We start from the raw sequence: 288,358 nt of genomic DNA, 5'->3' as shown, positions 1-288,358 counted from the left end.
CTGTCTTTGCCAGCCTCAGCCCCAGGGAAATAGCAAAGATGTGGAAGAAGATTTCTGTCCTTTCCCTCACTCTCCCTACCTGTCCCCCCCCTCTCCTCTGGGCCCTGTCTAAGCTGCTAACTGGGAGAAAGTCTCCAAGGGGGAGCTTCATCAGCTCTCCAGCACTCTGGAAGGATGCAAAAGATATTGAGGATTTGCTGAGAGATTTCCAACTTTTTTTTTTTTTTTAACCAGTTCAGACTCAGGGCCCTAGAGAAAGACAGGAGCCTAGCCTGGGAAAAATAGGATACTGGCTGGTAATAGGTGGTACCTCTCAGGAGCATCCATGGCCAGGAGCAGCCCAAATCCCTGGCACAGAGAGTCTCAAGAGGCACTGGTGAAAGAAAGTGAGAGCTGACAGGATGACAGGGCACTGGCCTGGAGAGGGAAGCTTCTATTCTTCCAGCACCTGGAACTGAGAGCACCCTCATAATCACAGCTGGCAGGAAGAGCAGAGCTAGAACTGGAGTTCAGAAGCTTAGCTGTCAAGGCCACTCAAACACTGGGGAAAAAAACAATTCCTGTGATTAAGGGGTTAAAGAACTTTGAGATATGGGAGCTACAAAGATAGCAGACTCACAAAATAACCCACCTTCCCTGGCTTTTCTTAAGTATGTAAGTCTTTACCATCCGAGTTACCAGGGAAGCCTCGGCTTTTCATACCTCTGCTAATTCATGGTATACCAACATTTCCTATCACCTACACTGACACCCAAGATGCCAGAACTGTCCCCATGGACTAACCTCCTAGTTGTAAGGGGAAGAGGAAGTCTGAATTAGTTACATTTCAGAAGCACAAATGAAGACATTCCATTTCCAAAAATATTCCCAACTTGGCTCTTCTGACGCCAGAAATTCCACAATCTGAAATGTATTCCTTTGGTTTAACCCAACATTAAGCTACCATAAACATTAATTTATTCAGCAAATATCTACTGAATACCTTCTTTGTTGTCATGCCCTTTACTGGCATTAGATAAATGGGGAAAATAACATAGACAAGTTTTCTACTCTCGTGGCACTTAAATTAATCTCTATCAGTCCTTTAAGAATGAGTTTAATCATTTCCTGAAAGCACATTTCAATAGAAAGAAACTAAGTGAGACCACCTAAAGGGAAGTAGGATTAGGATGGGGTGTCCCTGAACATAAGGGCACAAAGGATGAAATGTAGTGGAACAAGAGCCACTGAGAATAAATATCATTCATTCATCCATTCATTCCATAAATAGGTTTTAAGCACTTCAGAGCCAGATACTGAAGGTCGATCATTAAATAAGACAGACACGCCCCTGTCCTGAAGGAGCTTATATCTAGTTTGGGAGACACACTGGTAACAGGTAAGACAATCACAGTAATATTTGACTAGTACCAGTCAGGGTAGACACAGGGCACTAAGAGGGCACACAAAGCAGACTTAGAGGGACTTCCAATGCAGGGGGCTGGGTGCAATTCTTGGTGCAGGAACTAGATCCCACATGCCACTACTAAATATCTCATGCGCTGCAACTAAGCCCCAGTGAAGCCAAATACATGAATAAATAAATAAATATTTTTTCAAATAAAACAGCAAACTTGAAGAAAGGGATGGATCTATGGAAGGTTCTTGAAGGGAGTAAAAGCACAACAGTGAGGGTGGGGCTTCAGCATTCCTGACAAAGGGAATTGCTTATGCAAAGTCCCTACAGAGGACCACTCTGCTCCCAGATCCACCACTGCAATGTGGAACATCAAAGTATAGGTAAGATGAGACCGCAGGTTCCTCCGTGGGTCTAAGCCAGAAGTTGGCTAAAGTTGGCCAGATAGTAAATATTGTAGGCTTGTGGCCCATGTGGTAGATTACAACTATTCAACTCTGCCACTGCAAAAGGAACTTGCCACAGGCAATATGGAAACAAATGGATGCACCGGTGTTCCTTTAAGATAAAATTTTTTATTGGAATATAATTACTTTACAATATTGGGAGTTTCTGATGCATGATGAAGTGAATCAACTTTGTGAAAGCGAAAGTCACTCAGTCATGTCCGACTCTTTTGCAATCCCATGGACTGTAAGCCCACAAGGCTCCAAGTCCTTGGAATAATCCAGGCAAGAATTCTGGAGTGGGTAGCCATTCCCTTCTCCAGAGGATCTTCCTGAGACAGGGATCAAACCCAGGTCTCCTGAACTGCCCATCTGAGCCACCAGGGAAGCCCAAATCAGCTGTAAGTATACACATGTCCTCACCCTCTTGGCCCTCTCTCCCGTTGTCCCCACCTCCCTGCCCCATCCCACGCACCTAGGTCATCACAGAGCACTGAGCTGAGCCCCCTGTGCTCTACAGCAGCTTCCCACTAGCTATCGATTTTACACATGCTCGTGTATTTATGTCACTCCTAATTTCCCAATTTGTTCCAGCGTCCCCACCCTGCCCCCGTCCCCATGATGCCCGCTTGCCCCTTTTCTGCATCTGTGTCTCTATTCATGCCCTGGAAATAGGTTCATCTGTACCACTTTTCCAGATTTTGCAACTGTGTTTCAGAAATAGGTTCATCTGATTCTGTAACTGTGTTTCAATAACACTATTAAAAGAAGAGGCAATAGGCTGGATTTGGCTCACAAGCCATAGTCTTTCAACTGGTCTAACCAAGACTTGGAGTCAAACAGAGGCCACTAAGGAAATTTCTGCAACTGGGCTGGGCCTCCCTGGAGAGGGTAAAATTTGTGGGAAAAGAGTACCAGGCATGGAGCTGAACCATCGGAACTTGTGTCTTGGTCAGAGCACAAACTCTAGAATTATGTCTTCCTCATCTTTAAGATGAAAGAGTAGAATAAGATGGTCTTCAGGGTTTCTTCTCAGAAAGTCTAAAACAAGGCTACTTAACCCGGGAGAAGGCAATGGCACCCCACTCCAGTACTCTTGCCTGGAAAATCCCATGGACAGAGGAGCCTGGTAGGCTGAAGTCCATGAGGTCGCTAAGAGTCAGACACGACTGAGCGACTTCACTTTCACTTTTCACTTTCATGCATTGGAGAAGGAAATGGCAACCCGCTCCAGTGTTCTTGCCTGGAGAATCCCAGGAATGGTGGAGCCTGATGGGCTGCCATCTATAGGGTTGTGCAGAGTCGGACACGACTGAAGCAACTTAGCAGCAGCAGCAACCCGGGTACAGGAGCCCCAAGGAATCTATGGGTGATGTTGAACCATTCATGAACATAGATGAAAAGGCACAAAATTTTTAGTTTTATTTATTTCCAACTGACACATGGCGTTTGTTTCAATGATAAATGTAATCAACCAGCTACAGTCATATTAGTGGTACCTATGATTTTGTGTCCAAGAGCAATCACAGATATTTTCCTAGCATGTTACAGTTGTAACAAGTAATGTTGAGATAGCAGCTGTATTCCTCACTTCTTTGAATTTATGATAGTTTTGGGATTTGTAACTGAACTTTGTTATTTAAAATGTGAATAGAGATACATATAATATCTATGGATATTTTTTATATTTGAAACCTACATTTCAATATAATTTATTTTCTCTGTAATCCTACATAATTTATTTTGCCCTTCAAAAATCAGTGTTCTGAGGAGTCTATCTCCCCTCAAATGGTTAACAACTCCTAATCTAGAGTTAATGAATTATCAATTTATATCTATCCTACTGGCAAAATATTCTTTCTAAAAAAAATCCTTTTCTGGGGAAGATGTGGCAGGGGAATGCTTTGTTATGTAGTTGGAAAAAATTGAGAATTGTAACAGACTTTTTAGAAAGTAATGTGCCAATATTTCTTAAAATTTCAAAATGTATATACATGCTATAATACCACTCCTGGTAACTTAACTAATATAAACATCCCTCAAAAGAAAAGACAGATTGGCAAGTATTGTTCAAAAGGTCAAAAATGAACAAACCTAGAAACAGAGTGAACGCCTATTGCCAAGAGGAAAGTTGGGAAGCAACGATCTATCCGCACTCATGTGGAACACTGTATAGTCATTAAAAATGATAATTTAGATTTCTAAGAGCTACTCTGCTGGGGCTGCCTGGAAGAATCACTGAATGAGGAAAGTGATCCAATTTTATTTCATTTAATTAAAATACACCTTGACAAAGGAATGTTGTATGTGTATTATGTGTATGTGATTACATGAGCCTGGAGAAAAGCAAAGAAAGAAAGATATTAGGGTATTCTTGTGGGTTACATGGGAGAAGGTGATGTTAATGGACTGACGAAGGGGAGGAAGGAGCCAAGAAAAACAGAAACGACCATGCTCAGGAGAGCAAAGTGTATTTTAATTTCATCTTGTCTTTATGTAAAATTATATTTGTAGGGTTAGAAGAGAAATAATTCCCTCTGCCCCTCAGAAAACCCTGTGATATCAGGTAAATATAGGCTGAGTCCAGCTTTTCTGGTTCACTGTCAATATATTGAGTATCTTTAGAATCCTGCTTTGTTCTCAACAATGCCTGACATCTTCTGGCAGCATATTTGGGGATTGAAATGATAAGTCACAATACCCAGCACGGTTTTATTTCACAAATGAATACGTCTATTTTGATATGAACAACTCGTTCATTCATTCAGAGAGAATCATAAGGGCCAAGCATGATGCTACAGTCTGAGGACAAACAGGATGGAAAGGACAGGAAAAGAGGAGTATTTGATATTCTTTACCGTTTCTAGTTAGTTTCTTTGTGGTTGTTGTTCACCAAAGTCAAACATACATTTTTTCTCATTTCCTCTACTTACTCCTTCGCCAACTTGGCCAGCTCTCATAAAGATAAGATTCATCAAGCCCAGGACATCACAGATAGCAGCAGAGGCTCACAGAGCAACAAATTCAGGTCCACTTGTGGGTCCTTTCAAGGTCAGGAGGGCGTGGCATTGGCTCTGGCCAGTTGCCATCTTGCCCAGTGACCTACAAGCTCAGGAATCTGATCAGGCCACTTTGCAGAGGTTGTCCACGCCACCAACTGCCCATCAGTTTCTGTTCTGACAGCCAAGAGCAAGAACAAAAGAAGTGAAATGCCAGCAGCTTTCAATCTCCTCACTTGATTCGATGGCCTTCTTGTTTTTTTTACCTCCCCAGATCTATTTCGGGAACTGTTTAACCAAAAGAAACTGATTCTTTCAAACTGCCTCTTCTTAACCCTTAGAAAGACAAAGGCTCTCACCGTTTTAATCTTGCATGGAGTGGAGGATAAGAAATAACTCTAGACATCCTGGAATCACTAGTACAGGTGGCAGCCACTACCACCTAATAATCATTACAATTCCTTACGGCAGTGCCACACATTTCAAAGTGTTTCCATCTGCACAATAAAATCTCGTAAGAGACAGGAAACACAGGCAGTATTATTGGCAGGAGGCGAAGAATCTGAATCTAGGTATAGGTAAGGAAGTGCAGGAGAAGATAAACTAGGAATACAGGAATTAAGAGCCCAATCCAGGTCTTTCAAACAGCAACACAGGAGCAATCAGCATTTTCCAGAAAATAAATTGGTATATACCAGCCCTGCCCAGACATAGAACGTGAGGCACACGTGTAAGTTACAAATTTTCCAGTAGCCACATAACGAAGAAAAACAGGTGAAATTAATTTTAATGTTTTTGATGTAACCCAACATTTTAAAATAAATACTATCACTGCATCATGAAATCAATATAAAAATTTTAATGCGCTACTTTGGCCTCTTTTGTACTAAGTCTTGGAAATCTATTGTGTGTTCAATCACCAGACGATGGCTGAATTCGGACTAGCCCCATTTCAAGTATGTAATAACCACATGTGGCTGATGACTACCATATAGGACAGCTCACAGATGTAGCCAAAGGGAGAAAATTAAGATGCTAGGTGCTAGTGAAAATCCAGTGGAATTCATTTAAAAGGGAAATTGGGTTGTGGAAGTGTTTCACCAGAAAAGGTGCTGAGGAAAGCCAGTATCACCCCAAAATGTGGGATCTGGCATCGCAGGAAACCCAGGAAAACAGTATCTGGCCCTAAGTAATAGAAGCAAGGACTTCCCTGGTGGCTGAGTTGTAAAGAACCTGCCTGCCAATGCAAAAGACACAAGGATGTGGGTTTGTGACTTCCTGATCCCTGGCTCAGGAAGATCTCCTCGAGGAGAGGAGGAAACGGCAACCCAGTCCAGTATTTTTGCCTGGAAAATTCCATGGACTGGGGAGCCTGGCGGGTTGCAGAAGAGTCAGGAGCAACTTAGCGACTGAACAATAATGGAAGCAAGGTCTGGAAAGGTTAGGAGGGAAGCAGGAGCAGACAGACGGGGGGCTTATAAACCCCTGTCAATGAGAAACCAGCTCCGCAATAATTTTAAACCACAGTGAGCTCTGACAGGAAACTGACCTAGTAAACCAGACAAATTACTACTGCAGCCGGCCCTGCCTGCTCTCATCCCATCCTCCCCTGACCCTACCTTGAAACTCGAGCTTTCTGGATGCTTCTGCTCAGCTTTCTGGAGGGTAAGAGAGGGAAGGCACACAGAGAGTCTGTGAGAGCTCGGACAGCCCAAGCCACAAGCCCTGGAGGTCTAGGTCATCTGTCTGAGAGCAAGTACTGGTGTGTGCTTTTGATCTCAACTTGCTGGGTGTCCCTGAACTGGTTGGTTCCCCTCTCTGACTTCTCAGTTATTAGGAAGTGTCCATCTTAATGCCTGATCATGGGACTTTCCTGGTGGTCCAGTGGCTAAGATTCGCACTCGCAATGGAGGAGGCATAGGTTCAATCCTCGGTCAGGGAATTGGACCCCACACGCCACAACTAAGACCCAGGACAGCCAAATAAATAAAGATTTAAAAGATAAACATAATAATGTCTGGTCATCTGGGACCACATCTGTTTGGGACAGTGAGTTTTCTGGTAGCGAAACCATTCATTGTCATACTATGCAAGCTACCTTTGGATAGCAAGGCCTGCAGTGCTCACACTGGAACTCTTGGGACTTGATTCCTGGCAAGGAGACCAGAGGGATGCAGGAGACACCACTGGCAAATGAAAATTTTAATATAAAATCTAAAACTTGGGATCTTCTGAGGAAATAGATTTGGGAGGCATCAGCAAGCCAACTGGGTAAGAAATAGTCTCTGGGGCTGCAGTTTACCCCACCTCTGTCTTCAGGGTAGACAGGAAGCCTGTGCACCTGCTGGATGATTACAAACAACAAACTAAACTCAGACAAAAGGGGAGTCCCATCAGTCTTGAAACAGGGCACTTGGGATTATTCAAATAGCATGAGCCTGCTCAGTTTGGAGCGGTCCCAGCACCTCTCTGAACCCCAGTATGTGTCTACAACACAAGTTAAGATGCCCTCCGCCTCCAGTGTCCTCTGAATCTATGTCTGAGTCCTCTGTATATTGTCTGTGCTGCAGGCTCTTAAATAGACACTGAAGGGACAAGTCAGCACAATCCATGCCAGACAGCAAGGGGACTCAGTGATCACTTTGTCCTGATGCTTGCTCAAAATGCCAAGGTGCTAAGAGCCATCCTATGGGAAGTTCCAGGGAGGCAGGTGCATGCTGGAGCAGCACAGAGTGGAAAAGAAGGAGCGCCATCATTTAGCTTCCCTGGTGGCTCAGATGGCAAGAATCTGCCTGCAATCAGGATACCTGGGATCAATCCCTGGGTCAGGAAGACCCCTTGGAGAAGGCCATGGCAGCCCACTCCAGTATTCTTGCCTGGAGAATCCCATGGACAGAGGAGCCTGGAGGGCGACAGTCCATGGGTCACAAAGAGTCAGACGCAACTGAGTGACTAACACGCGCGCGCGCGCGCACACACACACACACACACACACACACACACACAGAGCATTTAGAGAGCTCCGGATCCTTCGCTGATTCAGGTACGGCTGCTCCCCACCCCCACCCTGCTTCTCCTTGCACCTGGGTTTTGAGTGCCAGTGCTGGGCTCCTTCCAGTCCATTTGTGTCCCCTTGATCTGTGGAATTTCTCAAACGCTCCAGATTTTCTGGCTGGTTTAACAGCCTTATGGAGGGGTTAAAATCTCAAATTTAAACTGTCAAAGCTGTTTAGGGTCAAAAAAAAAGCCTCAATGATCTAACTGAATCCAGGTTCCTCTCAAAGATGCAACTGAACGCCATCATCATTTGGTTTTTGCAAACTCCCCCTTTTCTGTTGATGCTAAGAAACCTTGACAGTATTCTAGAAGGCAACTACACGTGCAATGAAAATAAAGTCAATGTAATTTCTTAGCAATACCTCATGCTCTAGTTCACATCAGTCACGGGAGGTCAAAACAGTGATTCCTGAAGGGACCTGCTCTAACATAACCCACCGGGACCAGGCTGGGAGAGGCTTTCAGGACACCCACATTTCTCGTATGTCCTCACCCTGATTGCTGACATAAAACTGAGTGGTTTTCTTGAATCTCTGAGCCTCCATTTCACTATTTGTAAAATGGAGAAAGCAGCTTATTTTCTGCCTAACAAACTGTATCAATAATCCAATACTGGAAATACTTGAATTGGGAGGGAAAAACAGCAGAGTAATAAGGACTATATTAGACATATATATATATATATATATATATATTCTTTTCATATTCCTTCCATTATGTTTTATCACAGGTTATTGAACATAACTCCCTATTCTATACAATAGGATCTTGTTTAACCATCCTATGGAGAATAATTTGCATCTACTAATCCTAACTCACAATCTTTGCTATACAGCAAAAATTACCCACAACATTGTTTATCAACTATACTTCAACAAAATTTTAAATACATATATAAAAATAAGAAGGGCTGTGATGGGATTACAGATGGATTTTTTTTCTATCCTTTATTTTCCAACAGTTTTGATTATACTACTTAAAGAAAATTTTTAATTTAGTGTAAAACTTAACATAAAGTAACTTGAAATTGATGAAGTCCATGTGATGGCAAATTGCAGTCAATTCTTAATTATCCTGTGTCACTGAATCACGGAGTATTTTGTCTATACTCAATTTTTTAAATCCAAGTGGGACTCCCCCTGGTCACTAAGAACCCCTCTGTGGTTGCCTTAATCAATGCACTCATCAAAAAATGTAAATATATGTAATATTTATATTGGGAACTGTAAACTCAGCATTGTGGAAAACACTTGGGAAATATGAAGGGCTCTGGTCCTGCCCTGTCACAAAGATGTTAGGAAAATAAGACTAATATGTGACAAAATATTGTACAAGTGACCAAACTGTGGTTATGACTAAAGAGCCAGGCTGCAGGGAACAAACTCTAGGGATAAGTGAATACCCAAGGTGACCAATGCCAATGTTATGGAAAATTGGGACCAAGTGAAACCTTGAAAAGTAGGTAATATCTATCTGTGAGATAGAAAGGAGAGGGGAGAGTCCTAGGAGCAAAAACGATAAAACAGGAAAGAAAACTAACATTTGCTGACAGCTACAATCCAAAGGGCACTGTTGTGGGTACTTCACTAAGTAATCTGGTAGATTCCATACAGACAGCATGGGAGGAAGTCTTTCTTAGTAACCCCATTGGACAGACAAGCAAACTGAGGCTCCGTCATTGTGCTATGTTCATGCGATAATACAGAAACCTGCCTGATTATAGGTGGCAGGTGTGCCTGGTGACATAATGGAGCATAACCTACAAGAAAGAGGGGCCAGATGATAGAATTATGCCTTCCTTATGGCAGTCACAAGCCAACATGCCTACTCATAACTGGAGACAGCTGGTGTGACTAAGGAATTGAAACAGGGTGAAATATTTTTCTGCTTTACTCTCTGGTATGACCACATTTCACTTTAACCTTTGAAAATGCAGCTTCCAAATTGAGATGTGTTATAAGTATGAAATACATGCTGAATTTGAAACACTGCATATGAGAAAGGAATGTAAAATAATTCATGAATAATTTTTAAGATTGATTAAATGTTAAAATAAGAATGTATTATATACATTACGGTAAAATAATATATGGTAATAAAAACATTTCATTTATTTCTTTTCATGCTTTCAATATGGCTGCTAGAAACTCTTAAGTTACAAATGTGACTCTCATTTCACACAGTGTGGTAGCACTGACACAGAGCTTTGAAACCCTGGGCATCAGTAAAATACATGTTAGATGCCACATTTTTCTTTTAGTGTTAGCCTGAGCTAACATTCCCTTGGATTATAAATTAAAATATTCTCCCAGTGATTTTAATTGCCTCATGTTTAGGATCACATGTAATTTTTTTCATATATTACCCTTTGCAAAGAAAGCATTTTCACACATACTATGTGAACCCCTACATCTCTGTGATGAGATGGAGCAAGTGAAATTGTCCCTACTACAGAGCAGGACACCAAGCCCAGTTAATCCATTTGCTAGTGAAGGGCAGAGAGAGTTTCAGCAGTTTCAGCACCAATTTCTCATCTTTCCTTGGCCAGAGGCTACCTTAATACCTCCTTGTCCCCATCGCTCTCACTTGCAAATCCCTGGGAGACCTCCCCAAGCAGTAATATTGCTCAACAAAGGAGTCCAGGTGGACTTCTAGGACGTTTTCGGTGCTGTGTGTGCTTAGTCGCTCAACTGTGTCCAACTCTTTGTGACCCCATGGACTGTAGCCCACCAGGCTTCTCTGTCCACGGGATTCTGCAGGCAAGAATACTGGAGTGGGTGGTCTATCCCTTCTCCAGGGAATCTGCCCAACCCAGGAATCAAATCCGGGTTTCCTGCTTTGCAGGCAGATTCTTTACCAGCTGAACTACCAGGAAAGCCCAAGGACAGTTTCTACCAACACAAAATGTAGCAATGCATTAACTCTCAGTACGCAAGAATTGCTCGTCTCTGCGCCTCAGGTGCAGGCCTTCTGGATGCTCATATATGGATGTACAACCAGCTGCATGTCCATCCCCTGCGACTCCGGCAGGCATCTGGGAGCTGGCGGTACTGCTTCAACAGGCTGTTCAAACAAGTGCTTTCAGACAGCAAGAAACCACCAGTACCATGTGTCTCTCTTCTGTTACGCTGAGTAAACTGGCAACTTACCCAAGACCTGCTCTGATGTGCACAACAGCCTCCTGACTACTGAAGCTCTGATTGCTTACCCAGCTCTCTGTCTCCCACAGCACCCTATCAATAATTCCTGGCACAACAGACAGGTTTAATAAAGGTCTACTTTGACAGGTGGTGGACAGAGTAAAGTCAGCAGCTTTAAAAAAATTTTTTTATTAATTTTGTTATGTTTGGCTGTGCTGGGTCTTCATTGCTGCATGAGAGCTTTCTCTATGGGTAGAGAGCAAGGGCTGCTTTCCAGTTGTGGTACACGGGCTTCTTATTGCGGTGGCTTCTCTTATCACAGAGCATAGGCTGTAGGGCGTGTGGTCTTGCAGCTTGCCAGCTCTAGAGAGCAGTCTCCGTAGTTGTGGTGCACGGGCTTAGTTGCTCTACGGCATGTGGGATCTATCCAGACTAGGGATCAAACCCATGTTCCCTGCATTGGCAGGAGGATTCTTATCCACTGTACCATTAGGGAAGTCCAGCAGCTTCTTTCTAATGTAAATCCAGGGAGGCTCTGTGATTCAGAAGAGGTTAAGAGTAGCCATGTTGGTTACTGGTCCAAAGTATATGTGTTTTGAAGCTAGATGGGAGCTTGAGCCAAAGTTCTGATTCAGCTGCTTGGTGCCTGTGTGACTTTGGGCAGGTTGCATAACCTTTCTGAGCTTCATTTCCCTATTATTAAAATGGGGATGATAATAATGGTTGGAGTTTATACCTATGGCTGCAGAGGTAAGGTAGGGCTCCAATCTAGCTGGCACTCTTATCACCAGGCCATGTACCATGGTTTAAGGCAGTGTGGGCCAGAAAAGAGGGCCAACATTCTTCAAACCACTCCACATTGATAGCAGAGATGCTATCTGTCCATTGAACCTGAGCCTGCAAGTCTACCCAGACAGGAGGTTTTTTACTGTCATGAAAATACACTGTGTTATAGGATGCAGGGAGTACTCAGTCAGAAATGGCCGTCTCTCAGGATGCCATCATTTAGGGTCTGATGAAACATTTTCCACATTTGATGTCATGGAAAGGAAATGACAGACTGGGGCTCACAGCCTGGTTCACCCGTTTCATTTGTGTCTGCTGAACTTCTGTTCCTCACTTGTAAAACCGGGACAAGAATAAAATAGGACTTCTGTGAGAATGCCAGCAAAAGGTAAACGGTAAAGTGGTGGGCATATGGTAGCCTTGTGATCACTTTGAATGACCTTCCCACTTGCTGAGAGAGAGGGAGGGAGAGGGAAGGCTCAAAGGGAGAGGGGCCTGACCATCACACTCATCTCCCTGACTTTGTCTCCTTTACTGATTCTTGATCCCTATGCTGCCAGCCATCTATGGACCATGTGGAGGCTTACCACCTTGTGTCTGTCCATTAGAGAAGTCACCTACTAGCAGGGTTTCAACCTCTACATCTTTGCACATGGCACCCAACTTTGCCCTATAATCACCCAGGTTGTAGCCACACTGCTAGAACTGTCTGCTAGGTGTTTTCATCTGGGAGATCAATCAGCTCATACTAAATTCAACTTAGACAGAAACATATTGTCCATCTTCCTTCCAAATTCTCCAAAGAGCCTCCTCTCTTCTGTATCCATTGGTGACCTTGCTCCTTATTTCACTGAGGTAGCAGCAATCAAAAGAAAACTTCTGCAGGTCCCACAACCAAATCTACTAACCTAGTTGTACCCACAATCACATTATTGGCCTGGAACAGCAGCATCCCCATTATCTGTGGGGTACACATTCCAAGACCACAGTGGATGCCTGAAACCATGAATTCTACCAAACCCTGTACATACTATGTTTTTTCCTATACATACATACCTATGACAAAATTTAATTTACAAGTTAGGTACAGTAAGAGATGAATAAAAATAACACAGAAAATATACAAAAATAGACTATAATAAAAGTTGTGTGAACGTGGTCTCTTTCTCAAAATATCTTACTGGACTGTCCTCACCTTTTCCGTGATGACACAGAAACACACCTATATGATGAGATGAAGTGAGATGAATGAGGTAGGTGTTGTGAAGCAGCGTCAGGCTGCTCTTGACCTGAGGGTACATCAGGAGGAGGACCACCTGCTCTATGTGAACCTGGATCATCAGTCATGACAATATTGAGGTCAGATGTCAAGAACAGACTGTCAATGTCTGGGATCCCAGGTAGGATGGAGTGGGGTGGCCTAAGATGTCATCATCCTTCTCAGAATGGTGTGCAACTTAAAACGTATGAACTGTTTATGTCTGGAATTTTTCTATTTGAGATTTCTAGACCATAGTTGACCATAGATGGCTGAAACCATGAAAAGCAAACCTTCAGATGGCCGTTGGGTGGAGGGGACTGTATCCTTCTTACCACAGTGAATTACCCCTGCTCCTGTCTCCCAGGACAGCCCCTTCAGTTCTCATCCTTCATCAATCCTGTCCTCTCTCCTTAAGATTTCCTTCTCAAATGGACTGTCCTCATCCCCTTAACCTATAAACTTATCAGCAAACCCCCTTCCCATTAAAAACTCCCTTGACCCCATTCCTCTGCTCTCTTTCCTAACAGACATTCTCAAAATAATTGGGATCTGTGTTCTCTCTACTCTTCTCTCATTTTATTTTCTAGAATCAACTTCTACTAGGCTTTTTGGTCACCATCATTCAAGAGAATTGTTCTTGTCACCAAGGACCTCCAAATGGTCAAATCTAGTGGCAACTTCTAGTCCTCACATTACTTAAGGTTGGCATTTGACATAATTAATTGCTCTTCCTTGAAACACTTTTTTCATCTGGCCTCTACCATGGATCTCCCTTGAATCTCTCCAGTTCATTGTCTGTTCTTGCTCAGGTATCTTTGCTGGTTCTTCATCATCTTCTCAATCTCCCAATCTTAGAACGCATGGTTCTTTTTCTCTTCTCACTCTCCTGGTAATCTCATCCAGTCTGGCGGATTTAAAAGGTATCTAGACTCCAAAAACTCCAAAAATTGCATTTGCAGGTTAGAATGCGTCTCAAAACTTCACAAATTCACACATACAACTGCTTACTTGATATTTTTTCTTACTAGTCTCAAATTTAATATATCCATTTTAGACACAACTTCTAACACACATGCACACTGCTTTTCCCTGAAATATCTCCATTTCACTTTCTGAAGCCAAAAATCTTACAGATAACCTTGACATCTCTCCATCTCTTATACCTAAAATCCAAATCATCAGTTCTACTTTCAAAAAATATTCAGAAGGTAATTCTTAACAGTTCTGTCACCAGCATCCTAATCTAAGGCACCATCCTGTGTTCCTGTCTGCACATTAGCATAACTTCCAACAAGATTCCCGGCTTCTCCCACTAAAGTTTATCTTCCCCACAACAGACAGAAAGATGCCGTCAAAATAAATCAGATCATAACACTCTTCTGTACATACCTTCCAATGGCTTCCCCTCAGAGCAAAATTCAAGGTCCTTTCCATGACCTACTAGCTTCCACATAACCTCCAGAGAAGTTCCTGCTACACTTTTCTGATCTCCTGGTCATGGCCTGTGCTACAATCTCCTGGCCACGTGTATGGCCTCCTTGCTGATCTACAAATACATCACGCCAATGCCAACCTCAGATCCATTCTATTTGCAGCCCTCACTCCCACATGGTCATAGAGAGCTGTATGGCCTGCCCCCTCCCTGGTTTCTCTCCCCAAAGGCCAACTTGTCAAAGAGGTTCCCCCTGATTGCTTTATACAAATAATACACATCAGACCATCATTCTTATATTCCTTACTGGACTCTCTTCTCCAACATACACCCACCACCATTGGACATGTTATTTGCACATGTGAGTTTTTGTTTTTTTTATCTTTTTATTGAAGGATAATTGCTTTACAGAATTTAGTTGTTTTCTGTCAAACCTCAACATGAATCAGCCATAGGTATACATATATCCCCTACCTTCTGAAGCTTCCATCTTCTGCCCCATCGCACCCCTCTAGGTTGATACAGAGCCCCTGTTTGAGTTTCCTGAGCCACACAGCAAATTCCCATTGGCTATCTCTTTTGAGTATGGTGATGTAACTTTCCCATGTTACTCTTTCCATCCATCTCACCCTCTCACCATGTCCACAGGTCTATTCTCTATGTCCATTTCTCCATTAAAGCTTCGCTGGTGGCTCAGAGGTTAAAGCATCTGCCTGCAATGTGGGAGACCTGGGTTCTATCCCTGGGTCGGGAAGATACCATTTCTCCATTGCTGCCCTGTAAATAAATTCTTCAGTACCATTTTTCTAGATTCTGTATATGTGCGTTAGAATATGATATTTAGCTTTCTCTTTCTGACTCACTTCACTCTGTACAACAGGTTCTAGGTTCATCCACCTCATCAGAACTGACTCAAATGTGTTTCTTTTTATGCTTTAGTAATATTCCATTGTGTATATGTACCACAACTTCTTTTTCCATTCATCTGTTGATGGACATCTAGGTTGCTTCCATGTTCTAGCTATTGCAGATAGTGCTGCAATGAACAATGGGATACATGTGTCTTTTTCAGTTTTGGTTTGCTCAGGGTATATGCCTAGGAGTGGGATTGCTGGGTCATATGGTGGTTTTATTCCTAGATTTTAAGGAATTTCCATACTGTCTTCCATAGTTACTGTATCAGTTTACATTCCCACCAACAGTGCAAGAGTGTTCTCTTTTCTCCACAACATCTCCAGCATTTATTGTTTGTAGACTTTTTGATGATTGCCATTCTGACTGGTGTGAGGTGATATCTCATTGTGGTTTTGATTTGCCTTTCTCTAATAATGAGCTATTATTAGCTCATATTATGAGCATGGAGCTATTCCACGTTCAAGGTTAGGAGGGGCAGTGGTGAGGAGATACACCTCGTCCAAGGTAAGAGAAACCCAAGTAAGATGGTAGGTGTTGCAAGAGGGCATCAGAGGGAAGACACACTGAAACCATACTCACAGACAACTAGTCAGTCTAATCACACTAGGACCACAGCCTTGTCTAACTCAGTGAAACTAAGCTGTGCCCTGTGGGGCCACCCAAGACAGGAGGGTCATGGTTGGAGAGGTCTGACAGAATGTGGTTCACTGGAGAAGGGAATGGCAAACCATTTCAGTATTCTTGCCTTGAGAACCCCATGAACAGCATGAAAAGGCAAAATGATAGGATACTGAAAGAGGAACTCCCCAGGTCAGTAGGTGCCCAATATGCTACTGGAGATCAGGGGAGAAATAACTCCAGAAAGAATGCAGGGATGGAGCCAAAGTGAAAACAATACCCAGCTGTGGATGTGACTGGTGATAGAAGCAAGGTCTGATGCTGTGAAGAGCAATATTGCATAGGAACCTGGAATGTTAGGTCCATGAATCAAGGCTAATTGGAAGCGGTCAAACAGGAGATGGCAAGAGTGAACGTCGACATTCTAGGAGTCAGCGAACTAAAATGGACTGGAATGGGTGAATTTAACTCAGATGACCATTATATCTACTACTGCAGCCAGGACTCACTTAGAAGAAATGGAGTAGCCATCATGGTCAACAAGAGAGTCCGAAATGCAGTACTGGATGCAATCTCAAAATGACAGAATGCTCTCTGTTCATTTCTAAGACAAACCATTCAATATCTCAGTAATCCAAGTCTATGCCCCAACCAGTAACGCTGAAGAAGCTGAAGTTGAACGGTCCTATGAAGACCTACAAGACCTTTTAGAACTAACACCCAAAAAAGATGTCCTTTTCATTATAGGGGACTGGAATGCAAAAGTAGGAAGTCAAGAAACACCTGGAGTAACAGGCAAATTTGGCCTTGGAATACAGAATGAAGGAGGGCAAAGGCTAATAGAGTTTAGCCAAGAAAATGCACTGGTCATAGCAAACACCCTCTTCCAACAACACAAGAGAAGACTCTACACATGGACGTCACCAGATGGTCAACACCGAAATCAGATTAATTATATTCTTTGCAGCCAAAGATGGAGAAGCTCTATACAGCCAGCAAAAACAAGACCAGGAGCTGACTGTGGCTCAGATCATGAGCTCCATATTGCCAAATTCAGACTTAAATGGAAGAAAGTAGGGAAAACCACTAGACCATTCAGGTATGACCTAAATCAAATCCCTTATGAGTATACAGTGGAAGTGAGAAATAGATTTAAGGGACTAGATCTGATAGACAGAGTGCCTGATGAACTATGGAATGAGGTTCATGACATTGTACAGGAGACAGGGATCAACCATCCCCATGGAAAAGAAATGCAAAAAAGCAAAATGGTTGTCTGGGGGAGGCCTTACAAACAGCTGTGAAAAGCAGAGAAGTGAAAAGCAAAGGAAAAAAGGAAAGATATAAGCATCTGAATGCAGACTTCCAAAGAATAGCAAGGAGAGATAAGAAAGCCTTCCTCAGTGATCAATGCAAAGAAATAGAGGAAAAGAACAGAATGGGAAAGACTAGAGATCTCTTCAAGAAAACTAGAGATACCAAGGGAATATTTCATGCAAAGATGGGCACAATGAAGGACAGAAATGGCATGGACCTAATTGAAGCAGAAGATATGAAGAAGAGGTGGCAAGAATACACAGAAGAACTATGCAAAAAAGATCTTCACTACCCAGATAATCACGATGGTGTGATCACTCACCTAGAACCAGACATCCTGGAATGTGAAATCAAGTCGACCTTAGAAAGCATCACTACGAACAAAGCTAGTGGATATGATGGAATTCCAGTGGAATTATTTCAAATGCTGAAAGATGATGCTGTGAAAGTGCTGCACTCAATATGCCAGCAAATTTGGAAAACCCAGCAGTGGTCACAGAACTGGAAAAGGTCAGTTTTCATTCCAATCCCAAAGAAAGGCAATGCCAAAGAATGCCGAAACTACCACACAATTGCACTCATATCGCACGCTAGTAAAGTAATGCTCAAAATTCTCCAAGCCAGGCTTCAGAAATATGTGAACCGTGAACTTTCAGATGTTCATGCTGGTTTTAGAAAAGGCAGAGGAACCAGAGATCAAATTGCAAACATCCGCTGGATCATCAAAAAATCAAGAGAGTTCCAGAAAAACATCTATTTCTGCTTTATTGACTATGCCAAAGCCTTTGACTGTGTGGATCACAATAAACTGTGGAAAATTCTGAGAGAGATGGGAATACCAGACCACCTGACCTGCCTCTTGAGAAACCTGTATGCAGGTCAGGAAGCAACAGTTAGAACTGGACATGGAACAACAGACTGGTTCCAAATAGGAAAAGGAGTACATCAAGGCTGTATATTGTCACCCTGCTTATTTAACATCTATGCAGAGTACATCATGAGAAACACTGGACTGGAAGAAGCACAAGCTGGAATCAAGATTGCCAGGAGAAATATCAATAACCTTAGATATGCAGATGACACCACCCTTATGACAGAAAGTGAAGAGGAACTAAAGAGCCTTTTGATGAAAGTGAAAAAGGAGAGTGAAAATGTTGGCTTAAAGCTCGACATTCAGAAAATGAAATCATGGCATCTGGTCCCATCACTTCATGGGAAATAGATGGGGAAACAGTGGAAACAGTGTCAGACTTTATTTTGGGGGGCTCCAAAATTACTGCCAATGGTGACTGCAGCCATGAAATTAAAAGACACTTACTCCTTGGAAGAAAAGTTATGACCAACCTAGATAGCATATTCAAAAGCAGAGACATTACTTTGTCGACTAAGGTCCATCTAGTCAAGGCTATGGTATTTCCAGCGGTCATTTATGGGTGTGAGAGTTGGACTGTGAAGAAGGCTGAGCACCGAAGAATTGATGCTTTTGAACTGTGGTGTTGGAGAAGACTCTTGAGAGTCCCTTGGACTGCAAGGAGATCCAACCAGTCCATTCTGAAGGAGATCAGCCCTGGGATTTCTTTGGAGGGAATGATGCTAAAGCTGAAACTCCAGTACTTTGGCCACCTCATGCGAAGAGTTGACTCATTGGAAAAAACTCTGATGCTGGGAGGGATTGGGGGCAGGAGGAGAAGGGGACGACAGAGGATGAGATGGTTGGATGGCATCTCTGACTCGATGGATGCGAGTCTGAGTGAACTCCGGAAGTTGATGATGGGCAGGGAGGCTTGGCGTGCTGCAATTCATGGGGTTGCAAAGAGTCAGACACGACTGAGTGACTGAACTGAACTGAAGGTTGGTCCAGTGGTTTGTTTAAGCTTTGTATAGGGTAAGATTTGTGCTGAGTTTTTGTTTGTTTGTTTTTCCTCTGATGGCCAAGGCTGAGTGAGGTAGTAATCCTGTCTGCTGATGATTGGGTTTGTATTATTGTTTTGTTTGTTGTTTAGATGAGGCATCCTGCACAGGGTGCTACTGGTGGTTGGGTGATGCCACGTCTTGTATTCAGGTGGTTTCCTTTGTGTGAGTTTTCACCATTTGACACCCACTCAGGTTAGTTCTCTAGTAGTCTAGGGTCATGGAGGCAGTGCTTCCACTCCACAGGCTCAAGGCTTGATCTCTGGTCAAGAACGAAATCCACAAGTGGTTTGTTATGGCATTAAGTGAGATTAAAACAGATATCCAAAAACGAGAAACCAAAGATGAACCCCAGACAAACGGCAGTTACCAAATCAGGCAAATAATAATTAAAATTATGGAACATACACATATACATAAATACCTATTATTTTCATTGCTTTATTCTCCACTGGGCACCTTGCTTTACTTTTGTTCTCCAGTTTATGCTTTAGTTAGTTTTGTTCTTAACTGGTAAATATTGGACTAGCAAAAGTCAAACCAGTCCAATAAAAATAAAGTAAAATAGACTGACCCAGCAAACAAAGGAAATAAAAAATTATATTTACCAGTTAAGAACAAAACTAACTAAAGCATAAACTGGAGAACAAATGTAAAGCAAGGTGCCCAGTGGAGAATAAAGCAATGAAAATGAAATTAACAAATATGTTGAGAGGAAAGTAAAGAAAGAAAAGAAAGAATAAACTTGCAAAGTTAAATAGAGGTAGATGAAGAAGATTTATATACATTTAAGATTAACTGCAAGGGGAAAAGAACAGTAGGAAAGGCAAACAAAGGAATAAATGTAGAAAAATATAATAGGTTTTAAAAAATTAAAACTTAAAATTATAGAAAAGAGAAAAGAAAAAAAAACACAAAAGAAGAAAGAAAAAAGGAAAACTCCACAGAACTGCAAAAGCCCAACGTAGAGGTAGAGGTTTACAAAAACAATAAAAAGTGTGACTGAATATGCACATATACATGTACACCCATAAGCAAAATCAAAGCAGCCCCCCAAAAATAAAGTACAGTAGACTGACCCAGTGAACAAAGGGAACCAAAAATTATGTCTACAGAACAAAACTAACTAAAGCACAAGCTGGAAAACAAAACTAAAGCAAGGTGCCAAGTGTGGAACAAAGCAATGAAAATAAAATTAACAAATATGGTGACTGGAAAGGAAAAAAAAAAACGTAAGAAAGAAGAGATATGCAAAGTTAAATAGAGATAGATAAAGAAGATTTATATATATTAAAGATTTAACTGCAAGAGTGAAAATAACAGTAGGAAAAGCAAATAAAGGGATAAGTGTAGGGAAACTAATAATAGGTTTAAAAAATTAAAATTAAAAAAGAAAAAAGGAAAACTCCCCAGAACTGTAAAAGCCCAATCTAGAGGCAGAGGTTTATAACAATAAAAAATGTGACTGCTGCTGCTGCTGCTGCTAAGTCGCTTCAGTCGTGTCTGACTCTGTGCGACCCCATAGACGGCAGCCCACCAGGCTCCCCCGTCCCTGGGATTCTCCAGGCAAGAACACTGGAGTGGGTTGCCATTTCCTTCTCCAATGCAGGAAAGTGAAAAGTGAAAGTGAAGTCGCTCAGTCATGTCCGACTCGTAGCTGAGAAAAAAAATTAAATTAAAAGAAAAAGCTTAATTAGATTTCATAGTGCCAATAAAATTGACAACTACAATGGGGTGGGGGTGGGGAGGAAAGAAAATAAAAGAAAATCCTAAAGAATCTACAGAGCAAAACATAAGAATAAGTCAAAACATAAGAATAATGTTTTTCTTGGGTCACTGCTGTCAGAGTCCTTTCCCTTACTGGGAGTCACAGTCCACCTCACCTCCCTAGGATGACCTCTAATGCTGTGCTGATCTCTGGACCTGCTGTGGGGCAGCTCAGATTCTAATATGGCCCTACCCCTGTGTTCTTGCCTCCATTGTCCACAGCTATCAGAACTAGTGTTTTCTCTTTTGTGGGAACTCTAAATGACCTTTTAAATATTCCATAGACACAGAGTCTGCCTAGTTGACTGTGTGGATATAATCTGCAGCTCGTACAGCTGGTGGGAGGGTTTTGGGTCTTCTTCCTTAGCCACACTGCCCCTGGGTTTCGACTGTGGTTTTATTTCCACCTCTGTACATGGGTCATCCACTGGGGTTTGCTCCTGAGGCTGCCCTGGAGGATTTGGGTTTGCCCCTGTGAGGGCCAGGGGTGGAGGTGGTGCAGTTACTTGGGTCACAGGGGTTTTGGCCGCACCAGGTACTCAGGGGAGTTGGCGGTTAGGGCAGCAGGAAATATAGTACTCTAGAAGGGTATGGCAACAAGCGCTGGCCAATACGCTCCAGTATTCTTGCCTGGAGAACCCCTCTCCCTAACAGAGAAGCCTGGCAGGCCACAATCTACAGGGTCGCCAAGAGTTGGACACTACCAAAGTAACCCTGCGCGCCTAGACACAAGATTTTTTCCCTGTGGCAGCTCTGCCCCAGTGAGAGTTGAACATGAAGGTGGCGCAGCTGCTTGGCTTGTGGGGACCCTGGCGGCGCCATGTGTGCAGGGACACGGACTGCCTCTGCCCCAGGAGTTATGGCCCTATCAGAGTCTTTTTTCCAGCCTCTTGTAGCTGGTGATCAGAAGGCCTCTTTGGCCAGTCTTTCTCCTTAGCTCTGCCCATACAGGCATTTAGAGGGCTTCCTTGCCTGGGGTCCTTCTCTGTTGTTTGGCAGGAGGCGTGTAGAGGGGCCCCCCTGGCTAGGGTCCTACTCTGTATTTTGGAGTGTCAGGCACTTAAACGGGCACCCTGGGTGGGGTCCTACTCTATAGCTCAGTGCATCAGGCCTTTGATAGGGCTTCCCTGGTGGCTCAACTAGTAAAGAATCGGCCTGCAATGCAGGAGACCTGGGTTCAATCCCTGGGTTGGGAGGACCCCCTGGAGAAGGGAAGGTCTACCCACTACAGTATTCTAGCCTGGAGAATTCCATGAACTGTAAGAGTTGGGCACTACTGAGCAACTTTCACTTCACTTTCAGGCCAGCTTCTCTATTGTTTAGCTGCCAAGGCGGGCATGTCAGGGGAGAGAGGCTATGGTGATGGCTCCACCCCTTAAGTGTGACTCAGCAGTATCACCTTGCTTCCATGACTGCCTGGCTTTTCTCCACAGGCATTTCCCACCACAGTCTCCTCCCTCACATCCCTTCCATCCATCTCTCTGCACTCAACAGCAGCCCTTGCCCAGGAATTGCTCCACAATCCCTAAATTCCAGCTTCCAGCTGCTGCACCTTCCAGAGGATCTGCATCCCTGTCTGGAGTATATATGGCTGTGGCAAGGACTGTCTGATTCTCATTCCATGTAGGCTGCCACAGCTCAGCTGTTTCATTCTCAGCCTTAAATGTCTCTCCTCTGACTCAGACAACTGCCCCAATGTGGGGATTGGACCCCTACTTCAGTTCCCCCACCTGCTGAGGGCAGGTCCAGTCCTATTAACACTCCTGTTTTTCCCCCTAGTTCCTTTGTCCTACTAAGTTTTGCATGGGTCTATATATTCTTTTCCTCTGGTCAGGTACTCCTGTCCACTCTCTGCTGGTGTTCTGCATACACTTCTGTGTCTGAAGGTGTATTCCTGACGTATCCGTGGAGAGAGAGATACTCCACGTCCACCTACTCCTCTGCCATCTTGTTCTCTCTCCCCATGTGATTACTTTCAGTTGGGTGTCCCAGCTGGCCCAGTGGGAAAGAATCTGCTTGCCGATGCAGGAGATGCAAGAGATGTAGGTTCAATCCCTGGGTCGGGAATCTCCTCTGGAGGATGAAATGACAACCCAGTTCACTATTCTTGCCTGGAAATCCCATGGACAGAAGAGCCGGGTGGGCTACAGTGCACTGAGTCATAAAGAGTCAGGCACAACTGAGCATGCATACCCACTTCTACTAGAATTTAAGCTCTGTGAGAGTAGAGGCTTTGCTTCTGTTCACTGCTGTATCCTCACACATGTTAACTGACTAAGAAGTGTTTTTAAGTGTTTATTTGGTCTTAGTCATGGCACCTGGGCTTTTCGCTGCAGGGCTTGGGGTTTTCTCTAGTTGTGGCATGCAGGCTTAGCTGCCCCTTAGCATATGGGGTCTTAGTTCTCCAACCAGGGAATGGACCCATGTCCCCTGCACTGGAAGGCAGATGCTTACCTAATGGGACACTAGAGAAGTCCCAAGAATTTTAAGAATTGTTTTAATGTGTCACATTATTTATAACTCATCCTAGTCCATAAATAATGAGGGTGACGCCACAGACTATAGCCCACCAGGCTCCTCTGTCCATGGAATTCTCTAGGCAGAAATACTGAAATGGGTAGCCATTTCCTTCTCCAGGAGATTTTGACTACACTAAAGCCTTTGACTGTGTGGATTACAACAAACTGTAGAAAATTCTTCAAGAGATGGGAATACCAGACCACCTGACCTGCCTCCTGAGAAACCTGTATGCAGGTCAAGAAGCAACAGTTAGAACCAGACATGGAACAATGAACTGGTTCCAAATTGGGAAAGGAGGATGTCAAGGCTGTATACTGTCACCCTGCTTATTTAACTTATATGCAGAGTACATCATGCAAAATGCCGGGCTGGATGAAGCACAATCTGGAATCAAGATTGCCGGGAGAAATATCAATAACCTCAGATATGCAGATGACACCACCAGTTTGGCAGAAAGCAAAAAGGAACTAAAGAGCCTCTTGATGAAAGTGAAAGAGAACAGTGAAAAAGCTAACTTAAAATTCAGCGTTCAAAAAACTAAGATCATGGCATCCAGTCCATCACTTCATGGCAAATAGATGTGGAAACAATGACAGACTATTTTCTTGGACTCCAAAATCACTGTGGATGCTGACTAAAGCCACAAAATTAAAAAACACTTCCTCCTTGGAAGGAAAGTTATGACAAACCTAGACAGCATATTAAAAAGCTGAGATATCACTTTGCCAACAAAGGTCCATATGGTCAAAACTATGGTTTTTTTCCAGTAGTCATACACAGATGTGAAAGTTGGGCTACAAAGAAGACTGAGTGCCAAAAAATTGATGCTTTCAAATTGTGATGCTGGAGAAGACTCTTGAGAGTCCCTTGGACAGCAAGGAGACCAAACAAGTCAATCCTAAGGGAAATCAACCCTGAATATTCATTAGAAGGACTGATGCTGAAGCTCCAATACTTTGGCCACCTGATGTGAAGACTCACTGGAAAAGGCCATGATGCTGGAAAGACTGAAAGCAGGAGGAAAAGAGGGCAACAGAGGAATGGATGGATGACATCACCAACTCAATGGACATGAGTCTGAGCAAACTCCGGCAAATAGTGAAGGACAGGGAAACCTGGCAGGCTGCAGTCCACAGGGTCACAAACGGTCAGACACAACTGAACCAGAAGACCATGAATGTTGCCCGTAACCCTTTGAGGATCCTTCACATACTACAGGACAAACTTAAAACTTAACTTAGCTTTTATGGCCCACCATGATCTGGTGATGCCTACCTCAGGGTCTCCTCTTCTGTATATGCATCTCTCCCTGCCTCAGAATACGCCTTTCTGCTATCTGCTTTGGCTTATACTGTTCTTCACTCTCTTGGGACACCTTCTCTCATCTACTTCCCAAAATCTACCCACCCTTCAAAGTCTGGATCAACCCCACTTCTCTTCCAAGGACTCTCCTAATCATGCTACCCAAAGTGAATACCCCCTGCTCTGTCTTCCCATTGGTCTTACTGCTGGCATCAGTCATTCGGCATTTAGCACACCCGTGTGTGCTTGTATTCCTGCAAGGGACACTCGCTTGTAGGGTTCCCCAGGTGATGCAGTGGCAAAGAATCCACCTGCAATGCAGGAGACGTGGACTCGATCCTTGGCTTGAGAAGATCCCAGGGATCTCGGGAGGAGGAAATGGCAGCTCACTCCAGTATTCTTGCCTGGAAAATTCCATGGACAGAGGAGCCTGACAGTCTACAGTCCACGGGGTCACAAAAGAATCAGACATGACTGAACACACACACAGCATGATATCCACTTATTATTATTCGATAGTTATCTCATCAAGCCTCTATCATATATTAGTGATACTCTCTTTCCATACTTACAGTTGATCAATTTGATCTATTTGTCTATGTTATAAACTCTTTGGGGAAGAAAATTAAGATTTTAACTTTATTTGAATGGTCTGTGAATATATTTGTATGTATATATATGTGTGTGTGTGTGTGTGTGTGTGTGTGTGTGTGTGTGTGTAAATCAAAAAGAATGTGGCCTGTTTCATGCCTCTGTATTGTTATAAATATTGTCCCATTAGCCTGGAATGCCCTTGCTCCAGCTCTTATTATTCCCATCTGTCAGGCAAATCTTCCTCATCTTTAAATAGAAGAGTTAGGCTGATCTGTCCTTACTCTGGGTCTCCTCTGCCTCTAACCTATCGCTCTTGTCTGGGTCTCACGATTTTCTTGTCTGTCTTGTTTGGTGAATGACTTCCCCTCCTAAAACCACTAACAATAATATTCTATGGTATATTTAAGTACTTTCCATTCTTCACAAGAAAAGCACTAATTAAATCCATGCAGGTGTTGTACTCATTGTTTTGCCAAATATATCTATGAACTTTAAATGCACATTCTCATGATTAGTTCCTTATGTATCCAAAATGTTTCCTCTTTTTTTTACTTTCACAACATTCATCTGAAGTTGCCATGAAACATCCCCATGTTGCATCTGAATTAATGAGTTCCACAGTTTTGTGTCTCTGTTGTTGTTTTACATATTGTTCCACTTGCCTGCAATGCCTTAAGACTAGAAAGAGATGGAGTGAATTAATCAGTAGAACATACTCCATAAACACTAAAATTCCCCATATTGTTGCTCGCATTTGCCATTCCTTGGGTATCACAAATGATTTTTAGAAGTAAAGATGAATTAAGAAGCTTGATCATAACACAAATTCTGAGAAATCATGAAGATTGAGAAAGGTGATGCTAAGGATAACATACAGTGGCTAACCTGGCATTTTCTAAGCAAACTACCTTGATTTGAATTCCAGCTCCACCTTTTTCTAGTTGAGTCCCTTGGGTGTTATTTTATATCACTTACTCGCAATTCCTTTGTCTAGTGTCTACCTAGTAAAGATAACAGAAGAAATTGATAGCACTGTGATGAATAAAAAAGATAATGTACATAAAATACTTAACATGCTGCCTGGCACAAAGTAAGCATTCTATAAATAAACTGATGCTATTTATAAATATTATTATATCAAAAGACTAGAAATAGACAAATATTTTCATAATTGAAAAGAAAAATTCTGGAAACAGCTTAACAGTAAACATCATATAGGCAGAATCCTCAAAAACATTATTAAATAATAAAGAGAAACGTTAGGTTAGTGTGTTCATTATGACTAACTCCACTAATCTTGTTTCCTAGTTGAAAAGGATTATTAGAGTAATTATGTACTAATGAATGTGCTGTATCTTCATGTTTTGTAACGTTTTATACTTTTGGTCATTTCTTTAGAAGAATATATATAAAATGAGAATTCTGTTATGTAACCTGGTTAAAAATGTATCAATTGCCCTCCGATGGCAAATAACTAGAAAACTAGACAAAAGCAAGAAAACTATCATTTTCAAACATTAGAAAGGGGCAGTGCTTGATTGCGATCCCTAAGAAAAGAGATACAAGCTAGACAAGTCCTGTGGGAATCTAGGCATTCTGTCTGAAATGGTTTTCAAGGTCGTGGTACGGAGAGAAGCAGCCCAAGCAAACACAGTAGTCTTGCTGAACTGAGGAGACAGAGACCAGAGTTTCAATAGGTTGAGGGAGCTAGAATTTGTGGAATAGAATACCTTAGAAAAGGAATCTAAGAAGGAAAGAGATCCAGATATTTGCATAGCAATCCTCTTGAGTCTTCCATTAAGTACTAAGCTTCACATGCTCAACAAGAAATGGTATGAGGGCAGGCAAAGAACAAATACTGATCAGATGAAAGCTAAACATTTCTAGAGCTCACATGAGGCTAGGAGATAGTGAAGTTCCAACCAGCCCCCGTGGAGAAAATGTATTGATCCTTGGGGACATTCAATAGATACTGAGAATGGTCATAAATTACTTACTGTTAAATTATCCCATGAATAAATTTTAAAATAAATAAGCCCGCTTTAAAAAATTATTTGAAAGGGTCAGACTGTTCCACAAGTAACCTAATGGCCTGCCAAAAGAAGACTGACCATTCCTTAAAAGAAAACAATATATAATTGAACAATGTTACAATCACAATCTCCAATACCAGTTGCCCAACACCAAGACCTGTTAGATAAATAACCCATAATCAGTAATATTTTGAAAAATAACAATAAAAATGGTGACAGAAGAGACATTAAACAATGGAGGTAGAAGATGAAAACTTTAAAATGGCTAATATACATATGTTTGAAGATTTAAAGGAAAACATAAAAGAAATGAGAAAAATTAAAGATATAAAAAAGAAGCATAATGAAATGTCCAGAGCTGAAAATATATCTGATATTAAAAATTCATTAAGTGTACTTACTTAATAGCAGATTAAATGCTGCAGGGGGAAAAAAGACCAGTGAGCTTTTAGACAAGAAGCAGAAAGAGAACAAAAGATTGAAAAAATTGCTTATAATATCAACTCTGAAGACAAATCAGTCTAACATATGTGTAACTGGAGTCCCACAAGGGGAAGGATAAGAGAATATTTAAATAAAGAAGCCAAAATTTACCCAACTTGGTAAAAATTATAAACCCACAGATCCAAAACGTCCAACAAAGAGCAAGTAGAAAGTGAAAATATTAGAAATATCATAATGAAACTGCTGTAAATCATAGGTAATGATAAAATTGCAAAAGCATCCAGAAGAAAAAGACATATCCAAAGGCAAATAATGGCTGCAGACTTTCCCCAGAAATAATGTAAGCCAGAAGGCAATTGAATGACACATTTAAAGAAAGTCAATCAATAATTCTGTATTTATTGATAATATTCCTTAAAAATAGAAGCAAAATAAAGACTTTTTAAAATTTAAATTTATTTATTTTAATTGGAGGCTAATTACTTTACAATATTGTATTGGTTTTGCCATATATCAACATAAATCCACCATGGGTGTACACGTGTTAAGACTTTTTTTAAAAAGCTAAAAAAAAATGTCACCAGCATATCTGCATTCCAAAAAAAATGTTAATGAAATTCAGACTGAAAAAAAAATGACACCAGATGGGAACTCAGATCAACATAAAGAAATGAAGAATGCTGAACTAGTAAATGTATAAGTAAACACAAAATATATTTAAATAGATTTAATTTAAATTAAAACAGTCCCCCAAATAAACTCCAATCTCAGATGATTTCACTGGTGAGTTCTAACAAACCTGTAAGAAATAACTATCTCACAAAAACTTTTTCAGAAAGCAGAAAAACGGAACATTTACCAACTCATTTTACAGGACTGCTAAGTCACTTCAGTTGTGTCCGATCTGTGCGACCCCATAGATGGCAGCCCACCAGGCTCCCCTGTCCCTGGGATTCTCCAGGCAAGAACACTGGAGTGGGTTGCCATTTCCTTCTCCAATGCAGGAAAGTGAAAAGTGAAAGTGAAGTTGCTCAGTCGTGTCTGACCCTCAACGACCCCATGGACTACAGCCTTCCAGGCTACTCCGTCCATGGGATTTTCCAGGCAAGAGTACTGGAGTGGGGTGCCATTGCCTTCTCTGAACTTGCAGGGAAATTTTTCAAACCAATACCCATCAAAAATATAGACACAAAAAACTTGACAAAATATTAGCAAATTGAATTCAGCGATGTATAAAAATAAGTGTGTCATGACTAAATGAGGTATATATCAAGAATGCAATGTTAACATTTTAAATTGAACCACTAATATCTATAATAAAAAATAAAGGAAAAAATTTTATATTTTATATATTTTTTATATATATTTCTTATAGAATTTGACAAGCAGATTCTAAAATTTATATGGAAATGCCAAGAGTCTTTGATATATATGGTATGATTTTAGATAAAGAACAAAGTTGGGAGATTATATTGGCTTCAGATTCACTATAAAGTTACACTAAACAGGGCAATGCAGGATTGGTATAAGGATAACCATATAAATCGGTGGAGAATACAGAAGGTCCAGAAATAGACCCACACATTATTTGGTCAGTTGGTTTTTCAACATTTGGGGCATTTGAATTAGCAAGGTAATTCAATGGAGGAAACAGACTTTTCAAAAACTGGTGTTAGAATAACAGGAATTTGTGCAGAAAATCATAAATCTTGACTTTTACATCACACACCAAAAGGAACTCAGAATTAGAGAAATGATACAAATGTAACTACAAATCAGAAACAGACTCACAGACTTAGAGAAGGAAATGACGATAGCCGGGGGAAGGATGGAGGGAAGGGAGAGTTAGAAGTTTGGGATGGACATGTACACACTGCTATATTTAAAGTGTATCACTAGCAAAGACCTACTGTTGGACAGGGAACTCTTCTTGATGTTATGTGGCAGCCTGGATGGGAGGGGAGTTCAGGGGAGAATGGATTCATGTCTATGTATAGCTGAGTCGCTCGCTGTGCACCTGAAAATATTACAGCATTGTTGATGAGCTATGCATGCATGTATGTGTTCAGTTGCATCCAACTCTTTGCAACCCCATGGACTATAGCTCCCCCAGGCTCCTCTGTCCATGGGATTTTCCAGGGAAGAATACTGGAGTGGGTTGCCATTTCCTTCTCCAATTCATCAGCTACACTCCAATATAAAATAAAAAGTTTAAAAATAATAAATGAATCTGAACCTAAAGCATTCAGAAGAAAAAGACAAATTACAACCACAAAACTTTTAGAAGGAAACATGGGAGAAAACTCATCACTCTTAGGATAGCAATAATTTCTCAGGGCAAACAATGTAGTCACCATAAAAAATGATATATATTACATCCATCAGAATTTTAAATTTCTGCTCTGTTATTTGAAAGACACTGTTAAGAAAATAAAAGGAAAAGCCACAGACTAGGAAATAGTGGTAGATACAGATTTCTCTTTCTTTCTTTACAGTTTGATATGATGAGTACAAACAACCTGATTTAAAAATGGACACAAAAGATTTGAACAGACAATTCACAAATGATGATATATGAATGGCCAGTAAGCTTATGAAGAAAAGCTCAAAATCATTAGAGTCATCACCACAATAAAAATCCATTGCACAATGAGACACCACTACACCCAATAACAGGTGTTGCTAAGCGTGTAGAACAACTGGAACTCTCATACACCACTGGTGGAAGCACAAAATAGGACAACTCTTTGGAAAACTGCTTAAAGTTAAACACACACTTACCTTAAGCCCTAACAATTCCACTTGTAGGCGTTTACCCAAGAGAAATGCAAGATATGTTCATATGAAGACTTATACAGAAATGTTTGAGACTGATTTAACCACAATATCCAAAATTGGAGATAATTCAAATGTCCATCAACAGATAAATGAATAAATTGTGATAGATTCATATAAGGGACTACTCTTCAGTAATCAAAAAATAATAACTACTAAACTACTAATATATGCTGCCACAAGAACAAATCTCAAATATGTAACACTGAGTAATAATGGCCAGATACAAACAGCACACACTGGATGATTCTACTTATAGGAAATTCTAGAACAAGCAATATTGTACTAATCAGGCTTATGGTTGCCTAGGTCCAAGAGAGGTGAAGATTGACTGCAAAGAGATGTGTTAAGTAATGAAAATGTTCTAGACCTTGATGGTGGTGGTGCTGACATGGGTCCATACATTTGTCAGAACTCAAAACGGCCCACTTCAAATGGATTCATTTTAATGCATGTAACTTAAATGTAAGTTATACCTCAATAATGTTGATTTTAAGTAATCAAAAAAGATCATATAAGTTGGATTAAAAGTTTTGAAATTTGTCCTCAAACTTGCCTGCTTATGCAGTCTTATATAGCAAGAAATCATGTTTATCATATGGATTGGTGACGCATAGTTGGGCGAGCATCTTGTCTGTCCAAAAAAATATTCTTTAAGCACCTACTGTATGCTAAGTATTTAAGGCTATAATGGTGAAGGAAAAAAAAAATAAGGTTTCTGTTCTCATGGTACCAGCTTTATGGATGTTGCTACTGCTGCTAAGTCACCTCAGTTGTGTCCAACTCTGTGCAACCCCATAGATGGCAGCCCACCAGGCTCTCCTGTCCCTGGGATTCTCCAGGCAAGAACACTGGAGTGGGTTGCCATTTCCTTCTTCAATGCATGAAAGTGAAAAGTGAAATTGAAGACGCTCAGTCCAAGACAGACATTAATTAAATAATTGGAATGCACAATTTTAAGCTGAAAGAAGCTGAACAGCTCAGGGAGAACATACAGAAAGGAACCTGGCTGAGACTAAAGAGGGCAGAAGAGGCTTCCCCAAGGCTCCCATCCAGTTGGGAGCCTGAGGATGAATGGGTAGAATCTATCTAATGGAAGGGTGCATTTTGCATTAGGAAGTCCCTAAGTGGGGGAAGGAAGCATATCAAAGTGGCTAGAGGAAATTACTTGTGAAGAGCCCTAAGAACAAGAGAAACAGTGGAACAAGATGAACCACAAAAGACAGGGAGCCAGGTCAGAGGACATCCTGAGAACAAAGAAAGCCTCAGAGGGGTCCTGGGCAGGACCAATGAGGCCAGACCTACAGCAGTGGTCCAGCGTTGATACAAGCATCCAGGTGAGATGACTGAGTGCTTATACTCAGTCAGTGGCCACAGAAGGGCAGAGAAGTCAATATATTTGCTAAATAGGAGGCAACAGGTGCAAGTTGGTGCAAGTTGAACTTGGGAGATAAGGGAGAAGGAGGGTTGCTCAGGATGCTAGCCAAGTTTCCACCTTGGATGTTTCCAGAGGTGGAAGCATTCTTCACTGAGATGACTACACAAAGGTGAAGAAGCAAATTGAGGGGAGGGTGGAGGAGATGGGAGAAGTGCAGAATCTAAAGTATATACAAGGACTTCCCTGGTGATCCAGCAGTTAAGAATCTTCCTGCCAATGCTGGAGACAGGAGTATGATCCCCCGTCCGGGAAGATCCCACATGCCGAAGGGCAGTTAAGCCCGTGCACCACAACTACTAAGCCCATACTGGAGAGCCCAGGAGCTGAAACTACTGAGCCCACATGCTCTAAAGCCCATGCTCCGCAACGAGAGAAGCCCATGTACCACAACTAAAGAGTAGCCCCCTGCTCGCCACAACTAAAGAAAACCTACATGTAGCAACAAAGACCCAGTGCAGCCAAAATCAAATAAACTAATTAAATTTTTAAAAATCTGAAGTACCTAGAGGACCCTGATATGGGAAGTCCCAATTACTGGAACTCCCTGAAGTGTGGGAGAGCTGGGCTTAACTGTACTAGGTTATCAGGATAGAATAAATTACCAAAGCCTTTGAGAGTATGAGATCACCAAAGCAGAGGTTGCAGGGAATAGGACTCAGGATAGAGCCCAGAGGACAACCAGCAGGTAAGACTCTGCCTAGGAAGCAGATTCCACCAAGAACAGTGATTGAAGGAGCATTCAAGAGGTTGGAGACCAGACCAACTTTACACCACAGGAGCCAAGGGTGGGAAGAGAGCTTTTCAAGGAGGATGCAACTGGGGACAGCTCCCTTAACTCAAGGTTCCAGACTCACCCAAGAGGCCAGTGGGAAGGTACTGACATCTCACCTGACTGACTAAGGTTCTAAGCACCTTCCAAGAACCATCTGATTTGATCTCCACAACAGCCACAATGGGTAGCAGCCGAAACAGCACTGCTCTAGCTCTCCTGCCGGAGCCGGAACTAACACGAGACCTCAGCCTCCCATTCCAGTGCTTCTTCCCCTACTGCCTTCTCCTCCGCCCAGTCCAATCCAACCATCTCTTTCTCAGAACTGCCCCCTCCTTGCCCCTGCAATTCTCTGCACCACGGAACGTGTGGCATAGACCAAGATATTTGAGGCTCTGGACCTCTGGGTCTCCGTCCTGGCCCGCCCTGAAGCCAGGTGACTCTCAAGCCAGAAGAGCAGGAGGCAGCTGTCCAGTAGCTCCCAGGGAATGAACATCTTTCTGCAGACACAGGGCCCCGCCCGGCCCCGCCCCTCCAGGATGTGTCATTATTCCACAGTTCACAGCAGAACTTCAGCTGGAGGAGTTATTATCTCTGCAACGTGTAGAGGGCAGGGGAATGGGGTTGGACAAAGTGGCGGGGGTGAGGGGAAGGTGGCGGGAAGGGGACTGCTCTAGCTCAGCCCGCTGCACTTCCTTCTCTCCCTCGCCATCCTCTCCCTCAGGTTGGCATCATTCTCTTTCCTTCCCCGGCCTTATATAGTCATGCGGTTTCACAAGCCCCAACGCAGAAAGTCTGCCAACCCCTCTAACCATTCCGCTGCCAAGGCAATGGTAGAGGCGAGCTGCAAACTCCGCATCGGAGCCAGGCACCGAATGTATCTATTTTCTGCTTCTCCCGCAAGGCGCCCGAGGTAGCCTGGGGGCCCGGGGGCCCTTCCCAGGCACCACGTAGATGCTTACAGGGCACTGGGATGGTGGGGGGGCGGGGACCTTGGGCCGCAGAGCAAGTGGTGCACTTGGACACCGGCAGGTGCGAACCTCCGCCCTCTCCCTCTCCCCACCGAGCGCCTCTGCGGCTCTTTGTGTCTGTGGCTCTGCGCTAGACTGGGTGGGGTGGGCAAACCGGAAGCGGCAAATCAGCGTCTGGGTCTTGAAAAATGCCTAGAAGGGTGGACATTTTCATTAGAAACCCTCGCACATTTGGAGAGAACGAGTCTGCCTGCCCAGAGGCCTTCCCCCCCGGGCCCCCCTCTTTCCTCCCCAGCCCACTCCCTATCGCCTAGCCTCCCCCTCGGCGGTCATCTGGATCTCGTTGTTCTTGCATTTCCCCAGCTGCCTGTCTGCATTTGCAACCGTGCACGTGCGCAGACACACCAGTGCTCACCGCACCCATCCTGCGGCCCCCTTGCCAACCACCTCACACAGCTCACAGACTCACCGCACCCATCCTGCGGCCCCCTTACCCACCACCTCACACAGCTCACAGATTCGTAAGGTAATTCCTTCCCCGGCTCCAACCCCCCGTAACAGAATGAGCCCTTTATTCCAAAGTAGGAATAGAAAAGGCCTTGGGTGTAGTTAACAGGAGCAAGAGAAGCCACCACGAAGGCTTTGTGTCTGGAAGAGTGGGTGGGCAGTTTCTGTGGTTTGGGATATTTTAATCGTCCCCCCCCCCCAAATATAGTATATGAACAATCTATGTCTCCACTTTGGGGGCTTCCCTGAAAGAAGAGGGTTAAAAGGAATGCTCAGAGAACACAGTTAACAAAATGTCTCTCCCTCACTTCACCTAACGGCCTTTTACTACATACTGCTACTGTTCATTAGCTATTTTATAAATGTAAACCCAAGTGCTGAAAAAAACAGGCAAAAATCTAGGACATTGTCGCTTTAAGAATCTAGACTAAAACACCTTAAATGAACTCTGCAGCAGACAGATGAGAAAAAAAAAAAAGTCCCTTCTCTGGCCCTTGCTGCTTTTGCCATTATTCATGATGTAATTTTTCAGGTGTTAGTTTGGCAGAGAAAGATTGGAACTGGGCTTGTTGCTAGGACATGAATGAAGGGGCAGAATCCCATTGGTTCTCTGGGACTTCACAGGAACCAATGGGAATGAAGGGGATGGAGGTGGAGGGGGCGGGGAGTCACACACACAAAAAAGACTCTCTTGGCTGGACTATTATTATTTGCTATGTTAAAGTGGGGTACTGTAAATTTATGGGGGGAGGCGGTTACATCTGTTTTAGAGGTGTAGGTGGGCAGTGTTGTCTGAGGGACTAAAGCTGCAGAATGAGCAATTAAGGAGCAGCTTTGTTCACAGTGTCCTGCGTTTCACTAATAGCTCACAGCCACCAGCAGTCTAGAGCAGCAGGCAAGCGAGAGCTGGAGTCGGGAGGTGGGAGCGTGGGTGGAGCGGGGCTGCATGCTTTCTTTGGTCTTAATCACCGTTAGGTGAACCCCAAACAACCTTTAGCAATGTAAGTGAAACAGTTTCGTGTAAGTAAAAGGGGGTGGGGGGGACACCCATCACGCTCTCCGCCTAAGGCGTCGCGGACCTCCCAACCTCCCAACTTGCTGCCAGGCCTCAGCGCGGGTCTGGTAACAACCACGTGTAGGCATAGTTCGGCACAGAATGTCACTGGGCATCCAGACCCGGGCTATAAAACATTCACCCACTTAAGCCCTTTGAGTCTCAGCCTGCCGGCTAGCAAAGTAAGCAGTTTTGTGTGCCAGTCATTCTCAGCGGCTGAATTCTAGGCAGTTCCTTGCAAACCTACGCAGGAAGAAAAGCTTTGATCCCTGCAGGGCCCCTTCTTTCCCTCCATTGACGGCACAGACTTGACAAGCCTCCACCTCCCTTGCCATATTCCATTGTTTGGGCTCAGGCTGTAACCCACACCTTTTCTTTAATAAATGTACAGGGTGTGCGCTGGGTGACTTGAAACACGCATGCAATAAACTCACTTCTTATTGGGTTACAGACCTAGCCAGTTTATTTACACCCTGGAGGGGGCTCTACCTCTTGCCAGATTCCTAACTTCAGAGATTCTGTGGCTGGAATCCAGCAACATAAAAGGATCTCTCCTTGTAATCGGAGGACTTCCTAAGACCACAGGCAGTTTCAACCAATTAACATCTCTGATTGCCAGAGAACATTTTAGGAGACTCAGAAGGACCAGGAGGGTTTTCAACCATAAGCCTTTATTGGATTCATGGCAAGAACTGATCTGATTATTGATTTCTTCTTGTGGATTTCTGTGACTTCCCAAGATTTAGGGGGAAAGAGGGTGGGACGTGAGCAGTAAATGGGAGGAGATATAAAGCAAAAAGGAAGATTTTTAAACAGGTATTTTTCTTTCAGCCACACAAATCCCAGTCTCTGCCTCCATCCACCCCTCAGCATTGATAGAGAACACAGCTCCAAGTGCAGACCCTAATTGCAATGCTTCAGGTGACAGGTAGCTTATACACTTCAGTTCAAAGCCAAAGTGGAGGCTGAATAAATCTGATTTCAAACAGTCAGCATTTCAAAATAAAAGTGTTCAAACTTAAGCCCCAAACAGGAGGCCTCTTTGCAGCCTTTCACCAAGAATCCTGTGAGATGTACTTCAGTCAAGGTCTCCACTCAAATCTCACTTTGTTCTCAGTCCTCGTAAAACCTCAGACTACTTACAAAGCTGCCCCGCCTGAACCAAGCAGAGGCTCCAGAGACAAGTGCCAAGGAGTGTGAAATGCTTGGGAACAAAGTTACAGGCAGCCAGCCCTCACTGAGGGGTGGGGGGCCAGGCAGCCTCCAAGGGGGACAGAATGTTCTAGAAAAGAACAAGGAAAGTTACATGGTGTCCTCCTTCCTTATATCTCAATGCACTAATTAATTGGGGGCCCTTTTATATTTATTAGGAAAATGGATAAAAACCATAAAATCTGAGCTCTCCCTTTCATGGAATAAAAAGAGGGGTGGGGAGAGGGAAGAAAGGAGAGAGGGAGAGGGAAGAGGAGAAAGGGAGGAAGAAATATGGGGCCAGTTAAGCAATCAATATTAGAACTCTGTCATTTAAGTAGTACAGACTGTATTCAAGACCAGGCTCTAATTTCGAGCCTCTGCATATCCAATTTATGTATTATTTCTGCTTTATTAACTATGCCAAAGCCTTTGACTGTGTGGATCACAATAAACTGTGGAAAATTCTGAGAGAGATGGGAATACCAGACCACCTGACCTGCCTCTTGAGAAACCTATATGCAGGTTAGGAAGCAACAGTTAGAACTGGACATGGAACAACAGACTGGTTCCAAATAGGAAAAGGAGTACTTCAAGGCTGTATATTGTCACCCTGCTTATTTAACTTATATGCAGAGTACATCATGAGAAACACTGGGCTGGAAGAAGCACAAGCTGGAATCAAGATTGCCAGGAGAAATATCAATAACCTCAGATATGCAGATGACGCCACCCTTATGGCAGAAAGTGAAGAGGAACTAAAGAGCCTCTTGATGAAAGTGAAAGAAGAGAGTGAAAAAGTTGGCTTAAAGCTCAATATTCAGAAAACTAAGATCATGACATCTGGTCCCACCACTTCATGGCAAATAGATTGGGAAACAGTGGAAACAGTGGCTGACTTCATTTTTCTGGGCTCCAAAATCACTGCAGATGGTGATCGCAGCCATGAAATTAAAAGACGCTTGCTCCTTGGAAGGAAAGTTATGACCAACCTAGACAGCATATTCAAAAGCAGAGACATCACTTGCCAACAAAGGTCTGTCTAGTCAAGGCTATGGTTTTTCCAGTGGTCATGTATGGATGTGAGAGTTGGACTGTGAAGAAAGCTGAGCACCGAAGAATTGATGCTTTTGAACTGTGGTGTTGGAGAAGACTCTTGAGAGTCCCTTGGACTGCAAGGAGATCCAACCAGTCCATCCTAAAGGAGATCAGTCCTGGGTGTTCACTGGAGGGACTAATGTTGAAACTGAAACTCCAATAGTTTGGCCACCTGATGTGAGGAGCTGACTCCTTTGAAAAGACCCTGATCCTGGGAGGGATTGAGGGCAGGAGGAGAAGGGAATGACAGAAGATGAGATGATTGGATGGCATCACTGACTCAATGGACATGAGTTTGGGTGGACTCCAGGAGTTGGTGATGGATGCCAGGGAGGCCTGGTGTGCTGTGGTTCATGGGGTCACAAAGAGTCAAATATGACTAAGTGACTGAACTGAACTGAACTGCTATATAAGGGCTCCCCAGGTAGTTCAGTGGTAAAGAATCTGGCTGCCAATGCAGGAGACACAGGTTTGATCCCTGGGTTGGGAAGATCCCTAGGAGAAGGAAATGGCAACCCACTCCAGCATTCTTACCTGAGAAATACCATGGACAGAGGAGCCTGGCAGGCTACAGTCCATGGGGTCACAGAGAGTCTGGCACAACTTAGCAACTAAACAACACAAGGGCTTCCCAAGTGGCTCAGTGGTAAAGAATCTGCATGCCAATGCCAGAGACATGGTTTCGATCCCTGGGTCAAGACGATCCCCTAGAGAAGGAAATGGCAACCCATTCTAGTATTCTTGCCTAGGAAATTCCAATGGACAGAGGAGCCTCGTGGGCTACAGCCTGTGGCATTGCAAAACAATTGAACATAACTTGGTGACTAAAACAACAACTCTAGATAAAAGCATTGTTGGGACTTCCCTGGCAGTCCAACAGTTGAGACCCTGTACTTCCATTATTGTAGGGGATTCAAGTTTAATCCCTGGTCAGGGAACTAAGATTTTACATGCCGGGAGGTATGGCCAAAAGATAAAAAAATATAAACAATAAAAACTAAAATAAAAGCATTGTCATTCCTTGGTGCAAAACACTAACAAAGGCCCCTGAAAATTTAGAGATCTGCTTAGTGACCACCTCCTCCAGTCTGCCTGGATCTGGAGCCTTGAGGGAACACCCCCACTCTGAGCAGGAAAGGACCCTCTACCCACAAACTTCAGAAAGGAGAACATTTTCATTGCCATTGTGTGAACTGTAAGCTAATTATGCTTTCCTGCAAGGGAAGCAAATTATATTGATTGTACAATAAAAGCTATTATCATTCCCAGTATATTCATCATGACTCAGAAAGATGCAAAAATATTGACTTGCTCTAAATAGCATTTTACTTTTGTCTCCAGACAGCAGTTTTTAAGACACAGAATGACCAGAGATAGTTTTGTTAACCAGTCACAGAGAGTAAATGTGACAGAAGAGATGCGAGTTATGGCTATAACCTAAGCCACCATTTGTGAATGACAGAGACTCTCAGGGGAGAATACATATCTCAGATGTGACGAAAGAGTTAACTTGGACTATTCCATATATTAAAAAAAAAAAAAAATCCTGAAAACTCCCAACAGTACCTACAGTAACAAGAAAATAACAAAGCTCACTGACACATCTGAAAAGAAGGTGATTAATTAAAGTAATTAGGCTGCACTGAACTATTAAAATATGAAATCTTCTGTAGGGATGACCAAAAAAGGCAGAACATTTTTACAGTTCAAAAATTAAAACCATATTCTGGTTCATTAGGTGAGATGGGAACTCACACGTTTTAGCCTACAGTCTCATTCACAGATGTGTAAGTGTCTAATATTGCACACCTTTGTAATGGTTCTTGTAAAAATAAAGAAAGAAAGAAAATAACAACCTGAATGCAATTATTTGATGGCTTGTAGGGCAAGGGAGATCTTATGAAAGAATGACAACCAGCCTTTCAGGTTTACTTTGAAAATGCCCCCAGGCTTTGAAATGCCAGGTGTGTTGGGGCCTGTGACGAGAGTCAGACCGGGGACAGTGAAGGACAGAGAGGCACCTCCTGACACATTCCTCAGCTGTGTCTTCAAAGCAGTTGATGTCTCTCTTCTTCCTACTAAATCAAATCAAACTCCTTGGCTTGACATTAAAATCCCTCACCAAGTAATGCTCTTCCCCATCTATCCTGACCCCAGGAGACCGGTTCCAGGTGAGCCAGGCAAATCCCACTACCTCTTCCAAACCAAATTCACTCCTTCTATATCCCAGGCAGCTTGTCCTCTGCCTACAATGTCCTTAATTTCTCTCTGATCCATCCTAGTCACCCCACCTCTCAGAACCTAGCTTCAGGGACCCAGAAAGCCTTCTGCTTTTTTCTCCTAGATCTTCACACACACGACCTAAGCTGTCTATGTGTGTGTGCATGCGTGCTCAGTGGTGTCTGACTCTTTGCAACCCCACGGACTGTAGCCCACTGGGCTCCTCTGTCCATGGGATTTCCCAGGCGTGAATACTGGAGTGGGTTGCCATTTCCTTCTCCAGAGGATCTTCCAGACCCAGGAATCAAACTGTGTCTCCTTTGGCCTCTGCGTTGCCTGGTGGATTCTTTACCACTGAGCCACCTGGGAAGCCCAACTTGCCTATGACTTTACTGCCAACCTGATCAAGCCATGCCGCTGCTTTAAAACCTTCCATGGAACACTCTGCCTTCAGAATAGATGCTCAGGCAAATTTGATCCTCTGAAATCTGGCCCTTGCCTCTTCCGCCAACCAGTGGATAGTGGTGGCTACCACTTTGGAGCCAGACTGCCTGGGTGAGGACCCAACTTTGCCACACTTGGGTGTGACCTTGGGTGATTACTTCACATCCTTGAGCCTCAGTTTTGACAAAGGATTATTGAGATGATTACAGACTTAATACATGTGGAGCACTTAGAATGGAACCTGGCATATTCTTGGCACTGCCTGTGTATTTCCTATTACCATTATCATTAATATTATTTCTCCTCCTCACAAATCCTGCCCTCCAGCAAACTCTTCACTATTCTGCTTGGCTTTCCCACCAGCATCCATTGTTTAAAGTCTATCAAAACCTACTAATCCCCAGGCCCCAGTCTAATACCATATTCTTCGCAATTCTGTCCTGGATTCAGCCCCACTAATCTATCAGGCCTGAATGTCCTCCAGCACATGGTCTGTATTTCTCTTGAGGCTTAGCATCACATCTCCCGCTTTGTATCACAGCTTTGCACAGTAATCGAGGGAAGAGGTTGTCTCTCTCTTAATATCCACTCCCTACCTATAGCAGAAACTGTTAGGGCTCATCAAATATTCAAGGTGTTCTATGTTTTCCAGCCTCTCTTGAATCATTCTGAGGTCATATGACTAGTTTGAGTCAACAAACTATAAGCAAAAGTGGTAGATGTCACTTCTGGGCTGCAGGTTGAAAGCCAGAGTGCCTCATCCATTTTTCTCTTCCCTTCCTTGGAAGCCCTTAGGTCACATGTCTCTCCAAAGTGCGACTGCAAGACGGCAAGCTTCCATTCATACAGGTCCCTGAAAGACTGTGTGGAGCCTTGTCTGATGTGTTACCTGGGCAGAAAATAAACCTTTGCTGTATTAAAGTTCTGAAATGTGGGCTTTGATGTTGTTGTTGTTTAATCACTCAGTCTTGTCTGACTCTTTGCGACCCCATGGACCATAGCCCACCAGGCTCCTCGGTCCATGGGATTTCCCAGGCAAGAATACTGGAGTGGGTAGCCCTTCCCTTCTCCAAGGGATTTGCCTGACCCAGGGATCAAACCCACATCTCCTGCTGCAAGCAAATTTTTTACTACTGTGCCACTTCAGCATAGCCTAACTTATTCTATTATACCACCTCCATGTTTCAATACTAGATATGGGAAATTTAGCGCATCGTAGGTATATAACATTCACATGCTGAATGAATAATATACAAAATGAATAACAGACAATTGACTCTTTACTTAGAATGCACACCCTTTGTGGGTTTTCTCTGTTGGCCAAAGAACCTAGCATAGCACTGAATAAGTGCTCGGTAAGACCTGGTAATGAATGAAGGGTCAGCTTCTGTTCACCAGCTCATGAGAATCCACCCCATCTGAGACCAGGGCTTGGTAGTAAGAACCGATTTCCCCGGAACTACTTCTGACTCTATCCCCTGCTGAGGTTTAGTGAGAGCATGACTGAGCCATGCAGTGACCATCTCAGCTCCAGAGACCACAGTTCTTCGGTCAAGATGAAAAGAGATAACTGCTTTTCAACACATTTTAACCCACAACTCATTAGTCAGGATTTTATTAGGACTTTCGCTAAGCAGTTTATCATACAAACATTCACTCTCTAAACATGAAAGTCTAATGAATATTTCTGAAGATTTCCCCTTTTGTTCCCCCTTTGTGTGCTCTAAGGATTCTGACACACACTGGATTGATAGGGATGTTGCTGAGCACCTTTAACAGAGCAGTATTCCGCCAACTCCCTCCCAGAAGGATGGATCAGGAATCACATGTGAATGCTCCACCCTCAAAGAACCTCTGCCTTTAGTGAAACAAAGAGCCAGGTTCAAGTCCCAGATCCACCCAGAGGGTAACATCACTTTATGCCTCAGTTACCAGCTATAAAAAGGGAGGGTAAAGAGGGTTCTCTCTCTCTTTCCATTTCCACTAGGATAACAAGGGAAGCAATGGGAAAATGGGTTTTCTTGTTGGTTTCTTAACAAAAGCCCCCATTCCCTAGAACATTCATTATAAATATACCAGTCAAAATCTACCTTTTAGGGCTGTTCAATGGCACCCCACTCCAGTACTCCTGCCTGGAAAATCCCATGGGTGGAGGAGCCTGGAAGGCTGCAGTCCACGGGGTCGCTGAGGGTCGGACATGACTGAGCGACTTCACTTTCATTTTCACTTTCCACTTTCCACTTTCATGCATTGGAGAAGGAAATGGCAACCCACTCCAGTATTCTTGCCTGGAGAATCCCAGGGACAGGGGAGCCTGGTGGGCTGCTGTCTATGGGGTCGCACAGAGTCAGACACGACTGAAGTGACTTAGCAGCAGCAGCATATATCCTAGACAGCATATTAAAAAGCAGAGACATCACTTTGCTGACAAAGGTCCATATAGTCAAAGCTATGGTTTTTCTAGTAGTTACGTACAGATGTGAGACCATAAAGAAGGCTGAGCACTAAAGAACTGATGCTTCTGAGTTGTGGTGTTGGAGAAGACTCTTGAGAGTCCCTTGGACATCAAGGGGATCAAACTAGTCAATCCTAAAGGAAATCAACCCTGAATATTCACTGGAAGGACTGATGATGAAGCTGAAGCTCAAATACACTGGCCACCTGATGTGAAAAGCTGATTCACTGGAAAAGACCCTGATGCTAGGAAAGATTGAGGGCAGGAGGAGAAGGGGCTGACAGAGGATGAGATGGTTAGATGGCATCATTGACACAATGGACATAAGTCTGAGCAAGCTCCAGGAGATGGTGAGGGACAGAGAAGCCTGGCATGCTGCAGTCCATGAGATTGCAAAGAGTCTGATACGACATAGCAACTGAACAATATGTATCTGGGTTGTATGTTTTATCTCCCAATGAGCATATGACACTCAGAAATCTAGGCATCGTGGTCCTCTTCATCATCAGAGACATGGAAATTTTTCCCACATAAGCAAAGACTAAGATACAATAGAAGCAACTCAATCCAGAAGGGTAAACTTTGGGGTTTCTCTTTGGGAGTTAAAGAAAAAGCATTAGTTATAAAGAGGCATATTTATTCAGCTCAGCTGGGGCAAGCTTTGCACTCTAGGATCATGCCATAAAACCAAAATGCCATAAACCCAAAGTCAACTCTTCCACTTGAAATAGGAGAAAAGGCTGAACTTCTTTAGTGGGAGGATCATTTAAGAATAGACATCATCTGGGGTGAGATAAACCAACTACAGTGGGTTCCTTTCTAGAATGTCAGAAGTGTATACAGAGCATCCAGGATTCAGGTAATTACCATCATCCTGACTTGGAAAATCCACCCATGGTAGATTAGGCCATGGGTCCCAGGCATCTCTCAACTCTCCGTTTAATTGGTTTTTCTCCTGAGCCAGCTGCTCTCAGAGCCTCTAAATGCCAGTTTGTCCTATGGGGCATTGCCCCTGAGTGGACAGAACCAGCTTAGAGCTGCCAGGGCCACCAGGATGTCTGACTGCTCTAAACCCCTACATGGGCAAGTTCAGGACTTCTCAGGGGGGAAGGACTGGCTTAAGGCGAACCCTATCAGCCAGCAGAGATGGGCTCATCAGGTCACTGCTTAAAATGTAGCAGGGAAGCAAAGCTGGTCTCTTGAGCCAGGTGGGAGCCAAGGCTGGTAATTAAGAGGTAAGTGACACTGGAGCCAGTGGGCTGGGAATTAACCAAGCAGATGGTGGAGGTGGAAGAGCAGTTGCTCGGCAGCCAAGTGCCCCTGTGCACAAATGACATTGCTGGTTAAGTGTCCTACCAAGGCTTTGGCTCTTTGACACAGCATTGCAAATGTCTTGCCTCCTGCTGTATGGAGACAGGTCATACCCCCTCCTTCATCTCCCCAAACTCAGGTCAGAAGCAGTGCCTATCTCAGCCATAGAGGTCTCTGCTTAGAGGGCATCTTATTCTGCTGCTTGATCTTTGAGAATTTTTCCCCCATTCATTAGATGATGAGAGAGTACCAAGCATGTGTCTGGCTTTGTGCTATACCCTAGTGACTCTAAAATAAACAAGACATGATTCCTGCACTCAAGAAGTTCAGTCTATTAAGACAGACAGACAAGGAAACTATATCATTCAGATGATACAGTTTCTAGGAGAGAAACTCAGCATGGCTGAGCCCTGATTTCCTCTGAACACTGTCTTCTCTGGCTCCAACAATGCCACACTCACCTGCTTTTCCTCCTCAAACCATGGCTTCTCCATCTCGGTTTCCTTTACCAGATCCTCTTCCCCCATATCTCTACATTTCAGAAAGTCTCAACATTTCTTCCCTAGCCTTCTCCTCCCGTGGGGGCCGTCTGACCTGGTCACTTTAAGTACCATGTACACACTGACAATTCCTGAATGTCTGTCCACATCCAGCCCAGACTTTTCCCCTGAGCTCTATTTTGTACTTGTAGTTGCTCCCTGGCTTGTGTGCTCGGCTGCCTAATAAACATCGCAAACTTTCTTATAATTTACCTATTGACTTCCCCCTCCCCCAAATCTGCTCCCACCTCTAGCACCAAACCATCCCTCCCTTAGTAGATGGAAAAATTCAATTGCTCAAATGGAAAACCCCAAAGTTATCCTTCCTTCTTCCCCAGTCCAATAATAAATCCAGAATAAAATCCACAATCTGCTGCTTCTCATTACCTCTTCTGCTCTTATTCTCATCGTGGCTGTTTACACTATTCCCAGATTATTCATGTATACAACTTTTTCCATGTAATTTCAGAGGTTTCATGGGGAAAGGGTTTATCAATTGATTCCAGGTTAAGAACCCAGGTCATTGGCTGCTATAAAAGATTGTTTCTATCTGTTTAACAGTTTTAGATGTTAAGCTACTTAAGGACAGGAATCCTTCATGTAATTATCTCAGCAGGGCACCTGGCACAGTGCCTCATACAGCTTAATCCCTTAATGAAGTCTTTTCGAATATAACATGGAGAAGAAAATTAAGCATCCATCCAATAAATATTTATTGAACACATGCCATGTGTAGGACCTGTGCTGGTTGTTGTGGGGTTTACAAAGATTCAGGCAAAACAAGATGAAAGTGAGTTGACAACACAGTAATGCCAAGGACAGAAAGGAGAAGCTGCAGTTGCAGCTTCAGGGTCCAGCATTAGCAAGGTGTAGGAGTGAACAGGACAAGATGGGTTTGTCGAAAATTAAGGCAGTCCAGAGCTTCCCTGATGGCTCAGAGGGTAAAAAATTCGCCTGCAATGCAAGAGATCTGGGTTTGATCCCTAGGTTGGGAAGATCTCCTGGAGAAGGAAATGGCAATGCATTCCACTATTCTTGCCTGGGCAATCCCTTGGACAGAGGAGGCGGGGGGGCGGGGGGGGGGGCGGCCTGCAGTCCATAGGGTCGTAAAGAGTCAGACATGACTGAGAGACTAACATTTTCCCTTTCAAGGCTGTTCAATGTGGCTGGAACAAAGGGGATTTTACAGGAGCTCAGTTGGGTCGAAGCTGGGAGGTGAAGAGCAGTGGAAAGAACTCTCAAGCAGCACGTTCTTATGGCTGAGTTGGCAGGAAGGATAATTTGGCACTATTTTTTAAAATTGGAATATAACTGCTTTGCAATGTTGTGTTAGCTTCTGCCATACAACAGCATGAATCAGCTGTTTAAGTACACATATATCCCCTCCCTCTTCAGCCTCTCTCCACCTTACCTCCCATCCCATCCCTCTAGGTTGTCACAGAGCATCAAGCTGGGCTCCCTGCGCTCCAGTAACTCATGCCACTAGCTGTCTATCTTACACACGGCAGTGTACACGTGTCAAAGCCACTCTCTCAGCTCACCCCGCCCTCTCCTCCCCCACTGTGTCCACAAGTCCGCTTTCTATGTCAGTATCCCCCCAAAATATCAAATCATTGAGAGGTTCCACGGAGCCTCCATTATTGTCCCATTTCCATGTTGGAAGAGGGAATATGGTTTAGGCCAAACCACTTAGAGGGTAGCTGGGCACTGGAGTCCTCACAGAGAGCACTGGAGCATTAAGGCACTTCATTGTAGACGTGTCACAAGTGTGTGTCACGGCCTTCTAGCATGACTGCAAGCTCTTTGAGGATGACAGTACTAAATCATCATTACTGCAGTCATTGAGAGCTCACAAAGCAGTTGGACACGCATTTATATTTGGGTGCATTGCATCTTTGTTGCTGTGCACAGGCTTTCTCTCTTTGTAGTTGTGGCAAGAGGGTCTAGTCTTCGTGTGGTGGCTTCTCTTGTTGCAGAGCTGGGGCTCTAGGGGACTCCGGCTTCCCTAGTTGTGGCACATGTGCTCAGTAGCTGCGGTTCATGATCTTACTTGCTCCAGGCCACAGGGGATCGTCCCAGATCAGGGATCAAATGCATGTCCCCTGCACTGGCAGGTAGATTCTTAACCACTGGGCCACCAGGGAGGCCTGCATGCTTTTTCTTAATCTTTAAACTTGAGAGAGCTCTTATTCTATCCACACTTTGCAAGGAAGACATTCAAATGGAAAGAAAGACAGGGAGAAAGAACTCAAGTTATTGAGTCTCTACCAAGTACCAGGGTTTGTCAAACATTTCACTTACTCTTCCTTGAAATGCCACAAAATAGTATGAACATTCCTGACTGACAGCTGTAGAAACCGAGGTGCAGAAAAGTTGAAGAACTTGCTGATACACAAGGTAATACAACCGGTCTGTGAGGATGGGGCTGGCCTGCTTACAAGTAGCAATGAGTGCAGGCCAGACATCTAGCAGACGCTGAATCAATACAACCTGAATTAGTGGATTAAAGGATGGCAGGGTTGATAGTGGGATGAAATGGCTTGTGGGGAGCCCCTTCTTTATTACACAGAACACAGAACCTTATAGAGTCACAGTAACTCAAGAAAAGCCCCCCATAAGAAAATAATCTGGGAAATTTGAGCAAAATTTACTTCAAACTTGTCACTCCCTTTCACCTAGAGGCATTGGTGTTCCCATACACAAAGCTTACCTACCATTTCCCTCTAGCCACTTAGCGAATTCTGCTTGTCTGTCTTTGAATGGGTCTTTACCAAGTGCCCACTGTTTCAACTCTCTGTTCTAATGAACTGTGGACCCTTGGCATCCAAGCCAAAGGAAGAGACACGTCCCAAAATAATGAAAGTAGACCATTTGTAGCCTTCTTATCACCAGACCTCTGAATGGCAGACAGAAGAATGGCTGTTTCTGAAGCCAGAGAATTTAGACAGAATATTTCTAAGGGAAAAGGCATCTTGCAAAAATGAATTTACAGACTCTTCTTTTACGTAGCACCTTTCATTTAAGATACTCAACTGAATATAATTTCTTATTCCACCCATAGTCCTCCTTCCTGGGATCTCCCTCTCTTTACTAATTTGTCTGATAGTATCTTAGGGTGAAATCAGTTCTCCAGTCCTACACAAAGTGGGGGCAGAGATGTGTTACAGATCTAGAGAGCCTTGAGGAGAAGGGTCAATGTCTAACATTTAATTTCACACTCTCATAGTAGCTGGCACAGTGTCTCATTCATGAGAATTGCTCAATTAATAAACTGAATTCCACTGAACTGAAGTGACCCAGAATGGCTCTATGTGCAGTACTCAGAAGAGGGTATGGTATGTGATTCTTTGGCCACAGACTTAGTCATCTGTAGGGGGAAGACTCTTGTGCTTCCAGTTTAGGAAGATGGATAAAAAGATAAGAAGTCTTCTCTGTCTCAGGGTGGAAAGTCCTTAAGCCAAATCAGGTAGTTAATGGACTTGGTCACCAAAGCCACTTCATGTTGTTCTTCATGAGATTTAAGCTGCTATTGGATCCAGCATGAAACTTTTATTTTCTACAAGAATCCCACAGACATGGTCACAGCTCAGTCCTGAATTTAGAAAGCACTGGAGACACATCGCCTACCCTACAGAGATAGAGCCTGGGGCTGGGGGGTAGGGGGTGGGTATCAGGGACAGAGAGAATATTTTGAAAACAATAATCAAGGAACCATTGCCAGGACAAAACATACAAGCCAACACAATTACCCGCCATCTGTTATAGGGACTAAGGATGGTTATTTAGTGATCAGAACAGACCCCATGGTTCCTGGCCTGGGCTCTTCATGGAAACTGCTCTGTGTTCTGAAGGGTTTGTTGTTGTTGTTGTTGTTAATATTTATTTGACTGTGCCAGGGCTTATTTGAAACACATGAGAATCTTTAGTTGCAGTATATGAGCTCTAGTTCCCAGACCAGGGATTGAACCTGGGCCCTCTGCCTTGGGAGTGTGGAGTCTCAGCCTCTGGGCCACGAGGGAGGTCCAGAAGTCGGTTCTTTTAACTCTATGGTGTGTAACAGAGAGGTGAAATGGCCACGCCTCTGTAGATGTGATGACGATGCATTTCCCATACAGACAGAACAGGAATACAACTCTAGTAATCCTCTGATTTTAATTAGTGTTTGTTGTCTACATGGTGGATCTGCTAGTGAAAAGGGCCACATGTAAGAGCAAAGTCTGATTACTATGGTTTATGACTCAACTCCTTCCCCAAGCTCTGTGTTGATACAATTTAAAATCCCACTGCAGTTTCAAAGGGAGAGTTGATCTCTTTTACATGCATTGGAAAAGCAGCTCCCCAGAGGAACACAACTGGAGATTGTCACTGTCTAAGGAGCCACACTTAAAATTCATACGAACACAAATAAGCCCAGAGATGGAACTTCAATAAGGCATACTCTCTGTGACCTATTTATGGCTGGTTGTTCCTATGGAAATCATCAAGTCTCAATTAGACACTCAAATAAGGGACTGGTGGTGTAGAAATCTAAAGGGATGCCAATTCAAAGATAGTCCTCTTTGCCCACTGCTTCATCCACTAATTTTTACATTAAGCATTTACTGAGAACCTACTAAGTGCCAGGCAGCACACTAAGTCCAAGAGATTCAAACTAAGATGTGGTACTTGCCCTTAAAGAATTCATGATCTAGTAGGGACAAAGAAAACAATCTCAGCACAATAGGATAAATACCATATAAAAAACAGGTACATAGATTTGCTGAGAACATAAGAGGAATGCGCTTCTCTTCTGCCCTGGTGATGCCCCACTGAGTTTAATCCATCTGAGGTGGGTCCCTGGCATGAGCTGGGCCGCAGCCAATCCACTTTCCTGCAGCCATGATCCATGGAGCCAGCAAACCAAGCTAATAACGCTGAGAATAATGACTGGCTATGGTAGCAAGCAGTTTGAGGCAAGGATTGGGAGCTGAATTGTGGCATCTCTGGACTGGAAATCCAAAAAGGAAACAGATAAGGAGCAAGCGGGTTAATTCTAGAGAAAGTAGTTGCAACAGGCTATTGTCAAGAATGGCCTTCCATGCGCCTCACTACATGGTCGATGAGCATGAGTGATTGCCAGGAATAGGAAAGAGTTAATTCTATCTACAGAGGGTGGAGAAAATTTTAGAGTTGAGTCATATATGCTTGTTGTGAAGAATCACTACAAGTTTTGCCATAGAAAATTCATTAATTAGATAACCATGCTGATGCCTAAGAGGTGGCGCTAATGGTAAAGAACCCACCTGCCAACGCAGGAGACATAAGAAACACAGGTTCGATCCCTGGGTTGGGATCTCCTCCCCTGGAGCAGAGCATGAAAATCCAATCCAGTATTCTTGCCTCGAGAATTCCATAGACAGAGGAGCCTGACAGGCTGTGGTACATAGGATCACAAAGGGTCAGACATGACTGAAGCAAATGACCACCATGCTGGTGCCTATACAGCAAACAGCTGTGGATGTAAGATGAATATATTTCATTTATCTTTTCTTGAGAAGGTCAGAGTTGGAAATTTGTCCTATGGCATTCAAGGCCACCTATCTTCTGATGTCAATTAATATTTAAATTCCAGGGCATCCCTCACACATTTATTATCTTCCAATTATACCGGATGAAGTTCAGCTCTGTAACTTTGCTTCTATTGTCCCCTCAGCCTAAAATCCCCTCCCTTGCCTCTTTCCTATTGAAACTGTACACATCTTTCCATACCCAACTCAAATTCTACCACAGAAAGAAGACCACCCTCACCAGCACCAACACCCTAGGGAAAATGAGTTATTCTTCATTCTGGGCTTCCAAGACTTACCACTTACACCTCCACTGGCTATCCACTCTACTCTGCCTTGGATTAAACACAGTGATCCACATGCCGTTCGACCCTTGTGTGCTCAGTCACTCAGTCACATTTGATTCTTTGTGACCCCGTGGACTGTAGCCCACCAGGTTCCTTTGTCCATGGAATTTTCCAGGCAAGAATACTGGAGTGGGTTGTCATTTTTGCTCTTGGCAAAGAATAAATGGTAAGTAAATGATAAAATCCTTGTGGACACAGGTATTTCTTTTTGGTCTTTTTAATTTTGAAATTTTTTCATCTATAGAAAAATTGAAGAGCTCATCAATGAACATTCAATATACTCTATCCTTGATTTACCAACTGCTAACATTATTGCACATTTGCCTATTTTTTCCCCTTGAATCATCGGAAGACAAGTTGCAAACAAAACAACACTCATTCCTAAGTCAGCATGCCTCTAAGGATGACACATAAAACATTGTCCTATAAAACCACAATACTATGATCACGTCTAAAAAATTACCAATAATCCCATCATGCAGTCTACATTCAGACTTCCCTGTCTTGAAAATGTTTTTTATAAGCTTTCCCTCTTGGATCTAGCATCCAAGATCACGTTACATTACATTTCATTATAATGCTTCATTATACACATTACATTTCATTATAATGCTTCCTTGGTCTCTTTTAATCTGGAAGAGTTGCTCTTGGGTATAAGCTTTTCTTACTCTATCTTTTTTTTTAACATACTAAGTACTTCATAAATGTTTAATGATGCCAGGTGGACAAATGAACCCCAGTGATGCAAAGTCTCTGGGTAGTTCCTCCAAGAAGGGACAGAATTCTACTGAAGCGACTTACAAGTGTCCTTTGTGATATCACCAGGTAGGGGACCAAGTCATTGTCTGCCTGTGGCTGCTTATCCTCAGATTTCCATTTTAATCATCATGAACTAGTTCTTAGGCCACTGAAGAAATGGCTCTAGAGTAACTGACTTACGGAGAGAAGAGACTCTGGTCCCTCACATCTGATTAAAGATGGGAGCAGGGATTCCCTGCCTCTCATGGAATGTCAGAGTGAGAAGAGGTCTCAGAGGTGATGTCCAGGAGAGAGAACTCAGGCCCAGAAAGGGCAAGGGCTCCCTCAAGGTCACACGGGCAACCTACAGCTTCCTTTCTACTTGAGCTGGTTACCACTATGATATCCTGGATCTTTGCCTGTCTTGTTTTCAGTGACTTATGGTCATTCACTCACCCTACAAGCATCACAGATCTCAGAGTAGTCAAGGCACACCTATTCTCTGAAACCTTACCTCAAGAGATGAGTTAGTGATTATTCCTTCGCATGTAAGATGGAGTTATTTCAGAGGGTGCTTGTGGCCCCCAGTGGGGAAAGATTAGGAAGCAAACAGCAGCATAGACAGCCACAGTGGAGGCTGGCAAGAGCCAAGCCCTGGGTCTCAGCAGGGGGAGAGGTGGGGCGGCTCTGCATCGACTTCATCTCTGCCACCTATTTAACCCTGAACATGAGGCTGAACTCTCCGAGAGCCCTCTTGCCTTGCCCACAAAAACAGATCACCGTAGAGCAGTTACCATATGACAGCCATTGCAAGCGTAAATCCTATTTGGAAACATAAGTGATAAAAGAGAGAAATCAGGGTGCAGGTGATTCTCATTTCCAATCTTTTTATTCAAGCCAGAAAAACTGAAAATTTCTCAGGAAGTATTTCCTCTTTCCCAGTTTCTTAGAGGCAACAGTGACACAGGTTTGTGGGTGGTCATTAGAGAGTTTCACCGAACAGGGCAAAGTGACAGGAGCAGGGAGGTGATTGTCACAAGTAATTGGAGGAAGAACTTTGACCATCACTGAGAAGCCAGAGGTATTATACAGAGATTCCAGACTTGAGCTTGTGTGACTTGTCTGAACCCCTTAAAGTTTCCTTCTAGGAACCTTATCCGTAAACAAAAGAAGTTAGGATAGAATCAGTGATTTTTTTTTTTTAACTTCCAGGTAGTGTATATTACAATTACGATCATCTGGGGGAGGAGATTTAAAATTATGATGCCTAAAAAAAATTAAACTATGATTTGTCTCCCACCTCTTTCCCATTCTGATTTCAACATCTCTGGGGTAGCATCCAGGTGACTCTTAAGCAGCCAGGTCTGACTAGTCTGGATTAGAGAACCTCCAAAAGCTGATTCTCAGAAGAGAATAAAGTTAGAGTGGCAGTGGAGAGAAATACTGTAATTTCTCAACTATTATTGGTGTACAAAGACCACGGTAAGTATTGTGCTCACGTGGCTGCCTGGCTGGATTATTTCCCCAAGCAGAGCATCTGCTAGGACTGAGTGTGGCTCTTACCACTGACAATTAGCATCTCCCCAGCAACCTGTAGGGACACATGCATTTTCCAAACTGAGAGGAAAAGAGGTGGCAGCTTGGACCTCTAAACATTCTGCTGGTGTTTGCCAGCACTGTGGAGGTCCCACTGGTGGCTCAGCAGTAAAAGAATCCGCCTGCCAAAGCAGGAGACATGGGTTCCGTCCCTGGATCAGGAAGATCCCCTGGAAAAGGAAACGGCAACCCATTCCAGTATTCTTGCCTGGGAAATCTCACGGACAGAGGAGCCTGACGGGCTATATTGCCCACGGGGTCTCAAAGAGTCAGACATGACTTAGAGACTAAACAACAGAAACAGCATCATCATCCTTCCCATGTCTAATCCAGGCGGTGAGGTGGCCGCTGGGAGTGGGGAGGGAGGACCCAGGTTCCAGCCACATCTAACAAGATGGCCGATCAGCCTGCCTGCCGCCAGCACCAGCCACCAGCTTCCGACACGCAGGACATGCAGCATCTGCCAGACGATTGCTGGCTTTTGATCAGGAGCGTGTCGAGCCTGAGGCCTGCAGGGAATGGCCAGGCTCTCCGTAGTCGGCTAGCAGGAAGCTCTCTGCATCCTTGAAAGAGGTACTTGAAGAATCTGAGCACGGATTGAAAAGTAGGGTACAGGCGGGAGGAGGAGGACTGCCCGACAGAGATTGCCTCCTAAGACCAGGCTATTCCATCTCCAGTAAGGGAAGCAAGACACCCTTTCCTGTCCGGTCATCAGAGCAGGATTCCTGAGCTGCCTTGCCACACGTGCTACTCTGCCCCGGGGCTCAGTAAGTCTAAGCCTCAACTGACCTGTCGATAAAACCCGAGACCCCCAGAGCAGGTGCCCGGCATCCGGGGTGCTTGACAGTGTCTCCAGGGTATGGCAGTGACCGAGTGCAGCAGGGCTGTTTACAAGACACTTGAGGCCTTTGGCAGGTCCCCTGGCCAGAGGCCTTCAGGCCGTGCTGCGTTTTCTAACTGGGTCCTCCAGGCCCTTTGGCTGGTGTCCTCAGGCAACCCAGTCTGTGTCCTGAGTTGGTGACTGGGGTGCCCCTCACAGCTGTGTGTTAAAATACAGACCCCCCCCCCCAAGCCCCCCACCACGCCGGCCCCCTTCCTGATCGGCCAGGCCAAGAGTACGCAGAGGCCCAGCCACAGGCCGATAGTTGCCTTTTGTGTCTCACAATAGCGGCTACGTGATTCGAAGGGCTCTTCTCTTAGAAAACCAGATGCCCACCAGTTCTGCTTATTTGCTCTAACCTTCAAAGAGCCCAGAGGTCCCTTCCTAGTTCAACAAATAAATCCAGTTCCATTCTTGCAGACTTCGACCCACAAAGTTCTATTGTTACGCCTTCCCCGAATTTCCCCTGTTCTGTCCCTCTCAGCCACCTCAGCCCCAGGCGGCTCACCCTTCTTTCATTTGGGGGATAAATCAACCTCTGGGTTTTTGTGTGCGTGGGTTTTTTTTTTTTTTAATTCTTTCAAAGGGTAAGGAATGTTGACACCCCCTGAAACATGCCTCTGATGTCTGGTTAGACTTCAGACGGCTGTATTTGAACGTGTGCTGACGCAATCGGGCAGATTGGGTTAAACCAAATATTACAATTGCAAGAACTCATCTGGAACTAATAATTTTGAGGCCACCGAAAGTAACAGGGCCCGGCTTCGGGCCGGCCAGCGGCAGAGACCAGGCCGGGCCGATGCTGCCACCTGCCGGGGGTTCGGGGAACAGGGCGCGCCGCCCCGGCCTTCCTGTTTTGTTCTGGATGCACTGGCTCCCACGCACACGGTCCCCAGCCAGCCAGACCAAGGCTATTTTAAAAAAAACTAGCGCCTCTCCCCAGCCCTTGGTGTAAAGATAGCTAGACTTGTCGCCCTGGCTTTGTGCTGGGGCGAGGGGCGGGGGGCAGTCTCCCAATTATAGAACCAGGACTGGCTACAGAGGTAGTTGCAGATGGAGCCATGTGCCCTTGGATTCAACAGACCTTGTGTCAGTGGCTCACTTAGGAGGAAGGCTCATTCAAGTCAGAATTTTTATTTTGCGGGGGATGAAGGGAACGCACAACTCTGGGTTATGTCGGCACACTGCTGAACTGCAAGTCACATGCCAGATCCAGAAATGATGAAAACATCTGTTTTCGCTTTAGACCAGGGAGGCTCTGGTGGTGGGGAGGGGCGGCGGAGAGAAGGGATGGGCTTTGCTCACCAGCGCCATCTGCTGAGCCTGGTGTCGAAGCGCATGCATGCCAAGCACAATGCGGGTTGTTGCTCACCCCCGGAAGGGGGGGAGATCAACAGGTGGAGGGGGGAGGCGGGGGTCTCGGGCTCAGCGATCACTCTCCTTGGCGGACAGCCTTGATTTTGCCCTAGAGACCTTGCAATTCCATATTGCCCTGGAGTGTTCACAACAAAGAGCTTTGTCCCTGGGGACTGCTCTGGGGTAGAAGAGGAGGAAAGAGAAGCAGCAAATGAATTCCCAGGTTGGGAAGGAAGGAGGTGAAGGGGGAAGGGAATAAGCTCGTTGGTGGTTTGCAGACAGTAAAATTTGCTGTTCCTTCTGGCTGAAACCTGCCAGAACAAAGGAACTGCACCTCGCCTCTAGGAGAACTCCCAGATGTGTTTCCCCCCAGCCGTCCCTCTTTGCTGCCACGGTGGCTTGCACTCTGCATGCTCAGAGACCGTCCTGGCCCGGCCAGGCACGATCAACGCTTAAACGAGAAATTCACCCAGCCCAGTATGAATGGAGCACTGGGGATGGGCTCTGAATAGAAGCCATACCGACAGCCAAGCCACCGCATTTTTTCACTGTTCAGCAAATATTTACTGCCTGCCTGCTAGGTGCCCGGTACTCACTCACTCAGCACAACTATCTGTCATACAGTTTTTAAAACAATACAAATATGTCAGAGGAAGATGTGTGTTTAATGTCGAGTGAGCATCCAAGACAATGACAGCTGTGAGTTCAGAGAGGGGAGGGGATTCCAGACCCTCAGTTAACTTTTTCTCAGTGTTTGGGGGCAATTCTGAGAAGTCCGGTTCTCCTGGTCATTCCTTGTGTAGACTAATCCCCTAAATAACTGATTTCAGTCGACATGACTCAGCCTTGACCTCCATTCATCCAGCCGTAAATCCTTCTCTGCAGTTCCTGGGGAGCTCTTTGCCAGAGGACAGCCCTCCTAGGGGACCATCCAAGCTGCATCCTATCACCCAAAATCAGAATCAAATGGGTCCTAGACTTGACTCTCAGGCCATCTTGGGGAGAAGCAAAATTCCAAAATACAGCTAGGTGAACAGAGCTTCCCAACAAGGCACAGGCTATAAGGGGATAGTCTACAGGAGAACTTTGGTCAAATAGAAAGTTCCAGGTTGGCAGCTCTCATCAAGTCCCTCTACCTCTCTCAACATGCATCTGCTGAACACACCCTCAGCTCTCTACTGCCTACTTCTGAGGTTCCCAGAAGAGGAAAATCTGCTAATACAGACTGGGAATAAATTGTCTGCTCATCTTTTCTGAAACTCCCCAGTTCAAAGGGAAACTGAGGTTCTCTATTAGGGCTCATTCCTTCCTGTTCTTTCATTTCACTCCCAAATAAATGTAGAAAAGAGCTGCCTTTTGCAAAGTTCTTTTGCGCATGAACCATTCTCCTTGCTTGGCGTCTTGCAAATAAACACAGGACTTTCCTTCACCACAATCTGGTGTCAGTAAATTGCTTTGTTGTACAGCAGGTAAGTGGACCCTAGTTCGGTTCAGTAACACTACCATCTAAGAGGTAAGTCAGAAAAAGGTTCATTCCCATTTCACAGATGGACAAATAATATGAGAACCACCTCAGTCCTCAGAGATCTTGCCTTACAGTAGCTGCATCTCCAGCGCCCATATCAGTTTCCATGGGACCTAAGTTCTTCAGTGGTTAGGGCCCAAATTCATCCTCAAAGCTACCTGCACGACAAAGCCACCTTGCTCTGGAGATGGAAGAAGCATGCAGATTTATACTATCAACTTTACTTTTTGTTGCAGGGCTTCAGAGATTAGAACTTGAGACTTTATTTTAGTTTAGTTTGATACTTATCTGCTTTGCACAGTTCTGATGAATTTTCTTTCTTTTTTTTTTTTTGAATTAACTGAGGCAATCTGGCCCATAGTTCCTTTCTGGACATTTCCCTTGACTTCTCATTTCTACCTGGTTTTGCAACAAGTCTGTGTTTTGATCCATGGTGGGGCGGTGGGAGGTGGGGGGGGAGCTGGATCTAGAATTTGTTATGCCACAGGGACATCTTTGAGCTCAGAAGTTTGGGTGTTTTGGCAACATTCAGCCAAATAAAATCTCTGAACTAAACTCAACAAATAAAGTAGAAAAGCTGCAGGTGAAAAGACGTGGCATGTAAATAAACAGCAGTCGTTCTCTGCCTTACCAGGTATAAGATGCCAGTCTTCCAAACTATTCTTTCAGTCCTCCCTTTTCCTCGTTACAAAAATAAACTCTATGGCCCCACTTCACTCCATACATCTCGGTGTGATTCTGTTTGCACAAGAGAAATAACCTTTGTTCAAAGCTCCACTTTTCTAAGCTGCGCTGAATTCTGCGATCACTCTCCACACACAAGATTAGCACCTCCTTGCCAGCTCCAAATAAGACTATCATCCAAAAGCTGCTCTTTTAAATAGAGGCTTCTTTTATGCTTAAATTCCTAAATAAAAGAAACATCCATGCTACTGTTACTCTCCCCAGTTAAATCCGATTTGCAAGATGTGCTGCTCAGCTCAAAAATCTGGGTGTGAGCTGGAGTCTGAGCTCAGGAACACATTTGGGATTCTCCAGTCATTCTCTATCTGGAGAGCCCTCCAGTGGCCAAAATTATACCTGATCCAAACAAAGACCACCAAAGCAAGTGGTTACAACAAAGGCAGGGGATGGACATTTGCCTACCATTGAAAAGGCTGCCTGTAAGCCCCACAGTTTGCCCCACAGAGGTGTGTCTCGTTTAAAGAAAGTCAAGACAGAATACCAGCTCACGAATAGAAGATATTTGCATGACAAAAGGATCCTTCAGTCGATAAAAAAAGAGGCAGGTTTGAACTCCATGAAATGACAGCTCCCTCTAATTTCTTTAAGATTCTATTGAATTTGCAGAAAACTGACACAAATTTCCAGAATGCATCTGGGGCATAAAACACACGGTCTATGTGAACTCCATTTGCACTACTCAACCCACCTCACGCCCATTTCCGAGCCTGAAAACCTCATAAACACCCTGACCATGAGACGTGGGAGAAAGTGGGGGTCAGGTCACCTGGTAAGACCTGAACACTCTGTGCAAGTTCAAGTTCCTCTGAGCCCAGAGTGCTGCCTTTCTGGGGCACTATGAGAAAAACAAGAAGTTGTTCCAGTTGGCTTCCCTCTCGACTTGGAAGGTACTGCTGGTGTTCCAGAAGAGTCCAGAAGCTTTTCCAGAAGCAGCTCTGACACATAATAGAATGTCACTGAAACCGAGCACCTCTTGGGTACAAAAGCCCCTCCACACTACACATATGTACCTAGACAGACAGACAGACACACACCTGTTTCTTATTTGCAATAAAATAAAAAATAAAGACAAAAACCTTTCATCTCCTAAGCCTTTGCTGAATTCCAAAGAGCAGATTCAAGCAATTACGAATTAGGAAAGTGAGGGAATGCAGGAAGGAAGGAAAAGCAGCCAGGAGACAGTAATTCAGCGATAAAACAAGAGTCCCTAGTTCCTCCTCAAGGGATACGCCCAACATCGAACGCAAGTGTCTGAGTTGTTCTGCGGGAACCCAGGTGGAGGTTGGTGACTACTTGCTGACCACAAGCACTCAGACCCCAGACTGGCTGGAACCAGTGGGGTGATGATGGAGATTTCTGAAACACAGCCTCTTCCTCACCACCAACCAGTCAGAAGAAAGTCATGCCCCCTGCAGCCCTCACCCCAAATGTTGCCTTTAAAACCCTTCCCTGAAAATCGCCAGGGAATTTGGGTCTTTTGAGTATGGGTTGCCCGTTCTCCTTGCTTGGCGTCTCACCATAAACCATTCTCTGCTCCAAGCGCCAACCTATCTGTTTGTTAGGCCTCGCTCTGCTTTGAGCACACAGACATGGGTTCAACCATATACCCCTCACCCGGAACTCTTCCCCACGCCCGCAGCAGCCGCAGCACCCAACTTACCTCCTCCTGCCACAGACCACAATCTTCACACACGTGGTCTCCCCACACCAGCTGGGCAAACTCCTACTCCTTCGCAAAGCCTCAGTCATGTGCCAACTCCACTCGGGCACCTTCCCCAACTTCCCCAACCCTGCAGCTGTTCCATCCCCTTCAGTTCCCACAGCATCAGGCCCCTGCCTCTCTCACAGCACCAGGCAGTGCTGAGCCCTTCACCTTGTGGATGGCAGAGGGCCTAGCACCTCCTTTGTCTTGACATCCCCAGTGCTTAGCAAGGGGTGCTGCACAGTGGACATGGAGGGGCTGACATTAATGCCAGCGTCCCCTCCCCAGGGCCACTGCGTGTCACTGCCAGGTGCTGAGAGGCAGAGTGAGAGTCCCTCCCTCCCAGTGGAGTGTGCTGGTGATCGGGGACATCCTCCCCTCCCCAGCCTCTCCCTCCAGGTCAGGCACCCACCGTTCGCCGGTTCCCCATCTGCAACCCATCCAGTGGCCTGGGTTGTCCCTTTGCACTTTCAGCCGCAGCAGCAAACAGTATGGAGCAGCAAGTGTAACCAAATCAAATTTGTGTCCACTCACCTTCCATGCAGTGACACCCATCCACTGATGCCTGGTTGTGGGGAAGTTAAGCCCCACAACTCACGCGGAAAAACCCGAGCTCCCCAGTGGCGTCCAAGGAAGGGTTTTTTTAAAGGTAACATTTGGGGGTGGGGGCTGTAGGGGGCGTGGTTTTCTTGATTGGTTGATGGTGCAGGTAACAGTGTGTTATTCAGGAGATTTTAATCGTTAACCTCCTGGTTTCAATCAGTCTTCTGCATGTGACCAGCAGGTTATCACTCTCTTCCACCTGGGTAGGGGTCTTAGTTCCTGCTAATCAACTCAAAGATACACATCAGGTTTTGTGTATATTCCTCCAGGAGGAATTAGGACCCTGCTGCACAATTACCATGACTTTCCTTGCATAACTGATTTTCCTTCGTTTCTGCTTGACCTCACCTCCCTAATTAGTAAATGCTTAAATCTGCTCTTTGGAACTCAGGAAAGGCCTAGGAAACTAAAGCCTTTTTCTACAAGCAAGGGTCACGGGACATGGAGGGCCCCATAGGTTCCTGCCCTTTTTTGATACCCCTCAGTCTTGAGGGGAACAGGGATGGGACAAGAAGAGTAACCGAGTTTTGCATAGAGACAGTAATCATCAACTCGGCAGGGGGAGATGATGTGAGGGGGACTCAGTTTGAAAGAGACTCTGTTTTACAAGTATCCATTTGGATACTGTGCAAGGTTGGGCCCAGCTCACGCTAGGTCTCTCGATACTATAGACAGAGGAGCCTAAAGATGGCTCCTCCACACCCTAGCGCCCTGCTCATCCTACACTAACCCACCACTGCTGCTGCTAAGTCGCTTCAGTTGTGTCTGACTCTGTGTGACCCCATAGACAGCAGCCCACCAGGCTCCCCCCGTTTCTGGGATTCTCCAGGCACTGGTCTCATCTAAAATCAGGGTCTGCCCCGCAGGTCTGCAGGGAGGACAAGAGTCATTCTCCTAGACAGCGTTCATGGTCATGACATTGCATAGGCATTACCTAATGTATCTATCTAATTTCATCCTTGCAGTGATCCTATGAGGTAGATACTAAAGGATCCTTATTTACAGGTGAGGGAACAGCAGCGCAACAGAGTCACCAGCTCCACAGAGAGGGTTCCAGCTCAGATCCTTGACCACACGCAGCTCTGCATGGAGGGCTGCCAGGCACAGAGCAAGAGGCCCAAAATGTGGGTCATGGTGCCTCCCTTGCAGCATTTGCTCCTTCCTGGGAGGGCACCTGAGAGTTCCAACCTGCCCCTCGCACTTGCCCCACACTCATCATCTTCAGGCGTTACTTTGAGATCTCACTTCTAACATCTCTCTCTCCCCCACACTTTTATCTCCATCAACCCCTTTCACTCTGGTTGTTCTAGATGTGCTTCTCCAGCCAACATCTCCAGCCCAGCTTGGTCTCTGAGCTCCAAACACTGCGTGAACCCCACTCCTACATGCCCGGTGCTCCCTTCTGAGCTCTATTTTTCCCCCATAGCACTTGACACCTCCCAAGCACTGCATCATGCGATAACCCCTTGCATCTCTCTCTGCTTGAATCTCAGCTGCACCCAGCGTGCACGTGCACCAAGTCATTTCAGTGTGTCTGACTCTGCGACCCCACAGACTATAGCCTGCTGGGCTCCTCTGTCCACCGGATTCTCCAGACAAGAATACTGGAGTGGGTTACCATGCCCTCCTTCAGGGGATCTTCCCGATCTAGGGATTGAACCCGTGTCTCTTATGTGTCCTGCATTAGCAGGCAGATTCTTTACCACTAGTGCCATCCAGGTGCCAAGCTGCACCCAGACACAGGGGTTTTGCTTGCTCTGTTCACTGCAGTATCTCCAGCACCTGGAAGGCACCTAGTACACAGTAGTCACTCAATAAACGTCTGCTCAATGAAAGAAGCCAGCTATCAACTGGTTGCCTCTGCTTGGATGTGCCATTAGCCCTTCAGACTTAACATGTCCAGGGACTTTCCTGGTGGTTCAGTGGCTAAGACTCCATGCTCGCAATGCAGGGGCCCTGGGTTCGATCCTTGGTCAGGGAACCAGATCCCACATGCCACAAGTAAGAGTTTGCACGCCATGACTACAGATCCCATGTGCAGCAACCAAGTCCCAGTGCAGCCAAATAAAAATTTTCAAATGTCCAAACAAGAATTCAAGAACCTTCCCAGCCCCTGTTTTCTCCCTGCCTTTCCTGTCCAAAAAGCATCAGGCAGCCACAGGATCTGACATGCAAAATCACCCTGAACATTGCTCTCCCTTCCTGACCCCATCTCTTACAAGAGTTGCATGCATCCTCTGTGAATTGGGTTCTCTCCTCAGCCTTATAGAGGGGAAAAAGTTTTCCTGGATGGAACAATTGCAGATCAGTGCAAGACTGAAGTGTATGGTACAAATGGTGGTCAGAAACCAGTCACAAGAGAAATTAGCCTGGACTAATATTACCATCTTCTGAACATAGCCTCCTTCCTTTGATCACCTGTCGAAGCTAAATTCCCACAGCATCTTCCAGTCTAAAAGCTCTGGTGTGTTTGTTGCTTTAAACCTCCCCGCACCCTGTGGCATTAGCTTTGGTACCACTGCATTTGATGGATGAGAAAACTGGGGCATTAAGGAGACTGGACAAATTGTCTCTGTGGTCTTGTGGCCAGAGCTGCAGCAGCAGGCCACCATGCCCTTGCCCTGCTCGTTCTGCAGTTACACCTGTCTAACTGGGCTAGGATTCATCCACTCCTCTTTCCTTCCACTGAGGAAGTCTACAGACTTTCCTGGCAGGCCAGTGGTTGAGACTTCTTGCTTCTACTGCAGGGGGCCACAGGTTCGATCTCTGGTCAGGGGACTAAGATCCAGCAGTAGCTCAAAGGAAACAAGGTATCATCACATTGTTCATAAAGTGTGGATACACAACCAGTGAGATAACTGGATGGCATCACCGATTCTATGGATATGCACTTGGGCAAACTCCGGGAGACAGTGAGGGACAGGGAGGCCTGGCATGCTGCAGTCCAAGGAGTCACAAAGAGTCGGACACGACTCAGTGACTGAACCACAACACAACCAGTGATACTCTCTCCTACCTCAAGTATGGTTTCTCTTAGAAGCTGAACTGCAGCCTCCTTCCCCCCGCAGTGTAGTCATGGGATTCCCCTCGCATAGGCGTGACCTCAGGCTTTTAGAATTAAGATGGATTAGCTTACCAATAAGCTGGCCTCAGTTTTCACTTTTATGAAATCACATATGCCATCTGCACAAGACTCATGAGCGACTTCCCAACCTTGAGGTTTTACTCTCTGTTGCCCCAGAGGGCAAGCATCCTATCCATCCTCATTATTCTCCCAGTGGTTGATGCAGGAAGTAGTCCAGAGGAAGTGCTCCAATAGTATTTGTTTTTTTTAATGTGAATGGTGCATTCTTTTTATATATATAATGTATCTGTTTAGTTTTGGCTGTGCTCATTCTCTGTTGCTGAGTGGGCTTTTTCTAGCTGCGGTGAGAGGGGGCTACCCTCTGCTGCAGGGCGCCAGCTTCTCATCGCTGCTGTGCTTCTCTCGTGGTGGTGCACGGGCTCTAGGGTGCACCGGCTTCAGCAGGTGCGGCTCCTGGGCTCAGCACAGGCTCAACAGTTGCAGCGCGTGGGCTTAGTTGCTCCGTGGCGTGTGGGATCTTACCAGACCCGGGATCGAGCCTGTCTCCTGAATTGGCAGGCGCATTCTTTACCACTGGGCCACCAGGGAGGCCACAAGAGTACTTCCTGAATGAGTGTTACTCTGGGGTCCGGCAATCAGGTGCTTGACTGGCCAGGGAGGGTGTTTTTTTTCCTAGTTATACAACGTGACCCATGTTTATGGCAGACATTTTAGGAAACTTAGAAAAACACAAAGAAGAAAATTTAAAATGTCCCTAATTTATCACCAGGAATCTGCTATTAATATTTTAATGAAACTATAAATTCTGGGCATAGGCTGTTTAGGTTTAAATCATGGGTCTGCAACTTGCTAGTTTAAGAACAATGGAAAAGTTATCTTCCCTTTTGTGGTCTGAGTATACTTATTTTTTTTGTCATTCTATTAACTTTTTAAGTGTATAATTCAAGTGTAGCACTTAATACATTTACAATTTTGTGAAATCTTACACCACCGTGTGGTTCTGTAACATCTTTCAAATTGGAGTATACTTGCTTTACAATGTTGTGTTAGTTTCTGCTGTACAATAATGTGAATCAATAATATATAATCAATAACTCAATAATGTGAAATCAGCCTCATATATACACATATTTCTTCCCTCTTGAGCCTCCCTCCCACTCCTACCATCCCACTCTTCTCGGTCATCACACAGTCTTGCCAGCCTTGAACTTGAGACCTAACATTAAACTTTGATTCCTTCAGGAACTGCCCCAAACCTCAGAATTCTCTCTTCTTCCTACCTGATCTCTCTGCATCTTAGAGACCTGCAGATATTAACAAGAGATGCCAATAGGGGGCTTGGCTTCTATTCACATAAAATCTGCATGTTCTACCCTCCAGCTCCTGTGTATCTGGGCAATGCAGTTTAATATTTAGGAAAACTCTTTTGCCACTGAACACATCCCAGCTGAAATGGAGAAAGTGTTCACCATCCAACACTAAATACCTCCAAATCTCTCTCCAAGTCCTTCTTTTCTTCCTACGCCATCCCTCAGAAACTCACAAAGTGATCCCACCACCTTGCTTTAGACCATCTGCTTCTCCTCTTTAAAGCTCAGACACAGCCTTCTTGGTTACTCAGGGACCAAACACACTCAGTCTGACAACCATGTTTGCAAAGCATCTTCAGCTTATGCGTCTGACTCATGCTCACTTATGTCTACTTAAGCCACCCATTTTCTTTGATGAGAAGTACTGTAGCCGTTTATCCCATATTCCGAGCAACCAAAAACTCAACAGGGAAAACTTAGTGAGCCACGGATGACGAAGTGACTCAAACAAACCCTCCTATGAGTTTCATTAGTGTGGAAGATGAGTCAGAGCACTTGACTGTGATGAAACGTAAAAATGCCGTTGAGGGCATGGTGGTCCTCTGATGCCGCTGGTCCTCAGAATATGTCTGTGTCAAAACTGCTTACAGGGACAAAGGGGAAGAGGGGATCACTCTGTTTTTGAGACCTGCCAAGTCACCTTTGCGGTTAGAATCAAGACTGAACAGGAGTAGCAGCGCCTTGGGAACTCTCCCACATGAACTTGGTCATATTCACAACAGAACTGTAACCAGACACAACTGCTCATATAAAATAAAGCGATAAAGGTATCTCTGCGATTAACAGGAAACCTCATTTCCTTCTTGGTGCTTCTTTCATTTTCCCCAAATTTCTATAGTGGATATAAAGGCCTTTTATAATCCAAAAAATAATGGTAAGTTGGTTAAAATACATTCTAAATGTCTACACCCAAATCGGGCTCTCCAAGGGTCACTTGGAGTGTTTGAAAGACTTAAAGCACAGATTCAGAAATCAGCCCTGCCTCTACTGTTGTGTGCTTGGGCAAATTTCTTAATCTTTCTGTGCTTCAGTTTCCTTGTCTATTGTTGTTGTTGCTTTAGTCTTGAAGTCGTGTCTGACTCTCTTGCCAGGCTCCTCTGTCCGTGGGATTCCCCAGGCAAGAATACTGGAGTGGGTTGCCATTTCCTTCTCCAGGAGATCTTCCTGAGCCAGGGATCAAACCAAAATTTCCTGCATCTCCTGCACTGGCAGGCAGATTCTTTATCACTGAGCCACCAAGGAAGTCCTTCCTTATCTATGAGAATAACAGTATCCTCTTTATAGAATTATTGTGAGGATTTAATGGGTGCATATACAAGAAACCCCCAGAACAGTGCCTGGCATAAAACAATTACTTATTTGCTATTGTGACTTATTCCCACAGGACTACCATTACTCAAAATGTTTTTGGACTATCTTTTGGGAATTCTGTGTTCAAGGTCTTAAACGCATTCCCTTGAATCATTTCAACCTGAATAAAATTTCCTCCCTTGAAGATGAGCCGATTCTTGGAAGTCATCAAGTTGTTTGGTGTTCTAAGTAAGGTGTGTTTACGAAGTCAAGAGCTTGATGTTCTTGCACTGCTCACCTACTGCCTATGAAGAATTCCATAAAAGATATGTGCACACATACCCCTAGATAATTCAATACCACCTAGGGTGTAACCACTTCCTGGATAACTAATAGATTCTGCTTCTGCTACAGAGACTAAAAAATAAAGTTTAAATACAAGACCTTCAATTATCTTGAAGGCTTTATGTAAGCGCATACAACCAAAGGGCAAATTTCCTAAAAGGCTGATTTACATTTAAATTCAAGCCTTTTTTTCTTCCTTAGAGTTTGTGGATGCTGGTTTTAAGTATGATATGTCATTGTTTTCACACAAATATTCCCAAACATTACCATTTGTCATTTGTCATTAAATAGAGTTGCGACATAACAATGATAAGATTAGCATTTTTTTTAAGCGTTAACTTTTAAACTTCATTGTTCTTCTGTAAATTGTTGCAGGTTCAAATTACCCTACACATAATCTTTTTAAAAAAAATTAATGGTGCACTGGCATCCAAGCTGGTTAGGGTTGTATGAAAAGAATGACAGCTACCTCCTTTTGCTGGGACCCTAAACCCACAGATGGAGAAGCCTGGTGGGCTACAGTCCATGGGGTTGCAAAGAGTCGGAAACGACTGAGAGGCTAACGCTAAGGGTCCTGCGCAAGTCTAACTAGCACCCTAATGGAACATGGTGCAATCATGTGCCCACCATGTACAGAAATAAAGGTGAGCAGAATGAGACTGAACACGGGCTCCCTCTGGCGGCCCAGTGGTTAGGACTTGGCATTCACCGCCCTGAGCCTGGGCTCCACCTCTGGCTGGGGAACTAAGATGCCACAAGCCACACGAAGTGGCCCAAAAAAGAGGGGGGGAAAACATGCACTGAACATCCTTTCCCAAGACGCAAAGGATTTTGATAAAAAATCTAACTGGGTTGTTACAAAGCAAAAGAATCCTTTGTGTTTCTGATTACTGAATTCTTAAAAAAAATTTTTTTTTCCCCAGTTATATTAAAAAAAAAGGCTTCATTGATCTAGCATCAGTAGGGACTACTGTGTTCCACACAAATGGTTTTGCAAAGAAATTTAAATTTATCTCTGTCTCCAAATGTCATTTTCAATCTTTCCAGTGGAAATCGTTTAAAAACGTATTACCTCTACCCTTGAATTCCTTAAACAGTATTACTATTACAGACCTCTAACATGGTACCAAAGGGCAAAGTAGCATGGTAAGTAAGAAAACAAGTAAGAATGGACTAAACCTACATTTGAGACCTGATTCTGCCACTTACTACACGTGAGATCTTGGATGAGTCACTCGTCCTCTCTGTCCGCATCTCTGAGCACGCTGCGCTGACCTGAGGGGTAAGAAAGTCCAAAAGGGAGGGGATGCAGGCATACACGTGGCTGATTCACGTTGCTGTTACAGTAGAAACTAACACAACGCATGCTCACGCTTAGTTGTGTCCAACTCTGTGACCCCCATGGACTGTAGCCCACCAGGCTCCTCTGTCCACAGGATTCTCCAGGCAAGAATACTGGAATGAGTTGCCATTTCCTCCTTCAGGGGATCTTCCCGACCAGGGATCGAACCCGTGTCTCTGACATCTCCTGCACTGGCAGGTGGATTCTTTTACCACCGAGCCACCTGGGAAGAACTGTAAAGCAACTACACTCCAATAAAAATTAATTTTAAAAAATTATCTAAATCACAGGATCAACTTTAGAATTAAAAAAAAAATTTTAGAGTTTAGCTCAGCAACTGGCAAACAGAAGGTGCCAAACAGCAGGAAACTATTAGTATTTTAATCAAATGGGCTATGGGATGTGTAGGACTCTGTCCCTTTGGGGCCAATAAGTGCTCTACTAAATAGCCCCAAAATCTTCCGTTGAATTCCTTTATCTCCTAATAGAGGTTTTCTGATAGTCTACATTTTCTGATAGCTTTTCAACTTTGCTGGTAGGGCTTCAGCCTTGGTAGTCTTCTGCTTTTAACTGGAACTGGAGATTCACAGGTGACACAAGTAGGCAGAGTTTGGGAGCTACCCTGTGTGCCCAAGGACTCAAAACCAGCATCCTTTCACAGTTACTTTCAAACCAACACATAATAGAATCACCTTAGAGAAATAACAGCTCTCAAGCCAAGAAGGTATCATAGCCCAGTCTGAAAGCACCGTTAACATCACTATAGAATGTTTTAGTGCAGAGAGGTGTGAACTCAACCGCATAACAGAAAGGTAAGTCAGGGTGGCAGACACAGGTGGTGCCCAAGTCCAGTCCGGGGGAAACTTCAGCAAAGAGACGTCAAGGATTGAGACCCCATTGGTAGTGGGAGGTTGGTTCAAGAGAGGGGGGATATATGTATATTTATGGCTGATTCATGTTGATGTATGGCAGAAACCAACACAACATTGTAAAGCAATAAAGCAATCATCCTCCAATCAAAAAAAAAAAAAAAAGAACCACACTGGCAGGACTTCCCTGGCAGTACAGTGGTTAAGAGATTTTGCCTTGCGGTCAGGGGAACGAAGATCCCACATACGATGTTGTCAAAAAACCAAAACATGAAACATGGTCAATGAAGACTTAAAAAAAATTGTCCACGTGAAAGAAAAAAATCTTTTAAAAAAGGGCCCAATTGACAAGACCTTTTAAAATAGAAATGGACACAGACCTGTATCAAGGTTTCAAATATTAAGTTCGTATGGAATAGATTATTCCTCTAGTAGACTGTCAATCACTCATTGTTGTCCATTCAGTATTCACTGGATAACTGCTATTTATGTCCAGCCCCCTCCCATATTTTCTCTGCGCCCCAGCTCACCAAACCACCTTCTTGTTGCAACTGGCTCCTCCCAGTAGAGCTCCCGATGTGGGGAGAATGCATGGGGCACTCTAACCTGCTAAGAGACAGGCGATTTCCTGAGGTTAGTTCGTGCATGAGCATTATTTTGTCACGAAACAGTCTCATGAGTTTGTTGAAGGTGCATTTGTCCTCAAGAGATTGACTATCATACGCCCACTATCTAAGCCTGGAAACCTAAGAACTACACTATGACCAGGGGGTAGATATCCCCTTGGGATTTTCCAGGGCAGAAGACACTGGATTGAGGGTGTTCATCCTGGTACTGAATGGTGGCAGGAGTCAGACGGCACAGTGATACAGAACAGGACTATTGTTCTATTGAAGGATGGTTTTGGCATTTTACTTTCTGATTAAGCAAATTCCCTAACTTCTCTGAGCCTCTTTTTCCTCATCTACCAAATAGGATGACAAAACTTCAGAGATTGATTTTTGGCTCAATATTCAAACAAAGAGCAACACCCCGGAAGATGTTACACCAGATTACCTGCCCTGTCCCAGCTGTTCCACACTACCTCCCCTGACTCTGCAGGTCCACCCGCTTTTCATCACCACTCAGAGGCAAGTGCAGCATCCTTCTCAGTCTTCGTTGCCTCCAAAAGCCTTCCAAAAGTGTTCTCTACCCACAGCTCACCGTACTGCTTCTCATCTCTTCTCTCAGATTTGAAAATTGCCCTCTTAGCAAATCGTCTCCTAGGAAAGGTAGTTACAGCTTTAAGGGAGCCACATTAGTCTTTACCCCTGTGGAACAATTTTATTTACTTCAAAACAGCCATCACGTCTCCCCCCCTCCTCAGCCACCACAAAGACACCGTGTTCTTCAAGGATCCACTGTCTGAGAACCAGCTTGTTAATAACAAAATTATTCCAGGTCTTAGCGTTCTCTCATCTATGAAATAAACACGCTTTTAAAACATGACAAATCAAATGGTGTTTGGAGACCATATTAACCATCTTCACTGCACTCCAAAGAACAACTCGAGACGCGCAGAGAGCAGATTTTTCAAAGAAGTGTTTTCTTGACCCAGTTAAATTTTTATTCAGTGAAAAAAGTTGACATTGAGACAAAAATGATCTTAAGACTGTGTGACAATAGAGTAAAGTCTTCAGCATAAACCAGTGAATCGGAAACTTATCAAGGCAACTGAAATCATAAATATCTAATTTCACTTTGGAGAGAAACAAGTATACAGTGTTTCACTTGAAGAGCAGAGTAGGCCTTTATTTTGCTGCAAATACTTTCGATTTTTGCCTAAAGGTTCTAACAATTCATAATGAGGTTTTAAGTGAGAAATGACATGGAATGTTGGAGAACAATGTTACATTTCAGCATTCATATTTGTTCCATTTGAGCTATTACACAGGAAACTAATACCATTCTCGGGTTACTTGGCTCTGATGATTTAATTCAAAATATGGCTGCTAAAAATTAGTGGGCAGAAACATACATACAACCCATCCTCTCTCAAACCGTGTTCACTGGGGTACCCCTTCTGAAAACACTCTTATCATCCGTGTACCCAACCGCACACACAGTCTCTTGCTATCTGCTCCTACCGCAGACTTGCATAGAAAGTAGTCTATATAAACTTAACGCACTGGCTTTAATTACGCAAAAATTGTACCTGAAAGACAGCACACACTTCAAGAAAAATAATGCAATAGCAATGTCATGATACGATCCCCACATGAGTGGAGATTCTGCACAGAGTTTTATTCAGAGTCAATTCCTAAAATCAATATAGAGGTGGCATCCAGTTTGCTGACCTGCCTGGGTCTTTTCTCAGAGGGACCCACCACCCCCACCAACTCTGCAAAGAATAGAAACATCTCAGGGATTCACCATGACATTCTTAGTGGGAAAGTGACCCACCTATCCTGACAGGATGGGGTTTCTGCCCTTAGGGAAGTGCTGAGAACATGATCTCACTAGATGGAGAGTGACCGCTGGGTGAATACTCAGAGGAAGGGTTCTCCAGTCTTCCTGCCCCAAATGTGCATACATGGTTGAAGCAGAGCTTTAGCTAGTGGGTCACACATGAACATGCAGCTGTGTCCCACATGTGTCCCCCTAAAATATCCCACAGTACTAACACAGATGTACCCTCTTCCCCAAATCAGAAGTTTCAACCAGTTACCCAGCTTCGTAACTATACACCCAGCTTGCCAGGGCAGCCAGCAGTCATGGGAGCATCTCACCTGTCTGGAAAAGGTTCTGCATAGGCATGGCTTCTCCCACCTCTGCAGGACTCTCCTCTCTGTTATTTCATCCACACAGACCCACATCTCCTAAGGCTCAAGGGGCAGTCAGTCCATCCAGGGGCAAAACCAGCTTCCAGAGAAAATCTGTGTACAGTGCCCCTGCCCGCCATATCATAGTGGTCCACTGGCGGTCTGTTGTCATCCACGTGGATGTGGGCTTCTGACATTCTAATGCATCCTGGGAGAAAATAAAGCCTTTTATCCTGTACAGTGTGAACTCTGGAGGTGGCATCTCCAACGAGGTATGAAAGCCCCTTCTTCAGGGGCTCCAATTGGTCACAGTGAAGACAGTTATCGGGTCACCTTCAAAGGCTCCACGGAGTCTCTGCTCTCATTTCCTCTTGTCCCTCCCACCTCGGGACTCTCACAGACAGCATATATACATCAAAACCTCACAAAGCTATGCAGAGGGAGGTGACAGTGCGTGCTTCAATAGTTCATAAAAATATACAATTTACACATAGCTGCATCTGTCTAGCTTAGTCTTCGGGAACTTAGCTCTTCTGTTTATATAAAATACTCTAGCCCTAAAAGGCTGCTTGTTCTCAAACAGCCCAGTGGCATTTTCCAAGGAGAGGGGTGATGGCCAGTCTATACAGTACGGTGCACTAAGCATTGGCAGGCACTGGGAACAAGACTCGGACGCTCAGAAATATCTCAAGCTGCCAACTGGAGACATGTGCTCGGTAGAAAGGCTTGCCTAAGGAAGAACTAAATATAAAATCTCAGCGCCTTTGATATCAGCTTTCACAAATGCCCCCCAAATTTGGCAGGGGAAGAAAAACAAGAAAATAGACTTTCTAGTGGTTCGATTAAATGACTTGCCTCCCACCAGACCATTCATCTTTCAGTTACTTAAAGTGCTTATTTAAAAGGGAAGGTGGTAGGGCTTGGAGTTTTGAATGAAACTCCAAAGCAAAACACAAGATAAAGCCAAAGAAATTCCAGTCTTTCAAAATATAACACAGGAAAGAGAAGGAAATCATGCTGGAAGAAGGCTAGTCATTTACCACCATTCGCAACATCCTAACATCTACAGTTGAAAATACTCCTCAAGCAAAACATATATATACACAAATAAAAATTTTTTTTAACTAAAAACACTTTAATTGGCTCTTTGTTTCCCAAACACTCCCCAGGTAGAATAAAACTATGTTATCAGCCAAGAATGATACTCTTGGTTAAAAGAAAGCAAAGACTTGCGAGAGGGTGATGTGTTGCATCAAAGAGGGTTTCGATGGGGTTCTGACAAAGCCTGCAGGTGAGGGACACTATGCCAAAGCATGACTTTGGAACAGATAGCCCCAGAGCTCACTGCTTCTCAGCTGGGAAGAACTTCTGCAGTGAGGTGCATACAGTAGGCATCACAACAATGCCACACACTGGGGCTGACAACAGTAGGTCTCAAGAGTGGGCATCAGTCCCCACTGGGTCTCACACACCTACCAAGAAGCCATGGTTTGAATACAGGGGAGGCATTGAAAGGCAGAAGGATGCAGCACAGCTTATCTTACAAAGAACATCGATTCTAGCACTGCTGCTACTGCGAGCTAGATTGAATGGTCTCGACTTCACACATCTCCTGTAAGGGTGCATAGCATTTTCTCTTAAAATTGGGCAGGGGTACAGGCGAGGGAGGTGAAAGAAGAGAATAAAAAAAAAAAAAAAAAGAGCAAGAAGGCACTGACCCAATTCAAAGTGACTGCATATTTCAGTGTGGATTTTTAAGGGCAGCAAGTGGCCACCTCAACACAAACATAAACCTTTCCATTTGAGATTCTTCAGTGGTAAGTAAAAGCAAACCAAAATAAAATAACCCCCCCCCCAAAAAAAAAAAAAACAGAAAAATTAGGTACTATATCTGCCAGTGCAGCTATCGTGGCACAGATGTAGAATTCTCTCCCACAGCCAGAGTAATCTTTTGCAATGACAATGACACCAGTGTAGAATAAAGCAGCGTTATCATTTTGTAGCTGGGAAAGCTATGTCTTGCACAGAGGTGCGTGCAGCGAAGAGTCCATCCATTAGCATAAGAGAAGAAGGGCTGCTTGCAGGGCTTCCCAAGCGACAGCTCTGTTTAGCGGAAATGGAGCAATGACTCAGCAGGCTCTTCTGCCAAACACCATCGTGTGACACACAAGCGAATAAAAATGGATTGTTTCCGGAATGGCAACAAAACTGCTTCTGTTCTTCATCGTCCAACCCTGCAGACGGGGGTGCTCATAAATTCTGTGGTGTCAGATGACCACTGAAGCCTGGCCCTACACACAGTCCCAATAAATTAACAAAATAAAAGAGATGTCCCCCCTTCATACACCCAAACACTTTCGTATAAGCTACCTGCAAACAAAAATTTAAATTTGAGCTTACTTTCAAGGAGGAGGGGTTCTACCCATCACTCTCTCTTGAAGTCTTTATTAAATACATTTCTGCGTCTTAGAAAAATAAAAAGAATGGCCAATTTATTGAACCAAAATTATCTCACGGACTTAAAAGCATGCCCAGTAAGCACAGCCCTGTAAGACTATATTAATATCGAATCAAAGCAATTCGGTTACTGAAATCAACCTGGTTTGAAGTTCACAGTTGATTACGACACACTTTATTCATTTCTTTCTTTCCTTTTTTTTTTCGTTTTTTGTTTTGTTTTTGGCCCATATAAAAATAACATATGCAACTCAAAGTGCATCTTTTAAAATAAACCATCAACTATCTTTATCAAATAAAATATTTACAACATTTGGTTTCTAGTGAGGAAAGCTCTTTCAGGCTATCACCATGGGGACGTCGTCGGAAAATCCAGTTATCATCGGAGCATCTTCATCGTCCTCCCCTAAAGGCAAGACAGTCAGTCTTTGGTGAGTTCTAGGGCACTTCTGCCTGACCTCCACCTCCCGCCGCTGACCCCCATCCCTACATCACAAGCCCCAGCTAGAAAAGGCAGCAGCAGAGCCAGCCAGGCACAAGAATCAGTGCTGAAACCAGCCCAGCTTCTGACATTCTTGGGTCACCTGCTCCCCATCAACAGGTGGCCAACCTTCTTCTCAGGATAGCTTGAACTTAACCGAAAAAGGAAAGTAAATTTAAAGACGGGGGATCTTACTATCCATCCCAAATTCCAGTGAGTGGCTTAGGTGCCCCAGTTTGAGTCATCCACACCCTATGCCAGCATGGTGAAAGTCACCGTATGCTTCATACACACTGCGCTGGCTGAAAAGCTCCTTCAGGCTTTACAGGTGTGTCAGGTATACCTAGTAATTGTAGTAACTCACAAAGAAATAACCAGAATTAATCTTTGGCTGGCCAAAATAAAAATTACCAGTCACAGGCATTAGTTTTGCAAAAATCCCCTGGTCAGTAACGAGTTAATTATATTTATTAAGTGGTTTACTTCCTCCATGAGCATTTTGGAATTTGAGCACACATACATTTATATAAGAACGGGGACATTTCCTTCTCTTCCCCAGGTCATATACCACCAATACGTAAAAGAAGAACAGCCAGTGAGGTTGTGCTAGCCACGAGAGAGAGAAACAGCATGATGGGAAGGGTAATTTAGACAGAGACCGATGAAGAAAGCATGGCTTTTTGTCAGTCAAGACAAACATCTCCAAACATCTCCATCTGTGAGGGATGAGAGGGGTCGGAAATTCTTGAGAATCTGCTGCCACTTTGGGAACACCCAAAGCCCAGGCAGGGTTCACCCACCCTTTGTGTACAAGGCAAGCTCCCACCTTTGACAGAACTCCCTGTCTTGGGCATGCTATCGAACAGTTTTGTTCAGTTGCTCAGTTGTGTCCAACTCTTTTGTGACCCCATGGGCTATAGCCCACCAGTCTCCTCTGTCCATGGGCTTTCCCATGAAGGCAAGAATACTGGAGTGGGTTGCCATTTCCTTCTCCAGGGGATCTTCCCAGACCAGGGATCAAACCCACATCTCCTGCATTGGCAGATGCATTCTTTACCACTGACCCACCAGGGAAGCCCCCACTGAACAGAGGACTGGTATTTTAATTTAGAAGCAATTGCAAAATAAAGGGCTCCGACTGATTCATCCCAAAGCAGTGGGATTATTGGTTAATGAAGAACTCTGCTAGCATCAAAAGATGAGCTCAAGGTAGGCAATTCCTCAGCAAGCCCCTGGCCTTGTGGGGTCCGCCCCAGGAGGGAGAACTTTGCACCCTGCCCCACTCACCCAGGTCATCCCCCGAGGAGAAGATGGCTGAGCCCAGCCTGGAACTGTAGTGGCTGTTGGCGAAAGCTGTGAAGCTGCTCTGCAGCCTCCGATGCTTTGTGTATAGGATGGCGAACCCGACGCCCAGGCTCAGCAGGATCAGGAACAAGATGGGGACCACCACGGCAGCTACGTCAGTAGATCTGGCAGCCTGGATCACTGACGCATCGCCACCTGCCAAAGCAAGACACCAACCCATAAGGCTCCCACAGGAGGGCAGGAGAAAGGACCAGGCCACCCCTCGCCTTCCGAGCCACCCAAACGATGCCGAGAGTCTGCAGCAGCTGCCCGAATCGCCTGTCCCCTGTGGCACGTTCCTACACGTGCCATCCGAATGTTTCCCAACTCCTCACCACGAGCTGATGGAGGACAGGCCTCATGCGTGCAAATACGGTAATTACATCAGGCTCCTAATCACTGCCTCGTTGGTTATTTAGATAATCTCTTGGAAGGGAGACCTTTGTTGGGGTATCAACACTGATTTCATTAGCATTATTACTTAAGACCACTTGCTTGCCTTACATAAGAGGATGTGAAATCAGACCACTAATTAACGAGATTGCAATTATTTCCCCCTACTTGGCACCAAAGTCACTCTGAACTGCAATTACCTGAAGCTCCATTAAGTGATACAAACAAGATTCCTTTACTGCAATACTGACTTAACAGCTCATGAAGTTTTATGAGGTTTATTTTTTACTTAAAAGAGAAAGAGGGAATCTTTCCATATACATTTAACATTTTTTAAAAGCTCTCTGCAAAGCCTTTTGGGTGTCTATAACCTATCAGTGATATTGCCTTCCCATTGTCTTCAACAAATACTAGCTTCATGATGTACGGATACGGTTATAGCAACAGGACTCTGTTGGGTCTGAGCCAGTCTTTCTGAAACGGGCAGACTTTGTATGGCAGAAACCCTGGGGAAAGTCTGAGCCTGCGGCAGGAACACAGTCATGTGAGTCAGTTTTAGCTAAGGAAGCAAAGTGGACTTCCTTGGTCTCCATGAGAAGCCTCATTAGCCTTGACGCTGCTCCCTGGTGCAGGGTGAGGAGATGGGGCCAAGCCTCCTCCTCATGGGGGAAGTTCAGTAGTTACACAGGGATTCATCACAACAGGTCCCCATAAAGATGAGCCAGAGAACAGCTATTTCCTGCAAGCCTGATATAACAATTCAATATCCATGTCTTTCATTTCCTTCACCATTGACTTTACTAGACAAAACTCTCCCCAGTTTATCACGTGTCCCAACCTAACCTCAACTGTGAAGTGGTAACCAGGGGGAAAGCTCTGGGCTGGAGCAGTCAAGAGGAAGCCAGCATGGCAGAGGCGACAGAGATGGAGTACGTTCCCACCCCCACCCACCTCCAAGGGGATGCGAGCATCACAGGGCAGGATGTGCTCCAAGGAAACGTCCACCCGAGCAACTCTCCCACCTGACAATCCTGGTTTTACAAAGGCAGCTGGCACATGTCCTCACGGCAGTTTTCCCCCAAAGTCTATTTCACAGGTTGCTACTTGGCTTTACTTAAAAAGGAGGCTCTGCTTAAGACACACTAGGACAAGAGTTTGGTTGGTTGTTTTGTGTAGGAACTTTATAGACCTGCGAATGGGCTACAATTCTCCAAAGGGTTGAGATGTACCAGGTTTCCTTTTACAGTTTTTATTTATTTATCTATTTTGGCCCCGCTGGGCCTTTACTGCTGCGCGTGGGCTTTCTCTCACGGTGGCGAGCAGGGCCTATTTCCCGCTGCAGTACGTGGGCTTCTTCTTGCAGTGCTTCTCATGACGCGGTGCATGGGGTCTAGGAACACAGGCTGTAGCAGTTGCATCGCTCGGGCTCTAGAGGGTGGGCTCAGCAGCTGTGTGTGGTGCATGGACTTAGCTGCTCCTCGGCGCGTGGAATCTTCCTGGCCCAGGGATGGAACCTGCGTCCCCTGCACTGTCTGGCGGGGTCCCATCCACTGCGTCACTAGGAAAGTCCCAAGCTCTCCCTCTTTTAGAGAGATGCCAAGGATAGGTTATTCCACTAGAAGCCACGCCAGGAAGGGTGGTGGAACAGACAACAGGTCTAACATAAGATTCTGAGCTTAAGCACTGGTTGGTTGTTGACTGGGAATAAATGTAACTAAATAGACCAGTGGCAAAACATTTGTTGAAATCCTGGGTAAGCTATTACGACCTGAGCAGAATTTCTGTGTAAATGGGAGGTTCCTCTCCCTTGCCATAAACATGGCCTCACACTGCTGTCTGTCAGCATCCAGAAGACAGAGGTCCCAGACTGACCTCAAGATGTGATCTGAGGGTGATGGCAAAGATGGAGGGAAGGCTGGGAAGTCAGTGACCCTGTGATGAGATAATCTATTGACTTGGAAAATCATGGGGAATATTAGCATACTAGAGGCTCTGAAAGGTCCTCCAGAAAATAAAAACAAAACTCATTAAGCTATGGCTTCTCAAATAGAATCTCCTTTTTAAACAAAACATTTCCTTTCTTCTGACTTACATTCAGAATATGGTCACCTTGTAACCCTAGCACCTCACAGCATGCCTGACTAGGGAAGGATTTGTTAAAGAATCCAATGCCTGATTAAGCTGATGCATAAATGATTTTCTTTAGCACTACAAGAATATTTCAAATGCATTTTTAGAAAGACACATGTTCATCAAGGGTAGGTGGCGCTAGGGGTAAAGAACCCGCCTGCCAATGCAGGAGACATGAGATGTGGGTTCGATCCCTGGGTCAGGAAGATTCCCTGGAGGAGGACATGGAAACCCACTCCAGTATTTTTGCCTGGAGAATCCCATGGACTGAGGAGCCTGGAGGGCTACAGTTCATAGGCTCGCAAAGAGTCTAACTGAAGCATCTGAGCACGCACGCACATGTTCATCAAACCATGCTACATCCTTGATATATCTCCCAGGAAATGGTAGCAACAGTGACTTACCAGACCCCAACTCATCATAAAGCAGGACCGCAGGCTCCCCACAGATCTGGCTCCCGAAAAGACATCGTGCTTGGACAGTGAAAGTATAATTATGACCCAGTTTCAGGTTGGAAATTTTAAAGAAATTGTCAGTAGTATTCCCAAGGTAAGCTGAGATATTCATGACACTATCAAACATGTGTATCTCGTAGCCCTGAAAACAAACACAGGAGGGACTGCTCAGGAAGTTAAACAAGGACACCGACAGCTTCTGCTACAGGTTACAACCTTATATAAGCTCCTTCCTGCAGGGACTGATAGATGTTAGAGCACTCTGAGTTTCGTACCAGTTCTTTGTACATTATCACTGAGATTAGATTCAGAAAACGGGCATTTTCTCATCCCTAAAGTCTCAAATAACTACCATGTCTGCTTCTGAGCCACGTAGCAGAAGTGGAAAAACAAAAGTCATTTTAACAAACACTGATTTTTTAAAGTTCTGGTGGGTTCACTCATCTCCAGGAATGTTTAAATGCCACAAAGAATCCATACAATTAAAGCAACAGTTCACTGTAATGGGACTGGACTAATCCAGGCAGCAGTGGATTTCAGCCATGAGGTTTAAAAAAAAAAAGGAATTTGCAATAGTGAAAATGAGACATTGCTCCTTAAAACAGCCTGTGGGAACTCCACTGTCAGCTGCCAGCTCACTTCCTCCCTCCTTTCTTTCCTACTCTTCCAAGCTGATCTTAGCCCCAGTCCAGCCTGGCCTTGAACCCAGCAGCACCGCAGCAGCTCAGATCTGTTCACTGGGGGAGTATGGAATACGCCTCTGACTTAGACTGGCTCAGCGCGAGTCCTTGGCTCCTGTGCTGGGAAAGTCCCTCTTGGAACAGCCCGAACCCAGCATGCTGGCTGGGACCAGGACTGACTTCCAGACTTCTAGGTCAGTCTCCAAGTTTCCCAGCATCAGAGCTACCGGCACCTCCTCTGTCCCCGCAAAACCCCTTCTCCTCTCTATCTCTACTCACATATTGGGCCCCACAGCATAATCATGATCTCCTGGTTCTTGTTCTGTTGACCTGCACCTTCTTTGAACTCCAAGTCAGGTAGCAGGAAGAAGGACCCGTACAGCTTAGGCCGGAACCCTCCGATGGGAATGGAATACTGACTGCAAGCCCAACCTTTATAAAGCTGGGCTCCTGCCACCCTGATGACAACTGGGTGTCCTGGACCACCTGCCTGGAGTCCCCACTCCTACATCCTTATTTATAAACTAGTAACTAGCATTTATTATCTTCTATCTAACATATATGTGATATAGGACATTTGCAAAACACATAAAGGTATTTAAAAAAATGGAAAATGATACAAATGCTAGCCACCCAAAATTTACTGGACTGATCCTTTTCTGGTGGGCATTAGGTTATCTCTTCTTAATTACTGTTATAAATAAAATTCTTTATGCACATTGTTTCCTTAGAGTAAAATCCTAGAAGGATTACTGGATCGAAGGATGTCACATTTTCAATGCTTCTGATACCTACTGTAAGTGCCCTACAGAAGGTGGAGCCCATTCATTCTCCCAGGGGGCTCCTCTTTCCAGCTATGACCCTCTTACTATTAACTGCTGCTGCTGCTAAGTCGCTTCAGTCGTGTCCGACTCTGTGCGACCCCGTAGATGGCAGCCCACCAGGCTCCGCCGTGGAAAGAACACTGGAGTGGGTTGCCATTTCCTTCTCCAATGCGTGAATAACTATCCCTCCCCAAAACTTTTGTCAATGTAATATGAAAGTGCTGTGTCTTGTTGCAAGTTTAGATTCCTAGCGGAGCTGAAACTATTTTCTTTTGCTCACTGTTGCTTGAAACTCTTAACTTTGTTACCTGCACCTTATTCAAAATGAGAATAAGTTGACCCTTGAACACTGTGGCAGTGGGGGCTCTGACCCTCAAAAATCCAAGAATGACTTATGCTTCCTCTGGACTCGTGGTCTGCATCTTTGGATCCAACTATCTGCAGACTGTCTGGTATATTAAGTCCCCTACAGACGAATAAGTTCCATTCAGAGAGTGCATTTGTAAGTCCAATTTGTTTGTTAAGTTCAACAAAATTAGCCTAGGTACCCGACTAACACAATTGGCTCTATACCACTACTTTTACGCTTCCTTCTGGCCATTCCAGGGTTTCCCTCGCTGCTCAGTCAGTGAACAATCTGCCTGCAATGCAAGTGGCCTGGGTTCAATCCCTGGGTTGAAAAGATCCCCTGGAGAAGGAAATGGCAACCACTCCAGTATTCTTGCCTGGGAAATCCATGGACAAAGGAGCCTGGTGGGCTAGAGTCCACGGGGTCACAAAGAGTCGGACACAACTTAGCAACTAAACCATCCACATCTGGACATCCTGGGCTGGAAATAAAGATGCTGTACTACTGTACTCTATACAGTGAAAAGTGAAAGTGTTAGTCACTCAGTCGTGTCTGACTCTTTGCGACCCTGTGGACTGTAGCCTGCCAGCATTCTCATTCCATGGAATTCTCCAGGCAAAAATACTGGAGTGGGTACCAATTCCCTTCTCCAAGGGATCTTTCTGACCCAGGGATTGAACCTGGGTCCCTTGCATTGGAGGCAGATTCCTTACCATCTGAGCTACCAGTGAAACCCACTCTATACAGTACACTAAAGTACACAAACGCACAACCACTTGTAGAGGATGCACACGTGACAACCCCCCAGCCATGTGAACTAACTTACGTGACTGGACATGTGAACCCACGTTCGCATCTTTGGAAGTTCACAGTTTGAAGGTTCATGTATAGGGGACTTACTGTACTGTAGGCTATCTGTGGACGTGCACAGCTCAAATCTGCATTTTTCAAGGGTTGTATTTCTGTTTTGAATTTGTTTGAAAGCCTTCTTTATACTTATGTATACTAACCATTTATATGTCACCGTTGTGAGAGTTGTGAAGAATTTTCACATTTAATTTCTCTTTGCTTCTGACATTACACTGTGATGATTTAAAGCCATTGGGGTCTTTATGGACACCATAACCCAAAAAAGCCGTTGTTGATTTTTATTGTGTCTCTATTTAGCTCACAATGCTCTGCTCACAATGGAGCCAAGCAGCTTCATTCAAGACCCTTGGGTGGCAAATCTGTTTCCAGGTGCCACACGCCTCCTCCTATCTCCTGCTGTAAATATAGTAATTGGCCTGCTAACAACAAAACACGGTGTTTTTATATGTCAACAGACTACCTTCAAGCACCTCCTGTTCACTGGAAAGAAACTGATGGGATTCTAGGTTGGCAGCGCAGCTCGGCTCCCCTGTACTGAAGCCATACCATGGCCCTGCCCTCAGACTATCTGGGAGAGATGGGCCCTGAGTGCCGCTGCTGAGTCCCAGTCAAGCCCTAGGAAGCAGAGCGAGGACTCCAGCCCATTTCCCTGTCTTTCAGGGGACGACCAGTTCACAACTGAAAAGTGCTTAGTGCAGAGATTCGCATCTTTAATGGGCAGTATAAACATTTGGCTAATTAGCAATCCCATCGAAAATGGTCCTTTAATTCTCACGTTCATTCCCCTGCCCTATTCTTTCTTTGGACTCCATCTATGCCAGCAGGCTGTTAACGAGCTCATCTCCAAAACGGCATTTCAATTAGATTTCCAAAGCCATTGAAAAGGAGGGAGGAACTTACCCTGCTTTCATTAAAATACTTTTCTTTCAAAGCCAGGCTTTTCCAAAACAGAAGGATGTGGTCGTTTTCTGTTATGATTTTTAAGGCATCAGGTGCTAATAATGAAACTGAAAATGAAAGATGAAGAAAGAGACAGTTAGTGGCTATACATGTGAGTCTCCGCTTGTCCATCAAAGGCTGATGAAATAACACCAACCCTAAAGGAATTAGTTAAGGGGAAAGAAACCACATATATCCACTTAGTACACAGCCTAGCAGTCTAGACACTTTATCTGACAGCTACTTTGTTGTTATGTCTTTAGCCAAGAAATTTGGATGGTATCTAATTTAGTAGCCCTTAGACCAAAAGATGGTCAAAAACAAATGGGGATGGGGTGAGGCTGGACTAGTCCAAAGCCTGCCTGCACTTCTGCTCTGGTTCCAGCCTGCTTTCCTGCCCCAAATTCCAGAGGGGCTCAGTGAGGGCCTAGAGAGCTCAGCCCGAAGACAGAGCTCCGGAATGACCACCAAGTATGTTCCAGGCCCACAGTCCACACTGCCAGCCTCCAATACTGTTACTCCTGATGTTGTCTGCTGTCCAAATAACTGGGCTTACTACCTGCTCTATGAACTTGAACCTGACCTGAGCCAGCAAATCATCCTTTAACGTATTAACCAGTTCCTGGTCTCTGTCCATTTCTGCATCTCATATTGCCCTAGAAACCACTATGACTTCAGTCCAGGTACACAGCACAGATGCAACGTTTGGCTTTAAGGGGCAAAGATTCAGTTTCGTTTCCTAACTCTCTTGAAAATGTCAAGACCAGCTAGGGGAAGGGAGACCACAGGGGACAGAGAATATAGAAAATGACAGCTACTATCCTGCCCATGGTGCCCCTGCCACCACCCTGCAGCCCAGAGCCTGGGGCCCCTGCACAGCTCTGCCCCAGCCAGGATTTGGAGGGTCATCTTTGTACTTCCTGGGCAAGTCCTGATGGAAATCCCATGTCTTCAAAAAAATAAAAGAGAAAAAAAAAGAAATGCCACACCTTGAGAAGTCCTAGCAGCAATAGGGGACCCTGCTGTGTGAGAAGGCCTCTAATCTCTCACCAGCTTACCCGTGGTAATTTTGATACTGGAGTCTTTGCTCATGTTCCCCAGCTGGACAATGATGTGATATTTCCCTCCAGGTTCCAACTTGTTCAGCGTGTACTCCACGGTACTGTTGCGGGATTTCACCTTGTAGCTCCTCTCACTCTTTCTTACTAGATCTTTAACTGCAATTGCATATAACTGGGACAAGAAAAAGACATCTTAATGGTAATCAGAAACCTGGCCTTTTCTACTCTGAAGTTCAGTGGCGGCCCAAGTGACTGACAGAAGTATGTCAGTGGCTGTGACCCCCAAAAATATGGGTCCCAACATCTGACTCTGGAAAGCCTCTGGGATGGTCAGGTCCAACTTTACAACAAGCATTCATGCACAGAACTGTGCACAGAATTATCAGTATGATCCCAAAAAACCACCCACCCCTGGGATGGCAGGGAGGGCGAGGGGATGGAGGTCAAAGCAGCCTGGGAAAGTGAAAGTGGGAGATGTTTCTAGAATAAATGCCTCTTCTTTTAGGGTCAGTTGTCTAGTTGCCAAGTTATATCAGATTCTTGCAACCCCAAGGACTGCAGCATGCCAGGATCCTCTGTCCATGGATTTCTCAGGCAAGAATCCTGGAGTAGGTTGCCATTTCCTTCTCCAGGGGATCTTCCGAACCCAGGGATCAAACACATGCCTTCTGCCCCGGCCAGTGAATTCTTTACCACTGAGCCCCACCTTAGGGCAGGGGCCAGCAAACTTTTTTATAAAGGTTCACATGGTAAATATCTTAGCCTTGAAGGTTAGATGGTATGTACCACAATTACTCAACTCTCTTGTTTGTAGCATGAAAGCAGCCATAGATAACATGTAAACAAATGGGTATACCTTGGTTCTAATAAAACTTTACTTAGAAAAATAGGCAGTGGGCTAGATTTAACCTGCAGGCCAACTGTTGATGAAGGCAGAGAAAAGGAGGAACAACCCAATATAGCAGCCAGGACATGACCACAAAGAGGAGATACCGATGAGGACCCTGTCTTTGGCGAGGCGGAAATGGGGGGAACCGCCTGCTGAGCTCCATGCACCAGGCCTGGGTTTCCTGCCCCATTACAGGACCCCCCTGCCCCCAGACCAAACCACGTCCAGAGTAAGCAAAGTCGCCAGCACGCCTGGCCTGCTCACCAGGTCCTGGTCTGGAGAATCGTACGGGGATTCCCACTTGATGACAGCAGAGGTTTTGCCCATACGGACCACGTGCAGGTGACGGGGAGGAAGCCGGCTATCCGGGATCATCCTCACCACGACATAGTCAGAGGACGGCCCCTGGTAAGGCACCACCACCCGGACCTGAAACAAACACCACGCGAATTCACGCAGTGGTCAGCAAACCATTTTTTTCCCCAACAACACAGTGACACACGTACAGTTAAAATTCAAGGCATACAAAAAGATGCAGGATAAGCCCCCACCTACCCCAGATCTCTCATCCATTTCCCACAGGCAGTACTAGTAATGATTTTACATGCTTCCTTCCAGAAATGTCCCATGCAAATATAAGCACAGATACACAGGGACGGGAGGGTGTGTGTAGATACATACATACATACATACATACATACATGTGTGTGCTTATGCATGTGTGTGTATGTATAACTTACTGTCCTTAACTTTTTTACACAAATGGAAAACCACTACACACATAATTATGCTCTTTGGTTCTTTGACTTAATAATACAGCTTGGGAATTTTTCCAAATCGGTACATTTAGTTTGCTGTATTTGTGCTGCATGACTGCCCTGTATTCCATCTCAAAGATAAGCTGTCATACTTTTAACCAGTCTTCTCCTGATAGATGTTTGTTTCAAATCTTTTGTTTTCACAAGTAATAGTAGCCCAAACATGATTTTCCATATATCTTGGCACGCATGTAAAAAAAGTATGGCTAAATTCCTAGAAGTGGAATCTGATACAAGCTTTCATCTATTCCTGAGACCCATTACCAAGTTCTCAGTCCTGAACAAGGGAGCTGCAGATGGTTAAGTGGCCGTTCATTCTGTGCTTCAAGTAAAAACCTGATGCTTGTGCAGAAGAACTATCCTCTCATCTCTCTCCTTCCCTCCTCCCACCCCCTCACACTGAATGCACACACACGCGTGTGCACACACACACGGATCCTGGAATCTGCATCTCCAGCTCCCCAGGTCCTAGGTCTGAGCTTGGAGCCCTGCAATTAAGACCTCCTCAAAAAATAAAACATTCCTCTGTGCTCCTGGCATTAGGAAACTTACCAGAAACAAATACTGCTCGTCCCCACTGACAAGGACTGTTCTGTTGTGCTGCGAAGTAGTCAAGCTCTTGGGGTTGCGATAGAGGTCAAGAAAGGACGTGGCATAGAAGATACCGTAAACCTGGTAAAAGGAGAGATCAGAAAAGGGCACCAGTTCAATGGCCAGTGACCTCACTCTCATGAAAGCCCTGATTTAAGACCCTGGGAACTGCTCCACATGAGCACACAAAGAAGTCTTCACTCGGCATCTATTTCATCAGCGTTTACAGAGAAGGCACCCTGGGCCAGGCAGCGGCTTCCCACCTACGAAGACAAACAAGATGTGGTCTCTGTCCTCAGAGCTCGCTTTCTTGAGGAAAGCCAGGCAAAGAAGAAAAACAGATTTATAAATAACGAGTTGTAAATATGAAACTCCTGGAAGCTATACTAGAAGACCGCATGATAAGCTGGGAAAAAGAGGGAATGACCAAGAAGTGGGGCCACTCTTCTAGTGTGATGGGGGTAGCGAGTGTGCAAGCTGGTGGAGAGAATGTGTGGCGGGAGGGCAGACACTGCCGGCTGCCCAGCAGGTCCCTGATCTCCCCTCCCCCCGCAGCAGAATCCTGGTTCTCAGTGAGTTGCTACCTGGAAACAAGCCCGCATCTCACCTCCCTCCTCCAGGCAGGAGAGGCCAGGTGACAGGGATGGTTAACAAGATGTTAGCAGACATCCTGGGCGGGACCTCAGTGGGCCTCATGGAAATGCAGGGAGAGCACTTCTTCCCCCTCCCGCTGCCTGGAGTACACACGGCGACGTGGGCCAGTCCAAGCCCTGGACTGCAAGCCCTGCCACAGGCCAGGGTGGCAGGGCACCGGCTGTTGTCGTTCAGCCACTAAGGTGTGCTCAACTCTTTGCAACCCCATGGGCTGCAGCAAGCCAGGCTTCCCTATTCTTCACCATCTCCTGGAGTTTGCTCAAACTCATGTCCATTTAATCAGTGATGCCACCCAACCATCTCATTCTCTGTCACCTCCCCCTTCTTCTTTTGCCCTCAATCTTCCCCTCAATCTTTTCCAAAGAGTCAGCTCTTTGCATCAGGTGGCCAAAGTATTGGAGCTTCAGCATAAGTCCTTCCAATGAATATTCAGGGTTAATTTCCTTTAGGATCGACTGGTTTCATCTCCTTGCTGTCCAAAGGACTCTCAAGAGTCTTCTCCGGCACCACAGTTTGAAAGCATCAATTCTTCAGTGCTCAGCCCTCTTTATGGTCCAACTCTCACATCCATATAAGAAAAACCACAGCTTTGACTACACAGACCTTTGTCGGTAGGGCCTGGGAAACGGATCAAATCATGTTGCTGATATAGAAGCCCCGGATGGTTGAACTCCAAACTCTGAACAACTCATAATTAGGAGGGAAATAAACTGTTGAAAGCCACTCCTGTTCTATGTGGCCATTCTTAACCCTAAGTGATATACACGGAGTTTAAAGCAGGAGGTGGGAGTCTGATGGCCCTTGTAGCGGGAAAAGTGAAGGCTGGGAGTGTTTATAACAGGGTAAGTGTGAGGATGCTTTCTTTGTAAGGTAGAGACAGAGGGCATTTTCTCCATGAGCATATAAGTGGTAAGACAGGAGACTTGAAAACCGTACAGGTCTGGAGAAGCCCTGGGGGTGCAGGAAACCCATCAGGGATTCTCTTGTCCCAGATAAACAAATAGGAATGGAGCAGGAATAGGGGAACGAGTGAGCTCAGATGGGACAGCAGAGGGGTGCAGGGTGCAGGCAGGTCTGACCCTGGAAAGGATGGGCCTGTGGCTGGGGGCTCCAGCCAAGAGCCAGGAAAGGGGACCCCAGAGCCCAGGGAGCCAGGGTGTAAGAAGGCCACACTTGCAGCGATGGCAACAGCTCTTGTGGTGGAGACAACACTGGGTGAGACTCCAGCATCCACAGTGAGCTGGAGACAGGTGGGAGCTGAGAGCTTCATTCAGGGCACTCCAGGGGCCCCTGACCCTCAGAAGGCTACCATGAGTGCAAGCAGACTCAACATGGAGGAGGCTCCTTCTCCAAGTTCACATGTGATAAGACACCAAAATCAAGTCACAGACTAGTGCTCTATACATAACGCCCATTCTGTGCAGATGGCTGGGTGTGACAGGTAGGCAGGCCCGAGTTGGGCACATAAACCAGAGACAGAGGCCCCTCTCTAAGGAGAGTCCAGTTCCAGGTAAAACAGAGCCCAGGGGTGGCTCTGGGCATCTCATCCCCGTCCCTGCCTCAGAGTGAGGTTCAACAGAAGCGCCCAGGCTGTTACTCCAGCTGGACCTGAGCTCTAACTCAGTCTGCTGCTTACTAACCCTTGACTGTGGCCAGTGACCTCACCCCTCCGGGCCGTGGTCTCCTCACTGGTAGAGCAGAAACATTTACCCCACAGAGCTGATAAAAGTAGGAAGGGGGAAACCGTGGATGGAGCTTGGGCATCATGCCCGGCACACAGTAGGTGCTCAACAACTCTCACCTCCCCTTCCTTCTTCATGGCTAAGCGCACAGTTACTGGCAAACCTTGCTTCTTTCCCCACGAACCAGTGCTGCCCACCAGTGCACACTGGATGCGTCCTCAGAAGACAGAGGCCAATTCCTCCTCACCAGCCACTGAGGATTCTTACAGATTTAGTCCCACACACTTTCCCATTTGGAAAACTCAGAGAATGACCCTTCCCTTCAAGATCTTATCAACTAGCTAGGGATATGAGAGTAGACAAAAGATATCAAATCAGATCCACAGCGTCTGATGAAACAGGCTGCATAGTACCAACTCCAGGGATTTAGTTCTTAAGGGAAGGAGACCAAGGAGAAGAGCTAGGATTTGACTGCACAGCAGGAGGGGGAAGGTTTCCAGGGAAGACAGAGCAGGAGCCACGGGGCAGAGGCAGGAGGTGGATGAAAACAGCCCTGAGAAGGTGTGCCTAAAAGCAAAGCAAGGTGCGCACTGGGGAGGAGGGAAGGCAAAACCTGACTCAAAAAGCAGCACGGATCTAATCCCTGTGCATCAAATGCATTAAAATGAATAAATAAAAGAAACAGAGCCAAGCACAAGTGCAGTGGGGACCCTGGAATGAATAGGGAGGCATGTCTTGTGGGGGCGGCACCTGAGAAGACAACCTGTGGGTGGGGGATCCCCCGGGTGGGGAGGGGCGAGAGGAACCCGGGCATGGTCCTCGGGTGCAATACTCATTGTCAAGGCAACTGACTTCTCACCCATCCCCAGGTAAGAACCGTCCCCCACAGTGCCTGATCAGGAACGTGACCCCTCTTCATACTCGGCTTAAACTACAGGGGTTCTTTCTTCTTAGACGCCAGGCCCGGTTGTAGAAAGGGATGTCAGGTGCCTCTTGGAGGCAACCAGAGCTGACCAAGAGGGTAGCTTGTGTTTGGGATAAGGAAAAAAGAGCAGTGACGGGGGAAGCCCTGGGGGCGTCCGGTGGTCTAGTGCCAGGGGAGGGTCCATCCTCAGTCTGCAGAGGTCATCCAGGCTGACTTACCACATTCCTGGGACCCGTCCAGGTGCATTCCACTGCCGTCTGATTGATGGCCTTGGCTTTAAGGCTCGGGGCGGGTGGGCGGACACCTCTGGTTGTGACACGCTTGAATGCCAGAGGACTGTCCCCCAGGTCGGTCTTGGCCCAGGCAGAAATCTCGTAGGGCGTATGAGCTGTCAGGTTGCCAACTGGGGAAACAGGGTCAAAGGGTTGGAGCAGTGGTCTTTATACGCACACTCAATTTTTAAATTAAAAACAAATCTTCTTCTTTTGCACATGTCTTTATATGTACACCTTATTTTTTTACATTTTTTTTTTCCTTTTTATCTTTTGACTGTGCCATGCGGCATGTAGGATCTTAGCTCCTCAATCAGGGATCGAACTCTCACCCACTGTGTTAGCAGCGTGGAATCTTAACCCCTGGACCACCAGGGAAGTCCACCTATTTTTTCCAATGTAACCTCTCCATTTAAGTGAGTCTCTCATGTAGGAAGTTTATTATTTTATGAATTCACTCGGCATAATTTATTAATGAAAACTGCAAATAACACAGTGCATGGGCATGGAAAAAATTCCTTTAAAGCTGACCATCTGTGGATATAAATTGATACGATCCTTGTGGAGAACCATTTGGCCTTGTGAGGGTCTTGAAATCCTTCATAACCTTCAATCCAGGTACAAGGGAGGGATCCAAAAATTTGTGCAATCAGGATGTCTGTCACCGTATTTGTTGCAGCAGAAAAAAGCATAATCATCTGATCACCCAACAACAAAGCAACAGTTAAATTAGGTGCATCCGTGAAGTTCATGTGCATTCCATGAACTGTTACACAGCCACTAGAAGTTGTTTCCAAGAATACACAATGCGACTAGAAAATTCTGTGATTTAGGTTCAGTAAAAAAAGCAGGAAGTAAAGAATATACAGAAATCAATGAGGAGGAAAAGTACGAAGTTAGGAGATACTCAAAATTATTAATAAAAGTGGTTGCCCTAGGAAGTTAAATTATAGGAATTCAAAAATTTTATTATACATGTTTTTGTTTTCTAAATTTTCTGTAATAAAGATGCGCCCCTTTCTAAGTCAGGAAACTGTCATCAGAAACTAAAAGAGCAGTGAGCCATAAGAAGGATATGCTTAATGGGAATTAAGCATTGTAAATGTAACGTTGTAAATCATTGTTATCATTGTAAATCAACTATATTTCCACAGAAATAAATATAAAGCAGAAAAAGAAGAAGGATATACTAAGAGGACAGCCTCTGGAGTCAAGAGGACTTGGGTTCAAGGCCTAACTCTATGCTTCCTGGTTGCAGAAGCCAAGAGTAAAGTATTCAAACTCTCCAAGTCCACGTCCTTGTTTGTAATATGTAGAATAATAGCACTTATGGAGGCTGGCTGTTGCAAGGAATAAAAAAGAAAACGCTCGTCAACGAGTGCTTTGCCTGGCCCCTGGCATGAAGCAGGCCTTTGTGGGTCTCAGCCAATGGCTCGTGGGACTTTTGTCCCCGACTCTGCTAGTTTCTCTTGGTGTGATGTGGGGGCAGTGAGATTGCAGCCTTCGGAATTAGAGATGTGGCTTCCAATCCCGGCTCTGCTGCCTTCTGAGGGAACCACTCGATCCCTTAACCTTATGTTCTGATCCATAAAATGAGGATATGCCGCAGCCTCATTTTTGAAGTGTTAGGTAATAAAACACCCACAGAGTGCCTGCTGGGTAAATGCCTGCACACGCTAAGTACCCAGTGATAGCTTTACTCTTGCATAACCCCCTTGGGCAACCTATGTATGTGTATACATATATCATAGAATACTTGTTAGGATTGGAAGTACTTTGCAATCAGGTTAGAAGGGAAAAGAAGCTCTCATGTCCTTCTCTACATTCATATGCAGCCTTGGCCATTGAAGGTTTTGTCTTAGAAGGAATTAAAACCCTTCCTTTAGCCTATTTTCAGATAGGAGGACTTTGAGATTCACTATTTGCACAGATCCAAGAGGGACTGGAACCCCTTCTCTCAGTCTATTGGCCCATTTGTTCAACAAATATTTACAAAATGCCAATTACGCCGCAGCCCTACACCACCTTGTACTAATATCAGCAAAAGAGGAGTGAACCAGGGGGGTAAAAAGAGAGGTAACTAATCCCGAGAATTCTTTGGGGAAGGAAAACATCATCTGTAAAAGGTTAATCTGAGTTCTTTCCAGCGTTTCATCCTTTTTAAGCCTCCAACTTCCCTGAAGAGCCATCAGATTAGAAGGGGGATTTGGGGAACCACCCAGTGGATTCCTCGCCTGGGCTCAGGAGCCACTGACAGGATCTTCCATGGACAACACGGGCCCACTCAGAACGGCTGCAGAGAAGACCCCTCACCTTTCCTGGCCCCCCACACAAGCTCTACTGCCAGGAAAGCCTCAGTCTAGCCTTCCTCCTTCCTGCTTACACGCCGACTAGCTCCGGGACACTACCTTTCTGCGACAAGACGGTCCCTCGGAAGTTCAACGTTCTCTTCTCCTGTCTGTGGGCGTCAAATGACCAGAAGAGGCTCACCACATAGCCATTCACCTGCCGAGAGTCAAGAGCCAGGTTACACGGGCAGTGCACATGCACAGACCTCACCAGACAGGAAGTGCAGGACTTTCCTGCTGTTCCTTGGGTGTCTCCCTTCTTATAAAGAACGGGCTGGCCCTTTGGATCCTTAGACCAGTTCTATTTGTGCTAACACTGAACAATCATACTCCTCCAAGCTTCTAAAAATGAATGTGCAACAATTTATAATGTAAAATATAGATTCTACTGTGTATTAACACATATATCTATACACACACACACACATATATATATAAAAGCAATCTAGAAAAATGTTACTGATGAACCTATTTGCAGGACAGGAACAGAGACGTAGACATGGAGAATGAACTTGTGGATACAGGGGCAGAAGGAGAGGATGGGACAAGCATACACAATACGATGTGTACAAGAGAAAGCCAGTGGGAAGTTGCTGTACAGCAGAGAGAGATTACCTCGGTGCTCTGCGATGACCTAGAGGGGTGGGATGGAAGGAGGGAGGCTCAAGAGAGAGAGGATATATGTACATATATAATTGATTCATGTTACTGTACAGCAGAAACTAACACAATTATACTCCAATTTTAAAATATTTTTAAATAGATTTAATGAAACAAAAAAAATTAATGCAAAATAAAAGGACAAGAACCAACTAAAAAGGAAGAAAGAAGAAAATCTGAAAAGGTAATTAGATTACAGCAATTAAGGATCCGTCTTAGCTCAGATGGGCGTCCCTGGTGGCTGAGCAGTAAAGTGTCCACGGGCCGTGCAGGAGCTGCAGGAGGTGTGGGTTCGATCCCTTGGTCAGGAGGATCTCCTAGAGAAGGGCATAGCGACCCACCCCAGTGTTCTTGCCAGGAGAATCCCATAGAGAGGAGCCTGGCAGGCTATAGTCCATAGAATCAAAGAGAGTCGGACACGGCTGAAGCAACTTGGCGCACACACACACACACGCGTGCTTAGCTCAGGTAGTCCTTGCAGTCAAGGCCAAGAGGTCACAACGAAGGTGGCTTGGTCAGATCTCGTGGGCTTCTCCAGGCAAGAATACTGAAGTGGGTTGCCATTCCCTTCCCCAGGGGATCTTCCTGACCCAGAATCAAATCCAGGTCTCCCACACTGCAGGCAGATGCTTTGCCGTCTGAGCCACCAGGAGAGCCCCCACTGCCTAACAGAGGCAATTACATCCATGAGTCAGGGACGACCACCTCTTCTGAGTCCTGAGCTCATAGAAAGATTTGACCTGAAAGTCCTTAAAACTATTAGACAATGGCCCAGATTAAAATGCGTTCAAGACCAAAGATTAGAGAGACAAGGTCTCCGCAAGGCCATTTCTGGCACCAGCGGTCCCTGAAGCCAAGAGCACTGAGACCACACTGTAGCGCAGTCAACAGCACGAGGACTCTACAGGCCTTTGGTCCCACCACAGCTTCACAGACTGGGACGGATGTGAGGAAAAACAAAGAGGGAAAAACACCATGGAAGGTGAACGGCAACTTGAGAAACCAGGGGGCACAGACAGCTACGGGGAAGGTGGCCACCCTGATGGAACAAGCAGAGGGGATGAAGGTGCTGGAAGGGGAAGGGCTCTGGGTGCACACAGGTGAATATGTGTCCGAGGGATCTGACTCTTCCCTAAGACCCTCTTCCACTGAGGGAACCTCTGCATTAGCGCTCAGCAACCAGGAAATCCAATAAAGCTGAAAATTACAGGGCAAACATATTCTGTTAACACCAACTCTTTATTTGCACTGTAGCTGTGAACCATTTAATTATATGGTTTAAAAAAAAAAAAAAGGCACCAGGCTGAGGCAGAATAATTACATGGGAAGACTCTAGTTGTTCTTCGTGGGGGAAGGAGCCAACCTAGGTGTGGTATTTTAGCTTCGCTGGAACAAGTCGCTCTTTTCTCTTAATCTTCCTGTCCTCTGCTCTATCAGTTCCCACGCAAAGCAAAGCTCCACCTGACTGCTGGTTTGAAATGTCCACGTTACCTTGATGTCCGTGTCCATGGAGAGGGTAAAGCTTAGAAAATTTTCACCGTAGCTGTCAATGCGGATGTCTGGTGGTGGGATCACTGAGAACAAAAAAGGGATTCAAAGAGAGAAACCGTGTGATGAACAGTGAAGAAGGCAGGACTTCACAGTTTCAACTCAAGAGACAAAGCGATCTTTCAGTCGGAAAAGAAAAGGCGTTGCTTTGGCACTTCTGACTCCTCTATCGCTTTGGCTACTGTTGCCCTGAGGCTGAGGCTGGGGCTGAATCCACAGTTGCCTGGTGAACACAGAACTATCTCAGCTGGGTCAGCTATCCCGGCAATTGGGTCGAGCAGAAAAGATCCATTATGTAAATGCCCCAAGTCAGCCCAGCTTCAGCCTGGTTTTGAAAAGTCTGGGGGTCACACTGGGAACCACCTTTACTGGCACCAATGAAGTCCCAGTGGCCTCAGGTCCTGTTTGAAGGTTGACAGCATGCTAAATCTTAAGTCCTAACTTGTAGATGTATGTGGGACGAAATGGAAAGAATCTGGGCCCTGGAATTCAAATTCCTGTTGAGACACTTAGCAACTGTGTGCCCTGGGGCGAGTTACCTGTCCTTGCTAAACCTAGAGATACCATCTGTATTTCATAGAGATGGCAAAATTCACTAAAATAGTATGTGTCTTGATACTCAAAGTTCCCTTTCTCTCTTTCCGGTAAAGTCCCACCAACGACAGATTAAAGACCTGATGAGATACTGGCATCCTCGTCAAGACCAGAGCTTGGGACTTCCCTGAGTAGTCCAGTGGTTAAGAATCTGCCTTGCAATGCAGGGGATGTGGATTCAATCCTGGTCAGGGAACTAAGACTCCATGTGCCACGGAACACCTAAGCCCACACACTGCAACTAGGGAATCTGTGCGCCCCAACAGAACATCCTGTGTGCCACAATTAAGACTCCATGCTGCCTAATTAGTAAATGTAATTAAAACAAAACAAAACAAAAAAACACACCAGAGCTCAGCCTGGGAGCTAAGGGGGCAGCGAAAGGGTAGCAGAGAGAAAAAGACTCCTCTTGACTCAAGTGAACAGCACCACGCTGGTCATTCTGAATGTCTACCCACCAGAAACCCAGCAGTGTCCTGCAGGTGTGACCTAAGAGGGCTTGATGGGGTCAGCTTCATCAGAATATAACCTTCAAATGGATTAGATTCTTAGCACGTATGCCTTTTATATCAGCAAGGCAAGAAAGACCCAAAGGAGTAGCTAAGACTTGGTGGCAAAGAGATGGTTCAAACATTACAGGAGTCTCTCTAGATGTTCAATAGAAGTGGGCTTGAGGAAAATACAGCGTGCAGAAGAAGGAAGGGTATTAGGAGTTGCAGGCAGGCAGCTCAGAGCAAAGTAGTTCAGGTGCTGCTATTCACCTGACCTGGGTGATAATCATAGCGGTGGGAGTTACAGCACCATCCTCTCCAAGCCCCAGTGTCCTCAGCCACCCAAAGAGTGAGAATACTCACAGGGTTAATAAGGACTAGGGGAGGTAAACCCCTATAAAAACAGCCTGCAAGGTGCTTGCTGCAGTGCTCAAAGTATGGCGGCTGTTGTCATCATTAACCCACTGTGTCCACTATGACAGTGGTGATCCTGGGTGATGCTCCCGCTGTTTCGAATCCCATCTTCCTACATTACTAGGACCCGAGGTCACACACAGATCATAACACACGCTTTTCGACTCTGCACACAGTTGCCTTCTAACCAATACACATATGAGGAGTTGAGGTTCATCCTAAAAATCATTGTGGTTGCTGTTTAATCGCTAAGTCATGTCCGATTCTTTGCGACCCCATGGCCTTGTAGCCCACCAGGCTCCTCTATCCATGGGATTTCCCAGGCAAGAATACTGGAGTGGATTGCTATTTCCTTCTCCAGGAGATCTTCCCGACTCAGGGATCGAACCCAGGTCTCCTGAGAGCAGCAACCCCTAATCACTGAGATTTTCAAACGCAGATGTGAACTGTGATGAGGACTACAAGATGCTACCTGCTTTTCTGATGACTTTCCAATGTCCCTCCTTTTCAGTAGGTATGGTCAGTATGTTCTGACTGATTGTAGAGGAAAATAATACCACAGTCAAAACTCTAGGGGAGGAGCTTCTTTGGTGGCTCAGTGGTAAACAATCTACCTGCCAACGCAGGAGAACAGGGGTTCGATCCCTGGTCCAGGAAGATCCCACGTGCTGCAGAACAACTAAGCCACAGCTACCGAGCCTGTGCTTGAGAGCCCACGAGCTCCAACAACGGGAGCGCATGTACCCTAGAGCCCATTCTCTGCAGCAAGAAGGTACTGCAATGAGAAGCCCAAGCACAGCACCACAGAGCAGTCTTTGCTTGCTACAACCAGAGGAAAACTCTTGCACCAACCAAGACCCAGCATAGCCAAAAATAACTGAAAAAGAAAAGAAGAAAACAAAATACAACTCTAAGGAAGTGTGAACTCAGCACACATTTTCCAACATGTACAATCTCCCTGATTCACGGACTGGCTGGTTTCACCAAGTTCAGCTTGGCCCCTGCGCTGATCGCAACCACTCCATGTTTTTAAAGGCAACCAGACAGTGACTCTTCAAGACCCACCGCCTATTTCTCACAGGCTCAGGCTAAAGCAAAATCCCTCGATCACATTCCTGGTGGCATTTCCAGCTTTTGTACCCATCCGCCAATCCAGAAATGAAAGTGCCAAGGCTAAGATCAGGAAGATGAGCTGGTGCGTCTCCCACTGAGCACCAGAGCCTTCCGTTCACTTGCTTCAGTTCACTCACTCATCCGTGATTTCATCGGCTCCTAACTCCACACCGAGGATGGGGTGGCAGCACATGTGAGGCACAAGTGCCAAGTGAGGAGCCCCGCCCAGGAGGCAGGCCCTGCAGGGGTACAGGGCGCACGTTCCGGAGTCAGCAGATCAGGTTCCAACCCCAGCTCTATGTGCAAATGACACAACCTTTCCATTCCCTTATCCGTCCTTATAGTTGCTCTGAGGGCTCAATGAGATAAGCTGGCATTCGCAGAGCAGCTGGCATGACAGCCTTCCAGGTCCATGACTTGGATCACCTCTAGCGATAGAAGGAAATGGCACCCCACTCCAGTGTTCTTGCCTGGAGAATCCCAGGGACGGAGGAGCCTGGTGGGCTGCCGGCTATGGGGCTGCACAGGGTCGGACACGAGTGAAGCGACTTCGCAGCAGCAGCGATAGAAAAACAGAAACTGCCACCTACGTGTTGCTGATGGCGTTCCCAGGGCAGTAACGAGTGTAGGCATGGCACTCTCTTACAGCACCCCCCAGGTGAAATGAACAACAAGACCATCTTTATCTTGGCTGAGAAAGGAGGACTCCTTATGTCATGGATACTCCCCCTGAGAAGCAGAGCCGGGCATGGCGGCCTTCAGAAATCCACCTGCATACTTTTGTTACAACAGATGCCCAGTTCTATATAGAAGGAGGAATGATCAACAGTCCCCCCCAAAAGACTTCATGTCTAAAGCACAGCAGAGACACCCAGAGAAGTTTACCTGTTGTGGGGAGGGAGGCTGTGTGAACTATTCTGATCTATGCGTCTTCATTTGCCAATCACACAGAGTTTTTTCTAAGGGTTTCTATCTTCTCTAAATCTGCAAACGCTGGAATCATTTACCTTGTCCTTTTGTGGTGGTAATGGATTTAGAATCGCTCCAATTTCCTATTCCTCGACTGGTCACCGCAGCCACCTTTCAAATCAGAGTGTGAATTAGTATGGAATAAAGGCAACATGCCACACAGCGAGAATCCCAAGTGGGCAAAAGAGGTGAGGCTTTGGCAATATGGGGGGAAGAAATACACACAGAGGGATGCGAGATAGTCTGAGGCGCCCGCAAGGGAAATAAGACAGGGAAAGAGAGCACAGGAGGCAACCTGGGGAAAGGGAACCGGGACAAAGCTGAAATTATGAAATTTCTGTTGATTGACAGGTGTCAGAGTTTTTCTAAAGGGCAGGGGTGTGAGAGGGAGTGCATGCGTGCATGTGTACGTCCACATATGTGCATAACCACACACAGGCATGGGACTCTCAGGGTAAGGGAACTTGTGAATGCACTCAATGGTCTCCAAACATGTTGTGCACCGACTCTTTTTTCTACTGAAGATTCTGACAATCTATTTCATAAGAACTCCAGAAGATCATTTCATAAATGCCACTTATCACAGCTCTGGCTCTCCCTGCAGCTAAAGATAAGAGGTGGGTGCACCAGAAATTGGAACTGGAATGCTGGCAGAATATCTGGGTTAACAGCTGGAAGAGCTGCATTAATCATCAATTCTCAGTTATTTGAGTGAACGTTGATTTGAGTTCTCTATGCGGCCTTGATTTGAGAGACTAAAAGAAAACATGAGCTCCCAGAGCAAGGGGCTGGGTATTGAGCAGACCACTAGTCAGCACCTCGTAAAAGAAGGCATGGAGTTCTCATGAAAGTGCAACCATCTCCCCATGATCCTAGGCCATCCAGCCAGACAGCTGAAATGTTGTGCGAACACTCACTCTGACCGTGTACTGGGTGTTGACCAGTAGGTTCCTTATTTCTGTAAAGTTGCTAAGAGCTCTCTGGGAGGCCCACGTCTTAGAACCACTCCTGCTATATTCTACCTAAAGAGAGAGGAAAATAAAAATAAAAATACTATACCATGAACAGGTACCAAAGGTCTGGGCATCGTAACACCTCACAAAAAGGCAGGAGGAGAGAGGGGAAGGTGGGCTGCAAAATATCCCAGCGGATGGATGATTATAAGGCAGTACCAAACCAAGTCCTCATCACACAGAACATGATTCTGCTCCAGGAGACCCGGCCATCTCCCAAGCTCACTCACACGCACTGCCCACTCCTGGGAGGAACTTACTATGTACTCCCGAATGAGGCCATGGGTATGGACGGGTGGGGCCCAGTGGCCCATGATCACTCCTTCCACTTCCCTGTGGAGCGACAGCTGGAGGTTTTGAGGGGCATCTGGCACTAGAAAAAGAAGCCCGTGGGGTTAAAATCCATCTGCATCCTTGTCAACTGGAGGAACTTCCCTGAGCTTAAAACACACACGAGAAAGAATCCAGACCCAGCAGGGGACCTGTGCGCCAGAAAGGGGTGTTAGCTTGGTCTTCCCGCTGATGGAACATCTTTCCTCCCTGCTGTCCACCAGTCAGACCAACAATGGTTCAGAGAGTCTGACATAGGCTGGGGGCTCCTAAGGGCTGCAGGACAGAATCACCTGGGTAGGTTAAGTCAGCATTGGCCCTGGGCTTCCAGGCTGAGGTTTTGATTCTCAAAGGCAGCTGCCCTGAACTCTCATATTTACATATATGCGTGTGGGTGCTAAGTTGCTTTAGTTGTGTCTAACTCTTTGGGCCCTATGGATTATAGCTGCTGTCCATGGGATACTCCATGCAAGAGGATTGGAGTGGGTTGCCATGCCCTCCTCCAGGGGATCTTTCCAACCCAGGGACCGAAGCCACAGCTCTGTCTCCTGTATTGGCAGGAGGGTTCTTTACCACTAGCGCCACCTGGGGTGTGGGCATGGGTGTGGGTGGGTGGGTGGGTGTGTGTGTGTGTGTGTGTGTGTACACACACAGAGAAACATATATATACATGTATATTTTTATATGTATATACACATACATATACATGTATTTTTTAGATTCTTTTTCTCTATAGATTATTACATTATACGAAGTATAGTTCCCTGTACTATCCAGTAGGTCCTTGTTGTTTATCTATTTTGTATACAGTAGTGTCTGCTAAGCCCAACCTCCTAATTTATTGTTTGTTGTTCATAAGTTGATAAGTCATAAGTCATTAAGTCAGGTCAGACTCTTTGTGACCCCATGGACTGCAGCATGCCAGACTTCTCTGTCCTTCACTATCTCCTAGAGTTGCTTAAACCCTTAATTTATCAGTTCAGTTCAGTTCCTCAGTCGTGTCCGACTCTCTGCGGCCCCATGAATCGCAGCACGCCAGGCCTCCCTGTCCGTCACCAACTCCAATTCCCCTCAGGTAACCATAAGTTTGGTTTCTATGTTTATGTGTCTATTTCCGCTTTGTAAATAAGTTCATTTGTACCAGTTTTCTCTATTCCATATATAAGCATTATCATGTGATATTTGTCTTTCTGTCTGGTGGCCTTCATGTAATAAGTACATCCTCACTTCCTGGCAAGCCCATCTTCTAGATCTCCTTCCCCAGGCCTAGACTTCTTCAAGGAGCCTTGTATCCTTTTACTAAAGAACAGCGTTAGAAACCTTGATTGAGTGCCAGGTGTGCTCAACACTATCAAAGTTTTCCTGGGCCTTCCCAGTTGAGGAAACAAGGAGATGCCTGTGGTATACTAACTCGTGCAGATACGTATACCTATAAAGATTTTATGTGTACCCACACGCATGCACATTAAGATGCACACGAGTTCATATTAACATCTCCAAATGTAAACATGGTGCTGACGGCAACTGAGAATGAAAAGTTCACAAAACCTGGGGAGCAAAGGTCATGGGAACAAGCGCAGTCACCCAACGTCAACTACCGTGAAGAAGGGAGGAAGTAGGGAACTCTACAACCCTCGAGCTTTGGTAAATTTCTTTATAGTATGCCCAAAATATTTCTGACACGCTTCATTTGTTAATGATGCCGATCTCCTAAGCACTAAATACTGGGAAATACCTAGAGATGGAAGGCAGAGACAGAAATTAGATAAGAAATGCAAAAAAGGGCAGGGATGGGGAGATCAAATTAACTTCCTAAGAGAGAAAAACCTTATGCATGGTGATAGGTTTGTAATTACACAAATACTGAATCACTATGTCATACATTTGGAACCAACACAGTGTTGTGGGTCAATTATACATCAATTAAAAAAAAAATTGTGTTACGATGTCAAAAACAAATGTATGGTTACGGAAGGGGAAAGGGATCAAGGGATAAATGAGGGTTTGGGGATTAACAGATATACACTGCTCTACATAAAATGGCTTCCCAAGTGGCCCTGGTTGTAAAGGACCCACCTGCCAATGCAGGAGACATAAGGGACACGTGTTCAATCCCTGGATCGGGAAGATTCCCCTGGAGAAGGAAATGGCTACCCACTCCAGTATTCTTGCCTGGGAAACCCCATGGACAGAGGAGCCTGGCAGGCTACAGTCCACAGGGTCACAAAGAGCTGGGCATAATCGAAGCAGTAAACAACAAGGACGTACTGTACGGCACTGGAGACTATAGCCAAGATCTCGTAATAACCTATAATAGAAGACTCTGAAAAAGAAGAGCGATATACATGTGTAACTCAATCACTCTGCTGTATACCAACCTAAAACACTATATACAACTACACTTCAAAAACCAGAATTGTGCTTTTTAAAAAAAATTATGTGCTATAATAAGGAGAGGGACAGCCAGGACTATAAGCTTAGGCACAAAGGCGGCACATGTAGTGAGGCTGCCCTGTCCCTGAGCATCCTGGGAAACTCTGCAAATCCACAGAAGGGCTTGTCCCTGCAGCACTCACATCCTTCGGGAGTCCTCAGGGTCACGACGTCGTTGGTACTGTGCACCTTGCTCAGACACTGGACCTGGACTTTGACCTGATATGTGGTGTCTGGCTTCAAGACTTTCAATACTGTGCTTGTTTTATTGCTGTGGGTCTCCAGAGTATTCCATATGCTCTCTCCAACCACCCTGGCCAAGAGAACAAAGACAGCATCGCATCAAAGCAACACGGGGTGGCCAAGATGTCTGAACCCATCAACGGAGTTGCTCGGTGCACACGCAAGAGTTTATGGAATACCCAGTGGCAATAAAAACATCATTTTCTTCTCCCGAGGCAAAGAAGGGACCCACCTGTAGTAAATGTTATACACACAAGAAGCAGAGGGCATCTTCTTGGGCCGTATCCAGGTCAAAGTTACATCCCCAGAGAAGTCTGCTGTCCACTGAAGATTCTGTATCTTGTATACATTTAATTCCTCTAGAGAGAGAAAAGGGGGGAAAAGCAAGTGATACCTTACAAATCTCTGCATTTCAAAGGACAAAGGAGGTTCCTTGGTTTCAGGCAGACCTGCTGGGCTCTGCGTGGTCTGGCCACCATCATCTTAAAACACCCCAGAAAAAAAGAAAAAAAAAAAGAGTCAAACCTTCCTATCCACCCTTCCCCAGGGTCTCCTAAATTTCCAGCTGTGATATTTCTCCTTGCATTTCACCTTCTTGTCTGCACTGAGACAAGCCTGATTCTCAACAGAGAATACCACAAACCCAGGGACACTGTCACGACAGGATCTGTGACTTCTAGAGACTGAGATGCTTACGTGCCCCAGAATCCATAAGCTGATGCCTCAATCCCAATGTGATGGTACTAGAAGGCGGGTCCTCGGGAGGTGACTAGGTCCTAAGGACGGAGCCCTCGTGAGTGAGGCTAGTGTTTTCATAAAAGAGACCCCAGAGCATTTCCTTCCACCATGGGCCAACACGGAGAACACGGCTGTCTGTGGACCAACAGGTGGGCCCTCGCCAGACACCGAATCTGCTGGGCTTCGATGTCAGGCTTTCCAGCCTCCAGAGCTGTGAGACATAAGTTTCTGCTGCTTTCGTGCCACCCAGTCAGTGGCATCGGAGAAGGCACTGGCACCCCACTCCAGCACTCTTGCCTGGAAAATCCCATGGATGAAGGAGCCTGGTGGGCTACAGTCCATGGGGTCGCTAAGAGTCAGACACGACTGAGCGACTTCACTTTCACTTTTCACTTTCATGCATTGGAAAAGGAAATGGCAACCCACTCCAGTGTTCTTGCCTGGAGAATCCCAGGGACGGGGGAGCCTGGTGGGCTGCCGTCTATGGGGTCGCGCAGAGTCGGACATGACTAAAGCGACTTAGCAGCAGCAGCAGTCAGTGGCATTCTGTGATAACAGCCCCCAGAAGATTGCTAAATGCATTTCAGACACAAGGATGGAGTTCACCCCACCGCAAAGCCTGAGGCACTGCAGGAGCAACAATGCCTCAACACGAGCTGGTGATGGGTTAGCCGCTCAGTGGTATCCTACCCTTTGAGACCCCATGGACCGTAGCCCGCCAGGCTCCTCTGTCTGTGGAATTCTCCAGGAAAGAATACTGGAGTGGGTTGCCATGCCCTCCTCCAGGGAATCTTCCCAACCCAGGGATCGAACCTGGGTCTCCTGCATTGCAGAGGCAGATTCTTTATTGCCTGAGCCACCAGGGAAGCCCACCAACGCAAGGACTAAAGCAAAAAACAAAATGAAAACCCCAGTCTCAACCAGCATCTCCCTGAGAGGGGCGAGGTGAGCTGGAGGCCGTATCAGAGGTGGGACAGGCCTCCTCTGGAGCTCCAACAGTGAGTGAGAATCTTAGCTTGTTCAGACTGAGGCAAAGCTCAACAGGTTCTGCCCTGGGCCCCCCCGCCCCACGGGGTGGAGGGTGAGCCGGGGGTCCTGGGGGGGCCACACTCACCGCTGCAGGCGAGCTCGTCGCTCTCGTCCGAGCAGTCCAAGAAGCCGTCGCAGCGCTCGGAGAGCATGATGCAGGCCTCACCATCCTGACATTGGAACTCCAGGGCCGTGCAGGTCAGAGTGCTGTGCGTGGCTGCAACATGTGAGGGTCCACAGTCACCAAAGTGTTCCCAGGTTCTGGGAAAGGGAACTCATCAACCAGCGCTCCCCGCCCCATGCAAATATGCACACGATGCTCCATACAATGACTCTATCCAAACGAAAAGGAAGCCAAACAGACCACTAAGCCAGGGTGGTGATCCAACAGCAGAGAGTCTACTAACAACGGGTCTTTATAGTCTTCTGGGGAACTTGTGAAGCACAGAGGTTTGCTCCAAACCTACTGAGGCAGAAACATAGCACTGGGCACGTGCAGGACTTACAAGCTCCACAGTGATTCCTCAGAACTGGTCAGCCCTGAGAACTTCCACTCTAGAACTAGATAACCCTGTTTTCTGGCTGAGGTACTGCACCCACTTCTGAAAACCACATTTCAGTGGCAGGCAGATTCTTTACCACTGAGCCACCAGGGAAGCCCTCAGAAAAGGTTTTAGAACCACTAGTGAACAGCCTCAGAAGCCCAAGATGGGATTCATCCACCCATTTATCTATCCATCCATCCATCCATCCAACTTTAAGGGAGGGTCTATCATGAATCAGATACTGTTTAAGACACTAAGGATATGGTGATACGTGAAACAAAGGACCTACCCTCACAGAGCTTACTGAGAGAAAGAGCAAACAAGTAAACAAACAAATACATTATTTTAGACAGTGATAGGGCTACAAAGAAATATACTGAGAGTAACTGGAAGAGAGTGATGGGGATATTATACAGCAGAGTCAGGGAAGGACTCTATGCTCAGAGGGGATTATTATGGAAAATACCAAGATCCCCATCACAGAATTACCACCCCTCCACTTGCTAAGAACGTGGTAAAATATAATAAAAAAACAGATGAATAGTCAAGCTGAAAGATGTCTGACGTTTCTTTAGGAAACATCTCAATATTTTCAAAGGAAGGAAACATGGTTTTTAGAAACCGGGAATAAGGTTGTCTGAAAATTCTTAAACTGGTTCTTAACAGATGATTAATGGGCACTTAAAACAATGTAGTAGCCTTCAGGGGCCAGCTGCTCTGAGAAGAGGCATGTCATGCTAATCTCATTTCCTTTGTTGATGGGGTTATCCGATTAATGGATTGAGGAAAACTGTACATAGAGCACATCTTGATTTGAAGCCCCTTAACCAAGCGATTTCCTTATGTACAAGACAGATTTGAAACACGCAAAAGATATTTATTTAAAGAACACCCATTAATGAATTAATCTCACCCAAGAGGAAGGTCCTATTTCATTTCCTCTTTGTTAATTACGGTTAATGTTCTTCTTACCGTACTTATCTGGCTCAGACGTTCCTACTATGATTTTGATGAGTGTTGTTTCAACCTGCCCTGTTATCTGAATGTCCCAAAGGTCCACTTTGTTCAGTCTCTTCACGTAAGTGCAGGATTTTACGCTAATCCCCATTTAATTTCTCTGTGTTGTTTTGGAGTATTCCTCCCTACAAGAACTTTCCACATGGTATGATGAGAAGATCATGGTTTTGTACACAGAAAATACTAAGTAAATGCCCCAATCTGCTGCGGACGGGGTGATCCTCTTTGAAGCTTAACTTTCCTATCTCTAAAATGGAGGCATAAGGCCAGAATTTATTAATATGAGACCCAAAGCACAAGCACAAGCTATCCTGGTCTCCTGGAGCCTCCCCGGGGGCAGACGACCCTGCCGACCACTCACGGCAGTTGGCCTCGTCCTGGCCATCCTGGCAGTCCTGGTGGCCATCACAGCGCCTCCAGTTGGGGATACACTTCTTCGGTTGGCGGCACTCGAATTCAAACCGGTCGCACCGCCCGAGCTGGGTAGGAGTGGAGGCAGCAGTCACATTGGCTAGAAGAAAAGGTTTTTAAAATTCACTTTTTTAGTATTGAGGCCAGCAACAGTGACCTATTCGATGTGCTGGGGATGCTGGTGCTCTGGGAATTTCGACGGGAACCCAAACAGACATGTGAGCTCTGGTGAAGATGGAAGGTTGCTAAGACACAAGCATCTCATCCTGCTTCTCTCCCGGGAAGCCCCTGAAGGAGACAAAGCCAACAGGACCTGGGAAACTGGGAAGCCGACAGACAGGGCTGAGCGGCTAGATACTTCAGAGCAGAGAGGACTCTGCCCTAGGCTGTCACAGGAGAAAGCGAAGCTCCATTAAGACCAACTTCTCAGAATCTGCAAACAGACTGGAAAATGGTAGCCTTTGGCCAGGAGAGAAAAGGGTGAAAATTATACAAGGGAGCCACTGAAAGATGCTAAAGCAGCAGTGAGACTCCCCACTCCCCCGCCACACTATCCCCACAAGACATCAGTCAACCTGTCATTCACAGGGGGAGCTCCTGGGCTCCAGGCAGATAATTCTGGTTCTGTATTTTTATAAATATAGAAAAAATATATATAAATACATAAGATATTCTACACTTTTTAGAAACAACCCAAGTGATTCCCTACAGGTTGTTCTACATACTGTAATGTGAGAAAGAGTGATGGCATAGTGGCATCCCATGCTTCTGTCTGCCCTGATGGACAGTGGGATTCACAGAAGGCAAGAAGGGGGACAACATCAAGGCGGACAGGGTAAAAGTTCTGCTGGAGGAATCTAAGTAAACAAGAGGCAGGTGTGTCCACAGCAACTGAGGAGCCCAGCGTATGGAAGTGAGAAGTCATGGCAAGCACAAAGGGTCTAACAGGGCTCAAACAGGGCCTTGAAAAGAGGACTCAAGGGTTAGGGTCTATCTTCTGGACAAGAGGACAAGCAGAAACCAGTGATGAGTCTTTTAAAAAGTTACTTTTTTTTTTTTTAAGATTTTTTGATGTGGACCATTTTTAAAGTTTTTATGGAATTATTACAGTATTGCTTCTGTTTTTTATGTTTGGGTTTGGTTTTTGGCCACAAAGCATGTAGGATCTAAGCTCCCCAACTAGGGATTGAACCTGAGCCCCCTGCATCGGAAGATGAAGTCTTAACCAGTGGACGGCCAGGGAAATCCCACCACTCATGATTTTAAACAGAGAAGAGATGGGATGAAAACAGCCTTAAAGGATCCAGGAATTTGCTGAACAGAATTACATAAACAGCGGCAAGTGATGATCTATTCTCTTATTATAACTGACTCTGAAAAGGAAACCTATTGAGAAAAAGACACAGTTCTGCCTGCAGTTACGGGGGGCGCCTTGACGATTATCCTGGCTATCCATGGGCTTCCAGCAACAAGGTGAAAGCACAGACCTCCAGGTGCCTTGCCAGACCTCCAGGTGCCTTGCCATGTTTAGCCACTAGATGGCACTGCTTACCTTTTTTTTAATAGGATGGCTGCCAACTAGCAAACCAGAGATTTAGGAGAGTTTAATACAGAGACCTTTCCTACAATCCCCATGGTAACCTCCTGGGAGAGGAAGCAGCCACGGTGGTCATCCGGATACAGAGGGCAGTGAGGGAAGATGACTTCTGAGTGCCCAGGGATCTCCCTGTTCTGAGGTGAGAAGGAGCCTGGCCACAGAGCAGAGTCCCCAAGGGCAGGGACTGCCCTCGGCCACCCAGGGTGCAGCCTCAAAGGTCCTCTCCTTGAAGCAGGTGCCCCGGGTCAGCGCTGGGGCCATACTTACCAGGCGAGGGGCAGGCCTCCTCGTCCGAGCCGTCCGTGCAGTCTCGATATCCGTCGCACACCCAGCTGTCCATCACGCAGGCCCCACTGCTGCAGCGGTAGTAGTTGGGCAGACACGTGGAGGGCCCGGGAGTGGGGGAGGGAAGAACATGTGAATCTGGGGAAGACACCAAACAAGGAAACCCACAATGTCACAAGAAGCTTGAGCTCAGACCCCGACGCGTCCCAGGCCAGTATGATGTCCCAGGTTTAACTGCACAGCTGGGGGGTAGTGGGGTGGGGGGCTGTGTGCCAGGACTGTTCTGAGCTGTGGCTCATCTAAAAATCGCGTATGGAGGGGTATCAGGACACACTGTGTTCCCTTCCCTTCCATGGAGTGGATTCACCTTACCTATTTATATTTGCCTTGTGCTAGTATTCAGATGCGTTTGCTTTTGCAGGGCCTTGTGCAGGCTGGTGGAAGGAAGGGGACTTGGAAGGCACAGGGCAGATGGGAGAATTCATTCCTATCCAGGTTAAACCAGTTCTGGTTCACTCAACCCCAACCACCTCAAGAGCAGCTCAGGGACAAGAACACCAAAAAGGAAAGGGATGGTCCTGTGTGCACTCCGGTGGCCCCTCGGCGTGTATCACGTACACATGTATGCATCATGGCCCAGGTGTCACCCAGAGCGCCTGTCACAATGCGGGACACATTGCAGGAGGGAGGCCTCGGGTGGGGTCAGGGGCTGCTGTTCTAACAAGGATCTGTGGGCCTGCAGCCCATACTCATGGGACCAGTCTCTCAAGTTCCCACTGTGCCCTGGAAAGAATAACCCTGGGAACAGAAGAGGCCAACTGTGTCGATTTCACCATGGGAGGGGGAGAGAACACAACTCAGTCACCCGCCCAACCCACCCACCCAAAATCACTGCCTAAGCCTGACGCTGAAGAGACAGGCGAGCTCTATGCGGCCTGGGCGGTGGGGCCGCCCCCGACCCTCACCTCCGCAGTCCTCCTTGTCAGACCAGCCCCCGACCCTCACCTCGGCAGTCCTCCTCGTCAGACCAGCCCCCGACCCTCACCTCCGCAGTCCTTCTCGTCAGACCAGCCCCCGACCCTCACCTCCGCGGTCCCTCTCGTCAGACCAGCCCCCGACCCTCACCTCCGCAGTCCTTCTCGTCAGACCAGCCCCCGACCCTCACCTCCGCGGTCCCTCTCGTCAGACCAGCCCCCGACCCTCACCTCCGCAGTCCCTCTCGTCAGACCAGCCCCCGTCCCTCACCTCCGCGGTCCTTCTCGTCAGACCAGCCCCCGACCCTCACCTCCGCGGTCCTTCTCGTCAGACCAGCCCCCGACCCTCACTTCCGCGGTCCTTCTCGTCAGACCAGCCCCCGACCCTCACCTCCGCGGTCCCTCTCGTCAGACCAGCCCCCGACCCTCACCTCCGCGGTCCCCCTCGTCAGACCAGCCCCCGACCCTCACCTCCGCAGTCCTTCTCGTCAGACCAGCCCCCGACCCTCACCTCCGCAGTCCCCCTCGTCAGACCAGCCCCCGGCCCTCACCTCCGCGGTCCCTCTCGTCAGACCAGCCCCCGACCCTCACCTCCGCGGTCCCCCTCGTCAGACCAGCCCCCGACCCTCACCTCCGCGGTCCCCCTCGTCAGACCAGCCCCCGACCCTCACCTCCGCGGTCCCCCTCGTCAGACCAGCCCCCGACCCTCACCTCCGCAGTCCTTCTCGTCAGACCAGCCCCCGACCCTCACCTCCGCAGTCCCCCTCGTCAGACCAGCCCCCGGCCCTCACCTCCGCGGTCCCTCTCGTCAGACCAGCCCCCGACCCTCACCTCCGCAGTCCTTCTCGTCAGACCAGCCCCCGACCCTCACCTCCGCGGTCCTTCTCGTCAGACCAGCCCCCGACCCTCACCTCCGCGGTCCCTCTCGTCAGACCAGCCCCCGACCCTCACCTCCGCAGTCCTTCTCGTCAGACCAGCCCCCGACCCTCACCTCCGCAGTCCCCCTCGTCAGACCAGCCCCCGGCCCTCACCTCCGCGGTCCCCCTCGTCAGACCAGCCCCCGGCCCTCACCTCCGCAGCCCTTCTCGTCAGACCAGCCCCCGGCCCTCACCTCCGCAGCCCTTCTCGTCAGACCAGCCCCCGACCCTCACCTCCGCAGCCCTTCTCGTCAGACCAGTCCCCGCAGTCGTTCTCCCGGTCGCATTTCCACCTGCTGGGGATGCAGCGCCGGTTCTCGCACCGGAACTGGAAGTAGCGGGAGCAGCTGGGGGCCTCGGTGGGGTTTTCTGGGGGATGAACCGCAGGGTCAGTTTACGGCCTGCACGGCGTGAACAGAGGCCTCCAAGGACCCACAGGCTCCTCACCCAAGCCCCAGGGCAGCCCGCGGGACCCCCCCAGAGAAGGACGAGGCAGCTCCCAGGACCAGAGGGAGACCAAGAGCATATCCACAAACTGGACAAAACCTTGCCTCCCTGGACCCGAGGCCATAGTCTCCTATGCTTCTACATCTTGCAAATGACACCCAAGTAGGTTTTTTTATATTTATCCTTTTATTATTTTACTTATTTATGTGTCTGCACCAGGTCTTAGCTGCAGCACATGGGATCTTATAGTTCTAATCTTATGCAAACTCTTACTTGAGGCATGTGGGACCTCGTTCCCTGACCAGGGATGAAACCTGGACCCCTGCGTTGGGAGCACAGAGTCTTAGCCACTGGACCACCAGGGAAGTCCTGATACCCAAGTTTGAATTTTGATAGTCTACTGAAGGAATGACCTAACTATTGATGATAACCCAACAGTAACAATGATTCCATCATGCTGTGACATCTGTAACATGTAGGGGGTGGGGGAAATATACTCTAAAATATTTACCATAACTCCTCTACCATGTTCCTTATATACAATGTCAACTTCCCAACTGGAGAAAGAGAATAAATACACCCTAACCTCTGCTGGTAGAGAAGGAAATGGCAACCCACTCCAGTATTCTTGCCCAGAATATCCCACGGACAGAGGAGGCTGGTGAGCTACAGTCCACAGGGTTGCTAAGAGTTGGGCATGACTCAGTGACTAAACCAACCAACCAATCTCTGCTAGGGGGTAGGTTCTCACTTTAAGACTCAATTTGTTACATGCAGATTCAAGACCTGGAAGGAATTATGGCTGAAGAGGGAGAAGGCAAAGCCAAGCATTGTGTGACCTGGAGCCTGGGATGCCCAGGGGCAGAGCTGAGGTCTCCTTACCACAGTTGGCTTCGTCGGAGTCATCGCCGCAGTCATCCATCCCATCACACTTCCAGATCAAACTGATGCACACTCCGTTCTGACACTGGAAGCTGAACTCGTCACATACCTTGTGGAACTCGGGGTCTCGGGCTAGGGAAGGAATCAACATAAGTCAGTCCAGATTACTTCCACACTGGAGAGCTCAACATGGCACTGTTGTTTGGAAATAAGAGGCAAGAACAAAGGGCCTCCACCAAGAGATGGCGCAGCTGGAGGATTCCTCGAAAGCAAGTCAAAGGCCTACTGCTGCTGCTACTAAGTCACTTCAGTAGTGTCCGACTCTGTGTGACCCCATAGACGGCAGCCCACCAGGCTCCCTGTCCCTGGGATTCTCCAAGCAAGAACACTGGAGTGGGTTGCCATTTCCCTCTCCAATGCATCAAAGTGAAAGGGAAGTTGCTCAGTCGTGCCCAACTCTTTGCGTGCCCAACTCTTTGCAACCCCATTGACTGCAGCCCACCAGGCTCCTCCATCCATGGGATTTTCCAGGCAAGAGTACCAGAGTCGGGTGCCATCGCCCTCTCCTGGTCCCCAGCAACTCAGACTGCAACAACATCTGCAGATAACGTCTTTAAAGGGGTAATTAAGCTAACGTGAGGTCATTACATTAGGATGGAGCCCTAATCTAACAGGACGGGTGTTCTCATAAACAGAGTAAGTGAAGACAGAGGATGGCCATTTACAAGCCAAGGAGAGGCGCCTCAGAGGAAACCAACCCTGCCGACACCTTAACCTCTGATCTGCAGCCCCCAGAACTGTGATTAACCCCCTAGACTATGGTCCTTCGTTTGGGGAGACCAAGCAGACTGATGCAAGTCCCCACTATCATGCAGGCAGGGCAGTCTTGGGGACAGGGCTGCAGCCGTGAACGAGACAAGGACCTGCTCTCGGGCACACACAGAGGAGGCTAGCTGGTGGGGGGGGTGGGGGCAGGCCACAAAATAACTGCACTGTGCAGAGTGGAGGTGAGTGGGGTACAGACACTGCGGCGAGGTGAGGGGGCCACTCCGGGGGCACAAGAAAGGCTGTGGAAGGAGGTGACACGTGGGCCAAGACCACTGTCAACCTTGATCCCCGCCTTGAGCTGTGCACCGAAAACTAACAAGCAGGCTTCCAAAGCAACCAAGGTGAGCCTTTCATTGAAAACGCAAGTCTGGACCCTCAGTGGAGACCTGAAAACTGGATGGAGGCACATGCCCAGGGTGGCCCACCCCGAGTCTCTCCAGCGCCCCCGACTCACAGCATCCTGCGAACTCCGGGTCCTCGTCAGAGCCGTCCCGGCACTGGATGATGCCGTCACAGACCATGGACTGGAAGAGGCACTGCTGGCGGTTCTTACACACGAAGTCCATGAAGCGAGTACACAGGGGCTCTGAAAGGGACCAGCGAGGGGAAGGGGCCGTGAGCCCCTGGAGCTGGGGACCTCGTGGGCCACGGCAGGACACGCTCTGACCGGACGCGCAATTCAGGAGGTAATGGGCACCACCACCAACCACAAGCTTTGAGCAAACCCTGAGCTTCAGGACCTCATTAAGCTCCCAGCACAACATGATGAGAGGTTTTACTGTCCTGTTTCCCAAATGAAGCACAGGGGACGGCAACATTATGTATTTTGCCAAGAGCACACGACTGATGAGGGTGGAGCCAAAACTGAAACCCAGAGCTGCCTGACATCACAGGCCACGATCTTAACCACTATCGACATAACACCGACTCTCGAATATGGGGCCTGGCAATCCCCTGCTATGAAGGATCGATGTTACCCACTGAACTGTACCTGCCACCAATTTATATGTTGAAGCCTTAATCTCCAATGTGACTGGATCTGGAGAAAGGGCAGTACTTTTTTTAATTAATTTTTTTTTGGCTGTGTCACATGCCATGTGGGATCTTAGTTCCCCGACCAGGGACTGAACCTATGCCTCTCGCACTGGCAGCAGAGTCTTCACCACTGGATTTCCAAGGAAGTTCCCTGATAGAGCTTTAAAGAGGAAATCCAGGTTAAGGGAGGTAGCTAAGGTTAAAAGGATCTATAGGAGCAGTGTCCTTCTAGCACCAGACATGCAGGCAAAGAGGCCACGTGAAGACATGGGAAGAAGGTGGCCTTTATGCCTGAATTGCCACACTAACTCATCCTTGGATCTCCAGCTTGCTTTTCCCAAGGATGAGCACCACTGACCCCAGACTACCTTTCTGGGTCCAAAGAAAACACAGCATACAAAGTCACTGTGCCTAAAACTGTTAGCCGAGTGATAATCAGCAACTAGCAAAACCAATGAAGGAGGAGAAATAAGTGTCCAATTCCAGATCACTGGTCCATTCGCAGGACATACTGCAGCTGAACAGTGATGATCGTGGACCCTGACCTAATTCCACGGTCACCCTCCACGGCCCCCTGCTTCCTCTCCTTCACCCAAGCCATGCCTCTCTGCCTCCACCCCTCTCAGGGTCCTGGCAATGCGGGACCTGACGCAGGCAGGTACCAGGGGAGGAGAGGATTTAGCTCACCACAGTGCTGTTCGTCCGAGCCATCCGAGCAGTCGTGCAGACCGTCACAGTGTTTGCTGGATGGGATGCAGGTGCCGTTCGAGCAGCGGAACCCATTGCACTTCTTCTCTGGAAAGCGGTTCAAGGAGCAGCAGAATGAGGAGACAGGCAGACATTCACATCACCGTGGCACAGATATTTACACCCACATGTGTGTCTCCCTATGGAGGGCTATCACAATTACAGATACACACATACTCTGACCCAAGAATGTAATCTACCCACATGAGTGAAAAATAACAGAGGAACCAGCTTATTCACTGCAGCACTGTTTGTAATAGACTGAAAGCCACCTATGGATCCATCCGCAGGGGACTGTGAAATGCTACTGTACACAGGAACACCAGACTGGTATAGAGAGACTGAAGAAGCACTCGATGAACACATGTCCTAGACAGACAGTTATCTGAAAAACCAAGGTACCAAAAACGTGCACGGCACGCTGCTGCTGCTGCTAAGTCGCTTCCGTTGTGTCCGACTCTGTGCAACCCCATAGACAGCAGCCCACCAGGCTCCCCCGTCCCTGCGATTCTCCAGGCAAGAACACTGGAGTGGGTTGCCATTTCCTTCTCCAATGCATGAAAAAGAAAAGTGAAAGTGAAGTCGCTCAGACGTGTCCAACTCTTAGTGACCCCATGGTCTGCAGCCTACCAGGCTCCTCCGACCATGGATTTTCCAGGCAAGAGTACTGCAGTGGGGTGCCACTGCCTTCTCCAGCATGGCATGCTACATGTGTAAAAATAGGACAAGTACATGTCATAAATTTAAATTTGCATGTATGCACAAAAATATTCTGAAAGGATACACAGCAAAGCGGGGAAACTGGCAGATGGGAGAAAAACACTTACTGTTTAATCTCCTTATACTTTTCCATTGTGAACCATGTGAATGTGCTACCTACTCAAAACATTTTTTTTTACAAAAAGTAAAATGAAAGCACCAATTAGATGGAAACAAAGAGGACATGAACCCTGATTTTATAGACCCTGGGGTTTTTAAGCTCTCTTACATCACTCACCATTTTATTTCTTCAGGAATTCTAAACCAAAGCCCCATAAATGTTAAGAGTCTTAGGTTTTGCAGTTGGTGTAGAACTTTTAGTACTAGGTCATCCATTCTCCTGACCAGAAAGCAACTCCAGACATTTGGCTTAAGAATCACTTCTAGTAGGTCAGTTGTAAACCCAACTCTTGGCAGAATACTTTCAGGAGGATCAGGGATAAGGCAAGAAAATGCGTTTTAATCCTGTAAAAAGTCATCATCCCCAGGACATTGTTCAAAGGACATCAAAACAGAAACAGTGAATGAGTACCACGAGATGGGGAAATAGATTTCAGCATAAGAAGGCTTTTCAAAAGTATACAATTTAAATTGTACAAGACAAGTTATCACTCACTCAAGTCAAAAGATAAAAATCAAGAGAGGCTTAGGGAACCATCCAATGTTACTAATGGAGATCCTTTCGGTATAATCACTTGGAAATAAAACCTGGAAACAACAAGAATCATGGAAATGGATCGGAACCTGTAACCCAGCACTTCCATATGGAGGGATATACCCCAGGAAGTAGTATCACAAGGGAAATCTAAGCCTTCATTTCCAAGGACACGAACAGTTTTTATGACACATGACAGGGCAAAATGGACATTACGCCACCAGGGAGCGACGAAGTAAACTACGTCACAGCAATAATACAAAGAGGATGGGCATCTGCCATGAAAATGCTAACCACAGAAAAATACAGATATATGGAAACAACTTTAACACCACACCATGAAAAGAGCAGAACACACAGCAGCATGCAGACAGCGACTGCAGTTCCATGAAAATTAGGGATGTGAGTATGAAATAATAGCAAATATGGATATTGGCCTTGATGGGCTACAGTCCATGGAGCTGAAAAGAGCTGGACACGACTTAGTGACTAAACGATGACAAAACAGAATCACTCTGCTGTACAACTCAATCTAACACAACACTGTAAGTCAGCTATACGCCAACGTAAAATATGTCTTTAATTTGCTGTGAAAAAGCATTTTGTACATTATGTTTGTGCGGCAGCTATTTTATGCTTAATTTCCATTAACTATCTCAGAATCCTTCTTTAAATCGACTACACTGAAAAAGTTCTGGCTTATGAGTATGGGTATCCATTTTCCCAAGGGACCATCACAGCAACCTCTCAGCCGTAAAGTATGCCATCTATACAGAAACTGTTGGCTAATTTCTGGCAGAACACTGGTAATGTGACCCTACTTAGTGTTCCGGGTGGGTTAGTGGGTTTCCCATTTCTTTTCTTGTTTTCATGGAGGCAACCTGCTTGCCCAAGAATTAAAATTACAGGACTTGCTGATGGCTCAGGGATAAAGAATCCACCCGCCAATGCAGGGGACACGGGTCCGATCCCTGGTCCGGGAAGATTCCTCAAGACGACTATGCCTGTGTGCGCCACAATTACTGGAGGCCACGGGCAGCAACTATGGAAACCCGCACGCCTAAAGCCTGTGCCCCAGAAAACAAAAGAAGCCACTGTAATGAGACGCCCATGCACCATAATAAAGAGCAGCCCCTGCTCGCCACAACCACAGAAAGGCTGTGCAAAGCAATCGAAGACCCAGCGCAGCCAAAAGTAAATAAACAAACAGTAATAATAAATAATTAGAATCACATAGCCCAGGCCTACACACCGAGCAGCAGTGCCACGCAGCAAGGGCGAGCTCACTAGCGTGCATCAGGCACAGCGGGGACTCTGGTCCGTCTCCTGGCCCATCTGCTGCCCCTCCTTCTGAACAGCAGACGTGGGAGACGTGCGGGTTGGGGCCAAAGCACCTGCACTCACCACAGTTGACCGGATCCTCGTCAGAGCCGTCCTGGCAATCCATGTCACCATCACACGCCCAGCGCTGGGGGATGCAGTGCCCATTTCGACACTGGAAGTTGGAGGCCTCACAGGTGTGATAGATGGCTGCCAACGAAACAGGAGAGAAAAACAGTCAAGGCCTCCTTCACCTCCGCAGCCCCATCACCCTCAGCAGCTGACTGCAAAGGAGGCGCGTTCTAACAGGTATGACGGGGGACTACCCTAAAGGCAGAATGCAGCCTCCTGAAGGGGCATCAGCTCAAGCCTCGGGGTTCATCAGTGTTACACAAGCACAGATGTACATGTTAAAAACTCGGTCACTTTCACAGCAACCTATGAGGTCAGGACTACTCCCCACTTATAGATGAGAACGAGGTTTAGGACTCTCAGAAGGTCCCCGAGAGTAACAAAGATAATGAAGTAATAGCACCAGGGCTGTCCAAGTCCAAAGCCTGTGCTTTCTCCAGTCCACTTGGGTACTTAATCTTCTCACTCCTCCAGACTCTGCTGGACAAGAACAGGTAGAGGGTGCTCGGGGCTCTGGGTCCTAGACCTGCTCCCAACACTGTAGGGACCTTGATGTCATCCTCTGCATTGATATCTAAGGAGCCCTGTAAGTTGTGAAAGGGCCTGATTTTATAATTCTAAATGAACTGCCCAGTTTCATAAGTGGTAAACCTCCCATCCAAAGATGCATCTAAAATCACAAAGAAAGCAGGCCCAGAAACCTAGAATTCCTTAACTTTCTGGATAGCCAAGAGTGACGTCTACCAGCTAATATGACACGGCAGACTCTACAACCATTAAAAGAAAAAAAATTAAAGTGCCAGGGAACCAGTCACTGTTATAACTGAACAGGCTCATTTGCATACACAGACTGAGGCCACCTGAAAGTCATTTAGAAAATGTCAAAACTTCAGTCAGAGACTATTCCAGATGCATAATATCTGCCTGCAACCCAAGCAACACTACTGGCCGCCTTCTCCATCAGATTTCCCTTCTCTCCTCTGATGCAGAGAGCAATTTGTGTCTGTTCACTGCTGAATGCAAGCCAGGGCTGGTCTTGTTTGCAACCAGCCTGAAATAACATAACCAAGACAGACGGGCTCTCTTGGTTGAACCGAGTGGACAGGGTGTCCTTGTGACAGGAGCAGGCAAAGCAAACAAAAGTGGGCTGTTGAGTGCAAACCACAGTTACCTATTCAGCTGAGATGGTTGGTAATAGTGACTCAAGGGTTGGGAAAATGGGCTTCCAATGCCCTCTAGAATTGCTACTGCATTTGAGGCTATTTTGGGCGATAGTCTGAAATACAAAGCCTCTGATTTTTCAAACCACATTACAACAAAAGGTGGTCCATCGTCTGTTGGCTCCTCAAAGACCAATGCTATGTCCAGTCACATGCAAATACATCTACTGGAAGTTTCAGTATTTTACAATATTGGCAGTCAGGATCCATTAAATATCTTTCTAAAATATACTTATCTCTGATAAGAAAAATAAATGTGTCCCTGCATGTTAGATGAGCTTTGCCCCAGTAACAGCCATTGCCTGGAATACTTCTGATTTATTGGTTTTACAAATCTGATAGCCCTTTAAAAGATTCCTCACCAAAGCCTTGCTCGCTATCATAAAAGATACTGTCACCTAAACCACTGCCACACTGAAATACTCACTATTATTCAGCCTATGGATTTCAACTGAAAACAATTCCAGAGTGCTAATGGAGTTTCCAAGTGGACAACGCTGAAGGGCATGTTTGACATCCCCAGATTCTATCACTGATGCTGAGCTGAGAAAGACTAATTAATTTACACAATTTCATTCAAATGGCCAGGAAGGGCTGGAATGCTTAACATAGTCTCTTTTTCTGTCTTCTGAGCAACTTACTAGCTCTCTGACACTGAGTGTCTGATGAATGATCTATGTTCAATTGATAATATTTAACTGTAAGGATGAAAGAGATGGACTTTAAAACAGACTAAAGAATTTGAGGCAGATAAAAAAGAATCCTTTGCATAGCAGGGTCCATCATGACCCTAAGAAGAGAAGGGCTACTGGGGCAAATGATCATGAAATTAGAATATCAGAGTTTCTAATAAAGGCCATTATCCTCTGGCTTACTCTGACATGAACACATCTCTCCTGACTCAGCAAGACCCTCTGTGATCCCCCTGATCAAAAACATTAGCCGAATAAAAGCGGGGCAGAAGAGATGAGTTAATTACTGTGACAAGCACTGCCTTATTATAAAACACTGGACTCTTACAAAATGAAGGAGGAAAAAAAATGTTAGTATCAACACAACCTGAATGATTAATAATGTAAAAAATAACATAAAGCATAAAGGACAGTAAAAAATAAAAGGCAAATCTGAAAAAGAACCAATTAGAAATTCTAGATATAAAAAATAGAGTCATGGAAATAAAAACAGCTCAGTGGATGTGTGAAATAGGAGATTAGATTCAGCTGAAAAGAGGACTATTGAACAGGAAGAGAAATCTGAGGAAGTAACTCAGAGTCATAAGGAGACAGAAAATCTAAAAACCAAAGGCATAAATATCAGATTGAGAAAGTCCAGCGAATGGCTGATAGCTGCTGCTAACAAGACAAGACAAAGTAGCAAACAGACACAGCAGAAAAGACAGTTGGCTGCAGCTTCCTAGAACTGATGAAAAATATAAATCCTCAGATTTTAGGACGACGACAAAGAGGAAAAATAAAAATAATTTCAGGCCTAGGTAGGTGAAACTGAGCAGCAAACAAAATGTAAAAAAACCTAAAGGCAACTAGAGAGAAAAGAACATCCGTTATTACTGGAACAGATAATCTGGCAGGAGAATTGAAATCAGCACAAAAGAGGCCAGAAAGAAATGGAATAATTCCACCAAAATACTTAGGAAAAATTACTACAAATCTAGAAAACCAGATGCATCAATTTCAGTGTTGAGAACGAAACAAAGACATGGTTATAGGAACAAAACTTTTAAGTTTACGACTCACAGACTCTGCTATAAAACGCTGAAGGATGAACACAGGAAGGAAGCAGTGAACACAGGAAGGGGAAGTGACTGACTCGTAGGCACCTATACATAAGTGTGGTTACTAAATGATAATAACGATGCCTGATTTTTAAATGTAAAATTAAACTATGAAGTATTTTGCGGTTTTATTTGGGGGGGGTGCGATGGGGGCCATACCATGCAGCACGTGGGTTCCTAGTTCCCCGACTAGGGATTGAGTCCGAGCTCCCTGCATTGGAAAGGTGGAGTCTCAACCACTGGACCAACCTCCAGGGAAGTCTGCGTGTTTTAAAATACTAAATATATACTGAGTTTGTCAATACTGACATTATGGGCAGAGACTGGAATCAAGGCAGGTCCAGGAGGGGGAAAGATATCAGGAATATGCAAAAGATGTCTAGGGCCACAGCTGAAAAAACAGAAATGAAATGTTTAAGTTCCAAATCAATGCAGGGGGGAATAAAAGGCTCAAATCCATGGAAAGCAAAACAAGGGAGGGGAAGAGCCACGAAAAGGCCCAGGACAGACCATGCATGAGAGCTGAAGCCCACAGGAAGTCAGCAGGCCCTGACCCATTTCTTCGGCTCTGCACGTGACCTAACTTACTAGGCCAGGAAACGAAGCAACCACACAATGAGCGCACATACCACCTCCAGCTAATCTACGGATGAAGATGGACAATCTCCTTTATAAAGGTTTGGAAGCACAGCCATTGGAATGAGGCTGCAGTGGCTGTGTAGGCACTCTACATTTCCCCACGCAGTCCTGCCAGAGGAAACCAGAGATAAAACCAGGGTCAGTGACCAGCCCACCAACAGAAATGAAGTTCTTAATTCACTGTGGAAGACCAGCTCATGCAGCTGAAACGCAAGTTTGACTAATGTGGTTGTGCTAATAATATGTCCAGTCATCAAGAAACTTACAAATGGAAATGCCCAGAGGCACCTCTCTAATTTATCAATCAATGATCCACCCAAACCCAAAGCTGCCAAACAGCCCTTGTGTGCTTTCTGGGCTGATGGCGGTTCCTTCCGAGACCTTGTTTATCCCTCCTTCTGCGAGCCAGGCTTTCAAAGAAAGCAATACCTGCAGTCTTTCCAGAAGCAGAGGGGCACACAACAAGACTGTGCCAGAGAGGACACAGGGATGGGGAGTTTACGAGGTGGGCAGGAATCTGGTAACATCACAGATCACCCAGTGTGATATACCTGGCCTTTGAGTAGGTCCATTTATTCCTTAAAGCCACATAAGGTCACCTCTAAAATAAAACAGACCAATCAACAAAGGTTCTCGGAACTGGGCATTGGGAGAACATAAAGGAGTATATGCAGAGTACATCACGAGAAACACTGGACTGGAAGAAACACAAGCTGGAATCAAGATTGCCGGGAGAAATATCAATAACCTCAGATATGCAGATGACACCACCCTTACGGCAGAAAGTGAAGAGAAGCTAAAAAGCCTCTTGATGAAAGTGAAAGAGGAGAGCGAAAAAGTTGGCTTAAAGCTCAACATTCAGAAAACTAAGATCATGGCATCCGGTCCCATCACTTCATGGCAAATAGATGGGGAAACAGTGGAAACAGTGTCAGACTTTATTTTTTGGGGCTCCCAAATCACTGCAGATGGTGACTGCAGCCATGAAATTAAAAGACACTTACTCCTTGGAAGGAAAGTTATGACCAACCTAGATAGCATATTCAAAAGCAGAGACATTACTTTGCCAACTAAGGTCCGTCTAGTCAAGGCTATGGTTTTTCCTGTGGTCATGTATGGATGTGAGAGCTGGACTGTGAAGAAGGCTGAGCGCTGAAGAATTGATGCTTTTGAACTGTGGTGTTGGAGAAGACTCTTGAGAGTCCCTTGGACTGCAAGGAGATCCAACCAGTCCATTCTGAAGGAGATCAACCCTGGGATTTCTTTGGAAGGAATGATGCTAAAGCTGAAACTCCAGTACTTTGGCCACCTCATGAGAAGAGCTGACTCATTGGAAAAGACTCTGATGCTGGGAGGGATTGGGGGCAGGAGGAGAAGGGGACGACCGAGGATGAGATGGCTTGATGGCATCACGGACTCAATGGACGTGAGTCTGAGTGAACTCCGGGAGATGGTGATGGACAGGGAGGCCTGGCGTGCTGCGATTCATGGGGTCGCAAAGAGTTGGACACGACTAAGCGACTGAACTGAAAGGAGTAAAAGATCATTTCTGTCCTTCACAAACCAAATCTAAACCAAAGCAGACCACAAGAGCGGGATATAATAGCAGATTTACTTTTTTCTTTTTTGCTTTTAGAAATCAGGAAGCATGCTCTGAGACCCCCGGCTGCCAGACAGTGTAGGAACTGCCAGGATACTGCTGGGGTAAGGACAATTAAGATATGGGAATGAGGCACTTCCCTGGTGGGCCAGTGATTAGGACTTTGCCTTACAATATAGCAGGTGCAGGTTTGATCCCTGGTCAGGGAACTAGGATCCCATGTGGCCAAAAAACCAAAACATGGGACAGAAGCAGTGTTGTAGCAGATTTAATAAAGACTTTAAAAAAAGGTCCACAACAACAGAAAATCTTTAAGAAAAAAAAAAGGAATGAAAAGTGATTTAATTTGCAAGCGTGAAGATCCATTAACAATAGATGGCAAAAGGAAGCCTGAAATACCAGATCTGCCCTCACTTGCCACAAAAGGGTGAAAGGAAACATCGTTATCCCCATCACTGGTGGGATTTAAGGTAGACTTGAGCAACAATTTCTAAAGGAGGGTGCAGAGAAAATTTACTCATCAGCTAGTAGGATTTGTTTTTCCGCCTCTACAACTGCCCCAACTCCTTGCTCTCCCCGATTCCATCATAATGTACATGCCCTTGTTTGTTCATTCACAAAAAATAGTGGTGTGAACATGAGTGAACCTAACACCAGCAGAATAATTAGAATCTCAGACCACTCAGCCTTCTTCTCATAGTCTCCTGCTGTTTCCAACTTTATCTTTAATGAAATCTTACCCCAAACAGGTGCAAGCACAATTTAAGTTTTCACTGTTTAGGGAACATCTTGATGCTCCACTCCTAAAACATGAGCTAGTTCACTACTTCTCAATGTATGGGCCCCAGACCAGGGGCCAGTCTGTAAACTCTTTGCTACTGTTCCTAGGAAAATAAACTTGAGCCAAAATGTAAAACAACTGTATCACTCATGACATTGCTCAGTTAATATTCTTCCACAGCAAGACTTTCTCAATGAAGGAAGCAAAGAGCTGGTAACATTTTGGCACAAGGTGATCACAGACCAGCTCTTCGTTTCTAAGGTCCATTTCTTAGAGACTTGATTCTGTGATCATGTAGGGCGGTAATGCTGCCCACTATATGAACAGGTTAAGTGCAGCTCAGGGAGGCCAGGAAATACTGACCAGTGCAGTTGGCTTCATCAGACCAGTCCCTGCAGTCGTTGTCCCCATCGCACACCCAGGAGGAGCGGATGCACATGCCAGAGCTGCAGCCGTATTCGTCACTCCGACACTGGTGCATTTCTGCAGGTGAGACCACAGACAAGGGTGTGAGCGCAAAAGCTCTCTCAGAATTCTGTCTCTGACGTCAGGGCTCCTGGTAGGTAGAGATGCACCCGATATCCCCATCATCCCTGATGATCCAGAATGCACGGAGGAAGACTTAAACCAGGGATGGAAAATCATGAGGAATGGTGCCCAAGTAGATGGGCACCTCTGGACCTGTAAATGGCCCTCTGGACCTGTAGGTTCTGCATCCATGGATTAAACAGACCATGCACCGTATATTTCCCAGGTAGCTGAGTGATAAAGCATCTGCCTGCCAAACAGGAAACTCATGTTCAGTCCCTGGATTGGGAAGATGCCCTGGAGTAGGAAATGGCAACCCACTCCAGTATTCTTGCCAGGAAAATCCCATGGACAGAGAAGCCTGGCAGGTACAGTCCATGGGGCCACAGAGAGTCAGACTCGATCTAGTGACTAAACAATAAACAGCACTGGGTACTACGATTATGATCCATGGCTGGGTGAATCTGCGGACGCAGAATCCGTGGACATGGAGGGCCTCGAGCACCCATGGATTTTGGAACCTGTGGTGGGTCCTGGCACTGATGCCCTGTGGACACCCAGGGACAACGGTAGTGCACTGTGAATGGGGCACAGGTGTGCTGAGATCCTGACACCTCACACTCAAGGCCTCTAGGCCACAAAGGTATTGTCCATTTATCTTGGTACACTTTACAAATATTTTCTATGCTTCCCTTGATGGGCAAAAGGTTGGGTAAGCAATGCTCTGGTTGCCCAGAAAGCCACAATTTCAGAAGACTTCTAGAGACAGAGCCTGCGGTTTCAGAAAAGGAGTGATGAGAACCTCAAAAGTGCAGATCCGTGTGAGGTGCTCAGGTCAGGAAAATTAAGACCAGCGCTGAGCTCTCTGAATGGAGAGGCTGGGGACTGTCCGTGAGCAGAGCTCCAGGGATGCTGGCCGGTGGGCTGTCTCAGGAAGGGTGGGGGCTGGAGGCAAATGAACCCGGGCAGTCTGCCCAAGACAGGAAAGGCAGCTCTACTGGCAGAATCTTATGTAGACCCTGGGGACAGCAGCAACACAGGACTTTCCCATGGAACTGTAAAGAGTCCAGGAAAACAGGAGTAGCCGAGACGACTGGGGTCCCAGGGTGGCGGCCTCAGGGAGAGAGGCTGATGGTGAACTGGGGAAGCAGATATTCACGGGGACACAGTCTGGAGACTCTCAGAGAGGACCTGGATCTGAGGAGGGGACCACCTGAGACCCCAAGGTGGATTCAGGATGCATCAGCCTGAACAGGCCACAAGCAGAGACTCTGAGGGACAGACACTGTTTAATGGTCAAATGTGTGTCCAGTGACAGGCTGAGAGGACACCTGATAAATGCATGACCACGTGCTAATTCCTCCTTGAGAGAGCAAAGCCGGCCACACAGCTGGGCCCTCTGAGTGCAGACGGGACAAGGGAAGGATGAAGGGAAGAGTGTGAACCCCAAGGACTGTTTCCTGGAACTTTGTGTTTTACAAAAATGAAGGAAAACGATATAACCACCCCCAAAACACTGCTCTGAGGTTTCCCCTTATTTCAGTCCCAGTGAATCAAACCCCTGCCTGTGGTGACTCAGGCCCCATCAGGAAGCACAGGCCCAGCTGGACCGGACATGCCCCTGTGGACAGACAGGGACCCCACGGGGCCTCGCTGGCCCTTCATAGCGGTGGGGTCAGGGTCTGGGCTCAGGCTGGCCCCCCTCCAGGCTGGGGTACTCTGTTACCTCCCACAGTGATTAGCAGCTACGGGCTTGGAACCAGAGCCCGTCAACTAAGACAGGCCTCCTACAACCGACAGGAAAGGAGTATGCAACAAGAATTCCAATTCCCTTTTCTGGCACAAACTAACAGTATCCCCCTGAACAAGCCCCCTGACCTCTGTGGACCTCCATCATTTCACCTGGAAATCAAAGGACTGAAGTAGAGAATCCCACCACTGTTTCAGTTCCAACATACTATTTTCCTAAATAAAAATTTCCATCCAGAAAACAGGTGCTCAAATAATGTTTGTGCTATCTGCTGACTTCTAACAGGGTTTCCTGAATTACATGAGTTTAAAAAAAAAGGATTCACAAAGGTATAGCTCTGGGTCTACAAGAGGCTCATCTCACAGCCACCCAGAAATGTGGGCTAAGACTGTAGAGCTGTCAATAAACGCCTGAATTCATTTAGGAATCTTCCCTAGTCTTACACACACGTGCACAGCAGCACTACAGAATGAAGTTCTATCCCCTTATGAATGAATCACTCCTACCATGTGTACAGAGCTGGCCATGCAGCTGACATTACAAATCCCCCAGTGATGTTCAGAAACCCTCCCCTTCCAACCCTCCCCATGAGCAAGAGCGCGGCCCCTTCTGAACGTCATGCCCCCTTACCACAGTGACTTTCATCACTATTGTCGCCACAGTCATCCTCAAGGTCACACTTGTAGGAGAGGGGGATACAGGTCCCGGACTCGTGGCAGCGGAACTGCGTGTCCAGGTCACAGACGGTGGTTGCTAAGATGCGAAAGAGAGACAACAGGCTCAGTAGATCCAATCAGCTCCCCCCAGACATCCCACTGGAAAGTGAAGGAAGCAGGTTTTCATTGTAATATCAATTTCAACAACAGAACTGAAACCTCAACGTACAGAAAAATGTAACTGCGTGATAGCCTGAAATTTACAGCCAAGGGACATAAAGGCCTGTCCTTTCATGGATGGCTTTGAGATGTCAACGGGGCTGGGGAAAGTGAGAAGCCGTCATCTAGCTGGGAGATGGTGTGATGAGCTAGAAAAGCCCCTAGGACCACCCCCACAGATGTGACGGTCTTTCTAAATAACTGGCAGATATACCATTATCCGGAAAACTACCATTAGGAAGCCCACTTTCACCCACAAAGCTGGCCCCTCACCATACAGACGACAGGGAGGGTGGAAAGTCCTACAGCAAGAGCAGGGGCCCTGTAGTCAGGCGGGACTGGTTTCAAATCTTGGCTCTATTTCTTCCTTCAGAAATTAATCTTAACCTCCCCGAGCCTCCATTTCCTCCGCAGGAAAAGGAAGATAAGGTAATGTGAGCAGGTGCTTGTGATGACAAACAAGACGAGAGAGGGGGATTAATGCTACCGCCCACAATTCACTCTACTCAACCTCTCTGGGCCTCTGTTCCTGCTACTGTGAAATGGAGACAATACCTACCCTCCTGGCATTATTATGAAAGTCAATAAGGAAACAACTCTGGGACCAGTGCCCATCATTAGGATGAAACACTATGGGCTCTAAACAAATCTAACTTCTCTTCCCATCCATCCTCATGCCCTTCTGCTCAGAAAATGAACATAATTTCTCCCTCTTCTCAATAGAAATGATCCAGGTTTAGGCATAAGCCACAGAACCCTACAGAAAAGGCTTCAGGAAAGAAGGCTGCTCCCAGGAATAGAACAGAATCCTGCAAAGAAAGTGGGGCGGGGGGTGGGGGGGCAGTGGCAGGAAGTGAGAAGCAGGTGGCAACCCCGCAATCAGACGGCCCTGGCAGCTCTTATTTGAGGTTCCATTTCTTCTCCATAATTGAGCTCATGGTGGGAGGCAGGGGATGAATGCAAAAATGACGAGACTGCAGGGGATTTACGTCAAAACCCCCAGTGCCTGACAATCACCCAGGGCAGGAGCCTGCCGAAGAGGAAAGGGGATCTGCCAACAGAATCCCTCCCATACCTGCCTCTGTCTCCACGCCTCTTCTCTTCCCTAGCAGCTGACAGGAGTTGGGGGGGCCTCGCTTAACTTCCAGACAGCGCTGCCCAGCCATGGCCTGACCCCTCCTATAGCCCTGCCTGGACCAGCATGCCCCTCGCCTCCTCCTCTCACCTCTTCCTTGATGACAGAGGCCCTCAGGAAAGCTCAGATGAGCACCGCTCTCCTGGCTCCGAGGCTCCACATTTCAGCCCCTGCATCCCTCACCTCCACCACATCTGACTAAGTCGGGACCCGAGCATGTGGAATCATGAGAAAGCAGAGCAGAACTGATGCTTTAAAACTGTGGTGCTAGAAGACTCTTGAGAGTCCCTTGGACTGCAAGGAGATCAAACTAGTCCATCCTAAAGGGAATCAACTCTGAATATTCATTGGAAGGACCGATGCTGAAGCTGAAGCTCCAATACTTTGGCCGCCTGATGCCGACAGCGATTTACTGGAAAAGACCCTGATGCTGGGAAAGATTGAGGATAAGAGGAGAAGGGGACGACAGAGGACAAGATGGTTGGATGGCATCATCGACTCAATGGACAGGAGCTTGAGCAAATTCCAGGTGATAGTGAAGGACAGGAAGGCCTGGGGTGCTGCAGCCCATGGGATTGCAAAGAGTCCGACAAGTCTCAGGGTCTTGAGAGGGTCAATTACACCTAACATTTGCACCAAACCAGGAGGAGGGCAGAGATGGCTGCAAAATCCAGCCCTAGGAGAAGCTTAAACTCTTCAGGGAACCCTGCGAGCTCAGGAGCTGGTGGGGAGGAGATGGAGGGAAACTTCTAGCGAAACACTGAACCAACAGGAGAGCCCACCATGTACATCCAGTAGAAACCAAAGCCCAGGGACCCAAAGAGGAACCCCTCGCCAACAGACAAGAGGCCATTCAATTCATAGCTCTCTGCCTCCACTATGTCTCATCACGTCTGGTCAATTTTCTTGTAACGGGTTAATTCTAAGACGTGTCTCCTTGCCCACCCTGTTCCGTAACAAACTCCTTTTTAGCATCTGCTCTAACGATGTTAATATTAACTAATGTTTTCAAGGAGCTTTGGCTACTTCCTCACAAATGTCACACCTTCCTGAGACCCTGGTCAGTAGACGAGGTTTGATCAATGCTCCTTTTGCAAAAAAGAAGAATACACAGAGAGGTTACCGCTCTCTAAATTAATTAGATTTTTATCTAATACTCCTCTCCCTGGGGATGAAAGGCGGCCTCTGAAGCCAAGGAAAAATGATTAAGGAAGGTTTGGTAATAACCTCCTACACGCTAGGAAAGGCAATTCAAGGGATTGCAAGGTCCAGGTGAGCTGAACAAGTTGACTGCTTCTAAAGTGGCTTTCTGGAAGGAGCAGCATGGGAACTGGCCCAGGCTCTGCAGATAGCTGGCAAAATGACATCCACCAGGGGCAAGGGGGTAACGAGACAGGACCCAGCCATTAATCTGTGCTTACAACACAAAATGATAAATGAGCTTATGGATTTCCAAAGGCAAATATTTAAAAGAGAAGGCTTCAGATGGGTGTCTGGCTTCCCTTCTCTGGCCTTTCTTCCATCTCATCCATTCTGCCCACGTCTTAGCTTTCCAAAGGCAAAACCTAAGCCTGTCATTTCAAGGGTTGCAAACTGTTCTTTTCATAAAATTCAAAGGTCTCATGCACCCGTTCACCCTCCTACTTGCCCCCACTGCTCACCATGCACACACCAACCTCGGGGCTTTCGTCCATGCGAACGCCTTCCCTGGAACTTTCCTCCCTGCAGCTCTGCTTGGCTCCCCTCTGCCCGCTCTTTCTAAGACTCTCCCAAGGTCTGACCTGGGTGCAAATCTTAAGACTCATTAAGGCTCGTGGTGCTGCCCCAATACAGGGCCCGTGGCTCACATATGCTTGGTTGGTTACTTCTCTGACCACCCACTTCCGACTGTAAACTCCTATGTCCACTTTAACCATCAGTTTATCTCCAAACCCAGCACAGAGCCTGGAACACCAGGGTCCTCAATATACACCTGTTGAGTGAACAGGTCAGCACGCTACCGACTGACACCTCCTTAGGAGATGATGTCAAAGCCACTAAAAGTTAACTGAAGGAGAGACGGCCAAATCTGCAGTAAACAGAGTATCCCCTATAAGCAGTTATTTGTTTGTCCTAAACCCTGCTAAACAGAATCACATACTTTAACAGTTAGACCTTAGATATTACATATTCCAAAGATGACACTTAAATGCACACAAACCAACGCTCCCACATCACAGGCCAAAACTGGCATCACTACTCAGCTTGAATAACCACTCCCGAGCCTGGCAGGCAGCTGGCATCACCTAATTGGAGGTAACAAGGGAAAACTTGTTCCCCATCCCTGAAAAGGTTGAACACTGAATTTAAATTCAAGGGCTATCAGCCGGTCACCTGTCTCAGGTCACCAGCTCTATCTCTGGGAAAGGGCCACAGTCAGAGCCCAGACTGCCTGTCTCCCAAACCAGCTCAGTTTCAACCCTGCAATGCAATCTCTTCTAATGAGTACCTAGCTTACCTATATGGCTTTGCTTTTAAATAATAATATAGATCTAATGTGCTCACGCGCATGCTTAGTCCTTCACTTGTGTCTGACTCTTTTGCAACCCCATGGACTGCAGCCCGCGAGGCTCCTCTGTCCATGGTATTTCCCAGGCAAGGATACTGGAGTGGGTTGCCACTTCCTCCCTCCATAGGATCTTCCCAACCCAAGCACTAAATCCGTGTCTCCTGCATTGGGGGGCAGACTCTTCACCACTGAGCCACCTGGGAAGTGCACACATGTAATAGGGTATGGAAGTATGTTTTCTCCAGCCACTTAAATGGGCATCACTGATCACAGGGGCCCTAGGCTCCAGGCCCCGCCCAGGAGGTGCTGATTGTACCAGGAAATGCCTATCCTCCCAAAAACTCTGCTAAGCAGGGACTCACGGCAGTTCCTCTCGTCGCTCATGTCTCCGCAGTCGTTGTCAAAATCACACCACCAGATGCTGTTGATACACTTCCCGTTGCTGCACCGATACTGGTTGCGGAGACAGGTGTCCTCTGGCCATGGAGGGAGGCAGAGGAAAAAACAAAACCAATATCATTCTTCCTGCTGGACCATGAGACTTTCTATTCTGAGTTTCCATTCATCTTCCTCAAATAACATGCCTAAGACAGCAAAGGGGAAGCGGGATGCTTTGCACAGGTGCCCAGAGGGAAACCAGCATCCAAAGAGACCTCCTTCTCTCCTCTTTTAATTAAAATTGAAGGAGGAGAGGCCTCTAGGAGCAGCAGAGGGGGTTACAATGATGAAAAAGGAGAGTCATGGTGTCAGGTGGATCTAGCGAGTAGAGACACATAAACACTGCTGCTGCTGCTAAGTCGCTTCAGTCGTGTCCGACTCTGTGCGACCCCATAGACGGCAGCCCACCAGGCTCCCCCGTCCCTGGGATTCTCCAGGCAAGATCACTGGAGTGGGTTACCATTTCCTTCTCCAATGCATGAAAGTGAAAAGTGAAAGTGAAGTCGCTCAGTCGTGTCCAACCCTTAGCCACCCCATGGACTGCAGCCTACCAGGCTCCTCTGTCCATGGGATTTTCCAGGCAAGAGTACTGGAGTGGGGTGCCGTTGCCTTCTCCGCATATAATCACTATAAAATATTAATTCCAGGGGCTTTCTTGGCCATTCAGTGGCTAACACTTTCCCCTTCCAGTGGTTAATACTTTGCAGGGGGTGTGGGTTCAACCCCCAGTCTATGATCCCACATGCTGTAGCCATAAGAAAAAAAAAAAAAATACTAACTCCACAAGGAATTCCTTAAGGGACTGTGTAGCCACAGAAGAGAAGTGAAGCGAAAGTTGCTCAGTCGTGTCCGACTCTTTGCAACCCCATGGATATCCATGGAATTCTCTAGGCCAGAATACTGGAGTGGGTAGCCTTTCCCTTAGGGGATCTTCCCAACCCAGGGATTGAACCCAGGTCTCCTGCATTGCAGGCAAATTCTTTACCAGCTGAGCCACAAGGGAAGCCTGTGTAGCCATTATCCAAATATCCATATTCAGCATATCTATACCTATATAGTTTGCTGCTGCTACTGCTGCTAAGTCGCTTCAGTCGTGGCTGACTCTGTGTGACCCCATAGACGGCAGCCCACCAGGCTCCACCGCCCCTGGGATTCTCCAGGCAAGAACACTGGAGTGGGTTGCCATTGCCTTCTCCGCCTATATAGTTTATCTATACCTAAATAGTATATCTAACCCTATTCAGTTCATCTATACCTATATAGTTTATATACACATATTCGGTATATCTGTATCTGTAGTTTATAGTTTATATATGGTCATATATGTTCATGTGTGTTCAATTTAACAACCAGGAGGATTATGGAGATTGCTTTACATATTTTTGAGGATTTTTTCCTACCCCATGACTCCTTCAAAGTGAGCAGTCATAATTCCTCACACAGACCAAAAAAAAAAGTGCACTGTTTAGTCAACTGGCTTATGAACACGTGATGACCGGCCTCCTGTCTGGATTAAGTAAAGGCTTTCTGACAGGGATACAGAAAAGGCCCTTTTCTCCTCCTTTTGCAATTCAGTGTTAACCCCATTTCTTTCCAAACAACTTTAAGATGATGACCAGTGCCTGAAAGAGTGCCCTGTGTCTTAGACAAAAAGGCTCATCTTTTTTCCATCTGTATTTTTTAAGAGGGCCCAGAAGGCCACTTTGCAGTTTTTGCTTCCCTGGACTCAAAGGCTGCTGTGACAGGGGAAGTTATGATTACAAAGCAAATATAAGCTTGAGAATAAGGAAAGGTAGGAATCCAGGCCATGTTTATCAACAGGATACTTTGTGGCAAAACCCCTCCAGGGGCTCACCTTCCCGAAAGAAATGTGAGGCTGGGGACTGGGAAAGTGGTAAAAGGAAAAACTAGACAGGAAAGAAAGATGTAACAGGTTTTCAAGGTGACATGTTAGAGTTTGTGTGTTCAGATTCCAAGGGGGAGTGGGGTGAGGCTGCTGCAGGCATCTGGCTGTGGCTTAAGAGGAAAGACTCGAAGTGCTTTGCAAAACTGGTCAGAAAGTTCTGATGTTTCTAGGCTGGGCAGGGAGGGGAATTGCTGGATGAGACGAGGTGAGCTCTGCAGGAGTCCTTTGCTAAAGTCAGGGTGGGCCAACTGTACCCTGCACACTTACAGGAGCAGGAGGAGCTGGGGATGATTGGTGTGGGGTGGATGAGGAGAGGAAGAGGCAGAAAAAGAAAAGAAAGGTGTACTCACAGGAAGGTCTGCATCCCCTGACATTTAACCCAAAAGCAACTCATCTTTAAAAGAACAGTGTGGGCCTGCCCTGGGTGAGGACTGAGGGACCACGGGCCTTGGAAGGTGAACTAGGATGCCCGTGTCTAGAGGGTTTTATTGTCTACCTTGGGCATTTTCAAAAACCCCAAACACAAGTGTATCAAGGACACATCAAAGGGGGAGGATGGGCAGAAAAGGAAGAAGGGGACACACCTTCTTTGACACACGTGTGGTTCTTCTGCTGGTAGCCATGGGGGCACTCGCACATCAGGTCCCCAGACGGGAGGACACTGCTGGACACACCGTCTGGACACCTACAGCTCCTGCTGCCGTCGGCCTTGGGCAGGCACAGCAGGCTGCAAGGCCGGGACGCACAGGCATTGCTTCCTGGAGAGGAGACAGGCGGCAGCAGCCGGGTTAGCAGACACCAGGGGGCACCAAACGCAGGCCTGAGACCCAGGGACGACTCCTTTTACAGGAAGAAAAAGGTGAAGTGGCGAGCATGACTGGGGCCCCAGCTGGATCGGATGGCCCCGAAACCAAGCCCACTAGGAATCTGGATGGAGGATGGTGAGACACCACAAGGTAGGCAGGGAGCTGCAGCGGGGAGGAGGGGCGTCGCCCGGGGGTGTCTCAGGGGATGCAAGGCAAAAACCTGTGCAAGTCAGAGGCGGGCAGGTAAGATCAGTCTGCAGCATCAGGAGGATAGAGCTGACTTAGGAAGAGGAGGAAGGATGACACGGGCGCCCGGGCTGCGGGGGCTGTGGGGCTCGGCCGGCCCGGCCCCAGTCCCCATCAACACACCTGTGCCTCCTCTCTCGGGCTCCTTCCCATCTCCCTTCATTCTTCCCATAGCACTTTTACCTTGAGCGGTTTTCTGTGCCCTGTGACCCAAAAGCCCTTAACTAGAACAAACATACACCCAAGCACCTGCAGGCCCCAGACAAAAATCCAAGTCTGCCTCCTTAATTCCTTTGTGCTATCAGAGCACAGCCGCTGAGCTCAGTGAGGAACCGACCAGATACCCATTAGGCAATAAATCCGTGGGCAATGGGCCCACATAAGGATCAGCTGATGTTGATCTAGTCCACTATTTCCCATCTTTTCTGTGGTTCAGCTTCCCAAAGAGAATGCCAGCTAGAGTCCATACGATCCTTCACCATACTCTTGAGAGAGAACGTTTGTGGATGCACGGTGACGGAGGTGTTTTCTATCCCCCGCATCCTTCTGGGAAGGAGACAGAGGAGCTATAACAGAGGAAACCATTTCTCAACAGCTGAAAATGTGATACAATGATCAAGCAACGTGAAAGTCATATAAACTGAGAACTGTGTGTTTTTCTTTTTGCCTGTGACTACTTACAATCAAAACTGAATAGGGGCTTCCCTGGGGGCTCAGGAGTGAAGAATCCACCAGGGCTCGACCCCTGATCCAGGAGGGTCCCACGTGCTGTGGAGCAACTAAGCCCATGTGCCACCATTACTGCAGCCCACATGCCTAGAGCCCCCGCTCCTCAACAAGAGAACCCACGTCAATGAGAAGCCTGCTCGCCACAACTAGAGAAAAGCCCAGAAAACAACAAAAACCCATGTGTGCCAAGTAGCTTCCGTCGTGTCTGACTCTTTGTGACACCGTGGACTACAGCCTGCCAGGCTCCTCTGTCCATGGGATTCTCCAGAGAAGAATACTGGAGTAGTTGCCATTTCCTCCTCCAAGGGATCCTCCCAACTCAAGGACTGAACCCGTGTCTCTATACCTCTTGCACTGGCAGCCATGTGTCTTTCCCACTAGCACCACCTGGGAAGGCCAACAAAGACCCAGCACAGCCAAAAATAAATAAATAAGTAAATGTTTAATTGGGGAAAATAAATGTAAAAGCTTGAGTAAAACTCAGCTGATAAAGATTCTTCAGGTGTGCCCTCTCAGGGACAGAGGACCCCACCAGAATCAAATCTAAGTAATCTGTTTCCAGCCAGCCAAAGTTTAGCCTATGCCATCCTGGCCTGCAGGTTGGGAAACAGAGTTCATTCATGACAATTGGTAATGAGACAAGTGATGACATACTCGTAAGCTGCAAATGTGTTGGCGTCTCTTCAGTGTTTAACTGGTATAAACTACACGTAAAAAATAAAATTCCTCATGATACAGCAACAGTATTGCTTTGATGCTAAGGATCCAAGAGCACAAGGCATTACCAAGCGGATAAAATACACACAACCAGGGGGAGATCTGTTTGATGAAACATTCAAAGGGGTCTGCAAAAGACTCCATCAACCAACAGGCTGGATCATCACAGTGAATAACCTGCTGATGGGAGCAGAGATGCCAGGAACTAGCTCCCTCTCATCTGTTCCGTGGGCAGATGCCTGTCCCGCTATCTCAAATGCACCTGCCGTGGGCTGCAGGAGGGAATGCCGAGCTGCCAATAACAAAAACAACCCCATCTGGGGTTCTGGAACATGTTCTTTGTATTCAAAGGACACCATGCCATTTGATGTTCCAAGAAATTGAACAATAATAGAATATTTAACAAATACTCATCAACAGGAGTATTTTCACATGGAGTCTGTGAAATAGCATCAGTGACATTTTCACATGCAGGGTAAGTGATTCCACCCAAAGAAGAAAACTGAAAGTACAGAACCCAAAGGGAGCAGCAGTATTTCTGGAGACTGGCTCCCACAGGCATGAATGAAACTGTAATCTGAGAGGCACGGCCAGGGACAAACCCCAAACCGTGCGACCAAGTCACTGATCCTAAAAGAGTAGGCAGGGCAGGCACGTGTGGGCAGGTCCAAAGCCACGGCACAGGGACTTCCCTTCTGCATTCCTAATGCATGGGGCCTGGGTTCGATCCCTGGTCAGAGAACTAGATTCCACATGCTGCAACTAAAGACTCCGAGAGCTGCAGCTAAGACCTGGGACAGCCACAGGAATGAATGAAGAAATAAATAAATAACTATATACATATTTAAAATAAACACACAAAGCCACAGTACAGAATACGGGAGCACTGGTCACAGAGAACCTGGGAGAACACAGGGAAGATGTGGCAGAGTTCCATCAGAACACAGCCAGAGAGCCCTGCCCTAGGACCACGGTCTCGTGTGGGCCAGGGGCGCCGCGTGAAGACTGGGCAGCTAGCAGCCTCCGTCTCCAAAGACGTCCCTGTCGGAGACCAAACGTTTAGCCCTGTGAGGCCTTCACTGGGCATATCCAGGACATTCACAGATCTCCTCTTTGGAAAATTCCTCCAGAACCCTCTGAGGAGCCAACGCTGCTATTATCTGGCTTAACCATCCACACACTCGACAATATCAAAATCAGATCCACCCAGTATGGTAAACAGTCACCCTCATGATAGATATTTAAAACTATGTGTTTACTACAGGCTCTGAAGGAACAGTCCAAGAACTCCAAAACAGTTTAACCCATTGCAGCATCAACTGAATACACCAGTAGCCCTGCTGAGAGAGTTGTTTAAAGAAAAGAACACTCTCTACGAAGAGTTAATTCCAGGAACCCTGTATAAGAACAACCAGGTATGAAGACAAAAAAAAAAAAAAAAAGCACCTGTTTATAACTAAATATTCTAAATTGACAACACTGCACATGAACAAAATTCTCATCGTCCTAAATAAGAATACACTAAAACCTAAGACTTCTAAATCACTGTCGTACACCAGGGCACTGCTAATCCAACAACAGATGAGAGGTGGAGCATAGCCTGTTGCTTTCTTGGAAGTTCAAGCTCTGAAGTCAGCTAGGTCATGGTTCAAACTCTCACCACTAACTAAATGTGTGATGGAGAGAAGTTACTGAACCTCATTTCCGGGTTCTCATCTGTAAAATTAATAATACAGATGGACTTGGGGGAAACTGTTAAATTATGACGACTCTGATGTGACCCCCATGGACTGAAGCCCGCCAGGCTCCTCTGTCCAAAGGATTTCCCAGGCAAGAATACTGAAGTGGGTTGCCATTTCATTCTCCAACCTGAGCTTAAGCCGACGAAGGAAATCAGTGTGGTGCTTATGACACAGCAAAATCCCTTAGAGTGAGTGTCCTTTATCACTGCTGTTATTACCTTACACATGGCTTGTACAAAGCCCTGGAAGTGTCAGGAACAGACAACAGAGGTAATAAAGCTTTCTTGGCACCGGGGATGGCCAATACCGTCATAAATTTGCAATGCTCTCCATGTCCAACAGAGCAGGCAGGATGGAGCAAACAAGTTCAAGGCCAAGAGGCACCCACTGCAGACAGGCAGTGCTGGCAGCCAGAGGCCACTGCAAGTGCTTGAGCTCATACAGGCCTGAAAGATGACAGACGTGCTTCCCCGCCTTGCATCTGTGGACAGCGGGTCCCCTGGAGGCAGGAGACAGGCCGGTATTTCCCCTTGATGACTTATTTAAATTAGCCAGAGTAGCCTCCAGGTCACAGGGGTACAGCATGGCAGCTAGGATGAAGTGACCAGCCGAGCCTGTGGGGGGGAAACCAGGGTTCTCCAGTTCATCTGAACACGGAGTTACAGGGGCTGAGGCCGTGTGCTCAGCCAGCAGGTGCTCACAAGCACATGTCAAAACACAGACCTGCTCTTCCAGATGGGGAGGTAACCTGGAGAAACGTTGATTGTTCCCTCAGCTTGCCGGCGGGGTGGATCAGTAGGGGTGGGTGTCCTCTGTCAAAAGCCCTGAGATTTCAAACACTAGAGCTGGAAAGCAGGAGTCCTCTCTCCCTATCTCATTTATTTCTTTTGTATTTTTTTTTTGTTGTTTTTTGTCTCTTTCTTCCTATTTCAAAACAGACACCTCCTCTAGCAAAGAATGTGACTTCTTTGTTTTATGGCAGAACTGGAACAAAAAACCCAGCTCCTAAATAAGAGAGGGGCCTTTGGGAAAGCTAATTCATATGTGAGATTCCGATCCCTAATCGAGAAACCACGATTCTAATGCCAGCCCTGCCCACCTCACAGTCAGCTGCGAAGGCACAACAATAATACAGACTTCCATCTCTAGGATTCCTTATAGTTTTCTAAGTGTGCTCCCCTTTCTCATGCTCCCCTCTCCAGTCCCAAAAGCACAGCAGTGATATCTACAGCCGATTACTTCCCCTGAGAGTCAATTTTCTCTTAGCACGGGGCCAGCCAAAAACCACAAGACAACATCCACATTCTAGTTCAAAACAGGAAACCTAGCAGTCTGTCAATAAAGGGCTGTCAGCAGACCCAGGATGCTACTGAGTCCTGCTGAGATAAAGAAGGTTCTTCTTAAAGGGACTATTCTTCAGGAGAGGGATGGGGGGGAGGGTGTCCTGATCCCTCTCCTCCATAATTAATAGTGTGACTGGGAGATCAACAAACGGAACGGGCAATGAAGAAGGAAGAAGGCGTCCTACTGAACGGTCTCAGAGCCCAGGACAGCCAGGCAGAGCCTGGCAGCAGGTCTTGAAGCCTCACCCCATCATCTTTCAGACACTCATTCTCTACAGGACCTGGCAAGGCTTCCCCTGCCCCATCCCTTCTTCTTTCAGCAACTATGAAGTGAGCAGCGACTGACTGCCGGGCACTGGTAAGATTACTGAGCAGAAAAGACAAAACCTCCTTCTTCATGGGGTTTAGAGTTTCACGGTGAGGACAAGAAGTAAGTCATCCTAGAACTAGACTCTGCCATGCAAGAGGAGCACGTTTCAGTGAGCAATCCGTCATCTGAGCAACCAGAGAAGACAGGACTCCTATCGGGAACCAGCACTGGCTGAGCACCCAGCACAGCATGGCTCCCTGTCCAGGTGCCAAATAAAGATGCAGGGCACGCTGGGCCTCTCGGGCTGCAAGAGAAGCCACACCGCCCAGCAGTCAGGGGCCAGAGGCAGAAGGAGGGTGTAATCACCCACCAAACGCCAGCGTTCCAGGCAGGCAAAGACACGCAGTCTTCCAGCTGTTTGTGTATCATTAGAAAAGAAATTAAGATGTCATTAGGAAGAAATTAAATAATGTGCACGTTGTCGTGACAACAAAGACAAAGGCTGCCAGATCCTGCTTCAGCAGGGATTGCCCACACCCAGCCCCTTTCAAGAGATCAACGCGACAGAGATGAAGGAGGGCATGCTGCCTTACCAGTCGTCTTGCCCCGGTAGAAAATCTTCAAGTCCATGGGCCCCGTGAGCCGGCTCGCCAGAATGGCCATGTCGGACCCGCTGTATTTGGAAGCTCGGAAGATGCTGAGCTGTGACCAGTCATCCCAGTATATCTCATTCTAAAAAGATGAGATTAGATTCACTCATTAGTCAGCTCTCCTGTCTTTCACTCAGAACCCGCATTAAGAACAAGAACTCCATTGTGGAGTGACACCTAACATTCCCTGGATGAATGATCAGCGTGAGCAAGATGCCAGTTAAAGGCAGCAATCAGTACTTTTATCCAAACCTCACCAAATATCCACACTGAAGGAACCACCCCAAAGAAACTATCCGATGAGTGTTTGAGTTTGACCACAAGCTCAACCCTTGAGTTCAAAATCTGAAGAACTACTGTATGTTGCAGGGTTGAAGCATAAGTGACAAGGCCCCCAAGAGGCAGGGTGGGGCTCATCTCAAGACATCAGGGAATGAAGAGAGCAAAGCGCACAACAGGCGGGAACTCGGAGCCCAACGGAGGCTACCAACACTGAAAGGCAAGCCAGGAATTTTCATCAGATGCAACCCTGAACTTCAACCTTTTGAAACGAGAATGATGAGCACCCTGGATCCCTGGCAGCTGGGTCTGGAATCCCACCCTAGGGGCCGAAAGAAACTGCCTCCAATTCAGAAATGAGCTGATTTTCTACAAGTTAGATAAGCATCTCAATAAAAACCCAGAGACAGCAGGCTCTTTGCCTCAGTCTGCTCCTCACCTACGTAGACAGGTAGCCCAATGCTGGGAACAGGTGAGGTCCCACCTTAAAGACAGCAATAGCGTAGGGGTGCGGGAGGTTGTCCAGGATGACGGAGCGCTGCTGGCCACTGAAAGTGATCCGCTCAATACAGTCCAGGTAGGCATCTGTCCAGTAGATCCACTGCTCGTCCACAGCGATGCCGTTGGGCCACTTCACATCCTCTGATACAAGGCGGTAGGCGGCCGAACCATCCATGTTGCTCCGGTAAATGCCAGGCCTCAGGTCCCCCCAGTCGGTCCAGAACATCACCCTGGGCGAAACCAGGGAAAAACACACATCCCATCAGAATGGGGAGTGTGCGTGCTCAGTCGCTTCAGTCGTGTCCGACTCTTTGAGACCCCATGGACCACAGCCTACCAGGCTCCTCTGTCCGTGGGATTCTCCAGGCCAGAATACTGGAGTGGGTTGCCACGCCCTCCTCCAGGGGATCTTCCCCACCCAGGGATGGAACCTGCATCTTCTAACACTGCAGGCAGATTGTTTACCACTGAGCCATTGGGGAAAGAATGGGGAGATGGACACTCAAATACTCCTTCAAAGTGCCAAGCATTCAGCCAGTTAGTTCTGCCTTGTAATCTCTAATTATACTACTTAAAGCCCGTTAACTACCTGACCCAGAAATTCTTTCACTGGAATTTATCTATGGATAGAATCAAGTTATGCAAAGAGAGTGTACAAACATGTTCATCATCAGCATTGGTCACATTTGTTGTTGTTTAGCCATTAAATTGTGTCAGACTCTTTGCAACCCCATGGATAGTAGCCCACCAGGCTTCTCTGTCCATGGGACTTTCCAGGCAAGAATACTGGAGCAGGTTGCCATTTCCTTCTCCAGGGAATCTTCTTGACCCAAGGATCAAACCCAGGTCTCCTGAATTGCATGTGGATTCTTTACCATTGAGTCACCTGGGAAGCCCATTGTCCAAACTAGCAAAAAATATACATATACAGGTAGATGTGCATACATACATATATATATATTTAAGTGTGTGTGTATATATATATATACATAATAATATTAATCTGTAAATTGTTACATTATGGTACATAGAAAAGAACAGTAAAACATCTAAACATCTACATGCATTCAGATTAAAAAATCTTCCAACCATATTAATATTTCTAAAATATGCAAATAGTAAATATCCTATGATCCTCTTTGATGCATGTGTGTGCATATGTGTCTCTGTGTGTTAAAGGGTGTACACACGTACATGGGTAAAAATAAACTCTGAATGAGACACAAGAAAATATTAACCATGATTACTCCTAGAAAATGTGAAAGCGAAAAGAAGAAACCAATATTTTTCATTTCATAAATATCTACTTTCTTTTAATATTTTTAACCAAGTGCATATGTTACCTTCAGAATTTTCTTTTAAAAACTGATTTCTCAATCACAAATGCTAGAAAGACTAATCCAGAATTTCCCTTTTTAGGTATGTTTCCTTCAGTTAGCAATAAATTAACAAGAAGCACCTCTGCATTTCCCATTTTCCAGTTTGCATGCAAACTGCTGGTAAGAAAACACAAGCTGGGGGCAGGAAAAAGAAGGAATGGTTTAAATATTTGTATCACACGTGAAACTCAAGATAAAGGCTCCTTACAATATTCAAGCAGGGCTGACTATGTCCAGAGAGACTTTAAATACTACTTTCTGTTAGGGAAACACCCCACAGCTGTGAGACATCTGGGTGCCTAAACAGACTGTGATGCTTGCTAACAGAAAGGGGATGGAGTGTGCTGCCCAGGATGACTAAGCTACAGTTCCAAGACTTCCTAGATTATTTCAACCACAATGATCAGAAACTAGTTTTTGTCCAGCAGTTTGCATTTCCAAGAGACTCTGTGGCAGCCCTGGACCCACATGGATCTTCTCTGGGACCACACTCACCCATCTTGGGGCACGAGGACCAGAGCCCTGGGTCGATCAAGCACAGAGGAATTGACAATGGTGAGGCGGAAGTCGCCGTCTGGATGCCCCACCTGACAAATAAAGGAGAGGGAAAAGCTGAGAGGGGTCTGAGCTCCTTATAAGACCCATGCTGCAAAGTTTCCTTCTTGGTTCCCACCCACGGTCCTCTGTGGTGACTGGATTCCCCTGCAGACTGATTTGGGAAACCTGCCCTGCTCTCCAGTCAGATTGAGTTGCTCCCTCCTCTGGCTCAGGCAGCAGTTCTCACCGGGTCTGACAGAGGAGCCAGCATCACCTGCACGCCAGTTCTGGGGGTGTGATGACCTGCACAACGTAAGTGTTCGCTGCGTGTTTATTTACTCCACCCGCCTCTGCCACTCCAAGCTCCAAAGCCACCAGTGTCTCTGCTTTATCCATAAAACAAATTCTCAATGTCACTACCTCACCAAGTCAGAGTCCCCAGATTCTTGTCTCTCCACATTCTCTCTCCTCCACGTCAGCCCCTACAACCTCAGGGAGACTGGTCTTCTCAGGGATCCCCAAGCCTGATACCCACTCTTGTCTGCTCTTGCCATGTATCCCCCAAAGACCTGTCCTCTGCTTTTTAATCAAATCCTATCCTTCCTTCAAAATACCCCTCCTCTGCTAACCTTTCTGATCCACCTTGATCAATGGGCATCCATAGTTCTCATCACTGACTCTTCTTTCACCATTTCACACACAGTATTTGGGTTTACACTGTGAGCCTATAGACAGTCAAGCTTTACCTGCATCCTTCTAGCAAAGAGCTGAGCACACTCAATTAAAAAAAGAGAGAGGAAGAGTAACAACAAGACCACCAATGCACGGCTCAGAATGTGACCAGTGCTATGCATCCTTCCAACCTTTCTCTCAACCGTCCCATGAGGGGAACATTCCAATGATCCCTGCTCGGTCAGAGCTCAGCTCAGATGTCATCTCGAAGACACCTCCTCTCCCCCGTCATGCAATCACATACCCTGTGTGATGTTCACTGCAGCACATGGCACCAACAGGACAGACAGACTTATTTCTTTGTTATTTTCCTTCCTCCACTAAAACCTAATCTCTCAGCACAGGGACCTGCATGTCTTGCCTCCTGCTGTATCATCAGGATCTAAAACCAGACCTGGCACCCAGTGGGCCGGGACACAGCACCTGCCAAATGACCGACTGGAATCTTCACCTTATGGATGAAGAAACTGAAGCTTAGAGGGGATAAGATACTCACCTGAGTCATTTAGCTACCAGAATAAGGACTAGGGGACTTCTCTCTGGTTCAAGATCCCAAAATCCCAATGCAGGGGGCTGGAGTTCGATCCCTGGTCAGGGAACTAGATCCCACATTTTGTAACTCAGAGTTTACATGCCTCAACTAAAGATCCTGCAGCCCACAACGAAAGAAGATCCTGAGTGCTGCAACTAAGATCTGGTGAGGCCAAATAAATAAAAATGAACACTTTTTTAAAATAAGAATAAAAGGGATAAAGACTGAACCCAGGTCCGTCTCTCGAGTTTGTGGCTTTTGCTGTGTGATGTGTCCTGTGTCTCTGGGTCTCCCTGTTTCTATTGCGCCTTACACAAATCATGCCTCCCCAGAAGTCAGTGTAAAGAGGTATTGCGATGGTGCCCCAGGGCCCCAGCAGGAATATGCAGGAACTGAGCATGCCTAGGAGCCCATGATCTCTCACCCCTCTCGGCTCTGCAGAGCTCAGGTACAGACAAGTGAAGTGAGGAGGTGAGAGGACCTACCTTACAGGGCAGCTGTGAGAAGTGAATCAGAGAATTCATGCAAAGTGGTTCCAACAGAGAACGACCACATGAGTATGGCAACCACATTACAACCACAGTGAGGATGGCAGTCACAATATTATCTTCATTACACTAAAAGCGTAATACTGGAGTGTGGATGTTACAGCATTATAGTAATGCCACGGTATCATTATCATTATAGTTACTGCGCTATGCTGCTGCTAGCCCCAATACAAGTGTTCAGGTATCTTAACGAAATCTCTGTTTGACAGATGCAGGCATCCCATTTGCACACGGGACACCCTTTCTCTGAAATTCTAAGGGAATCTCCAGAGGAGCTGGACACACTGGCTTCCCCCTCTGTGTCAAATCTGGCTCCCAGCCCAGTGCCTCCCTGTTTGCTTAATCACAGACAGCACGGAAGGCACATACCTCAATCTTCTTGAAGCCAGAATCCACCCAGTAAAGTAACTGGCTGAGGGGTTCAAAAGCCAAGGCTTCTACTGTCTCCAGGCCAGAACTGATGATCACCTCCTGCCCCGTGCTCCCGTTCAAACAGAGGCGCTGAAGGTACAGAAGAAGAAATACTGTGAAATGAGCACACGACCTCCAGCCAAATCAGTTCCATCGAAGGGAACCTGCTTATTCAACTGGCTTGACTGGCAAGGGCAGTGTTCCACATGCATGAAGCCGTTTTCACTAAAAGTATTTCTTAAATGGATTACAGCTTCCTGTTTGAAGCAGGATACCTTAACAGAACCGAGTCATTTATATCTTCCTGCATGATGGCCGTGAACACTGGTCACTGAGCTATGCTGTATCACAACAATGAGGCAGAGATGACCAAGATGCATGAGTCTGCTTGCTTTTAAAATACATGAAACCAGACTGCTGTTATTTTTAAGATCCTGTGTCTGCTTCTTATAGTCCTTCCTCCCTCGGAGGTTCCAAATCATCAGGTGCTACTGCTTGGACAGCCACGGGCAGCAGCCCCTTCCCCCACCTCCCTGTCCCCACCTCCTCGAATACCCAGGCCCTGTAAAATTGGGTTGGAAGTCCAGATAAAACTTGTTAGAACTGCTTTTATAAAAGGATTAAATAGGCAATGAAAAAAGATCAAAGAGCTCTCTTTAAAATGCATGGGTCTACAAGTACGGCCATTTATCTGGCCTTCCCAGCGATCTTTACAGCTTACTTTCTGGTTCTTGACTGTGCTTGGAATAGCTGAAGTGGATAATTACGTGAACTACAGAGAAGTCAAGAGCTACTATATCAGGGCTTGAAAAGAAGGACACGAACGAGGCAATGGCTATCATAGTAGGGATGAAGAGGGCTACATACTGAGCCCTAAGATCTTCCCAGCAGGAAAAGGAAGACCTCACTTACAAGCAAGAATGCAGGTTTGAGGGCTCCCTCTGTTTTTCTTATAAGGACAGAGATAGGCAGGGAAAGAAAATACTAGAACAGAAAACTGGAAAGTGTCATCCATTGGCCCTGAGATGAGATAAAAACCTCAAATACCCCTCTCCTGAGAACACTCTGAAATAGGTTTACCTGGACTCAGCAGTCACAAGGCAGGGCCCCCACAAGCAGACCCAGGGAAGACACACCTGGATGACGTCCAAGGCCAGGTCGGACCAGTACAAGCAGTTGCGCTCATAGTCGAAGTCCAGGGCTACCGCTGACCGCAGCCCGGTGAGGGGCAGCTGCTCGGTGGCCCCCGAGGCCAGGTCGTAGCGATGGATGGACTTGCGCATGGCATACAAGATGAACTCATTCTCCTCTGCACAGACACACAAGACAAGAGGGCGGGTGGGCCTGGGGGTGCTGAAGGGGTCCTTGGACGACCGACCTACCTCTTTCTCACCCAGAAGCCTCAGAGCCATGGATGGCACAAGGCGTGAATCAAGTGAGAACTTCAGGATCGTAACTTAGAAGGAGAGTAAAGCAGTAACATTTCTGCCTCGGCCAAGCTACTCAGACATTCATGAATCTCTGCTTTTTACAGCTACTTTTTTTTTCCCCTTAAATCTGTGTCCTCCACAGCCCTGCCCTCCATAGTGGGCATGCTCCAATATCCAGCTTCAGAGCTCAACCTAAAAGTTTTTGTCACATATGAAAATAGTCATACCACTCAGCACATCCCTCCTCATCACAGGACGGACCGCGTCATGTGGCACCGTAATCTCACGGACTAGGGAACTTTTCACTGAAGATTTATAGCTAAGTTTTCTAATCTATTTGCTCACCCATTCAATACTGTTCATGACACAGAGCAATCATATCAACCTATTCTATTTTCAAAGTAATAATATATATGTTACTGGCCACCTACAGAATGTATTACAACATAATCATTAGGAAGATTCTACCTCTACTTAAATACTTACACAACATACATACTATGTATAAGGAATTGTTTGACCCCAGTAACAACTGTAAAATGGGCTTCCCTGGTGGCTAAGACATGAAAGATTTGCCTGCAATGCAGGAGACCCAGGTTCGATCCCTGGATTGAGAAGAGCCCCTGGAGAAAACAATGACTATCCATTCCAGTATTCTTGCCAGGAGAACTCCATGGACAGAGAGGCCAAGTGGGCTACAGTCCACAGGGTCGCAGAGTCAGAGATGACTAAATGAGTTTGAGAGAGAGAGAGAGAGAACAACTGTATAATGGAAGAACTATTAATTCGATTTTACAAATAAGAAAGCTGAGAGCAAAGGTTAAGTAACCCGTGCAAGGTCACACAACTGCTACATGGCAGAACCAAGAACCAAACTCCAGTGGTCTGGATCCAGAGTCTAAGCTTTAACACCCAAGGCTATTTCTTGCAATATAGACACCAATCTCTCAAGAGAGAGAAACAGAAGCTCAGAGTGCTTGAGAGACTGATTTAATGTCAGACAACGAAGAAGAGGAAGAGCTGGTGCTCTTGGCGGTCTCTCTCTTCCTCGTAGGGACCGGCCTGGAAAACACCTGGAGTTTCCTGAGAGAATGAAAATCAGCAACACACCCGCATCCATTTCCGAGGTGTCACTGTGACAATATATCGCATCTGCAAGTGACAATTCTGGGTCCCTCTGCTGCAAGCCTGCATGGCGACGGTTGGTTTTTTTTTTTCCCCCTCTCATTCCATTCTTTAAACATATGTTAGCCACCTCTGCTTTATAAAGCTCCAATATAAATAACGCACTCAAAAATTTAAATCTACCTATAATTTTTTTTTTTAACCAAAGGTAAATCTGCCCTCTTTTCCTTTGGTCTCACTTCAAAAGGATCTAAGCTACTACATGATAACGAATCACTCTCTTTGGTTTTCAAGAAAACCATCCCACTATAATTCCCAGGAGACCAGGCAGTCAGATGAAAAGTGCTGAGTTTCTAAACAGTGCTGGAATCACAGACTCGTTGTGGCACTGCCTCATGGAGTTGTGGAGACACATTCATAGCAGCGAGCCCTTCGCCCCACCTCTCTCTAGCATTCAGAAACCTCATTCTGTTGCTTTGGGATTTTTTTCTTCTAACCGACACTGCCTTTTGAGTCCAGAAACACCTGCCTTACGATGGGGAGTAGAGAAACAGCCAGCATGTTGTGTGTTAGAAAAGAAATAGAATTGGTCAATCCCAGGCATACATAAGCCCAACCCAGAAATGTGTCATTATCCTAATCTTGAAGGAAAAAAAAATTTCTTCACTGGTAAAAATCCTTCCAGACGACCAGATCATCTCATCTTTGCAAATATATTATGGTTCCATGTTAGTCCTATGAAATATCTTTTCCTTTCATGGTACATTCCTGCCTTTGTTCCAAGCTTTGGGGGAAAAAAAAAACTGGAAGGTAGCCCACCCTACCCTACAACCTTCCCTGGTGGCTCAGATAGTAAAGCGTCTGCCTAGAATGCAGGGGACCTGGGTTCGTTCCCTGGGTCAGGAAGATATTCTGAAGAAGGAAATGGCAACCCATCCCAGTACTCTTGCCTGGGAAATCCCAAGGACGGAGGAGCACAGTAGGCTAAAGTCCACGGGGTGGCAAAGAGTCGGACACAACACGGCTGAGCGACTTCACTTCACTCACTAACCTACAAGCCTTCCTAGGCGGCACTAGTCGTAAAGACCCCACCTGCCAATGCAGGAGACATAAGAGGCGCAGGTTTGACTTCTAGGTCAGGTCAGGAAGATCCCCTGGAGGAGGGCATGGCAACCCACTCCAGTATTCTTGCCTGGAGAATTCCAGGGACAGAGAAGCCTGGCAGGCTATGGTCCACGGAGTCACTGAAGTGACTTAGCACACATACATGCTACACTACAAATGAGATTTTTTCACTTATTCCCTATTCTATCCTCTCCTATCAGAAGAGAAAATAGCTTTCCTACCATTTCAGACAGCTCTAAACAAACTGTTTTGTCCCTCGGTGACATCTTCAGAAATATTTATCACCAAAGTACATGCTCCAGCCCCTTATGAGCAATCACTCAAACCCTGCTCACCCAGGCCCTCATCAATAACAGCTCTCGTGAGAGGACTATCTGAGTATTATCTGCTCGTTTGTGGTAATCTGCTGAAGCCGTGTTCTTTTTAAGTCTCCATGGTGAGGGATGTTAATTACTTGGGTAACGATGGAAGATTAAATTAAGGGACTAATGAGCTTAGCATGAAAACACCAGGGCAAGCTGGCAAGCACTGAGCAAGCGAGAGGGCTGCTCTTCCCCACCCACGCAGGACGAGGTGGTTCTCTCATGATTCACGTGGTGTTAATGGCTGTTCCACTGAACGCCACCTCTGCTGAGGGAGTCTGCCCTAATCATGCACCTTTCCCAAAAGGCACAAGCAGGAGGGAGGGCTCAGAGGGAAAAGAAGCCCTATATGAATAAGACTAGAACACAGCGAAGAAAGAAAAGGTGCTAAGAGATCAGCTCTTCATTAAGGTATCATAATTTCACGTGTGCGTGCGTGTAAGTTGCTTCAGTCGTGATCTACTCTTTGCAACCCTATGAACTGCAGCCCACCAGGTTCCTCTGTCCATGGGATTCTCCAGGCAAGAATACAGGAGTGGCCTGCCAAGCCCTCCTCCAGGGGATCTTCCCAGTATATTACAAATACCTCAACATAAGCCATCACTACCGTATCAGCTTGAAATATTTGGGACACGCTATATCTTGACAGCATATTCACTTGCTCCAAAGATTTCCCCTAATGAGCCTGCATAAGGATGCATGGTCAAGGAATAGGCATGATGCTTGAGAGATGGCCAAGGAAGAACATGGGGCTTAGAGTCTGAACTTTTGCTCTGTTGCTGACCAGACATGAGACCTTCAATAAACTGTTTGACTCCTCTAAACATGCATCTTCATATTAAAAAGAATGGAGCTAACAATAATATCTGCTTCATTGGGTAGTTATAAAGATTAAATTGATAACACATGGAAAAGTGAATTAAAATGTGTAAAATTCCATTAAAATATCAGTCACAATTATCATTACAAAAATGAAGACAGACCACTTAGCTACCTCCCAGAAAGCCATGAGTCTGTTTCTATGACAAATGGATTAAGAAGCACACAGAAGGCCTATGGGGGTCCCTCGGCACCTCCTCGCCTAACATACAACAGATGCCAAATAAACATCTTTCAACGAACAAAAGGGATTTCCCTCCAATGTCTCCCATTCCTATAAAAGCATAAGGCCATAAATAAATGTTATTTAGAGACCACGGTTTTGGGCAGACAGGAGCTCTGAGAGGCCTGTAACCTCCATTCTTTCTCTCCATTAAGTTGGAAGAGCCGGGTGAGATCACAGCAATGCTTCAACAATGTCCCGACAAAACAAAGGGAAGAAACCACGTCTCTTACCTGCCAAGGGGCACGGCACCAGCTCTCCTTCCAGGCGCATTTCGACATCTCCTCCACTGCAGGTGTCCCCAGAAATCTTCCGATAGCTGTCACCGACCCCCCCCCCCCAACAAAAGCAAGAAGTCAGAAACATCAAAGTACAGTCATGAAGGAACACAGACATTAGAGCTTATCTATTCATTTTCCTACAGAGCACAGAGGACGATGTTGACTCACTCTGAACTGCTTCTGTCTGGAAAGCAATTAGGCAGCCCAACTTTCTGAAGCACAGTCCTAGGTGGGTTTCACATATACTGTTGACCCGTAAGCAACTTGAACATTAGGGGCACTGACACCCCTCCAACAGGTAAAAATCTGCATAACTGCTCTCTCTCCCTCAAAATCAAAGGAATTCATAAATAACTCACCCAAAGGTAGGAAACTCAACAGTCTGAAGAGAATCGGGGCTAGAATCAGTTCTCTTGATTCTACGTATTGTGATCTCTAATCAACCACAAATATTTCCCCACCCTTAGTTAATTAAGATCTGTAAAATGAAAATATGGGTACTATATTTATTGATTAAAATCCACCTGTAAGTAGACATGTGCATTTCAAATGTGTATTGTTCCAGGGTCAACCATATCTCTTCAACATGCCACTCTGGAGACATGCATTGGCTGAAGTTTACGACTTAAGAAGCAACTGGAATTTCAGAGAAGCTTACAGACTTGCACTGTTTCCCCATGGCGGGTGGGCAGGGAGAAGAGTTTGCAACCATCACAATGTTAAATTTTGTGCTGGCTACCTGAAAGATGCTAATGTGGAATTCTGTCATTGACAGTATGAAAGGAACCCAGGTGGTCCCCTTCTCTCTCCAGCCAAGCAGACCTGATGTGTCCCGGACGTGGCAGCCGTGACCTACCCTCTGGTTCTCCTGTAAGTAGAACCCACAGGACAAGGCACGGGAGGGGCGTATGAATTCCCAGAAAAGTCTGGATCCGGAACACAAACCTCCAGTGACAAATCTTCACTCATCTTGAAGCCAAAGTCACTGAAAAGACAATTGGGGCTTGTCAAGGCTGTTGGTTTACACATTTCAGGTATTTAAACCCCTCCCTTGTGACATCTACTCTACTGCCCCACACCAGCTTTATAAATCACTTAGGGACTTCCCTGGTGACCTAGTGGTTAAGAATCCACCTTGCAAGGCAGGGGATGTGGGTTTGATCCCTGGTCGGGGAACTAGGATCCCACATGCCACAGTGCAACCAAGCCCTTGGGCCACAACTACCAAGTCTGAGCACTGCAACTAGAGAGAGAGCCTGCGTCCTGCAACAAAGATCACGAATGTCACAACCAAGATCCAGCAATGCTGAATGAACACCTGAATATACACATATTGCAGTTCCTTAATGTGTCCCTTTAACAAATACCCATTTTTTTACACCCAGTACATTTCAAAAAAAAAAACTTTATATCAGAGCCTTAATTGGAAAACCACTATCCATGCCATAAATAGACAAAAACGAGACAGATCATGATTTCCAAAACAAAATAATACTGTATTTTTTAGCTGGATCCAGTTCCCCACCCAAAGACTCTGTGCCTGCCCTCTTTCTTGTTAAAATACATCAGCAAAGGTGAAAAGTTTGCTGCGTCTTAGCCAGTGACACTTTCTCCTTGACACTATTGGGAGAATAGTCTTTTTTCTAAACTAAAGATTTGCTGTTATTTAAGTGGAAGGCAATGGCACCCCACTCCAGTACTCTTGCCTGGAAAATCCCATGGATGGAGGAGCCTGGAAGGCTGCAGTCCATGGGGTTGCTGAGGGTCGGACACTACTGAGCGACTTCACTTTCACTTTTCACTTTCCTGCATTGGAGAAGGAAATGGCAACCCACTCCAGTGTTCTTGCCTGGAGAATCCCAGGGACAGGGGAGCCTGGTGGGCTGCCGTCTATGGGGTCGCACAGAGTCAGACACGACTGAAGTGACTTAGCAACAGCAAGACCATGTCCACTTGCAACCTAAAATCATCCTGGCTTCCTCCTCACGTACTCTGACACTTAGTCCTTTAGTCCATGAGACTCCTGCTTGTTGGGACCACATCTCTGCCACTCCCACCTGCTAGCCGGGTAAAGCAGGAGTCCCAGGTGCAGTCTTGGCTCTGTCCTGTTACTGCCAATGCCTGAGCTGACAGCTCTGAAATGAGGCAGCTGTAATATGTACTTCCCGAGGTCTGGCCCAAACAATCAACTAGAAATCCAAAGGCATTTTCCAGGTTGGTGTGCTTTACCCATAAGGTTTCATTGACTCTATTACGTGTAACAGCTACTATAGGGAAGGTATGAACAGGGACACAGCAGAGCAGTTCACGTGTATATCGTGCCACAGTCCACACCAAACCCTCAACACAGAATTACTCAGAAGGGAGGAGTTTCATTACTGTACCGAACAAGTCCCACTTGTTAAATCAGGCAAATTTTTATGGAGTGGCTGCTTTCAATCTTTTGGGGGACCCTTCATAGGCAGTTTCTTCAAACTGTGGGTCACAAACCAGCGAGCCTGTGAAAGCACGTTGCAGGGTCTGGATCTGCTTCCTCCCCTCCCCACAAAGAACAGAAGACTGCAAAACTCATCGCACTTGAAAGCAAGCCTTAGCTCACAAAACGTTTGTTTATATAGATGTGTACCTGTGTCTACATACACAAATATGTATAGGTAAAGAGGCATACCATAAAATACACTGCTTACTAGGGACTGCGGTCAAGAGTTTGAAAACCTCTCTTATTGGCAACGTTGGGAATATCAAGATGTAAAAGAAACTTCTGATGCTTTCGAACTGTGGTGCTAGAGAAGACTCTTGAGAGTTCCTTGGACAGCAAAAGGAGATCAAACCAGTCAATCCTACAGGAAATCAACCCTGAATATTCATTGGAAGGACTGATGCTGAAGCGGAAGCTCCAATACTTTGGTCACCTGATGCAAAAAGCCAGCCCACTGGAAAAGACTCTGATGCTGGAAAGATCGAGGGTAGGAGAAGACGGGGACGACAGAGGATAAGGTGGTTGGATGGCATCACCAACCCAATGGACATGAGTTTGAGCAAACTCTGGGAGATAGTGAAGGACAGGGAAGCCTGGTAGGCTGCAGTCCATGGGGTCACAAAGAGGCAGACACGACTGAGCGACTGAACAGCAGCAGCAGCAAATTACAGTCTCCTCTTTCCTATCAATAATCCCAGGAAAACACCCATTCCTCCTCCAAGGTACCTACGTCTTTCCACCCCCCATTACAATTATTTGTGTGCATACTGTTTCTTCTACAGCCTCAGGCAATGCCTTAGATATTTTACTTAAGGACTAAGGAATAAACAAATATACATATGTATGTATATTTACACACACAAATATATATATATGTGCATGCACGCAAAGTTGCCTCAGTCATGTCCGAGTCTTTGCAACCCCATGGACTGTAGACCATCAGGCTCTCTATCCATGGGATTCTCCAGGCAAGAATACTGGAGTGGGTTGCCATGGGGTGGGTTCCATTTCCTGGGATGTTCCCAACCCAGGGATTGAACCCATGTCTCTGGTGTCTCCTGACTAGCACCATGGTGTCTCCTGACTAGCACCATCTGGGAAGCACACACACAGACACAGACACAGACACAGACACACACACACACAGACACACACAGACACACACACACAGACACACACACACACACAGACACACACACCCTTGTTTCAGATAAAGAAACAAATTTCCTTGAAAATAGGAAAAGGAGTTATCCACAATGGAACTTTCAGCATGTTCCTTCCTTGGCTTACCCTCATGGAAATAAATCCCAGAGTAATCTATTCCTGCATAAATTACTGCAGCTTGCTCAGGGTCGGGGGGATGGGAGGGTGGTCACACCTCCATCACATCACACCGCTGAAACAACCAAATGGAAAAACCAACATAAAAAGTGCCCAGCACAGCTCCTGGCTCGTTAAGTGCTGCTTAATAAATACTTGTTTCCTATGAGCCACTCCCTCTCTTCAGGGGAAGGCATACGCCCCAGCCTGTTGCCCACACTGCTGAGGGGCCAGAAGAGCACTCAGTCCCTGGAGTGGATGACAACCAACCATTCATAGTCTTCTCGGGTGCAGGAGCAGTTGGACACGACCACCGGCCGGTCAAAGTCTTCTCCGTTAAAGCACGTGGCGTGGGGGGTCCTCCGTTTGAAAACAGTCTTGTGCCCCAGCAGACACTCGTTGCCCCGCTCATCAGACGGGGACCACAGCTTGTAGTCATTCTCTGTGCAGGGGACCCCTGAGGAGGAGGAAACGCAGCATTATGGGCACGCCCACGTGGGGTTCCTGTCCCGTCTCGCTGCCTCCCAGCAGGCGTCCTGACCCCCTTGCTGGCTGGCTCTGGGGCCAGGCAGCACCTGCCTCTAGTGTCCCCAGAAACACAGACATCCGCCTGAGAAAGCTGGGAGGGAGCAAGTCCCCCTGGCTAAACTTCTGAAAGAGTTGAGCACATTCTGCAGTTTCCTTTAGAACTAGGTCCCCAGAGGTGTTTGTCTCTGGGGAGGAAGGTCAAGGCTGGACTCCCGAGAGGTGGCATCACTGAGGACCAGTGCTCCCTGTCAGATTCCCAAGACGGCATGGACGCATCTGTAGTGTGGCCCATGAGCAAGAGAATCCACTGTCACTGCTTGGAAGGTGCAAGGCCTTCATGGAAGGAGGCAGAGAACTGGTCAGACAACCTGGACGGTCACTCCATCTACCCACATCCACGTAAAATTTAAAAAGAGTTGTTTCTACAAGAATTCCAAAGTACACCAGTCTATCCTAGTAGTTTATATCCGTTTTACACGTGTGTCTTTGGTTAGATTAAATGCTGCCTGAACAGATGAACTCCTGTCAACTTAACGCCATCCCAATCAGCAAGCATTTATTAAACCCTTACTGATAAGGCTATCAGGCCATCCAGTGGGTAGAAGATAAAGATGCACAGAGCAGGTTCTTATACCTAAAGACCTATGATCCAGTTGATGAGAGATGACACACAAAGTGTGGCAGATACAAATCTATAATCCAAGGTGTGAAGAGTACACATCCGTTCTGGACACAGAGAAGAGGGCGGAGGTCTGGCTGGGTTATTAGCAGCCAAGTGCATTGGGTCCTGATCCATGAAAAGGATTTCAACTAGCAGATATTGAATGGGTAGCCCACAGAGCATTCCAGGCAGCTGGAATAACATCAGCCAGGGCAGAGAAGGAGCAGAGGGCTGGGTTACATGGGGGCAAGAAGGAAGAAGGATGCTGCGGAGGTTTACTCTCCCTGCTCCCTTACTGGCAGGTCCTGGGCCTCAGCCAGCAGATGGAGACGAGATCCCAGACAGCTGTGAGAGGACCCTGCACCATTAGTACAGTTTACCCACTGAATGTGCCCAACCGGAACTGCTAGTTTGGAAGAATGGTTTTCAAGCATTTATTCATTTACCTGCTCAGCACACATATACCTAAACTCAGCCTGTGCCCATGACTGCACAGGAAACGAGGATACAGAGAATGCAAGGCCCTGTTAAGAAGTACCTGAGTAACTGCCTCTGAATCTCTCATTTACTTACTGCATGCGTGCTGTCTTCAACGGATTACAGACCCTTCTGAGAATATCTAAGCTGATGTCAATCCAAAAACGAGAAGATCTATGTATACGAATAGCTGATTCACTTTGCTGTACAGTAGAAACTAACACAGCACTGTAAAGCAACCACACTCCAACTGCTAAAAAAAGGAAAAGGTACTTCCATGAAAAGGGCCAAGGAGGCAGGGGCTTACCCAAGGCATTTGTGGCATTGACCTGGAGGATCAGCCAGCTGTGGATGTTCTCCTTGTTGGAGCCGAAGATGGTGAAGACTGTGCTCTTCTCGCCAGGCTCCGTGAGGAGCCCGTACACAAACACCGGCTTCTCCGAGAAGATGAACGTTTTCCAGGTCTCCCCTTCATTGGTGCTGTACCTGCCCAGATGTAAGAAGAGGATCCTTGCAGTTAAAGTCTGGGGCAAGAACTTGGTTTCCAGATAACAGTCACCTGTAGCAGGAACCAGGGCTCCTTGGGGCAGCGGCTGATCCCAGGACAACGCCAGGGAATTGTAAGGTTGTGCTAGAAAGCATGGAAACGCTCAGAGATTGATGCTGTCGATGTGAAAGGAAACAGGAGCCAGCTCCACGGGGCTCCAACTGGCCTGGCTGGGACAATGTGAACTTAAAAAAAAAGAGAAATGATGGTAACAGATAATATACTGAATGAAAACAGGGCATGGGTCTGTACATGATAGAGAAAAAAGGGAAGAGAGGGAGATTATTATATCATAGTACTACCTAATAATTGTTAAAAAAAAACAAACAATGACAGAATGAGAACAGTGACTGTGCTGTAACCCCACTGCAACAACCAAGTCAGACAAGATTATCTCTGGATGCCGAAAACACTGGGTGAAAGAATGTTAGGGACCAGAGCGTCCACATGGTCCAAAGATACCAACTCACTCACTGCAAAGGAGGAAACGTAATTTATAGTGGATGAACGGAGTTACAACTCTTGCAAATTTAGCAGCACTCAAAGTGGGACAAGACAACCTGATGTCATGTACCTCTCAGACCAAAGCACTGAGGATGATGCATCATCTAGGCAAGAGTCCGTGCAACTGGATGTGCAATATTCTATGTGACAACTGGCCTGGAACCTTCAAAACGTCAAGGTTATCAAAAACCAAGCAAACAACCCAAGAGGCAGTGGGCTTGTTACAGATTAAAAAGAGACTAAAGACAAATGTAAACCCTGACGGAACCCTAGATTAGGAAAAAAAAAATCAACAGCTACAAATAAGATAGGACAACTGAGAAAATATAACAGTCTATAAATAATACTTATAGCAATGCCATCATCATTGGTATTGGACAGCATCACCAATTCAATGGACATGAACTTGGGCAAACTCCAGGAGATGGTGAAGGATAGGGAAGCCCTGCATGCTGCAGTCCATTGGGTTACGAAGAGTCAGATACAACTCGGTGACTGAACAACAAAATAAGTCATCCTAAGTTCATGATCATTTTCTTGGGCATGATAACAGCATTCTGACTGTGTAGGAGAAGACCTTTATTTATTTAATATATGTGTATTGAGCTATGAAGGGGTATAATATCTGCAACTATTTTTCAAATGATTTCCCCCAAAACGGAGGGACAGATGGATGGAAAGATGGCAGACAGGATAAACAGACAACAAAAGCAAAGCAAACAAAACATTAACAACTGGTGATTATTACACGAGGTGTAAGTGAAGGTAACATGAGCACTTTTTTACACAATTTTTACAACTTTTCCCATAGTCTTAAAAATTAAAAGCTGGATGAAAGTGTGTCCTGAGAAAAGGCAGACTACATCAGAAAAAGTGTGCAAGCCCTCTTGGGGAAAAAAGCAGCACTGAATTTCAACGTATTGATTTTAAATCAACTTTTGGTATTATAGAGGAGGAGGAGGCAGAGGAGAGGAAAATGTGCCTGGTACTGGCTTCATCACCCAGCAAGCTGGTGAGATGCTCACCATAAGAAACCTCTCAACTAGAGTGGGTTCAATTAGGGTCACAGAGTTCCTAGGTCTCTCCAAAATCCAATTTAAACACAGAGCTTTTCTTTCCCTTTTCTCAAGTTTCTGAGATTTTACTTTTACTCAGGATCTTAATGCTTGATGTAAGTCTTTTAATGTCATTCAATTCAACACTTCCTCTTGAGATTACTAAAACTGGTACTTCTGCAAGAAGGCTACGGGTTAAACCGCGGTCATGGTGGGGGTGGGGTGGGGACAGGGCAGAGGGGACTGAGCGATCTCCTCTACAGATCTTCCTGAGAGGGGAAGTTCTCCTCCGGCTGACGTGCTTCTGGTTTAAGCTAACCTGCAGCAGATAAGGAGATAAGTTAACTTGGTCTCCTTCTTGCGACAGGGTGATGAGCTAAAGGCTTTCAAGCTCAGTCACATCTGACTCTTATCGACCCCAGGGGCAGTAGCCCACCAGACTCCTCTGTCCATGAAATTTTCTAGGCTACAATACTGGAGTGGGTCGCCATTTCCTACTCCAGGAGATCGTCCCAACCCAGGAATCGAACCTGTCTCTCCTATGTCTCCTGAATTGCAGGCAGATTCTTTACCACTGTGTCACCTGGGAAGCAAAGGCTCAGCAGCATCTTTAAAGCAACCTGAACCTGCAGAGGCGGTCCATCAGCCAAACACGATGGGAGCTATCCCTCTGCTCTGTGATCACAGAGGAAGTCCATCTACTTGCACACCACGTAGGTAATTCTGTTGAATAATCCTCGAACCCAAGATAACCTCAGGAAATGAATCATCCCATTTCTTGAGAAGTTCCCAGCAGACTCTGACGACAACATATTACTGAGACTAAAAGCAGGTGCTCAGCTGAGTGCAGCTTTGTACTTAAGAATAAACTGTGCCTTTAGAAAACAGCGCTTTTCAGAATTTTGGAGAAAAGGCAGTCACATCATCAGCTCAACAGTTAAGGGATCATCTATTCTGGGCTGAATTCTGATCTCTCAAGGAGAACTTGTGTTGAAGTGAAAATGACAAGAACCTTGCAAGAAAACAAACCAAGACATCTTTATGTTCCTAATAGCTGTGGAAGAGGATGTAGGGCCTCGGGCCTTAGGAAGGGGGAATTCAAAACATTCAAATAAAATACAGACATAATCTCACGGCCAAAACCCTCAAAACGATGAGATTATATACACAATGATGATAAAAATATAATATAACCAAAATACACTAAATAAGGGACGCAGGGCTAGAAACTCAAAACACAAATCTATGGTTCCACAGAAAGGTCCTGATGAGCTCAGACTTCTAAAGAATATATTCAAGATGAGAACAGTCATATAACCAAGGGCAAAAACTTAAAGAGCCGTAGCAATCTGCTAATTAATTTTAGCTGTAATTCTTCACACTAGTAACCTGCAGGAACAGTGACCAAACAGCTCAAGCTCAAAATAAGCCAAAGATAATGCTTCAAATTACCAAAATAATTGGCAGATTAGTGGGCAGTGGGACATGGGTTGGTTTACCCAGCAAGTTCTAAAAAGAATCAGAATGGAATGGGATCATCCATCTGATGGTTAATGGTATAAATAGCAATGACAGAGAAAAGCAGAAGAGGTTAGTCAGTTTCTATGTTGGGTTTATCTTTATTGAGGGGAATGATCTTCAAACTGGACAAAGCAGGGGAAAAAAGGAAGTTAAAGGAAAATGAATACGAAATAAAGCACATTTGAGGGAACTGAAAGATTTAAAGGAATGACTGCTAAGTTCCTTTTAATAATCTCTAAAAAGAACCACGAGAACAGATAAAGATCTCAAAACTAGATGAAAAAAAAGCAGTTTTATTTCCCTGAAGAAGAAAAAAATTGGTTTCAAGAATGGACTATGAAACAGCTGACTTGAGAGAACTTAGATACAAAGTAAGGTGGGGCTGGGAACACACATGGTTTCACACACAAGTCACAACAAACGAACCCTGTTTTTTCTTCTCGGGGTTAATTCTCAATTTGAGAACAAGGCAATGATAAGGCATACTTTTCATAAGGATATTCGTGGCAGTGGGCTGAGGGGACAGTATTGCCTGGGGAGGAGCATGTGGATATTTTCTGGGGTGATGGAAAACTTCTGCATCTTGACATGCGACCTTCAGAATGGATGAAATGGTGTACTTAAGAGCATCTCATGGTGTGTAAAGGATATCTCAATTAAAAACATAATTTAGTAGAAGCTACCAGCTTGAGAAGACTGTCAAAGTGTAAAAACAGTCTTAGGGTTTTATTTACAGAAATCAAGTCTCTAGGATCATGTGGGGATCAATGCCAATGGGATGTGTGTTTCAGGCTGCTGGAGGCAGATTGGGCCCCCTCACCTTAAAGCCCTGACAGTGTGAGAAGGACCAAGGGAGAACCTAGAGGGTGCAGATTCAGGATCCTACAGCACTGGAGGGAAGGAACTGGGGCTGTCTGCCGTGGATGGGAGATGCTCTCCGGAGAACAGGGAGGGGTCCTCAAGCATCTGAAAGGCTTTCAACAAAAGAGGAAATACCTGTTGGGTGCATCTCCTGGAAGCAGAGCTGAGCCCAATGCCTAGAAATAGGAGTGAGGAAGATTTAGGCTCTCTCTGACCTGAGAACTTCCACTCGTAAGGGGACGGAAAAATAAATAAGAGTGCATGAACACATGAACAACAAATTGTCCCAAGGTGAAACAGAAGCTTTTTATTTTTCAATTTGGCGAAGTCTCCATCACTAGAACTATTCAAGCAAAGGCTGGGTGATCATCCATCACTGATGACAGGCAATTCTTGCAATGGATAGAGGAAGATGGAACTAGAGGATGTAATGTTGCCAGATTCCTGCTGCCTATCTCCCTGTGGACATCCCACAGCCACGTCAGTTCACCCTGTCCAAATCTGCACTCATCCCCTGGTCCTTCCGGCCGACTCCTTCTCCTCTGCTTTTCTGTGATGATGTGTGGTCATCTTGACCTGTCACCCGCCCAGCCTCTGCAAACTGCTGTCTGGTCAAAAAGCAACTCCTACAGACTTAGCCCTGAAAACGCTTGGTCCCTATCTAAGCAACATCTTTCACCTCCAGTCTTGGTCCTTTGAAAATTCATGCTCCTGGGTTTCCCTGGTGGCTCAATGCTAAAGAATCCATCTATCAGTGCAGCGGACATGGGTTCGATCCCTGGTCTGAGAATATCCCACATGCCTCGGAGCAACTAAGCCCATGAACCACAACTGTTGAGCCTGTGCTCTAGAGCTCAGGAGCCACAACTACTGAGCCCTTGAGCTCTAGAGCCCATGCTCCTAAATGAAAGAAGCCACAGCAATGAGAAGCCCAGGCACTGCAATTAGAAAGTAGCTCCTGCTCACCCCAGCTAGAGGAAAGCCTGTGCCGCAACAAAGACCCAGCATGGCCAAAAATAAATAATAAACAAAAAATTTAGAACATTTCTGCTCCTCAACATTGCCAGAGCCATCTTTCTTAACAGGCCATGTCATTCTCCTATTTTAAACCCTTGAAGGGGATGCCATCACTTCAAAAGCAAAGTCCAGTCTCCCTGGTAAAGCACATAAAAGTTCTGGGGGCCCTGGCCCCTTCTCACACATCCACCTCAGGCCTCAGTCCTCACACCTCCACCCTGAGATCTACATTCTATCAACACTAAAGGCTTGCACCTTCCACTGATTCACGTTGGTCTCCTCTCCCCTAAAGCTCTTTCTGACCCTGGGACAGTACCCCAGCAATGTTATTTGCCCTTGAAGTCTCAGCCCAAGGCTCCTCTCCTCCCAGAAGCCTGCCTGGTCCTCCTTCTGTGGTTTCCCCTAGGACCCCATGCTCCCCTCTGCTTTATACCTGTAATCCAGCAAGACCCCATGATGCCTCTCTCAGGCAAACCCCTCCCCAGGTTCTCTGCTGCAGCTCCTTTCTGAAATACCTAGATGAGAGTATCTGATGCACATTTCCTGTTTTACATTAGCTGTTTTACAGATGCTAAAACTACCACCAAATGGAAGATGTTAATGACTTGATAACAATGAGCGTAGCTACTGGAGCCTAAGGATGGATAATGCGAAACACCTGTGACGCCACACTGTTACCTCAATATCAAGCAATCAGAGAACTTTGCAGGGCTGGTGTGTGTGTGTGTGTCTGTGTGTGTGTCTCTGTGTGTGTTCTCAGTTATGTCTGACTCTTTCAACCCTATAGACTATAGCCCAGCAAGCTCCTCTGTCCATGCAGTTCTCCAGGCAAGAATCCTGGAGTGGGCTGCCATTTCCTGATCCAGGGATCAAACCCGCATCTCTTCTCCCCTGCATTGGCAGGCAGATTCTTAACCACTAATGCCACCCGGAAAGCCTCATCTGGTCTTTACGCACTGCTACTTGGATAACCAACAAGGACCTACTGTATAGCACAGGGAACTCTTCTCAATGTTATGTGGCAGCCTGGATGGGAAAAGACTTTGGGGGAGAAAGGAATATATATGGCTAAGTCCCTTCATTGTCCACCTGAAACTATCACAAAATTGTTAATCAGCTATACTCCTGTACAAAATAAAAAATCTTAAAAAAAAAAATGCTCTCCTGAAACCCATCAGGGAGCTCAAGCACTAGTTGAGCTGACAACAAGCTGAGCACTAGTTGTCCTGGACTCCTTGTCTGAGGCCTTACAATAAATGCTGCTCTTTTCTTCACCACAACCCAACGTCAGTAGATGGGCGAGCAGACCCAAGTTTGGTTCAGTAACATACCTACTTATTTAATGACCTGATTTTTCAGTATCTTCAATGACAGCTACCATTTATCAGGAATAAGACTTCCTACTCACTTTTCTGCCCCTGGCACACAGAGGGCATTAATTAATATTTTATGTTAAAGGAAATTAAATGAACAGCATTGTATATAAATATATATTTTTTAACCCCATTTGTCAGTTTCTCAATAGTTAAAGACTGATAAGAACACCTCCTCCTTTATAACTCAAGGGCTGAAGAAATCACATGGGGGTGAAAATGAAGTGGGGGTGACTCTCAACCATCAAAGTTACTATGAGATCAGGTTCTACAACCAAACAAACCGGTTATCTGCCACCTCCCACATTCTGGAACTCTGAGGCTGCTTCCAGAACTCAGGTCTAGAAAAGACAGCTGCTCTGCTGGGCGGAGTCTTTGCAGTGGCTTTTCAGGACTCACAGAGGGAAACCCTACGAAATCTGAAATCTCCTATGAGGAAAGAGGCTTTGGGGAACATCCAAGGTATTATTAATAACTACTAATAATATCCTTATGCTGATAGGCAAAGCACTGGGAAGAAACAAAACTGATTGTGTCCCTCTAGATCAGACTGTCAAGCTAGAGTTTGGGTTTGGTTTTGGTCAGAGTGTAAAAACACAACATCCCCCCTCTCTGAAGAATACTGATTCTACACAAGAAGACCTGCAAACCCCTGAGCAGGTTCTCGATGACAGCATGCTGAATGAAGGGTTAAGTGATTCCCAGAAGAAGTTCTTGTTTGCTCATTTCAGACATGCAGGAGCAAAAACAAACTGTTCCTCTTCTTACTCTCAATTTCAATTAACAACAACAAAGAAAACAGCCTCAGTGGAGAATCTCAGCAGAAGCTGAAACAAGTAACTATAAACTCTTAGTTAGCTGTGCTAATTAGGGAGAGAAAGACATGAATAATTAAAAAAAAAAAAACACCCCAACCTAAACTTAATTCTTACATTAAGCAAGGTTCCAACCTCTGTTCCACTAAACCTCTTACTAGAATTAGATGTTACCCCTTACTCCCTAAGGTTGGGTAAGCTTTGCGTCAGAAAGCTTGTCCCCCAGTCTCTCCCTCCAGCTGGTTCAGAAACATCTCGGAGCCACAGTGCGGCTGGCCGGTTTCCAAAGGATGTCTCGCTAACCTCTGTATCCTCTCTTCCTAGAACAATAACTGGCTTCTCATGGATATTCAACAAATGTTTGTGCAATTGACCTAAAATGATGCTTAACAGAAACGTGTTCAATTTCTGTCCAGCGTGAATCTGAACTCCGGACAGTCACATTCTCACCAGGTTGCACACATCTGGGGGGCCCCCGCCATGCACATTTGCGTTCCAGGGACTGCCATTAACCACAGAACACCAGAGAACTGCCCCTGACCCCCAGGGCTTTGTAAGACTGTTATGCTACCCCACCCCTTCCAGTTTTATTAACCAGGAAAAAAATTAAGCAGCGCTGGAACACTAAGTGTGCATGACCTATTTATCGAACAATCAAACATTTACTAAGTGCCTGCTAGCCTGCGTAGAATAGAAATCCTTGTCTACAAAGACCGTGTTAATGAGTTGAGGAATTCAGGCATATGATGAAAAGGTAACTAACAAACGGAGGCAGTATGTGCTGAATGCCCAATCAACGAGACAGCTGCCGATAAACGGCACGAGATGCGAAGGAGGGAGCCCAGGCCTCGGCTGGGGACAACAGCCTTAGAAGGGTCTGAAGCCCTAGACCAGCAACACAAGTCCAGTTGAGTCAGAAGGAGCCTCCACTCACGTGGTTTAAAGATCTGAACTAATTACAATAGGATTTTCTGCTTCTCTTCTGATGAGGCTGATAGCACACAGGTCAAAAGCAGAGCAGCAGGAGAAGCAAGGGGGGAAAAAAAGCTCTGTGAGCAAAATACAAATGCCAGGTGGCTGCACTACACAGGTTTTGGCCCAGCTCAGACTGATATCTGGGACACGCGCACCTGTCAATAGGAGGCCTGAACATATTTTCAATTTGCAAACGCATTATTTGAATCACACCTACAGACACCTCCAAATGAGTTGAGCAAATAAAGGAACACTAGAGAGCCCATCTCCCACGTGTCTACGCCCCAGAGTCATTCAACGTCGGCGGAGGGCCCTGTGACCTTCTGGCAGCAGGTCTCATTTCCTGATCGTGTTTTGCTGCAGCTCGCTAGCAATGACTCTGCGTTCCCTGAGCACATATGCGCCGACAGATGGTGTAAGAGGATCAGAATCACGTTAACTGCTTCAGAAAAGCTAGTTTGGAATGCAAATATAGTCTGGAGGAGAGTTAAACAAGGGAAAATCAGGAAGTGTGTCTCTGCAGGCTGACTGCCACACACAGAATGAAATGTATTCCCAGGCAGTCAAACTACCACGGAAGTCCCCTACCACACTCCTCCCAGAGTGTCCTGGATGTCACATTGTGTATTTAAGTATCTTAGCACTAGAGGATGGACTCCCTGAGAGTGGAGGAAAACATCCTATTTCTCTTTAGACACACGTCACCCATCACCATAAGTGCTTGAGAAATGTGTGAGATGGGAATTAATACATTAATGGATAAACAAAGACTTCCCTGGCGGTCCAGTGATTAAGACTCCATGCTCCCAATGCAGGAGGCATGGGTTTGATCCCTGGTCAGGAAACTCAGATCTTGCATGCCACATGGCATGGCCAAAAGGAAAAAAAAAATACAAGTTACAGAAAAATTAATGGATAAATACATGATGACATGAATGTGGGAAGCAGGTGCCCTCTGACTGTCCTCCTCTTTACAAATATCAACCTGAACGTGGACACAGCATGCTGCATACAAAAAGGGCTTCTTCTGGCTCCTGGCTCTAAGGCAGCCTCTGACCAGCGCTGCACGGACCAGAGAGCAGCCAGGTGAACGGCAGAATGCCAGGACTTTGTTTCTCCCTGTTTCTTGGAGGCCAGTCTGCTCAGCACAAGTCCCACTACCCACAAGAGAAAGAAACCAGCTGTTAAGATCTCTTTTTTCAAACCACCCACCTCTCTGTCTTGCTGCTGATCCTGTTTCTAAAAGGAGTAAAGAAAAAGAAGGTTTTCTTCCTTGCATTAAATGAGATGATTATAGAAGCCCTCTCCTCCTCCTCTAGCAACCTGTCTCATGAATTCAGCCCCATAACAAGAAGAAGTGAGAGCTAGTCTGCCCCCCAGCCTAATGTTGACAAAATTAACCTTTGTCACAGCTCGGACAAAAGTAATGAAAGAACTGGTTCTAATAATATCAGATTCAAGAAGACAGAAGTTACTAACTCTTGACATTTTTGCTTTTCAGAGGAATGTACTGCAAAGAATACAGAATGTAATTTAAAGACGTGAATGCTAGTGTTGCCTGTTATGAACAAAGCGGTACTTTGAGCAAGGTACTTTACTTTCTCAGCCTCTGTTTTCTCATCTATAAAATGAAGCCACTAACCCCAAATGTCCTTTCCAGTCTAGCTGTAAAAACCCCAGAACCAAAGGTTATCACAGTAAAAGTCACCTGGTTATCAAATAACATGCATTCCTGAAATTATTACTCAAGTACTATTATTATTATTACTCATTCTATGAATAACTGTGTCACACACAAAGCTAAGAAAGACAAATTGAAGAGCCTCCAGTTAATTTTTTAGTCATTATTAATTTATATTTTATAATATAGAGTTGTACTTTTTCAATTCTTTTGTCCCTCTCTCAGAGAGGAAAGGCAGATTTTCAGTCCCATTTTATAAACAAGAAAAGTTTAAATAATTTCCTTAGTCGCAAATTTTGTGCTCAATAACCTAGTGAAACAAATAATCCACATATAATCACAGAGTTAAATTTCTGGAAGAACAGTATGATGTTAAAAAGCTTCATCAAAAAATACAGAAATTAATCGTACTAAGGGAAGTAATTGACTATGCCAAAGCCTTTGACTTATTGTTTATTATTGTTTATTGTGTGGATCACAATAAACTGTGGAAAATTCTGAAAGAGATGGGAATACCAGACTGCCTGACTTTGCCTCCTGAGAAACCTATATGCAGGTCAGGAAGCAACAGTTAGAACTGGACATGGAACAACAGACTGGGTCCAAATAGGAAAAGGAGTACGTCAAGGCTGTATATTGTCACCCTGCTTCTTTAACTTCTATACAGAGTACATCATGAAAAACGCTGGGCTGGAAGAAGCACAAGCTGGAATCAAGATCGACGGGAGAAGTATTAATAACCTCAGATATGCAGATGACACCACCCTTATGGCAGAAAGTGAAGAGGAACTAAACAGCCTCTTGATAAAAGTGAAAGAGGAGAGTGAAAAAGTTGGCCTAAAGCTCAACATTCAGAAAACTAAGATCATGGCATCTGATCCCATCACTTCATGGGAAATAGATGGGGAAACAGTGGAACAGTGGCTAACTTTATTTTGGGGGGCTCCAAAATCACTGCAGATGGTGATTGCAGCCATGAAATTAAAAGATGCTTACTCCTTGGAAGGAAAGTTATGACCAACCTAGATAGATAGCATATTCAAAAGCAGAGACATTAGTTTGCCTACAAAGGTCCATCTAGTCAAGGCTATGGTTTTTCCAGTGGTCATGTATGGATGTGAGAGTTGGACTGTGAAGAAAGCTGAGTGCCGAAGAATTGATGTTTTTGAACTGTGGTGTTGGAGAAGACTCTTGAGAGTCCTTTGGACTGCAAGGAGATCCAACCAGTCCATCCTAAAGGAGATCAGTCCTGGGTGTTCATTGGAGGGACTGATGCGAAAGCGGAAACTCCAGTACTTTGGCCACTTCATGTGAAGAGTTGACTCATTGGAAAAGACCCTGATGCTGGGAGGGATTGGGGGCAGGAGGAGAAGGGGATGACAGAGGATGAGAGGGCTGGATGGCATCACCGACTCGATGAACATGAGTTTAAGTGAACTCTGGGAGTTGGTGATGGAGAGGCAGGCCTGGCGTGCTGTGATTCATGGGGTCGCAAAGAGTCGGACACGACTGAGCAACTGAACTGAAGTAAGCCAAGAGAGAAAGATAAATATTGTATGATATCACTTATACCTAGAATCTAAAAATGATACCAATGAACTTATTTGCAAGACAGAAACTGACTCACAGACACAGAAAACAAATTTATGGTTCCCAAAGCAGAAGCAGGGAAAAATTAGGACTTTGGGATTAAAATACACACACTACTTTGCATAAAATAAACAACAAGGCACTATGGCATAGCACAGGCAACTATACAGTAAGTCCCCTACATACAAACCTTCAAGTTGTGAACTTCCAAAGATGTGAAAATGCACGTGGTTCCAGCAAGGAACCAGAACCTGAGCCATCAACGTCAGGCATGAATGAAATTGCAGCTTGCCTTCCGTCTCCTATTGCTGATGATCTTTCAGCTCCACCACCTCCCACCTCCTCTCCCTCCTCCAGTCGGTAACTCCTCTTGCCTGTTCACTCGATGCCAGCCCCTGTATGCCAGCTGTTGCGCTGTACTACTGTACTTTTCAAAATACTAAACTGTAAGACTTAAAATGTTTTCTTCATTTTTGTGTTTGCTTTTTCTGCATTACTTTTAGGAAAAGCGTTATAGACCTGTTATAATACAGTGCTATACAGACGATTGTGTTAGTTGGGTATACCGAGGCTAGCTTTGCTGGACTTAGGAACAAACTGCTCTCAGAACATGCAACTAGGTCGTATCTAGGGGCCTTACTGTGCTCACTATTTTATAATAACCTATCACGGAAGAGAATATAAAAAAGAATATACCGAGATTTCTGTATCTGTATATATGTATACTGACCACTCTGCTGTACACCTGAAACTAACACAACATCGTAAATCAATCAACTGTATTTCAATAACTTTTTTTTAAGGCTCCATAGGGGCACTTACTTCAGCTCGTTGGTTTCCATGCCCTGGGCAATGGCCATGATGATGCCGCCATGGTCCCCCCATGTGTAGTAGTGAGGTCCGGGCAGAGCCTGGAGGGAGACACAGACAGACAAGTGCTCATGCCACCGCCAGGGAGGTGGCCAGGAAGGAACAGTGCACACCTCACACACATTCACAGGCACAGGCACACACAAGGCAGGGATGCCACCCCCTGAATACAAATTTCCATTCCCAGAGCACTTCCCATCCATTATCTCACCTGCTGCACACAGCCCCAGGCAGGAACAGAGCAAGTATTCACATCCCGATTTTTAAATTTCATTTGTATATACCCAGCTGCACTGCATCTCTGTTGTTGCACATGGGCTTTCTCTAGTCGCGGTGAGTGGCGGGGTCACTCTCTAGTTGTGGTGGGTGGGCTTGTCATTGGGGTGGCATGTGGGCTCAACAGTTGTGGTAGACAGGCTTAAGCTGCCCCAAGGCATGTGGAATCTTCCCAGACCAGGGATTGAACCTGGGTCCCCTGCATTGGATGGTGGATTCTTAACCAGTAGACCATCAGAGAAGTCCCCAGTTGTTGTTGGTTTTTTTTTTTTGCCAAATGAATAAAACTAGAGTTTCTATTAAAAGTGGCAGACTATAAACAGCAAAGGTAGGAATCAAACTCAAATCTCTGCGCTTCACCAGCTGTGATTAAAGGGTAACCAAGGAGGGACTTCTCTGGTAGTCCAGTGGTTACAGATCTGCCTTCCAGCACAGAGGACACAGGTTTGATCCCTGATCAGGGAGCTAAGATCCAACATGCTGAGGGGCAACTAAGCCCATGTGCCCCAACTACTGAGCCTGCACACTCTAGAGGCTGTGCACCTCAATGAGACCCAGCACAGGCCCCCAAAAAACAAACAAGTAACCAACTGGAATTCTGGCTCTACTGTGACAGAATAAGCCCACTACAGCCCACCTACTAATTACAAACAGAAACCTTTGGACAAAAAGACAGCTACCTGAGGATGCTGTAAAGTAAACAAAATCAGGCAGCTTGTGAAGAGGCCTAAAAACCTGGAGAAGCTACCCAAACGACTGAGGCTTCCTGGTACACCTTTACCCTGAGGGAATGCCCCAGCCTCGGATACCGCAATCCCAGGCAGGTGGCTAAAGTTTTATAGAAATTTTCTGCTTAAGGAGACAGGAAAATAAGCTCCTGCAATTTTCCTACAGAAAAATGTAGATGGAATCCCAGAAAGGGGATTTTGAGGAAGTAAACACTCTAATTCTGTGTATAGACTCACACAGATTTCAGCTTGACCCCTAAGCTGTAAGTGTGTGGAACAGACCCAAACCAGCACAGAAAAGACTCAGCAACCTGAACCGAGGTTTCCACAGAATGCAAGATGGAACTTACAGTCCACATCTGAACAGATCCATTACGTGCTAAAACAGAAATTGCCACATCCTCCACAAGATTTCATTTCATGTCCTGGATACTATCCAAAAATCACTCAACATGCATACAGCTCAGGAAAATGTCTCCAATCCTCCAGGGAAAAGACAATCAATGGGTGCCAAGCTCAAGACAATTCAAAGGTTGGAATTGCCAAATGCTATAAAAACAGTCATAACTGTGTTTCACAATGTAAAGGAAAACACACCTGAAATGAGCAAAAGACAAGAATTCTTCCCAGAGAAGTGAAAACTACTTTATAAAAAAAAAAAAGGAAAGAACTCTAGAACAGGAAAATGAAGTGTTTGAAACAGGAAAGTCATTGACGGGCTCAATGACAGAACAGAAATGACAAAGGAATTCGTGAATTTAAACGTGAATATACAGGAGTAAAAATGATCTATTCTAAAGAACGTACAGAATAAAAGACTTAAAAGAGAAAAGCCCCAAAGACTCATGGGACAAAGGGCCTAATAATTGCAGGCCATGATGAACAGGAGAAAGGAACTGAAGCAGGAAAAATATTTGAAAAAAATAATGGCTGAAAATCCCCCAAATTTGATGAAAGAGATAAATTTGCATATTCAAGATATGTGTCCCCCAAAACACTAAGCACAAAGAAAATTATACCTAGAAACATCATAATAAAACTGTCGAAAACCAAAGATAAAACAAGATCAGAGTATCTTAAGAAAAATGACATGATACATACATGAAAATGATAACCAATGAGTATAGATTTCGCATCAGAAGACAGTACATCTTCAAAGCACAGACGCACCTCGGAGATACTATAGGTTCAGTTCCAGACCACCACAAAGACACGAACCACCATGAAGCAAATCACATGGTTTTTTGGTTTCTCAGTGCTTATTAAAGTTATGTTTGCACTAAACTACACTCTAGTAAGTGTACAATAGCATTATGTATAAATAAAACAATGTACATACTTTAATTTTAAAATGTTTTATTGCTCAATGGAGTAGAACAGAAAGCCTTAAAATAGACTCACACATATATGGCCAATTGATTTTCAAACAGGCACCAAGGCAATTCAGTGGAGGAAAGAGAAGTATTTCCAACAGGGGATATTGGACCAACTGAATGTCTATAAGGATAAAGGAGTATCAACCCTTCTCTCATACCAGATACACAAATTAACTCAAAATAGATCATAAACCTAAACCCTAAAACTATAAAACCTGCAAAAGAATAAATAAGGGACAATCTCAGCAACCGTGGAAAGGACAAACATCTCTCAGAACAACAAAGAGCATAAAACACTGAAGAAAAGAGCTGATAAATTAGACTTCATCAAAAGTAAAAATATCTACTCTTCAAAAGACACCATGAAGAAAATTAAAAAAAAAAAAAAAAACAAGCCACAGGCTGAGAAAATATTTATAACACACAGAAAAAGACTTAAATCCGGAATATTTTTTTTTTTTCAGAAAAACCTCTTACAGCTCAATAAGACAACCTAATTTTTTTAAAAGGGTAAAATATCTGAACAGACACTTCAGAAAAGATTTTTAAATGGCCGATGAGCACATGAAGTTCAACATCATTAGTCAAAGAAATGCCAATTAAAACTACAATGAGATATCAAATGCACTTATTAAAATGTGTAAAATTTAAAATGTTGACCTTATCAAGTGTTGGCAAGCATCTGAAGCAATCAGAACTCACACACTGCTGGTGGAAATGTGAAATGATACATCCACTTTGGAATACAATTTGATAATTCCTTTAAAAGTTAGACATATACCAATTAGGTTGCCCACTCTTTCCTTCCTGCAGTATCTACCCAAGAGAAATTAAATATATATGTCCACCTAAAAAACATGTAATTAAATGCTTGTAACAACTACATTGTAATCACTAGAAACGAGAACGTTCATCAACTGACCAATGGATAAAGAAATTGTGGAATATCCCCACAATGGGATACTAATCAACAATAAAAAAGGAAAGAACCGCTGATAAATGAAACAACATAAAAGAACCTCAAAATTCTCACAATGAGAGCTAGCAGCCAGGCCAAAAGACTGCACAGTGTATTAGTCCATTTACACAGAATTCTAGAAAATGTTAATAATCTGGAGGGATGAGGGTAGAGAGAGGGATGAATCGCAAAGGAGACAAAAAGATACTTGGGTGGGGCGATGAAGCGGTCTTAATCGTGGTGCATTGGTGAAGAGGTAGTAAGGGTGATCAATTCTGATCAAACTGTATACTTCAAATACGTGCAGTTTATTGTACCTCTATATACCTCAATAAAGTTGTTGTTGTTGTTGAAGGACCTCTATGAATTTGAGGATTTGCCCACCTAATTAGTAGTATGAATAGAAGGGGAACAAGAATTCTAGTCATCAGTTTTCTAGGCAGCATCTGTCAACTGCATCCCATTTCTTCATCGCGGGCCGCCATCGATCCCCTTCACACAGTCGAGACTGCCCTCTTAAGAGAAGGCTGCCCATGGGGACTCAGATTCCCCCTCACACAGACACTCTCAAGCTTTTCATCCCCTCGTTAGCTCTCTGCTAGTTCCAAAACTGTGGTCCCTGTGGGATGGCCACCTCTTGGCTGGCGGGGAGCGTGCCCAGCGGAAGGCACTGACAGCTGCCCCCACATCAGCCGGACAACCCCACTTCCCTGCAGGAGCAGCGAGACACCACTTTCTCCGCAGAAGGAAATCGCTTGCAGATGTTCAAATTCCAAATTACACCAACATCAGAAGGTACAAACCAACCACAAGCCTATTCGCAGAGGAAAGAACACCCAATTTCAAAAGGAATGTCCGGCTCCAGGGAAGAGGAAAACCACTGCTTAATCGCTCCCATGGGGGCGGGACGAGGATGGCCCCAAATTCCAAACTGTTCACACATTTTTGACTACTCTGGACTTAACAGTCTCCTTCATCCAAATACAGAATTATGTTCTCTACCCTGCTGTAGAGCTGTATCTCTGTCTCTCTTTCTCCCTCTCTGTTTCTCTCACTCACACACACACACACACACACGATGTCTGGGTCCTACATGTCTCAGCTGGAGGAATGGTGAACCCTACCCCAAATGAGATAAGGTACATGACGGGCCTCTGTAGACTGCAAAGACCCAGATAAATGTTGGGCATGACTACTGCTTCACGTACATAGTATTTCTCTATGAAAGTGCACAAGTCGCATTCCCAGGAAGGGCACCATGAGGATGGGAGCTGCCTGCTGGCTCTGCTGACAACCCCTCAGCCCTCCTGAGGTCACGCCCGGCTGGCAGGAGATCTGGGGGATTCTACCCCAGAAGCTCCCCACAGGCACAGAACGAGACCAGATGCCTGTCTCCCTGGTGAGGGAAAAAACACTTCTTTGTTTTACAAGTTTGGAAATTCTCTAATGTCCAAGGCTGAGTTAGCATTTTGGGACTACAGTACTAGCACTTCAGAACCGGTATAATTGATTCCTGAGGACCCAAATTTAGTCACACGAACTTAAGGCAGACACAGCTTCCCTCCACAGCACAGAATGTGCCATAGCACAGAATGAGATGAAGGACCCAGTGATGGGGGGACGGGCTTGACTTAAACCTTCAATAGCACGCAAAGAAAAGTAAGTGACTAGTTCAGACATGATACCACGACATTACAATTTGCTGATGGAGTCAGCTAACCCTTACTGAGCACCCAGTGTCCATACTAGACACTGTTAGTCCCAGAGGTAAAGAAGTGACAAAACAGACACCACTTTATCCTCGTGGAACTTGTCATTTTGGAATGTTTACACAAATTCACAGTTGTTGTTTTATTAAGTCTGTTTTTGATTCAAAGTCACATTTTTAGCAAAATCACAAGCCCACATTATGGAGTGTGATAACAAATCAGTGCAGCTGACCCTGTGTGTGGCTCCTGGTATCTCTCTGAATTTCATAACCACACTTGGCTCTGTGGGCTCCCCCCAACAGGCCATGTGTGTCCCTGACACATTAAGACACGGCCCACATTCTCACACTAACAAGAACAGGGGTGTGGGATGAGGGAGCTGACCTCTCGCCACCGGGCTCCAGCACTGCTGGAGATATATACGTTGGTCTTGCTCGCCAGGTTCTTTCCCACCGAACCTAAAATGCAAGAAGAGCAATTATTCCTAAGGTCAAGAAAACATCAGTTTATCATCTGGCCCAACCAGAACTGCTGAGTCCTCTAACAACAAGGACATCTCAGGACCACGAACAGCCAGGGATGCCCTAGGTGGCAGGGGTCCTTGTGTATGCGGCTGCACATAAGCCAGCAGCTAAACCCATCAGTGACGACAGGCAAAGTCAACTCACCGGTGGCGATGATGAGCCCGGGCGCCGACTCCTTGGACAGGATGGGCATCCTCCGAAGCTGGAGGCTCAGCAGCTGGCTGAGCCGCTGGGCCAGGTGCAGGGAGCAGCCCTGGGAGAGCTGCAACACAAGTTCAGCTGCTGTCATCGCGTGACATGCCCCCCAGTCTCCCTCTAAAGGCCGAGGCTTCCTGTGCCCACACTGCAGCTGGCACAAAGCAAGGAGACTTGGCCCCAAGGAGACCAGAGCCACAGCCAGGCTGTCCCCACCCTCGCCCCAGATGGACATGAGCATCTGAACCATGTAAACACCACTCGTGGGAGAAAAGAGAAAGACACTAAGGAAAAAAAATTCCTTCTGAGACTCTAAGAGAAGAGCAGTTAGAAATCAGAGCTATATATAAACAGGTAATCTCAGTTCAGTTCAGTCGCTCAGTTGTGTCCGACTCTTTGCGACCCCATGGACTGCAGCATGCCAGGCCTCCCTGTCCATCATCAACCCACAAGGAACTATTGTATGGCACGGAGAACTATACTCAGTGCCAAAAAGGGAAAAGAATCTGAAAGAGTATATGCAGGTATATATCTATGTATTTATGTATGACTGAATCACTTTGCTGCATGCCCGAAACTAACACAACATTGTAAACCAACTCTAATTCAATGAAAATTTTGAAAGAAAGAAGTCAGTGCCAACTTAACTAGATGTGAAAGCTGTCCCTCGCTCAGTGTTACCCAGCATTTCTCTCACGTCACTCAGAGAACTGAAATGATTTCATGGTGCTTATTTTCTAAGCCACTGGAGATGCATTTCAAATATGATTTAAGCAACTCAGTCAGAAGGAAAACCAAGACTCAGAAGTCAGAAAGTCTTACTGACACACTTCCAGATGTACAACATCTGAGATGCAAACACCAGAAGATCCACGTGGCGTTTTTTCAAGTGGTCTGCATTTGTACAGAAAGTCTTCAGGTGTCCTCTGCAAGACTTGGAAGTTATTCCGACTGGCCTCCAGTACTTAGGTTCAAATTTCAATAGTGCCGCAAACAAGGTCTTTTGCTATAGGATCAGGTCACGCCCAATTCTCCAGCCAGAAACTGACTGTCAAATGTTACTTAGCCTCCTCTAGTATTCTAGATAGGGTATCTCTATTTGTGCTTATTTTACAGGGCAAAACTGATATGATTTGCGAGATATACTTACTTTTATAACAAAAGGATTTCTCTAACAAATATCTGTCTTAAAATAAGGACGGGGGACCTTTCCCGGTGGTCCGGTGTTTAACATCTGCACTTCCAATGCAGGGGGCAGGCATTTGATTCCTGGTCAGGGAACTACATCCCACCTGTCACAACTGAGACTTAGCATAGATTAAAAATAATAATAATAAATTTTTCTAAAAGAAAAAGAAAATGGAAGTATAGGGCATCATATAAAGCTAGGGATCACGGTCACAGACTTCTTTCCAGGAAAAAGGAAGCGGCTGCTTGAGTGAATGGGAACCCTGAATGAGGCCAAATAACACATTTGAGGATCATGAGCTTTTTAGATGAAGAAACAGGTAAGGAAAATGGTAGAATCCTAAATTATATTCAGGAAAGAATTTTATAAGACATTCCTCAGAAATAATAACGTATGGCAAGGGTTCCCAAACTTTCTAGGTTCCCAACACAATCAGTGTCTCAGTAAATTATTTTTATAATTGCCTTAGATCAGAAGAAATACTAATATTTTTTACCACAGCTAAGTCTAAACAACCTAATAAGTGCATGTCCTAATAATGTAGCAGCAATAGTCTGAAATAATACTACATGTGTTTACAGTTAAGCTGAAAATACCATAAAACTTTTATTTCATCCTTACATAACCACAATTACTTAATAATAGGGTGTAAATACCTGTTAGGCACTGCACAGCTTCTCAAACTTCAGAATCTAAGCAGATACCACTACTACCATTTCCTAAACCAGACCGATTTTCGTACTTGCTTTTCACCATGTAAACTGCCAAGCAAGAGTCCAGCTTCACAAAGATATGTCATCCAAAGACATACAGCATGAGCTAATGTTGAAGCTATGAACTAACCCAAGAGAGTAAATTCAGATGGTGACCAACAGACATCAAGCACCCTTCAAACATTTAAAATACCCCATGGTGCTTCTGCAAGCCCATTACAGCACCCCAAGATAACTCGGTGCAGAGTTTCAGAACAGTGAGAGCAGAACTACAGTTACAAGTGTTTTTAAAACAATCCAAACAAGAGCGTAGCATCTATACCTCACAATTGATTTTCTCTCCGTATTCGGTGAAGGCTGGGGCCTGAAGGAACTCCCAGGTCCCACCTTTGTCGAAGGTGATGACGGATCTCATGTTTTCCTCATTCATGGAGCCACTGATGAGAGTAGCAATGTAGACCCCCTGTAACCCCTCCACTCGGTGGAAGTCAGCAAATGGTTCATTGGCAAAATACCTACAGTAAGAGAAAATAAGTGGTGTTATCTGCTAGGGATATTTTTATTTTAAATAACAGAAGTTAACCATTTTTTTAGATTTTTTTTTAATGTGGACAATTTTTAAAGTCTTGATTGACTCTGTTACAACATTACTTCTGTTTTATGTTTTGGCTTTTTGGTTGCAAGCCATGTGGGATCTCAGCTCCCCAACCAGGGACTGAAACTGCACCTTCCCTTCACTAGAAGGCGAAGTCTCAACCCCTGGACCACCAAGGAAGTCCCCGCAAAATTTAACCATGTTAAAGAAGATTCACTGGCATTAAGTATCTTCCTAATGTTATGCAACCTTCATCACTATGTAGTCCCAGACATTTCTATCATCCCAAAGGGAAACCCTGCACCCTCTGAGAGCCACACCTCACTATTCCTTCCCACTCCAGATGCTGGCAACCACTGGTCAGTTCACTATCTCTATTTGTCACTGCTATTCAGTCACTAAGTCGAGTCCAACTCTTTGTGACCCCATGAACTGCAGCACGCCAGGCTTCCCTGTCCTTCACTGTCTCCAGAGTTTGCTCAGATTCATGTCCATTGAGTCAGTGATGCCATCCAGCTGTCTCATCCTCTGTCGTCCCCTTCTCCTCCCACCTTCTATCTTTCCCAGCATCAGGGTCTTTTCCAATGAGTTAGCTCTTTGCATCAGGTGGCCAAAGTATTGGAACTTCAGCATCAGTGCTTCCAAAGAATATTCAGGACTGATTTCCTTTAAGATAGACTGGTTTGATCTCCCTGCAGTCCAAGGGACTCTCAAGAGTTTTCTCCAGTACCACAGCTCGAAAGCATCAATTCTTCAGCACTCAGCCTTCTTTATGGTCCAACTCTCACATCCGTACACAGCTACTAGAAAAACCATAGCTTGCACTTGCCTATTCTGGATATTTCATATAAATGTAATTATATAACATATGACCTTTTGTATCTGGTTACTTTCCCTTACTCTATTTTCAAGGTTCATCCATATTGTATCGGTACTGTATTCCTTCCTTCCTGTGGCTGAATAAATTGCCTTTTTTTTTTTTAACTTTGAAAGCCAAGATGCTCATCTGATCAATTACTCCTCACATGAGGCTCAGAACGATAACTATAACACAGAAAAGTTGATGTGAGAGTTACAGTTATTTCTCCACGAACGACATTGACCCCAAATCCTCCAGTGAGCCTGGATAAACAGGAAACAATAAACCAAACTTACCAGATACTAAGTACAGTACTGGCCTGTTCACAACAGCCAAGACATGGAAGAAGCCTGAATGTCCATCCACAGATGAGGGGATAAAGATGTGGCATGTATACAGTGGAATGCTACTCAGCCACAGAAAAGAATGAAATAATGCCATCTGCAGCAACAGGGGCGGACCCAGAGATGACCGTAAGCGAAGTAAGTCAGAAAGAGAACGACAAACACCACTTGCATGTGGACCCTAAAATACGACCCAAACAAACCAATCTAGGAAATTAAAGCAGACTCGCAGACATGGAGAACAGACCTGTGGCTGCTGACAGGGATGGGACAGGGAAGGATGGAGAGTTCGGGCTTAGCAGATGCAAACTATTTTATACATAGGCTGGATAAACAACAAAGCTCTGACTGTATAGCACAGGGAACTATATTCAATATACTGCGAGAAACTATAATGGAAAAGAATGTGTGTGTGTGTGTGTGCATGTGTGTGTATAAATGAATCACTCTGTCACACAGCAGAAATTAAGACAATACTGTAAATCAACTAGACTTCAGTTTAAAATAAAAATTATAGTGCAGTGCTGGGGCTTACAATTTAACCCAGTCTACAGAAATATAGCTAAGGGGTTACACTGTCCAGATACTTATAACTAATTAGCCAACACCCTGATCAGACAGAAGCCCACAGGATTTGTCAGGGAACAGAGCAGAAGCCTTCCCAAAGAAACAGTACATCCAACGAGGATGGCTCTGGAAACCTTGAGGTTATGCTTATTAACAGGGAAACAGCGACAAAGACCTCCCTGGCCTTAACTGCTATGCCCAGATCCTGCAACTTCCCTGAGCAGTAGTTTTGCACTAACATGGTACATGTTCTAAGGACAGATTCCCAAGAAAGGTAGCCACAGTTCACACGTGGCTTTTAAAACTGGAAGTATGTCCTTTGTTTGGAGAGTTCTGAGCCACCGGGCTTTATTAATGACAAAAAAAAAAAAAACACAGAACTGCACGTTCCTGTCATCCATCATATAAATCTGAAGCAGGAAGACTGTTTTGCCAGTTCAGACAGAGAGATGCACACAGGTTCAGACAGAGAGATGCACACAGAAGTGGCAGAACCACCTTGCCTGAGAGACAGAGCAAGGTCCTCCAGAAAACACTGGCGCTGAGACCACATGTTCTGATACGTGGTTTCCTTAGTTCCGGTTTAGTTGGTTTTCAGTTGCTTCCCTAGGAATCAGCCCAGGTCTGTTACCCCCCTTGCCCTCTATTCACACGACTCTCTTGCTTGTGATTCTACTATTGTGAGGGTCACCACAGGCTTCTTCCAATTTATCTGGGAGGTCTGAGTTTCCCTCGTCTCGAGGAGCCTTGTTTCTTTCCACGGTCTTTCTCCTGGCGTTTTATCTTTTCAATCTAAGCAGAAGCCTGTCCCCTGTACCTCCACTTTCCTCCGGGTCCCGGTCCATCCTGTCATCTCTCCTTCTAACATCTCACACCTTGCAACCACCTGACTCACCCAAGCACCTCTCCACAAGAGTCCGTATTCTTCCATTTTCTCTCACTGGCTCTCACCACTTGCTTTTCCCTCTCGCCAGACAGCTCACTAGGTCCCTCTCGGCCACCTTCAGCCCAGAACCCAGCAGTCCTCCTCAAAATGCCCCGCAGGCAAGCCACTTCTTCCGTCCACCCCATGTCTGTCCTGCCATCTTAGACAGTGCCTCCCCTCGGCACCTCTCACCAAGGTCAGGGCCATCCCTGGGAAGAATTCCTCCTCCAGGTCTCTAAGTAACGAGACCGAGGTCCTTGGCACCCACTTCCCCACTAGGCGCAAATCACAGCTCATGTTGTTTGGTTTTCCTTTCTGAGCTAAGCCAGCCTGCCCACATAAACTGCTCACTCACACTTCTCCACTGTCATCACACTGAGATGGAGATGCAGATGGCAAAGGTCACTTAAGTGAGCACATCTCCAGTCTCAAGATAAAAATCTGAAGAAAGGAATGAGAAAGTCAAAGAGGAAAGCAGTCTATGAATCTTGATGTAAATCTACTTTCAGTTTCGTAACTGGATGCTCAGGCGGGGCGGGGCGGGAAATGCCGTAACTTCATAAAGGGCCATTTGCGTGCTGGCATTACGGAGGTTCCCACCCTGCAGAGAGCCACGCTCTGCAGCTCTGGGGTCCCCCTCCATCTCCATCCTGAAGAGCTGACAGATGCAGAAGCTGAGGGAACTTTGGCCGAACTGTGACTTACTGGCCCCATGGCCAGAGTCTCTCAAAGGTGAGAGAGTCGGCAAGAGGCCAGAGAGAGTGGTTCATGATTTTAATTACAAGTCAGGCGACTATCCAGATATTCAAGCTGGATTTAGATAAGGCAGAGGAACCAGAGATCCAATTGCCAACATCCGCTGGATCATCAAAAAAGCAAGAGAGTTCCACAAAAACATCTATTTCTGCTTTATTGACTATGCCAAAGCCTTTGACTGTGTGGATCACAATAAACTGTGGAAAATTCTGAGAGAGATGGGAATCCCAGACAACCTGACCTGCCTCCTGAGAAACCTATATGCAGGTCACGAAGCAACAGTTAGAACTGGACATGAAACAACAGACTGGTTCCAAATAGGAAAAGGAGTACGTCAAGGCTGTATATTGTCACCTTGCTTATTTAACTTATATGCAGAGTACATCATGAGAAACGCTGGACTGGAAGAAACACAAGCTGGAATCAAGATTGCCGGGAGAAATATCAATAACCTCAGATATGCAGATGACACCACCCTTATGGCAGAAAGTGAAGAGGAACTAAAATGCCTCTTAATGAAAGTGAAAGAGGAGAGTGAAAAAGTTGGCTTAAAACTCAACATTCAGAAAACAAAGATCATGGCATCCGGTCCCGTCACTTCATGGCAAATAGATGGGGAAACAATGGAAACAGTGGCTGACTTTATTCTGGGGGGCTCCAAAATCACTGTGGATGGTGATTGCAGCCATGAAATTAAAAGACACTTGCTCCTTGGAAGAAAAGTTATGACCAACCTAGACAGCATATTTAAAAGCAGAGACGTTACTTTGCCAACAAAGGTCTGTCTAGTCAAAGCTATGGGTTTTCCAGTAGTCATGTATGGATGTGAGAGTTGGGCTATAAAGAAAGCTGAGCGTTGAAGAACTGATGCTTTTGAACTGTGGCGTTGGAGAAGACTCTTGAGAGTCCCTTGGACTGCAAGGAGATCCAACCAGTCCATCCTAAAGGAGATCAGTCCTGCGTGTTCATTGGAAGGACTGATGCTGAAGCTGAAGCTCCAATACTTTGGCCACCTGATGTGGAGAACTGACTCATTGGAAAAGATCCCGATGCTGGGAAAGATTGAAGGCAGGAGGAGAAGGGGACGACAGAGGATGAGATGGTTAGATGGCATCACCGACTCAATGGACTTTAATTTGAGTAATTCCAGGAGTTAGTGATGGACAGGGAGCCTGGCATGCTGCAGTCCACGGGGTTGCAAAGAGTCAGACACGACTGAGCGACTGAACTGAACTGAAGGCGACTATTGCTCACTGCTACAAAGGAATGACGTACGTTACACATGGATAAAATCTGAAAACACTACCCAAAGCGAACTAGACACAAAGGTCAGGTGTCACGGTATGATTCTATTTATATGAAATAGCCAGAAAAGGCAAATTCATAGAGACAGAAAGCAGCCTGATGACTGCCAGGGGCTTAGGGGAGAGAAATTACTGAACAGTTAAGTGATTTTCTTTGGGAAAAATGTAAATGTTTGGGAATTCGGTAAGGCTGGTGGTTGCACGGCACTGTAAATGTGCTATGTTGCACTGAGTTGTTTACTTTAAAACGGATAAGTTTACATTATGAGAGTTTCACTTCAATAAATCATTAAAAATAAAAGAAAGCCACTGGGAGCCAGCCTGAGGAGGCAGTGACTGACCAAACCAGAACAACCTGAGGATGAATCATGGAAGGGATGGTTTATAACACATTACAAGACACTGAATAATAAACAACCTCTGAGTCTACGCTGGGAAACAAAGTTAAGGAGTAAAAGATGACAGCACCTCCAAAGGAGAAGAAATAGGGTGTGGAAAAGTGTACCAGAGCACACAGAAAGTTCTCGACTTGGTATCTAATAGGCATCCTCAGATGGGAACTCGCCCAGCCCTCCTGGACAGTCTGAAACCATCACTGTGCCGGTTGCTCCAGCCAAGCAGTGGTGGGTCCCTGACTTCCCCTCCTTCTCGCAAACCCCATGTCCAATCCATCAGTCAAATGCATCAGCAAATGGGTCAAAACGAAAGTGATACTCGCTCCTATGCGACCCTATGGACTGCAGCCCTCCAGGCTCCTCTGCCCACGGAAATCTCCAGGCAAGAATACTAGAGGGGGTAGCCATTCCCTGCTGCAGGGGAATCTTTCCAACCCAGGGATCAAATCCATGGCTTCTGCATTACAGGTGGGTCTTTTACTGTCTGAGCCATCAGGAAGCCTCTGACCATTTCCATCATCTCCACTGCTACCGCTCCAGGTCCCGCCAACCTCAACCTCCACTGGCCCGGATTTCGGCAGTGATCTCACAGCTGGATCTCCCAGTTTGCAAGTCTGCTGTCTAATTTCCACACAGCATGGCTTCTTTAAAAGATAAGTCACATGAGTATCCACTGAAAATAATCTATAATACTGCCCATTTATGTTTTATGCACTTTTCTTTACATAATGCAATTCACATTTTTTAAAGTGATGTCCAAAAAATGTAACAGGTTAAATCAAGTGATATCCAGCTTCTGGTCAAAACCCTCCATCATGCTTAAGAGGAAAAAAAAAAAAAAAAGATCTTGCTATGCCCTTGAGGGCCCTGTACAATCTAAACCCTGCTTTCTTGGTTCCTGTGTCTTAGGCATGCTCTCTCCCGTCCATCAGCTGGTTGATCTACCCTGGCCTCCACACTGCTTAAATCACTCAAGTCCCACCCCAGAGCCCCTGTGCCTACTGTTCCTCCACCTGCAAGCCTCCTCCCCAAGTTATGTGCCCAGCTCCCTCTCCTGTGTAACTCAGGCACCTGCTCAAACATCATTCTCCTAGAACAGCCTTCCATGACCGGCTCATATAAAGCAATGCCCTTGTAACCCACTGTCCTCTTATCTCACTTTATTTTTCTTCTCTGCACTCAGCATTATCGGCAGTATTTGTTTCTATTTTGTCTTCCCATAATTAGAACAAAAGCTCCATGGATCAGGGAGCTTGTTCCAAGTTTTCCTTGCTGGATACACAATACTGCACGGCTGTACATGCAAAGCCACCAGGCACTGAACAGCAGCATCCCTGCTGAATGACCCAGCAACTTGAAGAGGGACAGCGGGCAGCAAGGACATGCCCTGTGACCTGAGGTTCACAGCGATCGAGCCAGACCTCACTGCATACCAGCCAGTTCTGCCAGCTGGCTCTTCCCAAGAGCAGAGAGCAGTCTTAATCACATTGAGACACACACAAGAGTGGTCTGTCACAGACAAACGAGAGTAAATGACCTCGCGCCACTGATGGATCACAGTGCCACCCACATGGCATGGCATCCACCCCTTCCCAGTCCCAGACTCCTTCACGGCCCTGAGAACACTGTTACAGCAGGACCACTCCAGGCAGGTGACGTACTGATAAAGGACTTTCCCACAGATACCACAGAACAATACCTTGCAATTACCGGGGGGAGAATAATGATGTTAATTAACCAGAGTCACGTGGAGGAAGGGCCTTGTAGACACACATGCCAACTGGCCCAGAGGTGGTGGTGACGTTTTGCCAGTGCTGTTTCCTACTGGGTCTGAGATCACAAAACCAGGTAACTGAATGAAGGAACCCCAAAGGAGTGGCTGACACGGTGGCAGTGATCCTAAGAGTCACCCAGCACAGCAGTGCTCAGCCTCTGCACCACATAAACATGTGGGGACCTCCATGGTGGTCCAGTGGTTAAGAACCCTCCTGCCAATGCAGGAGACACATGTTCGATCCCTGGTCTGGAACGATCCCACATGCCTCGGGGCAATTAAGCCCGTGCACCACAGCTACTGAGCGTGCGCTCTACAGCCCTCTAGCCGCAACTACTGAGCCCAGGCTCTAGAGCTGGTGCTCCGAAACAAGGGAAAGCCACTGCAGTGAGAAGTCCATTCGCTGCACTAGAGAGGAGCGCCCACCCTCCGCAACTGGAGAAAGCCCACCAGCAGCAACAGAGACCCAGTGCAGAGAAAACCGAACCAGTAATAGTTGTTCTAAAAATTAAACAAGATCCTCAAGTGCCTGTCACACCTCAAACCGGATTAAAAAAAGTACTGTCTGGGAAGGTGAACCAGTAATCACTGGGGCTTCTGAAACCACCCCCAGGGGAGTCCAAATGTTCAGGGGATGCTGAAAACCACCCAATGAGAGGTCGTGCCAGGTAAGAAAGCAGGAAGTGGCCCTGCCTACCGGTCTCCTTACCTCACCAAGGTGTCACTGCCTGCCCCTGCTGGGCTGTAATAGAGCACATTCTCCAAGGACAGTGAGAACTTCAGCCCCTCTGCCTCCGAGATATACAGGTTGGTGCGGTTGTTACTGTGACTGACACACACAAATACCTGGTCCTCAGAGGCGTCCGCGATGTAATATTCCTTTGGCATCAAAAAATGAGAAAGACACAAGTCAAAAAAAACCACATATGCCCTGTGGAAGGTCCCTTTGCACACGCAAGCAAGGGCTTCTCAGTGTCCCAGGGAAGAGGGCAGTCCTGGAGCCCACGAGAGCTTCCCAGTCTTGGGAAAGAAGCTTGGCTGACTCTCTTTAGAGACCCTGAGGCTGTCCTCTGGCTGGAGCAGACCCCTTATCAGCAGATGGGGCACAAAATAAGAATGGGCCTTGAACTCCAAAAACGACCTAGAAATCACTTTTACGTAATGGTGTCTCATCATTACGACAAAGCATAATGCAAATTAATGTGCATTTCCTTCCCTCTCATTTCCTCTAAGATGACTACAGGAAGGCAGAACCCAGAGAAAGCAAAGAAGTAACAAACAAGTTCTTCATCACATACTCCTCTGAGCTACTAATCCTCCATCACACGAGGCCCTGGCATCAAGGCCTTCAAGTGCCACCTCCTCCCCACGGTCACTTCTCCGATGACCCAGCTCACACTGGCCTTTCCTATGGTTCTCTATGTCCTGGCACACACTGCACAGTCAGGCCTTTGACTGTACATGGTTTCTTCCTCTGCTCTGTTCTTGGACCCTCCAACCCATCTGTTTCTAAAAGGGTGAGACTCCAATCCTGTCCCCTTATGGAACCTCGCCATCTGTGACCAACACAGCAGGTACTTAATGAGTAACTGCTGCTGTCCCTGCCCTCCCATTCCTTCAGCACGGGCACACAGAGCCCATTGACTCTGGCTCCAAACCTCTCTGCCAATCCTTCTCCACTTCAAGCAAATTAAGGCTCCCATTCAGCTCCACTTCAACAAGTGAGGAGGGAAAAAACAGACCAAGATGCCCAAAGCATAGAGACTAGTCTAGAAAGTGACTCCAGGGAGCTTCCATCGAATATCCTCCCCCATCACCCTCCCCCTGACCTCTGCCTGAGGACAGCAGCACTCCCCCCCACCCACCGCGGACCCCACTCACATTAATAGGATGTCTTGTGACAAACTGGGCTGCTCGCATGGGCTTCCGGCCAAAGGAGACCCAGAGCTGGACAGAGGACGGTTGTGGACTGCCGAAGAGATGCTGCCAAGGAAGAGGAGGAGAAAAACACCAACTGTACCATATGATAATCATTCAGAACAAGTGTAAAAGGAAACAGGACAGTCAGATCCCTCTGATTCTACTAAAAACACTAACCAGTGTGACCCCAAATGCACATTTTGCAACGTCTGCCATCACTGGGCAGCCTGGGCGGTACCACTCTATCCTAGATACCTGGTCTGCAATAGATACAGACACTCCGGGCAGTACATGAAGAGAAAGGACAGAGTGTGAAGGGAGAACCTGAGCTTGGGGAGGGGGGCGGGGGCTGCCAAAGCTTAAGCAGAGAGCAAAAGGGAGAGGGGCTGTGTGATGAGTCTGGAGAGACAAGCTGGGTGGAACATACAGCCCGCAAACCACCAGAGGGTGACGTCCGCCACACACCTGATACGCACACAAAACACACCCTCTTCCCCTTTCTACTATTTCTAGATCGCAAGGATCCCCGAGCCACAGGGCTTTAGCTTTTACCAGCAGTTGAGGGAATCATCACCGATTCTATTTTTCAGTCTTTTCATCCTTCTCATCGATTAGGGTCTCTTGCTACAATATGTTTTCTCTGGGAGAGACAGGGTACTCCGTGGGATGCTGACCACGCACGCGACACTGGTCACACTGTGTTTCAGGGATACTAATCACAGCTGGGAGCGTGCTCATGTGTCTGAAAGTGCCAGATTCAGACTTAGCTCTCAATTTCTCTATGTTCCCATTTCTGTGTGTTTAGTTGCTCACTCGTGTCCGACTCTTTGAGACCCCATGTACTGCAGCCCGCCAGGCTCCGCTGTCCATGGGGATTCTCTAGGCAAGAAAATTGGAGTGGGTTGCCATTCCCTGCTCCAGGGGATCTTCCTAATCCAGGGATCGAACCCAGGTCTCCCACATTGCAGGTGGATTTTTTACCATCTGAGCCACCAGGGAAGCCTAGGTTCCAGTGTATCCCTCTATAAACTGAGAAGCTGATTTGAATGAGGACTTTGGGTATGGGCTTAAATGATCCAGGAACCCCATAAATATACATGCAAATTTTCCATGTGGATGCACTCACTCACTTTGCTGGGAGGATATATACATTTTAGAAGTTTCTCAAAAGGGCCAGTGATCCAAAAAAGAATACGAAACACTGCAAAGGCTCTAAATGTCTCTTTCCAGTTCTACAAGTCTGTGACCGGAAACTGAAGGCCAATTATTGCACACCTAGGAGGACAGGGAGGCCCATCCTCGTGTGTACATCCTCATGGGCATGACAATCATCCGACTTGAATGTCGGGATCCTCAGCCAGAAACGGTGAGCTTGGCTTCACTTACCCTCGACTATGTTGCTACTGTTTATTACAGATTTTTAATTCCTACAGAGTATAGAGATTTCAAATTTTCCTTTTTCTTTTTGATGTCACGTTTTCTTGACTGTAATATGACAACTGCTAAAGACTCAATGCTCATGGATGTCTAACAAACTTTGTGAAGAGCAAGCTGATGAAGGTGAAGTTTTTTTCTATTCACCTGAGCAGCTGAATGTACACACACACTCTCACATTTTTTCCAAGCCACCACTGAACACTGGTTAAAAGTAGTTTGTTTTAAAGAAGCCAGGCAGAGAAGTACAGAAGACTGCCTTCCCAAAATGGCACCCTGAAAACTGCATAATAGCCTGTCCTCAGTATGGGGTTATAGAAATGATGGATTGATTAAAACACAAAATGTATCACCCGAGTGAGAGAGTTCCCAAAATTGCTATGTATAAATTCCAAAAGCCCTCTTTAAGTCAATAAAGTTTTATAGCTATGTATCAAGGTCAGATGATTTAAGCCACCCTATATAAATCCTTATGATTATACATAAATACACAGAAGCAGAAGATATTAACAAGAGGTGGCAAGAATACACAGAAGAACTGTACAAAAAAAGATCTTCACGACCCAGATAATCACAAAGACGTGATCACTCACACTCATCTAGAGCCGGACATCCTGGAATGTGAAGTCACGTGGGCCTTAGGAAGCAACACCACGAACAAAGCTAGAGGAAGTGATGCAATTCCAGTTGAGCTGCTTCAAATCCTAAAAGATGATGCTGTGAAAGTGCTGCACTCAATATGCCAGCAAATTTGGAAAACTCAGCAGTGGCCACAGGACTGGAAAAGATCAGTTTTCATTCCAATCCCAAAGAAAGGCAATGCCAAAGAATGCTCAAACTACCACACAATTGCACTCATCTCACATGCTAGTAAAGTAATGCTCAAAATTCTCCAAGCCAGGCTTCAGCAATACGTGAACCATGAACTTCCAGATGTTCAAGCTGGTTTTACAAAAGGCAGAGGAACCAGAGAGCAAATTGCCAACATCCACTGGATCACTGAAAAAGCGAAAGAGTTCCAAAAAAAATCTATTTCTGCTTTATTGACTATGCCAAAGACTTTGACTGTGTGGTTCACAACAAACTGTGGAAAATTCTGAGAGAGATGGGAATACCAGAACCCCTGACCTCCCTCCTGAGAAACCTGTATGCAGGTCAGGAAGCAACAGTTAGAACTGGACATGGAACAACAGACTGGTTCCAAATAGGAAAAGGAGTACGTCAAGGCTGTATATTGTCACCCTGTTTATTTAACTTATATGCAGAGTACATCATGAGAAACGCTGGGCTGGAAGAGACACAAGCTGGAATCAATATTGCCAGGAGAAATATCAATATCTGAATATCAAATATTCAGATATGCAGATGACACCACCCTTATGGCGGAAAGTGAAGAGGAACTAAAGAGCTTCTTGATGAAAGTGAAAGAGGAGAGTGAAAAAGTTGGCTTAAAGCTCAACATTCAGAAAATGAAGATTATAGCATCCGGTCCCATCACTTCATGACAAAGAGATGGGGAAACAGTGGAAACAGTGGCTGACTTTATTTGGGGGGGCTCCAAAATCACTGCGGATGGTGATCGCAGCCATGAAATTAAAAGACGCTTGCTCCTTGGAAGGAAAGTTATGACCAATCTAGATAGCATATTCAAAAGCAGAGACATTACTTTGCCAACAAAGATCCATCTAGTCAAGGCTACGGTTTTTCCAGGAGTCATGTATGGATGTGAGTTGGACTATAAAGAAAGCTGAGCACTGAAGAATTGATACCTTTGAACTGTGGTGTTGGAGAAGACTCTTGAGAGTCCCTTGGACTGCAAGGAGATCCAACCAGTCCATCCTAAAGGAAATAAATCCTGAATATTTCACCAAAAGGTCTGATGCTGAAGCTGAAACTCCAATACTTTGGCAACCTGATACGGACAGCTTACTCATTTGAGAAGACCCTGATGCTGGGAAAGATTGAGGGCAGAAGAAGGGGATGACAGAGGATGAGATGGTTGGATGGAATCACCAACACAATGGACATGGGTTTGGGTGGACTCTGGGAGTTGGTGATGGACAGGGAGGCCTGGCGTGCTGCGGTTCATGGGGTTGCAAAGACTCGGACACGACTGAGTGACTGAACTGGAACTGGAACTAGACACAGATATCACTGAAACACTTTCTTATGCTTTATGTTTTTTCACTACTTCCTACTGCAGTTATACCTGAGAAAGGAGCCATTTCTCTCAGGGACACTCAAGCCCATCATTAGCTTTTGTTTGTTTCTTGGGTTTGTTTTGTTTGGCTGTGCCATACAGCATGCAGGATCTTAGTTCCCCAACCAGGGATCAAACCCATGGCCCCTGCGTTGGGAGCACAGAGTCTTAACCACTGGACCAACAGGGAAGTCCAAGCCCATCACCAGTTATATGTTCTTAAAGATGATTGCTGGGAGACCTGAGAAGTGAGAATAGATAGCAAGATATAAATGCAAGAGTACGGAGGTCATGAAAAACCTCTAAGTACATCCATCTCACTTTATTCTGGGAGAAGTATTCCTAAGTCTGGATAGTTAGGTTTACTTCCAAAGCATTCGTAGACAAGTTAGTGTAATATTTTACCACTATCAAGAAAAGTATTAACAATAAAACGATGACACACTATTAATGGTAAGATGTATTTCTTAATAAACCATTGTTGATGCTGAATTTCTCTTTATCGTTATTATGGAAGTAAAATACTGTATGCTCGTGAAAAATCCAACAGTACAGACAGGTATAAGGTAGAATGCAAATCCGTTTGCTCTCATAAATGCCCACTGGTAACTGGCTCTGGGCCATTCCTTCAGAGATGCTCTGTGCCACCACCTATGTGTATATTTACACAGTGACAGACGTACCACTCACCACAACATCCATCAGCCCTTTCCTCCTTAGCAAACCCTGACAACCACCCCAATAAAACCTAAGGCTCTCTTTCTTTTGGACAACTCTGTGTGGTCATGTTACTAAGGACCAGTCAATAAGACATGAACAGACTATTGTGCTGGGTTTTAAGGAAAGCTGTTGAAAGGGACTGAATCAGCTGGGAGGGGTCCTATTGTGGCCTTTCTATCTGTCCTCATTCTTCCTGACTCCAAAAGACTCGAAGCCTAGTGTAAATATCAGGGACCGTGAGGGAGAGCGTGCAGATTATTCCTTTGGATGGTCAAACAGCAAGATAGAGGCTTGGGGACTTCCCCAGTGGTCCAGTGGTTAGGCCTCTGCTCTTCCAATGCAGGGGGCACAAGTTCAATTCCTGGTCAGGAAAATGCCATGTGGGCGGCCAAAAAATTAAGAAAAAGAGGCCTTGGTCCCCAGGAACACCAGGGCACCAACATGCCAGCCCTAGCTTTAGGCAGCACTAAAGAGAGAAAAATAAACCTCTGTCTTGGCGAAGTTGCTTTTATTTCTAGTCTGTTAAGAGTAGCCAAACGCATTGCCAGATTGATACATGCACACTTCTTTTTCACATACAACTGGATCATGACAGAAATATGGCTGTGTAACTCATGGGAGAAATGGTATTATGTAACACTTTTTTCACTAACAGAGTATCTTACTGTTCTACAATTTAACTTTTTCCATCAGCAGTGTATCTTAGACATCTGATTTAACAGCTATTAATGGCCGTTTAGGTTATTTCCAGAAGCACTCTTCAATGAACGTACTTGTATGAATTACCTTTTTCACAGCTACAGGAGAAAATCTGTAAGATGCATTATTAGAATTCCTATGTCAAATTTTCCATTTTGACAGATAGCATAAATGGCCTTCCTGAAAGGCTATTCCAGTTAATACATCCACCAGCACACATACTTTCACCAACAACTAGGAATTATTTAAATGTTTTAATTTACAGCAATATTATAGGGTCTGTGAATTCATAGCAAGATATTTTGCATTTGGTGTTTTCATTTCTGATAAGTAAAAAACAAATAAAAGAATCTGAATAATCTGAATTTCAGAGCCTGAGTTTACATTTATGCTTGAGATTAAGTCAATAGCCAAAAAAAAGGGGTGGGAGCAGAAGGGAACTAAATATGATATATTCTTGCCAAGTGAAGGCTGAAAGATCTATTCAGTGATCTATTCAACTGGTGGGAAAAATGAGGGACCCAAGGCACGTGGCAGACAAAGACCTGGCTTCAGAAGCACCTGGGCTGTAACATTTGCTGCCACTTTCTCTTCGAAGCAGTAACAAAGTTTCAGCAAAATATCATTCACCTTCATGTTATCTATACCTAATAACTGATAGATAAAATGATATATCTGAGATTTAGTTTAAAATAGTCCAAGAAAAAGTAAGTAGTGCATAGATAGTTGAAGAGAGATTAGCAAACGTAGATACTCTGGAGACTGAATAAAGGCACAAGGGGAGGTCATATCAGCACACAAAAAATTTTTTTGTGTGTAGGTGTGGAAATAATAGAAAGTTTGCAGAGTTGATATTAACTGAAAGCACTTCTGGAATGACAGAGGAAAGAACTCTAAAAATCCACTCATCCATGCGAACAACAAGAGCATTGACAAAAATTCTCAAAATCAACTTTTTCAGAATCCTGAAAATTAAAAAAAAAGCTTGCAAAAATTCAAGAAGCATTTATTCAAAACAATGACTGAAGCTCAGCAAGAAGAGTGAACTTGGTGATGTTTCAACTTGTCCTAATCCCAACCCTTCTACTCTATCTGAAGTACTAGTAGCGTGGGAAACCCACAGCATCACAGCCACAATTGCTATGAAAACCAGCAGCCCAGGAGAGGACAGAACAGGTTTGGAGCTCCCCAAATGCCCCACAGCCAGAGGACTGTCAGATTTTATCTGCCTGGTGACTCGCTTGATAGCTGGATTCTCAGGTCGTCTCCTTAAATAACCTGACTCAGCTCTCTCTACACACAGACCTACAGCCTGGGCATTTAAGGGAAACGCTGACAAGTGATAAGTGTTTTCAACACCACATCTGCCAGAGAAACATTATCACTTGGAGCTCACAAAAGGTGAACTAAAAAGCATAAAAGGAAAAATGGGAGAAGATATCCATAAGAGGCCTTGATAAGCCCTGAAACATTCCAAGGAATTTACAAGGTCACACGCAAGAAGGTCTGTGTTCTGCTCAGGAAAGAATGGAAAGGGCCTAATTCCTCATGTCTGGTTAATAATCTTGAGTCTCCACACAAACAAGAAGTGAAGACTAAGGCAGAGCTGGAGAAGGCACTGAGGGCATGCCCCAACACACACTCAGAGGCCCTCAGCAAAGGCCGAAGGACAACTGGCTGAGAGCACTTTAGGAAATCACTGATCACCAGCTGACCACTAACGGTCAGGACTCCACCAGCACACCCCATGAAGGGTGCAGACTCTACAACATTAATGCAGGAAACTCACAACACAAAAGCCAAAGAAGGCAACAATAATCCTGAGAAGAGGCAACAACAAAAAGCCCTGGGAAGGACTTACCCTGATTTAGAAGAATTGCCACAGTATATCACTTAAAATATCTGGTTTTCCACCAAAAAATGAAAAGCAAACACACACAACAGTCAATACAACCTATTCTTGAGGAAGGCCAGATGCTGGACCTAAAATTTAAATCCTCCATCTTAAATACATTCAAAGAACTAAAGGAAATAACATATCAAGAATTTAAAAGGGGGACTTCCCTGGTGATCCAGTGGTTAAGACCCAACGCTTCCAATGCAGGGGGTGTGGGTTCAATCCCTAGTCAGGGAACTAAGATCCCACATACCTCAAGGTGCAGCAAATAATAATGTCGAGAATAGGCAAATCCATAAGGCAGAAAGTAGATTCCTGGTTGCCAGGGGCTGGAAGGAGAGAGGAGTAGAAAGTATTGCTAGTGGCTATGACAATAAACTGTGGAAAATTCTGAAAGAGATGGGAATACCAGACCACCTGACCTGCCTCTTGAGAAACCTATATGCAGGTCAGGAAGCAACAGTTAGAACTGGACATGGAACAACAGACTGGTTCCAAGTAGGAAAAGGAGTACGTCAAGGCTGTATATTGTCACCCTGCTTATTTAACTTATATGTAGAGTACATCATGAGAAACGCTGGGCTGGAAGAAACACAAGCTGGAATCAAGATTGCTGGGAGAAATATCAATAACCTCAGATATGCAGATGACACCACCCTTATGGCAGAAAGTGAAGAGAAACCAAACAGCCTCTTGATGAAAGTGAAAGAGGAGAGTGAAAAAGCTGGCTTAAAGCTAAACATTCAGAAAGCTAAGATCATGGCATCTGGTCCCATCACTTCATGGCAAATAGATGGGGAAACAGTGGAAACAGTGTCAGACTTTACTTTGGGGGGCTCCAAAATCACTGCGGATGGTGATTGCAGCCATGAAATTATAAGACGCTTACTCTTTGGAAGGAAATTGTGACCAACCTAGATAGCATATTCAAAAGCAGACATTACTTTACCAACAAAGGTCCATCTAGTCAAGGCTACGGTTTTTCCAGTAGTCATGTATGGATGTGAGAGCTGGACTGTGAAGAAGGCTGACTGCCGAAGAATTGATGCTTTTGAACTGTGGTGTTGGAGAAGACTCTTGAGAGTCCCTTGGACTGCAAGGAGATCCAACCAGTCCATCCTAAAGGAGATCAGTCCTGGGTGTTGGAAGGAATGATGCTAAAGCTGAAACTCCAATACTTTGGTCACCTCACAAGAAGAGCTGACTCACTGGAAAAGACTTTGATGCTGGGAGGAATTGGGGGCAGGAGGAGAAGGGGACGACAGAGGATGAGACAGCTGGATGGCATCACCGACTCGATGGACATGAGTCTGAGTGAACTCTGGGAGTTGGTGATGGACAGGGAGGCCTGGCGTGCTGCAATTCATGGGGTCGCAAAGAGTCAGACACGACTGACCAACTGAACTGAACTGAACCGAACTGATGAGGTTTCCTTCACAGGTCACAACAATGCTCTGGATTTAGATAGTGGTGAGCAATACCCGAGCTTATGAACATACTAAAAATCACTGAACTGTACACTTTACAAGGGTAAATGTTACAGGATATGAATCATATCTCAATACTGGTATTATAAAAAAATCAATTTTAAATGTATTGGTATTATAGTCTCCTTTTTAATCTCTAAACACGTTTGAACTTTATTGTATACGGAGTTACAAGGGTTAGGTGCTTATGACATTGCTTAAATGTATCCGAACATAGACATTTAAGCAATGTCACAATTAAAATAATTTGTCAATGCTTGGATTTTGGTTGGTTATCCTAAAAGTCACACTTCAATTGTGGTCAGTTAACCTCTCATGTAGAAGCCCACAATTCTGAGGCAATTACTAGGTTTTTCTGTTAACTCTATCAGCATTAGGGACTTAAAAATAGCATAACGGTTAGAAGTTGGTTTCCAATAGTGAAATTAGTGGTTGGTTGGTCAGAATAGTGAAAGCACAATTGAGTTCTCTCAGGAAATCTGTGGCATGCAAGATGTGTGAATGAGCCATGATATCACAAAGATTGGGCTTCCCAGGTGGCTCAGTGGTAAAGAATCTGCCTGCCAATGCAGGAGACACAGGTTCCATCCCTGGGTCGGGAAGCTCCCCTGGAGGAAGGCATGGCAACCCACTCCAGTATTCTTGCCTGAAGAATCCTATGGACAGAGGAGCCTGGCAGGCTACAGTCCATGGGGTCGCAAGAGTCAGACATATTGAGGCAACTGAGCGCACACACACACACACACACACGCCTCCCAAAGATAAGACCATGGCATGTAAAGGGCACAGCAACTTAGGGAGGCCTGCCACCTCAGCTCTCGGGGGATGTACTGCAGGTTCATCTAGTGCACGCTCCTGCACCAGAGGATTCTAGCTGCCTAACGCCAACTGAAAGGGGAACAGAATCCTGCCCCTACAACAACAGCTGGCAAACTTTTTCTGTAAAGGTCCACTCAGAAGTATTTTAGCCTTTGTGGGCCATCCCGCCTCTATGCAACAATTCATTTCTGCCACTCTAACATGAATGCAGCAATGGATGACATACAGCAAATGAGCATGCCTCGTTTCAATAAAACTTTACTGACAAAACCAAAGAGCATGGTCTGCCAAGGCTGCCCAAGAACACCGTCTGCACCCTGTCAAGCTGCGGCTGCCATCACTTGTAAGAACAGAGAGGAGACTCCATCAAGCCCACGCATCAGGCACTGGCGCACTGCTGCACTTTGGGCAAGAAATGTCTGAGCCTGCCTTTCAGGAGAGGCTAGGAGTGAAGCTGGAGAGTGAAGCAGCCAAGCCTCACATCCTTCCAACTTTTTGGCAACTACTGTTACCTCCAGGAAGCACCTACCAGCTGTGTCTCACCAAGTTCACAAACTGATGTTAGTCCCTTTGCAGAGGTGCCTCTCTGTTGCTTTAAAGGCCCCATCGGAACTTCCCTGGTGGTCCAGTGGCTAAGTCTTCGTGCTCCCAATGCAGGAGCCCAGGTTTGATCCCTGGTCAGAGAACTGGATCCCACATGCCACAACTAAGAGTCTGCATGCCACAGCTAAAGATTCTGCCTCCTGCAACTGGAAGATCCCACATGCTGCAACTCAGATGCTGCACAGCCAAGTAAATAATAAATCCCCCTGGAGGAAACAAGGCAGCCCACTCCAGTATTCCTGCCTGGAAAATCCCATGGACGGAGAAGCATGGCTGGCTGCAGTTCATGGGGGCACAAATTATTAAAGGCCCTATCATTTGGTGTGGACTAGTAAGCATATGAACTTCATGTCAAAAACAAAGGAATAAAAAAAAATTGATGGGCATCAGATACAAAGCACTCATGAAGTAAGAGCCAGGCCAGGAGGGCCCCAGGGGGTTCTGGAGACTTGGAAACCAACCCCCGTCCAGAACCTGGTTGGCTGCCCTGACATGTTCTAAAAAACTAACTTGCAAGCAATTGGAATCAGTCACATTGCTGGAAAAAAGTAAAAAAGGTAATCACCCCAAAGCAATTTTCTGTCATTTTGCAATTATTTTCTTAGCTTTCCTAAATTGATTTGAATCCAGTTAGCATTAAAGTTGACTCATTGGAAACTCATTGGAAAAGACCCTGATGCTGGGAAGACTGAAGGCAAGAGAAGGGGATGACAGAGGAAAGGGGACGACAGAGGACAAGATTGTTGGGTGGCATCACCGACTCAATGGACATGAGTTTGAGAAAACTCCGGGCAACAGTGAAGGACAGGGCAGCCTGGCATGCTGCCGTCCATGGGGTCACAAAGAGCTAGACTGAACAACAACAAACTTTAAAGTTGTTCAGAATTCCCAAAATCCAGCACCTACAGTGCTAGGAACACCCCGGATAAGAAGGTGGAGGTGCAGACCCCAACATGCCTACTGATAGAGTGATCCAACCAGGGCCGATGTCATATATCCTTATGGCTTAAGACTCGAATATATTAAGCAGAAAAATACCTATTTTATCATCCACTGCCAGTGGCATCTCTTCTCTCAACCTATCCACTGAGAAATGAGCCTTTGATGATATAATTACTGCTGAAAGCTCCTGCATATACAAGGCTTCAGGGAAGAATGTCTCAAATTTTAGAGATTCTTGGGCACCCCAGGGATTCTCAGGGGGGTGGGCGGGGGGAGATATGCATGGGGGCCAGGCCATCTGCATTTTTAACCAGGGCCCTTGCTGATGCTGCCACAGGTGATCCTAAGACAACACTTCCAGGTGGTAGCCTAGCTCGTCTCATCTGGAACCTCCAGCTAACACCACTGGCCTTGGAATCTGGTGGTCCATCCGTCTGCTAAAGGAAGAAGTCAACACAACTACAATTTTGCCACCGATACCATGTAAATCAATAAGCCACACACAAGAGGGGAGAGTTATAATAAAAGAACCAATAAGTTAATGTCCCCCAACCCCATCCCATGCTCCCAGTAAAAAAGCCCAGTAGCCTAATCTTTCTACATTAGGCCAAGATTTGTTCAACTCTATTGTACATATGTTATATATCAAGCATTGTGCAAAATACTGGGTACCGTATCAGTGTGGCTCAGACAGACATGGCCCCTGGTCCTACCACTGGCCAGAAACAGTAATCACCATCGGCACTCGGCAAAGCAGCTATGTCTGCAAAACAGACGGCTTTGAGGTCAGAAAGAAGAGTACAGAAAGCCCCAAATGGGATATATCTTATTCTTGGGTGTGAGATCTAGAAATAATAGGGATAAAGGAATGCAAGACAATGCTCTACCTTAGCCCCACTCGACTCCGTCTGTAAAAGAAATCTGAGAATCAGTCCTTGGGCCTTAAAATTAAGAAATTAAAATCACAGAAGGCACAAGCCCAAGAAATTTAAACAAAAAAGACCTATGAGGCACCATACAACTGGAGGTATCAGTCCTCAGGCCTGACCTCTCACCTCCGCGTTCCCAGCACATCCCAGCCCCAAGCAACTCAAGGATGCCTGTGCTCCTGGGCCGCTCTGTGTACCTGCGCACATGTATGTGTGCATAAAAGAGACAGGCAAGGCAGAAAGCAAATGATCCAGGGAGTGTCTCAAGGCAAACAGCCTGTCAGAAGAAAATCTGCCGTAGTTTAGTGGTTTTAAAAAGCCTTGTTCAAGGTGTGTAAGGGGCAACCCCTCTGGCCTTCAGCCTCTCGCCTCTTCCCTCCCGATTTCAACCTCACTCCCTGCTTTCCCTTTAGGGGAGATCCTCTCTCCACCCTAGAACCTACCAAGGGGACTGACCTGCTTCTGCTTGGCCAGCTACCAATCATATAAATAAGTGAGAACCTGAAGGAAAACATGACATCTGGTTTTAGCCCTTAAGGTTTAACAGCGAAAAGAGTAACCTCCCAGGCACAGGGGAGACTGTCAGAGCCCGAGGTCAAGCAGGCACCAGCCGCAAAACGCATTAGGAAAGCGAGCTCACCTCCCTCCAGCTAGAGCAGCCCAACTGACTCTTGGCCAGGCCTGGCTTTTTCCTTTACTCAAGGGGAAGTATGGTTGCAACTTGATACAGCTGCAAGGCAAGTCCCGTTAAATAATCAACTGTGGTTTTGAATGAGCAAGCCCTCCATTTCAGCATGTGGCTTCAACATATAAAATCAAGGAGAAGATTTTCCCAAAGGCTGAGAGTTAAGCTACTTACTGACAGCTGGAAGCTTAATTACTACTTTTCTTAGAGCATTAACTCCCACTAGCCAATAACTACACATTCTATTAGCCATGTAGATGAACATGTGTCCAAACCTCCCAAAGAAATCGGCCTGAGTTGAAGAGAATTCAGTAGTTGGATTAAAGAAAAAAGCCACTTAGCCTCATCCCTCCTTTCTGTCTTCTTCCATTGGGATTTCAAAGAAATGTGTGTTTGTCAAGGATGCCCAGACCAGGAAAAGACCAAATTCCTAGCACCCAGAGACCCTCTGAGTGGTTACATAAGTGTTCCCACCCCTTGACCTTTCAGAACCTTCCAGGCCCCTTGGGAAAGTCCATCTATGTCCAGCATCTACAATCAACCCCCACCCCCACATCTCTGCTTGTATGAACCCCTCTCCCAGCCTGATCCCAGAATGCCCAGCCTCAGAAAGGAAACACAAAAGCAGCTGAATCCTTAATGCTTTCAACTCACCACCACCTTGGTGGCAAACATGTACTTGTCCCGCAGCTGGAAGTCCCTCACTTCCTCCAGGATCACCTCCAGGTTCTCCCGAGACTGGAAGAAGTCTGTGCTTCGGAAAACCGTGGAATAGCCAGAGGGTTCGTGCCGTTCCACGTAGATGGTGTTTGGCTTGTCGTAGGGATCGATTCCCCTGGAAGAAAAAACAAAGTGCTTGTCATCATCTCCACGCTGAGGCATGGAGGCCCTGCCATGCAGACCATCAGTGAGGACTCGGGGCCACTGTGGTGGCAGCTGCAAGTGTTTGCGGCTCTCTGTGCCACAAACCCAGCCCTTTGGTGGCTCCTTGGCTCAGGAAAGAGGGGAAGAAACTGCCACTTGTGCACAGTATCTTCTGCTGGGTGGTTGTTCACAAGGCAGCCTGCGTTTCGCTCCAGGCAAGCCTGGGCTGTGCTGGAGTGAAGGGAACAGAAGAAAAAGAGAAAGGAAGTGTTTCAGAACCAGTGAACAACGAACTGCTTGCATGAGGCTGTCACCAAGCTTCTGGCCTCAAGCTGTGAACCGCAGAGGAATGAAGGAACGTTTGTCCCCAGGATGCTATGTCCTCAGTGGAACAGCTCTAGAGGAAACCACAGGAGGAACCGGTGACCTACCCCCCAACCTTCTTTTTTAATTTTTTTTTTTTAATTTTAAAATCTTTAATTCTTACATGCGTTCCCACACATGAACCCCCCTCCCACCTCCCTCCCCATAACATCTCTCTGGGTCATCCCCATGCACCAGCCCCAAGCCCTCATGCCCTTCTCCCTTCTCCCAAAACTAACAATGTATCTCTGTAGCACTCAATTCCAAGTCTTTTTTATGAGTTTCAAACAAAGGTAGACACCTCGATTAAGCGGATTTTGGGATCGGACTCCTCACTTTACGCACAGTCTCATTTCTCTCCCACTGTATTACACTGTCCACCATAATGTTTCTATCTGAGCTTCCTAGACAGAGTACATACTCCTTCAAAGGCCAAGTCTTACACTTCTTTTGATCCTACCAAGTTCCTAGCTGCATAGATCTTTGCTGCAAGGATCCATGGACATGATACAGAAGCTCTTCCAAACTGAAAACCATAGAGTGATCATATCAAACTACTTCAGAGAAGAATCTCTGCACTGGTGTGCCCCCAAAGAAGGCCCCCAAGGGCAGCCTGGGAGGACAGCCAACCTGCCCGAGTTTCCTGACACGCACAAGAAACATGGAAGCCAGGAGGACCTTTCAGCAAGTGGGCAAAACAGCTGAAGACAACTGGAAGAGAGGGCACACGAGGATGCAGTGGTGCCCAAACAGAAGCAGAAGGACTCATTAATGTTAATCATTGCAAACACCTCTGTACGGTCCTGTAGGCACGACGGCTCTCGGGATAATGAAGGCAATGACAAGAAATTCCTTCAAAGATGCATTGTCAAAAGCAAGTTTCCGGGACTTCCTGGTGGTCCACTGACTAAGACTCCGTGCTCCCAGTGTGGGGGTCCGGGGTGGGGACCCAGGTTCGAGCCCTGGTCAGGGAACTAGATCCCACGTGCCACAACCAAGAGTTTGCATGCCGCAACTAAAAGATTCTGCGTATCAAGGGGGAAAAAAAAGAGCAAGTTCCAAGGCAAGAAGGGAAGGAAAAGAAAAGAAAGGAGGAAAAGAGAGACAAAACAAAAACAAACAGGCTTTTTTCCCATCGTGGGGCAGGGGGTAAGACTTCCCTTTGGCCCTACAATTTGGGGTCTTGGTTGGACACTAGAGAAACCAGCCTGTATCAACATGAGAAACTCATGTTCATCAAAAGATGCTCTGTCTGCACAGTGGGACTGGGGTGGGGGAGGACATGTTCTCTTTCCACAATTAGAAGTACTGATTAAAGTACTTCCTCTACCCTAGAGGATATGCAAATTACAACACACAGGATATTTTTAAAAAGGCAGAGAGGAAGGGACCTTTATTCAGATATCTTGAGGCAGAGCTCATGCCTACTATACTTTCATAACCAAGACCAGCAGCCAACAGCTAGGGATGGAAAGAGCTGTGACTTTCATACCAATTCTCTTTCGTATTCCACATCTGAACCTCCCATTTCGGAGCTGCTCCCCCTACAAATTCTTGTCCTTGGAAATCACCGGCCTCCCACTTTCCAGGCTCACTGACCTGGACTTACTGTTCTCTTTCCCCTCATTTGGAAATTCCAAGCCTTGCTCTGTGTCTGAGCACAGTCATTGGTCCTTGCCTGGCCTCCCCCGCCTCATAGCCCTTCTGGGATGCTGCAGGGGGCCATCTCGGGAACCTGCCCCCATGGCTCATCCTCTGTCCCGTCTTGCCAATCTCCAGCTCTGGATAACATGAATCACTGGTTTTTCCTCACTGCTGCTGCTCCCAGGCTGCCAAGCATTGTGAAACAAAGGGTGCCGTTATTCTCTGAGAGGTTAGCTTACGCACTCACCTATTACGGCGAGTCCTAGGTGAAAATCCCCCCAAACAGCCTGAAATTTCCTGACTCCAGACATGTAATTATCTACAATAAGCCAGGCCAGCCCTTTCCCCTAAGATAACTATCTGCATGTCTGCACAGACGCAGAAGGTACAACACAAATTCCCAGATGTGAAGTTTTTCTGTTTAATAATCCTGCTGGTTTGCCCTCTTAATATATGATTCTCTAAACTGAAAATAGAGCAATTTGTCCCTTTAAAGTTCAAAGAAAGCAAAAAAAAAGTTTTAATGGTATTCCTTGGATAAAGGCTGTACTTGGATGAGATTGTGGTTATAATTTCACTGATTCTACAACCACTGCCCAAGGAAAATAATGAAAAAGTCAGAAACAGCTGCCTTCTGTAACAAGGAAGTCCACTGAAGATACCCAGTTCTAAGGACCCTCTCTGCTCTATCCTTCTTTATTGTCCTTAATTACTAAGGAAGAAATAAAGAACTCACTGACATTCCTCTTCAAAGTGACAACAAAAAGATGCAGACAGGATCCACATCTCATGGGAGACAACATATAAAGAGGATAAAACTACATGTAAGAGAAAAAGGACAAACTGGGAAATACAAATGAACACATCCATAAAACCTATCTCATATCACAAAGGACCAATCTCAAATATATAAAGAGCTCCTAGAAATCAATAATAAAGAGATGAACAATCCAATAGAAAAAGGGCTAAGGGCATGAACAGACATGTCCCCAAAAAGAAGTAAAAGTGACCCTTACTTAGTTAAAAGATGTTCAAACTCATGCATAAAAAGAAAAATGCAGGGACTTGCCTGGCAGTCCAGTGGTTAGGATTTTGTGCTTCCAATGTAGGGTATGTGGGTTCAATTCCAATAGTGGATCTAGATTCCACATGCCACATGGTGTGGCCAAAAGACAAAAAAATTTTAAAAAGAAAGAAAAATGCATATTAAAATTAAACTGACACTAAAAGACTGACTGGAAAAAGGCACAATTCTATGTTGTTGAGAATGAGTGAACATTTTGACGCTTTCTATAGGAAATTTGGCAAAGTTACAATCTCAATGATCCATTCACCTGGGATATATCAGTGCAAAACTGACAGAAGTCCATGCCCTGTTGGAACTTTTATTCTATTGAAGAAAGACAAATAACAAGCATAATAAGAGTGTATTAAGATGTGATGAGTGCTACGCTAGAAAAGAACAGATCAGGCTACGGCAGACTGGGCCTGAGAGGGGCATAGTTGCAATTTTAATACGATCCTTAGGAAAGACCCCCACCTAGAAGGTTAGTCATTTGAGAAGACCTGAATGAGGTAGAGGAGCAAGTGTGTCTTCAGTAAAAGCTTTCCAGGCAGAGGAAACGGCAAGTGCAGAAACCCCGCAGTAGGACTGGAGCAGGCATTTCATCTGAGAGAAACGAGACACAGAGAAGCGTTCGAAGCAGAAGAACATGATCTGACCTGGTTCTTTTTTAATGTGTATGTATGTATGTATTTGACTGCATCAGGTCTTAGCTGCAGCATGCAGGATCCAGGATGCCTCGTGTAGGATCTTTCTTTGCAGCACATGGACTCTCTAGTTGCAGCATGCAGGCTCCAGAGTGTGCGGGCTTAGTTGTCCCACAGCATGTGGGATCTTAGTTTCCCAACCAGGGATGGAACCCACTTCCCCTATGTTGCAAGATGAGTCCTTAACCACTGGACCACCAGAGAAGTCCCCTGATCTGACCTGTTTCTAACATGGCCATGCTCTGAGAATGTTAGAAGGACAAAAGCAGCAGCAGGAAGTCCAGCTGGATGACCAGTGAGGGACAGCAGTGGTCTGGAGTAAAGCAGTAGCTGGGGAGCGGATCTTGCATATATACTGAAGGCAGAGCCAACAGGCTTTCCTGATGGACTGAACGTGAAGCAGGAAACAACAGAGAATCCAGGACGACTTAGTTTTTGACCTGAGCACCTAGAAAGTGAAAAGGGGAAATGGAGAAGACCATACGAGTGGAGCCAATTAGGGGCAGCGAAGATCAAGAGGTAACAAGTTTACCAGGTGTGAATGGCTTGACTTTCCTCACAGACCCTCCAAGTCCACTCCTGGGAATCTATTCTACACATTCATCTGCATATGCACAAATTGAAGACTACAGGGAGCTCCCTATATAGGGTGATCTACTGGTTAAGACTCCATGCTTTCACTGCCAAGGGGGCAGGTTCAGTTCCCAGTCAGGGAGCTATGATCCCACAGGCTGCATAGCACAGCCAAAAAAAAATCAAAAACAACAAAACAAACACACACAAAAAAAACCTTTAAAAAAAAAAAGATTATATACACCATCTCGGTAATAGTAAAAGATGAGAAGTGACTAAAACCAGAAAAAAACTGTGCTTCTTAAAGGGTAGTCATGTTAATTTCACTTTCCTTCTCAAAAATTGACAAAGGCTCCCCACTGCTTTCAGAATTCAGTCCAAATTCCTTTATCAAGCCCTGCAGGTTCTGATACCAACATCGTTTTCTGAACTTCGCCGAATACACTGTCCAAGGATAAGATTCAGAGTTCTCTGCCCAAGCACCACAGTGCCTCATCTCTGCTATGAGCCATTCTGATCCCGTCTGGAATTCCTGTCCTGCACAGCCATGCCCTACCTGGTGTGCACATCCTGGATCAACAGTAACCTCCTCTGTAGAGCTGTCTATGGTCCATCTGGAAGGACGATGACCCACCTCTGGCTTCTTGTGCTGTGTCTGTGGGACTTTGTGTTTCTTTCATGATGTGTGTTAATATGCACAAAAGGTCTTTCCTTTTCTCCTAAACTGCCATCTCCTTAATAACTATATCTATCAATTATTCAGCTTCTTACTCCCTAAAGCATCTGGCATGCTTTGTGTTCAGCAGACATTCAAAAAATGTTATGAATGAACAAATGAGTTTTAGAGAAAAACCCCGACTTTGGATATGATGCTCTAAAAATGAAGGTATTTTAGAAATTATAATACATGCAAGAGCTTCAAGAGTCCCCTGGATTCCCTGATGGACTGGAAAATGCAAAGGTTCTGTCACTCCTCCCACAAGTTACCTTCCTTCCTCACCCCCATGGTGAGCCTGTTACACTTGCAGTTCTAATTCTTGGGCCTGGAATGTGTATTTCCTGAACCAGACACTTCACCTTTTTTGGAGAAGGGCAGATTCGCCCCGCATGGAAGAGCGAGAAGCTGAAGCAAAGAAACTATATAATTCTAATTTTTTAGATGGCATGACTTACCAAGAAACAGACTTCACATGCTCCTGAATCATGATCCAAGTCTGGCCAAAGTCATCTGACTTCCATAGCTGCAAAGACCAAAGCGACAAGTAGTCAGGATGCAAGAGGCACAACATATGATCCCTGAATGGCCTGGCCAGCACACACCATGGAAATCCCCACCCTTCACAATATGCCACCTGTGAAGACAGGCAAGATCACCTTGGCCAGCTCGGTTACCCACATGCCAGCAAGGGTGGGGAGGACAGGATAGATCACCTCTGTGCTCTTCTCCACAGTCACTAAGGTCTCAATGCCTTTGTATCGGAAGGAAGGAAAAACAAATGGGGCGTCTCCTCCTTTTACAGATTATCAGAAATTATACTGGCTTGGCCAAAAAGTTCATTTGGGTTGTTGGTGCCAGCTTACAGAAAAACCTGAATGAACTTTTTGGCCAATCCTACATGTTACTTAAGATCCTCAAGTGGCGGTTAAAGCAAAAAGATTAAACCCAGTACTTCTCATCTGAGAAACAGTGTCTTTAAAAACCCATGCAGGCCACAGCGATGAGAGCTGAATGGAAAGGACTTTGGCTCTGTGCAGAATCAGAGCACCGAAGGGAATCACCTGAATACACGAGGTGTGGCCAGGAGAAATTGACTTGCCAATCTCTGCAAAAGCCCCTCGACTTCCAAAGACAAAAACTGAGGGTTCCTGTGGTCCTGGGGACCAGGGAGTGAGAAACAGGAGGCCGAAAAGAACAATCATCCACCTATACTGGTAAACCAGCCCAGCCCAAGCTTGGGTTACTTCCTACGGCAAGTGAGGATTAAACAGGTCATGTTTTGGTTAAAACCTGCAAACAAACAGAATCGTTCCAAGGTTCCTCTGAGCACAGCCATTTGAAACTCACTGTGAACCCAATCCCACAGGACTGACAGGTTTCATAGAATTATGCCAGATCAATACTCTTAACGTGGCAAGTTTCAACCTTGAAACAGAAACTTACCTGGGCTCTCTTCTCATCTCTCACCTTTCTTTCAAACTTGCTTAAAGGAGGAAAATGTACACGTTTATATTACACGCATATGTGTGTGCCCACACACACACAGGGAGAATATTTAAGTTAATGGTAACATCAAATAAGTGTTTCCCTGGCAGCTCAGTGGTAGAGACTCTGCCTGCAATGCAGGAGACATGGGTTCGATCCCTGATCCAGGAAGAACTGCTGGATAAGGAAATGGCAACCCACTTCAGTATTATTGTCTGAACAAAGAACCCTGGCGGGCTATAGTCCATGGGGTTGGAAAAGGGTCAGACAAATTTAGCGACTACACAACAACAACATCAACTAAATGACAGGCATGGGCAGTATGCTGAAGGCCGAGGACTGGAAAGGCAGGACAGAAATTCAACAAGAGGTCCCGGCAGAACTGCCATCAGCCTTCTCTACCTAGCTCTCTGATCCAATTCCAGAGCCCCAATCTACGCCCAGGACTAAGAGACATGCCCGAGCAGTGAGAAGGGCCTGATGGATAACTAACAGGGCCACTGGGGGGTGTCACTCCCTGGCCGGGACGCAGACCAAGAGCTCCAGGGGGATATATTTTTCTGTAGCCGTGGGAAGTGAAATGGTAGCTGCACAGGTCACCCAAAGGATAGGCGAACCACCCGGGCAGAATAGAAACCTCTGGAAGCACTACCTGACTGTATTCCCAAAGCTCTCTTACCTGCTTGTTGGGGTGAGACCTGTCAAAGCCCAGGAGAAGGTTGGAGGCCTTGCTGTGCAGGAGGAGGTCGGCTGCCCGGAATGGGATAGAGAAGCCTTGGATGGTGTTGCAGAAGTCGAACGTGGTCCAGAGGTACTGAGCATAAGCATCTGTGAAAATGTACTGCGAGGAAAGGAGAGGGGCTCAGAGCAGGCCTGGCCAGGCCCCTGATGCCCCCTCCTCAACCCAGTTTGAGTCCCCATGCAAGCAAGGGCCAGGGTGTGCCCTTGAATGTGGCTTTCTTGCCATCTGCTGCCAGTGAAGAGACTCTGGTGTACACAACACAAGCCTTGGCAAAGGAAGGGTGTGAACAGGCCAAAGTGAACCCAGACGGTGCTCCTGTTTATCCAGGTAATAAAGCTAATCAAGCCTTTCCATCCTTTCTTTCCACCGACTCGGCCTTTCTCACTCTTCAGCGGGGTCACCAGTCTTGGTCAGAGGGTTGCTCTCCAGACTGGCTACACGTGGACTGGCCTGCTCACCATCCGTGCATACTCTGACAGGCCTTTCCAGAAGGATATCCGACATCACGCCCACCCAGGAAGCTGAGCTTCCCCGTCGTGCCTTGGTGCCAGGTGACAGGGCAGCTCTGAGGACTCAGCTGCACTCGGGCCGGCAGACCCACCCTGGGGACCAGTGGGCGAGCAGGGGCTCAGCTTATTTTGCTCCCACATGGGTGAGCGACTCTGAACATATCTGGCTGGAAAGGGACTACCAGCCTAAAGAGTTCTCTAGGGGAAAGGATCAAAGCAATTCCACTGAAGAAATGTGCCCCGAATATTCCCCACGGACCAGATGCCGGAGGTACCCCAGAGAAAACAGATGATGCTTCCTCTTAAGCACCTTCCAGCCTGATGTGGGAGAGGGCCATGCCCACAGCCAGCTCCAGTTCAAGGGGAAATGAGAGTAACTGAGAAACCCAGGACAGAGTCCTGAGACAGCACAGGCCACAGATGAGCTGCAGTTTGGGGAACAGGACGTAACTCCACGGAAGATTTAGGCCTCATAGTGCAGGCAAAACGCCCACAGGGAAGGAACACGCCGCGGCCAGGGTAGTTTGACCTGGAGAACCAAAGAAGAGGGGAAACACAGCACTGGCATGACGACAGTCTTGAGGGCCCGAGGGGAATGTCAGGGAATGAGGTTGGCCGCCCCCGGAAGGTGGCTGGGCCTGCGTGTGCGTGCGTGCGCGCACACACGCACGCACGCACGCGCGCGGCTGGAGGGCGGCCCCACTCTCAGGAGCACAGCGCGGCTCCAAGGCCGACTGTGAACCAAACCTAGAGCCGAGGGACCCAGCGCCGCCGCCACCGGCCAGCCAGCCAGGGACGTCCCAGAAATCAACGATGCACGGGAGTCAGGCCAAAGACTCGTTCCCTAATGGAGCCCACCCGCTCCAGACCCCGCTTCAGCTCAGAACCCGTTCAGCACTCAGAGCCCCAGCCTGCAGGAACACGCCGCGCTTGTCTGCACGTGGCTGCCATAGGTTCCTGCTCCTGTTCCCTCCCGCTTGCTCCCCACATCCAGACTGAAAACTCCCCGGGGGGCCGGTTTTATGTGTTGTTTCCTCCACAGCATCTAATGTCAAACTCCAGACTCTGAAGAAGCCTAATTAAATCTCACTCTAAAGGATAATAAACACTGTGAGAGCAGAAACTATCCGCACCAAAAGCACAGTGATAAAAAACAATGATGACCCTAAAAGGACCATCATAATTTGGGGTATAGAAGTGTCCCCCCCCTGCTAGAAATGACATAGCCCATCTTCCTGCTCTGAAACCATCTTGGTTACTGGGGGAGGGAGTGTTCTCTCAGTTTCAAAAGTTTTCTCCAGAAGCACCCATCAGAAGGCTGCTTGCAGTTTCACATCTGAAGACCTGGCAGTCACACGCCCGGTCACGATGCTCATAACAGCTCCAGTTTGTCAAGGGCACTGGGTCTACCAGGAAGCGGGCTGAACATTCGCACACCTTGCCTCCTTTCACCCTCAGAGTGCCCACAGCACCTCCAGGCCATGAGAGTGTTATTTCCTCTCTTACTAAGGAGGACACGGATGCTGAGAGCGGTCAGCCCCCCGAGATGACTAGGGGGCAGCAGCACACACATCAGTGTCCGGCTGGTTCATCAATCCTCACCACTCTCCTTCCAACAACCTAGAGCCTGTTATACAGAGCGAAGGGCCTCAGAAAGAGAACAAGCATCGTATACTAACACGTATATATAGAATCTAGAAAGATGGTACTGGTAGACCTATGGTCAGGGCAGCAGTGGAGACACAGACATAGAGAACAGACTTCTGGACACAGGTGGGGGCGGAAGAAGAAGGTGAGATGAATGGAGAGAGCAGCATGGAAACAGGTACGCTGCTGCTGCTGCTGCTAAGTTGCTTCAGTCGTGTCCGACTCTGCGCGGCCCCATAGACGGCAGCCCACCAGGCTCCCCTGTCCCTGGGATTCTCTTACGCTACCATATGTAAGACAGACGGCCAACGGGAATTTGCTGCAGGACTCAGGGAGCTCAAACCAAGGCTCTGTACCAACCTACAGGGGTGGGATGGGGACGGAGGTGGGAGAGGTTCGAGAGAGAGGGGACATATGTATTCGCGCGTGTGTGCTAAGTTGCTTCAGTCGTTTCCGACTCTCCGTGACTGTAGCCTCCCAGGCTCCTCTGTCTGTGGGGTTCTCCAGGCAAGAACACTGGAGTGGGCTGCTGTGCCCTCCTCCAGGGGATCTTCCCAACCCAGGGATCAAACCTGCGGCTCCTGCATTGCAGGCGGCTTCTTTACCACTGAGCCACTGGGGAAGCCTGGACATACACATATACCCATGGTTAATTCATGTTGATGCATGGCCGAAACCGACACAAAACTGTAAAGCAAGTATCCTTCAATTAAAAATAAATAAATCTTCTCAAAAGGCAGGCTTCCCAAACTGAACCCATAGGTCTCAGCCTGGACTGCTAGGGGCAGTGATGCGCCTCCTCTCTTAATCCATTCCTCAGGCTGCCCTGGAAACCCTCTTGCCTTCTGGATACTGTCTCATCACGCTCCACACCCCACCCCTGCCCATCTGTCTCTGCTTCTCTCTGGCCAGCTCCTGTCTTCTTCAGCTCCTTGCCCTTGGGTGACCTCCTTGACTCCCTCCATCCTCGGCTACGACCTTGGTTTATGGTTCATCCTCCCACAAAGCTTCCGCCACTGCCTCCAAAAGCATGCTTTCCGAGACCCTCAAATCCCCACCTCCACCCTGACATCTCCCGGAAGAGTCTATTTCAGGTCCTTCTTGTACCTTCTCAGCACCTCCATCCGGATGTGCCAAATACTCCACTCTGTCCAACACCAAATTCTTTGCCGCCTTCCCCCAAAACCCACTTCTCCCTCCACACATCCCACATCCTGTCCACGTGACCCCTTGCACAGACCCAGCACGCACACGAGGCTTCTTTCCCACTGCCTTCCTCTGGCCCTCCCTCTCAATCAGTCGCCCACCCTCTTATGCTTTCCTCTAAAATGTTTTTCACCGTGAGTGCCTTCCTTTCTCTTCCCAGGACTCCTAGTGTGGCCTGCGGCCCTACTAGACACTCCGAGGAAACTGGGGGTCAGCACTGGGTTTTATTCATCCTCCTGGCTTCCAGGACCAGCAGGGAGTGAGACACTTAGAGGGTGATCCTCGGTTTGGTCAGATAGCTAGGCAACTTCATGCCTAGGCTAGTCATGGACTCCCTTGCTGACCCTTCTCTACTCTTGCCCGTCCAGACCATCCTGGAGCTGTCGGCAGACACATGTTCCGAAGAGATAGTATTCACAGTAACTCCCCACCTCGGACCACTCCACGGCTCCCTCCAGTCCTCCAGGCAGAAGGCAAGCTGCTCCCTCTTCAGATGGGGCCCCAGTGACATCACGAAGCCATTCAGTACAAACTCTCCCCTCCCCACCTGCAGGGAAACCATATTTGGCATCCTGAAGCCTCTGCCCATGCCCTTCTCCTCCCCAAGAGCTCCCACCAGCCCTGCTCCAGCTATAGAAACTGTGCCCATCTCTGAGGCTCCAGGCCTAATCCCAAGCACCCGTGAAGCCTTCACGTCTCTGGTCCCACCTCACTCGATCCCCAGCTCTAGTGACCAGCAGCTTCCATTCTGCCCTTAGGCACGTGTGCCTCCTACTATGAAGTAACTTTATCATGTGTGCACAGAACGTCCCACTCTGCTTTCAGTCCTGGGACTTCCTGGCTTTCAGGTCTGCTCAGGTGACCCCATGGATTGGCCAGCAGAGCTGACCTACTAGGTAAGTGCTTCCTGAGCTGGGCAACTTCAGGAGCATTCTCACCTCCTAGTCTGTCTGCAATCACTTAATGTTCCAGAGGTGCTTCATCCTTTAGCTTAAAGCTACATTTCCTCCTGAAATACAAAGACCTCAGAAAGAAAACAAAAGACAGTACAGAATTCATCTCTGTGTCAGCATAAGTGACTCTCTCTGGTTCTGAGTGGAGAAACCAAGAGCACAGTCAGAGGAGGCAAAAAGGGACATACCCCCAGGAGGTGGGAACTAAGGGAAAGAGACAGCACGGTTCACACTCTCCGCCAGGACCACCCTCTGGGATAAAGACAGGACCAGCTCTCACATCAGTGGAGGCTGAGAAACCCGACTGCACGTCCAGTGACCTCAAAAGAGCCCAGACACGTCTGGCCACTGCTGACTGGTCTCGGGTTCCTCAAGAAGCTGGTGGAGCTGCCAGGTGGTCAGAGCCGCACGCTGGTCCAGGCGTCAGCACATGGGACCACGAAGAAGGAAGCAGGATGGCGGGCCGGTTTGAAAATAGACCCAAACTCTCACATGACCCCACAGCCGCTCCATTTGCCTAAAGCAACACCATCTTTCCCCTTCCGCAGGCCACACACCCCCACCAGACTTTCGTGTTCCCTTTCGTGACATCTTGACCTTTCCTAGCAGCTGTTAACAGTCATTTCAACCAGTTTCAATTGCCCTCCGTGGCAGCCACAGTGAAAACATTTGTGAACAGGTGACTTGCCAGGACATAGCACCTTTCAGGGGTTGGAGTCGGGGGAGCAAAGCATTTAGACCTGGGTGATGTTTCTCAGGAAGGGGCAGGTCTGGAGGGGGTGAACTGCCTTTCAAGGCACAAAGGCAAAAGTAAGTGAAGTCATCAGCACAGTTAGAGTCACTTCCTCCCTGAGAGGTCTGAGGAGGGGTAACAGCCTCCTCTGGGCAATCAGGAACCCCATGCCTAACCTCACTGAGCCTGCTCCGGGCCACAGGTCCAACCGCCAACAAGTCCTCCAAGGAGGCAGCCCTCCACACCAACTCCAAACCATCCCCGGCTCAGCCCCAGAAGTCTGAGCAGTCCTGCCCTTCAGGGGACAGCTCTGAGGTCGCAGGCCCACTGCTCGCACCTCACCCGCAGCCCCTGGAGCTCCTTCACTGCAACCATCCCCCGGTTCTCCTCCTGTCTTGCCCCAAGGCCCTGCACCCTGCCCTGCTCCTTCTGCTCCAAAGGCCCCAGATCCTCTTCCTGCACTAACCCCGACACCCCACCCCGCAAGCCCACAATCTTTCCTGTGTTCTGACTCTTCCGATGGGCGGACTTAGCAGGTTGCTCACCACAACCTGAGACAAGCAGGAAGGGAGACAAGCCTGCTCAAAGACAGCTGTGCCCTGCGGCTGAGGTGATGAGGGCATGAGATGGGGCTGAAAACAGAGACACTTTGGGAACAATCAGGCAGCTTCAAGGCCACGACTGCAGCAAGAGTTAATTTTGGGACACAGCTTCCCTGGTGGCTCAGATGGTAAAGAGTCTGCCTACAATGTGGGAGACCTGGGTTTGATCCCTGGGTCAGGAAAATCCCCTCGAGAAGGAAATGGCAACCCACTCCAGTCTTCTTGCCTGGAGAGTTCCATGGACAGAGGAGCCTGGTGGGCTACCGTCCATGGGGTCACAAGGAGTCGAACATGACTGAGCAACTAATACACACTAACACTTCCCTGGTGGTTCAGTGGTAAAGAATCCGCCTGCCAGTGCAGGAGACACAGGTTCAATCCCTGGTCCAGGAAGATCCCCTGGAGAAGGAAATGGCAACCCGCTCTAGTACTCTTGCCTGGGAAATCCTGTGGACCGAGGAGCCTGGTGGGCTACAGTCCATGAGGTCACAAAGAGACACGACTTAGTAACTAAACAAAAACAACTTTGGGATAATGTATAATAATAATAATAGTAATAACTACTAGATACATACAACCTCTCAAAGAAACTATCCCAAGGGTTGTATGATTCTTGTGAGGCGGGGGACACACAGATGGATCCACAGGAGATGCAGCCAGGGAAGGGAGCTGGACCCTGGGGCAGGGCTCCTCAATCACTCAAGGTACTGGGAATCCGCAACCCCCGGCCTGCCTGGCCCCAGTGCAGTGGGGCAGGGCACAGGGAGCCAACTGCCTTCAACACCCTTCTGCGCTCTTCTCCAGGATGCTCTGCCACCCTGGAGTCAGGTTAGAGGGCATCTGTCCTAACTGCCCCTCAGCTTTGAGATCATCATGCAGGGGGCTTCCCTGGGTGGCTAAGATGGTAAAGAACCTGCCTGCAACGTAAGGATCAGCAGGCAAGGCTGATCTCAACTAGAGGGCACCAGTAATAACTATTCAAGTTGTTTAAAAAACAAAAAAAACCACTGCTATGACTTCCTTGGAGGTCCAGTGGTTAAGACTCCGTATTTCCAGTGCAGGAGTTGTGGGTCTGATCCCTGGTCAGGGAGTTAAGATCCCACATGCCCCGTAGCCAAGAAACCAAAAACACAAAACAGAAGCAATATTACAACCAAATTCAACAAAGACTTTAAAAATGAGCCATATCAAAAAAAATCTTTAAAAAAAAATTGCTTCCTGCTATACAGCAGAGATTAACACAACACTGTAAATCAACTATACTTCAATTTTTTAAATAAAATAATTAAAATACAAATACAATTGCTTCTTGCTGTACAGTTAAGACTGGCACAACAAACACTGTAAATCGACTAAAATTCAATTTAAAAAAGAAATTAAATAAAAACACAATTGCTTCTGTTAGTAAACAGCCCATTTAAACCCATGAGAGGCCCCGTCTAAAGTCCCAGTGGCCTTGCCCCTTCCCCAGGACCTGCCCACAATCCAGCAACCGAAAGGTTAATGCCTGGCTCAGCAGGGTGGCCTTCAGGACCCAGCTCCCTTCAGATCCAGTCTGTTCTGATTGGTCAGTGCCCTTCCAGTGGCTAAATATTTTGAATACAGTCCCTGCTCACAGACTACAGGCAACCTGAGAAGCCAGGGCTGAGGGGGAGGTGGGGGGTGTGTAGAGGAGGGGGGCAGGGGACCTGGTCAGAGGACCCTGTGGATTTCTCACTCTCCTTTCTTCATGGATGAGCAAAAAGCAGCAGCTACCCACTCCTGCACTTTTGCTGCTAAGGAGCTCGTTTTTCAGCATCCTTTGAAGCAGCCAACCACCGTATCCTGGGAATGAGTGGGGATCACTAGAGTGGGGAAGAAAGCAACCACAGACAAGTCTGCGAGCTAAAGCTACCTAACCAGAAGGCTGCCTGACCCCTGCACACAGACCCCTCTTCCTTCCTGGGGCCCAAAGCAATCTCAAGTCAAGGTTTCCTCCAAACCAAATTGCCCAGCTACCACTGTAGGACCACAGCCCCGGGCCAGCCAGCTGGGAAAGCAAGTCAGGAGCGCCAGCAGTATCAGCTGCCCTGGTTTTCCTTTCTAGACCCAGTATAGGTGGGAGGGAAGGCAGTGCACATACACAAACACACGTGTGTGCACACACTAGTGATGCCCATAAAACCAAGACTTTGGCAGCCGCCCTGGGAGACCTAGATAAGACCTCAGTGCAAGTCCCGGTGGATCCGGGGTTTTGCCACCTATGAGTCAGGCAATTTGTTTGGCAGCTGGCAGATTTTCTGTGCTTTAACCTGCCTTTGTTTGTCTAGAAATCCTGCCTGGCCAGGAACCCAGCTTGCTTAATTATGCACAGTCCCGCCCTGAAAGTGACTTTCTGTCACCGACTCCCAGGTGAGCAGAGAAACAGCCCTCAGACAGCAGCCACACTGCAAAGATGCCCCAAGAGCCCCGTCTCCCAGCCGCCTCTAGCCAGCCAGCCCTACACAGTCACAGGGGGTGACATCCTTACACGCTTGTTGTCCGCAGGGCTGTGGTAGAACTGGGCGATCACAGCTTCGCTGCTGTTCCCCTCGCCGAAGTTCAGCTTCTCTGAGATTCTCTTGAATGACCTTCCGTAGTCGTAGGACACGTACACCTGGAGGAGAAGGCGAGAAGGAAGAAAAGGATCAGCGAGAGATGCGGCAGGAGGGCGGCTCCGTCTCCGCCTGCAAATACGCCCCCCGGCATCCTGCATGCGGGTCCTGACGGGTCCCCGATACCATGAAATCACAGACGTGAAGACAACCCACAGAGAAGAAGCAGTCGACCTCTGCGTCTGTCCCCGAGCTGGTGGCCTCTTTTCTGAGGCCACGATGATTCCCTGGAGGGGAGACGTGTGGACAGAAACCATGATAAGCTCCTCACCACGGCCAGGCTGAGTGTTTTAACAAATTACATCCAGAGGCCCAGACCGGAGAATGTGGTTGACTGAGGGGAAGGGATTGAGAATTTGTTTTGCCATCTGTTGAAATGTCCCCAAAAGGTAATCTAATTCTCGTCCCTCTGCTGGGAAGTTTTGTCCTTACAGCATTCCAGAAGAGTTAAAAAAAAAAAAAAAAAACCCTCTTAGGTTTTCAGAGAAGCCCCAGAGAAACAAAAAAAAAAAAAGAGGGCAGTACTAAGTGACTAAACATGCATGGAGGCTGCACACAGGGTCCCAGAACCCTGCTCCAGCACCCATGTCTTCTGACGCTGTAACGCAGGGGACTGATTCTGGGTTTAGGGGAATAGCAGCCAGGTCTGTGCAGGTGCCAATGGTATTTATTTCTCTGCTACTTCCACATTTCCGGCTCCACGGTAACCACAGGTATGAAGCAGAAGGGTAACTCGTGCGCCACCCTCTTCGCATGATGAGCTCAGAGAGCTCTCGCCCCCACCCCACACAGCAACCGCAATTATTAAAACCATCTTACAGACAGGGCAACAGGGGCTGATGAGTCACTTGCCAAAGTAACGAAGCAAGCAGCAGTGCGGCATCCTGACCCAGGCTGCCTGCCTCTAAAGCCAGAAACCTGATGGCCGTCCCACCTCCAGAAACGGATGGAAGAAATGGAAGCTGTCAGATATTCGGGCCCTGGACTTCCCTACCCCATTCACTGTGAAATTAATATAATCAGTGGGTTAAAAAGGAGCCTGACAGATGAAGATAATACTAACAACACTGACTTAGAACTGGGGAAAGCATTAAAGATAAAGGACAGGTGAGGCCCAGGAAGGAATGGGACCTCGGGATGAATCCCGTTGACTTCAGCAGCAACACATTCCGAGGGCTTCACATGAGCCAGGTCCCATGCTAGACACCAGGCATACAAAGACACAGCCCTTCACACCACGAGGATGTGAACACGTCACTGCTTGCGAACAATGACCCCCGTAAACAATGAACAACACGAGGTTTGTGCCAAGAAAATTGAGCACACACGTGGGTCATTAATATTTATTAGATGTCGAGGTTGGAAGAGCACAGAAAGAGTCTCTGCCGGTATCTGAAGAATCCCTGTTACAAACACACACGCTTAAATACAGCACATGAACCCAGCTACTAAACACACAGTAAGGGGCTGCCGCAGAAACAGCTTCTGAAAGTCAGCAGCTTGAGAGCTCACAGATCACCCGAGACGTTGGAAGAAAGTAGTGCTTTCTCACTTCCACCCTCCAGGCCGAGAACAGAAAGAAGGGTCTCTTCCGACACTCAAAGTCACATGGAGCAAACTGACGGCTTCTCCAAAAGGGAGCTCAGGCCACTTCTAGCCCCAGCATCCCCTAAATGGAAAATCCACTCCGAGTCACCTTCTCAGAGACATCAGTGTAATAATAAGTTCATATCAGGGAAGCATTTTTCAGTAACAATACTCTTTTGTATGAGCTTCCTAGGTGGCTCAGTGGGTAAAGAATCCACCTGCAATGCAAAAGACAAAGGGGACGCGGATTTGATCCCTGGGTCAAGAAGATTGCCTGGAGGAGGGCATGGCAGCCCACTCCCGTATTATTCCTGGAGAATCCCATGCACACAGGAGCCTGACAGCCTACAGTTCATGCGGTTGCAAAGAGTCAGACGCGCCTGAAGCCACTGAGCATGCACACAGGCACACTCTTTAGTATACATCATCTCTCTGCATCTTTAAAAACCCTGTTGAATGAGTCTCTTTCCTGCCCTCCATGGACCTGGAACATAGCAGGTGCGCAGGGAAGACTTCTGGAATAAATAAGCGTCATTATAAACCACAGCATGAGTAAACACACGTGCTCCATAAATGAACAAGAGTGAGATGAATGGATCCTTAAGTGACCAAGAGAATGACTACTTCCTTATATAAGAGAAAACAGAATCTAAGACTCCAAGAAATGAACCACGAGGCCAAGGTCAAGCTGCTTGAAAGTGACAAAACCAGGACAGGTTCCTCCCAGCCCAAGCCCCACTGACTTTCCAGGCTCACAAGTCAGCCTTCTGGGTGAATATCCTCCTCTGTCTCTCTGCTCAACAGGAAGAAAAGCACCAAAGCTACAGCCCAGGCAGTGGAAGGAATGCTGGATGGAGGGAGAAACACCACCTTGAACGAAACACAGGGCTTTCCCTGGATTCCCCAACACACCTCTCACTGGTGGTAGAGGGGCAACCACCCTCCGACCAAAAAGCCCCTCCTTAACATTCTTGTCTGTAAGCAAACCCTATCGCTTTGGGCTTATACTAAACAGAAGTTACGACTGGGAACGTGAGGGTCCTTGCTATGCCTGCAGCTCTCAAACTGCTCATCAACCTTCCTTTCTCCAGGCTAAACAATTCCAGCACAGTATTTTGATCCTATCCTCACAATTCTCATTCCTATTTGATCAATGAATCAATAGGGCAAATGCAAGCTCAGGGCCACGCACAGCTATCTGCCTTCCTCCCAGGAGAAGGACCCTGGAAGGACCTCTGCCAGCTGTTCAGATAAGAAGACCAAGCAGGTTGATGGCCTCATAGCATCCACACTGCACCCCTGTTGGTACATTCTGGGTCGGGGGGTCTTTTCCTCGTGGCAGACCGAGGCTGCTGCCTGGCTCACTGCCCACAATGAGCTCCAGGTGATGTAGGGCAAACTGCCGAGGCTCACTCACCTTGTGCTTCTGCAGTTTGTTTTGATCCAGACACAGGTTTCCGCCCTAATTCATCCTCTCTGGCTTTGAGAGGACACAATTCCCTAAGAATTAAAGCAAGGAGGGGTTTTTTCTTTTCCAATTGAAGTACAGTTGATCTACAGTATTATATTAGTTTCAGGTGGACAACATAGTGATTCCATATTTTTATAGATTATATTCCATGTAAAGTTATTACAAAATAATGGCTACATTTCCGCGCACTGGACACTATACCTTTGTGGCTTTTTTATTTCATATATAGTAGTCTGTATCTCTCAATTCCATAACTAGTTTCTAAACTGCCAAAAGTTGCTAGTTAAATGAGTCTTACCTATAAAGATGGTCCTTTGAGGTGAACGTTTTTAAATTATTTCTCCTGTACATCAAAACTATATAAGAAGGAGGAGGAGGAGAAGAGCGGAAAAGGGAAGAGGAGGGGAAGAAGGGTTAAAACATCCAGAAAACATCTCTATGTCTGGTGCCATTCTAAGTGCTTGACACCAGTGCTTCTGAAACATGCCTACAAATCACCCCGCAGGACACAGGTCAAAATGCAAACCTCAGATTCAGGAAGCCCCAGGGTGAGAATTGAGATTTTGCATTTCCAAGCACCCTCCAGAAAATCCCCATGCTGCCGATCAGCATACCACCCTTCGGGGAGCAAGATGTCACAAGGATGAAATCACAAGATTTCTCATTGATGGATGAGAAAACCAAGGGGAAGTGAAGGGTTTGGCTGAAGGTCAGACAGCTGGTGAATGGTAGAGTCAGGATTCAAACCCACGCGCTCAGTTCTCAGAGCTGGGGCTCAGCTAGACACTGGCTCCCATAGGCTACCAAGTTCCACGCTGTTGGCAAGTGAAGGCCCTGCTCCCCGGCCAGTCCCCAGAGGCAGCAACTGCAACGCCCACAACTCTGGGTATAAGGGCAGTGATCCCCACCATTCCTGATGCCTGCACTGGGTGATTCCGATCTTCTAGTGGACAATATCTCTGGAAACTTCTTTGGTCAAATTATGTGGCACCTGGTGGGTATTTGATAAAATAGGTCAGAAAAATGCAGAAATGAGAGGCAGGGACAATCAAGAAAAACAACACTTTCGGTTTTCTTTCACCTCCAGACTTAACACAGGAAAAGAAGGGTCCTGTAGGAGCCGTGCTTCACAGAATCACTGGCCACAAGTTCACCAGGTTATTATTTTTGTTTTTTCCTGCTTAAAAGCAAATCTTCTGGGATTCCAACTTCCAGGTCATCCCTTGTTTATACGCTGAATATGTATGAGTTGGCCATTCTCCAACACGCGCACAGCTCCTGATCTGTATTCCTTTACCCTCTGGATACTGATGGGGCCCTGGAAACCATGCTTCCAGTCTTCAGAGAAAATTTAGATTGTTACTACTCTAGCACCACCTACTCCTGCCTCTGAGTCAGAATTTATTTTTGAATTAGCTTTTCACATCAGACCATCTCAGTTTCATCTGCCAGTTCTTTAACGCAGCTGATATACTGATGAGAGAAATCTCTGCCATCCTGATTTACTATCTCCAAGCATGAAGTTTCCTTCCCACTTAATCTTAGCGTGTACTTCATTCCAGAATAGGTTCTTGTTTCAAAAGTTCCATCAGTCCTTAGTAAGAATCACCCAAATACTTAGGCAGAGGGAGACACAGGTTCGGATGTTGTTGACACTAAGTCGTGTCCAACTCTTTTGCAACGCCGTGGACTGTAGCCCTTGAGGCTCCCACTGTCTGTGTGATTTCCCAGGCAAGGACACTGAGTGGGTTGACATTTCCTTCTCCATTAGATTTGGATAGACTGTCAATGTATGTAGGGTGACCATTCTTCCTGGTTCATCCATGACTGAGGAGGGTCCCAGGATGTAGGTCTTTTAGTGCTAAAGCCAATGCTGGTCACCCTGGCTATATTACATTCTCACACACTGAGTACATGATCATGTCGTAGCTCCAACCCTCCCACACACATGCCAAGGGACCCCATGCAAATCACTGAATGCCTCTGGGCTCCTGTTTGTCCAGCAAAACAGTGGAAAGATAGGTCTTTACCTGTCTTAGAAATACCATCTGGACAAAGAATTCTTAAAATAAATACCCTAAGGAGGATTTCTCAACACAGCAGGGCAGAGAGCTGCCGCCTGTGCTTAAAAGAGATGCCGCTAGACGGTGACGTTGCTGAACACAGTGGGCTAAAACTCTCCCGGGCCAGCTGTCATCGACACACTGCCGTCTGTGCTTGCCAACCCTGCTCCAATCTACAACTGGGCCAACCTCACAGCCCCGAACAAGCTCAGCCCTGCCCCACATCCCTGCACCCAAACCAGCTGTCAGCTGCAGTGGTTTCCCACTACCACTGCTGGGCACCCACCCTGAGCCAAGTTACACATCGTTATGCCAGGCCTTCGTCTGCCCTCTCCATCTGTGGCTGCCCCTATTTTACCCACTAGAAAACAGTCCCTGGGGCACCTCTGGTCCCCGACCCTGGAGCACATCAAACCCGACACTGGTGGACACAGAGCGAGGGGCCCCTCAGAGACCAAATCCAGGCCCCAGAATTACAAACGTGTCCACTGGGCTGATGGGGCAGGGCTAGCAAACTCTTCAGGGGTTTTTCTCTGGCCCGACTGCAGAGTGACCAAGCTCCACAGTCGGCTTTTCTATCCACAGCCTCACCCTGTGACCATGTCAGACCCTGACCTGAGGCAGGCCCTGTTTCTCTTCCCCACAAGTGGTGCGGGGGCAGGGGTGTCTGGAGCAGGGGCTACACACTGGGGACCCAAGGGCTCACTCTGGTCCTCATATATGTTTTACTTGGCCCACACAGGGTTTATAAAAACTATCCGTCAGCTGCCAACTTGTAAGACTCAGCAGTTTCTCGTAAAAATCCCCACCTCTGAAAAAAAAAAAACAACCTCACCTCTGAATTTCTCTCGAAAAATCAGATCCAGCCACATGGCAACCAGAGCTGAGAGCTGATAATAACACCCAGAAGCTCAAAGTCCCTCCCACTTTCCAGAGTCTCTCATAAACTGAGACCAAGAAGCAAGCATCCATCACCACGCACCATGTTCAAATCAATACAGGAGACTGTTTCTTGAACCTGCATCTCTCTAAAAAGTGGGAGAACAAAATAACGTCCCAGAAGGCTGTAGACTTCAAGAATAACGGGAGAGATCCTTCTTCCTCTCAGAGGTAACGGGTGGTGTAAGCCTGGGGGCAGCTTCACCCCTGACCCTTACCTATGAGGCCCCTATCACAGGTCTTTGAGTGTGTGATCCTTGGCCTAAAGTCTTCAAAGCATCTAGACAATTAAACATCGTAAAGAGCCAACTGCGGAAATTAAGAGGATGAGCAATTCAGATTGAAGGACTCGCCCACCTGTAACAAGTTAGCAGAAATCAGCACAAGGAAAGACCAATTCGATTCCACTGGGCTCGGTTGCCGATGGGCAGCTTTGCCCAGGAACACACTTCTGGCATTCTGCTGAGCAGAGGCATGATCCAGATCACACCCTTGCTGTTGTTGTTGTTGTTTAGTTGCTAAGTCGTATTTGACTCTTTGTGACCCCATGGACTGTAGCCCCCAGGCTCCTCTGTGCGTGGGATTCTCCAGGCAAGAATACTGAAGTGGTTGCATCTCCTTCTCCAGGAGATCTTCCCCACCAAGGGATCAAACCCAGGTCTCCTGCATGGGCAGGCAGACTCTTACTGCTGAGCCACATGGGAAGCCCCCGAGCACACTCTACCATTGCACAAAAGTCACCACACATCACATGGGTCTCACTGCAACCCTGAGTGCAGCACTCTGTGTTCAGCAAGTAAGGGTTATATACGATTTTCCCGATTCCTCAATTACTCGATATTTTGCCTGGCAGGACAATAACCCCAGTGGAGGAGAAACAGGCGCCCTGGCACCTTAGAGGGACCGCCAGAGCAACAACAATACTCACGTCACTGCTCTTGGGCTTCGCCAGCGCCAGGCTGTCCCGGGCCAAGGCCACGATGACATTGCTCTTCTCGCCGGCCCAGTGGACCACCATCTGATTGTGGGAATCATTGAGACTAACCTGAAAGAGATCAAACCAACACAGGAATTAGGACCCAGGATGAGTGACGGCCATCACCATTCTAAGACTCTCAGGACTTCCCTGGTGGTCCAAACAGTCACTCCTAAAGGAAATCAATCCTGAGTATTCATTGGAAGGACTGATGCTGAAGTTGACGCTTCAATACTTTGGCCACCTGACGCAAAGAGCCAACTCACTGGAAAAGACCCTGATGCTGGGAAAGATGGAAGGCAGGAGGAGAAGGGAATGACAGAGGACGAGATGGTTGGATGGCATCACCGACTCTAAGGACATGAGTCTGAGCAAACTGCAGGACATGCCAGAGGACAGGGAAGCCTGGCGTGCTGCAATCCACAGGGTCACAAAGAGTTGGACATGACCTAGTGATTGAACAAATAAAAGAAACAATGGTTCAGACTCCATGCTTCCACAGCAAGGGGTACAGATTCAATCCCTGGTCAGGGACCTAAGATCCTGCAAGCCACACGGCATGGCCAATAAAGAAAAGGAAAAAAAACAATAATAATAATAAAGCAAGACGCTCTCTCCACAACTCTAACTCAGAAATGCCTACGATGCTTACACCTGGAGCATGGGGCCAGGATGGCCTGTGTTTCCCCCTCTGCTGACTCTGCCAGATTCACTTCCCAAAGAAGAAACACTAGTCCTCTGCTATTTGGTATTAGCCAGACTGCAAAAAAACATATCATCTTCTCAGGCTCTCGTTGGCATAACTAATTACTTGGGTTATTTTTGTCCTTTGTGAAATCAACCTCTGGTTCCTCTTATCCTTACTCCACACATGGGACATGCACTTGTCAGATTTGAAACCAAAACACTGATGCACCTTCCTCATTTAAAAAAGGGGCACAAGCCAGAAAGACCACATGCTTGCCAACCCCCATCCAGACTGGTTCTCTCTGGCCTACAGGTGATGTTGCTTATGCTTAGCTTGTAATAAGGAAGAAGAAAGGAAAAACATCAGCTATATTCAGTTATGAAGTATTCCAAGTAAGGAAATATTTTCCAGGACTCCACAGAAATGATCTTTGGCTTATTGCAAATAGTAGTTTCCAGGCTTCTGGATCTTATAAACCAGTAAAATGCAGATGAACTAGGCAGGCCAGTAGAGGGCTGGTTGGCACCTCTAGCCAGGTAAGGACAAAACAAAACAGCCACTGTGCCAAGGGCATGGCTGGCTGGTCTCTGGATCTCCTGAGGACACAGCAGACTGTTCCCCAGGGCTTACAATGGGGCATGGCGCCCACACGGCCCCGTTTTCACTCCCTACTGGCAGAATGCATTTAGGACCCCAGAGTCCCAGAGAAGAATGGGGCCATAGGACAGAAGGAGCCCGAATCCCCGAGGAGAAGTTCCTCTGCTCATCTTGAACCTCTCCTAATCACGAAATGCATTCACTCCACTGAGCTCCTGGGACTCACCTGTGATGTGGCCACCCCTCACCCAAGCAACACAGCTACCATCTAGAATCACTGTCATAGTTCAAAGCAAGGACGTTTTCACACTGAAAACTGAGGACAGACAGACTCTCAGAACCAAGAGCAGTTTTTTTACGAGAGGCTTTGCTTTATGGAAAGCTAACTCCATTCCTCTTATTTTTCCCATTTCCCCCGTCACTATGGATAGTTCAAGGGCTGGCATGCTGGCACACCATTTCACCCCTTTCAGGTAGGAACAGCCAACTGATGACCATACTCAGAAAAATTCTGAGAGCTGGTGTAAACGTTTAAGACAAAGTCCCCAAAATCCGGAGCAGGAGCAATGCCTGGGAGAAGCCTATTCCACCAGCCCCTTCAACCGTGGCTTGTCTCCGGCACATGGAGGAGACCAATCTTCTGGAACCCGAGGGGTCTCTGCACCATCCACCTGCACACTGCCCACCCCCCTCTCCACCTCCTGGACTGATGAGCCCTCCCAGCTGTCTTCCCATCAAGGGTCTGAGCAGAAAACCCTCCGCTCCCCTCCCCCACCACCCACAGCGGCCTCCTCCTTTACCTTCCTCCTCCCCCCTCCCCACCCACTCCTCAAGATGCTCTCAGGAGTCCCAAGGGAGAAGGGGAAACACCTGTGTCACCAACTTGGCTGACAGAACAACAAAGGAGCTAATCCCTCACCACCCTGCTTCAGGTCTTAAACACCTGCATCTAATTTGATCCAGGATCCAGGCTCCTGGAAAATAGGTGAAATGAGGCCTCTTTAAAGGAAAAGATGCGTTTTCTTTTAAGGAAAATACGTCATTCCAAAACATTCCTTCTCATTTCCAGAGAGGTTAAGTCCAGGCACACATCGGCAGAGATGTGCAAAGAAAAAAAAAAGAAATAAGTAAATTACTTAGCTCAGGGTATGCAAGGAGGAAAGCAGCTAAGGAAATCACCACCAGCCGCAGAGGCCTTCTCCCAGCCCACCCTCTCCCCCTCTCTCCTGCCAGCCCTCACCTCTGGGAAGAATCTGTAAGCATCGACAGATCAGAAAAAGCCCACCAGCACAGGAGCCCTGGGCGTCTGGGCTAAAGGCCTTCTCCCTCCAAAACGTCCTCACCCTCAGAACCAGAGAGGAATAAATAGATGATTTATGCAAACATCAATACGATCAATGATTTGGAGCCTGAAAAAAGTCACTAAGTTCATCCAGGGTCTGGCATAAGAAAGCCCAGCAATGCTGCACTGGGGGCATCCTCCCAACAGCCCCTCAGGCAGGTTCCTAATCAAATAACGCTCGGAACAGGTTACAAAGCCTAGCATACGGTGATCAGAGCAGGCTCGAGGTCTGAGCACAACTTGCACAAGTCTTTCTGCTCGGGGGACTAGAGATTTACAGGGCCCCTGAACCAATCCTAGGAGAGGTGAAGGGGTAAAAGCAACACAAAGGAGGCACCCGAACATCCAAGGGCTTTCTGACAAAGGAAACCGAGAAGGTGAGCTTGCTGAAACACCTTTAAAAAAAAAAGAAAAAATGTCCCTTTCATTCCTAACAGCAGACTGTAAAAGGGCAGCACAGTGTAGAGAAAAAAAAATCTCAGGCAAGGAACAGCTTGTCCAAGGGCCACCAGGCAACTCACACAAACAGCCCAATGCCTTCCCTCGGCTGGACGTCAGCATGGGCACCTCCTGGTCAGAGGAGTAACTCTCCGACCTGGCTGAGGCTGACGTCCACCGCACCCCACGTGCATATTCCCCCAGCAAAGAGCAGAGTCAGCTGTGGGAGTCCACCACCAGGCAGGCTGGCACATTTATTAAAGCAAAGACATCACGGTGCTCTCTGGTCTCACTTTCCTCCTCTCCATTTCCCCTTGGCGTTCGTTCTCCCGGCCCCTCCCCAGAAAGGGAAGAGGTCAAAGCAAGCTGTCCATGGGAAGTAACCAGGCACCCAGAGGTCCAGAGTAGCCCCCTCTCCTTCCCCTGTGATCATAGCACCCACAGGTGTCCAGGCTGGATCCCCCACTGTGTGGCTGGTTGCTAGCTTGCTGAGGTCCTTTTCTATCCCCAGGGACTTCCTCCTGGCCTCAGCCCCTGAGATTCCCCCATGCCCAACCTTCTGGGTGCAGCTACAGGCTTCCCTACATCCTGCTCACTCCTCTCAGCCTTGCTCACTGGGTCCCACAGACCACATGGAGAGCAGTAGGCACACAGGGCCCCGGGGAGACGCTGGTCTAGGAGGGAGTGAGGGCGAGTGGGAGGGTGGCTTTTCCAGAATGTAACCTTGATGTGCAGTCAGTTGTAACTACCACCCCGGGGCGTGAACAACCTTCCCTCTCCCATCTCCAGCTCACAGGGCGTAGCTGGCGCTTGATAAATGAGCCACAATTAATTGGGGCCGTAAAAAGCAACGGGGAGGGAGCCCTGCGCCTCCCCTCAGAAGGCAAACAGGGAAATCAGAAGCCACAGAGGTCTGGGCACAGAGGAACTGCCTCATGAACAACAAAGAGTATGGTGCGTGGGGTTCAGGCCTCTGCTAGAATCACAGGCAGGTCGTTAAGAGTCAAGATGGCCCCCGAGAGGTCTCCTGGTTTGGGGTCCTACACCCAGCGTGCTAAAATCAGCAACCCCAGTGAAACCCCTGACCTACTGATGCAGAACCCTCCGAGTGGAGTCCAGGAATCAGTATTTTTAAAGACATACCCCTGGTGTCTCTAATGCAGCTTATTCCGGGAACGATGAATCTAGTTCATTCCCCTTCCTCTGGCAGAAACTGGGGCTTAGATGACAGTGGCTAGAAGGAGCACTCTTTTTCTGCAGGTTTGTCTTTGGGTATCTTGCATGCGTGCTCACTCACTCATGTTTGACTCTTTGCGACCCTATGGGCTGTAGCTCGCCGGGCTCCTCTGTCCATGGGATTCTTCAGGCAAGAATACTGGGGTGGGTTGCCACGCCCTCCTCCAAGGGCTATTCCCGACCCAGGGATCGAACCCACATCTGCATCTCCTGCGTTGGCAAGTGAGTTCTTTATCACTGCGCCACCTTGGGAATCTTGGGTAGTTGTTAAAACTGTATGATCTACTGATATGTGCCCCAACATGGACGAACCTCAGAAACAATATGTTAACTGAAGGAAGCCAAACACAAAAGGTCACATATTACATGATTCCATTTATATAAAACATCCAGAACAGGCAAATCCATAGAAACAGCCTGGTGGCTGCTAGGGACCAGGGGGAGCAGGGAACAGGTAGTAGCTGTTTAACAGGGAAGAGGTTTTATTCTGGATGAAAATGGTTTGGAACCAGAGAGAGGTCGTGGCTGCACAGCACTGGGAAGGTACAAAATGCCACCAAATTGAATCATTCCCTTTAAAATGGTGACTCTCATGTTACGTGAATTTCATCTCCATTTTTTCAAAAGCCTCTGACCTGCAAAGAACATCACACTTCTCAAGTGCTGATTCAATACCTAAGAGCTCCCACTCATAAGAAATACTCCTTTCTTCTCATGTCAAGCCTTCATGCTACTGAAATATGCAGCTCAAGTGAGTCATAGAGGAGGCAGGCTGAGGAGTGGGTCTCTGGCCAAGGCAATCCTTCAAAATGCTGTCAGCGGCCTCTGCAAAGCCACAACATCCTTGCAGACCTGCTCCCTGCTCCCTGGTCCCTGGCTGGAGAAAGGGCCAGAGGCTCAGGACTAGCATCCACTTCCAAACTCACACATCATCTCAGTCTCCGGGCAGCCTAGATGCTCCAAAGAGGTTATGTGTTTTGCTTCATTATTCAGAGAGAGGGAAGAAGCTGGGGCCGCCCAAGCCCCAGGCTCTGGCTTATTATAAATAGAACGCGGACGAATAAACTGCATAAACTGCATGTTGTATGAAGGCAGGGCTCACTTATATTCCCCAAGGCCCCAAAGGGACTAGGTACCTTTTGAGGCTTCTTAGTCACTTCTCACCTGTCAGTCCCCAGAACACTTCTGGAGGAAATCAGAGTGACAAGTCTGACGAGTAGTAAGAAATTTACAATAAAACCCACCAAGATCTGTACGGTCATTGAGTCTCACTCAAAAAGACGGGGGCCCCTTAATGGAATGGGTCTGACGCCGCCTTCATTCATTTCTTCTGCCATTATGTCTCTCCAATCGGTCAAATGTGAAGATCAGGACGTCCCAGACACCCACGGCCGGTCGTCCTCACCACTCCTACACAGCTTCTTCCCAGAGCACAAGACGAGGAGGACAAATAAGGCAGTCTGGCTCATTCCTCTGCCTCACTAGCAGTGAAATACACAGAAGCATTTAAAAAATTCTACGGTGAAGTATAAAGCAAATATCCTGTCCTTCAACTCCGAGGACAGAGGCGGCTGCTAAATCCTCGGAACTGCAGGACAGGCCTGAGGAAACCAAAGACAGACACCCGAGGTCCAAGAATAACAAAGTTCCTCCCACCGTCCGTTTGCACGACCTAAATGCTGCTTATGCAAATCGGCCCTCCGTGTCCCCTTTCGAGACTGTGTCCCCACTATATTTAGTAAGCTCATTTTCCTCCCTGGACTCTCCACCTCAGAAGGAGAGCTGAAATCTAGTTTAATTGCTCCCTGTAGAGAAGCCCTATCCTGGCCTCTCCGCTCACTCATCTGACTTTTCTCAGTGACGCTTCAGCCAGAGAACTCATTAACTACTTCACTGATCAGCGCGGGCTGCCCATTTCACAGACCAGGACACAAAGGGAGAAGAACCTCAAACTAAAAACTTGGCATTTCTCTATCATCTCTTTAACTAGAGTCAGGAGCAGTCTTTAGATTACTTACATGCCACCTCCTGACTCACAGTATCAGTTCAGAGAGACTATTTCCGATAGATCTTTGGCAAGCAGAATCCACCCGCTGTTGACCTCTACCTGCCACTCCCTCCTGGGGAAGCCCACTTTGTCATTTAGCAAATAGCCAGCTCTGCTGTTCTGGGAGGGCTCCCTGTTAAAAAAAAAAAAAAAGAACCTGTGAAAAATCTCTTTGTCATGAAAATAATTGCCCCTTAATTCACCAGTTGGCAAGTAAGACAAAAAAAAAGAAAATATTCAGGCCAGAAGAAACTTCAGGAACATCTAAACCATCTTCCACACCATGCAGATGGGGTTAAACCCAAAGATTTAGAGCTGGGGTTTCCATCCATCTGCCTTAAAACTCGGGGGCGCAGAGCACAGCAAGTCAGTCGTGTCTGACTCTTTTCGACCCCCTGTAGCCTGCCAGGCTCCTCTGACCATGGAATTCTCCAGGCAAGAACACTGGAGTGGGTTGCCATTCCCTTCTCCAGAGGATCTCCCAGACCCAGGAATCGAACTTGCATCTCCTGCACTGCACGTGGATTCCTCACCATCTGAGCCACCAGGGAAGCCCAGAACTAGAACCAGCCTTAAATTAGGATTCACCTCCGTAGGATGGTTCCAGAGTATCCCCTCTCCTTGACTCTCCTCTTCAGCTCTACGGCTTCACAATAAATAGCCCCCCACCTCATTCATTCAGTAAATAGTTATTGAGCACTTGCTCCATATCAGGTGCCACAAGAGGTGTTAAGAAAACATCAGACTTCTAGGTCTTGCCTTGCGGCTCTCAAATCATTAGGGGAAACAAACAGTAAAGAGTTAATTTCATGAATAATGCTTACAGTTGTTATTTGGGGGGGAGGGCATAACCAAGTGCAGGGCTGCACTGAAGACAGGACCCCCAGTGGGCACCAAAAGGATGAAGAGGAAGAAGTCCTGGCAAAGAGGGTGGAGAACAGAGCAGAGAGACTGAGGAGCTAAGAGGATGATCAGGGCGAAAGCCAAGGACTCGGGGGGACCCGCAACTTGACAAGTTCAAAGAAAATTTATGGAGCCAGAAGAGCCAAGGAGAGGGTGGAATTATATGAGACCTCTTGGCTTTTAAAGGGGAACAAAAGAGATCGAAGCCACCGGACCCCTGGCTGAAAGCAAGGCCTTCACTGGATTATTTACAAAAGGCAAACACCATAAAGTTGAGACAAATCAGAGACTCGGGTTTGAATCTTGGTCTCTACAGTTGACCAGCTGTACAGCTCTTGGGATGTCCCTTTGCTTTTTGGAGCCTCAAGATACTCATCTGTGAAATGAGCAGAATAATAAGGCTGTAAGATGAGCGACACCAGAGAGCCAGTGAAAAGTTGTACTTTAACCACCACCTCCACAACAGCAACAACCACACAATTCAGGGTCTCTACGACCACCAGAAAGGCAGGGACATCCATCTGCCCACCAGCCCATCCACAGCAGGTGCCTGGGGATACTTTTGCTTTCTTACCAAAGGAGGGAAAACTCACTGTGTAGACATGAATTGGAGAAGCTCTGCAGGGCAAAAGGTATTCTTTGGCAAACTGCATTTCTTAGGGATGTCAAAAAGTGGAAAGACAAACTTATGACAAAATTAAAATATGTGCTTTTTTTTTTTTAATGTATGGATGCCTTTCATTAAGATTTAGTCTTTAACAATGACCCTGCTACCAGTCCTCCCTAGGAAAGAAAGGCTTCTTTTCATATTGCTAAAATAATAATAAGGCTTGCCTTACTAATTTTACAGGACGGCTGTTAAGATTCAAATGAGATGATATCCATGAATATATTTCATAAACTGCAAAATGCTGAAATATGTTCTCTTGTTACTGGTATGGTCTTTATACCAAAATAAACCATTCTTCACAAAATGGCAACACACAGGAAACTAATGTGACATTGCAGGGGACGTGGATTTGATTCCTGATCTGGGAAGATCGCACAATGCCACAAGCAGCTAAGCCCGTGGGCCACAGTTTTGAGCCTGAGCACCCTAGAGTCTGTGCTCTGCAACGAGAAGCCCGCGCACCACAGCTAGAGAGTAGCCCCGCTCGCCACAACTAGTGAAAGCCCTCTCACAGCAGCAAAGACCCAGCACAGCCAAAAATAAAAATAAACAAATAACATTTTTAAAAAACTACTGTGCGCATGGCCAGGTCTAGAACACCGAGGCCTAAGAGCGGGAAGCAAAGACATACCTACCCTGATGAGACACTGCATGTCTGTGTCAAGCTCAGAAGCCAGTCATGGCCAAGCCCTGCATTCAAGCAGCCTTCCCCTCACTCCACACCTGAGATTCGCAACCCAGGGAAACCCAAGCTCCAGTTCCCAAAGCTCCAAGGAACCAACGCAGACATGACACTGATTTCTAGCACTTTCCTCGCCCCAAGAGTAAAGCATTTACATTACATGCCAGAACCAAATGCCTCAAGACCTCACCTTGTGTGAGTGCTAAGTCACTTCAGTTCTGACCAACTCTTTGCGTTCCCATTGACTGCAGCCCGCCAGGCTCCTCTGTCCATGGGATTCTCCAGGCAAGGATACTAGAGTGGGTTGCCGTGCCCTCCTCCAGGGGGTCTTCCCGACCCAGGGATTGAACTCATGTCTCTTGCGGCTCCTGCATTGCAGGTGGATTCTTTACCACTGAACCACCAGGAAAGCCCGACCTCACCTGCTGCTGCTGCTGCTAAGTCGCTTCAGTCGTGTCCGACTCTGTGCAACCCCATAGATGGTAGCCCACCAGGCTCCCCCGTCCCTGGGATTCTCCAGGCAAGGACACTGGAGTGGGTTGCCATTTCCTTCCCCATGCATGAAAGTGAAAAGTGAAAGTGAAGTCGCTCAGTTGTGTCCTATTCTTCACGACCCCATGGACTGCGGCCTACCAGGCTCCTCCACCCATGGGATTTTCCAGGCAAGAGTACTGGAGTGGGTTGCCATTGCCTTCTCCGTGACCTCACCTTACCTGTGGCTTAAACCCCACAGCAAGGCTGACCTCTCATTCACATGAGATGCCTCTGGTACCAGGAGGGCAAGCAGAAGCCCCCGGGGCAACTCCCCAGCCCCAGCTTAAATCCCCAGCCCTGTGATGACAGCCCTTTCTCCTCCACCCAGCTCTCCACATCCACTGCTGAATTCTTCCCTCTCAAGGACAGAGGAGGCCTCGTCTCTGCAGGAACCCCGGCATCACCTCCAGCAACAGCTCGCCTTGCCAAATCCAGCAAACCATGAGCATGGTTAACTACAGGATTTTTTTTTAAAAGAACTCCTCAGTTGAGAGAACTTCAGGGAACTAAATATATACAGATGAGGTAAGTCATAGGTACACAGTCTCATGTTACTCGATTAATCGAGCACAGGTTTAAAACATTTCAAGTCTCTTCCACCCTCCCCCAGCCTCACATCCCCTCACCCGTCTCTGTCTGCTGCTCTCCCCACCCTCTGCCATCAGCAGGGTCCTCTGGGGGGACCCTGGGGCAGGTCTTGTTCCCAGGCCTCTGGGGTAGACCCACATGGAAGTGTCTTGCCCGTGTTCCCTGGGCTAACAGAGAAACAGGGTCCTTTACTATCTGGGCCCTTCCCCCATGTGCGGCTCCTCTCGGAGGCACCCACATGAGGTTCTCCGGAGAGGGTCCCTAAACTGGCCTTACTCCCAGCATTGTTTTTAACCCCCACCCCTCCAAACTCCAACACATCATTCCAGCTTCTCCCCATTTCTTCTGGGCACAGAGGTTTCCTGCGAGTGAGAAATTTCACCCTGACACTATTTGGCTCCCCAGCCCATCAAAGTAGGCTGGCTCTCACCTCAGTCCCAACTGACACATTACAATCTCCATTCACCTCACAGGCTCAAACCCTCACTTATTTTATTTCAGAAGCACCCCATCCGCCTTCCCTGCTTTGATCCAGTGCTTTGGGGGCAGAGGGTTTCTGCTCGACAGACTAGTCTCTTTTCTAAATAAGAGAAGCAATGTTGCTTACCTTCCTCACTTAAAAAAAGGAAAGGAACAATAAATCACATGGTGGCCCCTACAAGGCACAAAACACGGATGATATAAGCACATCTTTTTATTGCCCTTGTCTACCGCTCCGATGTGGGATGCAATCACATCAGCCTGCCTTTCTGAGAATTCGTAGCAGTGTTTTTAATCTAATTCAGGGAACTGGAGATAAATCATAGTGAAGGGTCCCGATTTGCTGAGTTGAGTGGAGGCAGCGGCAGCGACAGGCAGGGTTAAAGGGCAGGGACGGGGGTGGGGGAGTTCCCACCCAGGCCGTGATGGAGACAGCACGCCCAATGTTTGTCTTTGTGCTGGCCTGCAGGGCTGCAGGGATGAAGACAGAACCTGACTGCACTGGGGCAAAACAAGGCGAGTCTGGGAAGCAGAGGGCAGAGGTGAGGAGGTGGCCCCCAGTTCAGGCATCATTACTGCTTTCTTGGCTCAACAGATGGGTAGGGTCTGCACACCAGCCGGGGCCACGTGGGCTGCTGTGTGGGCAAAGCCACAGCAAAAGCGAAGACACACAGGTCTGCCTTCAGCGCCCAGGTCCCCAGTGGGAGGAAGCATCTGCGCACAGGCTGCCGCTAAGGTGAACGGGACACCCAGGGTACCCTCCACCACAGCCGGCTGCTGCACCCCTACTGTGGAAAGAAAGGCCAGGGTCTCCTGACACTCTCCCTGGCAGCCAGCAGCCACCAAAACCTCAAGTTCAGACAGCAGCCCTCAACCCTCGCTTTCCTTCCCCTGCTTTCCTTCCCCTGCTTGTGGTGGAAACAAAGACCAGCCTAGCAGTGCCTACAGCTGCTCCCTGGGTGAGGCAGCGACCGCAGTGGGAAAGGGGGCCACACACCACCCAGGGAAAGCTATGCCGTCCACGGGCCACATGCAGCCATTCAAACTTAAATTTAACTTGATTAAAATTCAATGAAAGGAAAATAACTTCAATTCTTCGGTCATCCTAACCACATTTCAAGCGCTCAACCCCCACAGATGGCTCATGGACACCCTGACCAGCTCAGATACAGAATATTTCCATCATGGCAGGAAGATCCATCAAAGAGACCTGACATGAGGCCAAGAAGATAAAGTCTTCCGGCTCCTGGCTGGTAGCAGTGACATGACCTGGATGTTACCATTATGACTGACAGTTACCCAGTAGACAACAGAATTTTGTAATTATTTTTAAATCCCTGTTGGGGTCCTGGCTGCAAGAGTTGTCATTTATGGGGTCCTATTTTTATGGAACCCACCCCAAAATGCTCAATGCATGCCTCATATTACAATAAAAAAACTTAGGGTTTCACAGTAACATGGGATGAAACCCAAATCTTGATCATGATCAGCAGCCCACCTGCCTTCTCTGATTTATAGCACCATCAGCCACTTCAATGCTAGAAGGCTGCCCATGCCACTTCTTCAAAGGCCCAAGGTCCACAGGTCAATAAACCAATAAATTAGGGCGAAATTAACTGCGACTCATTTTAAACTGAGGGAAATTGATTTTTGCATCTACGTGGTTGGACTGAATACGCCATGTGCCGACGGATTCTGGCCTGAAAATGCACAGGAAGGTTCTGTACTCGACAAAGAGGACGGCTCAGCCCTGCAGCCCAGACCATTTCTGCTGAAATACTGATCCCTGAATATTCAAACCAAAATGCAGTGAGTTCTTTCCTTTCCATCATACCCAAACCTAAAAAAAAGATGGAGGAAAGGTTATTATAATACCTCAGCTTTAATATATTTCTCTGCAGTCAACTCTCAAATTATCAGCATCTGAATTATTGTCAAAATTTCTAAACTCCAAACTGGCTTTCCCTAACACATGTATGCCAGCTATTTGCATACCAACTGCTCAAAGAATACAAGCTCATTTTAATATGCACCTAAGCAAACTTTAATTAGGAAGGTAAACTGATGCTTTAAAAGACTAAATAAACAAATAGCAAAAGCAAATAAGCTATTTTGGGGGTTACCCGCTCTTCAGATTATTTGCAAGCTCCTGTGTCTGTCCATTACAGCTGACAGTATGACGCTCGGCTCCATGGATCCCTGGCCCTGGGATTAAACAATGACACTGCAATAGCAGTCATCTCTTAAGGAGGAAAATCCAAAATATGACAAATGAAATGTTCCTACAACATCCATCTTTTGCTTGGGGATGCTCGTTGCTGTTAGAATCTGCCTCCCCGGATCCCAGGTCTGAGAGGAATTTATTAAGCATACTATTTTAACTCCACTTTACAGAATTTAAAGAAAACATTCTCCAAAAGAAAATGAGTTAAAGCCAAGATCCATGATCTCTGTATTCTGATGCTCTCACACACGTGAGCTCTACATCTCCAGAGAACTGCCCTCCAGCACCTTTCCAAATGACAAGGCTACAGAATGCTGCTCTCCTGGCCTCAGCCCACAGGAACCCTCCAAGTGGAATAGTATTTTCTACCCTGGCCTGGAGTAAAAGGACAATCCATTTTATACTAGGACACTTCAGGTAACTCCCCTCCTATTGCCATAAATATACTTTGGAGCTAATGTCATTACTGATGATATTAGGGGCTACGGATGAGAGAAAGCCTTTCAAGTTTCATGTCCATATGTTATATATACATAGAACGTTTTTGGAAGGACACACAAAATACTGATGACCCTGGGTGTCCACTGGGAAGGGACACCAGGTGAATGGGGACACAGAAGGGAAGGAACTGTACTTCTCACTATATACTCTTCTGAACAAATACTGTTTTGCAAACACGTGTTACCTACTGAAGGCTAAATAAACAGACTGGATGGCTTGTCATTTCACCCCCTTCATTCTCCATCTCCTCGCTCCTCTTCCCTGTCCCTTTTCCTCCCATTCATTCCACCTCTCGAAGCCTCCATTGAGGCTTGCCACTAGACAGGCAAGCTGTTAAACAGCGGCCAGAGACGGAACCAAGAACTGTGCCCAAGACGAGATGCCAAGCAAGACTAGGAAGTCTTTCACGGTCACACCCTCTATCAAGCCAACCCAACAGGCTAAGGAACTCCTCAGCTATGTAGAAGCCAACCTGACACCACAGAGGCTTTGCCTTCTCATCTTTTGGAAGCATACAGGTCAAATGTCCTAACTTCAGAATCAACCAGCCAATTCTTCCCCAAGCAAGTGTATCAAACAAGAATCTACCTCAAAGAGATCTAAAGCTACACAGTCTTCCATCCCCCAAAGGAGGCTCTTTGTCTTGGGTCCTTGTACTGTAACAGACACTTTATTTTCAGTCTCAAATCAGGACACTGAATACTCCCTGGCCTCTAAAAAGCAGGAATTATCAAGAGAGAGCTCATTGGGAGGAAAATAAACCTGTAAATCCTGTTAGGCTTTGCGCTTCATTCCAAAGGCTTTTTCCCCAAAACAATACCATTAGCATTAACATGATAGCCCTAAAAGGGAGCATTCTGCACAACAGAATTGCAGCTCTTCATTCAAAATAAACCCCCAGAAAAGCACAGGAAAATCAGGGCTCCCTAACCCACATTCTGAGCTAACTCATTTCCACTCTCCATTTGTGGGCTCACCACAGTCCTCCTTATAAATACCTTTTCTATAACTTGGATGTGCTTCCTACCCTCCAGGCCTTTTTTCACCTTCCAGGTGGGCAGCTGATCCACAAATATTCATTAAGGGCCTCCCAAGTCCCAGGGACACAGAGGAGAGGCTTGATCCATGCCCTCAAGGAGCAAACTGGGAGATGAAACAGTCACATAAGCAATTAGAACACAAGACAGTCGGTGCTGTAACCAAGCTCAAAAGAACTCTTCCCATCAGAGCTTGGGAATACTAAGAGACTTTCCTTGGATGCTGAAAAATGGAATAGAGGTTTTGCAGGCAAACAGATAAACAGGGGAAGAATACTGGAGGCAGAGGAAAAAGCAGGTGGCACAGAGGCATGGAGCTGACATGAAATCAGGAAGGAATCCAGTGCAGCAAGAATGTTGGAATCCCCCTTCTTGGATCTGGACTGTTTCAGAAGAGGCACAACAACTAAACCTAGTTTACTCCAAAGGTTAGCAGCGCCAAAGGAAAAGAATGACACTGATTCCAACACAGGGCTCTTTCTCAGATGCAGAAGCCCTCTGGCTCCCCTCCCTGAAGCTGGCAGCCTGAACATCACCCCGGGGGTCTTTTTCCATCAGGCAGCTTCTGCTTCCAGCCCTGATCTGTGGTGCCTGGCATCCTCTCAAATGCACTCAAAGGTCAGAGGATGAGACGCTGCAGAGTGCCTGAGCCCACTGACCCTTTATCACTTCATCTGCCACACCTTCCATGTCAAACAACCCACTCACACCCCACTGGAGAGTTGTGGCCGGTTTATCACGTCCCTGTTTCCTTGTCCCTGTCTGGTACATTTCCATGCCTGTACATATATTTGCATCTGCTTTATCTGCTCCTTAGATTCTAAATTTTCTGAAAGCAGTGATGAAAACTTCCCCTGCCCCCTCATTTGCACTCCATCCCTACATAGAATAGTACTGAATTCAACTGACACTACAGAAAAACTTAAAGTGTGGGGGTTGGGGGGAGTATTTATACTCTCTCTTTAGTGCGAACTGGCTTAAGGCTAGAAGCAGAATGTGTTAGTTGCTCAGTCGTGTCTGACTCTTTGTGACCCCATGGACTGTAGCTGGCCAGGCTCCTCTGTCCCTGGAATTCGCCAGGCATTGGAGTGGTAGGTAGCCATTTCCCTCTCCAGGGGATCTTCCCAACCCAGGGATCGAACCCCAGTCTCCCGCATTGCAGGCAGATTCTTTACCATCTGAGCCATCAAGGATCTAATTTATAGTCTGCACCCTGATACTTTTGAGAGTGAACACAGCACATTTCATATCCAACAGGGACAACTTCTAAACCAGGTCTGTCCCAGGGGAAAAAAGAGGCAAATGGTCATCTTTACTAGAAAGATCCTTCCAAAGAGTCCTGAGGCCCTTCAGAGCTCCAAGACGGACAGGCCAAACCCCTTCAGCCCGATTCCTGTGCCTGGGGTCTGAAAGGTCTGCACCAGACAGTGCTTGTAGCAGAAAGCCCAGGAAGTCCTTCCTTCAATCTAACTCAGACCCTTACAGATTCAAGTTAATCCCACTTTTATTAACCTCAGGGCAACCGAGAACAAACGCACAGGGAGGCAGCCTCCGAGAAGACGAAACACTGCTCTGGGCCCTTACCCTTGATAGGAATTCCTCATTAAGAGTTTCACAGCTAGTTCTCCATCCTTCCACGGAAACAAATTCAATCTGGCTGACTCAGAAATATGAAAGCCAAAGGTTTTTTAGTCACTCCTAAGGAGAACACAGTTTAACTTGTCCCAAATCCCCAGGAGCTTTTACAAATGGCACCTGCGTGCATATTTTTGCCACCAGGAAGTTCTTCTGGCAGCCCAATCTATATTTGGGGGGGACCTGAGATCCAGAAGGGATCAGCTTCCATTGCTCCCCATACCCAGCCCCCAGAAAGGTGACTCAAGTCCACAAGAGAGCTGAGCTGATGGGAAGACTCAGTGAACCCAGGAGCCTCTCTCTCGCCCTCCCCCATCCTCCATCAGGATGCTGGTGTCCCTGTGGAGAGCAAGGACCCTGTTGACTTCTTTCACTAATACAAAAAAGAAGTTTCAGAAGGGAGTGGAGAGGGCAACAAGGATCTGGACCCTCGGCGGACCCACACAGGCAAGTTCCATCAGCCCATGCCAACCAGCTATTATATGCCCACAGCACCTGCTCTTGCCTTAGGGCTGGTGGTAGATGGAAGTCAAATGCTCCCATCCTCGAACCTCCATCCCAAGCCCCTTTCTTACCAATATATTTTTCTTTAGAAAGAAGTTATTAAGAAGCACTGCATAAAGAGTGGGCGACTATTTGATCTCTCAAAGATCACTGAGACAATGCGGACAAAAACTAAAGAGCCAGCAACCCTGCCCCACGTGACCTTGGGCTAGTCACTTCACCTTTTCCGGCTCTGGTGGCTTCATCATCAAAATGACACAATAGGGAGAGATGGTTTATAATGTTCTTCCGGCTCCAAACGTTGAACATTAAACTCTGTATGTTTCCTGATGAAATGGCTAAAGGATAATCAGCGAAGAGATGCAGAATTCAGACCAATCTTTTAATTTCTACTTTGAAGGGAACATTTTGACTGGAGAAATCACATAATTGACCACCTCCACTGTTTCCACTTATTTTCCCCCACTGACCAGCCAGCTTTGTTAATGTCAATCTCAACCACAGGACTGTGAGTCTCATGAGGCAATAACACGGAGAAATTAATTTTGCCGACACTGATTCTAGCCCACAAACTCGGTTTGCAATTGCCAGCAGTAAGTCTGGCCATAAAAGTGAAATTCATGTTCCTCATGATCTAATAAGCCCATTGCCTGGATAGAAATAAATCATCTACTGAATAATAACACCTACCAAACTCCTGCAGTTTTTCAAATCCCCAAGTGTCATGAGAAATATCCCAACATTAAATCAGTGTTTTGAAAGGGGTAGGATGGATAGAACCTCACACCCCGCCCCCCATCACCACCAAAATAAGAATTCAGCCCTTACACACACACACCTCTTGTGTGACTATATGCCCAGAGTCAAGATATCAGGTTTGCCCACCTTAATTGTGGTTTAAAACGGTAAGTGCGGAAACCCCCTCCTCTGACTGTTCTGGGTAAACGTACAGCAACTGCAGAGTGCTCGCCTCCGCTGCTAACTGATGATACAAGAAAGCAAGCCCGTTTTCCATCTACACGTAAAATGAAGCTGCACCCTTCCGATACCTGCCAGAAACTCCACCGGAGAGCACACAGCCTGGGGGAAACAGTGCACCCCACGAGTGCCCTGGAATCCGTCTGCTAAAACTGGCAGGAAGAAGGAAAGATCAAGGCGATTCAAGTGCTGACGGTTGTACTCCTGTGTGCGGAGGGGAGAAAAACAAACGCCAGCCGGGAAGTCCCCAGCGGTGCCTGCACCTGGGAGGCGACAGCTAAGGATGGATGCGGGGGTGCGGCGGCGCGGGGAGAAGAAAAAGCCAGAGGGAAGGCGGGGGCCGACCGCTCACCTGTCCGTACACCTGGATGGGCTCCTGCTGCAGGGCAGCGCTCCGTCTCCTCCGGAGCGGTTTCTCGTCCGCCCCCCGGGGCGCCCCGCGCGCCCCCAGCCGCAGTTCGAACGGGTCGCCCCGCACCACGAGGAAGCCCCGGTCCTGGGGCCCAGACGCGCGGCCGCCGGGCAGCGTCTGCGGCCAGATCTGGCCGACAGCCCCGGGGGGCAGCAGCGCGATCAGGACGAAGAGGAAGGGGAGTCGCGACTCCCTCCTGCTGCTCCGTGTCGCCATGTTCGGGCGAACGCGACCGCAGGTGGCGCCGCCGCCAGGAGAGAATGTGCAGCGCGAGGCCGGGACGCCGGCCGGGCCGGGGCCGCGCGCGCCGCTCCCGGGGCTCCAGGCCGCCCCGCTGCGCCCGCCGCCGCCGCCGGGTCCCGCTCGGCTCGGCGCGGCGCCGTCACGTGGGACGCTCGCCGCCGCGGCCCCTTCGCGCACTTTCTCCGCCGCGGCCCCTCCCCCGCGCGGCGATGGGGAAGTCAAGGCAGCGGGCACGCGGCCCGGGCCCCGGGCGGGCGCTCCTTGTCGCCCGTGCGCCCTGCGGCAACTGGGAGTCGCGTGGGGCTCGCCGGTCCTCCCTGGAGTTCTCGCCTTCTCTCCCGGGTCGTGTCGAGGTCGCCCTCAACCTCGGCCAGTTTCCTTTCCCGACTGCACAGACCTGGGTCCAGCCACACGACCACCCCGTCCGCCCCCTGTCGCGTCCCCACCTCCGAGGGAGCGTGGGGAGTCCGAGGAAATTAGCGCAGAGAACGCGGCGGGCACGTTCGAGTCCAGATGAGCCCGCCCCCATGGTGCAACTCACAGTTTCAATTACTCTGGGCACCAAACTACCGTTGCTCAAACTAAACTGCCCCTGCCTGGAACATAGTAAATATACTCCTGGCCCAGAGGCCTTAAAAACAAGGATAGTCAGACAAGACTCGCCACACCTGAACAGTCCACCCAGTTAGTTACACAGTGGTTCCTTGCACACAGAAGACCTGCGCGGGACACACGGCCCCAGCACACTGGCTTCCTTGTGACCCCCGCCTGGGTGGCGGAGCACGGAACCATCCTACCTAAACCCTCACACCTGTGCACACACTCCAGACCCTGCAGCCCACAGCCAACGCTGTTACAAGTCCTCCTCCCAGGGTGAGTAAAGCCTTGCCACTGGGGGCAGGTGGGGTAGACACTGGAGAGTGGGGAGGACTCATTTTAAATTAACTCTACATGCAGCTGGAGGATCCAAGACCTTGTTCAAAGCACAAGGAGATAAACCGTTCGGGTGGAGACAAACCCAAGGTCAATATTTGTCTGCAGGTTTGTGGGAGCCGCCAAGGCCTATCCTCTGTTTCATTTTATGTTTCGCTGTGCTCTGGACTCAGACCCTGGTTCTTGATAAGACAGAGGAAGCAGGGCTGAAGGAGAGACTTCTAGAGTTTCATGCAAGCCCTTGAGAAGCTGAGAGGGAGGAGAAGATGGTCATTTCAGTGCCTGCTATATGCTGCTGGTCCTTAGTTCAGTTCAGTTCAGTTCAGTCACTCAGTGGTGTCCGACTCTTTGCGACCCCATGAACTGTAGCACGCCAGGCCTCCCTGTTCATCACCAACTCCCGGAGTTCACTCAAACTCACGTCTGTCGAGTCGGTGATGCCATCCAGCCATCTCATCCTCTGTCGTCCCCTTCTCCTCCTGCCCCCAATCCCTCCCAGCATCAGAGTCTTTTCCAATGAGTCAACTCTTCACATGAGGTGGCCAGAGTATTGGAGTTTCCGCTTACACATCAGTCCCTCCAATGAACACCCAGGGCTGATCTCCTTTAGGATGGACTGGTTGGATCTCCTTGCAGTCCAAAGGACTCTCAAGAGTCTTCTCCAACACCACAGTTCAAAAGCATCAATTCTTCGGCGCTCAGCTTTCTTCACAGTCCAACTCTCGCATCCATACATGACCATTGGAAAAACCACAGCCTTGACTAGACGGACCTTTGTTGGCAAAGTAATGTCTCTGCTTTTGAATATGCTATGTAGGTTGGTCATAACTTTTCTTCCAAGGAGTAAGCGTCTTTTAATTTCATGGCTGCAGTCACCATCTGCAGTGATTTTGGAGCCCAATAAAATAAAGTCTGACACTGTTTCCACGGTTTGCCCGTTTGGACTCTCCAGTTAGCTTAGCTCACCCTCTTCCCCTACCTAGCATAACCCCTGGGGACAACCCACCCAAAGAGGGACAGCCTTTCCTTGCCTCCCTAAATCCAGTCTTCTACCCCCATCTCATACCCCATGCCAGACTCTCTGGGGACCTGGGTCAGATTCTTTAGTCCCCAGGTTGCTCTCACCCCTTCCTTTCTCCCCCAGTCTTTCTATCCATCTCACCATAATCATAGAACCACTTAGTTCTCCCCCACCAAACGAATCACCGATCCTCTGGGAAAGCCACGGGTCCACTGCCAGCTGCAACTCCCCATCTGGACCAGCAATGTCTGGTCAGTATCACCTGACCAGGCATGGACCACTCTGCGGCCTCCCCAGACCAGGAGCAGAGACACATCAACACCTATTTAACCCTCAAGTGAAAATGAGAGGAACAGAGCTAGAGTCAGAACACCCTGCAGTTTCGATTGTTGTTTATTTCAATATATATTTAATGAGAACCTTCTCTATAAGAGTGAGTGTCAGAGTCCCAGCAGAAAACACGTGTCCCTTAAGTGTGGACTTGAAGATGGAAAGCTCCTTTTCCAATGAAAACCGTTGGCTTGAGGTGCAAATGGCAATTTGCAGGGAAGGATTGGTAGGGCAGGGCCAGCTACTTGCTGATTTTGATTTTGACTTGCAGCATGGCTGCTGGAGAACTGGCAGGAATGATCAAACATGGATAATTTGCTCCTTGAAAGCCCTCCTCTGTAATCATTATGTACCTTCCACACTGTTCTAAGGTGGATAATCAGCAAACCCTGAGACTGTGTAAGCCTCGTAACCACACTACCTCTCCAACCAAATGTCAGTTTTCTCATCTGCAAAATAAGGATCTTAATTCCTGCCTATCCACACAGATATGCTGATAGCATCACAGGAGATAATGTAAGTGAACTAACATTACCAGGCAAATTGTGAAGACCCCAGATAGAAGTACTGTACACGGGTTTGTTCTTGATCATCCGGTCTCTCTGGGCATTGATGTCTTCGTATGTGAAATGAAAAGAGACCTCACAGCCCTGACCATTCCCCACCCCTTCAGGACCTCCACCTGGGCACAAGATGGGTGCAGCCAAGGGCCACGGCTGGCTTTTGCAATTGAGCAGGATGTTCCTCCTAGCTTCAAAACCGGCTCTGGATTGTAAACAAGCCTCCACTTCCTCCATGCCTCCAAAACAACGTCCGTATTGGGGTGGGAAGGTAGATGGAGAGAATGGAGGCTCCCCACCCCCCTCCCCCCCAACTTGCATGGCCTTTGTCTCATTGCTGCTCCCCATCAGGAGGAAAACCAAGATGCATGGGAATTTTATACTAGACTCGTTACTGTGTATAAAAAGGTCTTGAGCCTGGGGTAAGACTTTATTTTTTATTATTTATTTGCTTTGGGCTGTGCTGGGTCTTTATTGGGCTTCCCTGATAGCTCAATTGGTAAAGAATTTGTCTGCAATGCGGGAGACCTGGGTTTGATCCCTGAGCTGGGAAGATCCCCTGGAGGAGGGAAAGGCTACCCACTCCAGTACTCTGGCCTAGAGAATTCCAGGGACTGCATTCCACAGGTCTTTGTTGCTCCATGATCTTTCTCTATTTGTGGCAAGTGGAGGTCACTCTTTATTTGCAGTGCATGGGCTTCTCATTGCAGTGGCTTCTCTTGTTGCAGATAACGGGCGCTAGACACTCAAGCTCAATAGTTGTAGCGCTCAGGCTTAGTTGCCCCACAACATGTGGGATCTTCCCCTTCCCAGATCAGGGATCGAACCTGTGTCGCCTGTATCGGCAGGTGGATTCTTTACCACCAGGGAAGCTCCAGGGTCAGCCTTTAAACTGCACTCCTCTGTCCTTCTGCCCCACCCAGGCCATCCTAAAATAGAGCTGATGACGGGGCCAAGGAAAGATCACCCAGAGGTCACCAGAGTCCCACATCTTATCCAGATGGAGTCACTGTTAATACAGCAACAAGGACAGCCACAAAGAAGCAAGAAAAACTCCCAAAGCCGAACTGGACTTTTTTCTGTTCTCTCTCTCCCCTCCTGGCCTTCCCTAATGCTGGTATCTGGCATCTCACCCTCCCTCCCTGCCCAGCCCCTGGCCTAGCCAACATCTGTGCAACCTTCAGGTTCTAAGAGGCCTCCGGAGTAGCCTAGGTTATGCCACGTTACTTAGATAGAGGCCCTAAGTCTCTTGCAATCTTTGGTACTTTCCCTCTGGTCACATTACTTACTTAACCTCATTTTTCTCTCAAACTGTTATCAAGTCCACCAAGAAGATGGCAGACTAGTGTCTCAAAATAACTATCCTAGCTATTTGGGCCTGGATACCAGTATCTTTTACAGAACACAGAGGTAGAGGAGGTGAGGATGTAAAAAAGAGCCATTAATTTTACAAACATCTCCTGAAATGGCCAGCCTCAAGGCAAGGATATATACAGTTCTTTTTTCTTGTAGCCATTCATAGGTGGCAACATCAGGATGTCTCCCTGAACAAAGGCACTTTAACCTTCAAGAAGAGGGGCTGGGTTCCCTATGGCAGGCCATTATGTACAGACAGTATCCTTAACAGGAAGCAAAGGTTAAAGTAAAAGGAACAGATCCAACCTGTAGTCAGATTTTCTGTAGATGGCTAGGTGGTAAAGAATCTGTCTGCTTCCTGTTTACAATAGCTAGAAAACGGAGGCAACCTAGATGTCCATCGGCAGACAACTGGATAAGGAAGTTGCGGTACATATACACAATGGAATGCTAGTTAGCTATAAAAAAGAACACATTTGAGTCAGTTCTAATGAGGTGGATGAAACTGGAGCCTATTATGCAGAGTAAAGTAAGTCAGAAAGAAAAACACCAATACAATTTATTAACGTTCATGGGGTCAGAAAAGAGCCGGACACAACTGAGTGACTGAACTGAACTGATATATGGAATTTAGGAAGACGGTAACAATGATCGTATACACAAGACAGCAAAAGAGACACAGGTGTAAAGAACAGACTTTAGACTCTGTGGGAGGTGAGGGTGGGATGATATGAGAGAATAGCACTGAAGCATGTATATTACCATATGTAAAACAGATGACCAGTGCAAGTTGGATGCATGAAGCAGGGCTCCCAAAGCCAGTGCTCTGGAACAACCCAGAAGGATGGGGTGGGGAGGGAGGTGGGAGGGGGTTCAGCATGGGGGCCACATGGGCATGCATGGCTGATTCATGTTGATGTATGGCGAAAACCATCACAATATTGTAAAGTAATTATCCTCAAATTAAAATAACTGAATAAGTTAAAAAAAAAAAAAGAATTTGCCTGCCAATGTAGGGGACACAGGAGATGTGAATTCGATCCCTGGGTCGAGAAGATCCCCTGCAGTAGGAAATGACAACCCACGCCAGTATTCTTGCCTAGGAAATCCCATCAACACACAGACAAAGGAGGCTGGTGGGCTACAGTCTGTGGGGGTCACATGACCTAGCAACTAAACAACAATATAACATAGCAAAACTATAAGCAAAACCAAGTTCATCTTTCTCAATGTCTGTGCTTCCAGTGCTTATATGATTCTTGCGTAGAGTGGGTACCCAGTGACATTTATAGAACATCTGTATGAATGAAAAGAGTTCGAGAAGACACCCTATGTCTCGTGGTGAGGGTTAGAGAGTGGTAAGGAGCAGATGTGATTGTGAAGGAGGAAACAGACAGAACAGACTCTGTCTTGAAAGCAGGACTCCATCTTGGGCTGAACTGTGGACTTTGAGCTATATGCCCAGTATCTATAGAAACAACATACCAACTGGAAAACCAGGCCTCCGAAGGAAGAGCCCAGGGGCTTGTGCCTAGGCTCTCCTTCTCAGGAAAGAATTCCCTAATTATCTGTGTAACTAAATGGAATCATACATTCTATTATGTTTATTGGGGTATGGCCACAGGCCTATTGATAATTGTCCACTGTTAACTACCTAGGGTTAAGGCAAATGAATCACGAATTCAGACTAGTTTCAGGGAATTTGGGGAGGTGGGTTTGGGCAGGTACACTTAGGGTATATAAGGTGTTCACAAAAACTGGTTGGGGTCCTTGGCTAAGAAGAGACTCTGCCTTGGGCCAGCTGGTGTAAGAAACTGCACTCACTGTCTACATTGTCCTTCTGAGTGAGTTTGTTTCCCAGAACGCGTGGCTACAACAATTGAATATCAGAACTTGACCACTATCTGCCCTCCACCACTTCTTTCTCTCAAAGCTGCCTGACCTGAGTCAGAACCAGACTTCTGAGTTGCTGAAGCACAAAAGGAACCCACCCCTACTCCCAACCAGTGCCCAGAGTGGTGAACTTTATTCCCACTTCTCTATCATTTTGGTCAAGTAACTACCATTTACCTCACCAGTCAGGGTGAAATAGAAACACCCTCCGACCCCAAAGAAATAACTTTCTCCTGCTGTTGCCAAAAATGCCTCTAGTTAAGCCACAGTGTAGGATAACTGATGAGGTTTAAAATACAGATGCACCCAGAACATAGAACAAGTAACTTAAACACTGTCACTGTGGTTTTATTTTTCTTTAATTCATTTACTTTCTAATTGAAGGATAATTGCTTTCCAGATTTGTGTTGGTTTCTGCCAAACATCAACATGAATCAGCCATAGGTATACAAATATCCCCTCCCTCTTGAACCTCCCTCCCACCTCCCTCTGCATCTCACCCCTCTAGGCTGTTACAGAGTCCCAGTTTGAGGTGGGATATATGGAGAGAGTAACATGGAAACTTACATTACCATATGTAAAATAGATGGTCAATGGGCATTTGCTGTATGACTCAGACTGTCACTCTTGAATACATTAAATTCAAAGAGGGGGTTCTGAAAATAGTTGTAACTTACTTTCACACAGCAGTGATTTCTATTTGCATTACAACGGCATTGTCTAACAGATTTCCTCTCAAAGCAACCCTTTAAATGGGGGAAAAAGCAGACATTTTATAGATTTGGGGGATTAAGGAAGGACTTGCCCAGAGTCACATGGTTTATAAGGTTTCTTTTCTTTTTTTTTTTTTTTTGTTTGGTTTATAAGGTTTCAATTCAAACTAAGGTTCTCTGACTTTTTCTACCGCATCTGATACCTCCCTTAGGAAGAGAGAAGAGCTAGTGTTTCAAGTCCTGGGTGGAGCAGGGCAGTGAGAGCCAGAACAGAAAGGAGAAGACAGTTGCCCAAGTCCCCACCTCTTGCACAACTCAGCCCTGCGTGAACCCTCAGTAAACCAGCACTGTCCTGCCCCTCCCCTTCCCGGGGTGCCTCGCTGAGGCATGGTGCTCAAGTAGACAGTAATATTACAGAGCTCATGTTTCCCCCGATTTTCTAGAATATAAATGGAATGAGAGATTTGATTTCAAATTTTCAAAAGAGGACTTTGGATTCAAAACCCGGTGAAGGAGGGGGCAGGTTTTAAAAGCTTTCAATTCCACTGCTTACCCTGGTCATTTGGCCTCTATCACTCAGAAACTCAACTTCTTGAGCTTCTGTAAGAGGAAAGCATTTAGACCTTTCTTACAAAGAGTGTGAAAGGAAAACCTGGAAAGGTCCTGATTGTTATGTAGATGCCAGGACAAACACTCCAGTTGGAAGACAATGGGAAATTATATTCCTCCCTGGGAATATAGAATAGGACTCAACCTCCTGGATTGGGAGTGAATGGGAGGAAGTAAAGCTGGAGATTCTCTGGAAACCCCTAAGTAATTACATATCAAAGGCTCCTGTAGTGTTTCCTTGGAGCATTTGCAGTACAATAACAGGGCAAGCACAGCTTTAGGTGCTAGAGAGCCAGGGGGCACTGCCCTGCCAGGAGTCAGTTTAAGTCTGTGATGCTTCAGTGCAACAGATGGTCTGAAGTGGTCTTGGGGCCATCCAGACAAGGGAAATAGGCAGGCTGACTGGCTTTGAGACCCACCTGGTGGCTCAGATGGTAAAGAATCTGCCTGCAATGCGGGAGACTTGGGTTTGACCCCTGGATCAGGAAGATCCCCTGGAGAAGGGAATGGCAACTCACTCCAATCTTCTTGTTCGAAGAATTGCACAGACAGAGGAGACTGGGGGGCTACAGTCCATGGGGTCAAAAAGAGTCAGGTACGACTGAAGGACTAACACTTATTTCACTTTCTCACTGTAACAGAGACCCAGAAACCCTCCTTCGGTTTTCCTGGATCAGCGGAAATGAGATAAATACCACACTATTGTTAACTCTTTTACTAAGTCATTTCTTGATTCTGCCCAGATCTCTCCCCAATCATCCAAAGCCCTGCTATCTTGGATTTATGCCTTCCCAGGTGGTTCTAGTGGTAAAGAATCTGCCTGCCTGCCAATGCAGGAGATGTAAGAGACACAGCTTCAATCCCTGGGTCAGGAATATCCCCTGAAGTCAGGAAATGGCAACCCACTCCAGTATTCTTGCCTGGTGAATGCCATGCACAGAGGAGTTTGGTAGGCAACAGGCCATAGGGTCTCAGAGTCCGACCTGGCTGAAGCAACTTAGCACACACCTGAGATGTTGACAATGTTCTGCCTTTCATTACAGCAGCTATCTTGGTACTAAACCTCCTTTTCTAAATGATAATAATGTCTTTAGATCTATCCTCTAAGCTTGCGCTTAATAAAATCTATCCTGCTGCGTTGAAATGAATAGCTGGGGTGGGGGTGGGAATGAGGTGGTGAACCCTCACCCCTGCTCTTCACAACTTGACAGTTGGTTCTAAGTTTGAATGACTGCTCTTGGGAGACTGAATGTTTCCATCCTAATGTTTACATCAAACAATGCTGGAAAGATAGCTTGAGGGTTCCCTCAGCTCGAGATGAGAAGTGAGTCCTTCCCTTGACACAGTTGTGTGTTTGACCTTGTCATTACCTACTGCCTGAGGATGGGGATAAAGGGTGTCTGTAAAAAATCCAGCCACTACCCTCAAGGAAAGACAAACACAAATAGCAGCAATATGTGGAAACAGCATTAAATTAATTAAACAAGGAAGCTATACAGCTCAAGTGGCTCAAATGCTTTGTGACCTTGTAAGCAAACCAAAATCAGTCTATACACGCCTTGAAGTTAAGAAACAGAAACCTTTATTGTTGTTTCTGGCTCAGTGGTAAAGAATCCTCTGCTAACGCAAGAGACATGGGTTTTATCCCTGGGTCAGGAAGGTCCTACTCCGGGTGTGGAGTAGGAAATGGCAACCCACTGCAGTATTCTTGCCTGGGAAATAGACCTGGTGGGCTATGGTCCATGGAGTCACAGAAGAGTCAGACACAACTTAGCCACTAAACAATAACACATGCCTTGAAGTTAAAAAAAGGAAACCCAAGGACAACGAACCACAAACAACCAACTAAACATTCAGTTCAGTTCAGTTGCTCAATCGTGTCCGACTCTCTGCGACCCCATGAATTGCAGCACGCCAGGCCTCCCTGTCCATCACCAACTCCCGGAGTTCACCCAAACTCATGTCCATCGAGTCGGTGATGCCATCCAGCCATGTCGTCCCCTTCTCCTCCTGCCCCCAATCCCTCCCAGCATCAGGGTTTTTTCCAATGAGTCAACTCCTCGCATGAGGTGGCCAAAGTACTGGAGTTTCAGCTTTAGCATCAGTCCTTTCAAAGAAATCCCAGGACTGATCTCCTTCAGAATGGATTGGTTGGATCTCCTTGCAGTTCAAGGGACTCTCAAGAGTCTTCTCCAACACCACAGTTCAAAAGCATCAATTCTTTGGTGCTCAGCTTTCTTCACAGTTCAACTCTTACATCCATACATGACAACTGGAAAAACCATAGCCTTGACTAGACGGACCTTTGTTTGCAAAGTAATGTCTCTGCTTTTCAATATACTATCTAGGTTGGTCATAACTTTTCTTTCAAGGAGTATGCGTCTTTTAATTTCATGGCTGCAGTCACCATCTGCAGTGATTTTGCAGCCCAAAAAAATAAAGTCTGACACTGTTTCCCCATCTATTTGCCATGAAGTGATGGGACCAGATGCCATGATCTTAGTTTTCTGAATGTTGAGCTTTAAGCCAACCTTGTCACTCTCCTCTTTCACTTTCATCAAGAGGCTCTTTAGTTCCTCTTCACTTTCTGCCATAAGGGTGGTGTCATCTGCATATCTGAGGTTATTGATATTTCTCGTGGCAATCTTGATTCCAGCTTGTGCTTCTTCCAGCTCAGCATTTCTCATGATGTCCTCTGCATATAAGTTAAATAAGTAGGGTGACAATATACAGCCTTGACGTACTCCTTTTCCTATTTGGAACCAGTCTGTTGTTTCATGTCCAGTTCTAACTGTTGCTTCCTGACCTGCATACAGATTTCTCAAGAGGCAGGTCAGATGGTCTGGTATTCCCCTCTCTTTCAGAATTTTCCACAGTTTATTGTGATCCACAGAGTCAAAGGCTTTGGCATAGTCAATAAAGCAGAAATAGATGTTTTTCTGGAACTCTCTTGATTTTTCCATGATCCAGTGGATGTTGGCAATTTGATCTCTAGTTCCTCAGTTCCTCTGCCTTTTCTAAAACCAGCTTGAACATCTTAAAATTCAGGGTTCTCATATTGCTGAAGCCTGGCATGGAGAATTTTGAGCATTACTTTACTAGTGTGTGAGATGAGTGCAATTGTGTGGCAGTTTGAGCATTCTTTGGCATTGGCTTTCTTTGGGATTGGAATGAAAACTGACTACGCTACAGCAAATAAATTAATTTCCTTCCTTTGCTTCCTTACCCTCTCTATACATCTTTTCTGGTTCCTTCCACCAAGTTCTTCTAACCATTTCCAGTTTGGTACTGCCTGATTGAATCAACTTTTGCATGTATTACATGCCCCAGTTTATCATTTAATAACAGAAATAGCTCTGTTTTGAAAACAAAGATGATCAGTGGGTTTGGGGAGAGTGAGCCAGGGAAAATTTTTTAGCGAACCAGACCATTGGAACCGTAGTCTCTAGTGCGTGTCTGGGGGTGGGATGTGGATGGGGAGAAAGCTGAAATTGCTGTGTCCAGGAGGAATAGGAAGGTATATGTCTGAGGGAATGAGGAAAAGCTACAAGGTAAGCAGGTGGTAGCAAGGGAAGGTGGGGTGGTGCCAGCTGCCAGAGGATGGGAAGGCAAAGGGCATGAGAAACCAATAGAGCCTCATCTAATTGTGTAAGTTTAGGGAAGTACACTGATTGAAACTGCCCATCCTGGCCAGATACCATCGTAACCATTTGCATGAGTTATTTTACAAACAGGAGGTCCTGGTAAGGAACATGGAACTAATAAGCCACCACCAACCAGAAGAGCTCGGGAAAGGTTTAAAGGAGACACCACATGTCCAACCACCTCCCAGAATCCTTCTCGCTGGCATCCATCTTGGCTGAACAAGGTGTGCACCACCAGGAAGGACTCTGAGTCGGAATGATTGACTAACGACAACCCGGAAACTAATCCCATCACCATAAAACCTGAGACTGCGAGCCACGTGGCAGAGCAGTTCTCCTGGGTTCCCTTACCCTACTGCTCTCCACCCGGGTGCCCTTTCCCAATAAAATCTCTGGCTTTGTCAACACATTTGCCTCCTTGGATAATTCATTTCTGAGTGTTTCATTTCCAGTTTGGGGCCCTGGACGGGATTTCCCCTTCCTGCAACATAAGGACTGTGGTCCAGGAGAGTTACAGATGCTGGGCAACCAGGGCGACTCTTTCATCAGGACCATAATCTACACTCCACAATCACTGCTTTTTTACCCCCTGCTTCTGGGAGGCACCTGTTTATCACACATTGGATCTTTCATGGGTCATCAGGATCGTACCTCTCTCGCTGTCTGCCATCTCAAAATCCTTCACACTGGAAAATTTGTGTGGTGTCATCAGCCAAGTTAGTATGTGCTAAACTGATCATTCCCACTGGACTCAAAGCTGCAAGTGCTTTTAATGAGGCCCCGAATAAAGGAATACATTTTCTCAGAGTCCTTAAACAAATTCTATTAAATCCTCCACACCAAATAAATGATTGAAATGGTGAATAGGGCTTGGAGCCTACCAAAAGATCTTCTGCTGCTGCTAAGTCGCTTCAGTCGTGTCCCACTCCGTGCGACCCCATGGACAGCAGCCTACCCGGCTCCCCCGTCCATGGGATTCTCCAGGCAAGAACACTGGAGCGGGTTGCCATTTCCTTCTCCAAAGCATGAAAGTGAAAAGTGAAAGTGAAGTCACTCAGTCATGTCTGACTCTTAGCGACCCCATGGACTACAGCCCACCAGGCTCCTCCATCAATGGGATTTTCCAGGCAAGAGTACTGGAGTGGGGTGCCATTGCCTTCTCCACCAAAAGATCTACAGGGAGGCAAATATTGTTATGTTCTTGTTCAGTTCAGTTCAGTCACTCAGTTGTGCCCAACTCTTTGTGACCCCATGAATCGCAGGCCTCCCTGTCCATCAACAACTCCTGGAGTTCACTCAGACTCACATCCATCGAGTCCGTGATGCCATCCAGCCATCTCACCTGCTGTCATCCCCTTCTCCTCCTGCCCCCAATCCCTCCCAGCATCAGAGTCTTTTCCAGTGAGTCAACTCTTCACATGAGGTGGCCAAAGTATTGGAGTTTCAGCTTTAGCATCATTCCTTCCAAAGAACACCCAGGGCTGATCTCCTTCAGAATGGACTGGTTGGATCTCCTTGCAGTCCAAGGGACTGTCAAGAGTCTTCTCCAACACCACAGTTCAAAAGCATCAATTCTTCAGTGCTCAGCCTTCTTCACAGTCCAACTCTCACATCCATGCATGACTACTGGAAAAACCATAGCCTTGACTAGACGGACCTTGTTAGGTAGGTAGACTAGGGAAAAGGAGCCCAAAATGGCAGTGGCTAAAAGACAAGGAAGGGAAAAGCCCGCTAAAATAGAAGAAAAGAAGATCCGAGGAGGACTAAAGTGAGGACCTCAGGTAAAACAGATAACACTCCTGGCTGGCCCAATTTACACAGGACAGGCCCAGGGAGAGATAAACATATAAATAGAGGAGCCAAAGCCAGCTCTCTCTCTCTCTCTCTCCCAGGCGCTGGGACGCTCTTCTCCTCTGCCTTTGGATCGACGTGCCCTCACACCTCGAAGATGGATTTTCCTGCTATCTTCTAAATAAAATAGAGCTGTAACACTGATTTGTCTAAGAGCTATAACACGGTCCATTCGAGACCTGAGAGCTATAACACGGTCTATCCAAGACCTGAGAGCTGTGACACGGCAAAGGGGCTTTAATGTCCATCACGCCAGATCTTTGTTGTGACGAGACAAAGAACCAAGGAACATATACTCACGTGACAGTTCTCATCTAGGGTTTGACCCACTGCCAGAGTTAGTCCCACCACCTAAGCTGAGGGATAAGTGAGAAATCCTTCACTTTCAGTGGTTATTTCAACAAGAATTTCTATGCCAAATTAGCAGTGGATTTTGTGTATGAATTTTCTTTGCATTCTAACATTATGTAAATGAAAAACTCAACGAAGTGCAAATTAAGACTATTCTTAATTCTAAAAGGCTGCTCTTCTGTGATAATGACGCCATGGAATACTTCACCCACTGCCAAGCACGGTGTGTGGTTCCTGCTCCCCCATCTGCCTCATGCGCCTCACAGCAGAGGGGCACCCACTGTGTCCCCATTTTTTCTGCTCACTGAAATCAGAGCTGGCCCTCTACCCCTCTTCCTCCTCACGATCTAATCTTGCCAAGATCATTTCATCACATAAATGGAACAGGACTTAAAAAATATTCAAACCTAAAAGTTGAGAGTTACGTTTTATTTGGTGGGAATTTTTAGGACTTCCACCCTGGGATACAGGATCTCAAATGATCATGAGAGAACTGCTGCCTAAAGGCAGGTAAGGGGAGGCAGGTTATATAGAAGCTTTGCAACAAAGGGCAGGTAACCTGAACTCCAAAAGATTATTGTTATTAAAGAAAACCAGAGGGACTTCCTTGGTGGTCCAGTGGCTAAGACTCTGTGCTCCCAAAGCCAGGGGCCTGGGTTGGATCCCTGGTCAGGGAACTAGATCCCACATGCCACCACTACGAGTTCAAAGGCTGTAACAAAGGCCCAACACAGCCAAATAAATTTTAAAAAAAGAAAAGAAAAGAAAGAAAACCAGACATATCAAGTTAAGGAATTTAGCACTTTTCTAGATATGGGAAGATGCAAGAATATGGGCTCACTGAAATCATCCCTTTGATATGCACCTCAGCTAAATGGGGCCGGTTTCCTGTGTTTTCACATCCCGTTTCTCAGGAGGTTGACCTGGGAACAGCGTGGAGAGAGCAGAGGCCCGAGTTTGGACATCAGGGAGCCAGCTCACCTGGGTTTATTCCCCTGGTTTTCCCCTGACCTGCTGGATCATCTCAGACACCTTCTCAGACCCTGTCTTCATCTGTAAATGAACTGGCTACTTCTGCAAGTGTAAAGAATTAATTGAGATTGTACATGTCAACATTGCATGGCACATAAAACTTGTCCAGTAAATGTTACCTATGGATATTATGGAATATTCAAATGAGAGATTGTGGCTAAATCAGTTTGCCATTCTGCCAATGTCGTGGTTTTATTCGGGTTTGTCTGTGTCCCACCTACCCAGTGACAAGTGGCCACATAAACAAGACCCAGGTCTGGTTCAGTCACACACACAAGCATTTCTTAACAAATGGGTACAAAGCATTCCCGTAGCCTGTTCCTGGAGACTCAGGTTAGGTCCTCCTCTCACCCCCACCCCTTGCAGGAAAACATGGGCCCTAGGAAGATGTTTCACTGTTCTGGGGCCAAGGGTCTACTAAACTCCTGGTCAGACCCGGTAACAGAGTTTCTCATTAAGCACAGGGACAAGAGACGAGACGCATGGCGCCTGGTGACACAGCTCTGAAGCAGGAATTGGCCGGCTGTTTGCCAGGTTCTCACAGCTCGTTCACTCAAGCCCATCCCAGACAACCATGTTTCTTAGGCAGCATCAATTTCACCTGTGAAAAATAATTCCTGGTATTCCTTATGCTAATTCCTGCATCATTGGATTCAGATTGAGATCATGAAGTTGCAAGATCTGGGTGGAGGGAGCCACCTCAGCAGCTTGGATTCCGGAATAAGGTGCTTCAAATGCAGACCCCACTTAGAGTGTCAATCCTGGCTTCGTCAATATGCGCGATTGTGCTCAGTTGTATCCGACTCTTTTGTGGCCCCATGGATTATAGCCTGCCAAGCTCCTCTGTCCATGGGTTTCTCCAGGCAAGAATATTAGAGTGTGTTGCCATTTCCTCCTCCAGGGGATCATCCCAACCCAGGGATGGAACCTGAGTCTCCTGTGTCACCTGCATTGCAGGCGGATTTTTTTTTATTGCTGACCCATCTGGGAACCTTGGATTCCTGACTAGGACCCTTTAAATGTTAACAGTATGCCCCAGGCAGGGATTAAAATTAATTTATACACTCATACTTGACTCTGTTTATATTAAAGTAGTTAAAAGTCAACTAGAAACAAATAAACAAAAGCTTCCAACAGCAACAGAATAAGAGACAGACATAAACTATTGTGGTTGATAATAAGAAACACATAATTTTGTCTTCATCCCATTTCTAACACTGAGTTTCTAAACCCTTCTTTCTAAGTGATAGGCTTAAGAAAGTTGTCTTTTGTTATTTCTAACAAGCCCGCTTCAACCACACCAGAGTTTATGTTAATAAGGTGATTTTTGGAAAGTCCCCTAAGGATGGGAGCTGGTTGCCAAGGGAACCAACCAAGATTAAAGGGCTGGAACTATCAATCGACCTCCCCACTCCTGACCTCTGGGGATGGGAGAGGGGCTCAAGGTTAAATCAACTGTGGACAGCCAACGATTTAATCAACCATGCCTATGCATTGAAGCCTCCAGGAAAAACCCAGAAGGATGGGATTCAGCCAGCTTCTAAGTTGGGGCATTCGTGGAGATATGGGTGTTCCCAGAGAGGACACGGGACTCTGTGCCCTTTCTCCATGCATTGCCCTAAGCATCTCTTCCACCTGACGGTTCCTGAGTTTTGTCCTTTTGTAGTAAGCTGGTGATCTAGTAAGTAAAATGTCCTCCTGAGTTCTGTAAGCCAATTAATCAATTTGATTAATTTATGGAGCAAAATTAATCAAACTTCAGGAGGAGACGGTGGGAACCTCCAATCTGTAGCCAGTTGGTCAGAAGCATGGCTAACAACTTGGATTTGGGATCCACATCTGCCTGTAATGCAGGAGACCTGGGTTCAGTCTTTGGGTTGGGAAGATCCCCTGGAGAAGGGAAAGGCTACTCACTCCAGTATTCTGTCTGGCCTGGAGAATTCCATGGACTATAAAGTCCATGGGGTCACAAAGAGTCAGACACGACTGAGATACTTGCCCTTCCTTCCCTTCCCTTCTGAAGTGGAGGAGGCCAGTCTGAACGATGAACCGGGGGTTCTGACGCGATCTCCAGGTAGATAGTGTCAGGACTGAGTTAAACTGTAGGACACTCAGCTGGTGTCACAGAACTGCTCAATGTTTGGAAAACTCACGTATCTGGCATCAGAAGTGAAGGATGGGACTTCCCTGATAGACCAGTGGTTAAGAATCTCTCTTGCAATTCTGGAGATGTGGGTTAAATCCCTGGCCCAGGAATTAGGATACCACATACCATGGGGAACTGAGTTGGTATGCTACACACACCCTAGAGCCCATGCTCGGCAACAAGAGAAGCCACCGCAATGAGAAGCTGCACACTGCAGCAAAGAGTAGCCCCTGCGCCCTGCAACTAGAGGAAGCCTGAGTGCGACAATGAAGACCCAGTTCAGTTAAAGTAAAATTAATTATTATTTTTTAAAGTGAAGGAGTGTTGTAGCTGAGTGTGGAGTGTAAAGTAACACACACAAGGAGAATGTTTTTCCTTTAGAATCATGTCATGGATTCTCTTTCAGTGAGAATTGCTCATGTCTGCCATTTACTTCAGAGAAGGCAATGGCACCCCACTCCAGTACTCTTGCCTGGAAAATCCCATGGACAGAGGAGCCTGGTAGGCTGCAATCCATGAGGTCGCTAAGAGTAGGACATGACTGAGCGACTTGGCAACAGCAGCAGCAGCCATTTACTTAGGAGCCTCCAAACAGGCTTCCCTGGTGGCTCAGATGGTAAAGAATTCACCTACAATGCAGGAGACCTGGGTTTGATCCCTGGGTTGGGAAGATCCCCTGGAGGAGGGCATGGCAACCCACTCCAGTATTCTTGTCTGGAGAATTCCATGGACAGAGGAGCCTGGTGGGCTACAGTTCACGGGGTCTCAAGGAGTCAGACATGATTGAGATACTAAGCACAGCACAGCCTGGACAGTGAGATAGTCAGTGTTGTTTGGGCAATGCCCTAGGACAGTCATTTGCCCTCATCAGGAATTCATGCCTTTGGAATAGTCAACTAGGTTCTCATCAGAAAGTCCACACTCTAGAGATAGCTATTACAAATGTTTTGGTTACTCTAAGTCTCAGTCAATACAAGTGATTCTTTTTTTACTAATTAGCATAACAAATGTTAAAAATTGATTTTCACTACTGGTTTGTTAATGAGCTTAATGAGTATTCAAACAGACATTGGGTAGTGAATTCAGAAGTATTTATGACAGACGGCTCATCAAAAAGATTTCATAGGCACACCCAGTCATTTTGTGAGCAGGTGCAAGAATATAACAAGTCCTGCAGCCTCGGAGCTGGCAGAATATTGTTCATGCTCTGTGTGCGTGATCTGAGGATTCCGGTTGTGTGTTACCAATGTCTAATTAAGCACATCAAATAAGGTGTGATGAGAATACATAAGAGAGATGACATGGGATGTGCCCTTTTCCTTGTCAATGTGTGATAAATGCCTGTGTGTACAGCAGAACCTGCCATGAGATTTGCTGTCATTAAAATCTGGCAGTGAGGTTACAGGGAGTGTGTTTGTCTGCTAAGGCTGCCGTAACAAAATACTACAGACAAAGTGGCTGAAACAACAGAACTGTAGTTTCTCACAGTTCTGGAGACTGGAAGCCCAAGCTCAAGGTGTCAGCAGGGCGGGTTTCTTCTGAGGCCTCTCTCATTGGCTTCCAGATGACTGTCCTCTTGCTGGGTCCTCCTATGGTCATCCCTGTGTACACATCTGGAGTCTCTTCCTCTTCCTATGAGGACATCAATCAGATCAGAGTAGGGCTCACCCTAGAGGCCTCAACTGGGCTTCCGTTGTGGCTCAGCTGGTAAAAAATCCACCTGCAACTTGGGAGACCTGGGTTCTATCCCTGGGCTTGGAAAATCCCCTGGAGAAGGGAAAGGGTACCCACTCCAGTATTCTGGCCTGGAGAATTCCATGGACTGTATAGTCCAAGGGGTCACAAAGAGTCAGACACAAGTGAGAAACTTTCACTTCACTAAAGGCCACAATTAACCTAATCACCTCTTTAAAGACAATATCTTCAGATATGGCTATCTTCCAAGGTACTGAGGGTTAGATTTCAACATACAATGTGTGGGTGGACACAGTTCAGCCAGTAACAAGGAGTAGATAATCTGTACCTGCTCCAATTTGGCAGCTACCATTATCCATCAAAAAGAACTAATGATTAGGCATGACTAATACGTGAACCGTGAACTTCCAGATGCTCAAGCTGGTTTTAGAAAAGGCAGAGGAACCAGAGATCAAATTGTCAACATCTGCTGGATCATCGAAAAAGCAAGAGAGTTCCAGGAAAACATCTATTTCTGCTTTATTGACTATGCCAAAGCCTTTGACTGTGTGGATCACAATAAACTGTGGAAAATTCTGAGAGAGGTGGGAATACCAGACCACCTGACCTGCCTCCTGAGAAATCTGTATGCAGGTCAGGAAGCAACAGTTAGAACTGGACATGGAACAACAGACTGGTTCCAAATAGGAAAAGGAGTACATCAAGGCTGTATATTGTCACCCTGCTTATTTAACTTCTATGCAGAGTACATCATGAGAAATGCTGGGCTGGAAGAAGCACAAGCTGGAATCAAGATTGCCGGGAGAAATATCAATAACCTCAAATATGCAGATGACACCATCCTTATGGTAGAAAGTAAAGAGGAACTAAAAAGCCTCTTGATGAAAGTGAAAATGGAGAGTGGAAAAGTTGGCTTAAAGCTCAAAATTCAGAAAACGAAGATCATGGTATCTGATCCCATCACTTCATGGGAAATAGATTGGGAAACAGTAGAAAACAGTGTCAGATTTTATTTTGGGGGGCTGCAAAATCACTGCAGATGGTGACTGCAGCCATGAAATTAAAAGACGCTTACTCCTTGGAAGAAAAGTTATGACCAACCTAGATAGCATATTCAAAAGCAGAGACATTACTTTGCCAACAAAGGTCCGTCTAGCCAAGGCTATGGTTTTTCCTGTGGTCATGTATGGATGTGAGAGTTGGACTGTGAAGAAGGCTGAGCGCCAAAGAATTGATGCTTTTGAACTGTGGTGTTGGAGATGACTCTTGAGAGATCCAACCAGTCCATTCTGAAGGAGATCAGCCCTGGGATTTCTTTGGAGGGAATGATGCTGAAGCTGAAACTCCATTACTTTGGCCTCCTCATGTGAAGAGTTGACTCATTGGAAAAGACCCTGATGCTGGGAGGGATTGAGGGCAGGAGGAGAGGGGGAACGACAGAGGATGAGATGGTTGGATGGCATCACCGACTCAATGGACATGAATTTAGGTGGACTCCGGGAGTTGGTGATGGACAGGGAGGCCTGGCATGCTGTGGTTCGTGGGGTTGGAAAGAGTCAGACACGAATGAGCGACTGAACTGAACTGAATTAAACCTAAAATAGAGGATATTTGGAAGGGGGAACAGCTCAGTCATCATCTTTAAACATTTTTAATAATAATCACTACCTTTAAGTTCTTTTATTATGTGCCAAGACCTGAACTGGGCCCAGTACCTTACATGTTATTCTTTCAAATACTCAAAGTAATCCTGATTCATGGAAATTATTTTCATTTCATTGACAAAGGCACTGAAGAGCAGAGATTTTGAATTACTTGCAGAAGACATGTAACTAGAGTCAAGCTTCAAACGCTTGGGTGTCTGGCTCCAAAGGAGAAGCTCTGTCCCGCAGTCATGCTGCCTTCTTTGTGGAAGAGGAAATGGTAATACTCACATTACTTTATAGAGCAGAACGAAGCCATTACAAGAGAGCCAGGAAAGATATGTTCAAATAAAGAATTCTGGTGGCTCAGACAGTAAAGACTCCACCTGCAATGCAGGAGACCCTGGTTTGATTCCTGGGTCAGGAAGATTCCGTGGAGAAGGGAAGGGCTACCCACTCCAGTATTCTTGCCTGGAGAATCCCATGGAGAGAGGAGCCTTGCAGGCTATAGACCATGGAGAAGCAAAGAATCAGACACGACTGAGTGACTAACTTTCTAACGACAGAGTCATTAAAAAAATGAAATGTATTGGTGAGCTAATAATAGATTTTATATAGAAATGTAAAGGACCTAGAGTAATCAAAGCAATTTTATAAAAGAACAAATTTAAAGGGCTTATAATACATGATTTGACACTTGCTATAAAGCTATAGTAATTAAGAAAGTATGGTATTGGCATAGATAGATGAACAGATAGATGGGAAAAAATAGAATCTAGAAACAGAATCATACACAGAGTCCAGTGATTTCTGACAAAGGCAATTCAATAGAGGAAAAATCATTTTTTAGTGGTACTTGAATAATTTGATATTTATATAAGCTCAATGATCCTCGGAGAAGGCAATGGCAACCCACTCCAGTACTCTTGTCTGGAAAATCCCATGGGCGGAGGATCCTGGTAGGCTACAGTCCATGCAGTCGCTAAGAGTCAGACAGGATTGAGCGACTTAGCAGCAACATCAGCATCAGCAACAATCCTCACGGAGAAGGCAATGGCACCCCACTCCAGTACTCTTGTCTGGAAAATCCCATGGGCAGAGGAGCCTGGTAGGCTGCAGTCCATGGGGTCGCTAAGAGTCGGACACGACTGAGTGACTTCCCTTTCACTTTTCACTTTCATGCACTGGAGAAGGAAATGGCAATCCACTCCAGCGTTCTTGCATGGAGAGTCCCAGAGACAGGGGAGCCTGGTGGGCTGCCATCTATGGGGTCGCACAGAGTCGGACACGACTGAAGTGACTTAGCAGCATCAGCAGCAATGATCCTCAACCTCCATTTCATACCATATGCAAAAATTCATTTGAGATGGATCATAAACCTAAATGTAAAAACTAACCTATAAACCTTCTAGAAGAAAATATGGGAGAATATATACGCAAAGACTGAGGTGGAAAGATTTCCTAGGCCACATAAAAATATAACAAGAACAGAAAAAAAATTATGACTTAATCACTTCTCAGTGATTAAGACTGAGCTTCCAATGCAGGGGTACAATCTGATCCCTGATCAGGGAACTAAGATTCCATTTGCCCTGCGGTGGGTCCATAAAGAAAACAAAAACAGATTCAATGTACTTTATTAAAATAAAAATGTCTAATCAACAGGCAGTCCCCAGACTGGAAGAAATATGTGTTTCTGACAAAGGACTCCTGAACAGAATATGTAAGAACTCCTAAAAGTATACAATAAAAAGACAAAGAATATTTTTTAATGGGAAAATAACATGGACATGTTTCCCAAAAGAGAATATGTGTGTAGCCAATAAGCACATAAAAAAGACACTCAGTATCCTTGATCAATAGGGAAATGCATGTAAGAATTAAAGATTTTAAAATTTAAAAAATAAAAAACTAAAAAAAAAATTAAAAAAAACCACAGCAGGATACTACTACAAACCCACTGAAAGGGTTAAAATTGTAACAATACCAAATATTAGAGAGGCTATGGAGCAACTAGATCTCTTGTACATTGATGGTGAAAAGATAAAATGGTACAGCTGCTTTGGAAAACTGGCATTTTCTTATAAATATTCAACCCTCTTGTGATCCAGGAATTTCAAAAGAAAGTAAATCATATGTTTACTAAAAATTGTATAAGAATGTTAATTGTGGCTTTATTTCTGATAGCCAGACCTTGGAAACAATGTAAGTTCATCAACAGCAGAGTGAATAGACAAACTGAGATATGTTTGTACAGTGGGATCAGTTCAGTTCAGTACAGCTCAGTTGCTCAGTTGTGTCTGACTCTTTGCGACCCCATGGACTACAGCGCACTAGGCCTCCCTGTCCATCACCAACTCCCGAAACTTTCTCAAACTCATGTCCATCAAGTCAATGATGCCATCTAACCATTTCATCCTCTGTCATTCCCTTCTCCTCCTGCCTTCAACCTTTCCCAGCATCAGTCTTTTCAAATGAGTCAGCTCTTCGCATCAGGTGGCCAAAGTATTGGAGTTTCAGCTGCAGCATCAGTCCTTCCAATGAATATTCAGGACTGAATTCCTTCAGGATGGGTTGGTTGTATCTCCTTGCAGTCCAAGAGACTCTCTTGGACTTCTCCAACACCACATTTCAAAAGCATCAATTCTTCGTTGCTCTGTGTTTTTGGAAAAGGGTGTTTGATATGACCAGTGTATTCTCTTGGCAAAGCTCTGTTAGCCTTTGACCTACTTTATTTTGTACTCCATGGTCAAATTTGCCTGTTATTTGCCTGTTATTCTGGGTATCTCTTGACTTCCTACCCTTGCATTCCAGTCTCCTATAATGAAAAGGACATCTTTCTTTGGTATTAGTTCTAGAAGGTCTTGTAGGTCTTCATAGAACCATCCAGCTTCAGCTTCTTCAGCATTACTGGTTGGGGCATAGACTTGGATTACCACGATATTGAATGGCCTTGGAAATGAACAGAGATCATTCTGTCATTTTTGAGATTGCATCCAAGTACTGCATTTCGGACTCGTTTGTTGACTATGATGGCCGCTCCATTTCTTCTAAGGGATTCGTGCCCACAGTAGTAGATATAATGATCATCTGAGTTAAATTCACCCATTCTAGTCCATTTTAGTTGGCTGATCCCTAAAATGTCAATGTTCACTCTTGTCATCTCCTTTTGACCACTTCCAATTTGCCTTGATTCGTGGACCTAACATTCCAGGTTCCTATGCAATACTGCACTTTATAGCATAGACTTTACTTCCATCACCAGTTACATCCACAACTGGATGTTGTTTTTGCTTTGGTTCTATCTCTTCATTCTTTCTGGAGTTATTTCTCCACTGATCTGCAGTAGCATATTGGGCACCTACCAACCTGCGGAGTTCATCTTTCAGTGTCCTATCTTTTTGTCTTTTCATACTGTTCATGGGGTTCTCAAGGCAAGAATACTGAAGTGGTTTGCCATTCCCTTCTCCAGTGGACCACATTCTGTCAGACCTCTCCACCATGACCGGTCCATCTTTGGTGGTACAGTGGGATGTTGTCCATAAATTAAAAGGAATAAATTATTAATACATACAGTAATAGCAACATAGATGAATATAAAAAAATATTACATTATAAAAAAAAACAGACGTGAAAGAGTATATATACTGAATGACTCATTTATGTAATGATGCCCAGAAACAGGCAAAACTGATCTGTGCAAAGGGAAATCAGAATTGTGGTTATTGGACATCTCTGGTGGTCCAGTGTTTAAGGCTCCACACTTCCACTGCAGGGGCCCAGGTTCGATCCGTGGTTGGGGAACTAAAATCCTGCATGCTGTGCAGCATGGCCAAAAAATAATAAATAAATAAAAGGTTTAAAGAAGAAAGAGATGATTGTGGTTTCTTCTGGGAGGTGGGGGGAAGGTGGTTAACCAGAAAGGATCATGGGGGAATTTTTGTGCGACAGCAATCTTCTGTATTTTTATTAAGCCATTGGATACACAGTATATTTGTCAAAACTCATCAAATTGTACACTTGAGGTCTGTGCACCTTACTGCATGTAATTATGTTTTAATTTAAAATGAATTTAAATAAATAAAAGGAGGAAATGAGTTGCATCTCCCAGTATTTTGCTCCTTGGCACTTGAAGTATTCAGGCTAAACTACATGTTGTTGGAGGTATTGTGGATGGTTGAGACTAAGTCATTTAATAGAAAGTAAACTCAGATTTTCAAAACCTTGGTATACATGATACCATTCTAATCATATATTTTGTAAAAAGCAGTACCTGTGTTCATCTTCTCTTTTCAAATATTCAACACAGATAAGGACATTTATGTTGCTAGAAATTTCAAGGTGTTTTAAAATGTTTTTGTTTCTTTTTATTTTCTGGAAGTCTCCCCTTATCTGGCCTTATCTTTACTTCCCTCCTGACACCATTCTGTGTTCCTATCTTAGAAGGTGTGGTGTTTGTACATTTCCTTTGTTAAACATCCTCCCCACCCCCCATTTCTCATCAAACTTCTGCCTCTCCTTGAAGATTTCATGCAGAAATCACCACACCAGCAAGACTTCCCAGTAAACACCACTCACTCCCCGTAGTTTGAGTTCTGTGCTTATTCTAGGTTTATCTGTAATGCTGCCTTTACCTCAGGTTAAATGATGCCAAGGTTTTTTCTAGCTCAAAAATTTTAGCTCTTTGAACAATTGGGTCTAGACTCGAAAGAAGAGAAACAGTCAAGTCACCAGCAGTAGATCTTCATGAGGTTCCACATGAGGAAGACAAATGAAAAAAACAGAACCTGGGGACACTTTTCTACGGGAAGTACAGCACCTAAATTCAGATTGGAAACTATGGTCTCCACTGACTGATAAGAGTAGGCTGATACCATCAGACTCATGTAGAGCTGGATGCTTGAGGCTTTGGGGTCTGATATGAAAGCACCAAACTTGGTGGTGGCAGAATGGGTCTGCATGAGGGCCCTGGGTGCAGGGGTTCGAGAGAAAAGGATTCATACAACTCAAGACTAAATGCAGATACTCCAAATATTGGAGTATTGCAGTACTCCAATATTTATGGGGTACTTTCTCTGGTGCCAGATTCTATGCTAAACACTTTGAATCCATGACTCTTATTTAATCCTCATTATAACTCTCTGTGGAGAGATTAAGTAGTGTGCCCAAGACTTCACAGCTAGGAAGTGATAGAACTGGGTCTCATTTCTGAGTCTGTTTGACTCTAGAGTCCATACTGTCGATCACCAGGCTCTTCTGTTTCCTAGGAAAAGAACTGCCAAAATCATTTTGCCCTGTCTCTTGGTTTCAGGTACCTCAAGCAGCCCAAACAGATAATCCTTTTCCCATTATTTTTAGGTTATCTGGGAAGAGGAGTCTGCAGCATTCCCCAATAACCTGTTCCAGCATCTCTCACATCTCCAGCCAGGGAGCCCTTTTTCGTATGTAATCTGAATCTCTACTCTTATTGCATGATTAGTAGATAAGTGTAAATTATAATTTCAATAGAAGCAGGAGGATGCAGACACTGCTACAGTAAGAACTTCAAATATTCTTTATCTGTTCTATTCATCTGAGTTTTGTCAGATTTCTATAGCAGGGTAGTTTGGAGTCATATAAAAGAAGACTGATGAGGGGACAAGGTAAGACAAGAAGCAAATGTTCATTAAAGAGATGGAGAAATGGATTTATTCTCATTAAGGTGGAATGAGACCTTATGTAGACCATAGAGTCAATTGTACTATGAAACTATGGTCTAGCCAAGGGAAATGCAGGCACTAAGCTAGTAGGCATGGGAACCAGGAGCAGAAAACCATAGCAATGTTATGCTGGTACTCTGCAATAGTCATCCCGCCTTGGTCCCTTGGTCTAAATAAGCAAAAACTACAACAAACACATTCAGCACCTACTAGGAACTGATTTCTCCATGTTTTCCTCCTCCTTCTCTTGAGCACACATGGCCGTATTATGGGGAAATCTTTGCTTTCAAAAATAGTGCTGCGAATACCCAGAATTCTGGGTCTTTCTTACTCAAGAGCCTAACCTCAAACCTCAGAATTGAAACCTAAAATGTCTCAGGCCACTGAGTTGGAGAATGAGAGGTTTTAAAGCTACAATATCTAAGTTAGTAAGGGGCAGAGCACATGTTGAGAACAGCATCACTCATTTAGCAACAGATAGCTGGTTCATTTCTCTTTATTCTTTCCATTTTTTCAACTCAGTGTGGGGAATGAGACCCAGGACAAGTACAGGTGACCTTTGGATGACACTGTGGTTCAGGGGACCCACCCACTGAGGGACTGAAAATCCTCCTATAACTCATAGTCAGCTCTCCATAGCACAGGTCCTCTCTAGCCCATGTTTCACATCTGCGGACTCAACCAATGGCCTTGATATTTGCTATTGAGAAAAAGCTGCCTTTAAGTGAACCCATGCCATTCAAACCCATGTTGTTCCAGCCAGAGTCCACTGCACGTTTTTACAGAGACCAGAGCTGAGAGGAAGAACCAGTGCCTCGAGCACTATCCAGAAAGCAAGGCTGAGCCAAACAGGACAGTGAGACATCCTGGTGGGGATGAGCCATATGAGATTAGGTATCATTAAAGGAGAAAAGGATGGACTATTCATGTGTAATACTTGCCTTGAGTGGTTTCTAAGTAAGGATCAAGAAAGGAAGCTGAACTGGGCTAACATGTTGACACTTTCCCTCACCCGACAGCTTGAATAAACACACCACATCCAGCATCTCTTCTGGTTGCCGGTACAGCAGAAGAGATGTACTTTGTACAAGTCTGGGAACAGAAGCCAGGTTTTCTGACTGTTGCTTAAGTCTGTAACTTTTCCAAACCTACCTCAGGGCAGATATCTGTTGAGCAGACAGGATTGTGAAATTTCCCGAGGAAGCCTTTGGCAAGAACAACAAACGGGGCCACCCCAGAGGTCAGAACAAAGTGTAAATACTGAGCTGGCATTGGCCCTCATTGGAGGAACCTTCAGCAAGTGGCACTTTGTTGTGCCAGCTGGTTAGGAAGCACATAAAGGGGACCAAAGCCAGGGGCTGGTTTAACTTGGGTCGGAGGCCTTTTTGAATTTAAGTGATGGAGACAAGGATTGAGAGAGGATTACAGTAGTCAGACTGACCAATTATTTAGGCTGGTACAGGGATCCATACTCAATGGAGATTCTCTAGATCTAGGAGCTGGTTCTTAATTTGGCACGCTCAGAAATTCAGTTTTATCAAAGCACAAGCACTGATTTGGCCCATTTCTATTTCCCAGATATGGTCCATTGACCTCTAGCATGGTCTCCATTCCTACTCAGCCTGCTCTGTGCTCCAGAGGCTGGCAATATGGTCCACATCAACAGAATCCCTCCCCCCCTGGCTCTCAATTGTCTTTGGCCAATCAGAAGCACTGGCAGCAGATCACCGTGTAAACAGAGAGAGGTGACCAGCATGAAACGGAGCAGGGCTCTGCGGTCCCGGTCCTGTGCCGTGTCCTCAGCCTGCCTTTCGTGTGTGGAAAAAATTTAGCTAAAGAATATGTTTAATCAGAGCAGTGAGAAATCAGAGAAGATGTGAGAAATCAGAGAAGATGCAGAAACAACGGAAAATAGTCAAAGGAGACCAAATAGTAATAACGCTGCCATTAAGTGAAGTCAAGGACCTTTAGTTCTTATCTATCCCACAGATAATATTCTGAGCCACATCCTGTGACCTGTCTTATAGATACAGAAACCCCCAGCAGGTGAAAAAGTTAACCAGATGATGACCAGACTGTTGCTGTGATGTCAGCGGCCACAATTCTGAGAATTGAGCTCAAGGAAATGGAAACAAACCAACCCTGGAACTAAAGATTAACTGTACCTATAACAATCAAGATGATGCTGGTCAGACCTCCCATGACCAATGTCAAGAGGCCTGTCAGAGCTGACTGTACTGTTTCTGCAGACAGCGTCACCCGCCCCGACCCCGCCACCCATCTATAAAAGTTGTTGCCTACCGATTGTCCATGGGGGGAGTGGCCTTTGGATAGACATTTAGCTGCCCCTCCAGTTGCCGGCATCTGAAATAAACCAAACCTTTCTTTCCACCAACCTGGCCTGCTTATTGGTTTTAGAGCATCAAGCAGCTGGAACCCACTCTTTCGGTAACAAGCGTACTTATTCTTTCAATTTCCTGCCTTCCAGGTTGCTGTGGATTAACCTTGTCCCAGGTCTTGTCAGGCAGCTCTCTTTCACACAAGCCTAAGGGATGAGAGAGTTTCCCCACAGTTATTAGCCCAGAATTCCGTATTATTCCTTGCAAATGTTCCATACTTTGACACACTGAAACCATAATCACAGAAAACTAGTCAATCTAATCACACTAGGACCACAGATTGTCTGACTCAATGAAACTGAGCCATGCCCTGCGGGGTCACCCAAGACGAGCAGGTCATGGTGGAGAGGTCTGACAGAATGTGGTCCACTGGAGAAGGGAATGGCAAACCACTTCAGTATTCTTGCCTTGAGAACCCCATGAACAGCATGAAAAGGCAAAATGATAGGATACTGAAAGAGGAACTCCCTAGGTCAGTAGGTGCCCAATATGCTACTGGACATCAGTGGAGAAATAACTCCAGAAAGAATGAAGGGATGGAGCCAAAGCAAAAACAATACCCAGTTGTCATAGCAGCAAGGTCCAATGCTGTAAAGAGCAATATTGCATAGGAACCTGGAATGTTAGGTCCATGAATCAAGGCAAATTGGAAGTGGTCAAATAGGAGATGGCAAGAGTGAACGTCGACATTCTAGGAATCAGTGAACTAGAATGGACTGGAATGGGTGAATGTAACTCAGATGACCATTATATCTACTACTGTGGGCAAGAATCCCTTAGAAGAAATGGAGTAGCCATCATGGTCAACAAAAGAGTCCAAAATGCAGTACTTGGATGCAATCTCAAAAACAACAGAATGATCTCTGTTCGTTTCCAAGGCAAACCATTCAATATCACAGTAATCCAAGTCTATGCAACCAGTAACACTGAAGAAGCTGAAGTTGAACGGTTCTATGAAGACCTACAAGACCTTTTAGAATTAACACCCAGAAAAGATGTCCTTTTCATTATAGGGGACTGGAATGCAAAAGTAGGAAGTCAAGAAACACCTGGAGGAACAGGCAAATTTGGCCTTGGAATATGGAATGAAGCAGGGCAAAGACTAATAGAGAACCAGGAACCAGTGCCAAGAGAACACACTGGTCATAGCAAACACCCTCTTCCAACAACACAAGAGAAGACTCTACACATGGACATCACCAGATGGGCAACACCAAAATCAGATTGATTATATTATTTGCAGCCAAAGATGGAGCAGCTCTATACGATCAGCAAAAACAAGACCAGGAGCTGACTGTGGCTCAGATCATGAGCTCCTTATTGCCAAATTCAGACTTAAATTGAAAAAAGTAGGGAAAACCACTAGACCATTCAGCTATGACCTAAATCAAATCCCTTATGATTATACAGTGAAAGTGAGAAATAGATTTAAGGGACTAGATCTGATAGATAGAGTGCCTGATGAACTATAGACTGAGGTTCATGACACTGTACAGGAGACAAGGATCAAGACCATCCCCATGGAAAAGAAATGCAAAAAAGCAAAATGGCTGTCTAGGGAGGCCTTACAAATAACTGTGAAAAGAGAAGCAAAAAGCAAAGGAGAAAAGGAAAGGTATAAGCATCTGAATGCAAACTTCCAAAGACTAGCAAGAAGAGATAAGAAAGCCTTCTTCAGCGATCAATGCAAAGAAACAGAGGAAAACAACAGAATGGGGAAGACTAGAGATCTCTTCAAGAAAATTAGAGATACCAAGGGAACATTTCATGCAAAGATGGGCTCGATAAAGGACAGAAATGGTATGGACCTAACAGAAGCAGAAGATATTAAGAAGAGGTGGCAAGAATACACAGAACTGTTCAAAAAAAAGATTCACGACCAAGATAATCACGATGGTATAATCACTCACCTAGAGCCAGACATCCTGGAATGTGATGTCAAGTGGGCCTTAGAAAGCATCACTATGAACAAAGCTATTGGAGGTGATGGAATTCCAGTTGAGCTCTTTCAAATCCTGAAAGATGATGCTGTGAAAGTGCTGTATTCAATATGCCAGCAAATTTGGAAAACTCAGCAGTGGCCACAGGACTGGAAAAGGTCAGTTTTCATTCCAATCCCAAAGAAAGGCAATGCCAAAGAATGCTCAAACTACTGCACAATTGCACTCATCTCATATGCTAGCAAAGTAATGCTCAAAATTTTCCAAGCCAGGCTTCAGCAAAACATGAACCCTGAACTTCCAGACGTTCAAGCTGGTTTTAGAAAAGGCAGAGGAACCAGAGATCAAATTGCCAACATCCGCTGGATCATCAAAAAAGCACGAGAGTTCCAGAAAAACATCTATTTCTGTTTTATTGACTATGCCAAAGCCTTTGACTGTGTGGATCACAATAAACTGTGGAAAATTCTTCAAGAGATGGGAATACCAGACCACCTGACCTGCCTCTTGAGAAATCTGTATGCAGGTCAGGAAGCAACAGATAGAACTGAACATGGAACAGCAGACTGGTTTCAAATAGGAAAAGGAGTACGTCAAGGCTGTATACTGTCACCCTGCTTATTTAACTTATATGCAGAGTACATCATGAGAAACGCTGGACTGGAAGAAGCACAAGCTGGAATCAAGATTGCCGGGAGAAATATCAATAACCTCAGATATGCAGATGATACCACCCTTACGGCAGAAAGTGAAGAGGAACTAAAAAGCCTCTTGATGAAAGTGAAAGAGGAGAGTGACAAGGTTAGCTTAAAGCTCAACATTCAGAAAATGAAGATCATGGCCTCTGGTCCCATCACTTCATGGGAAATAGATTGGGAAACAGTAGAAAACAGTGTCAGACTTTATTTTGGGGGGCTCCAAAATCACTGCAGATGGTGACTGCAGCCATGAAATTAAAAGACGCTTACTCCTTGGAAGAAAAGTTATGACCAACCTAGATAGCATATTCAAAAGCAGAGACATTACTTTGCCAACAAAGGTCCGTCTAGTCAAGGCTATGGTTTTTCCAGTGGTCATGTATGGATGTGAGAGTTGGACTATGAAGAAAGCTGAGCACCGAAGAATTGATGCTTTTGAACTGTGGTGTTGGAGAAGACTCTTGAGAGTCCCTTGGACTGCAAGGAGATCCAACCAGTCCATCCTAAAGGAGATCAGTCCTGGGTGTTCTTTGGAAGGAATGATGCTAAAGCTGAAACTCCAGTACTTTGGCCACCTCATGTGAAGAGTTGACTCATTGGAAAAGACTCTGATGCTGGGAGGGATTGGGGGCAGGAGGAGAAGGGGACGACAGAGGATGAGATGGCTGGATGGCATGACCAACTCGATGGACGTGAGTTTGAGTGGACTCCGGGAGTTGGTGATGGACAGGGAGGCCTGGCGTGCTGCAACTCATGGGGTCGCAAAGAGTCGGACACGACTGTGGGACTGAGCGACTGAACTGACTGACTGACTTAAAATATAGAATTGCATGTGTCATCTCAGAACATGTCTAATGTTCAATCAACCTGATTTTTAATGAAGAGCTGTCAAACTAATGACATGGAAATGAAGATCAGAGTAACTGTCCCCAAGGCAAGTTTATATACTGACTACTATCTTATCCTCTAACCTTATGAGTTTTGAGTGTTGCAAAGAGAACTTTGAAAAGTTCTTCATTCAAACTGCCTCCAGTTTGAGTAAGTTGCCTTTAGATACAGGCTTCACCGAAGGCTCAGTGGTAAAGAATCCACCTGCAATGCAGGAGATACAGGTTCGATCCCTGGGTCAGGAATATCCTCTGGAGGAGGAAATGGCAACCCTCTCCGGTATTCCTGCCTAAAAAATCCCATGGACAGAGAAGCTGGGCTGGCTACAGACCAAAGGGTTGCAAAGAGTCAGCCATGATGAAGCGACTGAGCACACAGGCATTCAGATGGGTGGTAGTACTAGGTAATAATGTTGTTAAATATGTGCTAGTGTTAAATATCTGGAGAAGGCAATGGCACCCCACTCCAGTACTCTTGCCTCGAAAATCCCATGGACGGAGGAGCCTGGTAGGCTGCAGTTCATGGGGTCACGAAGTCGGACACTTCGGACACAACTAAGCATCTTCACTTTCACTTTTCACTTTCATGCATTGGAGAAGGAAATGGCAACCCACTCCAGTGTTCTTGCCTGGAGAATCCTAGGGACGGGGGAGCCTGGTGGGCTGCCATCTATGGGGTCACACAGAGTCGAACATGACTGAAGTGACTTAGCAGCAGCAGCATTAAATATGCTTGCTTTTTAAACTCAAGTATGTGAGCCTATGAAACTAAGATCATATAAAAACAGTAAAATGTTAAGAGTAATTGAGTATTAATAGGCATAGTACAGTAATTTAAAACACAAGCTTTAAAGTTAGATATTCAAATCTTCTACCTATTAGTTGTGTACCTTTTGGAATGTTACTTAACCTCTTTCTTTTTTTCTCATCTATAAAATAGTCTTAAAAATTGTACCTAGTTCTTATGATTGTGGTAAAGGTTAAATGAAATAATATAAGGTATGAGTACAGTAAGCACTCGAAAATGCTATTGATCATAATTACTACCATTAGTAAAATGTTAAAATAATGACATGCCACCCATAAAGTAAATGCTCTCATCAGGTTGTTTTGAAGGTTAAATGAGTGACTATTTTTAAAGTGCTTAGAACAGTACCTGGCACATAGCTCAGAGCTCTGTGGTGTTAATTAATACACAAATACGATTTAAGTACAAATACTAAGTATAATTTGATCTCTTTCTCTTTGCCTTTTAATTATTCTCAGTCTCTTCTCAAACTACTTTAGGTTTTCCCCCCACATTTAAATAGAAAAGAACCTTTTAACTTTACCCTGAAATTTTTCTTGGCGTCAAAAACCTTCCTGAACTTATGTACAGTTGGTTCAATTTTTGATTTTTTTCTTTTTTGGCTATGCCACAAAGTCTGTGCTATCTCAGTTCTCTAACCAGGGACTGAACCCAGGAGACATCAGTGAAAGCCCAGTATTTGAACCAATAGGCCACCGCAGAACTCCCCAAGTTCTGATTTTTAAGCATCTGTGATTTTAAGCCAGTTTTCTTGAATATTTTATTCCTCACACTCCTGAAGAAGCTTTTAGATAATCTTTTTGCCACTATGGTAGAGAAACTGACTCCCCGCCCCCAGTCCAGCCTCTCAGCTTTACCCTCCTGAGAAACAGAACTTGTGATCTGGAAGGAGTGGTCTGGGCCCAGAGCTGTTTAATGTCTGCTTATTCTGGGATTTTGGTACATTAAATTAAGATGTAACACAGGATAGTAAAGGGATAAAGGCTTTCTTAGTAAAACGAGGCCAGGATTATCACTCCCACAGTGTCAGATTTATGCTAATAGGGGAATATGCATTTCTTTGGTAGACCAGATAAAAGTTTTTATCCTGCATCAGTTCTTGAATTTTGATGTGTGTTCAGTTACAGGTGCCCCTGAGGAAGGCACCCGCAGCCCAGTGTGGAATATTACTGTCCTGCTCCCATTCCTCACCCTCAGGTCTGATGGATGGTAAGCTGCCTCCTTTCCTGGGGAAGCCAGGGCACCCTAAGTCCAGAACCTTCCCTCCTTGCCACAGAGCAGTCCTGCTAAGGGTACCAGTAAAACCATCCAGAACCGCAAAGACTGAGGATGTGGAATTTACTATCCACAAGAAAAAGGCTTGGAGGAGTTGAAATTTAACTATTAATACTTTTCTTGGGAAGGTAGTGGATTCCAGGAGAAAGGGGGGATTGAACCAGGGAAGGGAGAGGAGAAAAGTGTCAAAGGGGCAATTTGTCTATCTGTTCTCCTGTTGATGGACATTTCCATTGCTTCCAAGGTCTGGCTATTAGAGTCACAATTAACATTCTTATACAGTTTTTTTTAGTAGATATAAGTTTTCATTTCTTTTGGAATTCCTGGATCACAAGACAGGTGAATACTGATAAGAAAATGCCACTTCTGAGTTCTGTACTCAGAAAAACAGTTTGCTTGCTAGATTACCAGTTGATTACAAAGGATGTTAAAGGGTACAAATAAACAGCCAGATGAAGAGATATCTATAGAAACATTTGGAAGGGGACTGAGCACAGGAGCTTTGTGCCCAGGGAGTTTGGGGTACATCATCCTCCAGGCATATAGACGAGTGCTTCGTCAACCCAGAAGCTCCCCAAACCCCATTCTTTCAGGGCTTTATGGGGGCCTCATTCAGTTCAGTTCAGTTGCTCAATCGTGTCCGACTCTTTGCAACCCCATGAATTGCAGCACGCCAGGCCTCCCTTTCCATCACCAACTCCCGGAGTTCACTCAAACTCATGTCCATCCAGTCAGTGATGCCATCCAGCCATATCCTCTGTTGTCCCCTTTTCCTCCTGCCCCCAATCCCTCCCAGCATCAGAGTCTTTTCCAATGAGTCAACTCTTCACATGAGGTGGCCAAAGTACTGGAGTTTCAGCTTTAGCATCATTCCTTCCAAAGAACACCCAGGACTGATCTCCTTTAGAATGGACTGGTTGGATCTCCTTGCAGTCCAAGGGACTCTCAAGAGTCTTCTCCAACACCACAGTTCAAAAGCATCAATTCTTCAGTGCTCAGCCTTCTTCACAGTCCAACTCTCACATCCATATATGACTACTGGAAAAACCATAGCCTTGACTAGACGGACTTTAGTTGGCAAAGTAATGTCTCTGCTTTTGAATATGATATCTAGGTTGGTCATAACTTTCCTTCCAAGGAGTAAGTGTCTTTTAACTTCATGGCTGCAATCACCATCTGTAGTGATTTTGGAGCCCCCCAAAATAAAGTTAGCCACTGTTCCACTGTTTCCCCATCTATTTCCCATGAAGTGATGGGATCAGATGCCATTATCTTAGTTTTCTGAATGTTGAGCTTTAAGCCAACTTTTTCACTCTCCTCTTTTACTTTCATCAAGAGGCTCATTAGTTCCTCTTCACTTTCTGCCTTAAGGGTGGTGTCATCTGCATATCTGAGGTTATTGTCATTACATAAGATTAATTGATTAAATCATTAGTTGTTGGTGATTAATTCACTCTCTATCCACTCTCCCCTCCCCAGAGGTGTGGGGGTGGGCAGGGATTGGGGCTAAAAGTTCCAACCATTTAATCACGTGGTTGGTTCCCTTGGCATTGAATCCCTACCTGTAGACGCTTTCCAAAATCATCTCATTAACATAAACTTCGGCACAGTTCAAAGGAGCTTGTTATGAATGACAAACTACACCTTAATCTCTCCTATCATTTAGGAACTTCCAAAGATTTTAGGAGCTCTGTGCTAGAAAAGGAAATGAAAATCAAATATATCTTATTGCAAATTGTTATGTGCTTAGTTGCTCAGTCGTGTCCAATTCTTTGTGACCCCATGGACTGTAGCCTGCCAGGTGTTTCTGTCCATGGGGATTCTCCAGGCAAGAATACTGGAGTGGGTTGCCATGCCCTCCTCCTGGGAAACTTCCCAATCCAGGGATTGAACCCAGGTCTCTCAAATTGCAGGTGGATTCTTTACTGTCTGAGCTACTAGGGAAGCCCATGAACACTCGAGCAGGTAGCCTCCTTCTCCAGGAGATTTTCCTGACCCAGGAATTAAATCGAGGTCTCCTGCATTGCAGGTGGATTCTTTACCAGCTGAGCTACCAGAGAACCCAATATAAATTGCTCTACTACACTTCTATAACCAAGAAATCCAAAAGCTGATCTAAGTTCAGGTCCAGTTGGACCCAGGGTTTCAAATTACCACATGAGGACTGTGGTTTTCACCACCCCTTAGCTCTACAGGCTTCTAGTTCTGTTGTTTTAATTGCTCAGTCATGTCTGACTCTTTTGTGACCCCATGGACTGCAGACTGCCAGCTCCTCTGTCCATGAGATTTCCCAGAAAAGAGTACTGGAGTGGGTGGCCAGTCCCTCCTCCAGCGGATCTTCTCGAGCCAGGGAATGAACCTGAGTGTCCTGCATTGGCAGGCAGATTCTTTGCCGCTGAGCCACCTTGGAAGCCCAGCTAGTTCTGTTGGGCCCAAGCAAATTTTTGTCAGGTGACAGTCAGGAGGATCACGAGTTGTCCCTGGCTGATACCATCTATATACACAAAGAGAAAAGAAAGAATTTTCTCTCCCTAGCATAATGTTCAGTCCATGTCAATTTCCAAACAGGACCCTGGTGAGGTTACATGCTTATCTTACTCCATCCAGGAGGATGGGGTATTCTGACTGTTCAGCTGGAGACACATACTCACGATAATCACATAGTGTGATTGCTATGGACGATTCTCAGGGCATTTCTCAGATGGATGGCTTGGAGGACAGCTATTCACTATACCCCGAATTCCATTTGGCTTGAACATTTTCCTAAACTCTCCAATATGAAGCTGTTTTTGCACACATGGAGTTCGGTGTGTATTCAGCTTAGAAAAAATGAGCATTGCAGGCTTGACAGCATCAAGGATAGGTCAGAGGTCATCTTCTGCCCCATCACCCTCAGAACTCTTTGTACTTCCTGGAGGACCACTGGTTGATGATAATCATCTAGTGAATACAACCTAGATTTTAGAAACTGGAAGGGACTGCTGCACCACCTCCCCAGCTAACCCTCCGGCCTCCCCAGATTGTAGCTAGAGACACACCTGTGAGACAGAAAAAGAAGGCATTTTCACACAGATTGCACATGAACAACAGCTGCATTTATTCTTTTCTGCTCTCAGTTCCTTAATCTGCCTTCTCTTTCCACTGGGGTAAAGCCAAAAAGACAATGAAAAGAGATCACAGCCGTATTATGCATCGTTCTTCTGTGATAAAGTCATGAAATCTCTCTTATTTGTCAATGAGGGTGTTTTCTGACAGCTGGCTTTTATAATTCATCTATTAGACAGTTTCAATGTAATGACCAATTTTTAAAGAGAACTTTGGGAGGCCCCCTAGAGTTTCAGCTATTTAAATAAAACATAACAGAATTTTCCAAAGAAATAAAAGGTGATGCCTTCATACAGCTGCTCACATTCAAACACTCATCTGGAAAGCTAGAACTAACAAACTTACGAGTGCAAGTCTCATTTTCCTGTTCTCAGAATCCATCCCCCCATTGTATCAGCACTCTTTCAAAATCCTGATATGAAATTATTCCCTCCAGAAAGTCTTCCTTGGTTAATTACTTCCGGATCTAATTATTGATACATGTTTCCCATCATTTAAACAATAATTGCTAGTAAGTTCCAATTAGGTTCACCTTCTCTCGTCTGTGTATGGATTGAAAATTTCATGAGTCTTGGGTTATGAGTGTCCCTCCTGCTTTCCCAGGTGATGACTCTTGGGCAGGGACCTTCTTTTTTGTGTCTGTATAATTTCCCTTTACTCTCCCCTCATCCCTAGGCTGCTTTTGTTGTTGTTCAGTTGCTAAGGTGTGTCTGACTCTTTCATGAACAACAGCTGCAACAGTGTGCAACTCCAAGGACTGTAGCATGCCAGGCTTCCCTGTCCTTCACCATCCCCAAAGTTTGCTCAAACTCATGTCCACTGAGTTGATGTTGCCATCCAACCATCTTATCCTCTGCCGCCCCCTTCTCCTCCTGCCCTCAATCTTTTCCAATTAGTTGGCTCTTCACATCAGATGGCCAAAGTATTGGAGCTTCAGCTTCAGCATCGGTCCTTCCAATGAATATTCAGGGTTGATTTCCTTTAGAATTGACTAGTTTGATCTCCTTGCTGTCCAAGTAACTCTCTTTAAGCAAAGACAAATGAGGAACTTATTTACTGGTGTAGTGAGAGATCCTGGGCTCTGAAAATTGCAGAGGTGAAATTCCAGCTCTCCTATTCACAGCTGCGTGGGAGGAAAGGATCAATATTTGAAAGCTTAATTTTCTTCCATGAAAACATGATAATAAATTACTGAGGGTTTGTGTGATAATTAAGTCAGATCTGTATGTGTGATAATTCAAATCTGTGTTCAAAAGCACTTGAAGATCCTTCAGAAATTAGTGATAGGATTGCAGAAGCTGCTGAATCTATGAAATATCATTCTCCTTTGTCGGTGGCTTTTAAAATTTTTTTCCAGAAGACAAAACCTTTTATACCAGATTAGAAAGAAGATAGAGGGAATTCCCTGATGGCCCAGCGGTTAGGAGTCTTCACTTTCACTGATAAGGGCTCAGGTTCATTCCCTGGTTGGGGAACTAAGATCCTGAAAACTTTCAGGATCTTAAATAAATAAATAAGGTTGAAATCGTAAATAATCTTGAGGATAAGGAACAATCAAGTCAAATATATTCACTCTGCCACGTCTGATAAATATACGGCCACAAACCCCATCACTGGAAGGACTGATGCTGAAGCTGAAGCTCCAATACTTTGGCCACCTGGTGTGAAGAGTTGACGTATTGAAAAAGACCCTGCTGCTGGGAAAGATTAAGGACAGGAGGAGAAGCGGGCAGCAGAGGATAGGATGGTTGGATGGCATCACCGCTTCACTGGACATGAATGTAAGCAAACTCTGGGAGATAGTGAAGGACAGGAAAGCCTGGTGCGGGGTCGCAAAGAGTTGGACACAAATTAGCAAATGAACAACAACAACGTACTCCATCACTGCTCTTTCCCTAAGCATTGATGGATGCAAAGCAGAGTATCCCATTCAATCTGATATTAATACATCTGAGAATTCTCAACAAAGGGCTCTAGACTGACACTGGCAACAAACTGGAGTCTGTCCACTCATGCTAACAAATACTACTGACACCGGGCTACTTTCAAAAGGGCAGGATTTGATTAGACAATTAGGGGACAATTGGAGGAAAAGAGTGAGGGAGCATTCATCACTGGCTGTAGATGTGAAAACGGTAAAGGGAAAACAGGAGAGGGAAAAAAGTGCAAGTTCTGTGGCCTGATATATTTTGTTATCAGTACTGATAGAGGTATATCTTAGGGTCTGTTTGAAAGATTGTTCTGCAGACAACTAAATAAAATCATTGCCAGTTATATGGTATTTAGCTGGGTGGTGTGATAGGAAATAGTGTGAGGAGTTCTGCTGCAGACGGACTAGTCCGTGGAGGCCCCTCTAAGAAGGTGTCATTAGGGCTGAGACGTAAACCATGGTCTTCAGGAACCAGCCCTACACAAAGGAGTAGGAAGGAGCAAGCAGGAAAGTTTCAGGCCAGGATCAAGGAGCAAGGAGGAGTGGCAAAGGATGAGTATAAAGGGGAACAGTGCTGGATCACACATAGTTCTGGGGCCTAAATAGGAAGTTTACATACACACTAAAGTGCTTTTAGGGTCATTACAAGATCTTAGGTAGACTTATTTTATCTTCTTTTTTAATGAATTAAAATTGCTTTACAATATTGTGTTAGTTTCTGCTGTACAACAAAGTGAATCAGCTATGTGGACACATACATCCCCTCCCTCTTGAGCCTCCCTCCTACCCCACCCTCATCCACCCCCTCTAGGTTGTCACAGCGCACCCAGCGGAGCTTGCTGCACTACGCAGCAGCTTCCTGCTAGCTATCTGTTTTATAGACGGTAGTGTGTATACGTCAGTGCTATTCTCCCAATCTGTCCCACCTCCCCTTCCCCTCCTCTGTGATCACACATCCGTTCTCTACATCCTCGTCTCTATTGCTGCCCTGCAAATAGGTTCATCTGTGTCATTTTTTTAATGTGTTAATATATGATATTTGTTTTTCTCTTTCTGACTTACTGTGCTCTGTATGACAGACTCGAGGTCCATCCACATCACCACAAATGACCCAGTTTTGTTCCTTCTTATGACGGAGTAGTATTCCTTTGTCTGTATGGACAATCTTAGGCAGATTTTAAAAGCCCTCTGGTTACTGTGCACAAACCAGGTGGGAAGTGGAGATGGGTCAAGAGTTGAAGAGAAGAGGAGATTAGGAGACTGAGTGAAAGAGGACCATGGTGATAAATATCACACATTCAGGGGACAGGGATATGTGTCTGGGAGGTTGACCCTCCAGGACTTGCTGATATGCTGAGAAGGGGGTAAGGAGAAAAGAGGAACCATGGGTGACTGCATTCTGGATGATGGTGCCTTTTATCCAGATAAGGGCCAATAGGAAGAGAAACTTAAGTGTGGAGGGTGGGAGGCAGTGATTTTCTTGCAGAACAAGCTGCGTGTCATTCAGTAGCCACTTACTCTTATCCAGTGGAAACTCTGGGCATGAAATTGAGAAAAAAAAAAAAAAAAAGAGAAAAAGAGGAAATGTGTTCTCTTATTAAGATCATTCATTCACTCAACAGATATGTATCATATGCCAGACCCTCTTCTAGGTTTTGTTGTTGTTATCCGGTTGCTTCAGTTATGTCTGACTCTCTTGTAACCCCATGGATTGTAGCCCACCAGACTCCGCTGTCCATGGGATTTCCCAGGCAAGAATACTGGAGAGGGTTGTCATTTCCTCCTCCAGGGGATCTTCTAGACCCAGAGACTGAACTCAAGTCTCCTGCATTGGCAGGTGGATTCTCTGCCACTGAGCCACCAGGAAAACACTCTCCTAGGTTTGGGGATTGCCAAAGTTCTTGGTCTCATGGAATTTCTATTCTACTAGGTATGGTGTATACATGTGTACACACAAAAAGTACATAATATACCAAATGGCGATGAGTACTATGAATAAAATGAAACAATATAAAGGATAAAAAATTAAGTGTGTCTATACGTATGAGAGAGGGCAATGGCAACCCACTCCAGCACTCTTGCCTGGAAAATCCCATGGATGGAGGAGCCTGGTGGGCTGCAGTCCATGGGGTCGCGAAGAGTCGGACATGACTGAGTGACTTCACTTTCACTTTTCACTTTCATGCATTGGAGAAGGAAATGGCAACCCACTCCAGTGTTCTTGCCTGGAGAATCCCAGGGACAGGGGAGCCTGGTGGGCTGCTGTCTATGGGGTTGCACAGAGTCGGACATGACTGAAGTGACTTAGCAGCAGCAGCAGCATACATATAGGGAATGGTTTGCAGTTTGATATGTGGTAGTGCCATATATATATATATATGGTGCCATATATATATAGTGCCATATATATATATATATAGTGCCATATATATATATGGTGCCATATATATATACATACATATATATATATGTGTGTGTATATATCTCAAAGGCTCTGTAATAAGATGACATTTGATTAGAAAGCTGAAGGAGATGATAAAGAAAGCTACATGGATACCTGGAGGCATTTCAGGCAGAGGAAGGGGAAATGCAAAGGTCCAGGAGCCGAGAGGAGGCCTAAGTGAGCAGAATGATGGAGGGAGAGTGCAGAGAGAGGAAGGTGGAGAGACAGTGGGGTGGGGTTTTATATGACTGGTCGTGGCCACTTTATGAACTTTGGACTTGACTGTGAGCCAGATGAGAGCCCCTACAGCACTTCTACCTTTACTGGAAGACACACTAAAGAGTCCCATGTGTAGTCCTGGATTCTTATTAAATAAGGAAACATTTTTTATATCTGGCCAGCTTGTGGTGAAGCATAAAAAATAAATCAAGAATAAAATGAGCATGGTGGTATCTTCTAGCAAAAATCACCTAGCCCAAAAAGCTATCAACATTTCTCTCACCCAGGCCATTTCTTCCCTGAGCAGCTAGGGATACAATCCTTACAGCTTACAAATCCTGCTGTAGGCTGGGTATAGTTTAGGGATAATAGGGAAGTGACACCCTTCTCATTCAAAGCTTCTCAGCTACCACAAATCTTATCCATCCAGCCAGCCAGTCAATATTTATTGATCTTGGTCGGATGGCATCAGTGATTCAATGGACATGATCTTGGAGATGGTGAAGGACAGAGGGGCCTGGTGTGCTGCAGTCCATGGGGTCTCAAAGAGTCGGACACAACTTAGCAACTGAACAACAATAACAAATACTCCTTGTACAGTGGTGACCTAGGCACTATGAATACATACAGATGGATGACTCCCAAGATCTGTGTTTTCTCAGATTCTGTTTGTCTATTTGCATTCGTTAATCACAGGGTCAAATTATAGCCAAAGTATTAATAGTTTATGTCCCTCTAGTGATCCAGCTTAAGTTGGTTCACAAAAATCACATTTTAAACTAACCAACCAGTCCTGAGGCCATACTCCCAATCACCTTCTTCTCTACCTCTCACACATCAAACCGGCATTTCCCTGCCCTGAATCAATCAACACAAGGCCAGGGACCAGGAAACTAGGGCCAGTGCCTCTGCCCCAAAGCTTACAGGAATGTTTCAAACTAGCCGATCCTCAACTGTTTTACTTTGTCCAATCCAATCTTTCCCACAGAAAAAGAGTGGAGCCTGTGCTTTCCTCTAAGTCCTATTTCTGCCTCCTGACCCAATCTGGTGCTTCTCCATGTGGCCCTGTGTGGCACCAGTACCTCCTACTCTCAGGAGCTGGATTCCCAGGTGGCACTAGTGGTAAAGAACCTGCCAGCCAATGCAAGAGATTAAGAGACATGGATTCGATCCCTGGGTGGGGAAAATCCCCTACAGAAGGAAATGCAACCCACTCCAGTACTGTTGTCTGGAGATTCCCATGGACAGAGGAGCCTGGAGGGCTAGAGTTAGACACAGCTGAAGTGACTTAGCATGCACATGTCTTTCAATAGCATTAGCCTCTTCCTGTTGACATGCGGTCACCCTACAGCTTCCTTCCTCTTCTCCCTCTCCTTTCTTTGAGTCAAGAATCTCTTCCTTCCCTTTGTCTCTTACCTAATTTCCTGTTTGCTTTGCCTAAGGTATGGTTTCTTTGCTCAAGCAGACTGATCCATGTTCTTCCTGCCCTCTGAGACCTGGAACATGGGCACTGGGTGATTCTTGTTTCCCTTAGGTTCACCCTGGCCTCATCGGTTGTGGACAGCAGGCTCCCTCTTATTTGCCTTTTGCACTGCTTCAATCCCCCTTGCTCCTGATAGTGCTCAATGAAAATCTAGCATATCTTCGAGCCACTGCTCAGTCTTATAAATACATTTCTACTCTATTTAGTGCCTCTGAGAAGTTATCATGGTTAATGTCTGTGCTTTAATGGTCCCTCTTGAGTGATGGTTCATCCAGCGAAGTCACATGTTTGTTTTAGTTACAAAAGAGGTGACCAACAAGGGGATTTGATTTGATGGCTTAGTTTGGGAGAGCAATTTTTCTGTTATTAACTCATATGACAAATCTAAGAGGTACTCTTGGCTAGCATTCATTTAAGTGGGTGAGAGGTTGTGTTTTTCTGTTTAGTTGAGCTTGCTGACCTTTTTAAAGTCAGCAGAATCCAATAATATTGTTTAAGCATCCTTGTAGAATCTATGCTAAGCACTAGCAATTGAGTTCAAGTGGATATAATTGGTGTCCTCTGAATATTTATATTCCAAAGCTGACATGAACACAAAACAGTTTAACACAGTACTGTGAAATATGCTCATGTGTCAAAATGATTAATACACAGTTGCTTCCTAGCTAAAGTTTGAACAACTAAGTGCTGAGTCTCCCCTCCTACTAGATCTACTGAAATATGCTAGAACTGCCTGGTGCTCAGAACTGCCTGATCCCTATAACAGTGAGAACATTGAAAGCTTTTAAGCTTTCAACAAAAAAAAAGTCTTAAAATTTGTTGTATTCCCCTCTCCCCAGGTGCGCTAGTGGTAAAGAACGTGCTGCCAATTCAGGAGATGTGAGAGACGCAGGTTTGATCCCTGGTTGGGGAGATCCCTGGAGAAGGAAATGGCAAAACACTCCAGTATTCTTGCCTGGAGAATCTCATGGACAGCTGGTGGGCTACAGTCCATAGCGTCTCACAGAGTTACACATGACTGAAATGACTTAGCATGCACCTTCTCTCCAGAAAACATCTTGGGCTTTTTCTCCTACTGCTTTTATTCTGAATTTCCCTCCTCAGTGACTGCTGTTTTGATTCTATTAAGTTTGAACTGACGAGCATGCATCAGGAAACTCCATTCTCCATGACATACATTTATTGAACACTCTCCTCTTATTCTTCAGGCAACACTTAAGAGACCCTGCAGTGACATGGGAAGTCCATCTGTCTTTACAGCACAAATCTGAATGCACCTCTCCATCCCTCAGGAAAACTGTAACTCTCCAGCTTTTTGTAAAGCCAGTTGGAGCAAATCTTAACGACAATTTAAACCGGCGTTTCACAGGTCAGCTGGCATTTATCTGAGTAATTAACAAGCCCAATTTCCTGCTGTGCTAAGAAGCTTTCAAAATCCTACAAAACTGGACCTGAAAATTCCTAAGCCCATGACCACACCCTGGCACAGAACTTGATGTCAGTCATTTTGTGTGAGATTATTCTTTAGAGTACAATAGGAAAACCATTCTGCACTTTGGGCAAGAAATCTCAAGACAAGAAACCGAGGTAGGGGGAGAAAGAGGTCCTTTGTGAATCCACTAAAGAAAAACCTCAGGCTGCCAACTGCAGCTCTGCAGGGAAATGGTGACTATGCCAAGAGATAGATTTCAACCCTATGTCAGCTGAAATTTAAAATGCAGTCAGCTGTTTGAACTGTAGCTGCAAGTTAGTTCTATGTATTCGTAACTTTGAAAAGGCAATGTAAATTGTGGTGCTATTTCCTTTGGACTTCAGGCAAAAGGACTTGAGTGGAAGGTTCCAATTACTACAGCAATATTTGAAGGAGAGAGAAAGAACAGTATATTTCTCATTTGGAGATTTTATGTATGCCTCAAGACTGATCTTTCTTATTCCTTATGCAGTCGTCTTGCAAACTGGCCATAAAAAAGAAAACCTCACTATGTCTTACAGTGCCATCAACTCACACTTTGAAAAGAGAAAAAGTGACTTTACTGGTATGAGGCTAATTAATTTATATATATACATACACACACACACAAACATACACACACACACACTGCTATTCAGTCGTTCAGTCGTGTCTGCCTCTTTGCATGGATTGCAGCACGCCAGGCTTCCCTGTCCTTCACCATTTCTCTGAGCTTTCTCAAACTCATGTCCTTTGAGCTGGTGTTGCCATCCAACCATCTCATCCTCTATCGTCCCCTTCTCCTCCTGCCTGCAATCTTTCCCAGCATCAGGGTCTTTTCTAAGGAGTCAGCTCTTCTCATTAGGAGGCCAAAGTATCGGAACTTCAGCTTCAGCATCAGTCCTTCAAATGAATATTCAGTGTTGATTTCCTTGAGGATGGACTGGTTTCCTTTAGGATTGACTGGTTGGATCTCCTTGCAGTCCAAGGGACTCTCAAGAGTCTTCTTCAACACCACAGTTCAAAAGCATCAATTCTTTGGTGCTCCCTTCTTTATGGTCCCATAGCACCTGGGTATCTGTAGGTGGCAGGAGACGTCTGTAAGGCCACCCCTTTCGCCCCCCTTTCCCTCCTCCCAATTCTGCTTTCAACCTGGCTTCCTTTCCTCCCTTGAAATCTTTGATGTTAGTACTTGGATCTGAAGTTCTGTGTCTCTATAGGAGGTTTTCTGAGAGACTGTATTCTTATATTTAAGGGCTTCCCTGGTGGTGCAGAGGTTAAAGCATCTGCCTGCAATGTGGGAGACCTGGGTTTGATCCCTGGGTCGGGAAGATCCCCTGGAGAAGGAAATGGCAACCCACACCAGTACTCTTGCCTGGAGAATCCCATGGACGGAGGAGCATGGTGGGCTACAGTCCATGGGTCACAAAGAGTCGGACACGACTGAGCGACTTCACTTTCACTTTCTTTATGGTCCAGGTTTCACATCCAGACATGACCACTGGAAAAACCATAGGTTTGACTAGACATTTGTTGGCAAAGTAATGTCTCTGCTTTTTAATATGCTGTCTAGGTTGGTCATAACTTTTCTTTCAAGGAGCAAGCGTCTTTTAATTTCATGGCTGCAGTCACCATCTGCAGTGATTTTGGAGTCCCCAAAATAAAGTCTGTCACTGTTTCCATTGTTTCCCCATCTATTTGCCATGAAGTGATGACACCAGATGCCATGATCTTCATCTTTTGAATGCTGACTTTTAAGTCAGCTGTTTCACTCTCCTCTTTCACCATTATCAAGAGGTTCTTTCATTCCTCTTCACTTTCTGCCATAAGGGTGGTGTCATTTGCACATCTGGGGTTATTAATATTTCTCCTGGCAATCTTGATTCCAGCTTGTGCTTCATCCAGCCTGGCATTTCACATGATATACTTTGCATAGAAGTTAAATAATCAGGGTGACAATATGCAGCCTTGATGTACTCCTTCATAATTTGGAACCAATCCATCATTTCATGTCTGATTCTAACTGCTACTTCTTAACTTCCTACAGGTTTCTCAGGAGGCAGGTAAGGTGGTCTGGTATTCCCATCTCTTTAAGAATTTTTAAGTTTGTTTTGATCCATACAGTCAAAGGCTTTAGTGTAGTCAATAAAGCAGATGTTCTTTCTGGAATTCTCTTGCTTTTTCTTTGATCTAACAGATGTTGGCAATTTGATCTCTGGTTCCTCTGCATTTTCCAAATCCAGCTTGAACATCTGGAAGTTCTTGGTTCATGTACTCTTTAAGCCTCGTTTGGAGAATTTTGAGTATTACTTTGCTAGCTTGTGAGATGAGTGCAATTGTGTGGTAGTTTGAACATTCTTTGGCATTGCCCTTCTTTGGGATTGGAATGAAAACTGACCTTTTCCAGTCCTGAGGCCACTACTGAGTTATTCAAATTTTCTGACATATTTAGTGCAGTACTTTAACAGCATCATCTTTTAGGATTTGAAATAGCTCAACTGGAATTCCATCACTTCCACTAGCTTTGTTCGTAGTGATGCTTCCTAAGGCCCACCTGACTTCACATTCCAGGATGTCCGGCTCCAGGTGAGTGTGAGTGATCACATCTTCATGATTATCTGGGTCGTGAAGATCTTTTTTGTATAGGTCTTCTATATATTCTTGTCACCTCTTTTTAATATCTTCTGCTTCTGTTAGGTCCATACTATTTTTCTCCTTTATTGTGCTCATCTTTGCATGAAATAGTCCCTTGCTATCTCTAATTTTCTTGAAGAGATCTCTAGTCTTTCCTGTTCTATTGTTTTCCTCTATTTCTTTGCACTGATCACTGAGGAAGGCTTTCTTATCTCTCTTGCTACTGTTTGGAACTCTGCATTCAAATGCATTCAGATGGATATATCTTTCCTTTTCTCTTTTGCCTTTCACTTTTCTTCTTTTCTGAACTGTATATAAGGCCTCCTCAGACATCATTTTGGCTTTTTGCATTTCTTTTTCTTGGGGATGGTTTTGATCACCGCCTCCTGTACAGCGTTACGAACCTCCTCCATTCATAGTTTTTCAGGCACTGTCTATCAGATCTAATCCCTTGAATCTATTTGTCACTTCCACTGTATAATCATAAGGGATTTGATTTAAGTCCTACCTGAATGGTGTAGTGGTTTTGCCTACTTTCTTCAATTTAAATCTGAATTTTGCAATAAGGAGTTCATTATCTGAGCCACAGTTAGCTCCTGGTCTTGTTTTTTCTTGGAGAAGGCAGTGGCAACCCAGTCCAGTACTCTTGCCTGGAAAATCCCATGGGTGGAGGAGCCTGGTGGGCTGCAGTCCATGGGGTCGCTAAGAGTCGGACACTACTGAGCGACTTCCCTTTCACTTTTCACTTTCATGCATTGGAGAAGGAAATGGCAACCCACTCCAGTGTTCTTGCCTGGAGAATCCCAGGGACGGGGGAGCCTGGTGGGCTGCCGTCTATGGGGTCGCACAGAGTCGGACACAACTGAAGCAACTTAGCAGCAGCTTGTTTTTTTTCTGGCTGTATAGAGTTTCTACATCTTCATTTGTAAAGAATATAAACAATCTGATTTTAGTATTGACCATCTGGTGATGTCCATGTGTAGAGTCTTCTCTTGTGTTGTTGGAAGAGGGTGTTTGCTATGACCAGTGTGTTCTCTTAGCAAAACGCTGTAGTTTTTGCCCTGCTTCATTTTGTATTCCAAGGCCAAAGTTGCCTGCTACTTCAGGTATCTCTCGACTTCCTACTTTTGCATTCCAGTCCCCTGTGATGAAAAGGACATCATTTTTTGGTGTTAGTTCTAGAAGTTCTTGTAGGTCCTCATAGAACCACTCAACTTCAGCTTCTTCAGCATTAATGGTTGGGGCATAGACTTGGATTACTGTGATACTAAATGGTTTGCCTTGGAAATGAACAGAGATCATTCCATCATTTTTGAGATTGCATCTAAGTACTGCATTTCGGACTTTTGTTGACTATGAGGGCTACTTCATTTCTTAAGGATTCTTGCCCACAGTAGTAGATATAATGGTCATCTGAATTAAATTTGCCCATTCCAGTCCATTTTAGTTGGCTGATTCCTAAAATGTCAATGTTCACTCTTGCCTTTGCCTGTTTGACCACTTCCAATTTGCCTTGATTCGTGGATCTAACATTCCAGGTTCCTATGCAATATTGTTCTTTACAGCATCAGACTTAACTTTCACCACCAGACATCCACAACTGGGCATTATTTCCACTTTGGCTCAGCCTATTCCTTCCTTCTTGAGCTTTTGGTCCACTCTTCTCCAGTAGCATATTATGCACCCAGGGAGTGCCTACTGACCTGGGGAGTTCATCTTTCAGTGTCATGTCTTTTTGTCTTTTCATACTGTTCATGGGGTTCTCAAGACAAGAATGCTGAAGTGGTTTTCCATCCCCTTCTCCAGTGGACCACATTTTGACAGAACTTTCCATGACCCATCTGTCTTGGATGGCCCTACACAGCATGGCTCATAGTTTCACTGAGTTAGACAAGGCTGTGATCCAATGTGATCAGTCTGGTTAATTGTCTGTGTTTGTGGTTTTCATTCTGTCTGCCCTCTGATGGGTGAGAATAAGAGGCTTGCAGAAGCTTCCTGATGGAGGGGCTGACTGTGGGGAAAACTGGGTCTTGCTCTGGTGGGTGGGGCCATGATCGCTTCAGTTCAGTTGCTCAGTCATATCTGACTCCTTAATACTCCAGACTGCAGCACGCCAGCCTTCCCTGTCTATCACCAACTCCCCGAGCTTGCTCAAACTCATGTCCATTGAGTCGGATGCCATCCAACCATCTAATCCTCTGTTGTCCCCTTCTCCTCCTGCCTTCTATCTTTCCCAGCATCAGGGTCTTTTCCACTGAATCAGCTCTTTGCATCAGGTGATCAAAGTATTGGAGCTTCAGTTTTAGCATCAGTCCTTCCAATGAATATTCAGGACTGATTTTCTTTAGGATTGACTGGTTTGATCTCCTTGCAGCCCAAGGCTCAGTAAATCATTTACAAGCCTTGCTCAGTAAATCTTTAATCCAATTTTTTCTGATGGGTGGGGCTGTGTTCCCTCCCTGTCATTTGGCCTAAGGCCAAACTAAGGGAGGGGTAATGGCCACCTCCTTCAAAAGAACTTAGGCTAGCATGCTGTGGTTCCCAGGACTATTGTAGTCAGTGCCCCTGACCCCGCAGCAGCGGACTATTGACCCACACCTCTGCTGGAGACTCTTGGACACTCACAGGCAAATCTGGCTCAGTCTCTTGTGGGGTCACTGCTCCTTTCTCCTGGGTCCTGGTATGCACAAGGCTTTATTTGTGCTCTCCAAGAGTTTGTTTCCCCAGTCCTGAGAAAGTTCTGCAATCAAATCCCACTGGCCTTCAAAGTCAAATTCCCTGGAGGTTCTCAGTCCTCTTGTCAGATCCCCAGGTTGAGAAATCTGTTGTGGGCCCTAGAACTTTTGCAACAGTGTGAGAGACCTATTCTCCAGTTAGTGAGTCATCTGCTTGGCAGCTCTATGGTGATGCTAATGGCGATCTCCTCCAAGAGGACTTATGCCACCTGCCGTCTCCCAGGTCTGCTGCAACCAGGGCCTCTGTCCCCATGGCAGGCCACTGATGACCTGTGCCTCACAGGAGACACTCAAACACTCAAAGTCAGGTCTGGCTTAGTCTCTTGTGGGGGTCACTGCACCTTTCCCTAAGTCTTGGTGCTTACAAGGTTTTTGTTTGCACCCTCTGAGCATTGCTGGTGGGTCTGAAGTTTGATTCTAAACATGATTTCATCCCTCCTACATCTACTATATATATATATATAAAATATGTATTATATATATAGTTGTTGCTTAGAAACTAAGTCATCTCTGACTCTTTTGTGACCCCATGGACTGTAGCTGGCTAGGCTCCTCTGTCTGTGGAATTTCTCAGGCAAGAATACTAGAGTGGTTTGCCATTTGCTTCTCCAGGGGATCTTTCCAACCCAGGGATTGAACTTGTGTCCCTTGCATTGAGAGGAGGATTATTTACCACTGAGCTACCAGTTGTTGTTGTTCAGTTGCTAAGTCATGTCCAACACTTTGCAACCCCATGGACTGCAGCACACCAGGTTTCCCTGTCTTTCACAGTCTCCTGGAGTTTGCCAAGTTCATGTCCATTGAATTGGTGAAGCCATACAACCATCTCATCCTCTGTTGCCCACTTCTCCCGCCTTCAATATTTCCCAGCATCAAGTTCTTTTCCAATGAGTTGGCTTTTTGTATCAGGTGGCGAAAATATTGGAGCTTCAGCTTCAGCAACAGTCCTTCCAATTAATACTTAGGGTTGATTTCCTTTAGAATCGACTGATTTGATCTCTTGGCAGTCCAACAGACTCTGTCTTTCCAGCACCACAATTAGAAAGCATCAATTGTTCAGCACTAGCCTTCTTTATGGTCCAGCTCTCACATCTGTACGTGATTACTGGAAAAACCATAGCTTTGATTATATGGACCTTTGTCGGCAAATTGATGCCACCAGGGAAGCCTCTCTCTATATAGTATTGATAAATATGATAAATATAATCTCCCCAGTGGACTGTAGACTTGAGGAAAGGCAGTAATTCAGTATTAGTTAAAGCATTGCAGAAATAGTGCCCATCAGACTTGGCTGTCACTCACCCCCATCTTGACCACTTCCCTTAAGCGTTTCTTTCAGTGATGGTGAATAATAATCACAATTCTTGGAAAAGTATGATCATAACTTCATGACTATATAGAAATAAATGTGTGGATTTGTACATCCAGGGGCAGGACGATGAGGGAAACCAGACCCTCCATCATCAAAATAATTTGATAACACGTAACATATTCTAAATGTTCAAAACAGAGCTAACAAAAATATTCCTGATATTTCACTCCTTCAAGGTCAAATCCCTTGTTATTCAATAAATACCATGACTCCCTTTCTTTTAAAATGTATACCTAGGACTTTCCTCGTTGTCCAGTGATTAAGAATCTGTCTGCCAATGCAGGGGACATCGGTTTGATCCTTGGTCTGGGAAGATTCCATATGCCACGAGGGAACTAAGCCCAGTGCCACAGCTACTGAAGCTCACTTACCTAGAGCACATGGTCTGCCACAGGAGAAGCCACGGCAATGACAAGACTGAGCACCGCAAATAGAGAGTAGCCCCTGTTAGCGAAAAACCCCGGGCAGCAACGAAGCCCCTGCACAGCCCCCAAAATAAGTAAATAAATATAAAAAATAAAAAGTATTCCTGAATCTTTCTTCAGACATAAACTTCATCTTGTTTATTACCCTCATTTTCAAAGTGCTGCTATTCCTTAACAGCAATATGACATTTCCCACATTTTCTTTAGAACTTGTTCACAAGTCACCCCCAGAATCAGTTTGGATGTTTTATAATCATTACATTTCATTTATTTTTTAAAGAATTACTGAGATATAATTTACATATCATAAAACTCACCCATTTTAAGCATATATTTCCATAATTTTTTACCAAAGTTATAGAACTGTGCAACAATCACCACAGTCTAGTTTTGGAGCATCTTCATTATCTGTTCCCATCCATAGCTAGCCCTGGCAACCACTCATCTGCTTTCTGTCTGTGTAGTTATGCTTTTTCTAGATATTTCATATAAATAGAATCATAAGATATATAAGCTTTTGTGACCGACTTATTTCACTTAGCATAATCTTTTTGTTTTTAAGGTTCATCCACGTTGTAGCATGTATTAACACTTTACTCATTTTTAGGACTCAACCCTGTCTACTTAACTTATATGCAGAGTACATCAGGCTGGATGAAACACAAGCTGAAATCAAGAATGCTGGCAGAAATATCAATAACCTCAGATATGCAGATGACACCACCCTTATGGCAGAAAGCAAAGAGGAACTAAAGAGCCTCTTGATGAGG

The 288,358-nt window shown here is 46.0% G+C and overlaps 1 protein-coding gene across 1 annotated transcript; it reads right to left on the bottom strand.

Annotated features, from left to right (window-relative positions):
• Positions 1–69,691: 69,691 nt before the first annotated feature.
• On the bottom strand, positions 69,692–236,731 carry SORL1 (sortilin related receptor 1). Its single transcript, XM_069554212.1, has 48 exons — positions 236,007–236,731; positions 218,523–218,639; positions 211,411–211,536; positions 203,189–203,350; positions 201,480–201,547; positions 195,747–195,927; positions 182,639–182,740; positions 181,467–181,636; positions 173,561–173,753; positions 171,286–171,403; positions 171,002–171,075; positions 165,523–165,611; positions 153,069–153,247; positions 151,366–151,552; positions 148,153–148,281; positions 147,249–147,334; positions 143,008–143,180; positions 141,830–141,961; positions 139,607–139,698; positions 137,716–137,962; positions 136,896–137,034; positions 130,994–131,167; positions 128,428–128,541; positions 124,138–124,260; positions 121,593–121,712; positions 115,150–115,275; positions 112,272–112,379; positions 111,004–111,135; positions 109,722–109,853; positions 108,627–108,761; positions 106,484–106,639; positions 104,570–104,719; positions 102,732–102,863; positions 101,112–101,238; positions 100,780–100,949; positions 98,134–98,246; positions 97,778–97,882; positions 96,899–96,971; positions 93,223–93,305; positions 91,132–91,228; positions 88,670–88,854; positions 85,152–85,271; positions 84,046–84,210; positions 82,890–83,064; positions 81,793–81,899; positions 78,119–78,311; positions 75,135–75,347; positions 69,692–73,772 (listed from the first exon to the last, which is right to left on the bottom strand). The coding sequence occupies exons 1-48, from the start codon at positions 236,280–236,282 to the stop codon at positions 73,705–73,707; spliced, it is 6,636 nt and encodes a 2,211-aa protein (XP_069410313.1). The 5' UTR covers positions 236,283–236,731; the 3' UTR covers positions 69,692–73,704.
• Between the last annotated feature and the right edge of the window lie 51,627 nt (positions 236,732–288,358).

This window comes from Ovis canadensis, chromosome 15 (assembly GCF_042477335.2).
Source record: "Ovis canadensis isolate MfBH-ARS-UI-01 breed Bighorn chromosome 15, ARS-UI_OviCan_v2, whole genome shotgun sequence".
In the NCBI taxonomy this organism is placed as follows: Eukaryota; Metazoa; Chordata; class Mammalia; order Artiodactyla; family Bovidae; genus Ovis; species Ovis canadensis.
Note: the sequence above shows the minus strand (reverse complement) of the source record. Positions and strands in the feature narration are given on the sequence as shown.

What these genes read in the sequence shown, in the direction of transcription:
- SORL1 (XM_069554212.1), bottom strand. Translation starts at nt 236,282, where the DNA reads ATGGCGACACGGAGCAGCAGGAGGGAGTCGCGACTCCCCTTCCTCTTC. An exon ending in TGGCCTTGGACGTCATCCAG is followed by an intron (nt 141,962 to 143,007) that starts GTGTGTCTTCCC and finishes CTGTACCTTCAG; the next exon opens with CGCCTCTGTTTGAACGGGAG. An exon ending in CTGGCTTCAAGAAGATTGAG is followed by an intron (nt 139,699 to 141,829) that starts GTATGTGCCTTC and finishes TTTATTTGTCAG; the next exon opens with GTGGGGCATCCAGACGGCGA.